The sequence below is a fragment of the Peromyscus maniculatus genome, chromosome 7, assembly GCF_049852395.1.
Source record: "Peromyscus maniculatus bairdii isolate BWxNUB_F1_BW_parent chromosome 7, HU_Pman_BW_mat_3.1, whole genome shotgun sequence".
NCBI classification, from domain to species: domain Eukaryota; kingdom Metazoa; phylum Chordata; class Mammalia; order Rodentia; family Cricetidae; genus Peromyscus; species Peromyscus maniculatus.
In genome coordinates, this window is record NC_134858.1 from 39676650 (window position 1) to 39937885 (window position 261236).

The 261236-nt window shown below is 44.7% G+C and overlaps 3 protein-coding genes and 1 long non-coding RNA gene across 11 annotated transcripts in view; 1 reads left to right on the top strand and 3 right to left on the bottom strand.

Annotated features, from left to right (window-relative positions):
* Positions 1 to 1394, top strand: part of LOC143274127 (uncharacterized) — a 13534-nt gene extending 12140 nt beyond the window's left edge. The window contains exon 3 of the long non-coding RNA XR_013052555.1: positions 529 to 1394. This is a non-coding gene — a long non-coding RNA (uncharacterized LOC143274127). The remainder of the gene's footprint in view (positions 1 to 528) is intronic.
* Positions 1 to 78486, bottom strand: part of Grik4 (glutamate ionotropic receptor kainate type subunit 4) — a 433513-nt gene extending 355027 nt beyond the window's left edge. For all 3 annotated transcript variants that reach the window (XR_013052718.1, XM_076576064.1, XM_076576063.1), the window contains exon 1: positions 78328 to 78486. The gene's annotated coding sequence lies outside the window, so the exon portion shown is untranslated. The remainder of the gene's footprint in view (positions 1 to 78327) is intronic.
* A 20589-nt stretch (positions 78487 to 99075) lies between these two features.
* On the bottom strand, positions 99076 to 238634 carry Arhgef12 (Rho guanine nucleotide exchange factor 12). 5 transcript variants are annotated; one of them, XM_042280723.2, is made up of 41 exons: positions 238111 to 238349; positions 182834 to 182857; positions 181367 to 181452; positions 179338 to 179394; positions 162504 to 162602; positions 161682 to 161731; positions 157767 to 157824; positions 155424 to 155602; positions 154167 to 154244; positions 153869 to 153988; positions 151191 to 151331; positions 145726 to 145800; positions 143805 to 143897; positions 141546 to 141656; positions 141237 to 141335; positions 137485 to 137527; positions 137100 to 137205; positions 136391 to 136528; positions 135797 to 135829; positions 135413 to 135527; positions 134554 to 134656; positions 132842 to 133054; positions 127664 to 127796; positions 127340 to 127375; positions 126645 to 126799; positions 125065 to 125211; positions 124075 to 124160; positions 121444 to 121569; positions 119339 to 119453; positions 117483 to 117583; positions 113791 to 113868; positions 112429 to 112504; positions 111781 to 111948; positions 110292 to 110379; positions 109525 to 109611; positions 109327 to 109406; positions 108830 to 109063; positions 105803 to 106273; positions 104750 to 105063; positions 103384 to 103453; positions 99076 to 102810 (listed from the first exon to the last, which is right to left on the bottom strand). In XM_042280723.2, exons 1-41 carry the CDS (start codon positions 238140 to 238142, stop codon positions 102800 to 102802), a joined length of 4629 nt encoding a protein of 1542 aa, XP_042136657.2. In that variant the 5' UTR covers positions 238143 to 238349; the 3' UTR covers positions 99076 to 102799. The 5 variants fall into 5 exon arrangements, with proteins under 5 accessions (XP_042136657.2, XP_042136656.2, XP_076432180.1 ...); XM_042280722.2 differs by having other exon boundaries at positions 134554 to 134659; positions 238111 to 238282; XM_076576065.1 differs by lacking the exon at positions 179338 to 179394 and having other exon boundaries at positions 238111 to 238634.
* A 2972-nt stretch (positions 238635 to 241606) lies between these two features.
* Tlcd5 (TLC domain containing 5) lies at positions 241607 to 249523 on the bottom strand. 2 transcript variants are annotated; one of them, XM_015999734.3, is made up of 3 exons: positions 249423 to 249523; positions 246646 to 246820; positions 241607 to 244792 (listed from the first exon to the last, which is right to left on the bottom strand). In XM_015999734.3, the coding sequence occupies exon 3, from the start codon at positions 244686 to 244688 to the stop codon at positions 244254 to 244256; it is 435 nt and encodes a 144-aa protein (XP_015855220.1). In that variant the 5' UTR covers positions 244689 to 244792; positions 246646 to 246820; positions 249423 to 249523; the 3' UTR covers positions 241607 to 244253. The 2 variants fall into 2 exon arrangements, with proteins under 2 accessions (XP_015855220.1, XP_006981302.2); XM_006981240.4 differs by having other exon boundaries at positions 246646 to 246845; positions 249423 to 249502.
* Positions 249524 to 261236: the final 11713 nt, after the last annotated feature.

A 261236-nucleotide genomic window follows, 5' to 3' on the forward strand; every position in this document is an offset into this window, starting at 1 on the left:
ATCACCTAAGGGAGTACAAGGGGAATGGGGGGGGGGGGAGGTCAGAGGTTCCAGATGTCTAGATCACCTATCACTCTTTGCTCTTCTTGTGGGAAGGGAGGATCCAGAGCCACCTAGATTCTAGGCCAGAGGGCCCACCCACAACCCAAGAAAACCCAGAGCAGGTATCCTGGATCAGGCTGACCCCAAACCCTGTTTCCAAGAGTAACTGCTTTAAATATCTATTACTTGGGCTTTAGTAGCATAAGGAGAGGGTGAGGGCTGGGAATATGGAACCTGAGCTAGAACCAGCAAGCTGGTCAGCCTCCATCACTGGCCTGGGCTTCCATACAACTATAAAGGCCTACAGCTCTTTGGTAAGCATTCCCTAGGTTGTTGAAGAACCATAGTAGGTTTAAGCAGAGAATCTAGAGCACTGTGGTCATGGAAAAGGGTCTCCTGTCCAAGCTGGCCCTCCTTAATCCCTGAGGCTATCCTTGAAGCAGGCAGGGCCCTTCCCCACCACCAACTCCACACATCATCTCTCAGGCACCTGAAGCAGCTGGTCCTGGACAATAAGAATCATCAAAGATAATGGCTGGTGATGAGAACCTGGAGAGATTGCCAAAGGATGGTCTGATAATTTTTTTTCTGTTCTCTGCCTGTTATAAAACAAACAAAAAGCAAAAAATTCAAACCACTTGAGACAGCTATCTGGACCAGGCTTAGTGACTTCCTGTGCAGATAGAAGATATGCCAGCCCTTGGTTTACAGAATAAAGTCTTCCAACATAGGTACTCTCCTGTGGTATGGAGCTTCTGAGTCCTCCTCCCACCAGCAGAAGCCTATCATCCCATCATTGGATCTGGGCATGGCATTTCCTTTGACCCCCTCAGACATTCACAGACATGAAATAGAGGATAGATGTAAGTCTGCATTATGGTAATGGTTTTTCAAAGATGAGAAGACTTTTTTCAGAACAGTCGCTAGTAATGTGCCCATGCTCCTGAAATAACCCTCACCAAAGCTCCTGTAAGCAACTGCAACTCCAATTCCAGAGTATTTGACACTCTCTTCTCTCTTCATAGGCACCAGACACAGACAAGGTATATATATGTATGTGTGCCACACACATATGCAGGCAAAACAGCATGGATATAAAAATAAATCAGTCTTAAAAAAAAATCACAGGGTCATAGTTTTTAAAAAGTCATAAAACAGCAGGTGGTGGCGGCACGTGCCTTTAATCCCAGTACTCGGGAGGCAGAGGCAGGCAGATCTCTGTGAGTTCAAAGCCAGCCTGGTCTACAGAGTGAGTTCCAGGACAGCCAAGGCTGTTTACACAGAGAAACCTTGTCTCAAAACAACAAAAACAAACAAATAAACAAAAAGACGTAAAACTAGAAGGGGAATGAGCCAGGAGAGGGGGGAGGTCCGTGGGAGTGGGAGGAGGACAAGGGAGGGTAAAGGGGGGGGGCATGACCAAAATATGTTATATACACTTAATGAGAATATTAATTTAATAAAACGATGCCGGCCTTCTTTTTGAGCTATGAAGATCTCCCACCACGAAAGAACGAGACAGAGCTTAGCCGTCAGAAGCACATTCATGAGGAACAAGGAACAACCATATGTAATATGAGATGTGCAGAAGGTAAGGACCAAGCTGCAGCCAGCCTCCTGGAAGATGGCAGGCCCTTACCCAGCTGAAACCACATGAGGTCATCCCAAGGTAGCCATCCCCAGCCAATCCAGTCTAGACCACCAGAGCCATTTAGCTAACTCTGGGCCGTAAAAAACAGTCAAGTGTGTTTTTACACCACCAAGTTCCTCGGTGGTTTGCTATGCAGCAGAAACTGACGACTACATTCTCTTCATCATTAATCATTAAGGCAAATAACTGGTTGCATCCTCCAAGTTTGAGTAGACCAAGCAGGTCTCTAAGGTGTCCCCAGGGCTGCCGAGGAAAGACCTGCCTCAGCATCAGAAGGCTGGGTTCAAAAGGCTCTTCTGCTACCTGTGAGCTGTGAGACCTTAGACAAAGTATTTATCAACTCTCAGACACGCCGCTCCATTGGGCAAGGTGGCCATGTCGCCGTGAGGACACCAGGATGAAGACAGGAAGATTCAATAACAGCAGATGCTCAATAAATGTTCTTTTTTAATCAGCCGGACTAGATGGTCAAGGTGGTAAGGTGTTTCCCAGCCTGACTCCGATAAAGCGGCAAGTACAGAAAGGGTCCGGGGGAGCCTTCCTTCTGTCTCCAGACCGTTCCAACTGCTAGGCCAGCGCAGGAGAGAAAGTGTCCCTGAGACATCAACTTGGTTGGGTCACTGAGGCACTTAGCTTTTAATCTCTCAAAGGAGAGAGACATTTCTTCCCTGCACTCACCACATCAGCAACTCTGTAAGTAAAACGTAGGAAAAAACAGTCTTTATTCATTCCATCAAGCGGTAATTAGGGCTCGAACAGGAGTCTCCGTTGGCAGGCATTCCAGCTCCTCAAAGCTGAGCAGTGTTCTAATTGGGCTGCAGCCTGGCTAAGGGGCTCGTTCCGGCACTGGTTCCCTTTCCTCCCTCACACCTTTCGAGAAAAAAAATAATAATAATAATAAACCTCGAAGACTTCACTGTATTGGGAAATTAGACAAAGTGAGAAGCACAACAAATAAGCAGAAAACGCTCGCAGCCACAACCTGGGGGACCCCCGCAGATGCCTTAATGTAAACACGCTGGCATCAGCCGCCGAGGAAGGCTGGGAAGCAATTTGATTTTTGTTGTTTAAAAAGGAGCAGCAAAGACACTGCCTTATATTATACTGAGACTCAGCTGCCTCCTGCTACTGCTGGAGGAGAGAGGGGACCAGGGACAGCGCAGGGCAGGCGGCACCTGTTAGCAAGAGCAGCCAAGAAAGGGAAAGGCAGAGGACGACGACGACCGGCAAGCGTGGAGCTGAGACACCACTCATTCATTCACTCACTCGCTCGCTCACTCATTCGTTCACCTCGTTCACTCACTCACTGCTCTGGAGCTCCAAGCCAGAAGCAGCGCCACGGGAAGCATCTTCACCAGGCCCCGGCCACCCGGCAGGTAAGGAGCACAGCCAGATGGGACCCCAGGGATGGAAGGTCAACCTTCAAGGTGAACGGACATCACTGGCAGCAAAGCTACCTGGGCTGGGCTGGCAGGAGGCTGCAATGGCCCCAGCTCTATGCGCTGCTAAATCCAGTAGGCTTGGGCCACACCGCTCAAGGTGAGAAAAGGATGGAATGTGCCAAGATGCTGGGGCCCCTTCTCACTTCTCCCCTCCCCTCCCCCACATGTCCTCTGCCTCACCTCCCAAGCCAGCTCCTTCTCCCAAATGGACAGCCATCTTTTCTCTCTGAAATGGCCTTGCTGGCTGGAGCCCCGCTCTAACTTTCCTCTGGACCCCCTCCCGCCGCCCCTCCAAGCTGCTGTAAGTACCCCCACCTCCTACATCCGGGGCAGAATTCACTGTGCCCACACAACCTCCTTTTGTCCACCGCTGCCACCACTCTGCGTGTTCTGGTTAACAGGCCTGTCTGCCTAGAGCTGAGGACTAGAAACAATGTCTTTGCTTTCAACCCCCGACAATACAATGGTTCTCAACCATTTACATTACAGTTCATAACAGTTGCAAAATTACAGATAGGCCCAGGACATGAACTGTATTAAAGGGCCGCAGCATTAGGAAGGTTGAAAACCACTGGTTAACACAATGTTTGACACACAGTAGGCATCTGAAAAGATTAGGTGAAGAAACCAGTGTAGCCAAGAATTGCTGGGCCTATAACAGGACTCCCTTGCCCTGTGATAAGGGAGGCACATCTCCAAGAGCTCAGAGTCCGGGAAGGGGCAGCACAGCCTGCTAAGAGCTATGGAGGACAAGAACAGGGCCACTCGAGGGTGGGATGGGGTTGGGAGCTTCTGTGGAAAGTAAAGAACTGTTCCAGCAGACTGAGCTGCACACACAGTGGAAGTGAGAAAGACTAAGGAATGTTCTAGAAGTTATAATACCATAGTCAGTATGAGTGGAGTATCAAGTGTTAGAGAGGTCCTCCAGTGGCAGAGAATACAGTGGGGGGTGAGCACAGGTCAAATTCTCTCTTTCTGTGCAATGAGGCAGGCAGTGGGGAGTGAGCCTCTCAGTGCTGTGCACCTCGACATGTGACCAGGGCGAGTGTTGCATGAGATGCAGAAGCTCAACCTTTATGGAACTTTCAGTCCAGAGGGGTAAAGAAAACACCAAAAGTAATTTCATAATGTACTGAGGCCATGACTGAAACTCACCAGCAGCAGAGATAAAGATATGAAGGGGTGGGAAACTCCTTCTATGAGAATAGCCTGAGACTTCAAGGATGGATGGGCACAGTCAGAGCGGAAAGCCGGGTAAAACGTCTCAACAGGCAGTGGTGTGTACAAATACCCAACCCAACTCAGACAGGAAAATCCTGGCTTGCCACGGGTTGGGAAGCCAGAGAGAGTGATACCATGAGCAGGAGGCAGGATGTCAGTGTGGATGTGTTTGGCTGTAAGCGGTAGACAGCCTTCCAAAAAGTGCCTGGAACTATAAAGACATGGTTACCACGTGAGAGAGGAGGCTGCAAATCCTGTGGTTGAGTTTGGAACTGGGACAAGTCTTTAGGGACCTGATCCTTCCATTGCCCATCATCAAAATGTAAACAGTGTCTCCCTCGTGGTCCAAGCTATGTCCTCAACCCACTGTACTGGTCTACTTTCTGTGGCTGTAACAGGATACTAGAGACCAGCTAAATTATAAACCACAGAGGCTTGCTGTTCTGAGTAGCTGTGATTAAAGGGATACATCCGACAAACAACTGACCAGTTGGAAGGTATCGTGAGGGCACAGAAGAGAGATGAGGAAAGAAAGGTTACTTACCACTAAAGACTCCATGATAATAGCCTCTGTTGTCTTTTTTTAAAACTGTTGCCTGCCTTTTAAACCACGGCTGTCCTAATCAGCACCTGCAGCTCCGCCGTGGCCGCTGCAAGGCCCGCAGCCTGAGGGGATTCCGTTCCCTCGGCACCGACTCTTCCAAAGCAACAAGGGAACACATAAAACTCTGTCCCTCGGAAGAACTCAAGAGTCGAAGGTTGAGGTGAATTCTGCTCTTCAGAGAGGCTAAATAACAAGTTGCTCACCTCCCCTCCTTGCTCACTTCTCCCAAAAAGCTCTCACCCTGTCTCATCCACGCTTAAAAACCCTTCTTCCCCTGGCTCCTCCCTACCCCTTCCTGTCAGCTAGTTGCTGATGCAGCCTCCTGACTGCAGGTGAATTTTATTTAATCAAACAAATGTAATACATCTTTGCAACATTAAACAAATGTTCCAGAGCATAAACAAAAGTAAAACACCTTAAAATAATATTCGACAACAAGCCTTAATCTATTCATGAGGACAATGTCCCTGTGGCAAATATCTCGTCTGTTAATGCCATCATTTCAATACGAGTTCTGGGCGTGGGCAGCAGACACACAAATCATAGCAACCTCATGGGGGTGGAGGTAGAGTTGGGTGTCCCAGTGCTCTAGACCTACCCTGGTATTTCAGATGACCACCACCACCACCACCACCACACACACACACACACACACACACACACACACACACACACACACACACACACACACACACACGTATCATGAAGCTACCCAAGGTTTGCCTCTATCAGGCAACTCATTACCAATATGAAAGACACTTAATACTGGAAGTTGAAGAGATTTTAGGTGATGTAAGCCAGGAAATAGGGATGCAGTCCAAGTATACATTTCATAATACCACAAGAGATTCCTTTTGGCTTCTTTCTCTTTTACATTCTAACCCTGCCCCCAAAGCTTCACTTGTGCCTGCCTCTGCTTCCTGTCTGTTTGTCCTGGGGTGAAGAGAGTTACCTGCAGACCTCGGCCTGGGCCTGGTGGGTTCTCATAGCTTCAGAGTCTGTCTTCCGAAGGAACTAGTGTAAAATTTCTCCCAGGTAGCACTACTTAAGATACCAGTTTCCAAAGAGCACTCTGCCAGGCTGTCTGGGTCTGTAGCTCCAGACAAGTCCTAATGCCATCTTGTACACTTGACAGGCAGGTGCCACCTGTCCCTGGCATGTCATCTTGCTCATTGCTGCATGTCCCAGCTGAGCACGGTCCTTGGAATGTATCTGCTGCTCAGTTCAGTTGTTAAGTGAGTAATCAATTGAACCCATCTACTCTGCTCATTCTACTGATTTGGGAATCCAAGGCTTACCTATGATGACTCATGTTGGACTCAGTGGGCTGTGTCAGCGGGCTCTCCAGCCCTTTGGAGGCTGCCTCTGCTACAGGATCCCCATTCGACCTTTCCTTTGTACGATACTTACTAAATGTCTGGCACCACATGAAGGCCTTACATGTCTGGCCGATCCTCTCAGCAGCCAGTGAGATGAGTATGGCAGCCCCTGCATTGCAGATAGGCTAGGATGGTGAGAGTTTAAATGAACTTCTTTAGTTCATTGACCTTGAGCCTGAGAAACAGATGGCAAAGTGTACACGACCCCAGGTCGTGGCCAAGTGGTAGTGTATTCGGTGGTTAAATTACAGGCGATCTTGCTTCTTCTTGGACTGGAGGGAGAAACTGAGGCAAACCACCATAGTAGGCATTATTGCTACAGATGGAAGAAAAGTATAGTAATGCCTACATTTCCAGCCTCTGCTCCCCTAGCTCAGCTCTTCCCTGGAGCTCTTGAGGTGACCTCTGACCCTACCTCAAAAGCCTGGCTGCAGCTAGTCTCCCATCCACTGTTGCTCTTGGTGTGTTCTCACTGTGCCAATCACGCCAGTCATGCAAGGGTCTAGGTGAAATGTGTTGGAAGGGATCGTGGAGCATTCGTCCCCTGTGTGCCCCAGCCACTGTCCGCTGCTGCCACCTCTTCTGGAGAGTCTCTCTGATCAGTAGCAGATGATCCCCACTCTCTTCTCTCCCTGTCTTTTTGTCCTGGACAGCTCTGGTGTGTGCCTGCTTAGACTAATGCTTCCAGACATATGGCTGGGGCTTCCGTCTCAGAGAGCTAACAAATGCAAATGCATGGCCACACTTCCTCCTCTCGTAGTAGTCCCATCGGCCCAGGGGCTCCTGTTCTCTCCAAATGAGTCAGGAGAGAGATCCAGGAAGAATAATTAATTTGAGCAGATGTGTATCCGTGTCCTAGGAAATAAAAAAATGTCAGGAGAAACCACCCGTGCCTGCTCAGGTCACAGAGCACCAGGGATGCAGGTGGATCTCTTTAGAAAAAAACCCAACTTTGAGGGATGCTGCTGGCATCGCAAAGCCTTCCCTCCACAGAAGAGTGTGCTGCCTGCTTCCTCAAGCTGGGACACTTTTAGCTTATTTAAATATTGTACAGGTCATTAAGTGCTTGTCAGAGAAGCTGTAGGGACTGGAAAACTTTTATGTTAACACGTTAGGACTCAGTGTCAATTAGGGACCCTTCAGAAATGAAGATGTCACATCTTGGAAACTGCATGCAAGTCCACAGGGGGTTCGAGGCAGGGGGTTGCCCAAACACGTGTACACATACTTCTTAGAGTTGATTGCCCTCACAGAGGGCCAGGGATCCCTATGTAATTGGATTTTTTTCCCTTTCACAGTGCATTTTAGAAACAGGAGCAAAGTTTCACTCTGTGCCAGTGTCCTAATTGATCTCTGCTCCACTCAGTGCTGTGTTCCGAAGTGAAAAACCCATCCTGCACTTCAGTGGCCTTCTAAGACTTCACGTTGAATGGTGCTTCTCTGTAGACTTCCTTTCCATTCCCTAAGGACCCCATTTCTTACTTTCTGGGGTCTGAGCTGTGGCCAAGTAGACTGATGTGGGTTCCAAGCTGCATCTCCTTGTGTTCCCTGAGAAACAACTGCATGCTTATTGGAGAAATTTCCACATGTTTTGGAGGGTTACAGAAGTCTTTTAGACTGATGATCATACAACCATTCTGGCTGGAATAAAGATAACCTACAGAGACATTTGTGCCCCTCTTTGGCCATCAGATTATTGAAATAATGGACCCCCCCAAGAAATTTGCAATTCCTCAGAAATCCTATGCTAGGAAAAGAAAAAGGCTGAATGAAGCTGGTGCCAGCCAGAGGGGAAGCTTGCCTCCTGTGAAGAGATTTCACACACTTCTGACAACTTGTCAGAACACCTTACAGGAGAGACTAGAACCTAAATAATGATGATTGGCAGGTCTACGCCTGGACCAGGACTACTTCGTTATGTGAATTTCTTGCCCTTTATTTAAACCTAAACCTAAACCTCAAGTCAGGACCCTGAAGATGGACTCTGGGGGTGGGGTGGGAGGCAGTCACTGAATCTCTTTGGTCCTCTTCCTAATGTAGTCCCACTGACTAAATAAATCTCTTTTTCTCACTAGTCTGTCCTATTGAGGACAGGTGGCCAATCCTGGCTTGTTAGGGCTGCTGGGGCCCAGGCGCTGACCCTGGCTCCAGTAGCAGCATGGGATGAGAACAGAGGTGAAATGCTGTCATCCCTCACAAATGCACAGGCACTGATGGGTCCCTGCCTCCAGCTCAGCCCGAGGTCTTGGTCCGGGAAGCATCAGGATGCAGTCACTATAGCACCGCGGGTTGCCAAGCCTGACCCTCTTTGACTGCATCACCCCGAGACTCTAACCTTTGGTCTCAGGGGAGTGGGTCACCCAACTTTGGCTCTGGACTTCTAAAGGTGAAATCATAAAGAACCCTTTCCCATGTGAAAATGTCACCTGCCCAAGCGGGACCCTCTGTGTCCCTCTGGCCTTTCAGGCCATCAATACCTTTTAAAAATATATTAAAAGATGTGCCTCCTCCCTGCCCAGGAGAGAGCTATTGTTCAGTAGCAACACAGGGAAGGGGGCCCAGGGGAGGGTTGCAGTTTGAATTGTGCACTCCTCCATGAGGGGCTGGAAGTGCAAACAAGGAATGCTTCCCAAGCCACTGGCTCAGTACCTCTGCTCCTCTGTCAAGCTTCCTGAGCCCTGGCCTTCTCACGGGCTTGGTTCTAATACAGGAGGGTCCAGTGCTTGGGTGAGACACAGAGAGCAAACTCCACAAAAAGATCCCAGAGGCTGAGCTGCCAAGAGTCCCTGACCTTGATGTTGAACCAAAAGCATGTCTCCCATCTTCTGTGCCCTTCCTGAAGCGGTCTTTGCCATGTAGGTGAAGGCCAAGGCAGGACTCTGACTTGTGCTATGTACAGGTAAAGACTGCTGATTGACAGCTGGGTTTCATTTGGCCTTGAAAGTAAGTTAAAACCAAGCAGTTCAAAGATCCTCAAAGTGTGGTCTCCAGGCTAGTGATGTCAGCATCGGTATCAGCTGAGACTCTGTGAAGATGCCAGGTTGGGGACCCCGTTATGGCTCGAATCTGAAATGTCCCCCACAGGTTTATGTTTGGAATGCTTGTTCCTCGACTTCAAGCACCATTTTGAAGGGGGTCTTACTCAGGGTTTCTATTGTTGCGATGAGACACTATGACCAAAAACCAAGTGGGGAAGGGAAGGGTTTATTTGGCTTATGCTTCCATATATATCACTGTTTATCACTGAAAGAAGTCAGGACAGGAACTCAAAGAGGGCAGGAACCTGAAGGCAGGAGTTGATGCAGAAGCCATGGAGGGGTGCTGCTTACTGGCTTGCTCCCCATGACTTGCTCAGCCTGCTTTCTTATAGAACCCGGGACAACCAGCCCAGGGATGGCACCACCCACCACAGACTGTGCCCTTCCCCATCAATCTCCAATTAATAAAATGCCTTACAGGCTTTGCCTGCAGCCTGATATTATGGAGGCATTTTCTCAGTTGAGATTCCCTACCTCTCAGATGACTTTAGCTTGTGTCAAGTTGACATAAAACTAGCCAGTAAAAAGGGTATGGGGCCTTTAAGAGGGGGAGCCTCGTGGACAGACATAGGTCACTAGGGAAAGGCCTTGAGGGTAGTACCTGGCCCTGGGTTCTAACTCTCTTCTCCTGCTGCTGCCTGGGGAGCAAGCCACTGCCTCACGCGCCTGCCGCTACGGATGCAGCCATGTCTACTATGACGCCTTCCCCAGCGTGATCGACTAAAACCTCCCTGAAACTGTGGGCCAAATATGACTCCCTTCCTTCCTTCCTTCCTTCCTTCCTTCCTTCCTTCCTTCCTTCCTTCCTTCCTTCCTTCCTTCCTTCCTCCCCATAAGTTGCTCTGTTAAGTATTTTGTCATGCAAATGGGAGGAGGACTAACAGAGGCCCCTGCACACTCAAGGTGGAGGGCAGCATACTGTGTTTCTACAAGCCCTCCAGTGGGTCCACCAGGAAGAAGAACCAAGTAGGAGTTATCCTTGGGCCCATTACAAGTTGGTTAGCAGCTGTCTTCAGTTGGACCAGCTGAGCTGCAAGGGACAGAGGACCTCTGTGATCCCTTCCTTCTGAAGGTTTCCTGACGCTGCCTCTCTGTCCCATCTGCTTGCTCGTAAAAGGTTCCCCGTTATTTCCAGAATGAATTCCAGGTCTCTTAACTGGAGCTCAAGGCTCCCCTCCCCCTAAACTTGACTCAGCCAATATTTCACTCTTGTCCCTGTCATCTATGCCAGCTCTCAAAGTGGGGACAACTCTGCCACCTATGATGCAACTGGTCAGCCTAAAGACATATTATTTTATTCCAACCAGGGGCCTAAGGGATCCAGCTAGTGCCAAACACCCTAAGTGAACAGATCCCTCAAAAAGAATCATCTGGTCCAAATGTCAATAACCCTGCCCAGCACTCTCCTCCGCTGCCAGGCTTTCCCACGCAGAGTCTAAACTCCATGCTCCTTGGCTTATGCTCTTAACCTCCAGGCTGGTTCCTGATGGAATCCTCCCCCTCCCATAAGGCCAGGCCGTCCCAATCAAGGCAACTGCCAGTCCTGTGATATGTGCTTCAAGATAGCCAGATGTTATGAAATTGTTATCATGGCTGTTGTCCTCTTAAAATCAAGGCAATCTGAGTACCCAAATGAGTCCTTCACAGCATCCCCTCATAGAAGAGGGTGTCACCAGACTCCCTCCTGAGGTTCCAGTTACTCTCTCCCTCCTGTTCCATCCTTTCCTGCATATACTCTTATCCCAGCTGCACAAGGACTTAGGAGGAGATGGAAGTTAAGTATGTGAGAGATGGAAGGGGTAGGGGGCTCTGAGGACGCAGTTTCTGTGAGTTGTTCAGCCATGTTGGAGTGGGACAGATGCCAGAGTCATCCACACTCCTGTAAGTAACTCTTCACCCATGCCCAATAAACTCACGGCTTCACCTAACTAGATGTGGCAAAATCACTTCCTTGGTCTGGCATTGCCCTCTCTATCTGTGGTGAAGAAAAATAGGTCCCCTTGGAGAACCACACACTGGCAGGTGAAGACCCTGTGCGAGGCTTGCACTCACTTCGTCCCGAGAAGTCCCTACAGGACTCCCTGAGTGACCTTCCTTTATATGTGTCCCTAGGTACCGGATCTATGCGAGCTGTAGGCTGCCGGGAGCTGGCCGTCAGGCTGACCTCCTCTCCTCCAACCCCAAGAACATCACACTCCAAGAAGACTTTCCCCCACAGGCCCTGGCCTCAAACCCTGCAAAACCTGAAGACGGGAAGCTATGTCACCTCCTTCTGGATTCCAGATGTCCCCGAGAGCTTACCAAGCCTGTCCACGCACAGCAGATAAAAGTGCTCAATGTCTGTCTCTCACGTACCTCCCGCCACTGCGGCCCACCCTCCTGAATATGCACACCCACACCTCCCTGTCTGTGCTGCAGGCTGCTGTCGGGGGTGACAAATAGAATTCATGAATACAGTTTGGCAAATCCCAGCCCCCAAGTGACTGACAGCGGTTTTCATACTGAACCCTGCAGGGTGGGAACAATTACTCTGATCCGGACAGAATTAGAAAGATCTCTTTATAATGCAGCTGGTTTCTCTAGCAGCAGCACCCTTGTCCAACAAGGCCCTGCCTCTGCCCACACAATTGAAAAGGCAGCTAGCTGGCCAGCCTCCTGGTACCCGGGCTACCCCACAGGTTCCCCAGCACCACATCTGAGCAGTACCTACAAAGGTCATCCAGCAGGCCTGATGTCACACTATTAAACATATCTACCACCCGGTGCCTAGCCAGGCTAGACACGCAGGGTCTAGGGTGGATGACATGGGCCTGAAAAATCCACTCCCAAGAGCTCCTGGCTTGTGCACTGCATAGTACTGGTCCAAGAATTTCAGTGCACCTATAGCTCCTTGAAACTCCATCCATCCAGAGAGACCATGATGTAATAACCTCACCTGTATGACACTGGACAGGCCACTGCACATCTGCCATCTTACTAGGGGTCCTTATCCCTATGTGGGATGTCAAAGTCTTACATAATTTCTCTGGAAAGAGGAGCAGAGCTGTATTCAAACCCTGAGCCTTCCGATCCAAAGCTCATGTGTCTCTCCACAAGAAGTATTTTCCATACCAGCATGTCTCCAAGACTCCCAGTAAGCACTCCTCACCTACGGTCCCAGCCCAGGGGGCCTCTTGGCCCTGATTGCCAGTGTCAGTACATCAGCTTCTTTTCACATTCCTGTGAAATGCACCACCACAGCCTGGCATTAGAAAACAGCCCATCAGAAGCATCAGCTTGATTACAAGCAGAGACTATTGCTTCTAATGCATAAGCATGTGTAATGTGTATGGAGAGAGAAAGAGACACCTCTATATTTTTGGTTTTGTAAAGACAAATAGTCTCGATTGTTTAATCAATAAAAATGCCTCTCTAACTCCTACTGTTATTACAAAGCAATTTCGGACAGAGTGAGAAAGAAGCATCACATCTGTATTCCTGTCAGGGCAGACAGGGTCTGATTAAGCTGATGAATGAAAGATCAGACCCAGGCCTGGCCACTGACAGCTTGGTCTGGACCCCCTGGCTGCTCCTGGGGAGAGAGGATGGAGAAGGAGGCATCTCCCCGACCACGCCACTGGCATGAGAGACCAGCACACAGAGAGGGTGTGGATGCGGGAAGGCAGATAGATACACCCTCTCCATCAGAGGGTGCAGAGAAACTATTCCTCTGCTGTAATCCCCAAACCAGGAGGCTGATGCGGGGAGACTGCAAGTTCCCAGCCAGCCTGGGCTACACAGGAAGGCCTTCACTCCAAACACTAAGGGGTGGTGGCAGGGTGACTAGAATGGTAGCACTCATCTTGAACATACCACCATGACCCCAGACATGTGGTAAACCAGGCACCGTGGCCTTGAATAAGAGCCTCCTCTGCTCCTGGTCTCCTCTGCCTCCCTCCGAGGCCTTCGTGGGTTGTTGGGAACCCTTAGTGCAGAGAGGAAGGAAGCCGTGGTCACTCTTGCACAGAGGGTTTGTCTTCGAGCCCTCTAAGATGCCTTCCTGAAATAAAGCCCCACATGATCCAGTCCTGCATGGCGTCCAGCCTCAGCTCCCATCATTACACCCACGCACCCCCTCACTGGCTGCTCCTCGGCATTCTACGCTTCACACCTCGAAACCTGTGCCTTGGATGGCCTTCCCTTTGAAACGCCACTCCCCAGATTCCCTTGTGGAAAAATCTCCATTCATCCTTGAAGACCCACACAGGTGACCTCCCGGAGGCTTTGCCCTGTCCTGCCCTGCCCCCACATTCCAGAGACCTCACAGACCTTGCATGCTGCCGCTCTGTCACCACCTGCAATGTCTGCTGGTCTTTATGTGGGCTTCCGTGTCCACCTTTGTGTATGTCAGCAGCTTGAAAAAAATGGGTAGAGCAAGTTCATATCTGTGTGCCAAACTCCAGACTCATATGCCAGCTGTGTCCCAGACAGGTACTGAGATGCCACAGGGGCACATCTAAAACATGACTCTGAACTTCCAACTCCCAAACCTCCCCAGTCAGTGTGGCATTCTGAGCCCTTTGCCCAAACCAAAGCAACTCGTCCTTCTCCTCATGTTCATGTCCCAAACCAAGTTCATCTGTCCTATCTCAAGCCCAGGAGAGCGGGGGAGGACAGACTTTTCAATAAGTAGGGTTAAAAGTGTTGGGTATGGATTTTCAAAAGGAGAAAATACAGTGAGCTTTGGTCTCTCTACCTTTCGCTGTATATGAAACTGAATCATAGTAAAAAGCCCCAAAGTATGAAACGTCCAGGAAGGACATGTGTGACCTTAGATTAGGCCATCAGTTCTCAGATACAATACCAAAAGCACAATTCATAAAGAAGAATCAGTGACTTAGACTTCACAGAAATTAAGAACTCAGCTCCCCCAAAGGTCCTATTAAGAGAATGGAAAGAGCCCAAAAGAGCTGAACGAGAGGCCCACCGGGTCCACATGGCGCATCCCAAACCATGCTCAGCACTATGACCACACCCACCACGCAGTGGGGCAAGCTTGCATGCACCGTCAAGCTTGCATGTACCGGCAGGACTGCATAAACACAAGCAAGTGTTCCCTATGGAGGGAGTAATAGTCACCCTTACAATGAAGGGAATTCTGAGAAAAGTATCAGCATGCACGAGCCTTGAGGACATGATTCCCAGTGAAATAAGCCAAGCAAAAAGGACTGACACCATATGATTGCAGTTAGGAGGCACCTAGAAAGAGTCACATCCACTGAAACAGAAAGTGGAGTGGAGGAGCCACTGAGGTGTTGCCACTGAGGTACAGGGGGCTTTTGTTCTGCAAGATGTAAGGAGTTCTGGAAACTAACTGTGCAACTTTGTACAAGTATTCGATGCTGGGGAACTAAAGGTAAAACCAGTCACTGCAGTAAGTTTTATGGTAAATGCATCCCGATACTATTAAGAGACAGAAGAGAAGAAACGGCCAAGTCTGGGCCATCCAGGTGAGGTTATCAGAGGGCATCTCCTTCTACTGCCGTTTTCTAAATGCCAATAAAGGGAGTGGGGGGGGGAGATTACATAGTTTAATCTCTTTTCCATTCTTATAACTATACTTTCTCTTTTATTTAAAGAAAAGAAAGGAAGGGAGGGAGGGAGGGAGGAGAGAAGACAAGCTACAGCCTGGCAGAAAGTATTTGCAAATCACATATTGTATACAAGATTTATATCCCAGATATATTTTTTAAAGTCTCAAAATTCAACAATAAGGCAAGTAACAATGGATAGAAAAAAAAAACATTCAAAAGACTCAGGCAGATCGTTCACCAAAGAATACAGAGTTTACAAATAAGCACGTAGGAAAATGCAAATTAACCTGGCAGTGATATACCACTCTACACCTATCAACAGTGATATACCACTCTACACCTATCAAAATGGAGAATGACTTCTCCAGGTTTTTATTTAAAGTGTAACAGCATACGGCAGTGAGGACAGAGAGCAGCAGAGTCCTCGCATCACGTTCTCATCTACAGCTGCACTGGAGTGTATACAGCAGCCCCATTTAATACTGCCGAAGAACTGCAAACACCCGGCTCCCCAGAGAAACTGCGATTTCTATACAATGGAGTACGGCCCCACAGTAAAAGGGAGTAGGAAATTCATCTATGCTCCCGTAGATGAATCCCAGATACATTATGGTGAGTGAAAGAAGCCAGACTCAAAAAGCTACCTCCTGCTTGATTCCATTTATATGACACTCTGGAAAAGGCATGCCTCCGGGGACAGGAAGGAAAAAAAAAGATCAGTCGCTGCCAAGGGCGGAGGCGGGGGAGGCGGCTGACTACAGGAGGTGTGTGTGTGTGTGTGTGTGTGTGTGTGTGTGTGTGTGTGTGTGTGTAGGGGGGGTCCTTATCTTGATTGTAGTGTTGGCTGTACAACTTTGGGGCTGTCAGAAGTCAGGGAGCCCTCAGCAGAGCGGGCCTCACAGTGCGTATAGTACACACCTCCATGACAACACGCAAGTCCAAGCCCCAAGCTGCCTGCTTAAGTTTGGCGCCTGCAGGGCCACCCCATCCCGAGCCCTGCCAGTTCTTGCCCAGCCTACAGCGACATAGTGCTTCTTAACTTCTCCACCCTATAGTTTATTCTTAAAGAGCTGTCAAAATTACTCTTTTCAAATATAAATCACACAGTGTCACTCCTCTGCCTAACTCCTCCGATGTCTTATCGCTTTATAGAATAAAACCCTAAATCCTTCCCGGGTGTGCAAAGTGAAGCCTGCCTCTCCTCAGACCTCAAACCTCAGACCTCTCGTCTCCACTCACCCTCTGATTGTGACCACCACCCTGTCACCTGTCCATCCCTTGAACACACCAAGCATGTCCCCAAATGAAGGACTTCGTTCCTTTTGCCCTCATCTCCATGTAGACCTGATTTGTTACCTCCCTATAACCAACCCCACAGTTCTTCACACACTTCCCCATTCAGCATCCACAGCTCATCAGCCCTAGGGTTTTCCATCACGTCCCGGCTCTTGCCACTTCCTGATTTCACCCTGGCTTCACCTGCTCCATGACAGCACCGTCATCGGCCTTGTTCCTGGCTAGATCATCAGGTGCTAGGGCAGGGCCTGCACACAGTAGGTGCTCAACAGATGCTTGAACTCAGCTCTGACCTTCAGGTGGGAGTCTGTCACCTAGCCGCCCCAAGAACTCTCTGAGGATGCTGTCGTCTAGACAGAAGGAATCGGGGTGCTGCTTCTGGGACCTCCTTCCTGGCCCTACTGTGGATGGGCAGTGAACCTGGAATGGTCACTAGCAGGTGAGTTTGCATTGCTGTGGAGTTGCCCTCAAATGCAGCTTCACCTGGTGCCTGGAAAAGTGTGTTCCTCTTCTGCTCAGAGCCTATCGTGGATAGGCCAGGGGAGGAAGGCAGGCCTGGAAAAGGTATTGGCTGGCTCCCTCAGTCAAGACCTCAGCCCTTGCCCAGCCTGCCCCCCCAGCCTTGCCCAGCCTGCCCCCCAGCCTTGCCCAGCTCTCAAGGGCCTAAGGACATTGCTGAATGGCTGTTAGGACTTGAGGTCCAATTCTGCCAAGTGGCACTGAATGCCAAGCATGTGTCTGGCACTGTGCTAAGCAACCATATGTCCCATTACTGAAGGAAGTGGAGGTAAGGTACCAACTTCTTGGACCTACTAGTAGGTCTAGTAGGACCTACTACCTACTAGAAGCTCTAGCTGCATTACTCCATTTAACCCCAGAGAGTCAGCAATAATGTCCTCACTTTACGTGAACGCAAAGATCATACACATTTTTAAATGGCAAAACTTTCTGGAACACACATCCAGGGCTATGTCTATGGCATACCCGGAGGCACACCTTCCATTCATCTAGCAGCCCAAGTCAAGAGGCAGAGCGGCCCCATCCAGCCTCCCCTCTACACCCCTGTGCTGTGCCCACTTCTATCCCTCCATCGCCCCACATGCTGCATCAATGGCGCAGACGTGCAGCTAAGATCAGCTTCCCCCAAATAGCCCAACCCCACGAGTGGGGACAAGACTATCCTCCTACTCCTCTTCTCTCTAGACCTGTTCTCTCCTCCCTACCTCCGTGTCTCCCCACCTCCTTCCCTGTCTCTCTGCCTTGCTGGCTCTGTCTAACTCTACATCTGTTTCATGCATGCACACACACCTACATGCACACATGTATACATACCACCACCACCACCCCTTTGCCAAGTTATTTCTTCCAGCTGTTAAACTCACTGAACCAAAGGGATGACAGCTCTGACAACCAGCTGCAAGGATCCAAATATGCCAAGGTGGTCTGGGCTCTGGCTGCAGTCCTGGCCAAGCTGGAGGGTGGGAGTGGTCTGCGAACTACACAGTGGCTCGTCCTCTTTGGCAGCCCGGACCTGCAGCTGGGAAGGCGGGAGACAGGAGGGCATGGACTGGCATAATTTCATGTCTGGCCTTTCCTAGTCGACAAGCAAAATGTCTCTGTGATCCCCCAGCTCTCTAAATTAGCTGTGTTTTACAATCTCCCTGTCTGGCAGAAAATGTCCCATTAAATCTTAATGATCTGCCTTCCGAGGAGCACCCCTGTCCCTTCATCCCTTGGAGGACACGTACCCCAGGAATATCAAAGCGAGGGTCTAGTGGGGAAAGGGGGAACGTGAACAGTCCTGAGATGGGGTCCCACCCATCTTTCCCTGGGCAAACGTCTTCAGAACCAGAAGCCAAACCAAGAGGCCCCATCTCTCTGGTCCTTCTTCCCAAAGGTCCCCTTTGCCACAGTCCATTCCCCCCTCTCCCACCCCTTCTAGCTATGTGTGGGTGTCTCCAGACTGCAGCAGCCACTGACTTCAGCCCACAGGTACAGCTTAGGATGGCAGTGAACCAGGTTCCATTTCACCCGTGCTTAGGGAGACCAGAAGAGAAAAATTTCCTTGGGAAGAAGGCTGTCACATGACCTTCAGGCTTATTCAAATATTAACCACCTGGATAAACAGTTTCTACTCAGTTCTCATTATCACCTCCCTGGCTAGAGTTACTGTGCAGTATTTCTCTTTTATATCCAGAGAAGGCAATGTTTCTGGTGACTCCTGGGGAGAGCAGAAAAATGAAAGGAAGCCAGGATTCCTGCAGTTCCCCACCCAACTCTAGCACTCGGGTGAGTCGGCAACCAGAAGGCTGGTCCCTGACCCAGCCCAGCCTGGTGGCCACTGAGGGACGCTGAGGACAGCGTCACGAGAACCTACGTGGCTCCCAAGGGGCTTTGCATGCCTTCAGCCTCGTCACTCCTTGGGACCTCCCTAGAGTCACGCCAGGCCAGGATGACTGTCCCTGACCACCAGAGCTTAACCAGGGCTCCTCTTCAATGTCCTCTAATTCAACCTTACACAATCTCAGCTGGTCTCTTCACTCCTCTCTTTATTCTCAATCACCCTTGGTTTCCACCTCACTTTCTTTGGTTCAGAGAAAGCACAGGTGTTTGGATCCCAGCCAGATGCCTTGCCAATCAAAGGCCTAACCAGTCAAGGGCGGCTGCCTCTGCACACACACCAACCCCTCCCTAGGTAGGGGAGTCCCAGTTGTCCGGAAGTCCAGCCTTGCCCAACAGAGAAGACAAATCTATTACCAACTTTCATCATTGCAACCAATTTGAAAGTTATTATTGTGGATTCTTAAGACGTCAATGATGAGGAATCCTATTGTCCTACTAATTAATTCAGCAATCTCCATGAAATAATAGGAGCTGTAATTGTAATTCCAAACTCACCCCTCGACCACTGGAATCAACTAATTAAACAACAATCAGCCAGTACCAGGCTTTCATGGGGAAGATGGACTATTCCTTTTTATAGCTGCAATTAGGCGACACATCCAATAATCAGAATGAAATACAAATTCACCCAGGAGCCCAGTAAATTATGGCCATTCATACTTTGTTTTCCTCTGGTCGCCTCCCAGAAAATGAAAGGGGTGGCATCGCCCAGCTGCAGCAGGGTGCTGTCTGGATTGCCTATAAGCCACTCTTCAGAGTCCCTTCTGATTCAAGGGGTCTGTTTGCCCTGTGGCTGAGAAGGCAGGAGGCTGCTGGCACAGCTTCAGCCCTGCCTACGTCTACACCCAGCGGGCAATTTGGGTTCCCTGTGGTCTCAGAGAGACCGGTAGAGGAAGAGACAAGAGTAGGAGTCCCGTCTCCATTTGCACCACGATAGGAGTGTCAGACGACCATCCAAGGCCTCACTCGCACACTCATGCTCAAGTGTAGCACATCTAGCCAGGTGTGCAGCAGACAGAACACCTTTTGCATGCCCTAAGAAAAATGCTTCGAGTGGGGAGGAGGACTTTGACAACGTTGGGAGCACTCCCGCCGGAGGAAAGAGAAGCAAAGTGAAGCAGACAAGGTTCATGAGAAGCCGCCGAATCACTGTGAAAATTAAATCAGGTACAAGGCAGTGGCTGGGCAGGGAGAGGGAGGAGAGGCGTGGGACAGATGATAAATGGGAAGATAGTCACTCTGAGACGCTGTCAGCCTCCACAGGCTGAGCGGAAAACACGCACTCTGCAGAAGGTGCCAAAATGCTCGTGTCCTCCAAAGGGCGCGTCGGGACCCCGCGGCTGCTGGTCCTCCTGAGCAACGGTGACCAAGCGGAGGGTGCCTCAGGCCTACAGGCTGTGGAGAATGGTGCCCACCTAATCCTTCTCAAACCCTAGAGAGCTCATTGGGAGTTATTTTTTCAGAAAGAAGGCACGTCATAGCTTTAGGACAGCGAAGTAAAGAGATTTCTTTGCAAGACAGTGTGGTCTGCAGACCCTACACTTTCAATGTTAGAAGTTCCCTGAGGTCAGAGGTCTCTTTCTTTGTCACTTTGTCAGTGTAGATGAGGGAACATAACAGGTTAAACAGAGATGCTTAGTCCAGGGTCACCTCTCTACTCAGCATGCCCTTGTTGGGAATCTCAGAGCCAAAGCCTCCTCCCTGTGGATGAATCACAGGAATGTTTCCAGGGAAGCTAACTGATGTAAGAAGGTGTTTTAGTTAATTTTCTCATTGCTGTGACAAAACAAAACAAACCGCCTGGTGAAGATAAGTTAGCAAAGGAGGGTCTCCTTAGCTTACAGTGAGAAGGGATAGAGTCAAGGGTGCAGCTACAGAACATGGCTCAGCAGCTAAGGGCACTTTTTGCTCTTCCAGAGAACCAGGCTTTGCTTTCCAGAGTAGTGGGTAGCTGTTCCAGCTTTGACCTGGAAGTACTACCCCCAGTGAGACTTCCGGTGACTGTCACACCTTCCTATGACCTGCCTCTGAGGCTGGCCCAACACAGGAGCCCTTAAGACCCGAGGTCCGGATGTGTCGTCTCTCTTGGTTCCTGGTAATCCTGGACATTGGATAGTAGACCAAGCAGAGTCCTCCAGAGAATCGCGGTAACCCCCTAATAAACCTCCCTTTTAACTACATGAAGTTGCCTTAATATTTCCACCAATATCCCAGCACCCATTTCGGTGGCTCACAACCTCCTGTAACTCCAGAGCTGACTCTCCCCTCTGGCCTCCTTGGGAACATGTCCACATGTGGTGCACATACAGATAATCCAGCATGTGCATGGACACACACACAAATAAAATTTTAAGAAAATTACAAGAGCAGATAAAAAGTGGGGTCGGACTATAAAGATCCACCTCACAGTGACCCACTTTCTCAAGCAGGACTATCTTCTAACGGTTCCATAGCCTTCTAAAACAGTGTCACTAGCTAGGGACCGAGTGCTCAAAGGCATGTCCCTCTGGGGGTGGTCCCCATTCAAACTACAATGGGATGTGTCCATTTCCCAACTCAACAGGACTTGACTGAACACCGATTCTATAGCACCCGTGTGTAAACGCCTCAGTTCAGCAGAGGGTTAGTCAACAGTGATCAGGAAGGAAGAGAAAGGCAGTAACGGGAGGTGGGGTCCAGCAACAGCCTTCCAAAGAAAGAGACCTTCAGTGGGGACCTGAACAATGACCCAGAGTCAGCCAAGGCCTCTCCTTCCTCCTCTGTAAAAACGGGAGTGTCTTTGTAAGCATGAATGAGCACTGCACATCAGGTCGCTCGCTCTTCAGTGGCTGGGGCTGTCGAAGTGTGTGCTGTTTGGGTTCCTACTGTCCTTACCTCCCTCATGGCCTCTTCCTGAGAAGGTCTTAAAAAGGGGGGAGGGCGCCCCAGTTACTCCCAGCACTGTTCCCTGCCCATTCTGCTATGGCCACTGTTAAACTTGCCCAAACGTTAGCTACCACCCCTGACCTGCCCTGTGGACCAGGGCAGAGGGGCCATCCTTGTTCTTTAGACACTTAGGTCAAGGCTGGAGAGAAGACATGAGGTGGAGAACAAAGGGAATTGAGGCGAGAGAGAATAAAGACAGAGCAAGAAGGGGACCAGGCAAGAATGTGAAAGGTTTAATTCGAGGTCAATGAAGGGGAACTCAGCTTATAGCTCTAGTGGCCATGGACAGCCACTCTGACCAGTGCCTCAAGGCAGGGCCCAAGAGGTAACGAGGTTAAAAATGAATGCAAAGATTCTTCTTTTTTCCCCCAAGATTTATTTTATTGTGTATCCAGTGGTCCTCCTACATGTTTTTCCTGAATACCAGAAGAGGGCGTCAGATCCCATTATAGATGCTTGTGAGCCACCATGTGGTTGCTGGGAACTGAACTCAGGTCCTCTGGAAGAGCAGCCAGTGAGTGCTCTTAACCTCTGAGCCATCTCTCCAGCCCCCCTTCCCCTCCCCCACAAAGACTCTTAAAAGCTGTGTGGATTCTTACGAAGGCTGTGTGATTCTGGTGAGTCTGTGTTCCCAGGCCTCTGTGACTGCTAGCCTGGGCTGGGTCAAAGACTAGCCTTCTGGTTGAAGTCTCACCTCACAGCACTGGAACCGGGAGGTGAACAGCCAGGGATTCAGGGCCCACTTCCCTCAGCTCGCCTAGCTTCCCTTCTGCTCACCAGTTGTCACACTGTCTGAGGGACTGTTGCTGGTCCCCCAAGAGGACAACAGTTTTCAGGGATGCTCTCAGGGTTCTGAGGCCCTAGCAGAGTAGCAAGGAGATGAGTTAACCGAAGCCAAAAGCATTTCCACCAACTTACTGCAGCCTGGCTCTGGCCAGGCTTCAAGGCTACGGAGGACCCAGGGGACAGTGGCTTAGAGTCAGTTTGGAACACCTCCATACACTAGAGAGGAGAGCTGCCTGAGCCCTACCTCTGTGACCTCCTGGATCTTTTTCTTTCTTTCTTTTATTTGTTTTTGTTTGTTTTTCGAGACAGGGTTTCTGTGTGTAATAGCCCTGGCTGTCCTGGAACTCGCTCTGTAGACCAGGCTGGCCTCAAACTCAGAGATCCGCCTGCCTCTGCCTCCCGAGTGCTGGATTAAAGGCATGCGCCACCTCTGCCCGGCTGTATCTCCATCCACACACCATCTACTGCAGCCATGACCCCAGCCTGGACTGCAGCTCTTAGCTACCCCCTCCTCTGGCCACAACAACGTAATCAAGGACTTGTCCCAGTCCCAAGTCTCCCAATTTTGACTTTCCATTGTGTGTCCATATTTTCTTCCACACAGGGAGGCAAGATTTGAGCTGGACCTCACGGGACCCACAAGCCAATACTGAGCTGAGGCCCAGGTGCTAGTGGCTGTGGGTGGTCCTGGGTATAGTGGGCAGGCATAGAAAAACAGAAACTCCTTGCTATCTACTCAGCTTCTTGTCAACCTCAAACCACCCAGGACTTTTTCACCATCCTCTGGCTTTTAGCAAGAGTATGGAGTCTGATTTAGAGTCCTTAGCATCACATTCAAGGGGAAATTCTCACTCGAGATTGAAGATTCATATCCTGACGACAATGGAGAGATTAGCTTTATTGATCAAGCACCAGCAGCAGCAGCAGCAACAAACACTCACAGGACTCTTATTCACACATTACAGCTGCTCTTCCTTCAACCCAGGAAGTAGAACATACAGGACACTTTAGAGAGCCACACGGAATCAACCTGGTTTCATGGCCTTAACTATAGGCCACTAGAGGTCATTAGCCTTAAATGCACACTGTACATGCTTCAAATTGAAAGACACTGGTTTTATAATGCCAATGCCTGGAACTTTATTAGATCAGGAAGACTGAGTGAATGAAGGAAGGAAAAAAGGAACGGAGCCTGGGCATCTTCTCCATGGCTTCGGGCCTGATGATAGAATTTATGGATGACTGAGGCCTCTCGCTTTTCCATCTTCTTGCAGAACATTTAATGGCCTTACTGGGGTCATTTCATTACTAATTTGTACCTCAATCAGAAGAGGGAGGGAGCGGGGAAAATGAAAAGGGGAATGTCGCAAATCAATCAGCGTTGCTCCCTTTAACAGCTCTGGGAGAGACTTTAGTGGATAAGAACGATTGAGACTAATGGCTAAAGCTGGGCTGGGGAATTATCTATGGGTTTATTTATGCATGACTTCTGGCATCCACTCTGCCTGGAAAACTTCCCAAGAAAGATGAAGCTTTGGGAAGTGACTGAAGGAGGTGAGGGAGGAGCAAAGCTGGCCAGGCAGGACCCCCACACACACACCCCCAGCCAGGCAGCCTGCAAAGGAGGGCTCCTTCCTGCCTCCCACCTCAGCATGCAGGCACAAAACAGGATTGTAATGGCTGTCTGGGGATGCCACCTGTCGCCCCACTCAGGTGTCTACTCCACATCTATAGCTCCCCTGTAAGGGCTACAAGGCACTATGCCTAGGGGATGCATAAGGGACTGAAAGTTTGTGTTCACTCTTAAATTCACATTTTGAAATCTGAACCCCCAAGGTGAGTGTGGAAACTTTGGGAGGTGATAAAGTCAGGAGTGTGGGGCCCTTACACTTAGGATCGGTGCCCTTAGAAGTAAACAGCAGAGCTTGCTCTGGCTTTCTCTATCCCCCACCAAGGCAGAAAAGTATCTGTCTGCCAACCAGCGAATGGAACTGGATCTGTCAGCATCTTGTGTTTGAACTTCGCAGGCTCTGGGATGGTGAGAAATGACTATTTGATGCTAAAGCTACCTGGCTGCTGGTAGTTAGTTACCAAAGCTCCTACAGACTAAAGTGTGATGCCTTCAAAGTAGTATAAGCAGGCTTGTGTGACAACAAGAAGTAAACAGTGATGGCCGTGGTGCCTATACAAACCACATTTCCCACCATCAGGTGACTGACCGGGTCACCACTGGATACTGGAGTTGTTTCTTCCTGGCAGATCATAGCCTAAACAAGATCAAAGCAAAGCTGCAGGATATCAGAGAGACAAACTTCAACAGAGAGGCCTGCCGGAGAGGAAGAGGACAGCAGATGAGAACAGGTCTGTGGTCTGTGGCGAGGGGCAGGGGCAGGAGCTGCCCCTATCCATCCAGTAGGATCAGGAGTCAAGAGCACTGTTCTCAGGGAAATCCCCAGGTCTGGGCCAGGCCATCTGGACCTGAACCATAATCCTGCCGCTCACTAGTGTGACACATATGAAGGCCTCTCCAGTCAGCCTTCCTAAATATCAAGATCCTCCAGCAAGACAAGGAAACATCCTAAAGCAAGTTGGAAGACAGGAGACCCAGTGTGGGGGAGGGCCCATTGTGCGCCAAGCACAGAAACCAGCCAGCCGGAGTCTGAGACAGTGAAACAAAACACAGACACAAGGAGGCTGATCACGGCCAAGTCCTCAGCAGCTGCACATCCTTTCAACCCAAGGAAACCCCGCGAGAACAGGCTCCAGCAGAACCATGTGGCAAACCAACCAAGAAGATGGGTAAGATCCTGGGCACAGGGACTGCAAACAACAGAGAGGCTATGACGCTCCAAGGCAGAGAACAGCAGGAGGCAATCCCAAGAAGGCACCAATGGGGCAGGCCTGGGGAGCAAGTGGCACAGAGGTCCCAAGTGAAGTCTCCAAGAGATGTGCTGGAATTAAATGAAGACCCAGAGAAACCAACCTGGAGGAAAATCACTCCAACAGGTAAGCACAAAGAAAACGAATATGAATAAACAGAGCAGGTGCCAACTTCAGGACAACACCAGAGACGAGAAACAAGGCTGGGAAGATTGACTCACGAGTGAAATGCTTGCCGTGAAAGCAGGAGAACCTGAGTTGGAACACTCCGCACCCACGTAAAAGCTGGGTGCAGTGGCATATATCTGTAATACTGACTCTAGGGTGGAGACAGGGGTATCCCAGAGGATTACTGTTCAGCCAGTGCGCTGGTTTCAATGAGATTCACATATTTGAATGTTTGGCCCCTGGTTGGAGGATTAGGAGGTATGGCCTTGTTGGAGGAGGTGTGTTACTAAGGGCAGGCTTGGAGGGTTTCAAAAACCCATGCCATCCCCAGTTAGCTCTTTCTCTGCTTCCTGATTTTGTATCAGATGAGAACTCTTGGCTAATGTTCCAGTGCCGTGCCTGCCTGCCTGTTGCCATACTCCATCAGGATGGTCATGAACTCTAACCCTCTGAAACTGTAAGCAAGCCCCCAATAAACTCTCTCTTCTATAAGTTGATTTGGTCATGGTAACTCTCCAAAGCAACAGAAGAGTAACTAAGACAGGTCCCCACAGGCTCATATATTTGAATATTTGGTCTCCAGTTGGTAGGACTCTTTGAGAAGGATTAGAAGATATGGCCTTACCAGGGAGGTATGTCACTGGGGATAGGCTTTGAGGTTTAACAAGCCCACACCAACCCTAGTTCAGTCTCTCTGCCTTGTGGTTCTGTCTTAAGATGTAAGGTCTCAGCTACTGTTTCAGCACCATGCCTTCTTCCTGCTGCCATGCTCTCTACCATGATGGTCATGGATGCTAACTCTCTGAAACTGTAAGCCCCAAACAAACTCTTTCCCAGTGAGTTACCTTGGTCTTGCTGTCTTATCACACCAATAGAAAAGTAACTAAGACAGCCGAAAGAGTGAGCTCCACATTCAGTGAAAGACGGTCTCAAAAAACAGTGGGGAGTGATAGACGTGGATACCCAACATCAACCTCTGGCCCCAATACATATACTCAAGGGCAAGTGCACCTGCATACTCTTGTGTATGCACACAGGCATGCACACACACACACACACACCAACTACGATGCATTAGTCAGTTGTGAATAATATTCAAGTTGACATAATAATGTAAATTCTGGATATCAACTTAATGAATTTTAAAGGCAAGAACTAGAGGGGACAGCAGTTTAAGACACTTGATCCTTATTACCATAGATAGAACATTAAATAATTCATGTAATCAATGCATTAAAATATAGAATCACACACATGCTATAGAAATACGTAAGCCTAAGACTAAAGAGCTAAAACCTGTTGTAGGCCATTGTTTCTAAGAGAGGCTGGGATTCAGGGACAGAGAAATGCAACAACGCTGTTAGGAGCCTTTCAAACATTTCTCTCATAATCTAAAAGCAATGATCATTATTTTTCTTAAATTCCCCAACCCTGACCCTCTGTGGTTTCCAGTGAAATGATGAGGCCAGGCAGCAGCAATCTACCTTGACCCTGGTCACCTATGCTTCATCTTGCCCTAGGGGTCTCTCATTCATTACTGCTACCACCAAGAGGGTGGCCCCCCAGCAGCTAACTCTCCTTTCATAGAAGGCTTTGCTATGGAAATGGGTCCTTGGCCTTAATCCCAGGAAGCATGTCTAATGAGAGCAGAGGATGGTGAAAGTGATGTCTCCATCCTCCTCAAAACACCAGTGAGGAAGGAACGAGAGAACACTCCCTCAGCTAGCTCCTCACTCTGTCGGTGTGCTTAGGCCCTCCATACCCTTCCCAGTTCACCTTGTCCAGCTCCTGCCCACCATTTAGGGTTTTCTACTGTCATTCATACCCAGTCTCCCTCAACTCTGAATGTATAATAGTAGGGTCTACAGCTTCTCCCTGGCCACCTTGAGGTCCCCCTTGCCACTCCTGCTTCCTGGTTAATGGCTTTCTTTTTTTCCCCATGACCTGACATCTCCTTTGGGGGGAAGTTACCCTTCACTATCCCCAACTCAGAGGTCCATGAAAAACCCCTATCGTTTACATGGGGATTACCCATAGACAGAAACAGGAGGATGAAGCTTAGACATGGTAACTACTATAATCCAAGAACCAGAGAGGCTGACGCAAGGGGATCGCCCTGAGCTTGAGGCCAGCCTGGGCTATAGAATGAAAAAAGTGGAGAGGCAGCAGGGAGAGGGCAAGGACTGGTGGTGTGGTTCAGCACACAGCACTTGCTCAATATGGTGCTTTGAAAGAGAAACGGCCCCCAAAAGTTCTTATGTTTGCATGCTTGGTCAACAGCAGATGGAACTGTTTTGGAAGGATGAGGAAGCGTTGCTGGAGGAGGTGTGTCACTGGAGGGTGAGCTTTGAAACTTAAAAAGCTCACACTATTCCCAGTTAGACCCTCTCCCTGCCTCTTGGTGGTGTCTCAACATGTAAGCTCCCAGCTACCGCCCCAGTGCCATGTCTGCTTTCCTGTTGCCATGCTCTCCACCCTGATGGTGATAGACTCTCTCTGAAACTGTAAGCCCTGAGAAACTGTCTTCTTTCTTCTGTAGATTGCCTTGGCCATGGTGTCTCTCCACAGCAATAGAAAAGTAACTAAGACACATAGCATGTCATGTCTGAGGCCTGGGTTCTATGCCCAGCATCATCCAAACAAAACCAGAACACTTGGGAGAATGAGAGAAGGGGAACCTTGACCCTTGGATAAAGTATTAAACATATCAAAGTCTTAGTTTTCTCACCTGTAAAATGGGGGTGATTGCATCTGTTCCAATCCCAAAGGGCTCTCAAAACAAACCAGCTGTGTAACCTGGAGAGCCCTTCAAACGTGAACTAGTGTTATTACCGTTGCTATTATTATTAGCCGTGTGTGTGTGTGTGTGTGTGTGTGTGTGTGTGTGTGTGTGTGCGCGCAGGCATGCATGCGCATGTGAATATGGAGGCCACAAGATGGCATCAGTGATCTCCCTCACCACTCTCTATGTTTTGAGGCAGCGTCTCTCACTCCACCTGGAGTTTGGCATTTTGTCTAGACGGAATGACCAGCAAGCTCCCAGCATCTCCTCCTCCACACCTTGGCCCCTCCATACGGGCGTCACGGGCATTTGCCACCACATCCCTCTTTTCATTTGGATGCTGGGGATCTGAACTCAGGGTCCCTATGCTTGCACCCCGAGTACTTTCCCCACTGAGCGTCTCCCAGCCTCAGCCATGATCGCTTCGGAAGACAGCAGGTTACAGAGAGTCTCCTGACTAGCTGGGGACTCATGTTGCTAAAATGGAAAGCTGGCACCTTGGTCACCCTTGTGTCCCCTGTGAACCACTGGGTTCCATCACACCGGTGTCTATTATCCAGCCTGCAGCCATGCCAGCTGCCCCGCCCGCCCGGAGCAGCAGACGCCCGGGGCACAGACCTCACTCAGTGCCTCAGGCAAATGGCTCTGAGCACCTGTACCACTTCCCTTCATAAAACCAAATGGCTCACTAATGCTCCTCAGCTCCTTTCATCCAAACGGTAACAGCCGTTGTTCTTATTGGATTGGAGATGAATCACTTGAAAAATATTTTGGGGCACATTATAGAGGCAATAACATAAAAGTAACCTGGAAAATGGTTCTGTTTTGTTTTCTACTTTGCAAACCCAAACTGGAGCCTGGGGTTGTGTTCCAGATTTTTGTCTCTTTTTTTAACAGAAGTATTTTTTGCTTACTTCCTCTGCATGCTGGCAAGGCAGACAGGTGACTCTCTCCCGGGTTGGGAGGGAGACCCTTCGGGGGCATCTGTCTGGTCCCCGGCAGGAAGGACTGGGTGAGAGCAGACAGACCCACACCCCAGACTTCAGGTCTAGAAAAGGTGACTGGAAGGAGACATTCATCTCAGCCTTCCGTGAGGACAGACATGAGGATACAGAACTGAGGCAGGCGAGCGGGCAGAACTGGCTCACCACAAGACAACTGGACTGCCTTTCTAAAGAGAGTATACATCTTAGCTGGAAATTTGCAGTGGCCAGATACCAGGATGCTTCCCATCCATCCCTGTTCTTGAGGCAGCTGCTCTTTGAAAAGCCCAACAGTATGCCTGCAAGGCACTCAAGACAAGGAGTCACATCCCTCCAGAAACCCACTTACAATATAGGGCCATGATCGAGTGTCTTGGTAGGGCATATGGGCGCCCTAGTGCGGCCAGGACCATCCTTCTCTGGCCTGGAGGCCACCATCTCCCCATTTTCTCCCTGTTCAGGAAGTACCGGCCACTCCTTCTGGTTATCTCCCTTTTGGTCCTGGCACTCTGAACCTTCAATCTGTCTGTTCTAAACCCTTGGCTCTGCTGACTCTAACAAAGAAGTCCCCATCCTCTACAGGTCCAACACTGGCGCTTTCTGAGCCTTGGGTCCAACAGTGAGCCATGCAAAACGCTCAAGGTAAGAATTGAGATGACCAACTACAGGAAGGGGGTCTGGGGGGAGAGGAGGGAGGGGGAACTGCGGCTGGGATGTAAAATTTAAAAAAGAAAAAAGAATCGAGATGAGTCCCTAGAAAATCCCTCTCAACTGATATCAACAATTAGGAATTAACTACCCTACCTCTCATCCAGAAAACAGAACCTGCAGTCCCAGGGGGCTGATAGCCTGTTGGAATCGTTAAGGATACCTGTGCTCTGTGTTGTCCTCTCTCTACTCTACAGAGTCCAGTTAGCACAGACTGATGCAACTGAGTCATAAAGTGAGCTTGAAACCTTACTGATCCCCAACTTCCATTTCAATACCATTGTAGACTTGGGTGAGGTTTCAGGCCTTCCTGGGTGGGAAGGAATTTGAGGTTAAATCTCCTTGGGCAAGCTGCTTGATGTAGCCCCAGTGATTTCTGAAAAACAGAATAAAGTGTGTGTGTGTGTGTGTGTGTGTGTGTGTGTGTGTGTGTGTGTACGCACACGCGAGAGTGCCCAAAGACAACCTCAGCTGTCACTCCTCTGGTACCATCCACCTTAGTTTGTTCATTTTTCATAGGGTCACTCACTAGCCTAGAACTCACCAAGGAGCCCAGGAGGGCTGGCCTGTGAGCCTTGGGGATCTGCCCTGTCTCTCTCACTGGGTACCCAGCCACATCTGGCTTTTTTTTTTTTTTTTTTAACCAGGGATTTTGAGAAATCAACCTTGGGTCCTCAGGCTTGCAAAGCAAGCATTTTATCAACTGAGCCATCTCTCCAACCCAAGAAAAGCTTACCCACAGCAGGGGATTTCTTGAAATCCCTGCAGCTTAAGAACTAGAATTGCTCACTAAATGGCCTCTCAAATGAAGGGGGTTGTCGGCCTTTTCATTTGTGAAGTAAACTCTGAGGCCTGGGGTAATAAGGACAGAATAGCCCCGTCTTGAAGGAGTGAACTGCAAATCCAGGCGGCCATTGACCAGACCTTGATGGAAAAATGTCACCTCTGTGGCCCTGCTCTGATCTTTATCACCAAAATGACACTTCCTTCCAACAACACAGCTGATGCAAAGTAAACACAAGCCATTTTCCCAGCCAGTTTCATCCAGGAGGCAAGACCGACCTGCCTCGGTGTCTCAACTTCCTCCTCTGTTTCCTGTCTTGCTTTTTTATTCCCTGTAGGAAAAGATGGCTGTGTCCACTCCTGACCAACTAATGCGCGATTAGTGGAGTTTTCTCCTGTGGCCAGATATTACCTCTGAATTGTAAGTGGAAAGAGTGAGATGTTGAAGGGAGCCAGGGTGGCAGGTGTAATTAATGAGATGAGCCTTAAACCAGCCCCTGCATTTCTGCTGGGTCTCATTAATCGCTGCTGCCGCGCTGCCCTGCCTGGGAGGCCTAGCCCAACCGCCCCTCCCCATTGGCTGATCCCCATTGTACTTCTTACTACCCTGGATCTGTTAAATGCTTTATATTCCGTTTGCCAACGCAGGAATGATTCAGAACAAGATTGGGTTATTACAAATTCAGGAGGCACTACACACACGGCTGTCATGTTTCAGTTACCCTTTCCCTTGGTTTAATAAAATTTGCCACACTAATACAAAGCCATCTTTTAGCGTTTCCCTGCTGCTGTAACAACTTGTCCGGCTTCCCTCCTGCTAATTAAAGGAGGAGGCCACGCAGCCGCTCATTGGAAAGTGGGTTTCCAGGGAACCTGTCAATATCTTCGCAGTCACTTAGCTCTGGGTCCTATGGTCCTTTAGCCGCCCGCTCCTCCATGATTGGAGCCCTAATGAGGTCGGCAGCTGGTGGCGACATGGCAGACATGCCCCGCGTGGCGCGCTGGTAGGATGGCAGACGCAAGCAGTCCCCAGGGGCAGGATGACGCGGGCTCCGCAGCCTGTCCTCCCACGCTGCCCCAGCCGGCCCTGACTTGCTTGCGACAGACTCACCGGCAAAGGGTCCCCCAACGCAAGAGTGAGCGAGCGGCGGGAGCTGGGAGGTGGGCGGTGAGGAGGGACCGCCGCCCCCCGGGCAGAAAGGATAACCGGAAAGAGGAGGCAGTGGGTACCAAGGAAGCGGGGAGGGGAGGCACGCGAAGCTGTGCACAGAGCCGCCCTTGTGCGAAGTCCTGAGGCGGGTCCAATCATCCCGCTCCCGGAAGGCCCACGTGCCACTCTCCAGCCCACTCGGGGGCCTCCAGGCGCCCCAGGCCGCGGGGGCGGCGCGTCTGCATCGAGTACATCTGCCCCCGCTAATTGACTCACTACAGCCCAGGCCACCGCCCCTAAGAGGGACCAGGGCAGGTTCGTTAGCATTCCTCCCAACCCCTGCCTGGGCGATCTGGACTAGGGGAAGCTCCAAGTTTGGGACCACGCTTCCCCCGGGGCGAGGCAGGAGTTTCTCTCCATCGGTGGCACCTATGTCCTCTATGCGCCCAACTGTGCTTGAGGCCTCATTCCTGGGGGAACCTTGGTCTACCCGGGCAAGCAGGGACAAGGTCAAGGTCAAGCCAGGGGTGCTGGGGAAGGGGAAGCTGAGCGATCCCCTGATAAGCTTGAGGTAGTCGTGGCCCCCTTCCAGGACCAGCGCGGCCACGGAGATTCCTGGGCCAAATCCCCGTACGTGAACACTAATAAGTTTACAAATGGAAGCCGCTGGAGCCTCTTGCAATAAAAGGCAGAAGCTCCGCTCTGGCGCTTCAATGGGAGCATTTTCCCCATTTAACAAGGGCCTGGATTCAGCTGCCTGGTGCTGTCTGGGCAAGGCGAGTTGCCAGAGTAACCAAGGCCTACCGCACAGCACACCAATGGCCTGGAGACAGAGCTGGCTGCAGGCTCCACGACTCACTTAGGTGCTAGTACACCCAGATCCTGCATAGCCCTTCTGGGCCACTCTTCTCAGGCATTTCTCTCCCAACCCGGTCTTCCTAAACCACACAGACTGTCCCAGAATCCTCGACCCAAGCTGAAGCTTTTAACAGGTTTGTATGAAATGTACCAGACACATCCCCAGAGCACCTGTGGCTGGGGGTCCTCAGAGCAGCCTGGGATGAGGGTGGTAAATAAGTCACCCCAGGACTGGTAAAGGGGAAAAGGAAAGCCCATAGGACTCAGTTCTCTGCTTGAACAAGTCTCTCTTCCAGAAGGGCAGTGGGGAATTCAGCTCCAGAGGACCGGCTGGATAGTGAACAGAGAGTCCTCACCGCACTGGTTACTCCAGCGTCCAAGCAGCTGCCTTGCACCAAGCCTTAGCCTAGCTTGGTCCGAGTGTTTAGACCTCACATTTCAGAGCTGGAGAGATAAGGGCATTTGCCGCCAAGCCTGAAAGCCTGAGTTCAATTACCAGGACCCAGGAGAGAACAGACTCCCTCCCATACATTCACTGTGGAAACTGCGTTCCCCTCCTCCGCACATAAATAAACAAATTAATGTAATTTAAAAAAAAAAAAACTTCAAGTTCACATTTCACACCCCCTCAAAAAATTAAAATTGCATTCCACTTTGATTTCCTCTCAGGGACACCAAAATATAGAGATCTCTTCACTCCTTTACAAGTTCACTGTTGGGCATTGGAGTATATCCAAATCCCAGAAGTTGTATTTTAGGATCCAGGGAACTTGGGCTACGGAGGAGTCTGGAGACACACACACACACACACACACACACACACACAAACAAATGCATATACTCCAGAATCCCAGAGTGCCTGTCTTGAAGCTAACTTGAAGCTGGGCTGAAGGCTTCCCAGTGGCTGCCTCTTAAAGGGCCTTATCTATTAACCTAGGAGAAGCTATGCTCAGAAGTAGTTCTCACGGGCCAGCAGACCCTAGGCCACACCTATGCTCAGAGGTAGTTCTCACGGGCCAGCAGACCCTAGACCACACCAGCATTGCTCATATGTCTAGAACAGAAAGATTTCATTCCTTCACAGCTGACAAAAGGAAGCCCTTTCCCAGGTTGTGCCTCTGGGGAGGAAGCCGTGGAGAGGCACACTCCGCCAACCCAGCTCCTGGAAGCCAGGCCAGCCAGGTGCCTGACTGACATCTCAAGTGTCTGTCTCATGCACCCCTGCTTTCCACAGCCCAGAAGTTACAGTGCACGCACACAGAGTCCCTACAGACACTAAGCAGCTGGACCCTGTGTATTTAAGTCCTGGCTACCCACTCTGCCCCACCCCAAGCCGTGGGTCTTCCCTTCTCCCCACAGGGTCCCCTCCATGTCCAGTCATCCCTTGTTCCTGTGGACTGACTTTCTAACTCACTCAGATCAGTCCCCAGCTGCAGCCACACACATTTCTCATGAATGTCTGCAGCAGACCTGCAGCTTTCCTACTTCCTGTCACCTTAAACCACGCTGCCACCTCACCAGATCTTAGCCAGTCCCCCTTTTGTAGAAACCTAATATACTAGGTGCTCAGTGACTGATTGCTGTTTCCTGCCCACCCACCCCGCTGCACCCTGGCTCCATTTAGCCTCCTTGTCTGACCTAAACTCAAGTCCTCCCTCACTTCTAGGTTAGAGAAGGTGTTTCTCCAGTTCCACAACGCCTCGGCTCTCTCCTTCCCCCCTTGTTCTGGTTCTATCCTTCCAGTTCGTGTACTGCCTCCTCCAGGAGGCCCTTCTGGGTTCCTTGCCACACATCCTTGGCTGAGTCAGCCCTTGTCTTGGTCCATTTTACACTGTGCACCTGGTGTGAGATAAGGAAAGCAGAGAGAAAGGGGGTTGTTTGAGCTTGTGATTATTGGAGGTCCTGATTGCAAGATGCAAGGGTTCACTTGGTCTCCTATGAGAGCCTTCCGGCTACTCCAGAATGAAGCAATGGCATCGTATGTAAGGAGCACGTATGAGCACACAGAGCCCTGGGTACCAAGTGAAGGAGCCAGAGACTGAAGAGCCAGGCTGCCTCTTCTTACAACACCCCGCTCTGGCAGGAAGTAATGTCTTTCTGCCATATCTAACTTACTCCATAAGACCAACATGAGGACAATTAGGACCCAGTTACCTCCCACCCCACCTGGAGACCACAGGCAGGGGACCTCACTGCCCATCTCTCACCCCACCTGGGGACCACAGGCAGGGGTGGCCAGGCTGGCTCACTCCCCACCCCACCTGGGGACCACAGGCAGGGGAGGCCAGGCTGGCTCACTCCCCACCCCACCTGGGGACCACAGGCAGGGGAGGCCAGGCTGGCTCACTCCCCACCCCACCTGGGGACCACAGGCAGGGGAGGCCAGGCTGGCTCACTCCCTCTCAGATATTTTGCAGCCTTAGCTTTAATTCTTCTAAGCAGACAAGATTTATGGCCCACTTGACAGAAATATTTAATTTTCCAAATGTCTATTATTCAAAGGCCATGGAAATCTCCAGCTCCTACATTCCCACATTAATATCCACCTCAGGCTCAGACCCAGGACAGCTCTTCCCAGGAGCATGGAAGGGGAAGGAAGGGATTGAAAAGGCTTTGGCAGAGGAAGGGCCCATAGAAAAATCCTCACAGAGTTCAGGCCATGCCCACCACTCTTCCTCAAACCAGACAAGAATGCTTTTATTATGACCATTAACAGCGCTAACGGCTGGCTGTGTGATGATTAATCTTCACCCACAACATGACTGGATTAAGAATCACCATGGAATTACGCTCCTGGATGTGTCTGTGAGGGTGTTTCCAGGAAGCTCCAACTGAGGTGACAAGACCCACCCTGAACGTGGGTGGCACTGTTCCGTGGACTGAGGCCCTCACCTATGGAACACAGAAAGTGAGCTGAGCACGTTAGTCATCTCCTTGCTTCCTGGTGGAGAGCATGGAGTCCGGCCACCTCATGCTGTGGCCATCATGTCCCTTCTTAAGCCAGGAGCCAAAATAGGCCCCGCCCTCCTTAAGTTGCTTCCTGGGGACACCAAAATACAGAGATCTCTTCACTCCTTTACAAGTTCACTGTTGGGCATTGGAGTATATCCAAATCCTGGAAGTTGTATTTTAGAATCCAGGGAACTTGGGCTACGGAGGAGTCTGGAAACACACACACACACACACACACACACACACACACACACACACACACACACAGCAGCAGCAGCAGCAGCAGCAGCAGCAGCAGCAGGAGAAAAGTATCTAGTATATTATATACTGTGCTAAGCAATTTATTTGTGTGTGTGTGTGTGTGTGTGTGTGTGTGTGTGTGTGTGTGTGTGTGTGTTATCACTCCTCAGGCCACCATCACCTTGATTTTTTAAACAATGTTTCTCACTAGCTTTGACACTAGTGAAGTTGGCTAGGCCAGCTGGCCAGCAATCCCCAGGGACCCTCCAGTCTCTGCCTCCCCGGCAGGGGGATTACAACATTCAGATGCCTTCACATTCAGATCTGACCAACTGTGCCATCTCTCCAGGCCTGTGGTAAGTAATTTTAATAGGCATGGTTTAATTTAATCCTTACAGCCCCGTGAAGTAACCGTTAAATAACTATCCCATTGTGTAGGTAGATAAGGGAGTTAAGTCACCGGGAAGGCAAAGATCAGCCAGCTGCTGGAGCGGACATTAGACCCCCAACATGACTCACCTCAACTCTTTCGGCCATCATGGAGTCTCACCTGTACCATGCTGACACGCTTCCTAATGCTAACAACGGTGCCAAACTCTGTTGAATCCCGCATCTCACTGTTAAGCAGATTCACTGATACATTCGCATGCCAAGAGTCCCTGCCACACACAGTAGCCTGGCGGTGTGCCTGGCATAGCAAATGTAAGGCCCCTTGCCTACCAAGATCTCCAAACCTGTTTGAAAATGGAGGTTTATACGCAAAACAATGCAGCGGCCCACAGAGGAGGCAGAGAGGCTACAGCAGCCACTGAAGGGCTCAGCTGTCTCCAGACAAGCAGGAAACAAAGAGTTCTGAACAAACAAGGGGGACCTTCTTGGGCCCCTGTCGCAGCCGGTCTCTCTAGTACTGCTGTAAAGCTGATTCTGTTTACACATGCTCAGCTCTCAGCACGGGAGAGGGCAGAGCAAGCTTTCTGGCGGAGATAAGAGGCAACTGCTAAGGAGAAGGGAAGAGGAAATGGGGGAAAGCGGATGAAGGACTCAAAAAGCTCAGTAGTTTCGGGCATCTGGTGTGGAGAAAACAGAATACCATTCTTGCCCTGGGGGAAGCTCCCCATCAGAGCACAGGGGAGCAGCCCATGCTGGTGTTAGTGGCCCTGAATGATGAAAAAGTGACCAAGGGCTCCCTTCCTGCTGTTTAAAGAGTGCCCAGTGGTCGCTTCCTTCTCCTGTCCATTTAAAGGAACACATTTCACTAAGGTAGGCAAAACATTTGTTTTAATTTCTGGTGTCTCTGAATTTAGTATCTGAAGGCAGATGAAAGATGAGTTAAAATGTAATTAAGCACCCTAGCTGGTCAGCACCTACTGGTGTCCTTGGAGTACAGGGACAGGTTATCTGTTCAGTGTCAGTACAGGTACCCAACATGAGGACCCATGACTGGGTCAAGATGGAGTGTTAGCATCCTCATCTCTCATTCACCCACAGCCAAGAAGGCAGGGAAGCTAGAGAGTCTGGGTCCCTCCAAGGCTACTTCTAGGGCTAGGAACTTCATCTCTCCAGCACTGAAGAGGGCAGATGGAGGGAAAATTGTCACCACCAAGCCAAGAAGCTTTAGCTATGCTATTAGGGGTCAACTCCCATCCCTGCTTGTCCAGAGTGCCTCCTCACCCAAGTCACAGCAGCCAACCCCAGCTAATAAGATCCAGAGTTTCTCGTGTCCTCTTGCCTGGTCCTAATAGCTCTAGTTGGCTTCTGTCTAGGACAGGGACAGGAAAAGTAAACACAGCAGAAAAAAAACGAGGGTCCACCAGCATCCCAGTGGGAAAGCCTCACTTTAGTCCCCAAAGCCAAACATTCACGGGGATGGGAAGCATCAGAGAGGACAGCCTGGGAAAGTCACACAGTGTCCAGAAGATGACCCTTTGCCCAGATCCTGTGTGCGTCCCAAAGGTCCCCTGAACCGTGTCAACTAAATGCACATAATGCTACCCATGTGCAGTATCACGTTAGTCTTCGATTTCATTAGTGGGTGTTAATCGTATAATACCACTGGTTTCATTTGGACATTTTCACACACAGATACGGTGTACTTTGATCGTATCCCCTCTCAGCCCTCTCTCTCCTCCTGTTGGCCTCTTCCTCTTTGCAAATAGCCCCCTCTTCTTTTTTAAAATATTTGCTACAGTGTGTGTGTGTGTGTGTGTGTGTGTGTGTGTGTGTGTGTGCATGTCACAGCACACAAGTGGAGGTCAAAGGACAACTTTCGAGAGCTGAGTTCTCGAGACTGAACTCAGATCCTCAGGCTCGGTTGCAGAGGCCCCGGACTTTCACTTTCATGCTGTTGTTGTTTATCTCAAAATGTGATATTTGTCTTTCTGAGCCTGGCTTATTAAACGATGCTCTCCAGAGCCATCCATTTTCCTGCAAATGACCTCTTCTGGGTGGCTGAATGGCACAGCACTGGATATACACAGGCCACTTCTTCACCTTCTAGCACTTCTGTTCCGTGCAAATGGCACTACATCAGCGTGGCTATCTGAGCAGAACCTATCTGTGGAGTTCTTAGTGTCCTTCCCATGGAGGGGTGGGAGTGGAGGGTGAACCAGAGTACTCACACAGGCTCACCTTGCGTAACCTCCCAGCAGCCCTCGAAGGAAGTCATTTCCTTCAGACACATAAGGACACTGAGGCTCAGAGAGGCCTAAGGAACTTGTTCGAAGTTGCCCAGCTGGTAAATGTCGAGACAGATTCTGTTTGAGGCCTGTTGGCTCTGACGCTAAAGACCACAGCCATGCCTTCTCGATGTCCTCACCAGCAAAAGAGCAGAGGAAGCGAGCCAGGCCTCTCAGATGGCAGATCTGGGGAGGAGGAGGAAGACCCTTCTGCCTCCAGAAGAGAAGGTTCCTCACCATGGCCTAGTGCAGGCTGCTATTTCAAGGGCTGACTCTCATGATGAATGTGCTCAGGGCACATGTGAAATGTAATACATCTTGATTTAGTGAAGCGCTTGATAGGTCGCCTGATGAAATTTTACTTGCAAAATTAATTCAGATTGTCTTGGCTGGGTACTGCCGTCACCTAGACAGCAGACAAGCTGGAAAGTACACACGAGTAGTCAGGAAAAGACACTTGGAGGGGCGGGACCGGGGCACGAGAAGCAGGCACAGCCCCATGGGATGCGGAGACATCAGCGAACATTGTTTTTCTTGCCTCTGATGTGCCAGAAATATAGCCTATAGCAAGAAGATGCCAGTCTGAATGTAAGAATACACAACAGGGAAAGGATAATAAAGAATAGGGAGGGGCAAGAGGGCCCTTGCAGTCTCCAGAACCTATGGGATGCAATGAGAGAGATGAAAGGCAGCAGCTGAGTCCCCAGACTGGTCATCGAGGAAGCGCAGAGAGCAGCCACCAGGCCCAGTCAGGGAAATGGGAGCCTCAGCCAGGCCTGCTCTCCAGAAGAGCTACAGGTTGGTGTCTTCTGCAGGCATGAGGAGCTGGGCAGTCAGCTCATGGGGAATGTCCGCTATTAACAGCAAGGACAGTGAACCCCTGCCCACTGCCAGGAGGCCGGGACCTGGGTCCAGGACAAGACAGACCATGGGAAGAGAAGCTGAGGAGGAAAACTCAGGCCAGCACACAGAGTTGACTAAACTGACACGAGGTGGGAACATGCCTGTCATTCATGATTAAGGAAGGAGGGAGAGGAAAAGAACTACTGTAACGACAAACCCATGGAGCATGGTTTCAAACAAAAGTGTTCCTCTCCTGTATCCACAGGAGAGAATGCAATACTTCTTTTAAAAGTTAATAAAACATTTTGCTTAAAAATGTTATACGTGCAAATAATGCATTTTGATCAAACCCACCCCCTTCTCCTCCCTGTCCCCACCACTTTGCCTTTTCCATCTCCATTTTTTTACGCCTATGTGTGTGTGGATGTAGGACCATCTACTGGAGCATGGGTAGCCTCTCAGGACCTACATCCCTAAAGAAAACTGTTTCTCCATCCCCCAGCAGCCATCAATTGCCAACAGCTCGTCAGGAGTCAGACTTCATGAGCCCCTCTGCCACCCATGCCAGGATTCTAGTCGGCGTGATCTTGGATAGGTCTTGTGCACACAGTCACAGACAGTGTGCCTTAGGCATAAAGATAAGAACTTAGGAGGCAGTTTATTACTGTGTCCATTTAGCAGAATAATAATATTTAGATTCTGCCCTCGGTCTGTGACCTATCAGCCATGTGTTTTTTGGACCAGTGAGTGGTACCGGATATGAGTCCCATCTTATGGATCAGCTTTGAATCAAATCAGAAAGTGGAGGGCTACACCTATAATGTTCATGTTACTATTGCACCAATCAACAGTCTTACCAAGCTAGTCCTAAAGCAAAGGGTAAGGTAACGCCCATTCCCAAAACAGGTTTCACCTACTGGATGTCAAGAAGCCTAGAGACTTAGATTCAGATAAGCCAAGGAATAAACAAGCTGATCAAAAAGCAAGCCAGTATGCCCAAAAAATCTGCCCAGGCTCTTGATGGAGCTGGTGGGGGATACGTAGAATTGACTGGGATGAAGGAGTCTGATTCTTCACATGTACTTGGTGTTACCCTCACAAAAGGACTTGGTGTGGCTTGCATTCTGAGTTCAATCTGGCTGTCATGAGTGGAAGGAAGCAGCGAGAATGTGGTGGTTTGGACTAGAAAGAATGCCAACAGATGGGGAACAGTGACTAGAGTATGGGTTTATTTTGAAGGTAGAACAATCAGGGTTGTTGGGGAAACTGAACATGAGTGGGAGTTACAGAGGGGCATTATGAACTAGGACATAAATACCCAGGTCTGAGTCATTAGTCTGAAGGTCTGGTGGTAAGGAGGTTTCTAGGAATAGCCACCTTCTCCTTAGTTCCAAATGTGCCCAAATCTTTGACACTGTGCCATGGGGTGCTTATCTACAAAATCCATGCTCCAGTCACTAGAGAAATGGCTCCGTGGTTAAGAATGGGCACTGATCCTCCAGAGGACCTGAGGTGGGTTCCCAGAATCCATTGCTATAGGCTCACAGCTGCCTGTAACTCTGGCTCCCTCTTCAGGCCTCCGAGGGCACTACACTCACATGCACACGCCCATATACATAGTTGAGAAAATTAATATGCCTTTTAAATCAATGCTTTCAAACCACACGACCAAGTTACAAAAAGAAATCAGGGCAAGTGTAGTGGCACACTCCTTTAATCTCAGCACTCAGGAGGCAGAAGCAGGCAATCTGTGTGTTCCAGGCCAGCCTGGTCTAGACAGTGAGTTTCGGGCCAGCCAGGGGTATATAGTGAGGTCCTGCTTTGATCAATGAATAAGTAAATTTCGTAGTGTTTTAAGTACATTTACCATTTGTGTTATGCAGCAGTCATATACACCTTGGGCCACAGGTTAAATATGACTAGATCTTGACCTAGACCATTCCCCTTCTACCTATCTAATCACTAGCTTCAAGTGAAACAGCTCTCTGCACCAGTATGAAAACCCAACAAGACCTGAAAATGACTGTCTCTGAGGACTGGTCTCAAACAGCCAAGACTGCACATAAGAACAAACAGAAATACGACTTGGTAGGAAACTGCCAAGTAAGTGCCACTGTTGCCTAAGTCAAGTCCATGGCCAAGCAATTTTTATTGTCTCCAAGACAAACAGCCCAGCATGGCCTCATTCCCAGTGAACAGTGGCATTGATAAATATGGCAATGGGAAGCATCCCAAGGCCTTGTCCAGTGACAGGTAAAAGTAACTTGCACACTGTGTCACACACACACACACACACACACACACACACACACACACACACAGCCTCCTGGAGAGTGAGGAGAAGAGGGCAGGCAGACAGGCCCCCTCCTTCCATCTCACTTCCTAGGCCATGGGTGCTTATCAACTCTGTGAGCATAGTACAAAAGTTCCCAGAAGTGGTGGGTCAGGGAAGGCATGTGGGCCAGCGCGGAGAGGCTCCAAACTGTATATCTGGGCACAGCCTTGGCCCAGCATGGATTTTACTGGGAGAAGATAGGGAAGCGTGAGCATCGGCTCAGTGAATCCCGAAGAGGCAAGCTTGATGCTAATCAGACTTGGAGAAGCAAACAATAGCCACGTCAGTGCTCAGCGTCTTTTCAGTTTTCATCCAGCCCTGGTGGCCTCACTATGGCTTCTGGGTCACCAACCAATAATGAGAGCTCCCACACCTATTGCATAAACAAGAAACCACTTGCTGGAGTTTTGTTTTGGAGCCCCAACAGCAGAAAGCCAGGCCTTCTGGGGTTCACGTCCCCTTTGTAGGAGATAGCATGAGGTCGTGGAACACAGAGGCAGGCAGTGCATCCGGCACATCTGCAGGATATGAGAAGAGCATCTGTGACCCAAAGAGCCTCCTCGCATCTCGCTCACTGGCTCCAGCCTACCGGCCTGTGAGCTATCTCCTGGGATGTTCCTGTGGCAGCGTGGTGGTATATCCACGTCCTCACTTCCTCCAACATTGTCATGAACTGAGCATGCTTGCCGCCGCCGCCGCCGCCACCACCACCACCACCACCACCACCACTGAACAGATACTCCTTGGTTGAAAGGAGGATCATACGGGCTCACCCACAGAGCCTGCCACCGGACGGACAGAAGAGGAGGCCAAGTTGCCCCACTGTGCCCGTGCTGAGAGTGTGGCTAGCAACCCAGAGAAGGAGGTTGGAGCCCAGGCGGAGTCTGAAGTTTGGGAGACACTGCCGTTCACCACAGAGAACGGACCCTGAGGATGCTCAGATGGCAGAATTCTAATGCCGGGAAAGACTGTAAAGAATAATCCACTGCCTCCACCAACCATCCAGGGCCATTTCAGAATATAAATGGGCTCTGTCAGTGGTATCCTGGACATATCAACTTGTCAGATGATATTTCTGTGGGTCCATTTGGCCCCGACCTGAGGTCTTCTAAACTTGTATATTTATACATATCTCCTTTTTTTTTTTTTTTTTTTTTACGTTCTTAGAGCATTATGGGTACCTACAGCAAAGGGCATTCTAGATTCTCTCTCTCTCTCTCTCTCTCTCTCTCTCTCTCTCTCTCTCTCTGTGTGTGTGTGTGTGTGTGTGTGTGTGTGTGTGTGTGTGTGTGTGTGTAACCTTTACCATTATGGAAAATGAAAGCATCCTTCCTAGTCATGGCTGCCCCACCTCCAACCCCGTTTCTGTTTTGAGGCTTGACTTTGCGCCTTGGACCTTTCGGTCCTGGCCCTCCTGCACTCAAGTCTGCATGCAGAGCACACAGTCCACTTTCCTGGGCAGCAGGAAGTCTCACGAGGCAAGCAATTACAGTTACTCAGCCTGAGCGAGGCTCGGCAGCATCTCAGTCCTCTCTCCCAGCCTGTTCCCTGACTGACCTCTTTTAACTTCCTCCCTCTCCAAGCTCACACACTTCCTTACACAGCTCCAGGCTCTGGGGAAGCCATGTGCTGTTTACTGGTCCAGGACATAACCCTGGAGCATGGGTCAGGCCTTCTCTTCCCTATAGCCTCTTAGAAAATTAGCCAGTTTCTCATTCTCCGGGCAGGTCAGGTTCGTCCAGGGCCTAACACTCCCCCCTCACCCCCCCCACCTCCGCTCCCGACTCCCTCACTGTTATCACATCCTCTCTTCTGATCTTCAGCCTCTCCCCCACCAGATCTCTGACCGCAGTCTTCCCTAGCTCTCCAGTGGCCTCTAATTATCCAATGTAACTTCTCAAGATTTCTTGGAAGCATTCAACAGGACAGCCACCCCTCTCCAGTAGCCTCCTACACCCCATCACCAGACACCCCTCCACTTCTCCATGACACCACCTCTCCTGGTTTCACCCAGACTTTCCTGAAGACTCCTGTCCGGGAAACACTGAGTCTCAGAGTTTGGCCACTGGACCTGTTCTTTCTTACTGCATACACTTTCTCTGGGTAACCCATGCTCTTCACCGCTGCCTATCTGTGGGAGATGCAAAGACCCTATTTCCAGCACCCTTTCTTCCCGGAAGGGACTTGGGTATGCACCAGGATGGTGTGCCATAGTCTTGCCTTATAGATAAGCTCTAGCCCTCCACCTCTTCCTCCCGCCTGCTTTGCCTCCCCCAGTTACACCCCAAGTCAACCTGGACTTGACCTGCCATCCTGCCATGCCTTCACCAACAATGGAAGGTTTCTAGAGAAATTACCAAGCCAAGCTGGCTTCTTGCTCTTTTAACACAGCCACGGATCCCCACAGGTCCCTCGATAGTGCTGTGATGCGCCACACACTGATCCCACCAAAGCTATCACCCAGCTCCCTCTGATGACTACGTTAGCCACGCCTCCTTCCTCTGGGTCCCCCAGCCCTCCACTCAGTGTCTCAGCTCTTGACCTGTTAGGGAAACGAGCAGACAAGAACGTCTACCATCTCCACAGACTGCCTTCTTCCTGGCCTCAGAGTCTCTGTCCTTCCTCCACCCAGGGCGGGGCTGCTCCCATGGAAGGCCAGCCCTCCTGTTCTCTGAAACCTAACCCCTCATTTTCTCTCCTGAACTAGAAATCCCTCCCCATCCTGCTGGGTTCTGCCATCCCCGCACACTCTTGCTCCGCAGGAGGCCCTTGTCTGGCCTGGTGGTACAGGCCTGTACTCTCAGCTCCTTAGAAAGCGGAGGCATGATGGTCCTGGGTCACAAGTTCAAGGCTAACCTGAGCAATTTAACAAGGCTCTGGCTCAAAAGAATAATAAAGAGCTGGCAGGGGAGGGTGGGCATAGCTCAGTGATGGAACACTCGCATGGAAGATGAAAGGCTTGCGTTCAACCCTGGTACCACAAAAAGAACTAAGTAAGTAATAAGTAGATAAGCAAGTAAAAGGTGCCTGGCCCCACACCCCCTCGAGCCAGCTTTTCATTAACCCGTTCTTGACTGCAGCACCCCTCGAGGATCTCCGCTGAGCTCTCCCCATTCATCCTCAGCCACCCCAGTCACCTCCACCAGTGATCATGACCTGCTGCTGCCAAACCCCATAGACAGGGCTGTTCTTCTCTTGTGTGCTCCCCTCTGTGCCCAGAACCCCATGGGCTTCTCCTTTTCCCCACAGGGCACATACCTCTGGGCTGGACTGCCCTTCCTCCATGTCCACTGCTGGCCTCTCCACCTCACTCGGACCATGCCCGGCAAAGTTGAAGGCCCTGTTCTCAGCCTCTTCTCTTCATTGCTTACCTTCTCTTAGTCACTCATGACTCCTGCCTTGAACTTCTGTCTGAGCGAGAGACTGACAGCCAAGTGCTGCCTTGGTCTCTCTACCTAGTTCTCTAATCAACACCTGTTCACAGAGAACTCTTGCCCTTCCGTTTACTTATTCTCTAAGCCCTGCTCTTCAACGTCTTTCCTACAGGCCCATCCTCCTCCAAGCACCTAGAGCCAAGGCTCCGCCTCTTCTCCCGGAAGTCTTGGTGCTTCTGCATCCCAAATACCCACAGGACCGTGGCATCTGTCCCATGACTATGACCACTCATGTCCAAACCTTTCTTCCCCTACCTGAGTGATTAAGACATCTTCCTGAGTGGTCTCCCACTTCCCCCATCACCCTAATAGTCCATTTTCCTTGGCAGCTACCATTGATCTCTTAAAAATGTCAATGGGACCTTGCCACTCCTCTGTTCAGAATCCTTCAGTGGCTTTTTACTGCACTTAGAACTCAAGCCCATTGTAACTGACAGAGAAGCCAGCTCAAACTGGTTTATAGGATGAGAACTAATTTGCTGAGAGTGAAGTGGCTGGATGGTCGCCCTCACATCTTCACACCTCAGTATCCAGCAGGCCTTTTTCTGAGGGGTCACCAAGCCAGCAACAGTCCTGGTACTCAGCTCACAGTGCTCAGCCTCCAGGGTCTCTGTCTGCTTAGGAGGGTCCCTCACCCCCCTCTTCACTACAGCAGCTGCCTCCTCTCCCAGCACCTCCTCCAGCCCTGGATCTGCCCGATGCTGGCAAGCTAGTCTCCTCAGCCTTCCTAGTCTTGTCCTGGCTCCCAGGAGCTAAGTGGTTGTGCTTGGAGCGGGTGTGCTGGGCTAAGCCTCCTACCCATCAATACTGGTCCATGCTCTCTTAAGGGGCAGTGTTGCTGTCTACCCTGAAGGTATCACAGTGTGGTTTGGTCCGTGTTGACTTTTAGAACCCCCACAGTTGTTTAAGTGGAGAAGAGGCATGCTTCTTTGGATAGGAAACATGCAGGAAATGGAGTACATCTCTAAGGTTCCAGAGTTGACTGGGATGATAAAGTGGCACAGAGGGAAACCCTGGGCCAGGTGCCATGCACCAAGCCTGAAAATTACCCACTCCCTGCCCCACCCCTGTGTGCCCAAAGGGGAGTATATGGTCTTTCAGTTTCTGGGATAGATGTGTCCATAGCAAAGGTACAAGGGCCCTCTCTCCCCTGTACATCTGGCCACCTCTGCCAGGGCCTTCTGATAAATCTCTTAGTCTAGCAGATCCAGGCTCTTGCTTGTACTGGGTGGTCCCAAGATCCAGCCTCTGCTCTGGGATGTTTTGCTCTGGAGTTCTCATATCCATGGGGAGACTTCTCTCTACACTCCCTCCAACTGCCATCACAGTTAAAAACATCAAAAGGTTATATCATTCTTTCTCCTAAAACCCTCTGCTGAGGGTCTCCAGCAAGGCTGCCGTCTCTGGGAACTCCAGCATCAAGGCATGCCTCCTGTCTTCCTGTTCCTATGCCTTCACTGTGGCTGTTCCTGGTGATGGGAATCCTCACCTTCTGCCTGTGTCTCCACCTAGGAAAATCTACTTACCAATCAAAGTTCTGCTCAGATGGCCCCTGAACCCACCCCGCACCTCCCCCAACTCAGAATGAAAGCCCTTCAGGAGGCATTCATTCATGGTGCCCAGCTCTCCCCTGGCCCCTACCCTAGCCAGCCCTACCTACAGCAATGCCCGGTGAGTACCTTCATCCAGTGGGAGCTCAGAGAGGCAGCGTGGGCCTCAGCATCCCGAAGACCTGCTCTGTGATTCAGGCTGAGTGACCTCCCCAAACCAGTCCTGTGTGACCGTGAACCTGGGCCCCCAGGGCTTGAGTTTCCCTAGGATCGTTCAGCAGCCTGTGAACAGCAGCCCCTATGGGCGCGTCCTCACCCAGCCCGAGCCTCGCCCACCCTGGCAGTCACCCAGCAGCCCTGGATACATTTATCCCACTAATGAGAAGTTTCTTAAAGCCCTAACAAGGCCCTTTCCACCAAGCGGGTTCAGCAACAGATTTGTATAAAACATAAATTTAGTACATTAAATCCAGATTTTAGCATATTAGTAGACCCATGGGGAGGGGCCTGGGTTTACCAAACACCAGGCAGTTGCTGTCATTTAATTAAAAAATAATAATGAGGCACTCCTGTAATTTCTGGTCTCTCATTAAGGAAGTTTTTTTTTTTTCTTTCCTGATTTCCCACGTCAGCTGTTGCTGTGGGAAAAATGCAAGTTTTTATCAGGACGAAAGCTATTTCTGAATGGCTGCAAGCAAGAAGAAACCTTCCTTGCCTGGCCCACCCACTCCAGCCTCCCAGCAAGGACTCTGTTTTCTTGTCTGATCACTTCCCTAAGCATATTTGAGAACTCCTGACCACAGAGGCATCCGATCCCCTCAAGCCAGATTCCGACCAAGCTCCGCTGCATATCTCCATATTGTTTATCCACCTGGCAGCCCCGCACCCCAACAGCCACTTGCTGGCAGTGCCCGTGTGCCGGGAGCTAGACATACCAAGGCCTGGAGTGAGGGCTAAGTACTTGGGGACTGGACAGTCTGGCCAGGAAGATGCTAAGGACCACAGAGACGCAGCCCAGGACATCCTGGAGACAAGAGAGGAACATACTGGGGTCTCTCAGAGAAACTTCTTCTAAACAAGGCTTTATTAAGGAGATGGGCGTAGAGCCAGGCATGGTGGCCCACGTCTTTAATCCTAGCACTTGGGAGGCAGAAACAGGGGGATCTCTGCGAGTTCGAGGCCAGCCTGGTCTGCAGAGCGAGTTCCAGGACAGCCAGTGCTGTTATACAGAGAAACCCTGTCTTGAAAAAAGGGGCGGGGGGATTGGGTCCCGAGATTGGTGGAGGGGAGAGGGGGAGTGACTCGGTCGATGGGACAACCTGTGCAAAGCGACAGAGGCATGTACAGACAAGAGGGAAGTCTGCCACAGTCCAAAATGCTGCGGCGGCGGGGCAGGGTGCCAGGGCCATGTGTGAGAGGTTGAGCCAGACAGTTAGTGGCACCCAAGCACCCCAGAGTCTCAGTGCTCTAAATCACAAGGCCCAGCAGTGGGCGGGACTAGAGGGACCCAAACACCGTTGGCTCCTCTAAGAAAACTAGTGCTTCTCTTCTCAAGGGTGCATTTCCAACGTAGTCCCTGGAAGGCCGAGGTCCCATCGTCACCACTAATTCTGTCCTTGGTCCTAATAGCTACATAGTGGAGAGGTGACATTGTGGGGCAGTGGACAAGAAAGCCTATGCCAACAAAGACTCTGGGTGACTCTCCAGGAGACAAGAAAGCAGGCTCAGAGCCTGTGTCCCCAGCCTGGCAGGTGTGGTCAAGCATGGCCCCTCAGCAGGCGCCATTCCAGAAAGAACCACCCAAACAGAGCAACACTCCTCTCACTGCATCCCGTGATCACATCTAGTTTTAGCCCTCCTTTCCTATGTACTGAGAGCTACAAATAGGACTGGGATTGAGACCACCCAAGCCAGACCAAGGCTGACTAAAGTATAAGACCTGATGAGGGTCCTGACTCCCCCGCCCCACGGGTCCCCCTCTAGGATGCAGCCCCAAAGGGCCCCTGCTAGGAAATGTGCCTGAGAGACAATCACAAACTCTTAATCACTGGCAGCAGGGACACCCAAGGAGACATAACCTCGCAGCAATACAGAGGAAGACCCTCAGCTCCCACGTTGAGTCCCAGTAGCTTTCTCAGCCTCCACGAATCCTGAGTTCAGGGCCTTCAGGGGGCCAGTTGTGATCCAGGAGTTCCTGAAAGTCGTGGGCCCTAACTCACAATTACAACCAAGATTCCCAAGAGCCCACAGTAGGTAAGACTCAGGAAACAGGCTCAACTCCTCCATAACAGAATTCACACATGAATGAGGCAAAGAGCCTGGTCCCTGGAGTCAACGTGCTCATTAAAATCTCATCTTATTCTTCTTGTATCTCAGCGATTCACTCAACTTCTCTGCTTTTCCTACACATGAAAAGAGGTTTGACGTTTAGCATGTCTAACCCAAACACCTGAAATGCTCCAAAATCAAAACTTTTGAGCACCAATATGATGCCACCAGTGAGAAATTTCACACCCAATCATGTGACAGGCAATAAGCAAAACACAGGGGTATTAAAATAAGGTATGGAGTTATTTCCAGCCTACAATTTGTATATATAACACGAGTTTCATATTCAGGCTTAGGTCTCATCCCCAAGATACTTCATTAAACACACGTGAAAATTTACAAATCAAAAAATCCTGTCTGGAGAGATGGTTCTGTGGTTAAGAGTCCTTGATGCTCTTGCAGAAGACCCGGGTTCAGCTCACAGCATCCCCATGGCAGCTCACAGATGTCTGCCACTCCAGTGCCAGGGAGCAGACAACCTCTCTGGCATCTGAGGGCACCTTGCATGCACTCTGGGACACACATACACATGTAAAATAAATAAATACATTTTGAAAATAAAAACTATGGATAAGGCAGAGTCAACCTACAGTGTTTCAAAGCACTTAGAATCATGCTTGCTGCGTGGCCACGGCTCAGCACATGTAGGGACTGCTATTATTGGCAATTTCCAATAATTTCCATATTATTGGCAATAATATGTGCTGGGTTGTAGGCAATTTCCATCCTCTTACATTTGCCCTGCTGTATTTTAGGGGATATGACATTATTGTACAATAATGAAAAATTTTATCTTAAGAAAATAACCTTTAGTAAGTTAATTTAATGTAGCTCGAGGCCAAAGAAACTTCAGAAGACTAGAAGTGGGCGGTGCTGAGTGAGCAGACCTTCATTTCTGGTTCCGCTGCAAAGTCTTCTTGGAAGACACACAGAAAACTGCTGGAGACCGTGGCTCAGGAGATGGTGCCTGCAGCTCAGCTGGTACAGAGCTTGCCTAGCATGCTGGTTCATCCCCCAGACATTGTGGCCACACCGCTGTAATCCCAGAACTCAGGAGGTAGATGTAAGAGGACCTGAAGTTCAGGATTATCCTCTGCTACAGAGTTCGAGACCCACTTAGGCTACATGAAATTTAAAACACACACACACACACACACACACACACACACACACACACACACACACACACACACAGAAATTAGAGCCCTGCCCAGAACCAAAAGGCAGCTAGCTGGTCCAGTCAGTGGCTGGTCACACCAGGTCTGAACCATCTCGGGCTTGCTTACACACCTCTCAGGCTCTGTGAAAATTCCAGAGCCACAGGGAGAGTGAGCTGAGATAATGTCACCTCCCTTTCAAGTGCAGACTCTGCTGCAGGATCCTGGCCCTGCTCTGAATAATTGAAGGACCTGGAGCCATCTGTACATCTTGTCTGCCTCTGTTTCACCATTCCCCCGATCAGAGGGAACAAAAATCCACCAGCACAGGGCTGTGCTCCTGACCAACATCATTCTAGGCACTGTTTGTGCTCACAAAGCTTCATCCCTCTCTGCCCCTGCTTCTCAGTCTCCTCAGATAAGTCCCTTGGCAAGAGGGGACTGCTTTGGTGGCTCCATCTTCCTTGATTCCTCCCAGCCTTCTGTTTCCCAACCTGTTCATTCACTCCCACGACAGGACCAACGATTTTGTGCCCCTTGGGGCATCTCTCCTGCTTGTAAGCTGAACTTAGTTTGCTCCAACCCCACAGAAAGACTCCAGAGATGAGAGGAGAAACAGAAGGACAATTTTCCTAGTTACGGCTGTGCTGAAATTCCCAAGTTTAAAATGAATATTTCGAACCATGTTATCAAGATTCAATTGTCATAAAAAGCTGCACATATTCCGTTCATGCCTGTAATCCTAGAATCAAAAGCTGAGGTAGGAGCATTGCAAACTCAAAACTAGTCTGGGCTACATGTGTTAAGACCCAGTCTCAAAACCAAGAGTTTATTTAGTTCATACGACTGAATGAACTGATAGGTTTTGTGAATCGCATGCCTTGGTTAAACCCTCACCTGCCTATAGACATGTCTAATACCTTCCCCTCATCATTGTTTAGGGGGTAAGCACATAACCTAAGATCAATTTTCTTTACATTTCTAAGGGTAGTTGGTCTTGATCATCGAATCAGTGTGATTTAGAATCAGCTAAGAAACACACCTCTGGCCATGTCTATGAGGCCATTTCAAGGGGTTTAACTTGGGTGGGGAAAATCTGCCCTCAGTGTGCATGGCACCTTCCAAAATGTACCAGGGAAAAAAAGCAGAGTTTGCCTGCCTGCCTGCCTGCCTGCCTGCCTGCCTGCCTTCCCTCGTTCCAGAGCAAGCGCATCTACCACGGTGGCTGTCATCCTCCCATGCCACCTAGCCTCAGTGTCTTCAGCCTTCCAAGTAGACTCAGTGTGAGTGACTTCTGTGAGCTCCGTGTCTCTGGCACCACTCTTGGACTGCTGAGACATCCATCTCCGTGGACCAAGTCACCATGTGTTGTCTGCCTCTTCAGGGTGCTAATGTGACATCCATTGAAGTTCGTTCCTCTGGAGAGCCCTGCCCAACGCCAGTCATGAAAGCAGGAAGCCTCGTAACTCAATAGAACGTGCATAGCTCGAACTTTGTACCCTCTGACCAGCACCTTGCCACGTCCTCCCCCTACCCCCACCACCCGCCTTTCTACTCTCTGCTCTCGGGAGCTGACTGAGACTCCACAAGGAAGTGACACCTTGCACACACTCTGGGACACACATACACAGGTAATTGTTTTTCTTAGCGTTGTGTCCTCCAGACTCACTCACGCCGTCCCAAAATTAGGATGTTCCTCTTTAAGTCTGAGTCATGTTCCACTGCATGCACATGTGACATTCTTTTGACTCCATTCAGCCACCGATAAGCCACATCTTGACCACTATAAACAAACGCTGCTGTGAACACGGGAGTGTAAATATCTCAGTAAATATCTGGAATGCATTTTTCCTTCAGTCAATACTGGGTCGCATGGTATTCCACTTTAATTGTCTGAGGAACCACCATACAGCTTCCCACCATCGCTGTACCAAGTTACAACTCCACCTTCGGTGTGCCAGGGTCCCCATCCTTTGCCAACACTGGCCATCTCTTGTCCTTTTTATTCTGGCATGCCAACTGGTAGGAAATGGCATCTCACTGTGGTCTGACTTGCATTTCCTGAGGACTAATCAATTAGTGTCTCCGAGCATCTTTTACACCCTAGTCAGCCATTTGTTCGTCTTCGCTGGAGAACCACCTCCTGAGCCCTGCTGCCCACTCGCCATCTGACTATTTGGTTTTGCTATGGCACTGTGGGAGTCCCTTCTGTATGTGGATTAAGGCTTTCTCATATTGTCTCCCGTCCCGCCCGCTCCCACGGAGGCATGCTCGCCCACCTAGTTGGACAGAATTTCCCTTGTTCACTTCTGCTTTTCTGTCGAGGCTTTAGACAGTATGCCCCCCCCCCCACTGCCAGGCCCAATGCCAAGGAGTGTTTCCTTTGCATTTTCTTATAGAAATGTTATGGTCTCGGGTCTTTCCTCTTAAGTCTTTAATCCATTTCCAGTTGATTTTGTGTGTGGTATAAAATATGAAATACAGGTCTTGTTTTTTTTTTTTTTTTTTTTTTTTTGGTTTTTAGAGACAAGATTTCTCTGTCTAACAGCCCTGGCTGTCCTCTCTTTGTACATCAGGCTGGCTTCGAACTCACAGAGATCCACCTGCCTCTGCCTCCTGAGTACTGGGATTAAAGGCGTGCACCCCCACACCCAGCTCCATTTTCCCCCATGCATTTTTTTTTTTGCTTCCTGGCACTGGGGATCCAATCTGCGGCCTTGTATGACATAAGCAAGCACTCTACCACCAAACTACATCTACAGCACTTGGGTTTTTGAGAGAGGGTCTCACTCTTTAGCCCAGGTTAGCCCAGAACTCTCTTTGTAGCCCAGGCTGACCTCACGCTTCCAGCCCTGCCAGTGCAGAACCTGCAGTGTTGGGATTATGGATGTCAGCCACCACACTTGGCTGCGTGAATGCTGATTCCCATTTTCCCAACCCCGTCTACTGAAGAGAGCGCCCTTTCCCACCGTCTACCCTCAGCACCTTTGTTATCACTAATTGATCCCACGCGTGGTCTTATTTCTGGACTCTGTTCTGTTCCATTCATTTGTGTGTCCGCTTTTAGTGTCAGCGGTATTCTGCCTTTATCACTACAGCCTTGTGGTGTAATTGAAAACAAGGAAGTCTGACACCCAGCTTTGTTCTTGCTGCTCAAGATTACATTGACATCTGAAGTCTTTTATGGCTGTCTGGCGAATTTTAGGACAATACTAATTCTTCTCTCTGAACACAAGATATCCTTCCCATATATATCCTGGTACCTACACGCTGTGACTCTGCTGGGGGAAACGGTTTATTCAGGTCAATTTAGCAAATGTCCCCGAGACTTGCCTCAGAGGGCTCGCTCAGAAATGAGCTGGACCGCCTGCCTTCAAGAAGCACCAGCTCTTGCGGGTGGAACAGGCACAGAGATAAAAACCTCAACAGGCTGTGGTCATCGGATGCTAAGGCTGCACAAGGCTTGGCGTTGGCATCAAGGAGGGCAGCTCGGAGGAGCTCCATCATGGAGGGCTGGGAGGAAGTCAACAAGGTGAGGAGGCAAAGGCCCAACAGCACCAAAATGGGTCCCACCGCATCTCCTTCACGCAGGCGAATCATTCCTATGGCCGGCAGTGGAGAGGAAGGGGTAAAATATGCCACAGAGAGGGGGTTTAGACGGCAGGCACACCACGGATCCTGTGTGCTCTTTGGAACCACAGACCTCTTGGGGAATCTGAAGAAAGCTGTTGACCTTGCATTCACAATACAAATATTCATGATTCTGTGAAGAGCTCAGGCTTCCCACCGAGCTCGCCATCACCAACCCCAGGTGGAAATTCTCTCGAGCATCCTCAGGCGAAAACCTGGAACGCCACCCCTTCCCCCTGCCAGACACTTCAGATGGCTCGGACCCTGCGCTCAGTGGCCTGGATTCTGAATCCCTTACACACTGCATTAGGACATGGTTTCTCAAACCCAAGCTGCCCGCCCGGCCCTTCCTCAGCTATCTGCCAGTGCTGTAGATCCCTCCTCTAGAGGCCTGGAGCTCTCCTGAAGGCCTGGGAGTGGCCCTACGGGTCTCTTCCTTGTCAACTTTGTCCCATACATCCTCCCTTGGGCCCCCTGTTGCCAGATAGCTCCTCTAAGTGTGACAAAGCCTGTGCTCTGGCACCACAACAGTTCAACCATTTCCAAAGTGAGCAACCTGAGAAGGGCTCAGAGGGCCAAGCAGAGAGAGTTGCTGGCTCCCCCTTTACCTGGTCTCCTCCCTCTCCTCCAGGAGCCCCATCAAAACATGAGGCTCCTATACCCTGTACAGAAACCCACCATCCAGCCCCTGCAGGGGCAATTTTGCTTATGCGTTCGGCAACCCTGTGCAGCCGAGAGATGCTGACATGGCTTTAACTATTTAATCATTTTAAATACCTTGGTAATGATAACTTTGCTGCTAGCAGCTCAAATTAACGTCCAGCTCAAATAAGACTCATTGAACCTAAAATACTTCTAATTAACTCCCTGGCCAGTTTCCTTTGCAACAGATGGCCACAAGGGGCAGCTGGGATTCCTGGGAAGAGCACAGGACTGGGAGTCCATCTGCAAAGAGGGAGGAGTAAATAGCACTTGCCATGTTTCTAGAAGCAGGGAACGAGGCCACACTCTGACAGCATTTCTGTCTGTGGCCTGTTGCTGAGGAGCGGCAAATTCGAGGGATCGGAACCTCGACAAGGAAAACCACCAGCAGCTTGCCTTCAGGATGTCCTAGCTTTTGACACACTTCTTACCCAGAGGTGGTTCGAGGCAAAGGGGACCACATGGGTGGCAGGCCCGCCAGAACTCCACAGGCCCCAGAGGTTCTCCCAGCTTCGTTCAGCATGTGAGGGGGCTGGTCTTCCAGGTACTCCCATGCCCAGTAGTACTCCACATGCTGCCTCCGTAACCTTCGTGGCTGTCCTCTGGAGTCTCCCTGACAAATGTCCCTCACCTGCTCTGGAAAGGCAATGGTCTACGGTTTACTCAAGGCACTTCCGGGGCAGGTGTCAGGGCCCCCTTCTTCGCTTGCACCAAACTGCTCCATGTAGAGACGGAGGAGAGATACCCTGGTCCAGGGAGGACACTGGCCTTCACTCTTAGCCTCCCTAGGGAGAGGCCATCCCATCCCTGCCATCCCCGCAGGAGTCTGCACCCCTCCAGATGGCAACAGTGGAGCCATCCTGTGGAACTTCTCGTTAATGTTTGGGCCCAAAGAACCTGTCTCTAAAACGCTTGGCTGACTTTGGATTTTTCTGGATTTTATAATATTTGCCTTGTCATAATGAGATATTTGAGGGAGATGACCCAAGTCTACACGTGAAATTTAGTTATGGTTTATATACAGTTTACACACACAGCCCACAGGCAGGGAATTTTATATAGTATTTTTAATAATCTTGTGTGTTTGGCTGCAATGCATCAACTATCCGGTGCAGAATTTTCAGCCTGTGCTGTTGTGCCAGCATCCAAACAGTCCTGGGTTTTGACGCACCGGGGATTTGGGATTTTCAGGTTAAAGGATGTTTAACATTGACTTGGCCGGTAGAGGAACCTAATGTTTTTTCTCCTGACCTCCCCCTCTCTAGGAACAGATGAGAGTTAATCAGAAGGACTGCTTGTTTCAAAGTCTCACACATGCAACGGATTGGAGTGCCTGGCCCACTTGAGGCTGAGAAGGGGCCAGAGGCAGTCTGCCCAGGCAGCCTGAAGCCACGAGGAAGCCAATGATAATGGCTAATGCAATACAGGCAATTTCATTACTAATGTGAAAACCGATTCTAACTCGCAGAAAAAGAAAAAGGAGATTTGATGGGAACGCTGAGACCTGAGGGTTTAGGATGGCTGGATCCCATGCTGCTCTTTCAAGGAAGTTCCAGGCAGGGCACCAACCACTCACCTGGACATTTTCAGCTCCCCAAGCATGTGCCTACCTTACCAGCTAGCCCCCAAACTCGTCCTTTCTCCCTGCCCTGGTGTAAAATGGTGGGCCTCCACTGTTCGGAAGTAGCAGCTTCTTTCTCATGGGTCTGGTGTCTTCCTGACTCTGTAGAAGGGCTCTTGTGTTTGTGACACCAAAACCCACGTTTGCTTACTGAAGCCAGCTAATGTAATAGCTTTATTTTAACATTGGCCTCGGCTGTCCGTCGTGGACCCGCTGCTTCTTCCAGATGTTCAGTTCACTGATACACACCTCTGCCCTCCACCCTGGGTCTGCCACCCAAACAGTGAAAACTCACTTGAAGCTTTCTTGCTTTGTGATTTTTTTTTTTTTAAGAACAAGTGAGTGTGTGTTCCCACAGACATGGAAGAGTATGTATTTATCCTACAACAGATGCACTCATTCATTATTGAGCATCCACTTTGTGTGTGGTACGGAGCCAAGGCTGAGGCTGTGAACAGCTCCCCGGAGCTCCCTGGTAGGGCAGGGAAGGAGGCGTACACTTCGAAAATGCCCATCTATAATGCACATGGGTGAGCGAGCTAATAGAGACAGGGACTAAGCGCCTAGAGAGGGAAGAAACACAGTGATTACTTCTGTCTCTGGCCTGGGGAGAGCTTCCAGGAAGTATGTGTGGTGCATGACTGTTGTGGAAGGCTTCCCTAAGCAGTGCATCCTGGAGAGAGCCCAGACAAACCCACCTGCCTTCCCCTCACATCCAATAAAAGGCAGCCGGGCAGCCCCATCCTTTTAATCCTCCTGGATGGCTACAGTGCTTCGCAGAAACATCTCTTAATCCAGCTGCCCCAGCCACCCACATGTTCCCCTGCTTCTACGCACGATTCACTCGGGAACCACGCTAGACAAGGCCAATGAGAAGAGAAAAGGGGTTCTGCATATGCACTAAGGGGCAGAAGCAGGAGACATTCATTCAGGGCAGACAAACGATCAGTCAGCTGCTGCTGCACGGCCCTCGGACATATGGCTCTGTTCTCCAAAGCCCCTTTCCTGCAGGGAAGGCCCCCAAGGCTCCCCTACCATCTTGTCAATGGTCTCCTCTCAAGAACTGTGGGTTTTGTCACAGGTCTCAGGGTGGAGCCTTGAGCTCTGGGCACAGTACACCTTCAAGCATGAGCTACTCCAAGTGCAGTGCCATGAACCCTTGGGTCTCCTTCAGCTAGTACCTACCTCCAAGTCACCTGCCTTAGTGACGTTGAGTGAGGGTCTTCCCATCCTGGGGTTATGCAATTGGTGTGTGTGTGTGTGTGTGTGTGTGTGTGTGTGTGTGTGTGTGTGTACCAGTGGTTAACATCATATGTCTGCTTCAATCACTTTCCACCTTAACTGGAGCCTGCCAGTTCAACAACACTAGCTGGCCAGTGAGTTCCAGGAATCCCTCCTCCCATTTCACATTTTCAGCATCAGGACACAAGTACACAACACCACACTGGTCCTCATGATTGTATGACAAACAATCTCCATTGACTCTTGCAGCTGATTTTTGAAACTCAGATGCAAGGCTTTCTACATGCTGGAGGCTAATCCCATCTTCTACGTTGGGGCCCTTTGTTCTGCCCATCTACTCTACATATTCATGATGTCATCCTGCAGCCTTGCCAGCCTGACATCATGAGAAGCGGACAGTCCGCTCATCTAAGACATCAATAAACGTGTCAAACATGCACCCAAGGATGACTCCCTGTGGCCCCCAAGACCTACAGAAAAAATCTGGTTAAGTGTCTCCCACACGAAGATGCACATGGCTTGTGTGGACCCACAGGCAAATCCTGCCTCTCTGTGTCCACCCAGATCAGATGCCTGTCCACCTCAGGGCGACCATAGCTCTTCATCTTTTCCTCACAGATGGCATGGCTCATGGCACTCTAAACTGAGATGCCAGATTTGAAGACACTTGGAGTAAGCTTTTGAAGGACAGAGGAGTCGGTGAGTTGACCCAAGCTGACCTCCAGGAACCACCGGCCATCCTGCCGTACACTGCCTTGTTTTGCTGGTGCTCCAAACCCATCTGCTTCCAGTTCTCTTTGCGAAGTGTTGGGAGAGAATGGCCTCACATTCACTGCTTCGGAGTATTTTTTTTAATCTACCTTTTTCTTCATTGCAAAAACACCTGCCCGCCTTCAGCTTTTTGGTGCGTCTCGCCCTCTCCACGGCTTCTCAATAATACACACAATGCGTGCAGAATTGCATTTACAACCTGCCGCTGCTGCCCGGGGGATGCCTGCATAGTTACCTTTGTTTGTCCTGGCCTTGGTTTGTGGGGCTGGCTTTGGCCCACGGTGGTCTGAACGCAGCTCTGCAGCCAGAAGGGGCCAGCCAAGCGTGCCACAGTATCTGAGTACACCCCGGTCTAAAGCGTGCCCACTGATGGAAGGCAGGGTCCCACCTCTCCCCTCACCCCCACCCCCGCCTCCCTCCCTCTGTAAGGACTGCTCTGCTATGAAAGCCAGGCAGAAATGCGTGTGGCTATGCAAATGTGCAAGTGTGCATGCACAGAGGTATAAAAAGTTCAATGGGTGGCGAGCGCCGGCTATAATAATAATAATAGAGTTTATGTCACACCTGCTACGCTCGGGTGTAAGTGCTGCACATATTTAACCCATTTAATCCTCGTTAGAGTCCTGCATGGTAGGGACTGCCATTCTCCCCAACATGCAGCAAACAGAAGCATGCTCTCAGCCACAGTGAATCCTCACAGGCGCACCTACCCACAGCAGCAGGACCCCATCCCGAGCTTCCCACCTCCCTCCTCCTAACCCTCCAGCATAACCTACACTTTCTTCGCATCCTGGCCCTTTTCAATACTCTCTGAATATTCCAGGGACTTTCCTGACACTGTGCCTCGCTACTCATGATATTGGCTCTGCCTGGAATATTCTTTTTCCTCTTGTCCACACAGAAAATTCCCTATTCATACTATTCAAAACTTGGTCAATACTACCATCCCTGGGAAGCATACCTCCTCCTATGTCAAGGAGAATGCTTTGTTCGCTCCCTTCTGGAGCCTACAGCAAGTGGTTTGTGCTGTGTTACGCTAGAATCAGCTTTGTAAACAGTAGAAGTCTCTGGAACAAGGATCAAGAGACCAGGAAACTGGCATAAAGTAGCAAGAATAAAGTATACAAGTGCTTGCACTTCATCGTCTACCCATTAAGTATTTGATGTCTACTGTATACCAGGCACCATCCTAGACACTGAGGGCAAAGCAGTCGACGGACACAATCTCACAGAGCCTATGCCCTGTTGGGGGAGACGGAGAAAAGGCAACAAATAAGAAAAACTCAGGATGCATCAGAAAGTGGTGTGTGCCCTGGCAAGGAACAAAAGAGGCCAGGAGCTGAGGAGAGGGCCAGGCACGCTTTGACGTCAGATCCTGGACTCTGAGTCTTAGGCTCAGTTCCCACTGAGGTACAACCACAGTGGCATGGCTCCTCCTATCACCCCAGAAACTTCCAGGACTTTCGAGAAAACACAGGGCCATTCTGCTGCCCAATGCTTACCTTTACCCACAGCAGAAATGAGCCAGGTCCATCACATTGCCGTGAGGACAGGTGGACACTGGGCTGAGGACACAGCCGGAGTACACTCACATCCACGTGATCATGTGCACCTGTCACTGGGTCACATCTAAGCACAGGGCATGGTTCTCACCCCTTCCCACAGGCTGTCCATCTATATCTGCTCTCATTCTCCCCTTTCATGGATGAAAACATTAAGGCTTGAAGTGGCTCTGCATCTTGACCAAGAGCCCATGGAGCTTTAGTGATGGGCCCAGCACTCACACTAAATCTGCATGACCCCTGGACCCACAATTGGGCCTCCATTAAGCCCCAGAAACAAGTTCATTACTGGAATCATATCTGAGTCTGCCCTAATCCACTGGGAACATAGATAGAATACTGCATGAAAAATTGAGGCAGCCCAGAGGGAAGCCTCGCTCTACCGGGCAGCCCAGGGCCTGTAGTGATACTGGGAAAGACCTCATCTCAGCAAGAATGGAGCTCAGAATACAGGAGCCTTAGCTGAGGGCTCAGGCTCCAAACCTGGGGCCTGATCCAGCCTGGCCCTTCCTTCTCAGAGCTGACTCATGCCTCTCCTTCCTCTTCCCTGGGGGTCCTGTTACTTCCCTCCTCTTCCTTCTTCTCCTGCCCCATCCACTCTACTCCCTCCACTGAACAGGGTCTCTAACTCCCTCCCCATAGGACTTAAATCCACAGTCAATGGCTCCTCCCCATAGGACTTAAATCTACAGTCAATGGCTCCTCCCCATAGGTCTTAAGTCTGCAGCCAATGGCTCCTCCCCATAGGTCTTAAGTCTGCAGTCGATGGCTCCTCCCCATAGGTCTTAAGTCTGCAGCCAATGGCTCCTCCCCATAGGTCTTAAGTCTGCAGTCAATGGCTCCTCCCCATAGGTCTTAAGTCTGCAGCCAATTGCTCCTCCCCATAGGTCTTAAGTCTGCAGCCAATGGCTCCTCCCCATAGGTCTTAAGTCTGTAGTCAATGGCTCCTCCCCATAGGTCTTAAGTCTGTAGTCAATGGCTGCACCATCATGGTCTGAGCTGTCCTGCTCCTGGCTCTTTAATCACTCAAACAAACAAACAAGTCCTGCATAGGCCAAGGGCTACCTCTAGCCTTCTAGTATGGGGCCATAACCCCTGGAGGTTGGAAGTAGGTCCTGGCCTGCTCCTTTCCCTTACTTCTGCCCCTTTACACCCCAAAGTCACTCTGCCTTTTATCATTGGGATCATCAATGCCATGGAATGGCCATGTCCTCAATAATGCCTATTGCCCAGCATGGTCTGCATTGGTCCCCATGCCCTTCTCCCTCTGCTCTCCACACAGGGGACCCTCCTGCCTCCAGACTCCACCCTGAATACCTAACCTGACCCCTCTGCTCTGACTGCAAACTGTCCAGCAGGGCTTGGCCAAGCTGGCCCAGGGCCCAGAGCTGGTGGCAAATCTCATCCTAGCTCTGCATGTCGTGAGGTACGTTGTTGGCTGAAGGCCGACTGTAGTGAGAATACCAGGACCTGAGAAGCCAGTCGGACTTGCGGATCAGACACCACACGAGAGAGAGCTCCCTGTACACAGGGTGGCCGCACTCCTAGGCTGGCTAGCCTCAGCTCCGCTGTGGACCAGCCTGGCTCAGCACAAGAGCAAAAGTCCTGCATCCGCAGCCTCTCAATCCTGGGCAAACCAGGAGATGGTTCACCCCTACTGAGTGTCCTACTTGCTTATGGAGCTTCTAGAGCAAGTGGCCCCTTGCTCCGTAAACCGCTTCCCCTCTATCACCCTGGAGGCACCGCCCCCAGACCCTGCATGCCCCTCCCCCAGGATTGTCCTAGTCTCTACCGGGGCCCCTCTGCCTGAAGTGCCCTCCGGCTTTCCCTCCACTCTATTGCTGCAGTTACACAAACAAGGGGCAGCCTTCTCTCCCTGGTCACCAGGCTGGTGTCAAGCATTATTAAAATACATGTAAAAATTCTGTCGGTGCTAACAATAAGGTATTTTTTTTAAGTGTTCCTTTGTGAGCACTCCTCACGTTTTCCTATAACTAAACCAGAAGACCAAAGGGGACTGACTGACTGCTTCCCCTGGTGGTCGGATTGCTGGGACTAAAAGGCAAGGCAGCATTGGTCCAAAACACAAGGCTCGGCGTGATGGGTGCTAAGAGGCAAGCCTGTGATTGGATGGGTGCTAAGAGGCAAGCCTGTGATTGGTCCAGAAAAATGGCTGTGATTGGCACCAGCATCCTTTCTCCAGCTATATAAACAAGCTGCTGGACTCCCTCAGGGGTTCGGGGACACTCTCCTGGGGACCACCTCCCTTGGGTTTGCAACAGCGGGTGCAATGAAGTCAGAGTGTTTGTCCTCGCCTACCTTCAGTGGCACGGGTTACCCTGATAACAAAGCAGCAGCAGATATGGTGGGAAGCCCAGAGTTGAGTAGCTGCCGTGGCCACCATCACAACAGAAAATATCGGTGACAGCTTGACAGTTGAAGAAGTCCCAGTGGCCCGGGGAGTGGTCCCAATGGCTCTCCCCTGGCATCTAATACCCAACACCCAGGCTCGCATCTGGCGTCTAGTTTCCAAATCTCAGCCAAGACTTCTGGGCCCAGTCTACTGGGACCCACCACCTGACAGCTGAAGGGGCTGTGGCAGAAGCCCACTGGCAGCCCCCGCAGCCCGTGCCTTCCCAGCATTCCTGGGGGCAGCTGTAGACTGGAGTCCATGCAGTGACGGAAGGTGAGGCTGCCCACCTGTGCTGTCCGCCTCTGCCCCTGTGATTCCCACCCAGGCCTGGTGCTTTTGCTCTGAAAGGGCCTATTGGGTCCTGAGTGGCACTGGGTACCCAGGCTCCCAAACTCAGCCCCAGGAGAGGCAGACACCCCCAGGCCATGTCCATAGCAGCCGCTGGGCTGGTAGCCCAGGTGAGTGTCTCCCGGACTACTCACTGCATGAGTCTGAGCACCCAGCTTACGTAGAATGGGTAGGGTTTGGGCCAATCAAAGTCTTTGGTTTAGGCCCCTCACAGCCAGAAAAAGCAGCTGAACGGTTTCAAAGCAGCCAGGGCAGAACAGAAGGGAAGACAGGGCACTCGCTCAAGAAGGAGACAAGGCCTCAAGGATACAGAGAAAAGAACCCGTAAGTCCCGGAAGCCAAAGGCATGCCAAGTCCACCGGTCCAAGGGTCTGAGGTGCAAGGCCGAGGGCCACTGCGAAGGACTCAGGGTCCCAACAGCGGAGACCTGAACAGGACCGGAACACTAGGAGTACCGCTTGCCGCTGCTTCCGCCTGCACACCGTCACCGACAGCTTCCTGCTGCCAAACCCTTGGGAAATGAAGTGGAGAGAGGAGCTTTCTTGACTATCTACGACTTCCATCCAGGGAAAGGAAAAGAAGCCCTGAGCCAGCTGATTACTGACAGAGTCACACAGCCTGGTACTCAAGAGTGCGTGAGAGACAACCGTAGCCCCTTAGTAGCCAAATTCACAGACAGTAATACTGCCTCAGTCTATCTACCAGATCTTACTGTAGCCTCTCACCCTCTGGGTTAACTCACCCACCCTCTGCCATCCTCCTCCTCCTTCCTGGGCTCCTGTGGTACCTCCATCCCCGGGTTGTCCCACTCCGGCTACTACTTCTGGTGCCTTTGGATTTTGTTTGGTTTTGTGACAGGCTCACCATGTAGCCCAGTTGGCCTCCAACTTGGCATTCTCCTGCCTCAGCCCATAGCTTCATGAATACTAGAGTTACAGCAATGCACCACCATGCCGGGCTCTTCCAGTCTCTAGTGAACTCAGACCCAGAGTGTGAGTGATAGTAGAGCTCTGTTCCCCGCCCTCTTCTTACATCCAGCTTCACTCCAGGGCATCCCATCTCCAACTACCCTCATTCTAGAATTTGCCTTCTCACTGAGTATGTTTCTTGGGCGGTGCCGCATATTCACTTCCAGGTGGATGTCCCCCCATTGCTTCAAACTCAACCAATCTTAATCAGACCCGAATCGACCACCGTCTGCTGTTCCCTAGGTCCCCAGCTTCCCTGTCTTAGGTAGTGAGCGCCAACTGCTCACGGGAAGAATTTGAGAAACGTTCAAGGCTGGCCTCCCACCCACCTCTCTCAACAGCACCTAAGGGAGGCCCTGTCCGAAAGGTTCTCCCTCCCTCCTGACTCCCAGGGCTGCACGCCCCTCTGCACCCCACCCTCTCCCCTGCAGGATCACACCCGACCCCGAGCCAGTCCCTGCCTCCAGTCCTCCCCCTGCCCCCCCCCCCCCCCGCATTAGTTCTGTCTGTCTTCCACACAACAGATCCCATCAAGCTGGCTCCGCTTAAAGCCTCCCAGTGGCTGCTTTCGGGGATAAAGCTAAAACATTTGGCATGCCTCTGAGGCCTACCTAACCTTTGGCCTCCCTTCTTTGGGCCACGCAACAACTATGAGGTGGAAAGGGAGAATAGGGGAGCCAGCACACTGAATTAGACAGCCTGAGTTCATACCTCCAGTCCTCCACCAAGGAGGCTCACTGAGCCCTGTCAACAGACCTTGCATGTGACAAGGAACAAGCCAGACCACACAAGCAAAACCCCTAGAGTAAGGCGCTGCGCTAGGCGAGTGTGAGCCGAGCAGGCAGTATACCGTCCTGACGATAAACACTGCCAGTTGAATGGCATTCTCTACCACCTCCCACTCGGGGTGTCCTGGGGGTCAGGCCCTATGACTGATAAGGAGGAGCCTCCGCTGGGGCAGCTCCATCTTTTCCTCTCAAACTTCACCCAAGCACTCCCAGGGCACCATGCCTCCTCCAGGAAGCCTGTCCTGCTGCCCTCGCTGAGGCGAATGTCCTCTTCTGTGTCCCCATGTCCCTTACATTGTCCCTTCCACGCTACAGAGCTTCATCTATCTACTTCTTGGTTAAATTCAGGGATTTTTTCCTTGGTGCTGAACACAGGGCCTGGCATAGAATTGGTTCCCCCACCCCACCCCACCCCAAAAATAACCACAGAATAGATAAATTAATGAAGTCAGCAGCACAACCTGATGCATTCTGGGCCACTGCCCTTCCGATGCCCTTCCAAGAAACATTTCAGAGCACTAAAATCCCCCAAAGAAAAGCAGCGGCCACTTCTGTTTTTGTCCTTGTGTCCTAAGACTTCAGAAAACTCTGTTTAAGGAATGACTCCTGGGATTCTACTCGGGACGGTGGCTGCAGGGAGGCCAAGGCTGGAGCAGGGAAACAAAAGACGTTAATTACAAAGCCAGTGGAGAGAAACGGAGGTTCACGGGTGCAAAGACAGAGTCCACATTGGAAGAGAAACAGGGCAAAGCCTGCAAGCTTTTCCCGGTGTCTGAGGCTCCGGGGAAGGACAGAGTAAATCAAACCTCTGACAGACGATCAATGGACATCCAATTAACAGTCACAATATTACTAATTTACACAAAATGTCTAAACAATACTCTTTCTTCCTCGGAGGAGACCTTGATTCAATGCCTCCCAGCTGTTGGGACAGTCCCTCCCTGTGAATGCTGAAAGGCTATTGGAACTGTGCCCCCGATCCAGGGTAGGCCCAGGGACTCAGGCAGCCAGAAGGTACAAAGCTGGACATGGAGCAGACCTGAGCACCTACAGAAAGCTTAGTCAGGGCTTGGGAAGGAGCACCAGAGCAGCCAGACTGAGTCACTGGAGGCACCAGGGAGGGCCACCAAGGATTCCAAGAGGCTACCGTCAGGACCAGTCGCTCATTCTGACATGAGGCATCCAGGGGTAGCATATGTTTTCGAGGTCTTGCTCCCTTCATTCAATGGCTCATAGAAGGTAAACTGCCTTCCAGGTGGGCTGAGGTCATTCATTCATGCTGAAAGCATCCAGGGATGGAGGTGGGGAAAGGTTTCCCCTTGGGAGTAAAGGGGAAGGATGGCATGACACTTGATCAGTAGTGACACCCCCAAATTACTGAATACCCTCCTGTGACATCCAGGGACCAAACCTGCCAGGGTGTAGGGGCCCCGAGGAGCCAAACTGAAGTCAGTCTAATAGTGACTTTGGACTGAGCTGCTTCTTGCTCCTATAAAATGGGCTGACACTGGTACTCAGCTGGAGGTGGTGGAGTCCAGCACAGTGTGTACACAGAGAGCCTGATGCTCACACTGGAGTGTGAGGTCTGCGCAGATGCCAGGGAGAGGAGAGAATGCCTTGCTTTCTTCCCTTTTTCCTTCCACAGGCAAGCTGCACGGGAGCCGCAGCTCGGAGGTTCAGTCCTGACAACAGAACGCATTCCAGGATGCTGCGGGTTCCTCCACCACAGACTCCACCTCCCAGTGCCACCTGAACACCCAGCTCTAAGCAAAGCCAAAGCTAGAGGGTAGCGTGAGCCCTGTCTTCGGGTATCTGCAAGGATCTCAAGCCAGACAGCGCGATGTCGTCGTCTAGAAATGCACCAGGCATCTCTCGCCATCCCCAGTTTACAAGCAAACTAAGTCACCAGGAGCTGAATCGACTCACTCAGTGACCCAGCAGCAGGTCTCTTCTCGGTGGGTTTGCTGAGACAGAGTCCTGTGTATCCTAGGCTGGCCTCGAACTTGTTATGTAGACAAGGGTGACCTTGAACCTCTAATCTCCCTGCCTTTACCTCCTGAGTGATAGGATTACAGGCAAGGCACCTTGCAGTACCTGATGATGGAAGATGGGATGCTGGGGACTGAACCCGGGGCTCCGCCCACTGAGCCCCACCTGCCACCCTCACCCTATTTAAGTGGACATTCATCCCTGCCCATGAGACTCCAATTAGTATAGTGCTGTCTGCTATAGGTCAGAGGGTGTAGGCATCCCGGTGCCCTTCAGTCTGGTACTCTCCAGTCCCCCACCCACCCACTCCCTGCACTTCCAGCCCAACTCTTCCAATCTTCCTGCATCATGGAACCTACAGAGCATTCTTGGTTTCCTGTGACCCTTGCTAGGTCCCTGAATGGCATTCTCGGCCTTATGTGGCAGAGCCCAGTCTGCCCTAGATGCCAGTCATGGCAAGGCAGAGGAGCTTTCTGGTGCACAAGGACAGACTTCGAAGGAAACAGCTTCCCGAATTAAGGATTTTAAGCACAGATGTCTGAAATAGATATTCGGGAGCTATTCACCCAGACAACAGCCACCTCCTCAGCCTGTGGATACGCAGCCGCCATCAGCAAATATGCTTTCCAGCAAATTCTACCCTGCAGATAAACTACTCCCCATTCTAGACATTTAGGGGAGCTGTCCCCCAAAGAAGCTACGGCAGACTTTGCAACAGCCAGGTCCCCTGCCACTCTGTTCAGGAAACATCCTTCCTCTGGCTCCTCTCCCCACAGGCTATCCACCGATTCATTTACTCACCATTATTTTTAAAACTCAAATTTTATTCGCAGTGGAGCACGAGTAATAAATACTAATACACTGTTTGCACTTGAATTAGCCTGCATGTCCTGGGACCACAGAGCTATTTGTCAAAGGCAGACATCCCACCCCACCTATGCCTACGGGTTCTTTCAAGGTCAGACTCTTAGATGCATAGCACGGATAAGGCATGGAAGGCTCTAAGGACTCACACTTAGGGCCCCCTGATTCCAAAGCAGGCCGCTGAGCTGCCAGGTAGGATAGGCAACGTTAGGAAAATCTCCATAACCTGGGGCCCACAGGCTAGCCCTGGCCTCTACGCTTATGCCCAAGAGGGAAGCTAAACAGGGAGCGGGCAGCTGGAGTGAAGTGTGGCCATTGGTCCAACGGAGAAAGGGCAGGGCTGTTTCTGGAAAGGGACTAGAACAGGGTGGGGAGAAGAGCATCAGGAAAGGACACATCTTGAGAATGCCGGAGGAGGAGGGAGAGGAGGCGGGGATGGAAGGAGGGATCCCGAGCCGACTGAACAGAAATCCGAAGCTGCACTGGGAGCCAGAGTCAGCCCTGCAGATGGGTTCTTGCCCAATGGATAGGACCTTTTCACAAGAGAGGCCCTCTTAGAGTTCATGCCCTCAGCCAGCATCCAGCCCAAACAGGAACGACCAGAGTAATACTCTGAACTTAAGCCTAAGACATACATAGACCACCATAAACAAGCAAGCCTCCTAGTCACACGGCATGGCATGTTCCTGCTGAGGGCGAGGGTCTGAGACGCCAAGAGTGAAGGGGTGGATAGAGGCAGGCCTCCCAGACAAGGTGAAGTGAGGCTGCCGTAGCTGGGAGAGAAGGCCCTTCCTCCAGCACCAGGCCCTCTTTTCCCACCTGCGCAGGAACCCCGAATAACAACGCGGCTTTACCTGCTTGCTTTGCTAGTGGCATATAAACACAGATAGAGTGCCACCACCTCTCCCCAGACAAGGCCACACACCAAATGTGCCTTTGTGTGAGTATGAGAAAGGTAGGTGGCATGCTCCTCCCAGTCCCAGCCCTGCCCCCACCACCTCCAGGTGAACAGCTAGGTGTCTAGGAAGCTGTGAATCCCTAGCAGAGCTCTGGAAAACCGTGAGGGAACCCACAGAGGGAGGCAGCAGCTTCCTCCCTACCCCCATCCCCAACCCCGACCCCGGGGTAAACACTGAAAGTCTTCCTCCCTCACCGGGTGGGATCTGGCTGGAGGGTTACAGCTGAGCATCCCTTATGTGCCGACAGCCTCTTCCACCCTTTTCCTTCCGCAGCTCCAGAGACCCCCCCCCCCACACACACACCTGTGCACACTCTCTCCTGGCTCCTGCTTCTCCATACTTCCATTCTGGAAGCACCTCCAGATTGGGAGCCATGCAGGAACTCAGGACACCCCACACTTTCCAGGAAAGCTGTAGCTGCGCAGGACCGAGAGCCCGAGCCGCGAAGATGGCCCAGATGTGGGGACAGACACCCAGCCACCCCAGCAAGGGGTTGAGAATGCCAGCCCTCTGGGGCACGTCTGGCCTGAGCCACACCTCTGCCATCGGCTAGGTGGGTGACTTTCAGCAAACTCCCTGGACCACCCTTGCGAATGTGAGTGGTTGCAGGACGGGACAGAAAAAGGCATGGGACCCACTGCATACACCGCTCAACAAGTACCACCTGGTGTTTTTTACTGCTGCCGACTCGCCTCCCCTCTTGAATGTTCCGTCAAGTGACCATACTTCAGCAATAAGGCCCTGGCCATTATATTAATTGCAAGCACTTAAGTCTCAATTTTTGAAACTGAAGTAGAAGGCAGGGGCAGAAAGGTCCACCGAAGAGTCAAGCCAGCTAATGAGGGCCCGTGTTAGCCATGCTCAGATTACAAAATAGAGTATGGCTAGCATTCCAGCGGATCCCAAGGGCCCCTCCAGGGGTACCTGCTACCCTGGCTTCTGTTCCTGTACTTTGACGTTTATATGAATAAAATCATACCAAATGTACTGGATGAACTTATGATGTGAGGAGCCTTCTTCTCCTCTTCGTCCCTCCCTTTGGATGTGCCCACTGGCTTATCCTAGGCTGCAAAGTAAGCAAAGAGGGACTCTCACGTGGGCTGTCCAGGCCTTTCCTGTCTCCAAACAGCTTCTTACAAATCAAAGCCTGCCTCTCTTTCAGAAGCTAAGTCCTCCCTTCCCACAGATCTGCTTGCTCCCGGAAGTTTCTTTGGATTGGCTAGAAGAGAACCATCAGCTTGTCCTGCCTTGCCCATTCCAACCCAGGCAGCACAGCCAAGCTGGGCTCGGGGCTGATGAGTATTTCAGTTAACTGGACGGATTTCTACATCTCCTACAGTCTCTTCTCCACGTGCCTCACAGAGGCTGGCTAGCAGTTGGGTTCTGGTGGAGTGAAAACACTGCATTCAGCCAGGCAGGAGGAGGGTAGCAAGGCTTACGCCTTCCCTTTTTTCATGAAAGGTCATATGGGGATAAGTCTGATGAAAGGACAGGGGAGCCTGTATGGAGTCCCGATTCGCCAAACCAGGGAAGTTACTTCCTGTCCCTGAGCCTCAGTTTCCCATTCAGAGAAGGAACAAAGAATTGCACTCTGGGCTCAGGTCAGATATTACAAGTTGACCTTGGCTCACCCACAGGGCTCACACTAGACCCCAACTTCTTTCAACCCCGCCCTGCAGGCATCCATGTCAACCAGCCTGAATGGGTAAAGGAGGGGAAACAGCTCATAGCTGTATTGCCTGGAGCGTTGGCATTGGCAGGAAGAATCCATGGCATAGGTCCAGTGGGCTCAGGATTAGGCAATAAAAGGTGACATCAGACTAGGAGTCTTCCTAGATCACCGTGTCTCTTGTTCCTGCACTGAGGGGTCTAGGACTCTACTCCTCTGGTGCCCAGTCCCCATGCTGCCATTGACCCTCATATAACCAACTAGGCTCTAGTCAATTCACTGGAGTGCACACAGGCCTACATCACACCAGTCACTTTACTAACTAGATCCAGCTTCTGCTCCCACAGCCTACTCCTTATTCATGGAAGCTGTGTACCCTATCCTGTGGTCTATAACCACAGCTGTCACCCCATATTCTGCCTCTGCCCTCACTACAAACCTCCCTGGAGTCCCTGGTGAAAGGACCAGTTGGGTCAAGATGCAGGCAGACCCAGGATTATCCCTGTACTGGTTTATCTCACTGAGAATGATTGTACCACACAAGATGAGAAAGGCGTTTGGAGATCTCCACAGTGGACTCTCAGCCCCACACACCTGTGTGCTGAAGGTCACCTGCGCACCCCCAGGCTCACTGGGGTCCTAGTCCGGGGTCCTAGGATATGGCTTCGGCAGACAAGGACCTGCCAAGGAAGTCGCTCACTCACTGACTACCGTGCACTGAGTACCTGTTCCCCCCTGGCACTGCCCGCAGTGTGGAGGACGGGATACTGAGTACACACCACATTCACAGGACCGAAGACAGGTGACCTGAGGACCTCCCTGAGGCATCTAAGCATTGCCTGGCCTCCCTTTGCCACCATCATTCTGGCTAACGTCCAGATACTCAGTTCCTGCCTCCTGGGAGGCTGTCGTCTCCAATAGACACACCGCCAGCTCTCCCGAGAGGGCCTGGCCGGGGTGGTGGCACAGTGGTAGAGCAAACAGGATGGTACTGCAGTTTGGCTGTGTGACCTTGAACAAGAGCCCAAAGGAGGGCTAACAGTGACAGTGTGGGGCAATGCGGGGGGGGGGGGGGGGGGGGGGGGGGGGAGCTCTCAGTAGCAGAGCTCACAGCAGCAATTCAGGACAGAAATAGGGAACAAGAAAAACAGCAGAAACACTGACCTGGGATACAGGACAAAGGTCAGCTCTATCCCCACCCCCTCATACCCGAGGTCAAGCTCTGGACAGCTGAGGGGAGATGAAAGACCACCACCACCCTGGTTGATCTGCCCTGCTGATGGCCCAATTGTCTTGTTTGTGTCCGCAAACCCCAACTGGCAGAGGCGTCCCAGCCAATATACCTGGACACTGGCAGCCTCTTCTTTTCCTCGAGAACGACGGGTGATGCTGTTTAAGCTCAAATAGACTGATGGTCTTTCTCCCCTAGTGGCCCCACTCTGTGCTCGTAGATTTGAGTCATCTGAATTTGGGGCCCTTGGATGGGGTGTGTGCAGCATGCCCCTAACTACCAAGAAGCTCACAGAGCAGTGGTCCTTCTGTCCCCCAGGACTTCAGGCCCCACCAGGGACCTAGAAGATATGGCAGATTCCTGGACACCCTTTGTAGGACGCAGCCTTGGAATGTACCTTCCTGTCCCCACTGTGTGTCCATAAACGGTCATAAATGGATGCATGGCATCCTTGGCACAATCCTAGGGGACCAGGGATCGAGCAACTATTGCCTCCATCAGGTAAGAATAAGAACTGAATATGTTCCAGTCCTACTCTCCACAGCCATCATCACCTCCCTGGCCAAGGGGTTTCAGTGTAAAGGAAAAAGCCTCGCAACTCCCAAGGAGAATGAAATAGAAGGCTGGCTTCATTTCTCGCATATTGGGAACCTTCACATCCCAGTAGACCCTAGTAAATTTAGAAGTCACTTGCACTGGCTGAGCACTCACCTTACGGTAGGCAGTTGGAGTGGGGACCTGTCACATCTTCCACATTTACAACCACCCAGCAAGGTATTCTGGCCTTAGGAAGACCAGGAGCATGGATCAAGCTCTATGGAATTTGCATTCTGGCTCTGATCACTGCTAGGTGTCATCTGGGGCAAGCGATGTACCTACGGGTCTGCTCATAGTGGGGAGCACAGCAGTGCCTACTTCCCAGGAGCCGGAGGCCAGCTCAGGACACACTGAGCACACACAGCAGCACTCGAGACAGGGGGTGCAAGATGATGGTGGTTCTCAGAAAACGAGGAGGGGGCAGAGGCCGGATAACCATCCGCAGGAGCACAACCTCAAGACATTCCAGGACCCAGAGCCTGTGACTTGTTTAACCTACTGGCTTTTGGGCTTCCAGGCAGTCAAACAAGCATCACTGCCGGGCGAATGCTGCTTTGTTCTGCATAAGATTCTTGGCCTTGTGAGGAACAGGTGTTCCTGAGAACCGCTGTCTCACCCTTGGGACAGATGTTAGGTGGCTTTCCATCTTGGTCCTCAGACAGAGACTAGACCTAGGGCAAGAGTCCTGACCCTGACCCAGCTTACCCGCAAATGATGGTATGCTTTCCAGGTAGTTGCTGCCATCTGAGCTGAGGATTCCTACCAGTCCTTCTGTACCAATTGTCATGGCCCTGCTGTGCACCTTGGACAGGTGGCCCTGGGACCCTCAGATCCTCCTTTCTCAGTCTCTAAATCCAGTCTAGACTCCATTGGTTTAAAAAAAAATTAAGTGAAAGGAGGACGAAGGGACAGTTTCCATCACCTCCCCATAGAGCATCGTGGACCACCCTCCTGCCAACCTTCCCAGGGACACCGTACCTACAGTCTTGAGTGACAAGCTCTGAAATGAAGATGCACTCACCCTGCTGATGTGAACATGGGCAGCCACCGCCGGGTACTTCCCTCGCCTGCAGAGGCCCCAGGGACCACTTCAGAGCCGATTGATTCAGCCTCTGCCCCCAACACCCCACCCCACCCCGTTGCTGAATCTAGAAGACAGCGCAACGTTTTCAGCTACAGTGCCAACCACTGTACTGCCGAGCCTTGATGGGGTGAGGAAGGCCTCCAGACTCTCTAACCTCCAGAGAGCCAGCCAAGGGCTGCCCCTCACTTCAGGGCTGGAGCCTCCATGCCTCAGCACCAGGAGAGAGTAGAGCAGTTAAATCTAGCTCTCCGCCTGGTTGTGCCTCCGTCTCCCTATCATCCGAAACTTTTCTTTTGGATTAAGCGTGCCCTGCAGCCGGCCTCTCACTTACACATCTGAACCTCCTCCGGGCTATTGATTTCTCATTCTATTAAATCCTCCTCTTTAACTCCAGCCCTTCAGCTCCCATTCTAAACATGTATTTACTGCTAGCCACCTAGTCTCAGGCCAGCACTAGGACTCCCCAGTTCTGAGAAGTGGGCTTCTCCTTACTTCCTCCTGGGCGGGTGGGGCTACGAGGGAGGCCCTCTACTGGCCCCTAGCAATCCTCCCTCCCCTAGATGCTCGGGGTGACTCTAGGGATACCCCAACTTCCTTGTCAGTCTCTCCATAGCCCAAACACCACACGCTCTCCTAGACACAACCTGAAGGGACACTACCATAACTGTCTGGTCTTCCTGATTCCACTGAGAAGACTGCTTCTTGAGATAAAGACGGGGTGGGGGTGGGAGCCGCAGCTGCAGAGCGGGAGGGCTTGCAGCTCTCATGGTGACTGTGGACTTCTCACAGGCTTTCTAGTCCTAAAGAGCCATTGGATGTCGTCTCAGAGTCAGGACCTGAGGGCTGTCAGCTTGGGGGTCTGGCAGTCCTTGGGGCTGCTGTCTGCACAAACCAAGACCCTCTAGGTGGTGGCGAATAAAAGGAGTGGTCACAAAATCAGCAAGTGTGGCCTGAGCATCGAGGCTAGGACTGCCCTCTGCAGCCTCCAGGGACCACAGCCTATGCATTTCCTCTGTGGCAAACACTGGATCAGCCTGAGTTGAAGCCCCTTAAGTAGGACAAATATTTACTCACACCTACTCTGTCACGCGTAGGGACATCTCAGTGAGCAAAGACATAGTGGCTCCTGCCTGCCCAGACACTCCACTGGGTCTCCAGGAACCGACAGATACTGAGACCAGCTAGCGCTGGACACAGGGTCCAGGTGTCATGAAGGGGGACAGCAGAGTTGGCAGGAGGATGGGAGGTAAGATCCCAGCATCAAACCAGCTATATGACAGTCCCCGGGGGGGGGGGGGGGGGGCACATGCCAGAGGCTCAGCTCCGCCCTCGACTGCTCAGTTGCTATCTAGGAACTCCACGGGCCACCCAACCCAGTCCCCAAATGCTCCACGTAGTCTGAGCAAAGCCGTTCCCCTTCTGGCTTTCTTATTTCTGAAAGCTGCATCACCCTTCTCTCTGGGCTCCAGGGCTAGAAACCTCGAAGTTATCCCAACATTTCCTGCTCCTTCATCTGCTGTTCCCAATCTGTCCGCACGTTCTGCTGTGCCTTGGAAATGTCATTCAAGCTCCCCCTTTCTGCTGCCGTCACCCCCGCTTAAGCCCTCAACCCCCTTTTCAGCATAACACTCCTCTGCCCAAGCAAGAATCTTCAACAGCTCCCCCGAGCCTGCTGCCCCCACCTGAGTCTTTTCCCCCTCGGGCGTCATTCAAGGACTTCTCGGATTCAGTTAAGTCTCCACGGTTCCTCCAAGGGAAACCCTTGGAGCAGACACACCTTCTTCACCCGCCCTGTCCAGTCTTCCACTCACCCTGTCCCCTCTCCCCTTGCCCTGCCTCACAATTCCTACTCACTCTCCTTACGGTGAAGCCTTCTTATCCCTGAGCCCCCTGGCGGCCCCAGCCTGCACACATCTGCACACAGCTTCACACATCCATCAACACATACACACTAACAATCAAGCTGTCGTTTTCAGCCAGAACAGTTACCGGGAACAGCTTTCTGCCCAAACCCTCTTGGGGGTGGAAAGAAGGGTGGCTGGAGCCTGCCCTGCAGGCAGAGACTCTTGCAGGTACCCTGGGCTGCAGGTAAGTCAATGGCATGTCCAGCCACTCCTGCTTTTGGAAGCAAGGGCTGCCCAAGTATAGGGAGGAAGCTGGAGTCTGAAGCTGTCGCTGCTTCGTGTCACAGGCCAGAGCACGGGACACTGCAGGGCCCCCTGGGACCTCAGACCTCATTTGTAAAGACCCAGATGCTCGTCTCTAACTCACAGGGCAGCTGAGTGATGGAGCAAAACAAGCGAGTTCTCAGCTAATACAATATTAAATTGATTCCTTCCTTCCTTCCTTCCTTCCTTCCTTCCCAGAAGTTAGCCAGCCTAGTTCTGTGGTATAACACTGTTTTCATATTGGATTTGTTCAACATAAGGTATCCTCTATTTTACATAGCAAAATGCTATAATCAAGTAGCATCCCGTTCTTATGTCCCCACTATGAGCAGGTTAGAGGGGCTGAAGGGCAGTGCCGCTCTGTTGGAGGATGGCTAATGTGAACAGGTGTCAGGCAAAGGCTTGGCTCCTCGAGGGAGTCACTGTCTGGGTGGGGACACATACAAGGACAAATCGTTTTCAGTACCAGTCAGGGCTAGTAGCTGACCCAGCCCACCAACAGAAAGTGGAGGAACGGCGATGCAGAGAATACAGCCCAGAGTCCCACCTGAGCTGCCATTGGCTCGTGACCCATCACCCCCCCCCCATGTCCTCACATCCCATGGTGTCAGGCCTCTGAAGCAGAGAGTCTCCTGGTTTTACAGGAGAGGAAAGTGAGAGGCTTAGAGAGGGTAGGCAGCTCAGCCAAGGTCATGCAGGGAATGATGTGGGAATGGGAAGGCAGGTGTCTCCGGTTAGCAGTTGGAGCATCTGCCCGCCCATGCCATGGAAGGTTCTAGCTGCCCCATGAAGGCTGCTCAGGAGGTTGTGCAGGGCAGAAAGGAGGATGGGTGTGGATGAGAACATGAGGAGCTTGTGCTGAGGGGGGAAGGCAGTTCACTCCAGAGGCCGTGGCCCGACATGATACTGGGACCCATCTACAGAGGGCCTTCAATTCTTAGCAAAGTCCTCTGGACTCTATCCTGTAGCCCATGGGTGCTGTGGGCCCTTGAGATGGAGCAATCTGTGAGAACCCCACTGTGGGAAGCCAAGGTGGTCAGCTGTGCTGATGCTGGAGAGAGGATTAATAAAAGCATGCGCAGAAAGAGCATATGCCGGGAGGGGCTTTCCGAGCAGCTGAGAACAAGACAAGGACTTGCCCAAGAGCACAGCACCGCAGACCAGAGTCTGGGGCAAATGTAAATCTCTGAGCCTCAGTTCCTGTGGGTCAATCAATATGCCTCTTCCCGGGGCTGTTGGCAGACACAGCAAACGCTGCTGAGGCTGAAGCGGGCCCCTCCGGTGCAGTGTTCAGAGGCCCGCGGAAGTCTGTCCCTCAGAAGGGATGAGTACTCTGCAGCAGGACAAGAGTGCCCTCTTCCCAGGCACAAACCACAGCTACCCTCCTCATCAAGCACTCTAGCCTCCTTCTGGGCTTTCCATCTCACCCAGGCCTGCTTGTCCTCCTTCCTATCTCTGGGGGCTGAGGTCCCCAGAGAGCAGCTGAACCCACCCCACCCCCCCACCCCCAATCTCCTGAACCTTCTAGAGAAGAATCCATTTCTCTCTATCATGCAAAAGTTCCCTCTGCATTCTAAAGGAAGCCAGACTGGAAAGAGAACGCTTTAGAACAAACTTTCGGAGCAAGGAAAGCTTCAGTTAATCACTGAGATGTCTAGAGGAGAGAAAAACACGAAAACTCAACTCCCCTCCTTCCATCAGATCTGCTCTCTCCCCGCTGCTAGAACCAGTCCAGCCTCCAGGTCTCAAGTGACAGGTCCAGGAAGACAGGGGGGTGGAGCTGGAGAGACAGGCACAAGGCTGGTGGGCAAGCCCAAGCCACAAGAAATGAACATAATCTGGGAAATTAAACAAACCCAGACACTGTAACGTGTGCATATTAGATTAACTCTCCAAAGGGTCACGACCTTGAGGAACACATCCAGCCAGCGAGGAAAATAATAAACCCGATTAACGATGAAGCATGAGCCGCTGCTTCTGCAAATAAAGGCAGCCCGAGGATGCCCAGTGGAATTCCAGGGGCTTCCTTCCCTGCCAGAGCTGCCACATAGCCGACCTCTTCAGCCCCTTGCCCCCACTAGGACATTCTAGGACTAAGGCAGGGCAGGACCGCTCTTTTCTAAGCCACACCCCTGCAGCTCTATCCCAGGGGATGCAAGGCTAGCCTTTTCCAGGGGCTCCTGGAAGGGCCACTACTACCAGAGGACCCGTGGGAGCCAAAGAGAAGGTAGTTCTCTTTGTCCCTGGCAGGAAGGGCTCAATCCTCTTGGCCAATCCGTAGTCCTCCTGCTCTGGTCTTAAGAGATGTCTACTTGCCAGGCACGGTGGCCAGGCCCAGCCAGAGTTCCCCTTCTCTTTCCAGACAACCCAGGCCCCTGGGAGACATGCCCAGAAGAGCCACTGGAGGGAGGCAGGGAGGTGGCACCGCGTGGCATCACCAGACAACAGCACCAGGAGGAAGATGGCAGCATCAAGTAAAGATGCCAAGAGCCATACAGCCCAAGGTCCAGGCAGGGACCAGCTCAGCCTGCATGGCCCTGCCACTGCCAGGCAGCCGGGCCAGAGGGCCCTATCTAACCCCTCGGTCGCGCCTCCCCCCACCCCAAAGCCCTCGGCCAACTCTCCCCAGGCTCCACCTCCTCCCTCACTTTCCTCAGCTCCAGGGAGCCGGGGGAGGGAGGCACAGGTGCTCTTGGCGCCTTGGACGAACCCCCTGTCCCGGCCGTCACCAGGGCGCCCTCCACCCTCAGCCAGGTCGGAGCCCCTCAGGCTCTGCCGGGTCCTCACTGAAGAACATCTCCTGAGCTCCCCTCCCCCTCCGCCTAGCCCCTTCCCCCCTCCAGCGCCCAATGCAGGTCTCCAGAGTTTCTCCCTCACTTCCCACTCGGGTGAACTAGGGTGGGATGGCTAAGAGGCCCATTAGTCGCAGGAAGGAGGGTCATTTCTGATAGGACGCTGGCTTGGCCCAAAGCAAGACGGCGTGCAGGGTTGGGGGTGTGGTGGTGGCCGGAGTCCAGGGCCCGGGCAGGGGCGGTCAAGACAGATGGCAAAGAGGGAAGGGGGGAAGGGGGCTTGGGAGCCGGGCTGGTCTGACCGGGGACGGTGGCGGGGAAGAGCGGCCCGCAGGAGAAGCCGAGGGTGACGAGGCAGGGGAGAATCGCCAGTGTCGGGAAGGGGCCGTCATCCCTGCAGGGGGCAGAGGCTGGGCTGGGAGTTGGACCGGGAAGAGGGAGGATCACCGCGGGAGGGTCGGAACCGAGGAGAGGATGCGCAGGGGGCAAAGCAGGCGGGGATGGAGACTAGAGGAAGTACGGGGCAGGGTGGCGGGGTCTCGGTGGAGAATCGGGGGACGCAGGCATCGGAGTGCAGGGGACTGGGCAGCTGGAGGCGGGAGCGGGGCCAGGCAGGGTGCGGGCCGCGGCCCGGAGGGAGCGAGCGGCGGAGACGTCAGAAGTCGGGGTGCGGCGCAGCCCCGGGGGGCGCGGGGACAGCGCAGGGTGCGGGCCAGGGGCGGCGCGGGGGCCGCTGCCCTTACCTGGGCGGCTCCGCACTCCGGGCGCCGAGCCGGGGACCCGACGCTGCTCGGCCCGAGGCCGGGCTGTTGTTTTCCTTTTTTTTTTTTTTTTTTTTCTTCCGCAGCAGCGGCGGCGGCTCCAGCTCGATCCGCCAGCAGCCGAAGGCAGAGTCTGTGTCCGGCTGCGAGCGAGCCGGGAGCGGGCAGCGCGGGAGGCGCGCGGAGAGGCACTGGGGCGCCGCCCGGCGGGCAATGAGGGAACTGCGGCGGCCCCGCACACGGCGGGCCGGGGAGGGGGCGTCCCTTCGGGGCTGCGGTCGCCTGCGTCTCTGCTCGCTGGAGGGGGCTTTCGCTGGCGACCGGGGCCTAGGTACCCGGGCGGTGGAGCGGCGGGGACCCGAGCAGCCCGGACCAAACTTGTAGCCGCCCTGTTCGTGCAGAGCAGGAGATGGCGGGGAGGAGATGGGGGGCTCCGGGTGGGCGCTGCAGAGGACTGACCCCAAGGAGGGAGCTGGGGCACACTCCACAGCTTTGCGCCAAGGGGCAGCCCCGGCCCGGAGGAATTATTAGTCTGGCCCTCATCGGCGGGCAAAGGGCGACTCCTGGTGGCGTTTTAGGGACCAGAGCGAGGGACGAAGTGTAAGAAAGGTGGCCTCCTCGGTGGTGGCACAGAGCTGGGGAGGCTTTGCTTAGACCACACCGTTTTAGGAGGCTGAAGAACAACAACTCATGTTCGGCAGACCGCCGGTTTATGCACACAGACCTCCTGGGTGGAGGGGTCACTTCATGCTACACACAAGGAAATCCGGGCTACGAAAGGTCCAGCCTTCACCGGGAGCAGGGGGCAGGACTAAGGGGGAACCAAGCTTCTTGGCATGAGGTTCAGGGATCATTTATTTGACTGCATCACAGCTACCTGCAAAAGCAGGCTAGAAAAGACGAGAACAGGAGACAGAAGGCCTAGGGACACGTGACTTTCTCAAATCTATTAGCTCCTCATTTCAAACCCAGAGTCTCAGCTTTGGACAAACCCAGAAATCAGCCCTGTGACCTTCCTATCTTCTACCCTCTGCCCTCACACCCAACCGCTGGCACACCCCGAAGTCTCTGTAAAGGGTTTGTTCTAGAGCAGTGGTTCTCAACCTTCCTAACGCTAAGACCTTCTAATACAGTTCCTCACATAGTGGTGAACCCCCAACCACAAAATTATTTTCATTGCTACTTTATAACTGCAATTTTGCTGCTGTTATGAATTGTAAAGTAAAAATCTGTGTCTTCCAATGGTCTTAGGAGACCCCTGTAACTCCAAAGGGTCACAATCCACAGGTTGAGAACTACTGTTGTAGACATACTTGGTTAGCTCCCGGGCTTAGAGGACAACACACGGACTGCAGGATTTTTGTTGACACTGCCTATTCTGAGAGGGCAGCAAGGCTGAGCCAGTCCCGAGTTACCTGCCGCCAGGGAGAAATGTGGCTGCAAGATCCTGTTCTCCCTCCTTCGCTGCCAGACTGGGCTTTATGAGTGCTCTTTGGGCATGGGAGCCGCCATATTGGACAGGAGTTTCCCATGTTGGATAGGGTTCCATTTCTTCAGTCTAGTATTATCTAACACTTACTGTATGTCAAGACTATAGCACTCATGCAAGTATCGTTTCCAAAATCTTTCACGTCAGCTTTGCAAGGTAGATGTCAAGGTGAACCTAACCCCATCTTCTTTTTGGGCGGCGGAGGCGGGGGTGGGGTTGCTCAAGACAGGGTTTCTCTGTGCATCCTTGGCTGTCCTGGAACTCGCTCTGTAGATCAGACAAACCTTGAACTCACAGAGATCTGCCTGCCTCTGCCCCCCAAGTGCTGGGTTTAAAGGCATGCGCCACCACTGCCCAGCAGAACCTAACCGGGTCTTATGAATGAGTTTAAGGTAGCCAGTGGGACACTCCCATCCTGAGGTGGACGGACTCTAAAGAACTGAGCTTTCACTGCATGGCCTTTCCCTGCCTTGGAATGCTAGAACTTGTTTGTGTGAGCGACAGGACAGTAGCATATGCAATACCTGCCCTGGGATGGCCGCAGTGAGGGGCATCCCCGTGACCAGGATAAGCCACGTCGCATTCCCATGATTTCCAGTTCCCTCTCTAAAAGCAAGGGAAGCCAACTGGGTGATATCTGGTGACTTCAAAGTGCCATGCATGGTCTACTGGAAGAACTCGAGATCAGCACATTAGACACTTAAGAATCGGGAAAGGAAAATACTAGGTATGAGAAATGTTGCTTCACATTCTTTGGCCTTGGAAGTTCATTTTATGAGCCAAGGAAGGCGTGATGGGGGCGCGGGGGTCTTTGGCACAGTTCCACAACTGTTGGTGGCAACCTTAGTAGTTGCCTTGTGAAGACCTCAATCTCTTCACTTCCTGCAAGGATGGATCTTCTTTGAGTCTTCCCCTAGAAGGAAGGAGCCCCTGCAAACTGGTGCCGGAGAAGCCTGCCTTTACCTTTACCTTTACCTTGCCTATTCTCTACCCACCCTTCTGACTCCCCCATCCCCGTGGTTAGCTGAGGAGATGAGATACTCAATACTCATACTCTGTTATATTCCTCATAGGCATTGTCACTTGCGTCCAGACTCAAGCCCCCGCAAGGTAACGTCTAGAAGTAGGGAGAGATCAGAGTACAAGAGCAGGCCTCTCATCTTAAATGGTGAAGCAGAGGAGATGGGAAACAGGGCCCTCTTGCCTGAAGCATCACTCACAGCCAGCTCCCATGCTGGGCGAGACAGACAGGACTCTGTGTACCTGGCCATCATGATTAGCTGGTGGATCCAAGTTCTTTGGTTGCTGGAGCCCGCACAAGTTTGTACTGCTGTGTTTATTTTTAGCCCTTCTCTCTTTGCATTGGCCTCAGGTACAGCCATAAAAGGAAGTGTTTGCTCTGCATCACCTACCGGCTCTCTCCCAGAAGCACCTGTGAAGACTCAACACAAGTTGGTGATAACCGGCTTGCAAAAATGGGGCCATCCGAGACCCCCAGCAACCACGTGACTCGTCCATACATCACCCGCCACTCTCTCTTCCAACCATTTCCAACCGACTCCGGGTCTGAGGCGCTGGCTCCCTTCAGAGTTTCCTCAATCAGCTGCCAGAGGGGTATAGGTAACATGGGCCACCTTTCCTTCCACTGACCCCATGTTACCATAAGGTAACACTGAGTCCAAACGGCCTTCGCGTGGGTCAAAGGTCCCTGCTACCACCTCTTCCCACTGCAGGCTTCGTCAGTACCAAGGCTCTTACTTTGAAGCTGGGGATACTGCTCAACTGGTAAAGTGCTTGCCTCCATCCCCAGGACCTCACAGACGGGGTGAGGTCTGTGTACATGAATCCCTGTCCCTAAACAGAACAACCCCCCTGCTCACCTCCTTTTGTGCTCCTGAGCCTTAGCACACGGATGCTGCCTGGAATTCCCCATAGACACACAAGTCCGTGGGTGGGGGTGAGTGTGAGAGAGAGTGTGTGCACGTGTGCGGTTGCCATCTTCCCTCCCCTGCAAGTGCATTTTCACCATTCCAATCTTTGAGGAGTTGTCCCTGCCAGAAGCTTCTCCGACCTCACTATCTGATCCCTTCCCCCCAGAACTCATTTTTCTCTGGTCTTCTCTTGTACTTGTTAGGGTTTATGCTTGCTTACTTGTTTCGTGTCTGCTCTAATAGCCTGTAAGCTTGTTCTCCCATATTTATATTTTAGCCTCTCCCCCTCTTTGTATTTTGCCTCAGTTACAGCCATGAAGCTGATTTTTTTTTTTTTTTTTTTTTTTTTTTTTTTTTTTTTTTTTTTTTTTTGGAGACAAGCATTCTCCGTGTAGTTTTGGTGCCTGTCCTGGAACTCACTCTGTAGACCAGGCTGGCCTCGAACTCACAGAGATCTGTCTGCCTCTGCCTCCTGAGTGTTGGGATTAAAGGCGTGCACCACCGCTGCCCAGCTGAAGCTGAATACTTTCTCTTCAGTGGGAGAATGTGGTTTCTCCTGTCTCCGGCTGGGTTCTTGTCTTCCTCCCATCCTCCAAAAAATGACATGGGCAGACAGCGAAGGGTGAAAAACCCCGGGAGAATTTATTTTCATGGGAATGACCATTGCAATACGATAGAGGGTGACCCCGCAGGAGTGACTACTCAAACAGCAAAATGCAAGGTCCAAACTTCATGATGATGGCCCACTACCAACCGTGAGGTTGCCAGCAAGAGTTACAGACCTAGGCTCCAGCAAGCCTTGGGGTGCCGACGGAGAGCAGTTCTTTGAAGACCAAGTCTGTGGACAGCAGGTGTCAGGTGTGACATGTCTTGGACAGAAGGAACTGTCCAAGATTAGAAGAATTGCCCAGCATTAGAAGAGTCCTGCTGGCCAGTCCCTAAAGCAGGATTCTTGAAGTGGACCGTCTCCAGTGGATCTGAAGGGCAAAAGAAGTTTCCTCCTTTCTTCTCTCACCAGATGTTTGACAACAGACATCCCATGCATCTGAGTTATAGAGACCAAGGGGCATCATCATTGGTTGGCTGTGTCTTTGCAAATGAGGCACAGAATGGGGACCAATCAGAGGGTAGCTGCCAAGTCTGGTGGACAGGACGGAGCGAAAGCCAAGCCTGAAGAGTTTCCAACCCCTTTCTCACCACAAAGGCTGTAGGGAAGCCATGTCTAGGCTGGCAGAAGCTCACAACAGGGCAGTTTGCACCTGGGGTCTTGATTCTGTTTCTTGCTACCGAGGATCTTCATGTCTGTTTCCGGCAGCTGCCACCTTGGCCTGGGGTCATCCAATGATGGATGGCCACTGCTTGTTGCCAGTTCTGATTGTCAGTCATCTCTGGAAAGTTGCTCAGCACAACCTGTTCTCTGCTCCTCAATCCTTGGGCTTGGGCTGCCAGCCACACCAGGAAAACGCCTGATCATGTTGGGGGCTGCTCCCATCAAATGTAGCTGCAGTTTCTTTTCCCAAGATTCCTGTGATGGTTTGTCACAATTCACAAAGAGAGTGCAAGCTCTACAGAATAAAAGTTCGTGCAGGGTGGGGGAGGTTGGGGGGATCATAATTCTGGCATATTAGACTGGCCCTGGGTCAGATGAACCACGACACAATGGGTGCTTGCTACATTTGATGTCTTTGCAGAATCCAGACTGGAGGTTGTTCACATTGAAGAACCTTGAGGTTGAAGGAAGCAAGAGCCTGACTATACATCCATACTGTGGTGTAGTCTATTGACCCTATCAGAACCCCTCTCTCAAATTCCAGATTGAAAGAAATCCTGTGTCCTTGCCACCTGTTGGAGGGAAACATGGTTCACTGGTAAAAGATAATGTCTAACAAACTAGTTTGTAAACAGAATTGATGTTAGAAGAAGAAATAGTCTTTGGCTTTTACTCAAGCTTTGGAATCTACAGTAGCTTTGGCCAATGACATGATGGACATGTACTGGCAAAGAGCAAATACATGTGGCATGTAAGGTGGACACACGTAGTTCCCAAGGCTTAGGCCGCCACCTGGCTCAGCCGAGCTGGCTGCAAAGGTTCCATGGAGTATTAAGAGGCTTCTCCCCACACTTGACCGCTGTATTAGAACGTAGCTCCCTCCCCCAAGCACCTCTTATCTCCATTTCATTAGTTTGGGCATAAAGATTGCTTCTCACACTAAAATTAAAACAAAAATCCAAACTGCCCTCGAGAGATGTCCGAGTATCTCAGCTCTGCAGCCCTGCTCTGGTCCCCAGTGTGAAGCCCTGACTTACCCCCATGGTACAGGTCTCACTTTTCACTTCCTACTCAGCTAAAGAGAGAAACTGTCATGGCCATTGGCTCTTCAAGAAAGTCCGTGGTTCTACTCGACAGCTCAGAGTGCATACTCCTCTTCCAGAGGACCCCAGTTCGATTCCCAGCATTTACACCAAACAGCTCACAACCGCCCGTAACTTCAGTTCCAGGGGGCTCTGGCCCCTCTGACCTCCTCAGGCACCTGCATTTGCACACATAGACACATAATTAAAACTTTTTAAAACACTATTTTCTAAAGGTTTTAAAAATTAGCCAGGTGGTGGTGGTGCATGCCTTTAATTCCAGCATTTGAGAGGCAGAGGCAGGCAGATCTCTGAGTTTGAGGCCAGCCTGGTCTATACATTGAGTTCCAGGACAGCCAGGGCTGTTACACAGAGAAACCCTGTTTCGTAAAACAAAATAAAAAACAAACAAAAAAATTAATCTTTTGCCAGGATTGGAAGTAAAGTAGAACCAGGAAAGATCCATAAATCGCCCCACGCAGTTGGTCAGAGGGTATGTAGATGACGCTTCGCTCCATTCCGATTTCAGGTATTTCCTGTGCTGTGCTCCGTGTGCAGCTAACTTGGGTGCATGGTGTTAGGTAGTTACTTCCTTGCAAAGTCTCAGAAAACAAGCAAAATGTAAAAGGTTCAGGAAATGCAGGACACTTAAAAGGAAGCTCCCAAAATGTGTATGTTTCACATGCTCTGCCCTGGATTATTGTAGCAGTTGCTCAGGAGAGGAGATTCTGATACGCCATGCTGGCTACGTGTTGTTTACCAAGCTCCAGGGATACAGTTTTATGAGTCAACACTCATGGGGTGATACCACCATGTAAGTAACCCTAACAAACTCACTGGGTCGTGAAGCTAGATTTGGGTAGAATCATTTCTTCAGTCTGTCTGGAGTGGATAGACATTTGTTCACATCTACCGAAGAAAAGTCACCCAACACATGGTCATCATCCAGGCTGGGAGGCTGGGCAAGAGGGGGGAAGGGAAATGTTATTTATGGAATTCAACAGTTGTGGCTGAGGGGCTTTAGCTGTGGGTTAAAAACTTAGAATCCCCATCTGCACTCTGGCTGGAGGTCTACTCCACAACTGTGCTGGTATGGGAAATGGGTGCTAGTATCCTCTAGCCCCATTGTCAAGGGGGTCCTCTGTCCCAGCAACCTCTTCTGATGCATTGTCCCTCCTCACTTGGTTCCACTAGGCTAGTGACTCTGCCACATTAGAGAAATAAACCACCCAGGAAGGAGGTGACAGAACTGGCCTAAGACTCAGACTGACTGGCTTTTGGCTCAGGAAGGACACCCACTGCCTGAAGTGAGCGGGGCAATCATCACAGTGAGAAAGGGCAGGGGTCTTAGCTCAGATGGGGTAAAATGTGAACAGGGATTAAAGAAGCTCCATCTCCCCAGCCTGCTATTGTCTTCTTTCTCCATCCCCCAGAGTGAGAGGAGAGAGACAACACACTTGACCAGACCAGGGGGTAAGAGGGTGAGGAGCTGGGCAGCATGGACAACCCAGGAGCAAAGCCTGTCACTCGAGCAGAAGCTAGTATTGAGCACAGGGTCTGTCATTTCCACGCAACGACCTGTCCCAGGGTGTCAAAAATAAGACGACAGTTCCTTTATTCCCCGGGGAGCTGGCATCTTGAATTTATGCAGGGTACAGTTCAGTCGGAATGGTAGCATTAAGTCTTCCTGCGAACCATCTGGAAGTGACACGGGGCTGTTGTGAAGTTATTTGAAGGTTTGTAGTGTTTAAGTGTGCATACAGGGCTAGAGAATATAACTCACTTGGTAGACTGCCTGTCTAACACACACCAAGCCCTGGACTTGATCCCCAGGACTGCATAAATCAGGGCTGCTGGCATTTGCTGTAACCCCAACACTCTGGTGGTAGATGAGGGAGGATCAGAAGTTCAAAGCTGTGAGATTTTATCTCAAAAAAAGGATTTGTATGTGTGTTCTTATATGTACATGTGCATATAAGTATCTGCTTATATTTCACGTGTACATTTTCTCCATGTTTGTGTATTTCAACAGGACGCTGGCCAGTCCTTTTGGTCAGCTCTGCTGAGCACTTTCTATCTGCCAGATAAGGTGCTAGGCCCTATAGGAGACAGAAAGAAAAAGTGGGCATGCTTTCTGCTTTTAGAAAACATAATCTAGTGCAACACTCTGAAGAACTGAGAACAGAAGAAGGAAAGGTTAGTAGGACTCCTTGTCACCCAGGCCAGGCTCCTACTCATCCCTGTGGAAGAAAGGACCGCTGCGCTGTTAGGCAGTGGGCAGTGCCCAGCTTTGGGATACTGAGAGTTCGTTTCTTCACCAGCTAGCCGGTCCTGCAGCAAGAGCTTCACGTTGAGTGTTAAGAGTCAAACATGCAATCATTCCCACTCCTGTTCTTCCAGATTCCAGCCCCACCTCCAGAAAAAAAAAAACTCAATTTTCAAATAATTTAATTACCTAAATTTGGAAAAGACCAAAGCCACATTCAAATATTTAAGATCTTCCCTACCATGCTCCAAACCAGGACCAATAAATCAAAGCCATGGAGGGGCTGGTTTTAGCTCAAATAAGAAAGAATTTATAGGTTGCCCAGGAAGATAATGAGCTCCCCAGCATGGGGAGTATACAAGCAGATGGATGGTCGTCTGCCAGGGCTGCCTGAGGAACAGGGCACTCCAGGACACTGGGAGGTTGCATGAAGTATCTTCCATCTCTGAACTCTTGGATTCCCAGTCTCTCCTTAGCCCAAGACTAAAAGGAATATGAATCTTTGGGGAATACAACCCTTCTTGTTAAAAGAAAAAAAAAACACTTCTCTATGGCCCTGGCTTAGATTCCCAGCATCCCTTTCTCCCAAACACTCAGGAACTCACTTGTGTATCTGGACCTTGTTTTTAGATACGTGGGTACTTTTCCTTAAGTACAGTGAAGATGCTCAATACTGCAGGATGCAATAATTACCTAAGTGCTCTATTGACCACAGCAATAGTATTGACAAACTCAAATGTTACCGGGAAAATAGCATTAATGGCCTTGTTGAGACAGATCACATATCCACAAAAGAGGATGACAGTTCTAAAATAAGACCAGTGCTCGTTTTTAAAATTGACAGTTTACGGAACTGGGGAGTGGCTCAGTCAGCAGAGTGCTTGCCCTGTAAGGACTAGGGCCTAAGTTAAATTCCTGGAACCCATGCCAAAAATAAAATTGGACTGTAATTGGTACTAGAAAGGTAGAGATGGCCAGATTCGTGGGCTTTTGTTGGCCAACTGGTCTAGCCAAATCAGTTCAGTGAGAGAATCTGTTTCAGAAAAATAAGGTAGACAGTGATGGAGGCAGGTACCCAGGGCTGACCTCTGACCTTTTCAGGGATGCATAGACACAGACGCACACGCGCATGCGCACACACACATACATACACACAATAAATAAGCAACTGAATAAAGAACAAAAGGACATCTTACACCCATGAATTCACACTGAGGAATTAACACAGAAGATGGGATAAAAATGAACGTGATATCTCAACACGTCTTATCTACTACTGCTTTTATCCTGAGTCAGATTAAGTCTCCTGCTAAAAGGACAATGGTCCCTAGTCCCTGAGCATTAGGCTCTTGAGTAAAGCTCAGCGCACACAACAATAACACAAAAGGATGGATGAATCCCAGCTGTCCTCCGACTTCCGATGGCACACACTGCTTCACAAATGCTGACTAAGCCCACGGTATGGTCGCCTTAAATATGGCTTGGGGACTGCAAAGATGGTGCAGCTGTTAAGAGCTTAAGAGCACTTGCTGCTCTTGCAGAGGACCAAGTTCAGTTCCCAGAATCTCATCAAGCAGTTCCAGGAAGATCTGCTGCCCTCTTCTGGCCTGGGCAGGCACCTGCATTCATGTGTACATACCCACACATAGACACACTTACACATAATTTAAAAATAAATCTTTTTTTATAAACTAGGTGTGGAGAGGATAACTGAAAAGTGACCTGAAAATAAGAGGAAAAAAAATAGCTACCCCAGGCAGAAATGCCTACACAAATGCAATAGTCAAAACAGGAATCTTCCTCTCTCCCAAGCCATCGAGACAAGATTATTACCCAGGGGTGAGGGAGACTTGTTTTATAGTGTGGTTGGAAGAAGAAATGGCTGGAGGGAGGGATGTTTATTGCATAGGGAAGCCAACCTGCAATTGATTCAGTGAACAATGAGGGGCTCCTAGGTGTCCAGCACTATTCTTGATCCTGGGGACACCTGTGCGAGAGGCAGGCATCCCTGTAACTGAGTTGGCTTACCCAAGGAACCCTGAGGTGACATAAATAAGTGGGAGCACTGCCTTGCTGGAACTGATTCCTGTCCTCAGCCACTGCTCTGTATCTCCCTCAGTAAGAGCAGGGCTAACACTCCAAAAGACAAGTAGTGCCTGTCTCAGGTGCACAATCCAGGTGTGTGTGTGTGTGTGTGTGTGTGTGTGTGTGTGTGTGTGTGTACAGAGGAGACACAATCAGTGATGAAGTCCTTGCTGTGCAAGTATTAGGACTGGAGTTGGGATCCTGAGCACCAATGTAAATGCTGCTTTATACAGTGGTGGGCGGCCTGTAATCCCCGACTCCATGAGAGAAAGAGACAGAGGATCCCTGCAGCAAGCTGACTAGACCAGCCAAATTGCTGACCTCCAATAAGAGAGAAGAGAAATGAAGAAAGGCATCCTACATCAACCTTTGGCCTTCACACACACGTGCACATAGACTCACATAGGCAAACATGCACACACATACATGCACACATGCTATACACACATAAAAATAGAAGAGACCTCTGAGGAGAGAAGAAACAGTCTAAATGGATCAGGAAGAAGGAAACAAGTGAGGGGGTAGTGAGGGGGTAAAATATAAAATAATAATAAAAGCAGACTAGAAGACAGAGTCACCCAGTGGTAGAACATGAGCTTACCATGTGTCAGGCCCTGGGTCCAATGTCCAGCACTGAGTCTGTTTGGTTCACATAGGAATGTGTTCAAATGGGATAGCAGGAGTTCTCAGGTTAGGCCTTTTCAGCAGTTCCTGTGTAGTCACAAAATCCATCTCTGCTCCATCACTGTGCTGGCTAGTTTTATGTCAACCTGACACATGTCAAAGTCATCTGAGAGGAGGGAACCTCAATTAAGAAGATGCCTCCATAAAACTGAGCGATAGGCAGGCCTGTGGGACATTTTCTTAATTAGTAATGAATGGGGGAGGGCCCAGCCCATTATGGGTGGTGCCATCCCTGGGCTGGTGGTCCTGGGTTCTATAAGAAAGCAGGCTGAGCAATTGATAGTCGGCCATGATGAGCAAGCCAGTAAGTAGCACCCCTCCCTGGCCTCTGTATCAGCTCCCACCTCCAGATTCCTGCCCAATTTGAGTTCCTGTCCTGACTTTGTTCAGTCATGAACAGCAATGGTGAAGTGTAAGCCAAATAAACTCTTTCCTCTCCAACTTGCTTTTGGTCATGGTGTTTCATCACAGCAAAAGTAACCCTGACTAGGGCAATCTAACTTTTAACATCCACAGCACTGCACAGTTTATGGAATGCTTTCACAGACACTGCCATATTTGCCCCCCATCTATCGCCACAGTAGGGAAGTGCCCCACTTAGTAAATTAAAGTGGCATTTTCTGCCTCTAGATGAGAATGGTCTGTTTGCAACTCAGTTCCACTCCATCAACCAGCTACCAACCCGGTGCACGCACAGGATCCAAACGCAGAGGGCTACATGAAACCAAGCTGTACCACTGAAGTGACCTAAAACCTTAACTCTGGCTCTTTAAGGTTCCTGGCCCTTGTCTTGAGACTGAGCCATGTCTCCAGCTTCCCATGGTGCCAAATGAAAAAGATCAAGACCATCTTAGAGGTGCGAAAAACAAAGTGAGACCCAAAGAACTGGAAAATCGAACCCCACACTTGAGGTAAAACTACAGGTCAAATCAACATTATGTCAAAAGTTCAGGGGCATTCTGTCCCAGCTCTCTTCATTGATGCTTTATTTTACATTGGTGCCTGGTTTCAGAGCCATCCACCCCATGGGCCTGATGGCATCTTAATAATTTAAGAGAAACTATTTGGAAAATAATCTCCGGGATAATGTACACCACCCATGTTGTTTGTAGTTGTCTGAGGACTCAAACTAAGTCCAGACGGAACCCCACTGTGTTTAATAGAGCACATGGTTGGCATTTAATAAATGCCAGATAATAAAAATAGATGAACTGCTTCAAAATCATGACATTTGTAGAGTTTCACTAAGCACAAAGCGGGGTAACAAGTGCCATCCCCCATCTGCACTACACCTGAAGTTTCCTTCCTCTGAGCCACCATGAAAGACATGGCCCCTGTGTCTAACCAGATATGGAGATGCCAAATGGTATGTCTCACCAACACCATGGTGAGAGAAACGGGGAAGAGGGATCTTTTATTCAGCCTCTTCCTTAATTATAGCTTGAATCTAAATAATGAAAATACAGCACACGGGATCCGAAATAATTTAGAGTAAATGAAAAGCCACAGAGTAGGGGTGCTAATCACATTATCAGAGGCAGGATCGGAGGAAATGGACAGATGGAAACACCAAATTACCGGCAGAGGAGCAAGAGACTCAAAGACAGGAGAGATGTGTCCAGAAATTAAGCACAGTTTCCATGCTAATTCAGAACTGTCTGTTTGGGGGCTGGAGGAGGAAGGAAGGAATGCAGTTTCCAGTAGAGAAACTGCTCATTAGTACCCTAGCAAAGCAATAACCCCAGCTAATAGGAAATATTGTGATGTCTCCAGAGAACAGAGGGAAAATTCAGATTTACTCTCCCATCCATGCGGCTCAGCATAATACAATATATGCAACAGAGTTGAATAAATACCAACGAGAAGGTTAAAACATTGATTAGGGGAAATATTTCACCCAGCTGACATCTGGAAGCAAACAGACCAGCGAGACAGAGCAGGCTGGGAGATGGAGGTTGTTTGATTTCTGTGGCAGTTACACTGGTGATGTGCGCCTGCCCCGCAGGGAGTGAGCCCCGGTGGGGAGTGGGAAACGAGGAATTTAAGGAGGGAGGGGGTGGCCCTTGGCGCAAAGCTACTGAGGGCTGTTTCCACTGGGTTTATTACCGTGCTTTATGAAGCACTACAAGAGACATCTTCGGCCAACACCAGGGTTGCAGTAGACACATAATATAACAAATGGCTTATAAAAGGTTATGGAATCTTCTAGATGACTGAGCCTAAATAAATTGTCTCCTGTCTGGGCTTCTGGTACCATATCATTTCACAGCACTTGTCTAATCATGGTCCCAACAGGGAAAGATGTCGGAGCAGGGTGACAGCTGGAGGAAAGAGTACTTGCTACCTTCACACTTTACAAACCGGATTCTAGTTGTACCTTCCAGTTACTAACGGCCACAGGGATGGGTTGGAAGGCTCACGCCAGCTCCCCTATGCTGAGCAAAACTGCCCCTGACTCCCTAAGTAGTATTGGATCTTGGTTCGGAAATGGGATGGGGAGCTGACAGGAAGCTCCCAGGGTTCCTGGCTGGCTAGCACGAGTCTGTCCAGATCCAAGAGCATTCTGATCTCTTGCCACCAAGTGTACCTGCCTTTTGAAGGGAAAAACAAAATCATTGGCAAACTGACCCCGTAGATCTTAATAAGGTCCTTGAAAGGCAAAACAAGCCATACGTTTTCATAGCTTACTCCAAATCTGTTGTTACCTGTGCTCCTTACCTTGATGCAATAGACTTTTGAGGCTCTTAGGCAATTAAGAAAATGGGCATAATTGAGCTCTCAAAAGGTATTTTACGCTGGGAGGAGTAGGCAAGAAATAATAGAACACTAATTGCCACCATTCATCAAGTGGATACTCTGCGTGGCTCCGCGTACTTCCAGTGTGTATTGCTGAGGCTTCAGAACAGTCTGCGAGGTGGGTGCTGTTATCACCTCCCCTCCGTGCAGATGATGCAAGTTAGGAAGTGTCTGGTGTCCAAAGCCTAGAACCTTTGTACAACTGGAGGCCCGAGACAATGGACTCAAGACAATAGACTCGCCTGCTGTGTGAGCGTCAAGTGCCCATGGCAGTCAGCAGCTCCAGTGTCACAGATGCAGGATGGAACACTGACTGAGTCATCGCTGGGGTGTGGGTCAGAGAAATACCTTCTTTTCCTCCCGATTTTTTCCTTCATATTGGAGGTCAACATGGGGTCCCATATATGACAGACAGATGTTCTATCACTGAGTGATGTCCTCAGGACTAATGGAGTTTGCTCATCTATTTGTTTTCTTAGACTGAATCTCACTATCCTGCCCAGGCTGGTCTCCAACTTCTGGACTCTTGAGTAGCTGAGCCTGCAGACATATACCACTAGACCTGGTTCTAGCTTAACACTCACGTGCGTGCGTGCATGCGTGTGTGCGTGCGTGTGTGTGTGTGTGTGCGTGCGTGTGTGTGAGCGCGCGCACGTGTGTGTGCACATGCGTGTGCATGTGTGTGTCACACACACAGTCATACATTCACACACACACATATACACTCACGCATGCATACACACACCCCCACACAGATATATATATATATGTATGTATGTATACACACACTCACATAAGCACACACATTCACACATGAAAACATACACATACATTCACACATGCATAACACAGACACATATATACACACTCACACAAGCACACAAACACATATACTCAGAAGCACATACACACATACCCTCATACACACAGACACATACATACACTCACACAAGCAGACACATACATATACTTACACAAGTGCACACACTCACAGAGACATATACAAACACAAAAGCACACACCCTCACACATACATCTATTCACACAAATGGAAACACACACACACACACACACACACACACACACACACACACACACACGGACCTGCATCACTCTCCTGCCATCTCCCCCCTTCACTTGTAGCTGTCTAACGGGAAATTGATTAGAAATCCTGAACTTTCCACCTCATCCCAGGCATCTGATCTTGGTAATGGCACAGCTAGACTTTAGGAAGATTGACTGGGCAGCTGGATCCTGCCGAGTGGGACAGAACAGAAAAGGAGAGTTTGGAAGGTTACTGTAACATCTAAACCAGAGCTTGAAATGCGGCAGAGAGATGCCGTGGGGAGAGGGTTGTCACGGGTAATCCGCAGACAGGCACAGAGGACAACAGCGTAGTGGAGAGGAAGGGGCTAAAACTGGAAAACCGGAGAGGCTGAGCTTGCCATCAAGAGGAGGGAAGGGCCTTGAAGGTAAATACAGTTAGTTCCCTTATGGCCAACTTGAGGTCCTGTCAGCAGTGCTGAACCAATTTAGGCACGTCCATCAGGAAGTTGAAGATGTAGCAGCAGCCGCAGAACCAAGTGGCACTCGGTCCACACATTCCAGTTGGGTTCATGCCAGGAGCCTTGTACGCCCAGGAATTCATAGCTGCAAGTGCTTTACAGAGTTTCTCAGCACATGAAGGTAACAAAATGTGGTGCGTCCATACAATATTGTTAGCTGAAAGGAGAGTGGCATGCTGACACACGCAATACAAACCTTGACAGCGCTATGCTGGGAAGCCTGTCATGAAAGGCCACATCGGATATGATCCACCTGTGTGAAACACAAACAGATAAATCCACGGACAGAAAGTAGTTGCTAAAGGCTAAGAGAAGGGAGCATGTTAGTGGGGTGTGGTGAGGAAATGTTCCAGAATTGTTAATTATGGTTGGAAAATGAGAATATACAAAGACCATTGAACTTCATACTTCTAAGTAGTGAATTTTATGGAACAGGGTATACGGGCATGTGTGTGTGTACATATGTGTGTGTGTGTGTGTGTGTGCATGTATGTGTGCATGCACACAAGTCTTTGTATGTGACATATATGCCTGCATGTGCTGGTGTGTGTACTTATGTGCATGCACATGGCATCTTTCTCTGTTGATCTCCACTCTTTTAATTTTTTTTTTTGTTTTTTACTCTCGTTGTTGTGTGTTTGTTGGGCTGACATTTACCATGGTGAAGGTCAGAAAACGACCTTGTGATGGACAGGACTGATCTGAGGTCACCAGACTTAGCAGCTTGAGAACTTTTCTGTCAGTGAACCTGGGGCTTGCCATTTCGGCTAAACTGGCTGGCCAGCAAGACTCTGCCATCTGCCTGCCCCACAAGCCCCAGCACTGGGATTACACAAGCCACCCACCAGGTCTGGCTTTGACATGGGTGTCGGGGATCCAAACTCAGGTCCTTAGGCTTGAGCAATAAGCACTTTACCCACGGAGGCCCCTGGCCAGCCTTGCAGGACATTGGATTTGCAAACACTTCAGATTTTTTTTAAGGCAAGGTGTCACTATGTGGTTCAGGCTGGCCTCATACTCATGATCCTCCTGCCTCAGTCTTTGGAGTGCTGAAATTACAGGTGTAGTACACTAATGTTTAACTGACTATGGGCACTTTTAAGGAAGAAACTATTTCTGCCGCCAGTAATAATGGCAAAGTCTTGAATTCTGCTTCCGTTAGGGTGTGCATCAGAATCACTACTAATTTCAGTAGCCTTATCTGTGAAAAAGGCGACATGCACTTGCCTCCGGGTCCCAACAAAGAGGACAGACAGGTGGTGTTTGTCCAGTGTACAGCACCTGAAACATTTTATACTCAGTCAGTTGGAACTGATATTTTTCATCGTTGTGTCTTGTGAAGGGCACTCAAAAATACTAACATTACTGAGATGAGGGGGTCAGATGGGACGCGAGGAAGACTCCAGCACAGAGGGCAGTAACTAGGTGACAGGAAATGAAAAGTGTGAGCAGGACCTTGACAGCTGGAGAGAAGTGGGTACATTCAGCCTTTGGGAGATGTAGAGCAGAGGCAGGCAGGACCTGGAACACCAGGCTGGAGAGACAGGAAGGAGGCAGATTTTCCTCAGAAGAGGTCACAGTGGGGCATATGCAGGTGTTTAGTGTGGAGGTGTGTGGCAAAATGTCCTGGTTACACTGGAAATACAGCAATGGAAACATCAGACAGTCGGAAAGAAAAAGATCACAGAGCCTGGTAACAAACACGGCACGGATCCCGAGGCCCACGTTTCTCTTTCCCTTTCTTTTTTTCCTTTTTCAAGCCATCATCAAACACTCAGCAAAGCCCTTGTTTTCTAGAACAAAGCTGGGAATAAGTTAGCCAATTAATCAATGGCCTCTTTAGTCACCGGCGCCCAGCTATTCTGGCTCCGGATAACAAGAGTCTTATTTCCATCTCTAGGTCTGCCCGGCCTTGATTGCAGTTCCGCTCAATGTATCTTTGAAGAGAGATGAAGGAAAAAGTTGAGCATGTAAGTTAATCATAACTCATGTTTAAAGATCCTGAGCCTTCTCCACATAATCCCCCCACAGGGAGCAAATATTAGATTCCTTATGTATTACAGTTGAATGTCACTGACTGCCCGAGTTAGAACGTATCCACGAAAGAAGTTTCTAAAAAGGCAGCTTGGGAACTTAAGACTTGAGTCTTTTGTAGGAAGTTTAAAAAAAAAAAAAAAAGTTCATCCCACCTCTTTTCTCTTCACTTGAGCTGTTTGTAAATATGATGGCATGAGGTCTGAGTTCTCTGGGGCTATCTCTAGGCTAGAACCATCATTATGGTGGCAGGTCAGCTGGTATCAGTCCAGCTAGCTCATACTCTGGGGACTCAGTGTTTAACTCCCTACATTCCCAAAAGGCCATTGCTGAGGATAGAGCTGGAATGGCGACAGGACTTCATTGTCCCTCTTCAGACAAGGTTCGACAATCCTCCCAGGAACCAGGGTCAGCTCTTCTGCTAACCTGCCTGCCTTTCACAGGAGTGTGGGGAATTAACTCGGGTCCTCCCGCTTGTGAGAGTATCATTTACTGAGCCATTGCCCCAATCCTAGCAAATCCAGATTTTATTTTTAGTTTTTTGAGACAGGCTCTATATAGGCCCTACAACTCACTATGTAGACCAGGCTAGCCTTGAACCTACAGAGATTTGTCTATTTCCTCTCCCTCCCTGGTGCTGGGATTAAAGGTATATGCCACTACACCTGATATAAACTAGATTTTTAAAAGTAAGATTACCCTATAGGTTTGTACTTAACTCTAACTTTTCCAGTTGTGTGTATATTTTATTTCCATCAATAAATTCTAAATTGCAAGTGTAAAAGCAAAACCTACTACTTTACTAAGCATATGAAGTACATTCTGGGGATACAGGAACCATCACCACTTGTAATCCCAGCCTGGGGATGGGAGGATCAGTAGGGCTCAGTGGCCAACAAGTCTGCAGTTCCCAATTGAAGACACGCCATGTCTCAAAGGAGATGGGTAGAGTTTATGACACTCAAAGCTGTCCTCTAGCATCCAGACACATGTACTGCACACATGAACAGACACACATATGCACATTTTTGAAAAGATACAAAATGTGTTGATTGGAAAGCCACTATGGTTTTCTTTTTCCATTCTCCTGTTTGATCAAGTATGTGTGCATGCATGTGGAGGTTGATGGTGGAATTATCTTCCAACATTCCCCTCTCTGTCTTATTCACTGCAGCAAGGGTTCTCAATCAAACCCAGAGCTGTGATATGGCTAGTCTTGCTAGCCAGCTTGCTCTGGAATACTGTCTCTGCCTGAGGTTGGAATTACAAGGAGGCTGCTAGCCCTCCTGGCACATATGTGGGCTCTCAGAAGCTAAACTTCGGTCTTCATACTTGGTCAGCAACTGTTTTAGCCCAAGCCATCTCCCCAGCCATTTTAGTGTGTGTGTGTGTGTGTGTGTGTGTGTGTGTGTGTGTGTGTGTGTGTGTGTGTGTGTTCTGATTATGTATACTTAGTCTATTGTCTTTTAAGGATTTTTGTTTATTGGACTGGAGTTTAAGACTGAATCTCAAAAACCTGCATGAGGTCACACAAATGAAATTTGGTAGTTTTGTAGTTTGTTTTTCATATGGAGAGGGCTGTGTGAAATTTTAATACTTTTCATAGTTTGTGTCACCCTATCTGGTAAGGATGACCTTCTTTGAATGCATAATAAATTGGCTTTTTGGCTCAATATTCTGAAGGCAGCTGAATCCACGTAGGAAAAGGGGAACCCAGGCGGCAAGCCAGTCAGGATCACGTGACAAGGACGAAGATGGGGTGGAACTGAATCCTGATGCTGTGTGGCCTGTGTACCTCTTGGTTACATCAAGGGGTCAACAATTACTTGCCTAGGGCTGGAGAGATGGCTGAGTGGTTAAGATCACTGACTGCTATTCCAGAGGCCCCGAGTTCAATTCCCAGCAACCACATGGGGGGCTCACAACTACCTGCAATTAGATCTGGTGCCCTCTTCTGGCCTGCAGGGACACATGCAGGCAGAACACTGTATACATAATAAATAAATCAATCTAGGAAGAAAAAAAACAATTACTTTCCTAAAGTGACTAGAACACTGTTTCCTGTTCTGTCCTGTTGATGTCTGCACTAACGACAAGAAGCAATGGCAAGTGGCGCTGCGGGAGGCGTGGTGAGTGAAGACGGGCATCTGACTCGTCAGTGGCTCCTCACTGCTGCTCATCTGCAGTGCAGGCTAGACCAGATTCCCTCAGGATGTCCTGGACGATCAGTGAAAACCCGTCCCTTTACAGAGCCTTGATGACATATTAATACACACACACCTCCTCCCCCACACACCCTGGTGATGATGGGGACTGAACCCAAAGCCTCAAGTTACATCCCAGCCTAGACCTCTTGCCTTGGAAATCAATATTAAATGTTTGGTGAACTAATCCTAACACTACTGAAGAGGAATGTAAAAAGCACCCATAACTGTTTATATGCAGATCACACTTTCTGCATTTCTAAAACGCTGGCTGAGAGCAAGTGGGGATGGCATTCGCGTTCTCTGTCCTGGTGCACGCGTGTTTGCCGTCAGAGACAGGAGTGCCGGCCTATTTCATTAAAAAAAAAAAAATACATTTCTGTTTTTACTTGTGTGTGCATGTATATACATTTGTGTGTGTGTGGGGGGGGATGCTACATGAACATATGTGCAGTGCCCACGAAGGCCAGAAGAGGGTGTCAGATCACATGGAGCTGGAGTTACAAATGGTGATAAGCTTCCCGGTGTTGTTTCTGGAAACTGAGCTCCAATCCTCGGGGAAAGCAGTGCATGTTCTTAAACCGAGCCATCTCTCCTGCCCGGCGAATTTCTAACAGGGCTTAGAGTACAATTAACTCTGGAGAATCTAATTTCTAAAAGGTTTAACCAAAACATACTCCAAAATACTAATCCTTTTTTGTTAAGCATCTTAACAGGCTTCTCAGCCAATATACCCCCAGAATATTTGAAACTACACTCCCATGAATAAGTGAAATTACACCTATGCTTCAAAATACAGAAAATACCAAAAGCCAGTCAGCCTTCTGAGTGAACGGCATCTGCAAACAACCAGAGCTGCTGTCCCTGAAGAAGTCAGTCAGCGCTGGCCTTAAACTCAAGAGATCCGCTTGTCTCTGCTTCCAACTGCCAAGATTAGACCAGTGGTATCAAAAATATGTGCTGCCATGCTCAACCCACTACTGCTTAAAAACCAGGGACAAGACTGCCTTGTTACCAGGGTGATGTCAGCCACCTGCCCCGGTGCAGAGGATTGTACTTATCCGTGATCCCAAGACCCATCCCACTAGTAAAGATGTCACAAGAAGCAGGACAGACATGTGAGTCACTCACTGCCAGCGGGATTAGCTCCTGGCTCCTTGTCCACTCAGTTGGACAGGTGTGGTGAACAGTCGCAATTTCAGTACTTGGGAGGCGCAGGCAGGGAGGGACCTGAGGCCAGCCTAGGACGAGACCCTGTCTCAAAAAATAAACAACTTACACAAGACAAACAGGAATACATTCAAATAAAAAGTCACATACTTGGTTCTTTTAAGCTTATTTAATATTTGAACTCTTATTTTCTATTTTCCCAGACCCCAGAAAACAGAAAGTTTTAGATGACCCAATATTTTGTTCCAGAAACATACAGCCTTATCAGCTATTCATAAAAGAGCTTTTTACAAAGGTACATCTGGATAATTAGAGCAATAAAGTCTTTTAGGTATTTCAAAATGTGATCAGTAAAAATACATGATTATTAATAAGGTTTCTTTTTAAAGATAGTTCCAGATTTCTCTTAAAAGCAATTTCTGTTAAAGAGTACATGATTGTATGGTGAACGAGGAAAGTGAGACGTTCTAGTGGGAAGGGGCTCATTAAAAACAACCAACAGTGTGCACGCTACGGTCACCATGCTGTAGTATGTCTGCTTAGCGGGTGGCACCTGGAAATGGCGGGGAGGGATTGGTTTCTAGGAGTCCCCTTTTTTTCTGATCAGTTTATTACCCAAACCCCCAGTCCCCATGGGGAAGGCAAACGGACAGAACAAGAAAGCTCCTTTCTTGAAGAAAGAAAGAACAGTTTTACAGATCACACTAAATGGGGGTGTGAAGTGTCAGAAAAACAAAACCATCTACAAAACAGACTCCTGAAAGGTCTTGCTAAGGTTGTAGTTTAAGGTCCTCTGGTGCCTTCTGTAACATGGAGGGAAGGAAGTACAGACAAACCCAAGTGGCTCCAAACACTATCCCACACCTGCAGAGAGCGGACTGAGGAGGTGGAGGAGGTGGAATGCAGGCGCCAAACATCGCCAAGGCCAAGGAGCAGGGCGGAGAGTTAAACAACTGCATCATAGAAGCAAACTTAGTCTTCTGCTTCTCAAAGCAGGCAAAAAGGACTCTTCTCTTCCTCCCTCCCCAAAAGACAAACAAAACATTTTCTAAGAGGGCTTGTTCTTTCTAGAGGTCATTAGAAGTTGCTTAGGGAAGACAAAGGCAGAAACACTAGTGAACTAACCTCCCATGGGATACAATAAATAGTTACAATTTGGGTTGGGAAAGCAGCAGGACTCCAGCAGTCAGTCAGCTGCTTTGAAACTATACAAAATGTATGGCGAAAGCCATCCTTTTAAAATACAGTACTCTGAAGGTTTGCTGGTTTGGCTTGATTAGGTCTTTTCTCTGAAAAGGAGACACTCCACAAATAATCTGCCACTTAGTGACAGAAGAGCCACTGAGCTCACAAGAGAACAGTGTCACGGGTCGTGCCCAGGGCACACGTGGCTTTCTGGCTCTTCAGAAGATGCTGTGCCCTTTCCGCTGGCCTAGAACTCTTCAGGACAGAACAGACTGTACCTTCTCGTCACCCAACTTGGAGATAACTAAGACGTTGACCACCTCATTCCAGAACAGGAGGGATACCTACTGTCACCACCATGGAAGGGAGATGCAATGTCAAAGCCAAATGGATGTGATTATAATGGCCAAAATGAAATGGAAGGCACAGGAGGCCAGAAGGGGAGGGTACAGGCAAGAAGTAAGGCTGGTAAGATTTAAAAAAAAGGAGTCTTAAAAAGTGGGGTTTTTTGTTTTTCTTTTCAGAATTCGCTTCATTCTGAGGTTTCATCTAAAAATGTAATGATATGAATTTATTTGGAAGTACTGGAACAATGCCAAAGTCCCTTTCCAGTTAGCCCTGCTGTAACCCTAAGAGAGGCTAAGATTCAGTAGAAGGAGAGCAAGCAACCAGGAGAGCAGATGCAGGTTGACTGTGCTAGGGAACCATGAGAGGAACCTGTAGTGTTGGACGCCAGGAGAGCGCTGCTGTCTGGGTTTCTCCTGATGAGCTACCCAGATGGTGTAGTGTAAGAGGCTGATGGAAGACAACGGAACCATGTGGTCTCTACGTGCTTCTCCTAAGAGATACAGGGAGTCCAAATACCAAGCTTCACCTATATATTATGTTTTACATCAAAATTTCAAATCCCATTCTGAGTTATGCTTGACCTATGACTCAAAATACAATTCCAATTTAGAGATGAGGTACGAGGATCCAAGCTGATCGATGTAAGAACACAGAGGAGTCCTCAAAGGGCAGAAATGGGAATCTGGACCCAGATAGATGAACTTGTTAAGTTGTCGAGGTGTTCATAACAGTAGCTGAGGGAGCATCCCTGGTGAGAAAGACCTGGTGTGAGGGCACTAAGGGGAGAACAACATTACATCCTGACTGCCCCCAGAGTTCAGAGGGCCCTCCTGCAGGATGTGAGCAACACATGAACTCCTTGTTTATTAACAAAATTTAGATTTGACAAATGATTTTTTTTTACAGAACACTCCAAAAACATATTTACCAAATACATAAAGAAAACCACTGAAAGCCAACAGAATTAAGGAGTTCTCAGGCCACAGTTCTGACTAGGTTACCCTCCACAGGTGCTGCCCACACGGCAGCTATCACCAGCACCTTGGTGGGTGCACTGTTCACCTCTGGTCTCTGTTGCCAAGGCCAGTCATGGCGCCATGCAGACAGGGCTGCGGCAGGGGAGTTAGAGGAAGGACCCTGCGGTGACGCGCACAACTCTCTGCCACACCTTCCTCTGCCGTCCTCAGCTCTGCTCATGCTCAAAGAGCCCTTTGGCACCATCAGTGCATAAAGGAGAGTCAAACCCCCAGGTACTCATTTTTACTGGCCTGGTAATCAGCAGTGCCCGTGGCTAGTGACAGCCAAGGTTCAACTCAGTAGTGATTCCATTGAGAAAACCTTCCCAGACTCTCCCCCCACCCCTCCCCTCCATAGCACCCCACCACCACTGAAGCATTCCATTTCTTTGTTCTTATGTCCTGCTCACTCTGCAGGAACATTTCATACAAGTGCCAGTCAATGTATAATTATACAAATGTAACAATACCAAGAATAACAAATTTATAATCAAGAAAATAAAAATTTGTTTTCTTCTCTCCCAAATCCCAACTATCAACAGAAAAGACAACAAAGGAAATACACCCATCTTCAAGTGCCTGCCGTTTGTGTATTGAGGATTCCTGTCAACAGGGGTAGAGCCCAGGCACACAGAAGAGATGCTTGCCTTGGGTGGGAAGAGGTCCACCTGCTCTGAGCAGCTGCGCAGGATACAGCTCACGTCATCTGCATCCACACACAGGAGTCATGGAGCATCTCTGAGGTGATCCTCAGAAAGGCAGCCTTCTGGACAGAGCGGCTGGGGTTACAGGTTAGTGAAGGTCGGGTATTCCTCTCTCTGCTTCTGCATTGCCTCTCTGCTACCCTCTCCACCCCACTGACCCTGGCTTCAGGAACAATTGATCCCTGGGTGTGCTAAATACAAGGGGCTAAGACTCCCACTACTCAATTAAAACAAAACAAGGCAAAGTAAAAATTAAAGTGTGCTTTCAAATACGGAATGAAATCAAATAAATACATCTGATTTTCTCTTTGTCTTACCTACATACAATTTCATATCCTACACCCAAAGCTCTATACATTTGGTTTTTATTCTGAATCAAAATGCATTTCTGATGGTGAGGAGAGGAGAGTGAGAGAACTGATGTTCCCTCACTGACAGACTTGTGCAGCTGCCAGACTGAAGAACTAGTCCCACTTGGGGCACCCTGGGGCACGGCTGAGCCCAGGTGGTTCCAGGCAGATCCTCTGTCACACTCTCTCTGTGTCCACACTGGATCCGGGATGTGGTTGATACAGGGCTGACACTCAAAATCCAACAACCTGCAGTCACCTCCAGGACACGGGCTCTAACTTTTATCTGAGAAGAATGAAGATATGTGGAAACCCAATTCAGAGAAAAAGTAACATTGTGAAGAACACATATGCAACGCGCAGGCATGGTCCTATTCACCTCTAAGTCACAGAATGTACCCTCAAAGTACACAAGCAAATGACTATGAACTGGCCCATGAGCACAGGCTGAGCTGCATCAGGGCCCTGCTGGCCTTGGTGTCGGAAGAGGCACCAAGTATGGCAGGGCTCCTTCCTCACAAGGGAGCTGGAACAGCACACACAGCACAGCGCAGCACAGCACAGCACAGCGCAGCGCAGCGCAGCGGGCTCTACTCAATTTATGGTTCACCAGGCTTCCCTCCACCCTGCCTTCAGCCTGGAAAAGGTGAAGAGAGAGAGGAGGGGCTGGTGTAGGAGCTGACGACCACAGCTCTTCTGAGAGCAGGAAGGGCAGAGTCAGCAGCCTTGATATATGATGTTTAGAAACAAGCAGTTTCTAAGAACAGGAAAGAAAAGAAATCACAGACTTCCATGTTGGAGAGTAATAAATCACATATCCAGTGTACTGTTAGGCAGGCTGAGCCACCATTTCACGTACCTGAGAGCTTGTCAGGGAGGGCCGAGCCAGCCAGCCTTTGGCAAAGAAGGGCGTAACTTTCCTCCACCTTCTGTATCAGCCAAGATTTTTCATGGGGATGGCAAAAGAAAAATAAAATTAGTCAAAAATAGGAACGAAGGTATAAGGTATTCTCTGTTACAGACACATAGCCCTGAATTTCAACATTAACACTGACCAATGGAGATGCTGTCAGCTGGGAAGGAGGCAAATTTCCTTTTCTCATTTCTCACCTGAATGAATGAGTAACAACTTCCTATGTAAAACACTGCAAAAGCACATGGCAGAAGTCACCCAGGAAATGGCCCCATACCATGTGACAGATACCCTGCCAAGCTAGCCACATATGTGAAATTAAATGATAAGGGGAAATCTATTTATGTTGTGGAGCTGAAACACTAAGGGAGCCGAGTCTTGAACTAAATGGCTAAGAACACTACAATTCCCAACCAAATGGTGTCATGAAAAAAGCGTGTGGGCTCTAGCAGCTGCGCCTACCCAGAGCCAACGTCTGCACCTTACTGGTCTTTCCGATTTTGTGTTTTTATGGTGTGTGTGTGTGTGTGTGTGTGTGTGTGTGTGTGTGTATTCAAGTGTTTTTATGCTTTTGTCTGTTATTGTTGTTATTGTTTTGTTTATTACTGTTTTTTAATTTGCCTACTTGTTTTCTAATGAGAGAAATAAAGAAGGTGAGGAGTTGAATGGATGGTGAGGTGGGGAAGAGCGGGGAGAAGTTGGGGGATGGAAAATCATAATCAGAACATATTGTATGAAAATAATTTATTTTCAATAAAAAAATAAGAGTCCTTTTCATAGAAACCATCACAGTGTGGTCTTTAACAATCAATTTCCAAAACACTCCATTCATGCTCATGTGTTTGGATAACAGAAGCCACTGTAGCCAATTTCTACCCATTATGGCCTCTGGGCAACTACCAATACTACTTCATGAGTCACAGATAATTAATAGGCTACAGCGAGTCACAGTATTACCTGGCCTTGATCCACAGCCATGCCACCCTACCTAACTCGCTCCACATCATTCGACATGATGGAGAACAACTGCCCCAAGTACTTTTAGGTTCTTAAAATTTAGGAACCCAAACAGACATGTAACCAGCTACAAACCTACAACTTTCCTGTTCTTGTAATTTGTCAAAGACAAACACTGTCAATACCAGCTTTTATCCAGGCCTACTCACAATGAATGGTCAAAGAAAATAAAAATCAACAGATACAGAACCTGGACCAGTCAGTCTATGGACATCAAGATTCCATCACTTCAAACTTGCACTCTGCTAACTGTGTTCTTAGGATCACGTGCTATGGAGGTTGAAATGTGACATACCTTTAAGTGTTCAAGATCAGCCTCTATTTTATGAATGTACTCCAGGATTTGGCTTTGTGAATCTGTACAAGAGGAACTCTGGATCTCAAAACAAGCATCCTCCATAGCTCTCCAGCGTCGCTGGACCAGGAATTCTGGGGTGAATGGTGAAACTGCCCCATCAGAATGAACATTCGGAGGGGAATGTAGTTGCTGGTGGGTGGAGTCCACAGAAGGGGTGCCTGTTACAGGCTGCAGGGTGAATGAGGAGGCGACCTCCTCATCTGTGGAGCTCTCCTGCACTGCATCATAGCCATCAAGGATCAAACAGTTTCCTATTGGTAGAGACAGGACAGTCTGATGAGATTAGCACTGCCACCAGAATGGGGTCCTGAGACAACTTGAAAAGCTACTATGCTGGGGTAACCAACAGCTCCCAAGTTTAGTTTTAATTCCACCAGAGTTTACTTTGGACTAATGTTAACCTTAGCAAACGTCCACAGCATTTCTGAACAACTTCCCACTAGTCAGAGTTGTAAGAGTTTAAAGCTATAAACCACAACACAGCCCTTACATGACTTCCCTGCCCAATACCCTTTCCTGGGCTCCTGTCGCTCTCCCTGCCTGTGTTCCCTAATGACAACAGCAGAGTCTGCCAGTGCTCACTGCTGGAATGCCCTCCCCAGGGATCCACACAGCCTTTCGCTGCACTTCAGATCACCATGTGTGCCCTCACTGGCCACAGCTGGCCTGATCTTCTTCCTAATTTATCTGACCATCTGACGCTTATCACTTGCTTTTTTATTTACCATTACTCTTTCCCTTCAGGCACTTAAGCTTCTTAAGAACAATGGAGTTTCTGGTATTTTTCACTGTTTAATCTCCCAGCCCCTATGACAGGGTCTGGCAAAGAACAGATTCAGTATTTATTATATGAAGAAACACACACACACACACACACACACACACACACACACACACACACACACACATTAGATGCTGAAACAATCCATTCTAGCATATAAGACAGTTTACAATAACCAAAATCGAAGTTAAAATGTAAAAGCCACTTGCCTGAGATGCGTAAATTAACATCCTTCTCTTCCTTTTTAACTGCTCCATCACCTTCTGATGGATTATCATCACTATGTGCTTCACGGGCATCAAAAAAGTGCTCTCCACTGTCATCCAGACCCCCTTCTGGCTCTGTAGTAGGCATCTCTGGGGTCAGGATCATGTGGTCCATTACTAAAATGTTACTTGCCTGGCTGTCTTGGGATGCCAGTATCACTGAGTCCTGTGCAGCACAAGACTCAGTTGAAGTCCGTGGACTGTCACAAGTTGCAACATCACCAGTTCCAGTTTTAAAAGGCATCTGTCCTTCCTCGGCATGACAAGCCTTAACATTTTCAGAGTCCTGGATGCCGCTCTCTGCCCGCCCCTCTTCCGAAGCTGGCCTATATCTTGAGAAGGACTGCCAGTCTTCCTGGGTGTTCTTCTCAGTCAGACCCAACTGCTGGGCCAGCAGCTGCTTCAACAAGCCCACTAAGAGTCAGGGTAGGGTGAAGAGAACAGAAGAGAAACTGACTATCACAGTCTGACTGCCAGGTGGAATCAGGCAGCTCAGTTTCCTATCACTTCTAAAACTAGGAACACATAACAACATACAACCAAAATATTAATACTACACAGTTTTTCTGTTTGTTTTGATTTTGCTTTTGGAGACTAGGTTTCTCTATATAAAGGCCTTGGCTGTCCTGGAACTCTCTCTGTAGACCAGGCTGGCCTTGAACTCAGATCCTCCTGCCTGTTTCCTGAGTGCTGGGATTAAAGGTGTGCACCACTACACTCATCCTACATAATCATTTTTATCTTGAAATATGCAATCCAAAATATGATCTCCTCACAACACTTAACATTAAACTACACATGACCAGAGCTAAGCATTCTGAATATCGAGGCCCTCCTATTTAAAAGTCCTTAATACACTCTCTTGCAGCTAGGCCAGCAAAGCTAAATCTTATGCTTTTTCTTCTCAAGAGTAGACATTTTTTTCTAATAATCTTCCTAAATGGTGAAGATGATCAAATTGTATAATAAACTTAAATTCCAATGATTTGGTAGCAGTATATGTAAATTCAAAGGGAATTAGTAGTCGTTAGTTTTTAAAAATTACCTTACTAATGGCATGGCTTCTTTGGGACGTTCAAAGTGAGATCCAATTCACCCCTAGGCTAAGCTTAAGCTGAACTCACACAGGTGGTGACAATTCTGGGACCACGCAGTAAACTACCAGTCATCACTAAGTCTGTCACTCCAAGAGGATCCAGAATAAATGAGGTTTTAACTAACTGCACCCCCCTGCTTCTACCACAGGCTTACCCTCTGCCTCTCCAAGTACAGTGCAGGTCTAAGAAGACCTCCCCCTTTCTCAATCACATTAATCCTCCCCAAAATGGCAGCCCTAAAACGCTACCTCCCCGCTGGGATGGTTTGCCACTCCTTGTCTGGACCATGGTGTATGGTGGTATTTTATTTGTGCTGAAATGTGATTTTATTTGTATGTTAATAAATAAAGTTTGCTTGGATATCAGAGGTCATAGCAAGCCATAAGCAGAAGTCCAGCATTAGTGGCACATGCCCTTAATCCTATCACATAGCAGGCAGAGTTTCTGTGTGGTCAAGGACACAGCCAAGCATGGTGACAGGAACCTTTAATCCCAGTACCAACCATAGAGACCTGGAGGTCTGTATAGACAGGCAGTGATGAGAAAGTCATGTGGTTGGGTTCAGAGCCAATGAGAAGGCAGAACAGAAAGGCAATAAAAAGACAAGTCAGACAGGAAGAAACTCTCTTTCTGGGGAAGCGACGGTGGCGAGGTGGTAAGATAAGGTAGTCATGACTCTCTGATCACTTTGGCTATTTACCTCTGTATTTGGCTCTGTGTTTCTTATTTACTAAGAGTGTTTAGAATTTTGTCTACAATGGTGTTTGGAGGTGGAGTTCCTAGTAGAAGTAAAAGTAGAAGCAGCAAAGCACAGAATGGAGCAGGGAGGCAAATCGGTCTCAGGAAAGCAGTGAAACTGTCACTAGACAGCTACAGAAGTCAAGTGCTCTAAGCACTGGGTGACTCCACACTTCCTTAATTGTATTCTAGTCCAAACCTTTCAGCTTGGAGTCTGTAACAGCTGACTCAGAACAGCACTCCCCCAAGCCTCTTTCCGTCCACATCCCTGAGCAGCCCCCAGCCAGATTAGTAAGTTTTGTCTGTCAGACCTAGCTTTAAAACCTCACATGGTTCACTGTGGCTATGGCAACTATTCTTGGACTTTCTCCACCTCACTTACCCAAGAAATGTGCTATCCTGCCATGTGTAATAGTGGTTCCCAACACGGCTGGACCTAGGGAGGGACAGCTAACAGAGCTGTGTGTGTGTGTGTGTGTGTGTGTGTGTGTGTGTGTGTGTGTGTGTGTGTGTGTGTGCATGTTAGAAGCTGTTGTGAAGAATATTAAATATCTACACAAAATGCAGAACATGTATAATTTGGAAAAGCCACTAAAATTCTGTGATGTGTCTGTTCATCAAATAGGGAGGATGCAAGCTGGTATTTCAAATTCACAACAGTGAGACTCCTCAGTCCATCTTCAGGACCTATCTCCCGTGCCCCTCTACCCCACCCTGTGTGCAGGCCGGCTGTCCTCCCCCTGTTCTCTGAGCCCCTTCGCTTCCTGCTGCTCTTCTCGCCCTTGTGCTGCTTATGTCTGAGCGGTTCTGTTCTATACACTTATCTCCATCTTAATCACCCTTCCAGATGACAAGTACAGCTGTCCTTCTCTTGGCTGCCTCCCTTCTCTGACCCACCCAGACAGATTTGACAAAAAAGCCTTATCACCCCTGGAATGTTTGCTTTTAAGTGGCAGGGGGTGAGGTGAGGTTCTTATCATCTTCCCAACTAGACCATAAATCTCTTGAAGGGAAAAGTATCATAGTTTAGACCTGTTTCCATGAAAATTCACTGCTTTTTCTCTGTAACAGGCTTTCTAGTACACACACATACTCTGGCACTTAGTAAGTGCCCCAAGTTAGGAAGAAAACTTACAATTTCTCAGTGCGTCCAACGCCCACCGCTCCTCGTTCACAGGCAGGTGTGGATCTGGAATTGGGATTGGATAACTGCCATCATCTTCCTTCAGTGTCCCGTTTGCACACTGCTCCTTTGCAAACTGTGTCGCAGTCACAAAGAGATGTTCTGCCTCTGACTTGCCAGGGGTACTCAGTGAATGAGACTGAGGTTTTGACGAGAGTAAGGGAGATTCTAATTCCAAAACTCTGTCTGTTCAGTGGAACAGAAAAGGTAGAGTATACCTTACTGGACATTTCATTTTCAACATGGAACAATCAGGGAATGATAGGGGCAGGGTAAGCCACATAAGCTGCAGAGATTCCGCACTGGGAAAGCGCCAGCACAGAGCAATGCTGCCCTGGAACACAGGGCTCACAGGCAGCATCTGTGAAAGTGCACAGGAGGTGGAGCCCAGAGCCTTCACCTTAACAGGTAACAGTACATCTTTCCGAAGTCTCGTCCATGCAGCTTACCTGGACTCTGCAGACCAGTGACTGAAAGACCATGGTGCTCCACTTTTAATTTGGATGGTTCTTCTTCGTCATTGTCTCCTCTGTAGAAAAAGACAAAAAAGAAACAACCCCTGAGCTTCGCAAGATGTCCAAACTTCATGGCACTCAAATGAAGAACTGCTCATGTCTTCCGGATAAGAAGCACAATGGCACACTCACTCGCAAGGTGGCGACTGGGGCAGAGGAATTGGCTTTGTGGACTGCTCCTTCACTGCTGCAGCCATTCGACAGATGAGGTCCTGCCAGCTTCAGGGGTGAAAGGAATCCAGAACACAGGAGGAAAGCAGAAACACCCCATAAATACACTCAAGGAAAAAGAGAAAACAGAACCCAAACACCATCCATGCTGCCAGCAACAGCTTTATGTTGGGAGCACTCATGCAGACACTCTAAAACATACTTGAAAGAAAACTCTAAAATGAGCACATGACTGACCCATTTAAAGATTAATTTGGCACTTCTGAGAATGTTTTCTTTAGAAAATTTACTTTCTGTGGAATAAAATACAAATGAAAACATCAATCTCAAAAGAAACAACTTCTTAGAGGAATATTCCCAAGAGGGTACAAGAGGAAGTACTTGATTTCTATGGTGGCTTTCAGAATCCTAGCATAAAGGTGAGCTGTAGGCTGGAGAAACGGCTCAGCAGTTAGGGACCTGCTTGTCTTCCAGAGGACAGCCATCCAGTTCCCAGCACCCACATCAGTCAGCTCACAACCACCTGTAACAGTAGCTCCAGGGGATCTGACACCCTCTTCTGGCTTCTGCAGGCACCTGTACACCTATGCACACGCACACACACATGAGCGCGCACACGTACACGTAAACAAATAATGAAATAACTTTAAAAAACAAAGTTTGTGGAACATTTATATTTTGAATAATAGAATATCATTTAGAAAAAGGTAATTAAATCTGATACATACACCGTCTTTTCAGAAACTGTCTGTGCTACCAATTCATAAATTTGGGCTCCATTATCTGACATAGAGATGACGAATAAGGCTTTGTTATCTAGAAAAGAAGAAAACAAAATTTACTCTAGCACTATGACCAAGGATGCCATGAGATATTTCCAGATGCAGATATGAGTATTCTGCATCTTAATTTAGATAAAGGTTATATATGTTCACTTTGTAAAACTTCATCAAGTTTATAAATTTAAATTTTGTGTAACTCACTGTAAGCGACATTATCTATAACTTAAATAAATGAAATTTATAAAAATCAACACAGTACTTCATTAGAAACAAAAATAAGTCAAAGTTCAAATTACTTAGACTCAGGGAGTTAAAAAAAAAGAGAAAACATATTAAGTTGGGACAGAAAAGTAAGGGAGGGGATAGGGAGTATAGGCTTAACCAAAACTTTACATTATATACATATATGAAATTCTCAAATAATAAAAAATAATTGGTCTCACAAAAGTTCTGTCTTAATAAAGGTTATGTCCTGCCCAAGTAGAATGTGCTTTGGAGTTCTATCAAGCCTGTAATTCTGAATTTAAAATGGTTATATGAAAACACACACTGAACCCAATGCTATTCCTTTCACATTTATTTTAAACTGCCATTTTTCCAAGTTCTTGAGACTATTTGAAGAACACTGCAAAGAGGGGTGACAAAGTTTGCTGTCATGAAATTAAGTTACATAAAGGATCTCATCCTAATACAGTTCAACTATAACTTGTCAACTTAAACTGCTATAAAAAGCCCACATTTGGGGCTGGAGAGATGGTTCAGCAGTTAAGAACACTGGTTCCCAGCACCCACATGGCAGTTCAAAACCATATGTAACTCCAGTTCCAAAGATCCGATGCCTTCTTCTGGCCTCCAAGGGCATCAGACTCACACGTGGCTCAGAGACATAGATATATGCAGCCAAAACACCCATACACATAAAATAATAAAATTAAATAAAACAAACAAATTTACCCACCTCTTCAATTTTCACCTTTTCCCAACAAACAAACAAACATACCATTTTAATGACAGCCTCCTCATTTGGGTTACCCTTAAAGTACTCACTGTCTTTCCTGGTATCTATCACCAATTTGAACAGAATAAACACAAAAGTAAGTTTATTTAAATTTTCAAATGCAGAAAACCACTGAGACAACTGTCTTAAATAATTTGGTGGTGTGAAATTTCAATCCAGTGTCTAAACAAGAGGCAAATTTCACTGAAGTTTTTACACATATAAACAACAAAACCACTGACGTCAGTTGTGCTGCTTAAGCAACACTGAGCAGTACCTGTGCGACTTCACAGTGAATCTAGAAGTCAGCATCCTTCAGTACTGAGTACCCTGCGTGACTTCACAGTGAATCTAGAGGTCAGCATCCTTCAGCACTGAGTACCCTGCACAACTTCACAGTGAATCTAGAGGTCAGCATCCTTCAGCAGACACACCCACCTGTTGCCACCTGTCGAACCAACACTGTGCTCAGCTTAATGACGGGACTGAATGTGTGTTTGCTGTCAGCTGTGGATGCCAGAATCTTACTATGGCACCGTAACACCAGTTTGTCATCCTGCTTTTGCAACAGTACAAGAATGTCTTCCAGCAGCAGCGTATAAAGATCTAAAAATAAAAACACAGAGAAAACTGCTAAGTACAGAAATTTAAAATAATCTGACAAAGAAAACCTAGCTAATTAAAAAAAACTAATTAGCAAACTATCTTCTTTAATTTCATTTTTAATAATTCATTTTAGTATGTTTTGTGGAAAAATCAATATGTGAGTTACAAGAATTAAAGAATAATGACCTCTCACTGTAAAAACTTGAAAGATACTGGTCTACAGAAACTCACTGTAGAGATTCATCAGGAGATAGATGTGGAAATATAACTGAATTGTGACAGTTTTCTGCTACATTCCTGAATGAGTATGTAACACACTTTACACTTCACAAACACACAAGCAGATCTCCTATAAAGGTTCAGATATTGTAGCACAGCACTGCTAACTACTGAAAACTGTGAATGAATCTGCTTCCCACCAGCAGACTTTCCTACTCCCTTCTCTCCCTCCACTCCACACTGATGGGACTATAGACTTACCAATGCTTTTATCTCTATTCACCTTCCAAACCAATGGCCCTTCGTGAATCATCTTTCTTTTTGTTAAATCCAAATTCTGCCGAAGTAAAAAACAATAGTACACAAATTACTTCCAAGACTACTTCATCAGTGGGGTTACAGTCAGCATAATTAGTATATTTTCAAAACAGTCTTAATAGAAAAAATATTGTTTACATTCGAACATGGCATTGCTACATGTCTTGAAAATGGAACAGTAAGAGTTAAAACAGCCTGAACAGAACCTTCTAAAAGAGAAGAATTTTACTGAAAAACATTCATGAGTCTTCTCTCCAAACCTCCCTCCAGATGAGTAATAGCTTATGGCCGGCATTACAAAGAACCACAACAAGCCCTCACTCCTTAGCTGGAGTAAACCAGATGCAGATGGTGCCTGCTGCTGTGTGCGCATATCTTACAAGGCTTCTGAGTTCTAGAACTCTAATTCCTAGCACTCTTAACTGCTGAACCGTCTTCTAGTCTCCCAAAGAAAGTTTTAAAGGACAGCATTTGAGAATGCCAATTACTGTCTCTGCCAGAAACTTATTTATTAGTAAAAGCACCATGTTTTAGTATTAGCTTCTCAAGGGGAATTCTCACTCTTTGGCAGGTAAGAGAATACATACATTATTAGTGTGCTTTCTGATAAAACTAGTATATATGACATACAAGATTATTTTAAATAGATATCAAATAAGTCTGCCAATATAATTACCAGTAAACTGGTATTTAAAACAAAAAATAACTTAAGGCCAGGCGGTAGTGGCACACTCCTTTAATCCTAGCACTCTGGAGGCAGAGGCAGGTGGATTTCTGTGAGTTTGAGGCCAGCCTGGTCTACAAAGTGAGTTCCAGGACAGCCAAAGCTACAGAGAAACCTTGTTTCAGGGGGAAAAAAAAAAGACTTAATATCCTAAAAAGGTTATTAATACTAAAGCCTTGGCATAAGAAGTAGCAATTAGTAAACATTTAACTATTCTGATATTGGTTTCAATCCTCATGCTTTTCAAAAGTGTAATGGAAAAATGATCTTGACTCAGTGATCTGAAAAGCTCTTGTAGTGAAACAGTGAAAGTACAGAGCAATTAAAATTCATTAATAACTAGTGTTCCCAAGTCTTCTAACTATTCCTGCCACACAGAGTTTCTCACAGAATCCTCCTCTAGTAAAGATGAAAGTACCCTTGACATGCATCATCAGCAAGCAGAATGAAGTCACAAATGCAGACAATCTACAACGTAGAACTCCTGCAAGGATGGCCACTCCCACTGCGATGTTAATTGTCTGCTAGGTTGTTAGTACACTGTACTTTATGGTTTTAATTAGGGTTAGACCATTTCTCACCCTGAGCTCTTCAACATTTGGGTACTCGGACAACTTGAGATTGGAGGTGTCAAGGCGACGCTGATAGTCTTCTAAGCGCTGAAAATTAAACAGGATACAGCCAGGGTTAAAGCTTTGGGCATCAATGACCTCTTTGTTTCTAAATCACATAAATGTCTTAAATCTGCAATTTACAAGTCATTGCAATAGAGATATGACAGACAGCCCACTCCTTCCTAGCACACCTTTCCCCATCATTGCTGATACTTTCTGAGTTTCCCCTTCATCTCCAGCAGTCCCTTCTCAATCTTCTTTTCAAACTTGGTGACCACTAGGAAGCTTATACCTATTTCTGAATATGTAAACCATGTACACAGTACAAAATTCAGAAGGTACTATAACGTACATAATAAAAAGTATGTCCCCTCCCACCCCTGGCTCCCCTCCTGTTTTCTCTAAAGAGTAATCATTAACGTTCATTTCTTGGGTGACCTTTGAGAAAATCCTATGCAAACAGAACACACGTGTATATGAGCATGCTTGTCTCTGTGTGTGTTGTGTATATATAAGGCCTTTTAAAACAAGACATGGGAGAATAATATAGGCATTCCTTTAGCCTCGCAGGACATATTCCTCTTATCTGTTCATACAGTATACTGACTGCTGGTTTTGTGTCAACTTGACACATCTGGAAAGAGTGAAGCTCAATTGAGAATACGCCTCCATCCAACTCTAGGCATGTCTGTAGGGCACTGTTTTGATTGACAATTGATGTGGGAGGGCCCAGCCCTACAAGCTCTGCCACCTTGGGCAGGTGGTCCTGGTTGTATATGAAGGCAGGCTGAACAAGCCATGGGGAGCAAGCCAGTAAGCTTGAAACTTCCGTGATCTCTGCTTCAGTTCCTGCCTCGGCTTCCCTCACTAATGGACTGTAATATGGAAATGTAAGCCAAATAAACCCTTTCCTCTCCAAGATGATTTTGGTCAGTTTTATCAGAGCAAGAGAAAAGCAAACTAGGACATAGAGGTATTCCTTTTTCTCTGTGTACAGGATTATCAGTGTATCTTGGAGATTGTTTTGCAGTAGCATAGAGATGTGTCTTTTCTTCAATAACCACACAGCATTCAAACTTCAAACACTGTAAATCAATTACAGTTTACATACTAATGGGCATCGAGGTTACTTCCAATGTTTGACAATAATAAATAATACTATAACGAAATGGCTTTAATCATGTATGTTGTATTCCTGTATAGATATGTATGTATGTATGTATGTATGTATGTATGTATGATACATTTCTAAAAGAACTATTGCTTCAAAGGGTTTGAGCATTTTCCTGATCATAAAAGTTCCGAACACAAATCAGTACACCACACTCCACAATCAATGTTCACCATCTACTACAGACTGCTCGTCTATTCATCTCCCACCTACACCATCGTCTACCTTGTGCTGTAGATGCCTTTCTAAATAATCAAGTGTGAGTACATGCCCCACTAAATACTGCAGCATGCACATCATTAAGTTCAATATTTATTAGTGATTTCTATGTTTAAAGTTTTGTGTGTGCAGAAATGTGCACACATGTGTATGGACATGGTAAGGGCCTCATGTAGAGGTCAGGGGAAAATTTGTGGGAGGGTCAGTTCTCTCCTTCTACCATGTGGGTGCTAGGGGCTGAACTCAGGTTGTTAGGCTTAGTAGCAGGTCTTTCTTCTCTTAAGCCATCCTCCCAGCCCTTTCAGTTCTTTTTTTAAACTTTACACATAGTGCTGGGTAGTGATGGCTCATGCCTTTAATCCCAGCACTTGGGAGGCAGAGCCAGGCTTGGTGAGTCTGAGGCCAGCCTGGTCTACAAAGCGAGATCCAGGACAGGCACCAAAACTACACAGACAAATCCTGTCTTGAAAAACCAAAAAAGAAAAACCTTTACACATAGTAAGATTTGCATTTCAAGTGCATTTTTCCATGAATTGTAACTCAAATTCCTACCAAGACATGCAGTATTAGTATGGTCCCAGAAAGGTTCCTTATTATTTCTTCCTAGCTTATCTCTACACTATGTCTCCAGTGGCAATTGCTTTACTTATCTGTTTTCCTATCACAAATTAGTTTAGTCTCTTACAAGTTCGCACAAATAGAATTATACATATGTGTTCTTTTGTGTCTGGTTTCTTTCACTCATTATAATGTTAATTAGATCTATTCTATATACCTCTGGTAGCCTTCTAAGTTATATTCTACAAGTATACCACAATTAGTTTACCTACTCTCCTGCTGAACTCTTGAGCTGGTTTCGGTTTGGGGAGATCATGAATAAGCTACCATAAAAATTCTTATACAAGTCTGTTTGTAGGTATTCACCTTCATATCTCTTCAGTAAATCATTTCAAACAGAACTGCCAGGCCAAAGGTCCAAAGTACAGATACAGGCCCTTTTAATATACATAGACATTGCCATATTTCCTCCTGGGGTTTCATCATTTTGCATTCCAAACAATACTTTTGAGTTGTACAGTTTTTCTAAGGCCTTTCCAGTAAATTTGGCACACTCAGTTCCTAAGAAATGACAACCATGTCCACGAATGTGAAGAGCCTCTCTATGTCCACAATATTACATTCTATCTTCAGCTTAATCTAATTAGAGTTAGGCCCCTCCAGGAAACTGCTCACTACACATCTCTACCTGCTGCTCCACAAGCCTGTGGCTTCTCCATGCCTCTTCTCTATCCACACACACACAAGCCAGAAACCTGAGCATCTCTTATTGACATCATCCCTTCACATCCTTCTCAGTCAGTCGGCAAGTTTTGCTAACTGGGCCTCCTAAGTACTTCCAGCCCCACCTTACTCTATACTGCTCTACACCACTATTGATCTTGGACCACACTCCTTCTTCCTTCAGACTACTCTTCACAAAGCAATTTGATTCATGCCTTAGTGACAAGGTACTATTGCTCTTAAAACCAAAATTCAAGTTTTTAAGAACACCAAGTTAGCAACCATGACATATCTGCAGAGGACCTAGCTCAGACCCACACAGGGTCCATGATTGTCACTTCAGGCTCTGTGGGCCCCTGTGAGCCCTGCTTACAGTTGATTCTGTAATGTATGAGAGAAGAATTAAAAATAAAAAATTTTAAAAGGAGGAAAACAGAAATTCAATTCTTTAATATGGTAGGAAAAGGCCTGTATGATTCAATCCTCATCTAGTCTTTGAATTACTCACATTGCTCCTTCTGCATCTAGCTTGCTCTTCACACTGTTTTTGGTTCATTTCTGTTCTTTGTTCAAAGTATGTGGTTCAAATGTTAATTCTTCAAACAACCTTTTCCTGAGAAACACTACCTGACATGTCCAAACTAGGCGTGGCCCCTATGAGACACTCACGGCACCGGAAGCTCTGCTTTGTAACACATACTCACAACCAACACAAGACATGAACACTGCAATCTAAGCTCCATTCTCTCACACACCCAGTCCTCTCCACCCGGCACACAGTACATGTTCCACAAATACCTGCTAGGTAAAGAGGAACAAATGAGCAAATGGGGACCTAGAGATGGAACTGCATCTCTGACCATCTGGACCCCGCTACTCTACTGACAGCAAACAAATGTCCTGCTCATCAATTAACTGTATAATGATACTTTCAGTTACTTCAGATTCTGGATATACCCATCCTGCATATCTTGCTTCTCCTTTTTACCTGCTTGTTTTCTGCCTCCTTGACAGCCTGATTTACATAATTTAAGATCTGACGACAATGATCTGCAGCCTTCTTCACCTTTTCCCTTTCTGGTGGCCATTCTAAATACAAGGAAGAGACAGAAATGAAAACAATTAGGAAAAAAGAAAATGTACACCCACCCACATACACAATTTCATTTGATTCAAATGAACATAAGAAGATATGTACTACCACCTTGGACATTTCTACACTATGTTAAACCTATGTCACAGTCTCTATCCGGGTAGTTTTTAGTCAGGTATGAAGGTACATGCTACTTACAAGACTGAAGAAGGAGGCCCACAAGCTTGAGGCTAGCCTTGGCTACATGCTAAGACCTGTCTCAAAATAATTTTTCTAAAGAGACTAGCAATGTGGATTATTGGTAGATTTCTTGCCTAACATGTACAAAAACCAAGTCCAAGCCCCCAGTACAGATAGGATGAAAAAGGAAAGGAGAAATCGAAATACAGAGCCCTAGATGCAAGACTGATGTTTTATACAACATATTAAAACCTCAATGTTATACACTTCCAAGGAAGGCCTCTGTAAGCTGAACGAGCAAGGACCCTCTCCTCCCCCTGAAACCCACAGTGTATAACCTAGATGATTATGAACACGGGGTCTCTTTTATTTATTTTGGTTTATTTTATTTTATTTTATTTTATTTTATTTTATTTTATTTTATTTTATTTTATTTTATTTTATTTTATTTTGGTTTTTCAAGACAGGGTTTCTCTGTGTTGCTTTGCGCCTTTCCTGGAACTTGCTTTGTAGACCAGGCTGGCCCCAAACTCAAAGAGATCCGCCTGCCTCTGCCTCCTGAATGCTGGGATTAAAGGTGTGTACCACCACTGCCCGGCCGACCACTAGGTCTCTTATGCACTCATTTTTATATAATAATTCTGACGAACTCCAGAATAAGTGGAGTTGTGACTGAGACCATGTTTAAAGCAAGGAATAATTATAACACTAGTAGTGCTAAAAGGTTCCCCAACATCACAGACGCTCTGTCATCTGTGCACTAAAAAGAACAACCGAACTAGGGTCAAAGCTGTAATCTTCAAACAGTGCGGCAGCTCCACTCACAGATGCATTAAGAGTGAAACTCAATGAATAAAACGTCAAGCCACATTTTTTGCAGGGTATCATAGTTTGTGATCCCCAATATGCATTCCTAGTCTCAGGTGTAAGAAAATGGAATTTGGAACATAAAACTCTGAATCATTTCACGTTTCAAGATGAGAAAGCTGGAATGTTAATTCGTCTGTTTGGCTTCACAAAAGTACTTTTAGATACAAAACATCTCTTGACCTAGTATAAAGCCTTTTCAAAGCAAGTATATATACTAGCACAAAGATGGGTGGATTTTTCCTAGACAAGGTCAGATGACAATTACTATATACTTTGCAGGCCAAATGACCTCTACTCCAAATACTGAGCTCCGCTGCTGAGTGCAAAAGCTCTCAGACACCGCATGCAAACAGATGGACTGGATGTGCTGTGTTCTAATAGAGCCTTACTGACAAGAACAGGCAGTGAGGTCCAGGTGTGGAGGTGCATGCCTGCAATCCTACCACCTGGGAGGTGAGAACAGGAGCATCAGGACCACTCTCAGCTATATATAGAGTTCACGATGAGCCTGAGCTCTGGGAGACTTTTTCTTTAAGGAATAATAATTTTGAAATGAAAAGCAGGCAGTGACCTTAATGTGGCCCATGTACCACATTATGCCAAACTCCATGCCTGAGCTGCTACTACTAGAGGACATAGTTCAAATGGCCACAGAGCCATTTCTCTGGTCCCCTATTTTTGTTTCAGCAAAAAAGCTGTACCTGTGTATTTGGCGATATTATCCAAAAGAAGCGGGTATTTGGTAAGCCTTTGCATTTGGGTGGGAATGATATCCTTCAGCTGAAGACGACGACACAGGGGGTTACTCTCAGCATCCTAAAATCAAAGAGAGTCGTCAACTCACAATTCAAATTAGGACAAATAATTACAAAATATGTATCAGCTATTTACTAGAAGTGCCCACTGTAGCAGAGGTCTGGTTATTAGATCAACATTTCTAAAGAAAGAAAAAGTGTTACCACATCCTCTCTAATGGCATACTAGAAGGCAGCCTGAAACTCCTAACCAGTAGGTTTGCTGTATGTTTGAACAAGGGCTGAAAGCCCTTGATAAACTCTTTTGTATTATACACCTTAACCTCCTTTTCAGAAATCTAGGCCGAGTTCCCTGCTTGGCATTCCTATCAGAAGTTCATTTACTAGCTTACTATCCACCACTCCAAGGAGATACAACGGGTCACTAGTCCAGATAGGGCAGGTGATACGCATCAGAGGTCTACAACTTCAAAGTAATGTGACAATACATATTTCAGACTCTGTGGGCTAGTCTTTCTCACAACTATATCAGAGTCTACACTTTTAGCAAAAAGCAGTGACAGATGAATGAGCATGGCTTTGTGTAATAAAAATATAAACTTCTAAGGTATCCTCCAAGATCCCCACTCTCTGGTGTATACGACTCCATCCCCTTGAATGTGGGTGGAATCGTTCTATAATTAGTTTACTATCGCTTGACTTTGATTTAATCAAAACAAAGGAGAGTGGCCTGACTTGATCAGAGGTGGCTGGAACCTCAACTCCAGTCCTTGCAAGTGCTCTTAACCTCTGAGTCACCTATCAGCCCCCTAGCAATCTAGATCAGAGAGAAGAAAGGGAGGGAGGGAGGGAGGGAGGGAGGGAGGGAGGGAGGGAGGGAGGGAGGGAGGGAGGGAGGGAGGGAAGGAGGAGGGAGGGAGGGAGGGAGGGAAGGAGGGAAGGAGGGAAGGAGGGAAAAAATCCATCAGTCACCTGCCTGTGAGGCCACAAGGAAGAGAGGTGGGGTATTCTCTAGGAGCGGGGACTAGTTCTTAGACAACAATAATCAAGAAAGGAAGACCTTGTTGGGGGGGTTGTGCACAGGGCTTAGCTGAGCTTCAGGTGAGACTACAACTCTCTCCTTCATTTTGATAAACCCAAGAGAGAGGCCCCTGTTAAATTGTAGCCATACTCTTAAACCACAAAAACTCTGTCACTTAAACACAGCAAAAGGAAATGAATGCTTGGTGTCCAAACAACTTTATAAATCATGCAAGTGGATGGAGAAGGCCAGGGGAACACAGCTCCAGACTCTTATCTGTTCCTATCCCTACCCCAGTACTCTTGAAATCTTCCTGAGCCTGACAAAAAACCATCTCAAATTTGAACAATATGCTTTTCATAAGTGAGTATGTGCCAGGCCTGGTGGCACAGCCTGTAAACTCAAGGCCAGCATGGGCTACAGAGCAATGCACCCGGACAATTGAAAAAGCCCTTACCTCAAAAGACTATAAAAAGGGCTAGGCACATAGCTCAGTGGAGAATGCCCACAGAACAAATATGGCCTTTTCCTAATTAAAACTACTATGGCAATGTGGCTATCTATGTCAAATATTTCAATCTTCATATATATATTTTTTTATTATTTGTCATTCTCAAATCATCTTTATTCCTTCCAGTAATTTAAGAAGTAATGTAAAGCATTTTTAAAATGTCAACATACTGGGCAGTACTGGATAGATGGCTCAGTAGTTAAGAGCACTGGCTGCTCTTCCAGGGGACCCAGGTTTAATTTCTAGCACCCACATGGCATCGGCTCATATCTAGCTGTACCTCCAGTCCCAGGAGATTCAATGGCCTCTTTTGGCCTCTGAGGATAGTGCATATACTTGGTACATAGATAAATACAGACAGAACATCCATATTCATAAAATAAAAACACAAATGAAGGGGGAAAATATTCTTAACATAAATGAAACATTCTAAGCCAGAATTCTTCAAGTTTATTCTATAATCAATACAAAACTTGCAACTTGGGGGGGGGGGGGAATCACATAACTTGCTCAACTCACCTGCACAAAAGTCTGAAATCTAGAGTCCTTTTTCTGACGAGACTTGATCATTTCCAGAGCAAAAGGCTGGTTACTGCAGAATGTAGCAGCAGCGTGTTTTAGCTTCTCCTCCCCTGGTCCACTGAACTGTGCCAAGAATGCAAAGAAGACAAGAGAGAATAAGATACTGAGCACACATGAGACCAAGTAAGATGAGAGATGACTATAATCCTTTAGACATTCCAGGAAGCATTCTCAAATGACAAGAGACAAAACTTGTTGTGTGCACACAGTATCAATGGTGCCCAGTCCCAGTTGGTAAACCTACAAAACAATGCCTATATCTAAGTAAGAGTCAGAGAAAATCAGAGAAGGTGCAAATGAAGGTCAGGGAACAAACTGTAAGAGAACCAGGACACCTGCTGCTAGATAGTCTTTTAGACAGGACAGGGATGCTGCTTCCACAAAAATCTCAACAATATTACCACCTAAACAAGACATAACCAGCTGATAGGCCAGATAGGGTAAATGTCATAAAGCCCCTACCCTAGCTCAAGAACTACAGGCACTCAATGGCTACTGAGACAGGGAGAATCCGTTTTCTCCACGTAAGAGACTTTAAAGGTTATCCAATCCAGTGTTCATCCCAAACACATGAAAAAGCACCATCAAATGGGCTCAGTAGGTTTGTGTGCATGTGTGTGTGTGCGTGCTTGCGAGAGGATCTACGTACCAAAATAATAAAAGGGGTCATGAATTTGAGAAGAAATGGGAGAAGACACAGAAGTTGGAAATAATGTAAATATAGTATTCACATAGAAAACTTTCAAATTTAAAAACAAAACAAAATAGTAGGAGAGGGGCCGGTGAGATGGCTTAGCAGGTGAAGCGCTCATCAAGCAAGCCTGACACGTGAGTTTGATCTCAAGAACCCACTTGGAAGGAAAGAGTCAACTCCCAAGAGGAGCTGTCGTCTGGCCTCCACGCATGCACCCTGACACATGCATGCCCTCCCCCACAATTACAATAGAGAAGTAAGTTGTAAACATACAAGAAGAGGAGGTAAAGGCAGAGCTCAGAGCTAGAATTCAAGCTCAGTATGTACAAAGCCCTGGCCACAAAGCCAAGCACCACAAAAAAATAGGTAAACCAAAAGCTGAGAATATTAAATGCAAATCTAAAGACCTACTGATTTTTTATTTTTATTTTTTATTTTTTTTTAGTTTTTACAATGACTATTTTGCCCTAAATCAACCCTTGATATGCAACAGATAATAAATCAGACAGGTTTATTAATCCTGTTTTCCCTCCATTTTTTAATACAACATTGGTTAAGAATACACTTCTTGGGACCAGAGGTGGTACAATGCTTGCCTAGCATATGTAAAGCCCTGGGTTCTAGTCTTAGCACTGAAAAACAAAAATAAAACAAAGCAAAAGATCACCTTTTTATGTGTATTTTAAAAGAAACATTTAGAGCTAGGAAGATATAATCCCAGCACTCAGGAGGCACAGGCAGGTGGATCTATGTGAGTTCAAGGGCAGCTTGGTCTACAGAGCAAGTTCCAGGACAGCCAGAGCTGTTACACAAAGAAACCCTGTCTTGAAAAACAAAAAACAAAACAATACAAAACACACACACACACACACACACACACACACACACACACACACACACACACACACACACACACAGAGTTTAAATCAATGGCCAGGCATGGTTTGGCATACCTTTAATTCAGCACTTGAGAGCAGAGGCAGGCAGGTCTCTATGAGTTCCAAATTAACTGGGGCTACATAGTAAGACCTTGTCACATTTAAAAAAAAAAAAAAAAAAAAAAGAGTTCCAGACCAGCCAGGGCTAATTATGAGACCCTGACTAAAATAAAACAAAACAAAACCCCACAGTTTTTCCATTGTAGGTTTTGTGAGAACAGAAGCCACGTGTCTTGACTGCCACTGCCCCAAGAACTATACACAGTTTTGTTCCATATAAACTGACAGTCAGGGACTGAAGGGATGGCTGAGTAATTAAGAGCACTTTTTGCTCTTTCAGAGGACCAGTAATTGGTTCCCAGCACCTACATGGTGGTTCGCAACCAGCCACAACTATATATAGTTCCTGGGAATCCAGACTAGATCTGATCTGATGCGTTCTGAGACACACATGCGGTACACACACACGCACAATCATATACGTACAATAAAACCAATCTGTACAGTCAGTCAGATGAAAAAATAGAATGCAGACAGCCTCTGCATTCTTTCCTTATAGTGGAAAAAAGAAAAAATAATTTTCACTACTGACACTTATGATCTATAATTGCCTAATACTGTACAGTACATGTCTAAGATTTGAACAACAGAAGATGGTACAAATTCTGGACCACTTAAATTAGTAATATACAATACTCTTTAGCCTTTAAAACATAAGGAACCAGTGTATCCATATCTCAATGAAATCAAGCACTTAGCCTGACTGCATACTGATTACAACAAACTAACCAATGAAATAATGCTCTTGACCCTTTTTAGTTCTGCATATTAACTCGGCAAAATGTATGTGTTTGCAGTTTGGAAGCATTTATTACTTACCCTTCAATCTGATCAAGTGTCTGTAAAAGTATTAAAAGAAATTCTCAATTTCCTTACCCAGATGAGCAGATCTTCCCCAATATGATCAATAACAGAAGTCTCATTCCTCTTTCGGACAGCTTTCATTTGCTCATTCAACCCAACTGGGAGGGAAAAGAAAGAAAATTGGTAAATCCATGCTTATTTCAGTCTAAATTACTGATAGAACTAAGTAGTTAACTTTTTATTTTATTTTAATTTTCCAAGTAGTATAGCTGCTCCAATCCATAAAAATGTAATCTGTACACAGCCCTTACACTGCTAGAAGTGTAAAAAGCTCTTCCTGGAAATGAATCCTAAAGCATTACACCCTATAATTTTAGGAACTAGCATATTGCCTATAGTGTGGCTGCATCAAGTATGTATTTACTCTCAAGGCCTCATTCTGTAGCCAAGCTCAGAAAAACCCTGCATATAAATAATACCCTACATGTCAATGAAATCTAAAATTGCTCACAAAAAGCATCGCTTTGGTTGACAAACTGAATGTCAAGGGTCACAGAGAAGCAGTGACTTGCAGAGAAAGGTCTTACTACTACTTGTAGATACAGGTGTCTCCAATGGGGCAAGATACACAAAACGTGTCCTAAGCAACAAAATTATAAAACTGTTTCTGAAAATTATCCAACCATGGGATTAATATTAATCTTACTATTTATAAATATATTTGCATGCCTATTATTACATGGGAATATATATTTTAAAACTACAAAAAATATATACTGTAATTGATAGGACATTTTCAAGAGTAATTATGACTACTCATGTTTTTCACTGTAAGTACTAACTTTAGACAAGAAAACCCCAATGTTAATACTATGTTGATTATGAGGGAAAGGGTTTAGTCAAAGATCTGATTATCACTCTTTGTAGGATGTGTTCACATACAATGTCAGATATGCATAAAATTAAACTCAACTATTTGTAACGTGTTATAGAGGTGCCTTTACATAGTCATAGTCTTTACTAGAAATGTAGACACAATGATCACAAGTCAATTTCTCTTACCATGAAGTTGAAGAATATCTTCCAAATTTGAAAAAATCTTGCGTAGTTCTGAAGGTGACAGAATTCCTTCTCTGGACACTCGCTGATAGAAAACTTGGTCAAGAACCTTCAGTGTTCGGACATGAGCTCTTTCAGTGTAGAACAATTCTAGGCAGGAAGGGGAAAAGGCACAGAATATTGCTTTATTTAGACTAATTCCATGGGACCAAATATAGTATTTCATTGTTATTAGGCAGCAAATGCATTATGTAACAAATTATTTAACATTTAGAAAGGATGGTATGTCTCTAAAAAAAAAAAAAAAATCACACTGATTCCATTAAATTTTTCTACACAGCAAACTAATGAACAATATCATCAAAACTATTTTGTATTTAAAAGTTAATTAAGTTACCCCCAAATCATCCATTTACAATATGAACTTATCACACCATACAGTAAATTCTAATAACATATAGCCTTAAGCATTCTTCAGAAGTAATAGATTTAGTTTTCTATCTTTACCCATAAAGCCTCATTTCTGGAGTCATATTGTAACTAGCTCAATGTCATCAAAGATAAGATATTTATTGAAATCGGCCGGGCGGTGGTGGCGCACGCCTTTAATCCCAGCACTCGGGAGGCAGAGCCAGGCGGATCTCTGTGAGTTCGAGGCCAGCCTGGGCTACCAAGTGAGTTCCAGGAAAGGCGCAAAGCTACACAGAGAAACCCTGTCTCGAAAAACCAAAAAAAAAAAAAAAAAAAGATATTTATTGAAATCAAATCATAGGGATAGCAGAGGGTACAGCGTATGTGTCACATACTTGTTACGTACATGTTAGGGTAACTGTGATGTCAACTTGCCACAACTTAGAATCACCTGGGAAAAGAGTCTCAATTGAGTAAATGTAACAGATTGGTTTGTGGGTGTATCTGGGGTGGAGTCGTCTTATTAAAAGACATAGAAGACCCAGCACATCATGGGCAACACTATTCCCTAGGCAGGGGATCTGGGACCACACAGGACAGAAGGCTAGATGAGAACCATGGGATGGCATAGGAGCAGACACTCTTTGCTCCACTGTAGATGGGATGTGACTGGCTGCTTTGAGTTCCTGCTTCAGTTTCTCCCTCAGTAATGGTCTATAACCTGGAATTCCCCTGCCACTTTCCATTTGTCACAGCAACATAAATGAAACTGTGACAGTAACCAAGCACTGCACCCGGGCGCTCTAAACCCTACTCTTGCTCTTTTTGCTGCTGCTCCACTCATCTCCTAATGTAGCTTACTCTTGATCATCTCGGCCTACAATATCACCTCAAGGTAGTTCGAGGCTACTGTCCTAATGATGCTTTTCAAGATCCACAGCTACAATGCTAAAACATTGTAGAAAGCTAAACACCCTTTCTTTTTAGGTTATAAATACAAATTGTACAGTTTACTGCTTATGTTTAAAGGCTCAAGAATAACCCATCTAGTTTAATTTTGTCTTTGTTTAAAACAAAAGGCCAATAGAAAACAAAGCAAATCAAAAGCTGAGAGATTTGCTTCATTCCGGAAATCTCAATGTATATGGCCAACAACAGATGATTAAACTTACCATTAATCACTTCTTGTCTTTTGATCTCAGAAGGTTTCAGTCCCAGTAACACCTCTCTACTAACAAGCTGCTGCCAGTTGGGTGGATCCGTCTCCAAGTCATTTTCAAACTGTTCATCCTCACTCTGACTTTCTCCAAAGGCGATGCTGTCAAACCTAATAAAACAAACAAACAGATGGCAAATTCTCTTTGAGGGCTTCAAGTGGACAAAAAAAGACTCACAAATCTCTTGTGTTTGTTCTTGTGTACATGGATACAAGTATATATGTATACACAAGTATATGAAGCCCAGAGGCTGGCTTTAGGTGTCTTTCTTGACTGTTCTTCACTTTATTCTTTTTGACATGGTCTTGTCATGCCTGGCTTTTTACATGGGTGTTGGGCATCTGAACTGAGGTCCTCATACTTGTGGGGCAAATACTTTACCAGCTAAATTATCATCCAGCCCCATGAGTCTTACTTTACTGTAGACCAGGTAGATTTCTGCATCTGATCAGCACTGAGCCTAACACAGCCTCCTCTCTTACACACGGCTTATTCCTGTGTGTACACTTGTACACATCCATCACATGACCTGGCTACTAAGAGTTTCCTTTATACTCACAAACTATGTAGTGGGCCTCTTTTCTTTTAAGATTAGGACTTTAGAGAAGAAAGCCTCTATTGAAATGAAAGCTACTTTAAGATGCACTTACTTTCGAAAGGGTTTGGGGGTTCCATGTTCTGTCACCCTAAAATAACAGAGGATAAAGAATCACAGGAGAGCAAAATGGAGATCAAGAAAGACATATCCAAGATACCCCAAACTGGGTTAAATCCCAATGGTTGGATAAGTAATTCACCCAGATACAAGAGTTATTTGACACAAAATAACAGAAAAATTCAGTAGGATTTAATATTTACTACCAACCAGACTTCTTTCAAAACATTACACAAGAGAAAGTGCTGGCAGAAATAAAAGGTGACAGTTCAAGGCACTGTACACAATGCACAAAGCTCCCCAGCTCTCACTCAATTACCTCTCTACTTCACATTCCTCCTCCTGCACTTGATCTAACACAGGAGGTGGGAAGTCAAAAACAGTATTAGAGACACGAGGCGTGCCGTCCAAGCAGTCTCCAGGCACCGATGCTTCTCCAACTTGTTTTGATCCTAAAAGGACAAAAGTCAGTCACTAACTGTTAATAAAACAGTAACATCAATAACCAAAAAGACCTGAACCAATTCTCAGAAGAACTTCAATCTAATTCAGCCACATTCTATTTAAATAGGCTAGCTAGAATCAAAATTTAATATATAACTCTGCAAGGAACTAAAACATAAATGGGGAAAACTTTTTTTTTAATTTTATTTACTTATATTTTATATATGAGTGCTCTGCATGTGCACCTGCAGGCCAGAAGAGGGCACCAGATCTCATTACAGATGGTTATGACCCACTATGTGGTTATTGGGAATTGAACTCAGAACCTCTGGAAGAGTAGCCAGTGCTCTTAACCCTCGAGCCATCTCTCCAGCGCCCAGAAAAAACTTTTTTTTTTAAACACTATGTAGCCCTTGGCTGGCCTTGAATTCTCAGAGATCTGCCAGCTTCTGCCTCCAAAGTGCTGGGATTAAAGGTGTGCGCTACCATGCCTGGAGGAGAATCGTGTAAGAGCTGGTGAGGTGGTGCAGCAGGTAAAGGTGCTCACTTCATATGCCTGATGACCTGTTTATCCTTGTAACCTACAATGAAGGAGAATCCCGACTTCTGCAGGTTCCCTGACTTCCACACATGCCCTTTACCTCTGAACTATTGCCTACTGGTAGATTCTGGGAGAGATGTAATCATTGTCTTTAGGTGTATATCCTCTGCTGAGCCCCCTGCCCCCCTCCCCCAGGAACCAACACATAGCTCTAAACTCATGGTCACGCAGATGGCCCTGGTTAAGCTTTTGAGTCACAAAACAAAATGAACAGACATGAAGAGAGATGTGGAGAGGGGTGATGGGAGGTAGAGGTAGGAAGCGTGAGTGCTTGGTGTGCAAGGTGTACATAAATGAAATTACAAAACTAATGAAAATTAATTTTTAAAAAAATCAAGGCAAGACAAGGTACCATGTCAGCTGGGAAACTGATGAGAGCCTCCTTCTGCCTATTTTCTCATTTCTATTACCAACTGTTAGAGTGGACCAATTCCAAATAACACTTTCTCCTGATTTATCATCTGTACACAGTATTTCTTTCTGTAGTGATCCTCTCACTTAGATTACTGCCTTCACTTTCTGCCCCTCCCAATATTTGATAGTTACATTATTACTAATTGGGTTACAAGGCATTACAGAAATCCTCATAAGCCAATTAGTAATAAATCCAAATATGGATCCACTTTACTCCTTTCAAGGAGAATGTTAACTCTCTTGTCTGCCAGGCTAGGGATTTAGTGTCTATATATTTTCTTCTCGTATTCCTACACTCTGATCTGTGGTCACAATGAAATACCTATTTTGTACTTTGCCTCATAGGATGATTCTAAGTGTCTAAAAACGAATCAAGCATGTTTGCATTACTATTACCATACACACACTGTCAAATACAACCTACAGCATATATGCACACTGTTCCTGTCAGGTTAAGAAGTGTGCTAGTTTGAATATTTTCTTTCTTACTGTCTCCAATTATGCAGCTCCCTGGCCACTTAAAACAGTGATTATACTAAAGTCTCACACTCCATCAGGTGCTTCATGATCAGGACACTTGTCTTGCTTCCTTTTTTTTTATTGTGTGTGTGTGCGCGCTTAAGTCAGAGGACAACTTGCAGAAGCTTCTCCTCTCATTCAATCACTTAGGGTCCAGGACTGAGCTCAAATAGTCAGCCTTTATGGCAAGCACCTCACCTGCTGAGCCATCTCACCAGCCCTCATTTTATTTATTGTGTAAACATCTGTCTGCATGTATCCCTGAAGGCCAGAAGAGGGTGCCAAATCTCATTACAGATGGTTGTGAGCCCACATGTGGTTGCTGGAAATGAACTCAGGACCTCTAGAAAGGAGCAGCCAATGCTCTTAACCTCTGAGCCATCTCTCCAGCCCTCATTTTGTTAGTGAGATAGGGTCTCACTATGTAGCCCAAACTGGCCTGCAACTTGCAACCCATGTCCCAAGATCCATGTGCCACTTCATCCAGTTTGCTTCATGTTTCAAGTATGACTTACTTTCTTGAACAATTGTTTTTCTTTGCACTTCTAAATCTTTTCTTTTATTGGCAAAGTAATATAATTTTATCAAGTCTCAATTTTTTTCTCTTTCTGCTACCTCATACTACCAACTGCTTAAAAATTCTTCTTTTACTTTTTCCATGTGTAGTATATGTATGAGTGGGTGTGTCTAAGTGAACTTAAGTGTGGAGACTACAGACCAACATATGGTATCTTCCTTAATAGTTCTCTATCTTATACTTTTGAGACAGGATCTCTCAAGTAGCCAAGAGATTACTGGCTCACTGGCTAGCTAGTGAGCTCTAAGAATGCGTCTGTTTGCCCACCACACTAGGGCTATGTCCCACTGGACCCAGCTTTTATGTGGCTGCTCAAGACCCTAACTCTGGTCCTTATGCTCTTACAACAGGAATTGAATGACTAAACCATCTTCCCAGCCCCACTCTCTTTTCTACTCCTGGCTTTCTGTGATCCAATCTGGAGCCATGGTCCCTTGGCCTGGGACACCATCCCTGCCTTTTGCTGCTCTGCTGCTGCTGTTTCCTGTACCCCATGACTTTCTTTCTTTTTCTCTCATCTTGCAGAAGTATAGCCTGCAATGTTCAAGGAGTGAGGAGTTTCAGATAAACTTTAGATTACATACCTGAAAATGTCTTCATCCATTCTTCCTATCTGACAGATTATTTAAAATACACAACTAAAAGTAAAAACCATTTTCTTGCAGAAAGCTGAAAGCCATATTCTTTCCTATTCCATCATTCACTGCTACATTGTGCAGTGTGACACAACACCATTTTCATTTTCTAAATCTTACACGGTTTCATTAATTGACACCCAACAGTGGCTGGCTCTCCTCGAGCCTTTTCTGGGTAAAAGCATTTGTTATTCTTGACTCTGGGAGTCCCTTTCTGGGAGACCCTTTCCTCCTTTCTCTGCCTCTCTTCCGCATTCTCTGCTGACTCTGAGAGAAAGACAAATGTCTTCTCTAGGGATTCCCTGCATATTCTTCTCACTCAAGTTTCAGTGTTTTGTTGTTGTTTTAATTCTTACATATATTCTAAAACATGACTTTCAGGGTTTTACACACACACACACACACACACACAGAGAGAGAGAATACTTTAAATACTGGAAACTGTAGCATTCTAAAAACACGTTCATAGACTTTTTAGTGCTCCATCAAGGGGATTCTAACTTCTCTCTTCTGGAGTAGTGACTTGCTTCTAACTCTCCCCCCCCCCTCCCCCGCCCCCCAAATCGGGTTTCTCTGTGTAGTTCCGGTGCCTGACCTGGATCTCACTCTGTAGACCAGGCTGGCCTTGAACTCACAGAGATCCACCTGGTTCTGCCTCCCCGAGTGCTGGGATTAAAGGCGTGTGCCACCACCGCCTGGCAGCTTCTAATTTTTTGAGGTGACAGTAGAGCTTTCTTCTTGTCTTTCCTTTAGATCACTTTGAGGAGTCAGCTACAGTGGCCTGGAACATTCAAGCAGCTCTTAAAAAGTCCATGTGGCTCCAAGTTGAGGCCTCACCTAGGTGGCATGGAGGAGTATGTTTCCTAATTTTCCGAGAGACCTCAAGTTGGAACCACCTAGCCAAGCAGCTAGGAAGTTCTTCACTCACAGAAGTGAGATAATATTTTCTACCTTATGCTATTAAACCTGGAGTAATTTATCACAACAGTTAACAACAATAATTGTTCTACTATAATTAACTGTTAAAGTTTATCTCTGAAATCTTTTTCATGGAATCCTATTCTTTACAATTTCTTTAATGTCCCAAGTACACTATCTTAGAGACATTTTTAAAGTTTATTATATATTATCAAAATGAAGCTGCTTCTCTGGGGGTAGCTTTTCTACTCTATACTCTCCTTTATGTCACTGTTTAAAATGCCTGGCACTTCAAACACCTGTGTATTACCTTAGGTCTTACCTCTAGCAAGTACATTTTCCCAAAAATGAATAATGATGTTCATACTGAAGAATGAAAAACTCAACTGTATAGCTGACTTGGCCTTTTTTTGCTGCTGTGTGGAAATAGTTCTGGTCCAAATATTTGACCTCTTCTTACTGCTGAATTCTCATTAACTTAGAAATAAAATCTCCAGTGTCTCATTTTTATAAAGAGGTTTTGTTTTTTTCTTTAATTGATCTGGGGGCTGTCACAATGAAACCTGCTTGCCTCCAAGCCTGATGACCTGAGTTTCATCCCTGGAACTCATGTGGTGGGGGGACACATAAGACTGTCTGAGAACTCTAAGTGTGAAAGCTACCTAACAGCCACACTAGAGCAAGTCTTCCTTTCCATGACTTGGGTGCCTGTGCACACTGTGTGCCTTCCCTTCCTCTGAGCACCTCTCTCTATCCTGTCCCTCATGCTTGAGCTGCATTAAATAAATGTCCTTATTAAACCCAAGTGTTTCTTCTAGAAAACAAAACAGAGCACCTACCTACCTGCCAATAACAACTAGCCAGTTTCCTCAATTCCTCTTAACTTGCTTTCCTGGAATTGTTACAATCTCAAATTTTTACTATTGTTGGGTCCTGTCTTTTTTTTTATGAACAGGGTCTCACTATGTATCCTTGGCTGGCCTTGAACTTGTGATCCTTCTGCTTTTGCCTCTTGAAGAATAAGACTCTAGGTGTATTACCACACCCAGGGAATCCAATGTGAATTTTTAATTTTGTGGCTTTCTGTGTGCAACTTATAAGCTGCAAATGGCATGCATCTGTGCAACATTAATGTGTGTCAGCACCAGAACAAAAGTAACATCTCAAGAGTTCAGTGAGTGCTATTTTATATTTTTGTTTGGTTTGGGATTTTTGAAAACACCTATCATTCATTCAGCTCATGTTTATTGCAGACACTAGAGTACTAAAATATTTGAATCAAAGAAACCTGGATTCAGTTTCAATTAAAATACTGTCTCTCCATTGTTTTTTCGGTGTGTTTATATCCAAATCTTGATCCCAAGTTAGGCTGACTGCAGCAACACTTACCTGTATCATTCTCTTTCCCTCCCTCTTGGGAAAGGGCAGCCCCTGAAGTGGCAGAGGATATGGTACTGGCAGGCAGGAATCCAGTGTCTGTTCCTTCGTTGATTAATCCACTCTGGCGCAACTTGGCAGGGTCCTGAGGCTCAGGACTCACAGACGAGGGTGTCGATAAGTGCTTCGGGTGGCGTAGTTTCTGTATCTCCATGGCCCTGCCAACTAAACAGGAAGCACTGGTTAGCAGCCTAGAGGAGGGCCAGGGGAGATGAAAATATCTCAAGAAGTGTCTACAATTACTACACACAGCAAGGGACAGACACAAAGAGGAAAGGAGATGGAAAGATGGGAGATGAATGAAGGAAAAAGTGGAAAAAGGAGAGAGCAGATGAGAAAATGGAAGACGGGTGGAACGGGGAAGGAAGGATGGAAAAAGAAGAGGTGGAGAGAGCAGGGGTAGTGAAGGCAGAGGGAATGCTGAGACACACAGAGATGGAGAGTTTTACCACTTGTAACAATAACGAGGCAGCCTTTATCTCTGAACTTATCACGCCCCACCCCACTTTTCCTCTGCTTCACAATGTCACCATAATAAGGTGTCAAAGATCATCTTGCTCACTGCTCTAGTTCACACCAGGTACTTTCAGAAACTGCAGACAGTCAGGTAGCCTTCTGCTACCTTACACATTCTCCATGGCTCTGTAAAGCCCACATTTAAGTCCATCCTCCGAAACTCTTTCTGCACCCCACAAAGTCAGGGTCAGCAACTGTGAAACCCTCCAACTCTTCTCCCTCTCTCTGAAGACTTCCTCTACTAGTCACAACTTCCCAACCTGTGCCCCTGGCATTTGCATGAGGACTCCTCATGTTCTGGAGATGTGGCATCACTGTTTCGCAACCATTGTGCCATGCCCGCCCGCCAGGATCTCCAGATGTGGAAACATCTCAGAGGAGAAACACAGCACGGACTGGCTACCTCCCCGCAGTACCACACGCCTGCCTCTGCTGCAGTCGCGTCTGGTGGTCTCATCTCTCTGTGAGGATGGGGGTGGCAGGATATCAGAGAACCACGATGGACAGGCAGAGAGTGAATAATAGTAAGAACAGAGAGGTTACACAAGTCATGGTGGAGCAATGTGTGACCAAGTGTAGGTGTGTGTGCATGCGTGTGTGCATGTGTCCACATGTGCAGGTGCACATGTGTGTGCAGGTCTGAATGTGTGGAGGCCAGAAGACAACTCAGGGTGCCATTTCCATTCTTCATCACGGTCCACGCTCCTTTTTGAGATAAACTCAGTAAGGAGGCCTGGCTAGCAGGCCAGTGATCCGTCTGTCTCTGGCTCTCCAGTGGTGGGATTACAGATACAAACCACCACATTAGGCCTTTTGCCTCCTCAACATGGGTTCTACAGAACTAGTTCCCAGGCTCAAAACCTTTTTTTTTTTTTTTTTTTAATTTAGTCAATGTAACTTAAATACACACGTATGAAACCAGAAGTAGTAAGTCATGACAGTCATGTGATGGTGCACTGTCACTGATGACGATGTTTACAATTAACACAGCAACACGGAGGGACGTAGTTCAGAAACAGCACTGGAAGCAAGCGAGACACAGTGAGCATCAGCAACATCATCTCCAGAGCAGCCGCCTCCTGCAGTGCATCCTGCCAAACAATCTTCCGAGTAAGGGCAGCAGGGACACGCCTCAAGCTTCAACATACTTGCACTGTTGTCATGGCGGCTGGGTCTCCTTGGGGGTCCCAAAATGCTGGGGAATCCTCTTCGCTTCCCCTTTTCTTCACCCTCTCTGTCTTTCTTCATGCTCTGCTAAATTTGAGGTACAATTACAATAAGATAAGAGACATCAACCAGTGGGTTTTGCTGTTGGTGCTTTCAAACACAGCGATGTGATTCCAATGGCTGGTTGACAGGACTGGTGAAATGCAAATCAAAGCACCCACTGGAGCTTGGCAAGCTGTATGTGAACCTCAAACTCAAGATGCCTTACTTTTTATCTACGCATCTTTGGATTTGAGACAGCATCTAATGTAGTCTAGGCTGGATCCTCCTGCTTGTACCCCAAGTGCTGGTAGTACAGGCCTGCAACTACCATGCTTAGATTCCTTTACAATAGAAACAATACTCTTAGAAAAAAAATAATAAAAGGGCAATTTTACCAAAATCTTGTAGACAAAAATTTACATATTTGTCAGGATACTGTTTTACATCATTTGTTCATCCACTCAGCAGTTTCATAATACATGGAGGCATCATGCTAAAAACTGAGGACACAGAAATGAAGAACATGCTGCCCTTCATAGATCTTTACAATCTAACAAACATTAAATAAAACCAAACAACTATGAACTGAGCCAGGTACCCTGAGGCATAAGGCACTATGTTGTAGATGGCAGGCATACAGACTCTTCATATTATTCAACAATAATAAGCTTATATATGTGTTTCACTAGATGTTTAGTTGTTTTATGGAAGGCCAAGTTAGACCTATTATGATGCATAGTGCTAATGCGCTGGTTTAATAAAGCAAGACAGCCCACTCTACTGTTTTCCCAGTCTCACCTTGATCTTCGGAAGGAATCCAATCCGACCCCGCTTGTGCTCCAAGTTTCGAGGTTCTTTCACTTTTACTCCCAAATGCTTCATATACATGAGAATAACATACTGCATTGTGGAACTGGAGGAGAAATGATTAAGTAAAATAAGAGTTCTGACGTGAGAAGGATGGTCAGAATAAAGAGATGGAATGATTTCTAGAGCCCCAGTGTTGGAAAATTAGTCAAGGCAGAAACTGAAGAACTGCACACAGACACTGATTCTATGATAGTAGAGTTCTAGTCAAATAAAATACAGGCCACCAGAGGGAGCCGACAACCTACACAAGTGAAAAGAAACTGTGATTTAAGGAAGACAGAGAATAGCTCTAGTGGGAAAACATTTGATTACCTCCTTTCCTCTTCCACAGCCTGAGCAGTCATCCTAAAAATAAAAATATTTTAAGATGAAATACATACATCTGAGGATGATCTATAACTCAGTGGCAGAGTAGTCACCTAGCAATGTACAAGATCCTGACTGAGTTCAACCCCCAGTACCATCAAAAAGATCCAAGAAACACATTTAATCAGAGATTTGCTACTAAGCTCAGACACCTGAAACAATAGGAAAGAACTAAATGCTTTGGGTCCCCAGCTACATCCAGAATAAAATACTGACATAACTCTAATCCCCAACTGACCCACACAATTTCACAACCACGTTAGTAGTTTAACATGTTTTATAGCAACAAGTATTTCCAAAGCCTGGGAATTAAGCAGTGAAAGTGTTCACCTGACTTTGATCACTGATTACAAGTTTGGAGTTACTCATTAACCAACACTCAGAAAAAAGAAGGCAAGAACTTTAAATTACCAAGAAAAAATTCTGTTTCCAAGTGTTATGACAAATAGTTCTACATGTACAATCTGAGAGGCCCGTTAGATCTGTTCAAAGAGTACTTCAAGCAAAATTAGCATTACTTCACATAGTTCTGTGACTTACAACACTTCTTCAATTTTGGTAACAATCTGTTCCGCACATGCTCGCTCCTTCTCCAGAGTTACTCGGTCCTTGTCTCTCTCTGCATCAAGTTTAGTCAGCTCACTCTCAGCCAAAGTCAGTCCCATGCTACGTTTCTGTCTAAAAGGGTTAGGGGGTAAATATCTCAGCTAACAGAGAGCAAAACATTTCCTTCTAGTTGTCTAGACAGTCCTAGCTACAAGTTTCTAGGGACAGGTAGAACGTCATATTTCCTACTTGTGACGAAGTCGGGCAGGGTTCTAGTGGTGGTCACTGCAGAGGACACCTACCTTGAAGAAACACACTAGCACAGACATAGCACCGAGCCTGACTCCTGAAAGGGCACGAATGGAGACTATGGACTCTGAAGTTCTCATCCAACCCTTTGACTTCAGGTGCCTAATATGTTTAATTAGCAGGGATACGGCCATATGGTTTACCTAGTGATGAAATACTTCGTATGTAACTTTTTCCTATTTAAAACATATCAGGGTTTTTTCTTATTTATTTGTTTTGGTTTACTGAGACAGTTTCTCTGTGTAGTCTTGGCTGTCCTGGAAATCGCTCTGTAGACCAGGCTGGCCTCAAACTCACAGAGATCCACCCACCTCTGCCTCCTGAGTGCTGGGATTAAAGGTCTGCACCACCACCACCCAGCAAGCATATCAAGTTTTATTTAACACCAACTTACCGAAAATCTTCCAAGTGCCTCTGAACTTCAGGGTGGACTCTCTCCTGCATTGTTTGAATGTAGTGCCGATGCAGGTCCTCAGGAATAAGCTCAGGTCTTCTCTTTTCTGCAAACAAAGGGATTATTTGATCTAAACAATATTCTGTGTGGCCTGACGCTGACAACGCAACATTACACAGCACAAACTGAACTTAATACAGCAGAGAGGTTACTTAGTGCGGTTAACATGCTTCCTGCCAGAATTCAATCTCAACTTTTCGATATGTTAGACTCCCTTTCTGCTGGGATTCACGTGATTAAATCAGTGTACACTGACAAACAATAAAACATCGGAACTGAGGCAAGCCACATTTCTACGGAGATGTTAATCTTCCAGGAAACTTACCTAGATCCACTGAGATTTCCTCGGGAACGGGGACTTTCAGGTGCTGAAAGAGAGGGCAGAGAACAGGTCAAACAGCACTGCAGACTTCTGTGCTGCACAGAAGAACATGTGTAAATCACTCTTAAAGGTGTGTTCCACAATCCAGCCTCACTCGTTCAAGTGTCACAGTCCTCTCGAGTCTACTGCTTAACACAGAACCAAACTCCTTCCCATCTCACTAGACAGCAGAACAAATGCTTCAGTACTACTCCAGATAACTATCTGACATCGGCTTACTAAAAACAACGGTCAGTATAGTCAGCTATACACTATTTGAAGAATACAAGTAAAGCCTAAACTATGTGTATATTACACCGGAAAAACTGACTCATATGTAGGCATGATTTTAATTTCTGAATGTGAATCTTATTCAAAAGATCACATTATTCTCAGCAGTTTTCTTAGGTGAATTTTTAGAAATCTCAAGGTATACTCCCAATGAGGGATTACTGGATGTTGTGTTAAGTTTTTGAGTCTTAAAATCCCCAGTAACCATCTGTATGTAGTTCCTGCTGTAGAACTAAGGCAATCATCTTCCAATTAACATTTTTCTATGCCAAATTTCTCCCAGTAAGCATGGAGACTTTGGTCACATTGTCAGAATGCAGTGCTCTTGATACAACAATTTGACAGAAAATATTATTTTGTATTCAGAGGAAGTATCTTATCACACTTATTTTGTACTGAACACCTACTAAAGTCATATACTTCCTAAATTTAAATAATTCCTATTTAAATTTGAAAATAAGTCAGTGTTAAAGTATTATGAGACCCTTACATTATTTATTTTGGTGTGTGTATGTGATGTGTGCGCACATGAGTGGATTTGCTTGCCCATGCATGAATCTGTGGAGGCTAATGTTAGATAGTCCCTCTATCACTCTCTATCGGCTTCTTTTGAGATAGCTCTCTCACTGAAGCTGGTACTGATTCCATTGGACTGACTGGCTGGAGAGCCCTGGGGTCCTTGTCTTCACCCCTTCCCTCCTAGCACTGGGATTGCAAGTGTGCACAGCCATGCCTGGCTTTTTATGTGAGTGCAAACATCTAATTCAGGTACTTATACTTGCACAACAAGCACTTTACCCTCTGAATAAGCCATCTCTCTGGTCCCTTGTGTTCACTTTTAGGAAGAGTGATATGGCAAGACATGTTCATGCATGTCTGTAATCCCAACACTTGGGACTCAGATAGAGAATCTGGAGCCCAAGGACCGCCTGAACTATAGTGAGACTTTGTTTCAATGAAAAGGGAAAAGAAAAGACATGAGAAACTGGAAAAAAAGCATTTTTAGCAGAGGTGCAAAAAAGTACATGTGGGGTGGTGATATAGCTCAGTAGTAGAGCCTTTCTTGGCATATCATGACAAGGATTTAAGTCCCAGTATCACAAATATAAAATAAGAACTAACTCATCTATACAGCTAAGGATGAAATAATTACAATTTGTCACTTAAAAGAGAGCCAACCCTTTCATATGGATTCTTCTTATTCTTTAATGCTAGCACAGATCATGAGCAGTAAACAGGCAGGTATACAGTGTGATGGAAGCCACGCTATAGCTGGTTATTTTCTTTCTCCTCACCACACCAGCAGTTCTCAACCTGTGGGTCATGACTCCTTGGGCACGTTGGTGGTGGAACAACCCTTTCTGAGGGGTTACATATCAGATATCCTGCATAGCAGATTATTTATATTATGATCACAACAATATCAAAATTACAATTATAAAGTAGCAACGAAAATAGTGTTATGGTTGGAGGTCACCACAACATGAGGAATTTCATTAAAGGGTCGAAGCATTAGGAAGGTTGAGATCCAGTTTCAACACTCTTTCCAGGAAAAAGCAGGGTCGGGGCTGGGCTGCAAAGATGACTCAGTGGCTAAGAGCACTTGCTGATCTTACAGAGGACTGAACAGAGCTCAGTTAGGGCCTGACCCTCTCTTCTGGCATCCAGTCACTGACACACAGTTGGCACATACTCACAGATACAACAAACATACATAAATAAAAGTCAGGAAAATACAAAAATTGAGAAAATCCTAGGGAGGAAGTGATGAAGATTAGAGTCTGAAGCACCACTGTAGAGAACAGATGTGAGAGAACAAGGGCTGGAAAGGTGGCAGAGTGCTTGCCTAGAATTCATTGAGCCATGAGTGTCATCCCAGCACCTCATAAAGCCAGATACAGTAGCACATGCCTTAATCCCTGCAACTGGGAAATAGAGGCAAGACATCTATTTAGATGATCTAAGTTAAGGTCATCTTCAGTGACATACTAAATTCATGGCTGGCCTGAAACCCTGTGCAAACATAAAGGAAACCAGAGGGGAGAGATGACTGGAGAGATGGCTCATACAGATGAGTGCTTGCTATATAAGCAGGAGGAGCTGAGGACCTAAACTGAGGAGGTCCTCAGCATCCACATAAAAGCAGGGCTTGGCGGTGTGTGACTGTAAGCTAGCAATGAGGAGGCAGACACAGGCAGACCCCTGGAGCACACTGATCAGTAAGTCTAACTGAATCAGTCAGTTGAGATTCAGTGAGAAAACTGGTCTCAAAAAATAAGGTGGAAGGCCAGGGATATGGCTAAACAGGTAAGGTACTGGCCACCAAGCCTGAACCCTGAATTCAATCCCTGGGCTCCACACAGTATAAGAACCAACTTCTACAGGTTGCCATCTGACCTCCATGCTCACATCTTAGCACAAGTGTGCCCACACTCACACCAATAAAGAAATTTAATGATAATAGAGTACAAAGCAATAGAGAAAGACACCTGATATTGACCTCTGGCCTCCACATGTACATGCAGATGTGTGTGCACACACGAAAATGTGCGCGCACACACACACACACACACACACACACACACACACACACACAAAGGAAACAATTTTTATTTTAAAAGATCAACCAAACAAAAAAGTGAAGGGATAAGGGCCAAGCAACAAGACCATCCAAGCAAGTACTAAGGGCTATTATTTACCCTTACTTAGTAATGCACATGATAAAATTCAGCTTAAAATAAAAGACTTAAAAAATTAAAAATCTTATTAGCTGTGTGTGTGTGTGTGTGTGTGTGTGTGTGTGTGTGTGTGTGTGTGTGTGTGTACACATTACAATTATTCTCTACCTTACTGTTTGTGACAGAATCTCTCACCAAAACTGAAGCTCACGAGTTTGGCTAAACCTCCTGGCCAGCAAGCCCCCAGGATCCTCCCGTCTCTGCCTTCTAGGAATCAGCCTTTGCATGTGAATGCTGAGGACCAACCTTGGGCCTTTCTGCTTTTGCAGCAAGCACTTTGCCAACTGAGCTACTTTCCTAGCATTGCTATTGGTAAAACAAAGCACTGCTGTCACTGATTTGAGTGTGTGACCTTTTTCACCACTTTTGAGTTAAGTTTGTGTCTCTAATGTTCAAGGGGGCCACTCCGAATTCAATTATCCTTTAGATCCTAATATATGTCTGTCATTTGTATTATCTTTTTTATTCCCCATTCTAATCATGCACATATAAATTTCCAAATATACATATTCCCTAAAATCAATTAGAAGATTTCATATACCCACATTTAATTTAGAAATTATTTTTAAGCCAGCCAAGCATAATCAAGAACTGAGATATAATATGGATGTCCCAAAGCAGGAAGTCAGGGTCACTAAGACAATGCACGAACTGAAGGAAAGCTCCTAGGAGAACTTGGTAACTTACTGCAGATCGGTCCAGGAAGAACTGATGAAACTCCAGGAAGACGCGCCGAGTCTCCTTGGAGTTGGTCTGCTTATACAGGTCTGAATAGAGATAACAGAGCTGTCATGGGGAAAGAAATGGAAAAGACAGAGTGAAGCAAACAAACAAACACAAAAGGAAGTAATTTAATTAATAACATTTGAAGTATCCTGCATGCCTATCCTTATATGTTTAGAAAACAAGTCTGTCTACTCATTTTACAGATGAAAATTCTCCAGTACATTAATCATTATGTGGAACCTGAGTCAGGTGAACTATAAAGTATATTACCAATGTTGCAGGGTCAAACTGTGAAACTACATGGTGTAAGAAAACAGCCAAGTGAGCAGGGCGTGACTTCAGCAGTTCAATGCTCTGGAAACAGCTGCACTGCCCATTGATCTAGAGGAAGAAATTATTGCACATCAGTCATTCTCGATAATTAAATTAAAGCTGCACTGTAAGGCCAACTGAACACGTCATCAGAATTTCCTTTTGACCTCCTGTTCTGGTTTCAGCCTGGAATGTCCCCACAGGCTCATGTGTTAAGGGCTGAGTTCCCACCTGGAGGTGCAGTTGGGAAGTGGTGGGAACATGAGGATGTGGCCTAGGTGGAGGACAGAGGTCACTGCAGAGAAGCTTGGAAGGGTCTGTTTTGTCGCAGGTCCCTTCCTGTTTCTGTCTCTGTCTCTCCCTTTTCATTTTTTTCCCTGTTTCTTGTTTTGTTTTGTTTTACCTGTCTTGTTCTGGGTTTTGGTCTTGCTATGTACCCTTGGCTGGCCTGAACGCCCAAGCTAACAAACTCAGAGTCCTCCTGCCTCTGTCTCCCAGGTGCTGGACTTGTTTTTTGTTTGTTTGTTTGTTTGTTTGTTTGTTTGTTTTAAATAAAAATTCAGACATGAGGGCTGGAGAGATGAGTCAGCAGTTAAGAGCACTGGCTGCTCTTCCAAAGACCTGTGTTTGGTTCCCAGCATGCCCATGGTGGCTCACAGCAGTCTGTTAACTCCAGGTCTAGGGGTTCTGGAGCCTTCTTCCAGCCTCTGCAGGCACCAGGCACACACAAAGTACACTAACACATGTGCAGGCCAAACACTTATACACATAAGATAAAAATAAGTAAATTGAAAATTAAAACCTTCCAGATGTTGGTGGCACACATCTGTAATTCCAGCACTCCTACAGCCTGCTGGGAGGAGGAGACAGAACGTGGAGAACTGGCCCGAAACTGCACAAGCAGCACAGTGGCAGAAGCAGTAAGAGAGGCCGCCTCCAACCGTGTAAGGAGAGCACCAACCCCAGTTCTCTCTGAGCTACACGTGTGTGCTGTGTCATATCGACACACGTGAATACACATTTCCACATGCATACACAACACTAAATACATCCTAAATAAAATTAAAGAGATACATGTGTCGTGACTGTCGGGGGTCATTCTAGTAATGCAAGTCCAGTTCAATACTGTAATATTAATCAATGCAATCTATCTTATTAAGAGAGTAAGTCAGAAAAAAACAATAAAAACGAATCATCCTAAGTCATTCAACAAAATTCAACATCCAGTCAAGATTTAAGGAAGGAAGGAAGGAAGGAAGGAAGGAAGGAAGGAAGGAAGGAAGGAAGGAAGGAAGGAAGGAAGGAAGGAAGGAAAGAAGAAAACTCTCTTGGTCAAGCTGGGACTATTCTTCAGGTTATACCCCTGTCAGTCACGTGCTTAAGCATAAAGGACTGAGCACTTTCTGCCTACGGGGCCTTTATAAGGCAAGGATGCCTCCAAAATGACTAGCCTCGTGCAAAGTCCAGTCAGCACCATACAGCAAGAACAAGAAACAGAAGATACATAAAGTGACAGAAAGAAATAAAGCCATGTCTCTAGGAAACAGTGTGAACGTTATATAAAAATTAGAGTATTTTTTGTTATTTTTGTTTTTGAAAATAAACTGAGACAGGATCTCATAATGTAGCCAACACGGGTTAGCTTCAAACTAGTGATCCTCTCGCCTCTTAGGGGCTCCAAAAACTTCTTTGAAAAAACTACTAGAGAGTGGGAATGGTGGTACATCCCAGTAATCCCAGCACTTGAGAGATAGAGGAAAGTGGATGAGAGGTTCAAGGTCATCCTCAGCTACACTCAGAGTTTCAGGCCAGCCTAGGCTACATGAGACAATGTCTCAAAAATCTTACTAATATAAAAAGTTCCTAAAAGTAGCCAATGAATTTAGCAAGACCTCAGGGTAAAAAAATCAAGAATTAGGCTCATCATATTCCTTCCATCAATGAATAACTGGAATTTGTAAAGTTTATTTTTAGGTAACATCCCACTTCCAAAACAAAACGAAACATTCAAGTACTCATAAAATGACCTCATATCTGCAGTCTGCAGAGTTAATTTCTACTGCTCAGAGCTAAAATAAGCAACTAACCCAAGCTGCTTTGTTTTTAAGATTTAGCTTCACACCCTCAACAAGTTTTATTTCATCTTCCAAAGAATGTTTATCAAATCAGACATCTTAGAAAGTTGAAAAGTTAGTATTTTAGAGCAAGTACCATTACCTGCTCATGTTCAGTACCAAAATCATCATCCTCTGCTCCAATAATATGAGGTGCTCCACGAGTGGAGGGACTGCTGACGAGAGACTGTGTGTCCTGGAAACATCAGAGAAGAATAACAGACAAATGATCCAACGATCACAGGCAAAGACAGAATACAACCAAACTACTGGGAAGAAGAGGCTCACAGGTATGGTGGCTACACCTGTGAGGAAGACATTATTTAAAACAAATGCATGACTCACATCATCAATGGAGTTTCTTTTTATAATCTTCTTTGAAGTGCTTTGTTATCAAAGTATCTGTTCTCAAAGGTTCAAAGTGAAATGTCCACAAAAGCACTGGTTGCTTCTCAGGAAGGGGGTGGAGGGTAGGGGTCCCTGGGACTAGTAAACCATCTTTGCTCACTACACCCCTTTGGTTGCAAAAGTCCTAACATTTTTAATACTTCACTCATTAATTCACACATACTTATACCTTGTAATGAAAGGATATAAAACTGGGTTACATCTTTTTTTTTCTCTTTTGTGATGCTAGGAATAAACACAGGGCCTTGGTCATGCTAGGCTAGAGTCTGACATTGGCCTATATCCCAATCCCTATTCTATCTCTACATCTTAAAAATTGTTTTTATTTTCTCTAACCTCGAATTTTTAATATTTCAAAAACTAAGTGAAACAAGAGACACTTATTTTAAACAATTTCAATGGTCAAATTTTCATTTTGTAGCTTAACTGATGTCTCTTAATTATTCAAAACATGTTGCTAATAACACAAAATTATGTTAAGTCTTTTACAATAAAATTTCAAGTACATTTATTAAAAAGTAAAATAATGGGGCTGGAAAGACGGCTCAGAAGTTAATGAGCACTTTCTGCTCTTGCAGAGGACCTGGGTTCAGGTCTCTCACCCACATGGTGGTTTACAACCACCAGTCCCAGGGGAATCTGACGCCCTCTTCTGAGCACTGCAGGCACTGCACACATGTACACAGAAATACATGCAGGCAAAACACTCATTTAAAATATCAAATAAAATCATAATGCTAAAGCATCCAATTGAGAGTATGTAAAATCTAGAGCCACTGAGAACTCAGCAAATAAACAGACTTGCCACACAGCCTAGAACCTGAGTGGAAAGGGAGAAGGGCAGAACTGACTCCACATCATACACATACACAATAAAAATGAGTAATCGTTTTTAAATCTTATTAAAGAATTTGAAAACCCAGCAACTGCCTCTCTAAGTAGATACCCAAAAATACTGGAAGTCTCACAGTGGTGCATGAGTGAGCATACACACATTTCTTGTATCTACACATCACATTCTGTTTAATATATGCACTGAGAAGGTGAGGGAGAAGAGTATTATTCAGTCTTAAAAGAGAAGAAAAATCTGGCACATGCTACTTGATATAAGCCAGTCACAAAAGAAAAAATATTATGTGATTCTGTTCGTGTGAAGAGGTCAAGTAGTCCACTCACAAAAACAGAAAATGTGGTGACTGCCAGGGGCTGGGGACAGGGGACACATAGATTGAGCATTTCAATGGGCACCAAATTTCAGTTGAGGAAGACAAAAATACTCTGGAGACATAAAGTGGTGATAGTTGCAAAACAGTGTGAATATACTTGTTTTTTGTATTTTAAAAATAGTTAACAGTAAATTTTATGACATATTATGGTATAATAACACACTAATAATGCTATGGACTATTTTTCTACTTATTCAAATCTTTCCTAAGTTCTTCCAATAAACTTGTGTTGTGTGAGTTTGTTTGTCACAGCACACGAGACCTTCCCAGCACAGCTCAGCTGTGATGATGCACGTGCTAGCATGTGTCCACACTGCAGTCACTCCCCAAACATGCAAACGGAAAAACAAAAGGCAGAGGTGACACAGACCGCATGGATGTCATACTCACAGTGTCCTGAACTCCTTCACTTCTCTCCGGGGCTTCCTCCAGATAAATTCTTTCTTTCAGACCGCTCTTGGGACTCTAATGAAATGAGAACACACACACACACATGCACCAATTCATTCCAGTAAGCAACACGTGAAAATGAGTCAGGGGAGAAAGATCTACGTTTCCTGTGCGTATTTAAAACGAAGTATCCTTCATATAGTATGTGGCTGGTACCCTTATTCCTGCTTCTAGTTAGTCACTTATTCTCTCAGCTTTTCCATTTAATACTGAAAATAATAGAGAACCAATGAAACCGTCTCATCTACTCTTCAGTATGGGAGCAACTTATCTTGTTCATAACGATGAACAGGCATATTCCATACCTCACTCATTATTTCAAATAAAACTCTAACTTTATCATCTTGCTTAGCCTCTGCCTTATCGAACTATCTCTACCTCTCTCCCAGTGACCAAAACCAGATTATTCACATTAGAATTGATGGTTCACATTAGCACCTATGAGTTAAAAAATATTACAGTCACAGTCATACAACCTTCACTGGTCAACTTTGGAATTCTTAAGAATACATACTCTCCGAAAAAAAAATCAAAAAGTATTTATCCTGTATGCAATGTAGTCATTTCCTCAAACAGAAATATCCCTCCTGGAGGAAGCAAGGAGACTAAGGAGGCTCAAGAAACTCAGAAGAAATTTACAGCACTCGGGAGTCTTTGTGTGAGGATATTATCAGCAAAAACAAATTGCTGGGACACAGACATAGCTCTTTGTGGTGTCTGTACTTGAAAGCTGTGCAAAGGACTACCATAACGCTGGTTCCTTGAGTCATCAACTAGGCAGGGGTAGGCTTTTTTGGTGATGCAATTGCCTGAGTCAGTCAACATCCTGTGAGCAGACTCAATAAACTGATTCACCAAGTAGGTCTCACACAGAATCATCTCTGGTTTGTCACTGCGCTCTCTGAATGGGATGAATAGAAACAATGTCCCCAGGAAAAGTATCACAATATTGCATTTTCTATGCAAGCTACATTTTAGGGTAAACTAACAGCTAATAAAAGGAAGTTTTTCCAGCTACTAAATATAGAAAAAAGACAAATTATGCTTTTGAAACCCCTAACTAAATAAAGGATCTAGGCATTTTGACCCTGGGAGGAAGGTAAAGAAAATTATATAACAGACTGATAGAGAACTTTATAATGAAAAAATCAAGCATTAACACCTTAAACAATCACTCACCTCCTGGTGTGACAGGATGAGAGGAACCCAGTACTACCCATGTATTGTTCTAGCCGAACAATAACGATCAAACCTTAAGCTGATTGAAACTTTAGAGCTAACTATAAATTTTCAGGAAACAAAGATAAGGGAACAAGTTATAAAATACCAAGAAAAGACAGTCAGAAAGTGAGCTGTTTAACTGGATATATGACCTGATTTTTTTTTTCCCAAACAAAATAGATCAAGAAAAAGAGGGAAGGAGAAGGGAGAGGAAAGGAAGAGAGGTGATAAATTACATATCACCCCAAAACTATAAAGACCTTGCCTGAATCTTGACTGAAATAAACCAGGACTGGGGATGTATTAATGGGGGACTCTAGCATCACAGTCCTGGGTTTGATCCCCAGCATCATAAAACAAATCAAATAAAGAAAATACAAAAAGATCCTTATAAGACAATTAGGGCAATCAAACTATATGCTAGGAAAATATTAACTCATAAGGTTTGATAATACTAAAGTTCTATTTTAGAGTATGGCACCTCTTAAAGTCACATTAATGAAACAGTCTTATATGTAAGAACTGGAGTCATAGACAAATTTGAGCTGAGACTGGGGGGTGTGATGGGCTCATTATGCTCTCTATATTTAGAATTATCTGATTTTTTTTAATATTTACTAAAACTTTATTATTGAAAAACTTGCATATAAGCAAATCATATAGAAAGATCAACTATACCCAGAGTCTGTCCGTCTCAGAGAACTTTATACAGTTAGAGTAGCCACTATGAAAAACTTTTCAAAATAAATTTTTTAAAAAATGAAAACAGGGGACTAGAGAGATGGCTCAGAGGTTAAGAGGACTGGCTGCTCTTCCAGAGGTCCCGAGTTCAATTCCCAACAACCACATGGTGGCCCACGACTATCTATAATGAGATCTGGTGCCCTTTTCTGGCCTGTAGGGATACATGCAGACAGAACACTGTAAACATAATAAGTAAATAAATTAAAAAAAAAAAAACAGGGATAGAATTGAATTGAATTGTAGATGATGTGTATGTCACTTCTGAGGAAACTGGTTTGTGACATTCTTTTAAGCCTTCATCAAACTGAGCAACAGTGGGATTTTTAAAACCACAAAGCTAGCAGGAAATTATTTTTAAAACAGAAGAGGGCTGGGGAGATGGCTTGGTAAGTAAAGTGCTTATGCCATAACTATAAAGATGTCAGGTCAGAATCCCCAGAGCCCAGCCCAGCATCCATGTGAAAGCTGAGCAGAGATTACTGTAACCCTGGTCCTAGGAGGCAAGACAGACAGTTCCTGGGAGCTCACTGCCTGGCCAGACTAACCGGCGGGTAAGATCCAGGTTCAGTGAAAGACTTGTCTCAAAAAATAAGATAGATGGCAACAGAAGACAGACCTGATTTTTTGCACCCACATGCACACATGAATATGTGTTTCCACCAGACAGACAAGCACAGAGAGAACAAATTCTAAAAACCAAAATTGCTAACTCAGAAGACTGATCCCTCCGAACTTACTGCAGTACATTTCAAAGGAACACAGAAATCCATGAGCTGCTTTTAGCCTCAATGTGTCAGTTTGAATTAAACAAATTTGTGGGAATTAAACAAGTTTGCTATGTGTTCAGTAAGTAACTCTGGACTATATTATTTTCTCAGGATTTTCACAGTTTTTATTTATTTGGTCCTAGATTCTTTATATAATGGTAATACTACTTAAGATATTGTGAGACTAAAAAGAGTATCTCAAATCATTAATATAATCTCTGGCATGGAGTAGGCATTCACTAAATGGTAACTGTTAACCATTTAATACATATCTTTTAAATTCCTATTAAGCCAGTCTCCTTTTCTTACAAATACCCCTGTCTCTTGATCCCAATTTATTTTCTATACTGACATTTCTGATTGTGCTCCTTGTCTATATAAACATGATAAAGCCTAAATACTTTACTCATTTTGTTATTTGTCCTGGCTAGTTTTATATCAACTTGACACAAGCTAGAGTCACCGGAGAGAAAAAAAAAAACCTCAATTAAGAAAATGTCTCCATAAGATCAGGAGGCAGGGAAGTCTACAGGACATTTTCTTAATTATTAATTGATAGGGGAGGACCCAGCCCATTGTGGGTAGTGCCATCCCTGGGCTGGTGGTTCTGGGTTCTATAAGAAAGAAGGCTGAACAAGCCATGAACAAGCCAGTAAACAATACTCCACCCCTTCCATGACCTCTGCATCAGCTTCTGCCTCCAGATTCCTGCCCTGTTTGAGTTCCTGTCCTGACTTCCTTCAATAATAAACAGTGATATGGAAGTGTAAGCCAAATAAACTCTGTTCTCTCCTAAACTCTGTCCTCTCCAACTTGCCTTTTGGTCACAATGTTTCAACACCGCAATAGTAATTCTAACTAAGACACTATTTATTCTAATTCTTACCAATTACATGGCAGAATTAATGTGTTGTAATGACTAATTCTACACTCATCAATTAACTCCATTTTATAAAGCTGTATTTGAAAAGCACAGACTTTAACTGTAACATTTCCTTAAATACAAAATAAAATTCCAGTTTCGTATCCATACCACTTGTTCTGAATGCCCACACTCTGGAAATGCAATAGGTAATAGTACAGAGGGCAGCGGGGCAGTACTGCATCACACACCAGAGGGTAGATGGTCCTGAGCAGTGCTGCTACAACAAGCAGAGAAAGCCCTCACACCTCCTCCAGCCTTCTCATTTCCTCTCTGGTCTTCCACTCACAATCCTGACATTCTAGGTTGCTCTAAACTTCCCTTTCTTACAGAATGTCATGTTCTCATGTGTCAGTCAGTACCTTTGTATTTTTGAGATCAGTCCTGTGGAGCTAGGTGGAGGCAAATCACTTACTGCATGACCTCCCTTTGGCCTCAGATTTTTCTTTTGTAAAGTGACAGCAGCAATATTTCATAAAAATGTTTTCAGAATTAACCAACATAAAAAATGTTAAAATTTACCAGCACTGTGTAATAACATTTGATAAATATTAGCTATTTTTCTTGAACAACAGAACTTTTAAAATTCTGTCATCATCATCATCTTTAAAAGAAAGAAAGAAAGAAAGAAAGAAAGAAAGAAAGAAAGAAAGAAAGAAAGAAAGAAAGAAAGAAAGAAAGAAAGAAGAGAAGACAGTTCTCAAATTTTCCATGCCTCAGAAACTGAATCAGTGAGCCAAGCCTCACTGAGGTAGCCTAGACAATAGCTTAGACCATGGCTCTTAGTCCTCCTCATCTTTAACAACAGAGAACATCACACTGCTCATCAGTACTTGTGTGTACCCAAGTCACAAGTTGTAATACCTCTTCTACACACATGCACACTACCGTAATGTTCTCGCCTTAAAAACAGTCATAACTCACTGATTCCACAGCTGACAGATATAAAACAGTACCTCAGACTCTGCCCTCCTCATCCTTAGAGGAGATGATGATGACCTATTTCTATGTCTATCGCCATTCACTATGTATAAAATGATGTTGCATAAGCAATGCTGATAGCCTTTCCCTTTCTTTTTTGTTTTGGAGACAGTCTTATTATGAAGCCCTGGATGGCATGGAATTCTCCATGTAGACTAGGCTAGCCTTGAACTCACAGAGATCCTCTGCCTCTGCCTTCAAAGTGCTGGGATAAAAATTTATGTGCTATCATGCTTGGCCTGTTTTACCTTTTAATAATCATGTTTCAATCTAACATGTTTTTATAAACAAATACCCATATTCATCTGTTAGTCTCTGTGTGAATCAGGACAGAGCTGTCAGTTAACCTAGGCTAGTAGCTGGAGTCTAACAGGATAAAGGCTGCTTCTCTTTGTAATGGCAAAGTGCCTCATGATTCAAGACTGAGTCATTCTGACCACAATTGGAATATTAACATGCTCTTAAAGATACCAACAGTTGGCCTCTCATTTGAGCAAAAAAGCACGGGCATTAGCTTCTCAATCCACAAACAAGAAGCCTGCTGGGAAATTCCATCCCTACAAGAAACACTTGGCAGTGAGTGCCTGAGGGAAAAGTGAACTCTGGAATTAAAAGTTTACATATAACGGTGTTCAGAACTTCTGTTCATCAAATTGATATATAAAGATCTTTACTATAAAAGACAACATTTTGAATGCACATAACTTAAGAAAGGGCTATGACGAGAATGCAAGAAGATACAGACTGAGATTGAGAAGATTAATGCTTACATCTGCATTGTCACTACTAGGCCGAGAAGCATCTCCGCTGCTCCCGTCGGTCCTGTACAGGCCATCTCCAGGATCTATTTCTGCCTCATTGACTATTAGGGCATCACCCAACGGCCTGGAGGGTGCAATTACAGTGCCATCCTAAAGCAGATTAAAGAATTACACATAGACACAATCATACAAGAGAAAAGCAAACAGTGGCGATACCTTCTACATGGGTGCGGCTAAAGGCTAGCTACTGATGTGACAAAAATACTGAAGGTAAAAATACTTAAAGAAAAAAACATAAATAATTGTGAGTTCTAGAAACCTAAAATGAACAATCATTAAGATAGGGAAAGCAATATTTTAACATAGGATAAAAGTTCCAACAGCAAATAGCACCATAAACATTTATATTTATATACATATATATATGAGCATTAACTTACATCATTTAGATTATCTGCCCATTAGTAAAGATTATTATACTACTACTTAAATGCTTCCCACTACTTCTGAGTTTCATTACATGTCCAATATTTGAACACATGTTATAAAGGTAAACTACTGAAACTACATTTTTACTGTTCATCAGATAAATACATTGTTTTTGTTCAATAATAAAAACACAAAGGGTTCCTAATACAGCTCAGTAGTATAGATTGACTAGTATTTATGAGGCAGTGGGTTAAATCTCCAGTACTATCAAATACATCTATATGAGCGTACACACACACACACACACACACACACACACACACCATTCCTAGAGCACAATCATCAAAATGAAAAGAAGTATGTAATGAAAAGTACCACTAAAGCAGGAGACCTGACATCCTATGTCACCTGACCTAGGTCACTTAACCAGTTTAAGCCCTAGTTTTTCTAACCACAACACGGTATTTTACTTTAAAACTAGCAAAGATAAATTCTCAAAAAATTCTTGTCATTTCTGTGAAGATAGGACTTTTACTAGTTCAAAACCAGTAACAACTTATCAGCTTTTACATATTTTAAGTGCACAGGCAAAAAGTAAGTAATTCTACAAGCAAGTTGTCTGTCTTCCTTTGAAATGAAGTACACAAAGCCTCATGCACCTCAAATATGAACATTACAGAATTTCTGACTGAGAGTTAACTGCTGGCTTTCTAATCACAGGTCCATCACTCCCATAACTTACACCTTTACAGCAAGTTCTACTAAACCCTACCTTAAAATTACAATAAAAATTAGGGGTATTAAGACCTTAAATATGAAATTGGGTATAGTGGGACAAGCCTGTGATTCCAGCACTCAGGAAGATAAAGCAGGAGAACTGCTGTAAGTTCAAGGCCAGCCTGGGCTACATAGCCAAGCGTGAGGCTAGCCAGGACAATACAGTGAGACCCGTCATCCGTAAAGAAAAACAAAGAATATAAACATAGCTAGTTAAGGTGAGCGCACACCAGTAATCCCAGCATTTGGAAGGATAAGGCAGGAAGCATTATAAAAGTGTCATCCTGCCTATAAAAAAATAAATAAATAAATACTGCCGGGCAGTGGTGGTGCACGCCTTTAATCCCAGCACTCGGGAGTCAGAGGCAGGCAGATCTCTGTGAGTGTGAGAAAAGCCCCAGCTACAGAGCTAATTCTAGGATGGCCAAGGCTATTCCAAGAAAGCCTGTCTTGAAAAACCGGATGGATGGATGGATGGATGGATGGATGGATGGATGGATGGATGGATGGATGGATGGATGGATGGATGGATGGATGGATGGATAAGTAAATAAATAGAGGATGGATGGATGGATGGATGGATGGATGGATGGATGCTGAAACCTGGGAATCTTCATAATGCGTTTGGATTTCAGGGTTTTATTTTGTTCTGTTTTGTTTTTGTTTTTGTTTTCTTTCTTCTCCTAGGGTCAGTTTCTCACTTGGTAGCCCAGGCTGGCCTCCAAAGTAGATCCTCTTCCCTCAGCCTGCCGCCCAATGTGTCATGATTAGAAGCATGCATGCCATGCCTGGCCTTGAACTCTAGTTCTATCACTTTCGATCTGAAGTCACAAAACTTCAGATAAATAGTGCAATCCCACTCTAAGTCTCAAGTGCATCTGTAAAACAGAAGAGAACAACAGTACCTAACTTCAGGACACTGAAGAATGCCTGTCCATGTATTTGCCACAATGCCCTTTAGTGTATAAAAGCCTCACATCCTTACTTAAAAACATACCAGCTGTCCTCTTTGTCAACCACAGAAATGCAACTATTTTCAACTACATTTTTGGTTTGTCACATCAAAGCAAAAATACTCAACTCTTTCTGAAAATTACATTGGAACAAAAGCAAGCAAACAATCAGAAGCCCACATTTACTTTTGTTAATCATTATATCCGTAACATCCTACACAAAACATCCTGTAGCCTATGCTAGAAAAATCACTTTAAAAGGCAACTATGAGGGCTGGAGAGATGGCTCAGTGGTTAAGAGCACCGACTGCTCTTCCAGAGGTCCTGAGTTCAATTCCCAGCAACCACATGGTGGCTCACTCACAACCATCTGTAATGAGATCTGGTGCCCTCCTCTGAATGCATAATAAATAAAATAAATCTAAAAAAAAAAAAAAAAAAAAAAAAAGGCAACTATGAATCTGACACATTCCCAGAAAAAAAAATGTTCCTGTAAATACTGGGCAGAACTTTCAGTAATGCCACTACCTGAGCAGAGCCTGTGGCTTTGGACAGCTGCTCTTGCAGCTGAGGGATGTGTTTCTTGGCCTCCTGGATCTCCTTGAACAATCTCTGGGTAGCTGTCCGGCTATAGTCTTCTTGCAGTAACTGAAAGATATAAAGACAGTTCAGGAATTAATTACTTAAGTCATGAACAGAGAAGAAGCCCACTGCTAACACAACAGTTGGTGGCACCAGCACAATTCTCTTGACTGATGATGGGCAACAGCGATTCTACACACACTCAGTTTCCCTGACCTGCAAAGAGCCCATGCTAACTCCGTACCTGCAGCCGCTCCTGTTCTTTCTGTAACATTTTTTTCAGAATCTCTACTTTCTGGTTATGGACCACATTGTTTTCCTCCTAGAAAAGAATAAGAACACAATACAGGGGAAATGAGGCTAAAACCGAAGGCCGAGAGATGGTGTTCTGTGTCAACTCCAACTCCAACTCCATCCTTTAGGATGTTCCTACTCCTGGCAGTTATGAATGAAGACAGTTCATTCCATTAAGTTACAGAAACAGTTCTGCCTTTTCATTTCACCTTAGTAGACTATGTCCAAGAGAACATTAAATGTGGGTATCAGTTGGAGAACTGGAATTACAGAAGTACAAATCTGTTATTGCTACTTTTCTCAACTGAGGCATTACTATCAATCCTCGGGCTTGGTTTTAATTTCCAGTTTAGCCTGCCCGAAATCTGAGACAACTCCCAACTCACTGCTCCTTGTTTTACAAATTCCTATGTCTCCCTATAATCCTGCTATAATCACACCACTCTCCCACTCACAACAGTGTTGAATGGATTCTCACTGCTTACTCAGTAACTTGTAAACTTGCTCAGCAACTGTGAATCCACGATGACTTCCTTTTGGTAAGCCATCTCCCACCACGTACTCCTTAGCCAGCACAAGTGAGGCAGAAGTCTCGCTTTTCTGACAGTGCTGGTACTTCGCTGGCTCTCCAGCTGTTTATTCTGTCTCCTCCATTTCCTCTCCATAGCCACCACTGTTACCCATTACAAAAAGCTAAATTCAAACACAACTATTCCATGAAGATGTTCTCCGTCACAACTGGATGTGTTTTTTCCTCACACAACTTAGTATTTTCCCCCTTATGTCTACATTCTGTCTCTTTTGGTTACTTAGAGTCTTAACATCAGTCAGTAAAGGTTTATTAAGCACCTCTAATATGTCAAGCAGTATTTCAGGCATTAGAAACACAATAGTAAACAAAACAAACTCCTATCTTTATAAAGTATACACTGGAAGATGACCAAAGACTCTGAATATAAGCTAAAAGTATAATCATATTTTATTAAATGGTACATTGTTTTGTATATGGCAAGTGTCTAATAGTTGTTCAACTAAATCTGCCACGACAACAACTGTTCCAATTAATTATGTAACTTCTATGTTAAGCAGGTATTTCTAGACTCTTGAATGGAAGTTTGCTAATAAGTTTAATACATCAACATTCTTCATATAAAGCAGAGGAACTTTATATAATTGAGCATCTACTGAGAAGATGTTCTGGTCTTACCCCCATGAGCACAGGACTAGTGATTCTCTCCATATTCCCAGTTGCTCCAGGGGAATGAGGGGATGTCATAATGGGAGACATATGTCCAATAACTGATGACTCTACTTCAGAATCAGCAAGTGGAATCTGGGGCGACCCAGGTGGGCGTCCCTGGACAGTGAGAGCTACATAGGAACCAGCTTCAGGGGGAGGGAGAAGAAAAAGAAGAAAAAATAATAGTGTTAAGAAACTTTTTCAAAAACTTTTCATTCTTTTTTTCTTTAACTGGAGTAGTGGGAATCATACCAAGGGAATGCACATTAGTCAAGCGACTTACCCCTAAGATAAATCTGAACCCTTTTAAAATACTTTTTATCTGAGACAGCCTTACTGAGTTGCCAAGGCTAAGCTAGAACTCATTCTGCAGCAAGGCAACCTTTGAACTTGTGATGCTACTGCCTCAGCCTCCCACTTGGTGTGATCACAACTGTGCACCACAATGCCCAGCAAGCATACTTTGCAAGGCTTTCAGCATTACTCTCTGTGAGAAAGCCATTCATTCCATCTTACTAGTCCATATGCTTGCTTCGCTCTAGCTCTTTTTAGCCTTCTTTAACTGGTTCAAAGGAAATCAGAGTTCAATAACTCTGATAATGTTTGGAATGGGCATTAAAAATTAGGCCACAAGATAGCTCATTATTATAGGTATGGTACCCAAGGTTACTTAAGTAATAAGGAGGCAAAAAGCCAGGATATGATCTTTAAAAGAGATCAATATTAGGGCTGGTGATGTAGTTAAGTCTGCAGAGTGCATGCCTAGCATGCATGATGCCTCGGGTCCAACCCTGGCACTGTATAAACCAGATATGAGGTTTATGCTTATAATATCAGCACTAGGAAGGTAAAGACAGTAGTATCAGAATTCCAAGGCCAACCTTAGCTATCCAGTGGGTTCAAGGTCAGCCTGGGCTACATTAGACTCTGTCAAACCCCCATTCCCACTGCCATTCCCCAAAAAACGGCCTTAAAAGAACCCAGGTTTAATTGTTGTTGTTTTAAAAAGAAACTCAGTTAGTTGACTAAGCTGGACATGGTACACACATGTAATTCCATCTCTGAAGAAGCTGAGGCAGGAAGGCTCAAGTTCAACACCAGCCTAGGTTATCCAGCAAGTACCAGTCAAGCCAAACCCACACAGTATAACCCAGTTCACTGAATTTGTTCCAAAAGAATCTATCTACTCAGTAAGAAAAATTAAGTGATTCTGGTTGGCCATAAATAATTCTTTTTTTTTTTTAAGAGTGTACTTACTATGAAATGATCTGACCCAATCATACATTCCTTTTATTTTCAGCTTTCTCTTTTGACTTTTTTTTTTTAAAAAAAAAAAACATGACAAATACTCAACACTTAGGCCAGACCAGAACAGTGAGAACAGGCTTGTTGAGATGGAGAGACTCCTTTGTGTCTTCTTTCTACTGCTATTGCAACAGTCAAGCTGTCATTGGTGCAAAGAATGAAGTCACTGGAAACACCTCATTTCTTCTGCAGAGTGGGTGGGAAAGTACCAACCAAGTAAAGCTGGGGCTCCAGGAGTGTAGCCCAGTCCACACTATGGTATGTGGTCCAGACCACACAATTCCACGATCCTACACACCCACCCCATAACCTTCACTTATAAGCAAAACTCACAAAAAACACTGATTCCTCTCTTGAACCTGTAAATACAGAGAAACTGAGGCCCAAGTGCTAGAGTTTGTCCTGCCTCACTATCAGCTTAGAGAAGCACCACATCCTTAGACCCTACATTACATGAGCACTATCAGCCGCTAAATGGCTAAGTAGGCCAAGACCGAGCTGAAAGTTATAAATGCATAATTTTGCACTTCTCCAGAGATTTTCTTGAAAATTACAGGAGCATTTACTGATTTGAGGTAAAGGAATTACACTATATAATTTCTGAAGCTCTTCAGGACATTCTGATTCAAACTCCTTGCTGTCAAGTGACTTGTGCATACCTTTCAAATACATGTACTGAAGCAGGAAGTTAACAAAAGATAATTACTAGCAAGTTTTTACCATAGACCTCCCAATGTGTGTATATGGGGGGCAGAGGGTGGAAAACACCAGGCAAGAGGCTAAATCTAGTTCACAGACTGTTCTGTCTGATGAAGTTTTATTAGAACCTAGGCACATTCATTCATGTACATATTGCCCGTGCATGCTCTACAATAACAAGCTCCAGTAGTAACTATTTAGTTCATAAAGTCTAAAATATTTGCTATTTGGCCAGTTTCAGGAAAATGCTTGGTGACCCTTTTAAGGGTTTGAGAAAAATATTAAAAAGAAATAACATTCACCTACATCTGATTAGTTTCACCACCTCCAGATGGTTTGAATGAGTCACCAAAGTCCCATTCACCTATGAGAAAATGAAAACAGTATGTGTTAGGCAGATCTGATTAAAACAATAGCTATATAGTGTCTCTAGGAATTACTGTGTACTGATTATAATAAACATTTGGTCCAAATTAATTTGCACCACTATATATTCAGCAACAAAATGAACTTGAAACAAAACAAGACCTTCATTTAAATGTGATAGTACATCCAACCTGTAGACACCTGACTACATGCATCTTAGGATAGGTAGGAAAGCAAGCCAATACATTTATAAATGAAAATGTCATGTTGCAATGTAAAAGGGATGAACATCCATAATTTAAAGGAAACTGCAACTTAGTCAACATGATAAGTACAAAATATACTTGAAACAGATTTACAAATCCTTCACATTTGGGGCTAGAGAGAGATGGCTCAGAAGTTAAGGGAACTACACTGCTCTTCCAGAGGACTCAGGTTCAATTCCCAGCACCCACATGGTAGCCCACAGCCATCTGTAACTCCAGTTCCAGGGAATCCAATGCCCTCTTCAGATTTCTATGGGCATCAGGCACAAATGTGGTGCACAGCATACAGGGAGGCAAAATATTCATATACATTAAAAAAAAATTAAGTTTAAAAACAAAAGGCAGCTGGGTGATAGTGGTGCAGGCCTTTAATCTCAGCACTCGGGAAGCAAAGTCAGGCATGAGTTCGAGACCAGCCTGGTCTACAGAGGGAGATCTAGGACAGGCACCAAAACTACACAGAGAAACCCTGTCTTGAAAAAAAACAAAAAACAACAACAAAAAAAGCCAACAACAACAATCCTTCCCAGATTTGTTGAACTACTCCAAACAAAAAAAGATGTCTTAGGGCTAGGGATGTAGCTCATTTGGTAGAGTATTTGCTTAACATGCATGAAGTCCTGGGTCCTATTCCCAACGCTGTATGAACTGGGCATTGGTGATACATGACTGTAATCCCAGCACTGGGGAGGCGGAGGCAGAGGATCAACAGTATAAGGCCAGGCTAGCCCATACAACAAGACTCTATCAACAAACAAAAATTTTCTTTGCTTTTAATTATTAACAGTTGAATATTTTTTCAAAATTATAATCAAAAAATAAAAAATAGTGATTATGTATTAATATTCGATTTACTTTTACTTTTCCAAATACAATGTAATCTTTATAAAGAAACTTAATTTTCAGACAAACTAGGTATAAAAATGTTATCCAAGGTCTCCATTAAATGAAACAAGTTAAGGTAAAAATATCAAACATGGAGTTAACATTAATTTTAATTTTTTTCTCTCATGCAAGTAATTCCAACTTAAAGTTCAAATACATCAGTGTAGGGAGCTGTGAGTACAGCTCAGTCAATAAAGGGCTTACCGTGCCAATCGAGCACAAAGACCTGAGTCTGATCCCCAGAACCCACACAGAAACGCTAGGCGTGGTGTCAGGCACTTGGAGTCCTGGTGCTGGGGAGGCAGAGATGAGACAAGCCCGGGCCTTGCTGGCTAGCCAGCCCAGTCTAACAAGCAAGCTCTGACCAATGAATGAGCCTGTCTCAAAATCAGGTCAGCAGCACCTGAGTAACAGCACTGGGGGTTGGCCTCTGGCCTCCATATACACATGTATGCATGTACACACATACACACATACACACACACACACCTCCATGTACGCATGTACACACACACACACACACACACACACACACACACACACACACGTACAACATAAACACAATAGAACCACAAGGAAAAAGTATAACAGCATGCTCATCATGTCGCCCAGGGGTGTTGCTGCTAACGATGACATTTCATATTTGAGGTAACCTTTAGCATGCAAACATGGGCACAGACACTCGGCTTTTCATCTATCATGCCGTCATCTCTCAACGCCGACACTGTGAACCTTGTCAACCCAGTCTTTCTATTGTTGTTATTCTTTGAGAGGTCTTACTATACAGATGGCCATGAACTCTCAATCCTCCTGCCTCATCCAAGCGCTGGGACTGCAGTGTTAGTTGCCATGCTGCTTTAATCTAGTCTTTCTTAAAGCGATGGGTCTTTTGCTCTGTCCTCAGTTCATGCACACTTAGGTTGTGGGTGTTGACAAGTTTTCAGTATATAACAAATCTATGTGGCACATTTGTATACATATTTCCTTAGATATATCCCTAAAAACAAACTGGCTGATCAAAGGTTGTACACTTAAAAATTTTAATACATATTTACAAATGTCTACCAAACAGACTTTACCTGACACTGAAACAAATGAAAGAAGCCATTCTACCGTAACTATTTTATGCCAAGTGTGAATCATCAATCATTAAACAATGATAATGAAATACATTTTTCAAATATCATTTTAATTTCTACTTCACTGTTATCAATGACATTGACTATATTCTCATGAAGAAGCTATTTACTTCAATTACTCTGGGGAATTATCTGATAAAAATTATTTGTCAATTTTCTATCAGAAGTATTATTTTACTAGTAATTTATTCATTTAATTTATGTTGTTTTTTTGAGACAGGGCCTGTAGTCCTGGAACGTGCTAGGTAGACCAGGCTGGTCCCAAGTTTGTAGATGATCTTCCTGCCTCTGCTTTCCCAGTGTGTGTATTACAGATGTGTCCCACCAAACAGGTTTACTTTTTGTCATTAAAAGGTGCTTTGGGGCTGAGAGGGTAGCAGAGTGATTAAGAGTGCTCGCTGCCTCATGGAAAACCCTGGTGTGGCTCTCCAGACCCACACGCCCAACATGATGTAGGTAGGGTTTGGGGAGCAGGACAGGGGCAGAAACAGAAGGAGTGCTGGGGCTTCATTACTGCAAGTCTAGCCGAGTGGGGTGGGGACTCCATGGGCAACAAGTTCAGTGAGAAACTCTACTAGGAAATAAGGCAGGCCAGGCAGGCCAGGCAGACCAGGGTTCCTCTGGTCTTCACACATGTGCATACACATATACCTGCAACACACGGACCTACATGCACATACCATGCATACAGTGTTCTTTACAATGAAGGGTATCACACTCTTAATGTATTCAAATACTTTCAAGAATATTCTCTTCTTCTATATAATTACCTTTAGGTAATCAAATTATTTAACTGTTATAGAGAAATCACTGAGAAATCCATTCCTCTTCTAATGATCCGAGTTCACAGGGCTTGGGCTGAGGATATACTTCAGCTGGCAAAGTGTCTGACTAGCAGGCATAAAGCCCAGGGCTAATTCCCCAGGACCATCTAAACTATCCATGGTGATGAGCACCTGTAATCCCAATACTTGGGAGATAGGAAAATCAGAAGTTTCTGCCCAGCCTGGGTCACATGAAAACCGATCTCAATGAACCCTCAAGGCCTGTTTCTGATCTCTAGTGTTTTATAGTGGAGTTTGTATTAGTCACAATTTTACTAATCTACACCATCTCCTCCCAAACATGACACACTTTTTATTCAGCTACTCATTTCTTACTTTTTTACTTTTTGTTTGTTCTTGTTCTGGTGCTGGAGATCAAACCCAGGCCTGGACTGTGCTAGCCCTCTATCAAAAGCTCACCTGTAACAATAATCAATTCGCAAGAAACAATGCACTAGCAAAATCCTACTTATATGAGTATTTCCTGCTAAGAGATTAATTTGAACAAAAATGAGTTTTAAAAGGTGAGCTATTTTCCTACTTGAAAATAATATGACTCCGTTTATACAAGCCTTTTATTGTGCCTTTCAGTAAAGGGTGATGTTAACTTTTAAAAAAATGAAGTAAGTTTGTATAAAAGGCAGAGAGCTAGTTTTTATAAAAAGTCTAGGTGGAAAAAAGAATATTGATAATGTGTGTTCTACAATCACACCATGAGTTCCACAGTAGACTTCGCTTTACCTTGATGATTCGATCACCTGTCTGTACTCCAGCCCGCATGGCTGCTCCATCTGTGTAAGAAAGGAATTGCTTAACATGTGATTCACTGATACGTCTTCTTGAAAGAGAAGTAATGTAACAGCAGTTAAAGCATGGGCTGAAACGGATGGCAGACTTGGGTTCAAATCCTATTCCCACCATCCACTGCTGTGTGAGACTTGTTTATGATTTTTTTACTTGAAGACTCAATATCATCTATAAAGTGTTCCCACCTTTAATATAGTATTATCTACCTGAAATTACAGCACCCAAAACAAAAGAATCCACTGTATTATAATAGCAAAAGATATGACTGTCATTTGGGACAAACATCCATATCTCTTTAGCCTATCTCTACTAAAACATCACTTTAATGCTACAGAGAAATCGAGCTGCAGAAATGTCGGGTAAGTGATGACATGTAAAACATCACGACCAAGAAACTGTGTGGTTTCCATAGCTATAGAAGAGCTGTCTTCTTTCTATAAAGTCACCTGGGACAAATGAATTCTATAGCCCCATAGACAAAAACAGCACAAAGGGCCACATCCTGCAGTCTGTATAAGTCTATAAGAGACATCACTGAAGCTTTGTTATGCTTTTTCTGCTTGCTTCAAAGTGACAAAACCGGTTTTCGTCTTTGAGACAGGGTCTCACTATACAGTGCCTGCTGGCCTGAAATTCACTATGTATACCAGGCTGTCTGAGAAATCAGAGATCCCCCTGCCTCCACCTTCTGGTGCAAAGATTAAAGGCAATGTGCAACCATGCCCTGAAACAAAACTATTTTTTAAGATGCCTTGCCTTCTTTAACAGACTGTACGAAGACTGGATTGTCTCCACTGACTGTCAGCCCAAATCCATTGTCGTCTTTCTGGATGATCACACAGCGTTGAACAAGACCTGCAGAACAACCACAGAGTAAGGGGGGGTGGGGGGGAGAAAAACAGAACAGAAGACAGTGAGTATGTATTAGTGATGAACTGTTTTCTACCTGGAGAAATAAAAGGTAACTCCTGAAGCTCTTATGAACATTAACCCCATAAAACAAATATAAGAACATCACAAAGAACCATGGGTACCAGTGTCAATGGAGAGTGGAGTGGACTACCAAGGACAAGCTATAACAAACTGGAAAGGATGGATTTTTAGAGATGAGACAATTAAAAGGAAAGCCAATTCACAGCTATGCTATTAATTTATAATAGAAATTCTTCCCCCGGCTCTGTGCTTTAATTTGTATTTCACCCAAGAAAACCAAATATTATAGGCTTATTGGTTAGGAACATCATATGGAAAATTTCAAAGAAATCCAAACTTAATCTCGGAAAAATATACTGAAGGAAAGAGACTGTAAAAGACAGGAGCTACGTAGAGAATACCTGCAGTTATTCTCCCAAGAGCTAAGGGAAGGGAAAGAACAAGAGAAAGCAGAAACTACAAGTACCTGTAAACTCAACTATTTCATCTCCCGCATATACTCAGCTGGTTCCTTCTATCTAAATAACAAAGAAAACTGTGAAGGCAAGAAAAGAAAAAGAGGAACCCTGCAGACTAGAGAGATGACTCATGATTAAGAGCACTTGCTGCTCTTCCCAGCACCATTGGTCCAGAAGGCTCACAAATGCCTGTAACTCCAGCTCCAGGGGACCTAACACCTTCTTCTGACCTCCTAGGGTACCCACACACATATGTTACATATACTTCTACAGACATATACACATACATACAAAAGAAAAGAAAAAAATATTTTTAAAAGAGAGAAAGTGGAACTCAACCAAAGAAAGAGTAATGTCCCAAAGTAGAACCCTCATTAGTTCTAGTTTATGAGTGAGCACACCTGAAGACCCTACACTCTGGGTTAGCCAGAGACTTGATGTATGCTTTCAGCTTCACAGACATAGAGCAGTTCATCAAAAGCCAAAGTATATGACATGCAAAATAACAAAAAGATAATGAGGATCAGAAAACAAAAGCTCTAATAAAGAGTTTGTAAATAATCTTTATTAATTCTGATGTATAAAAGATATAAGAACGATTGCAGAGCAATGATGTATTCTTGTTATTTTATACTCTTTCTGATGACAACACCACTACATAAGCACACTAACACCAAAAAGTGGAAAGACCAAACCTCCACATAGATCTGAGCATCAATCTGAGCATGCACCCTACACAAATCCAACATTAAAAACCCTGAGGCTGAGGACACATGGCACTGCTTTTCCTGCATAAATGTTTGAGCTTAAACCAGGAAGGGGTTTACACAATATCAGGCCAAAGGCCTAAACATAAGACCTAAAACTTTAGCACTGGCTAATCTAGGCTCTCTCAGGAAGCAGAAGCAGGAAAATCTAGTGAGTTTCAAGGCCAGCCTGGTTGGTCAACATAGCAAGTTCCACGCCTTCTAAAAAAAATAAAAAAATAAAAAATAAAAATAAATAAAAGTTTTTTTAAAAAACTAAAAATACTTAGAAGACACGAAAGAAAAAATTTCAAGACCTTAAGACAGTGGTTCTCAACCTTCTAAATCAGTTTCTCATGTTGTGGTGACCCCCAAACACAAAATCATTTCATTGGCACTGCACAATTGTAATTGTGCTACTGCTATGAATCGTAATGTAAGTATCTGATATTCAGGATATCTAATATGCAACCCCACATGTTGAGAACTGTTGCCTTAGAAGGTAAGCACAGATTTCATAAGACACAAAATGCACCATCAAAGAAAAAACTTCTGAAGAAACTGTAGCAATGAAAAGATAAGCCATACACAATGGAGTATAAAATCTAGTAAAGGTCGGTGGTGGTGGTGGTGGTGGTGGTGGTGGTGGTGGTGGTGGTGGTGGTGGTGGTGCACGCCTTTGATCCCAGCACTGGAAACAAGCAGACAGATCTCTAATTTTGAGGACAGCCAGGGATACACAGAGAACTCTGTCTCAAAAAAAGAACAAATAAATAAATAAAATAAAACAAAAAATAAAATCTAGTATAAACTCTGTGTCCAATTTAAAAGCAACTCCAGTGGCTGCAGAGATGGCTCAGCAGTCTAGAGCACTGGCTGCTCTCATAGAGGACCAGGGTTCAATTCCCAGCACCCACATGGCAACTCACAACCTCCTGTAACTCCAGTTCCAGAGGATCAGACACTCTCTTCTGGTCTCCAGGGACACCAGGAATGTATGTGGTGCATATATGTATATACTGGCAAAGAATTCATTCACATAATATAAAAATACATCTTAAAAAAATGCTTCTTTAAAAATCTAATTCAATAATGAAAGACATATTAAAAGGAATAAAATATTTAAATGAACATAGGAAAAACACACCAATAGTTAAAAGATATATGCAAGGTACTTAACATCTGCAACATTCAGGGAAGTCTGAGTTCAAACCAGAGTTCAAAATACTATACACCAATGAGAATGGCTAAAAATGAAAAGACTGAGCACACCAAGTGTTGGCAAAAATGTGGGTGACTGAAATTCTCTTAACATTGTTGGTTGGAGTGTATAAGTTCTTGGGAAAACAATTTGGAAACTTCCTATAAACCTAAGATTACATTTACATATGAAAACAACTCAAATGTCCATCAACAAAGAGAAGGAGAATTATGGCACAGTCATACAATAAAATGTTATCTTTTTAGAAAAGGGAAAAAAAGGAATGCTTCCATACATACAGCACATATAGATGAATAACAGAAGCATCATGCTAAATACAGGAATACACACCCTACAACTCCAAGAAGGAGTAAGAGAGGCTGAGCTACAGCAGCAGGACTCAGAAAAGGATCACCAGGGAAAAGCAAGAATGACCACAGCTGTAGCAGGAACAAGGACATTTTTTGAGTGATGCACATGATCTGTCTCAATTAGCATAATGGTTACATGAGTATATTCAGTTGCCAAACTGCTTCAAACCACATAGTTAAAAGAGTATAGTCTTATTTTTTTAATAATGCCTCAACAAAACCAGCTTGCTTTCTCTCTCTCTCTCTCTTTCTCTCTCTCTCTCTCTCTCTCTCTCTCTCTCTCTCTCTCTCTCTCTCTCTCTCTCTCTCTCTCTCTCTCTCTCGTTTGTTTGTTTGTCTGTTTGTGACAGCATTTCTCTGTGTAGCTTTGCGCCTTTCCTGGAATTCACTCTGTAGTCCAGGCTGGCCTTGGAGTCACAGAGATCCACTTGCCTCTACCTCCCCGGTGCTGGGATTAAAAGCGTGCGCCACCACTGCCGAGCTCTACACCTTCTCTTTAAGCCTAAAATACATTACTGCTCCACATGGACATGTATTTGTTTTTATTCCCTCACTGATCCATGCCCCAAGGGTAGGGATGCTCTACCTCGTTAAGAACCTGGTGTATAGTCCACTTGATAAAAGAGGAAATTCTTTAAAAATTGATTATGTAAATAGTGAAATTCCAAAAACTCATAAACATGCTTAGGGCCCTAAAAGACTACTAAGGTCTGGGATGTCAGGATTCTGCTTTATCCCTTTTAAGTGGCTTCTGCCTGACACACTTTTTAAATTTTTGTTTGGGTTTTAGAGTTATTTGGTTTTAGGTTTTTGTCGTTGCTGTTTTTGCTTGTTTTGTTTCCTTTTGTTTTGTTTTTTTGAGATGAGATCTCACTATATAGCACAAAATGGTCTCACACTGGCAATTCTCCTGTGCTGGAATCACAGGCCTGTGGCCCCTACACCTAGCTTTTCCATTCTACTTCTAAAGGGGATTTAAAAAAATAAAAATAAAACATTAAGGGTTTCTCTTCCACCATGTCTTCCATATTACTCATTTTGGTTATTCTGAGTACCTTTGGAGGTGAGGACTCAGCTCAGTGGAAGGGCATATATTTAGCAGGTGGAGAGCCCTGGATTAGATAGCCTGCACTCTCCCCACCTAAATTTTTAACTGCTAATCTGTAATGCTGGTGTACTTTAATATGTAAGAATTAGGCCACTGCAAAAAGCAAGTAAGTTTTACACATACAGCCAATTCAGAATCTACTGAATCCAAATTATCAGTACTATTCTGACCTAACCCATGTGCTATCTGCATACATTTGGATTTGTGGTAATAATAAATTGATAACTAAACAATTCAAGATTCAGAAATCTTGGGGCTGGAGAGATGGCTAAGTGGTTAAGAGCACTTGTTGCTCTTGCAAAGGACCTGAATTCAGTTCCCACATGGTGGTACACAACTACCTGTAACTCCAGTTACACAAGCATATATGCTAGCAAAGCACATATGTGTGTGTGTGTGTGTGTGTGTGTGTGTGTGTGTGTGTGTGTGTGTAATATATATAAAATAAGTAAGTCTTTAAAAAAAAAAACTAGAAAAAAATTGAGAAATCCAGTCTCTCAAAATGCTCAAATCTACTGTTACATTCCACTCAAAATCAAATCAAAGTCAGGTATGGTTAATATATTATGCACCCGAATAAACTTATCTGGGGGTCAGAGAACAGAACAGCCACTATATTAAACATAGGTTTAGGCAGTGGTAGCACATGCCATTAATCCTAGCATTCCAGAGGCATAGATCCATCTGGATCTCTGTGAGTTCAAAGCCACACTGGAAACAGCCAGGCATGGTGACACATGCCTTTAATCCCAGGAAGTGATGGCAAGAAGCAGAAAGGTATATAAGGCATGAAGACCAGGAACTAGAGCCTTTTTAAGCTTTTAGCTTTTAGCAGCAGTTCAGCTGAGATCCATTCGGATGAGGACTCAGAGGCTTTCAGTCTGAGGAAACAAGATCAGCTGAGGAATTAGTAAGGTGAGGTTGGATGTGGCTTGTTCTGTTTCTCTGATCATTCAGCATTCACCCCAATACCTGGCTCCGGGTTTGTATTTATTAATAAGACTTTTTAAGATTCGTGTTACAGTCGGTGTAATGGACTGCACCTTTACTACAGCATTGAGGAGGCAGATGCAGGCAAATCTCTGTGAATGTAAGGCTAGCTGGGGCTTCAGAGTGAGCCCTGTCTCAAATAAGTAAATAAATAATTTTTAAGATCAAATGATTCTTATTCTTGAGAGAAATGATCTACTTTTGAAAGAAGGAAAGTGTTGGCTTAATTTAAGGAGAGATTCCTCCTGTAACACTGAAATCACCTACACTGGCTAAATTATCACCTTGTGACATTCTGGGATGAGAAGAGTCACCACAGGTTGAATAGCTGGTTCCTAGTGGGTGGAACTCTTAGGTGTATCCTTGTTTCAGAAGGTGTGTCACTGGGAGACAGCTTTGAGGTTTCAAAAGAATCAGGCCATCCTCAGTGTTCCTCTCTCTCTCTCTCTGCGTCACGGTTATAGTTAAAGATGTGAGCTCTCAGCTACTGCTCCAACTGCTTCCTGATGACTGCCATGCTTCCCACCATCAACAGTCATCAACTGTGACCTTAGGAAACTGTGAGTCCCAAATAACCTCTTTCTTCTGTAAGCTGCCTTTGTCATGGTACCTTCTCACAGCTACAGAAAAGACCCACATCCTTTGTCTTCACAGTTTTACTGAGTGTCTATCTGCTTGTCACTTAGCACCAGTATGTAGGTGCTATGAAAAACACAATAGTACTAGGAGTTCCTGCATTCAAAGAGCTCAGACTCAGCAGGAAAGGACAACACTAAAATAAGTTTAAAAACAACCAGGGTACCACAGATTATTTAGTAGTTTAGGGTACAAAATAAAAATAGAATCCTAACTCCAAAATAGCCATTTTCTGTCATGTATGGTATAAAGGCCTGTAAACCTGGCTCTAGGGAGATGGGGGGGGGGGGGGAGTTGGGGTGCGTGTAGGGGGATCAGGAGTTCAAACTCAGGCCCAGCTACATAGTGAATTTGAAGCCAGAGTATAATACATGAGACACTGTCTCAACAACAACTAAAAATTAAAAAACAAAACAAATCAAAAACCCACCAACTTTAGCATTCATCATTTTAAGTCTTCTGGTTTTTACTACATATACAGTCCATCATTTGTTTTGCTGTTAAATCTCTTACTATGAAGTTTATAAGCATAACTATCATACAAACTCAGAATGAGTTTATAAGGTCACTATCTCTTAGGTAAGAGCTATATTCTAGCATTTCGTAGGAATGAGGACAGGCAGAATGCTCAACCAGAAAATAAAGCTTAACCTTCATTGAAACTCAGCCAGAGTAGTACTGTCTCCATCCCTTGTTCTTGGTTATTATATGAAGGGTTGTTTTGGTTTCTTTTTCCCCACAGCAATCAACTTTTCGGTGCATAAAAAGAACTGGTAAGTATAAGTCTCTATTCACGCACCTATGGAAAAGCATCGCAATGCTCCCTTCTGTACCAGTTTGCAAATGGCTAGAAACCAAGGACAGTCTCCTCTATCTTTGTATTCCTTTTTTAATGTCTGGCATTTAATAGGTGACCAATGACACTAAATGAACCTACATTTTTAAGAAATGAGAATACCTATCTTTAAAATAAATTTGGATAATTTTTAACTGAATTTAAGCTGGGCATCAGCATACCATATAATGCTAGAACTCAAAAGGCTGAACAGAAAGACTGCAAGTTCAAGGCCAGCTTGTGTTAGATAGTGAAGAAACCCTGTCTCCACAACAACACATAGGGTCAAAAAGACGGCTCAGTGGGTAAGGGAGCTTGCTCCAAGCCTGACAACTGAATTCAATCCCTGGAACTCACATGGCAGAAGGAGAGAATGGACTCCAACACGCTATCCTCTGACTTCCACACTCATAGTATGGCTTGTGAAAGTGTGCATGTGCAACACACACTCACTAATTGTTTTTAATGTACTATGGGGGCTGAAGAGATGGCCTGGAGGTAAAGCATGCTTGTTCAATCATGAAGAGCAAAGTTTGAATCCCAGCACCTCTATCACAACCACACATAACTAGTCTCAAGGAGTCCAATACTCTCTTTTAGCCTCTGTGGGCACCCTCACTCACATGTGCATTCGCTCACACAGACACAAACAAAATAAAAACAAATCTTTGAAAAAAAAATAAAAAATTTAAGTCTGAATTTATTTTCCACAAAGGAAATTTAAATACCACTCAACCATTTTTAATAAGAAAAATCATAGCCCTAAAGATTATTCACAGTAGGAAAACAACTTAAGGGCACAGTAATGAATGATCTGCTTGGTAAATTTCCAGCTGTAACAATTTAATTGCCCATCTGTCCCTAACTGATACCTCTACTGACAAGTTTTCTTTCTTTCCTGTCTTGATACTTTACTTCAAAGCTGATCAGCTAGTGTCAGGCTTATTCTCTCAATGAAGTAAAGATGCTCTATCAAATTTACATGAACATTATCCTTTCTCAAGTTGCACTTTGTCATAATAACAAAGAATATGGCCGGGCGGTGGTGGCGCACGCCTTTAATCCCAGCACTCGGGAGGCAGAGCCAGGCGGATCTCTGTGAGTTCGAGGCCAGCCTGGGCTACCAAGTGAGTCCCAGGAAAGGCGCAAAGCTACACAGAGAAACCCTGTCTCGAAAAACCAAAAAAAAAAAAAAAAAAAAAAAAAAAAAAAAAAAAAAAAAAGGCTTTCTGACGTAACAATATAGACACAAAACCAACATAAAACTGCTTTTGGAAGCTGGGCAGTGGTGGTGGTGCACACCTTTAATCCCAGCACTAGGGAAGCAGAGGGAGGCAGATCTCTGCAAGTTCGAGGCCAGCCTGGTCTACAAAGCCAGTTTCAGCTTTGTATAAAAAGGACAGCTACAGCTACACAGAGAAACCCTATCTCAAAAAAACAAAACAAGCAAAAACCTCTTTTTTTTTTGTTTGTTTGCTTGCTTGCTTGTTTTGAGAACAGGTCTTGCTAGGTGGCTCAGGAGGTCAGTTTTGAACTCACTATCTATGGTCCTCCTCTGCTGGGATTACAAGAGCACAGTGCCATGCACATCTAAAACTGCATCTTACTCAACAGGTAACTACCAACGATAGTATTTTGAAAGTGAAAAAAAGCTAAGTCTTTGGAATGCTTTGCAGGGGAAAAAATCGATAAAGGGTCTGAAAATTGCTGAGAAGGTATTGTCAAGTTTTACTATAAATATATTCCTGACAAAGGGTTACAACTGCAGTGCCAGATAGTAAATTTGAAGAAACTGAAGTGTTAAACATGCAAGGCAATAAGCTAAGCCTTTCATACTACATTTGCTTTAGAAAGCATGCATTAGTCTTTCTTCACCTTTGATTCTATTGCATGACCAAACTTCTCTGAGTCTCACCTCCTAAGAATTAGCTGCAGGGAAGGGTGTGGGGCAAACCATGCGCAACCTAATAAAAACAGCTCAGTTTTCAACTGCTGCCAGACATCCGTGTTTTATGAGTAAGACCTCAGATAATCCTTTGATTAAGAAGCTTCTGCATTCTAAATGCACAAAGCTGCCAACACAAGGAACCTCAAGCTCCAAGTACACTGACTTCATTCTCTTAGAAGCCCACCAGAAACAAATCCCTTTTCTAAGTTACATTTTCTTCTCCTTTAAAGTTTTTTGGAAGGGAAGAAAAGAGACAATTAAGATGAGTCTAGATTTTACCATCTATTCTCTCTACTAAAATACATCATCTTGTCTTCAATAATCATTCATTCAAAAACTCACTTCCAGCAAATCAGGCATTATGGGATTTGCAACAATGGTACAGATGCAGCAACTCCACATAAAGCCAGATGCCAGTGTTCAGAAACAACAAATGTAGCTGGGCAATCCTAGAAAAGCATTACGAGGGAGGCAGTATTTTTTTAATTGACAAAATTGTGTGCTATTTTCTTTCTATAATACAATGTTCTGAAGTACATACACATTGCAGAATGGCTAAATGTAGCTAATTAATCAAAGTTTTCCTTCATATGGTTATTATTATTCTGGTAAGAATACTTAATTGACTCTTTTTACAGCTCAAGAATATAGCACATCCTCCTAAGGCATGAGGGACAACAGGTCTCTCAAACTTATTCCTCGTATCTAAGTGCATGATAATGATGCATCAGTGCCTGAACTGAGCCTCAGACCATAGACTGGATAGGAAACTGCAGAAAGAAAACTAAGCACTCAAGACAACAGAAATTGCACTGAGCAAAACAAGAACACCAGGACATACCCCGGAGATGAAGAGCTGGAAGCAGCCTGGTACTCCGAGGTGAAGAGATTAGGGCAGAATGATAAACTGGAATCAGTGTACAGTATACATTAATATTTATCTGTGCTTTCCTAGCAAGTGAATAACCAAGCTCATTATTCTAGTAATATTAATTTGACAAGTCAAAACAGACTATAGAATCAACATGAAATTGAAGTACACAAAGGTACAAATCTAAAGCTGGCCATGGTGGCACAGGCCTTTAATCCCAGCACTTGAGAAGCAGAGGCAGACATATCTGAGTTTGACTCCAAGCCAGGTGTTAGCATTAGGCATCTGTAGTGGCCCGTCCTTAGAGTCCTGACAGGATACATCCTCAGCTGCAGCCACTAAGAGCACCCGCTGTGCACATTCGATACCTTTCCTTATAAAAGGCGGGCCTTGCCCACCTCCTGTCTCTTTCTCTTCCTTCTCTCTTGTCCCCAGGGACCGTTTTCTGCCCCTTCACTCCCCTCCCCTCAGCAAACCTCCCATGTGGGCCCTGTTGTACAGTGTGACTCCTTCGTGCCACTTTTAAAATACAACATTTGGTGCTGTGACTCGACAGGCTCTCCTGGCAGTCGGAGGGGTGCCTGCCACAGCCCGACTTTCCCAGCTAGTGGAGCCTTGGGACTCTCCATCCAACACTGACAATTGGTAAGCCCCCCCCCCTTCTTCACTTCAGGCCATTTCCCACGAGTGAGGCTTCATTTCTCAAGCGCAGTCCTCTCCTCGCCTGCTGGCTTCTCTCGAAGTCCTGGTACCAGGCGACTGTCTCTCTCTTGGGCCCATCAGCCCCTGATTTTTGGATGATGACCACCGAGCAGCCTGTGCCTCCTCATCGGTCCTCACTGAATTTCTGAGACGCTAGACATTCCAGCCCTAGGACCTTCTCTACCTCACTCATGGAAAATGGGCCTACCACCATATCTACCACCCCACTTAAGGGCTAAACTTAACTACCTTTGCCCCAATACCCCTTAGATATCCATTCAAATGGCTGCTTACAGGCACCTCATATCCTGGCATTTCACAGGACCTTTGCAACTTCTGCCAGCAAAGGATAATTTTTTCTTATCTTCACTCTAAGCCCTCCCTCTGTTCTTCCCTTCTGTTCCCAACTCATCTCCTGATAGCTATGGAACCTGTTAAGCTGCATTTCCTCTTTCATTAAGTGAACTCTCTCAAATAGATTAAAAAAAAAAAAAAAACCTGGGGTCTTATACATCTAACTCTGCTTAAAGAACCCGTGTTGGTTTCTGGAGCGGCGGCGGCGGCGGCGGCGGCGGCGGCGGCGGCAGTCCACCTCTGCTGTCAAAGCAGTGACATCATGACCGCCGCCAGGTCCCTTTCCCCGCCAGCTATGCGACATGTGCATCCTTGAAAAGTGCCACCAGGCAGAGCTCACTCCCTAGGTCTCCTCTCTTGCCTCTTATTCCTCTCTGTGTCTCTCTTTGCCTCTAACTCCCTCTCTTGCCTCTTCTTTTCTCTCTCGCGTCTCTTCCTCTTGCCTGCCTGCCTGCCTCTCTCGAGTCCCCACTCTGACGCGGCCCTTCATTCTTTCACTTTCGGCTCTCCCCCTCTCAATAAACCTCTGCACTAACTCTGTTGGGTGTGGCATGTGTGCTTAGTGGTATACCTTGGCAGCGTCCACCAAAGGTACCCACTGAACGCTAGGACCTTCACCACCTGCTCCACCCGCAGCTGATCTATTCTCTTCCACCTACAACAAATCTGCTTTCTCATTCACGACAGCTTTGCCTTCCATTCAATACCAACAACTGGGTCTCTGGTGGGGCCACCCGCCTCTGACCATTCTCCTAGATGTGAGGTTTCATTTCTCGAGCACAGTTCTCTCCTTGCCTTCTGGCTTTTCTTGAAGTCCTGGTACCAGGCGACTGTGTCTCTCTCGGGCTCTTAGCCCTCGGCCCCTGTTCTTGTGTGACAACATACTGAACATCTTGTGCCCGCTTAATCTGATCCTCCCTGGATCCCTGGAACACCAGAACCTTCAGGCCTTTGGCTCTTCTTCTCTGCACCTCATCCTTTCGAACTGCCTCCTCATGTACCTCCTTGCCCCATTAAGATGTCTTTTGGAGACTCACTGACCATTCTTTGGACCAGGCAGTTGGGGAACAAGAAAGAATTCTCCACTTTCTTTTCTTTGCTCCAAGACCTGCTTGTGTCTGTCTGCTCTCCTCTCTAAATATCCTGTCTGTTTGCTGCAACATGTGAATCAGAGATGGAGAAGCCAGCTTTCTCTTGCACAACACACACCGGTTCTCCCTTTCTATTTACTCAACTCCTGTTGAATTCTTATGTGTATGTGCAGCAATCACGTGGCTCTCCTTCATCTTGGCTGGTAACCTCATCATGATTTCTCGTGAGCTCCAGAGAGTCTACTTGGATCTACCTCTAACAGCATCTTGCCAGGTCCAAGAGGTGCCAGACGGTTCCACAGAGCCTGGACAGTGAAGTGAAACAGCCAGCTACCCCAGGATGTGGCCAGCACCCTAGTTTTCTCAGTTGCCCCAAAGATGATCAATACCCCCCAGGCCAGCAGGAAGCAATCTCGAGAACATGGTGCCCTCATCCCGCCTCACCTGCTACCCCTTTCTAACACCTCATCTTTTTATAATAAACAAAAGGGAGGAATGTTAGCATTTAGGCATCTGTACTGGCCTGTCCTTAGGGTCCTGAAAGGATATACCTCAGCTGCAGCCACTAAAAATACCCCGTGTGTGCATTTGCTAAGTTTCCTTATAAAAGGAGGGCCTTGCCCACCTCCCACCCCTCTCTTCCTTCATTTTCATCCCCAGGGACCTGTCTCTGCCCCCTTCTCTGCCCCTTCACTCCCCTTCCCTCCCCTCAATAAATTTCCCATGTGGGCCCTGTTATATGGTGTGATTCTTTCTTGCCGCTTTTAAAATATAACACCGGATCTATAGAGTGAGTTCCAGGACAGCCAGGGCTACACAGAGAAACCTGGCCTCAAAACAAAATCCAAAGTTATCTTTAATCTAATCACTTGGGAGGAGGAAGTAGGAAGTTAAGGAATTCAAAGTCAGCCTTAGCTACCTCCAGAGTTTGAAGGCAGCCTAGATTACATGAGACCCTCTGCTAGGGAGGGAGGAAGGGAGAGAGGAAGAGAGGGAGGGAGGGAGGGAGGGAGGGAGGGAGGGAGGGAGGGAGGGAGGGAGGGAGGGAGGGAGGGAGGAAGGAAGGAAGGAAGGAAGGAAGGAAGGAAGGAAGGAAGGAAGGAAGGAAGGAAGGAAGGAAGGAAGGAAGGAAGGAAGGAAACTACAAGCAAGGCTTGTTGATATCTGTCTGTTATCCCAGCACTGGATACAGAGAAAAGAAGACTGTAAATTCTAGACCAGCCTGGGCTACATAACAAGACCTGATCTCAGAACACAACAAGGGGCTGGGACAGCTGAGTGCCTGCAGTGCAAACATGGGTAACACCAACATGAAAGCTGAACCTGTGTTCATCACTAGGGTGCACATCAGTCATCCCAGTGCTGAGGGACAGTCAGGAGGATCCATAGGGCTTGCTGAGCCAACCAGTCTAGCTGAGCTGGTGAGCTCCAGGTTCAGTGAGACCATGTCTCACAAAACTAAGGTAAAAAAACAATCAAAGAAAACACCCAACATCCACATGTGTGTGTGCGCTCTCTCTCTCTCTCTCTCTCTCTCTCTCTCTCTCTCTCTCTCTCTCTCTCTCTCTCTCTCACACACACACACACACACACACACACACACACAGACACAAACACATGCAACATACACACAGCACAGACACAAACACATGCACACACACACAGGATCATGGGTACAAATACAACATGCACACACAGAAGCATAGGCACATACAGACATACACACACATACAAAAACCTGTAGGGTTAAAGTGAGCTGCCAATCAAATAAACAGATAACTCAAAGAGAAAAGAATCAGATCAAAGAAATGTTATAGAAAGCAAGAAAGAGTATCTGCATTGCTGAGCAGTTCAGAGGAGGTGTGAATGCAGACAATGTTAACAGTTCTCAAGCAAGATACTGATTTACCTTTAAGATAATGTGAGTTCAGAAGCCAGATTTCAAGTAAGAAGAGAAAAGAGTAAAAGAATGAGTTATGAGAACACAGAAGGCTCATGTAGAATGTTCTTTGCAAAGCTGAAGGACAGAGAAAATAAAAAGTTGGTGGGAGCAAGAATCAAACCAAGAGCTCTCCTTTTAAAGATGAGAAACTTGAATGAGAGAAAGGCATGATATTTAAAAATTATTCTCTGAAATACACAAACCATATGCAAGTAAAGGTTGATCATTCCTAATCCAAAAATTTGAATTCTAAAATATTCCAAAATCTGAAACATCTTGAATGCCAGTATGATGTCACAGTGGAAAGCTCCACTTAACTACACATGATAAACCTCAACCAGACCATTCAAAATTACTAAAAATATTACCTTCAGAATATATATTGTATGAAATATGAGCAAAGTTTATGTCAGGACTCCATCCCTACAAATCCACTGTATATATGCAAATATTTCAAAATCCAATCATATCTGGTCTCAAGCATTCCAGGTAAGGGATACCTGTGCTCAAAGTTTGCTTCTAGTATGGTCTAAATGTTCATCTCCCCTCAAAATCTATGTTGCTGCCCTGCTTCCCAATGTGATAACATCTGCAGGAGGGCCTTTGAAGGCAGGCAGAGTTAGAGGAGATGGTGAGGGTGAGACTCTTGTGACAGAGTGAGAAGGGACCCCAGAATCTCAGTCTCTCTCCAAAAGGCCCATGTGAAGGGAGAATAAGAAAGCAGCCATCTGCAACCTCACCAGCCTACAGGAGCACTTATGAATCAAACTTCCAGATTCTAGAACTCCCAGAAAATAAATTTTCTGTTCTCTAAGCCACACAGACTATGGTATTTTGCTATGGCAGCCTAAGTGTGCTAAGATGGCTTTTAAGAGACATTGATTTATTCTTACACAGATTCCCACAAAGTTCTTCATTACAATACTAGAGATATGCCCATAATCCCAATACTCAGGAAGTTGTGTTGAGTTTAAGACCAGGCAGAGTCATACAGCAAGACTCTATCTCACAGCAACAACAACCTAAACATGGTGGTGGATACCTGTAAGACCAGCACTCAAGAGGTGGATGCAGAGATCAGGAATTGAAGGCCATATAGGGCTATATGAGCACCTGTCTCCAAAAAAAACTACATACAATAGAAAATGAGCATATTAAAATTACAGTTCAAGCCGGGCGGTGGTGGCGCACGCCTTTAATCCCAGCACTCGGGAGGCAGAGCCAGGCGGATCTCTGTGAGTTCGAGGCCAGCCTGGGCTACCAAGTGAGTCCCAGGAAAGGCGCAAAGCTACACAGAGAAACCCTGTCTCGAAAAACCAAAAAAAAAAAAAAAAAAAAAAAAAATTACAGTTCAGAAAATATATCCATACACATGCAATAGACTCCAAAAGGTACAGGAGACAAATGGAATGTTGACCAGACTGCACTCAAGTTTTACAAAGTTTGCTGTCCTCTTCAAATGGGCAAAGTCAATCTAACCCTCAAAGCAGCTCTAAGAATGGCAAAGTGAGTTGAAATTATGAGTGACATCTGTACTGAGTACCAACTAAAGAATTTTATCCCAAGAGAAGAGAATGTACACTCTCCACAGGTTGAAGTGGGCCTATAACAAGACCGTCACTGAGCGGAATGTCCCTGGTTGCTAGGACTCTACTCAGTCATATCCTATTTCCAAACTTTCCTTGCCTCCCTAGCGTGCACTCGTCACCTAACCTAACTGCACAGTGTAAAGTAGCCTCTCCACACACCATGTTCACAATGAGAAAGACTAACATTCGCATGCTAGCTGTCTTAATTAACTCATCCCTCTAATGAGTGTTTATTGAGGAGTCACAGTTCAAGTCCTCCAACAACAATCAAAAAAAGGAATTTCAAGGGTTCTCGAGGGACAAATGCACTAAGAGGCCACACCCTACTTCCTGAGCACCACTTAAAATGCTTCTGTTCTACTGAGCCAATGGCATGTCTGGACTAGTATAAAACTCTTATCACTCGAAGAAAATTATTAGTACAGTATTTTGTCAGACTCCTAAATCATTAGTCCTCATCCAACATGAACAAGCTCCTACACACACACAAAGATCTGGAAAAATGGTGAACCACAACACTGAAAAGGCTTCTGGGGAGAATGGAGACACACACATAATGTTCACATTCCTCAGCAAAGAAAAACTGCAGGAATAGCCTTGCTTACAACAGAAACACAGAATATTAAAAACTACTTTGGAGGAAAGAAAAGCATAAACTTAATGTGCCACAAGGCCTACACAACACAACAGAGAAAACCCAACATAAAGTACTAACTGCTTCAGAACCAAACACTAAGGCTTCATGGCACTAAGTCATATATGCCAGCAGGCATCAATTGCCAAATGTTCTCAAGGAAGTATGGACAATTAATTCCATACATTTTTCTCCTCATATAGGGCCAAGTAAGAAACAAACACACCTGAGCAAACTTCCACTCGACAGACTTTGGCTCTGTTAGAGAAAACTTCATCTGCTTAGTTTTTCAATGATGATTTTTAGAGTAGCTTAACTAGGTAGCAGGTGCTGAGGCACGGCACAGCACTCAGGAAGCTGAGGCAGGAGGACACTGCAAGTTTGAGGTCAGCTGAACTACAAAGTGTGCTCCAGGACAGCCTGGGGCTCCACAGTAAAACTCTGCTCCAAAAAGCTTAAATATCAAAGAGGAAAAATCTACATGAACTCCATAATAGTTTGTTGTATTTAGGAGAGCAGGACAGAGTCTGGAAATACTCGGATTCTCATTGTGTGTTTGCTCATCATTCAGGTTAAACTTACTCTTTATAAAAGGTTATTTTTTAAAGGTATTTTGAAGTTTTCCTACTCAGGGTAAGTTTCAGGGAAAATTCTAGAAGGCACAAATGTTTTAAGCCTGAAAATAAAACACTAAAAGTTTTTGCAATTAGGGATACATTTTACAAGAATGACTTTTCCAGGTAATAAACCAATTAAAAATTATAAATAAAAGATAAACCAAAAACTTCAAAGAACTGCTAACACATGTAAATGATATCAGAACTCTTCTTATAGGAAATGACTGAGCTGCTTAAGTTCTACATAATTCAAAACCTGTGAATGAGACCAGAAGAGACTGGCAATAATTCAAAACCCATCAGTGTTATTCAGAGGCACCTGACCCCATTTTCCTAAGATAAACAAGGAGGAAATGGGTAACATGGCCTATCCTCAACCTATCATGTTAGTTTCTAGTCATCTTAAGCTTCCACATCACAGCCACATCAAACCCCAGGCTCCCTTTCCCTGCAGAAGATCATGCCATGCAGAGCAGACAAGAAAGGCTGCAGTTACCAAAACAAAATGCGACAGCATGGAGCAAGCTGCAAAGGTGCAAGGCCGCATGAGCTACATCAGCTTACCATAGATCTCGGATCTACTCTCCTCTGAACTAGACTTTGTCTTCTTGGAGGAGCTATCTGCACAAGAGCGGGAGAAAAGGAGAGATATAGAAAATATGGAGACCAATGTAAGGGGGAAATTCATGGGGGATAAAAGAACGAGTCATGATCAAGTTAAATCGTGCAAACATGAAGTATGAACATCACAGATGATAGCACTTAGAATAGTCAGTCATGAACAGCACAGGTAATGACATATTACAGATTATGGAAGAAAAGACAGTGAATAAAAATACAAACAAAACAACACATGAATAGTCTACACAATGTATCATCTGGTAATTGTAGAGATGAAAAAAGCACTTAAAGCTATACTCGGCTCACCATGAAGTATGGTACCTCTTTGAGATCTGTCTTTGGAAATGGGTACCTCACAGATAAGCGTACAGAATATGTCTAACAAGACTAAAAGGATTATGGCATTTTCAAGAACATAGGGAAGAAACTTGTGACCATTACTAAAGACAGCAACTAGCTACAGAAATAACTAGAAGCCTCTGAGCCCCTGACCTGGAACCTGGGCATCAGAAGTGCAGAGCTTTCATGGAGATCTCTGACATGTTACTACTCCCACCACCAAAGCCACCTAAACTAACTGTTCATTTCTTTACTACTAACCAAGATGCAAAGCAAATTATTCATTACTTACTTCTTAGTTTTCCCTTCTTAGATAAATGCTTACAATATTTTTTCAAAATTAAGAAAACTATCCTAAAACATATGAAACATTTCAATTATTCACACCAAACATTAACATTCTATTAAATATTTGAAATTGTATTTCTAAGTTTAAAAAAAAATATGTTTGTTTTTTTTGAGACAGGATTTCTCTGTGTGGAACTTGCTTTGTAGACCAGGCTGGCCTCAAATTCAGAGATCCACCTGCCTCTACCTCCCAAGTGCTGAGATTAAATGTATGTGACACAGGCCTGGCGACAGTCAAGTTCTTTAAGAAACATATTTATACATCTCATACTGGTGTATTGTTAATCTTCTGCCACAGGGACACACAACTAAATAAAATACATGCTGAAAGAATATGTAAATTTTAAATAGAAAAAGCAAACACAGATTACATGGAAAAAGGAAACAGCAGCAGAATTCAACCTTGTGCATAACATTAAGAATATAAATTATGCTGGCTGACATGAAAATTCTAGGAAAAGTCAGCATGATGGAGGCTGCGAGACAACTAAGTTCAGAACACTTGAGGAAAGGTAAGGATTTCTGCTAGGTACCGTGGCACGTGACTAGAATCCCAGCACTTGAGAGGCTGAAGCAGGATCATAAATTTAAGGCCAGCCTGACCTACAGAAGACTCTGTCTCAAAAAGCAAAAAGATCACAAGCCAAGTGGTGGTGACTAATGCCTTTATGCAGTATGCCTTTAATCCCAGCACTCAAGGCAGGTGAGGTGGATCTCTGAGTTCGAGGCCAGCCTAATCTACAGAGCAAGTTCCAGAACAGTCAGAGATACACAAAGAAACCCTTTCTCAAAAAACAAAAACAAACACATGCCCAAAAAAATGGTGGGTAGGGAAGATGAAAAAAAGGCATTTCTGTTCATTTGCTTATTCACAACGTGGTAATTATAAATTTTTCATTGCACTCCAGCTAATTAATTAATTCACAACAATCACACCTGAGTTGTAAGTGAACGCACAAGTTCCCAGTGGTTAATATCCTTCATTTTATGGCACACTAGTACTTACACCATTCTAAGACCTCAGTGTACCCTCATTCTCTAATCGTGACATCTCTGTTTCTATCACTAACATAATTCCTACAACGGTGCTTCCAATATGGCGTCTACAATGCTGAGTTCAACATGCATTCATTCATTCCTGCTGACTGCAGCAATATTATACAAGTGCAGGGTATGACTGAGGGGTAGGAATAGCCACACCTGAGTGCTTCAATTCACTTAAGTTGTATGATTCTGAATTTCACTATTCTCAAAACATTCTTCAGAAAAACAAGAGTATTTTTACCTGTGGGGTCAAAATCATGTGATGTACTGCGTTCAACTTTCTGTTTCTTATCTGTTGGTGACTCTCGGTTCAAAATACTTCCATGCCTAAGTTAAAACAATCAAATATTTACTGTAAAATAAAGCATAATAATAAAACTTCATGTAAAAATTATACAAACATATCTTTTTATGGGGTGTTTGTATTGTGCACGTGTGTGCGTGCGTGCGTGCGTGCGTGTTTATATGCACATGTGTATGCAGGCACCCATGAAGGTCAGAAAGAGAATTTGAAGTCCTTTGCAATTAGTGTTACAGGAGATTGTGAGCTGCCCAATGTGGGGGATGGAGACCAAACTCTGGTCCTCTACAAGAGCAGCAAGCCTGATTAACCACTGAGCTAGCTTCCCGGGCCCCAAAGAAAAAAACTAGGAACTAAGTTTGTCTGACATAGCACAGGCCTCTATATTTTTCAAAGAGTTTAAAATTCAATTTACACAGTCTATTTTCTTGGTTATAAAAGGTCCTCAAGTAGTAAAAGTAGTACTTATTATTAAAGTTAATTTTATTCTTAAAAATAACTGCCTATAGTTTACTGATTTTTACAGTTCCATGTAACAGTCAGAAAACAGCGCCTCAAGGAACTCAACACATTCCCTGACATTATACATAGTCTAGTCAAGCTGAAATCACTCTAGAAATGTAACAAATGTAAAAACAATATATTAAAAACAAAACTACATTAGGAACGGTTCACTTCAACCCTGCCTTCATAAACTTGAAGCCTTAGCCACTGCCTTTGGGTCCAAGATGACATCAGAATTATTGTTTTTATTACAACTTAGCCAACTGCAAGCATCAGATGATGGTTTGGTGATTAAAAAAGAAGAAAAATAGTAGCCTATGGTACACATGCTTCTGGTTAACTGAAAGGTTGGATTCACTAGGCATGGTATGTTACCATTACTTTAAATAAGATCTATGATAATTTAGGTGAGAGAACAAAAGATGCTGGGGAGTCTCAAGATGTGTGCGGCAGACACAGGCACAGACAACTCCGAGTAGTTTCAGTATTTTTCTGTTATTGTCCTAAAACAGTGCCAAAGTTCATTAAAGGAAGTCACAGGCACTCGAGTGACAACACATACCCAAACTAGCAATCCATTTTCACCTCCCCAAGCAACTCACAATTCAAAACAGTCACAAGTTTTAAAATTCAATTTCTTCATAGGGAGTGACCTTAAAGTGTCAATTTGAATAAACTTTTAAAATGCTTACATTAAAAACATTGGAAATATTATCAAAACAAGGCTGTGTTCCAGAAAAAATATGCAACACCTGTTGTATTTGAAATCTGTGAGGCATTATGAAAGTTTGTACTACTTAAATCCATGCTCTCAAAAACCACAAAAATCCCCATAATTTCAAAGGAATGCTTCTAATTAAAGTCTAACTCCAACCTCTGTATAAAAGTAACTGAACAACTTACCTTATAGGTTTTTTGAGGGGAAACCTGAAACAGAGGGAAAACAAGAACAAATATTGGTCATTACTTGTAAGAGTGTTATTACAGCTACTGACTATGCGAAATCAGAATGCATTACAATCTTACGCTAACTTTCCCAAAACAAGACAACAATGGGGTCAGAGGGCCCACTGCATTTTTCAACCTGTTCTTTAAATCTCATTCTCATTTATTTTTAGCTTTCATAACAGAAACTCTGAAAAAAAAAATACCTTTGGAGTATTATCAGCTACTAAAAATATGTTCCTCAAGTAGAAAACAAAGGGTATGGTTTGCTTTGCTTTGTTCTTCTGGGGTTCTGAAGCTCAAAGAACCAAGGCGTTTTCCCCGGTTGTCTTTTTTAAGAAGTATTACAGCTGGACGTGGCGGCACAAGCCTTCAGCTTGGGAGGTAGAGCCAGGATGGTTCCAAGTACAAAGCTAGTGTCAACCACATAACAAGTCCTGGGCCAGCCTGGGCTACAGAGTAAAGTCCTGTCTTAAGAAGAGGGCAGGGGTTGATTATTCTGTTTGTTTGTTTTCTTTGGGGGTGGGGGGAGTTGAGACAGGGTCTCCTTACACAACCCAGGCTGTCCTCAAACCCATGATTGTTCTGCTTTGGCCTCCATCGCATTGGGATAAGAGGCCTACACTACCTCCCTAGCCAGAGAGGCTTCTTGGTGAGAATTAGATGCTATTTGAATAACTGCAATCCACTCATCATAGAGGCAGTTTCGTTTCCAAACAAACCCTATAGACAAGTTTAATGACAAAGTCACTTTACCTCTTATTCAAATCAAACTGATCCACAGAAAAAGTGAAAGCATCTACAACCTCCATGCATGTAACATACATGACATGTTAACATAAAAGACAATGATACATGGAAAGGGATTCCGGAACAGGAGGACACTGTTCTAGAAAAGAGGTAATCCCAAAAGGACAACACAATCAACACAGTGTTCCTGTGTCACCTGATAATCCTTCTATGAGAAGGAGAGACTGGGAATAGGCTCTTTCTTATTTATCAAAGAATATCAATTGGCAGGGAAGGACTTTCAGCTGAGTGCCTACTAAGGATAACACACCTGCAGTCTATCAACCAAAGGAAACGCTTGGGTTCTTTGAGCTACAGAACTCCAGAAGATCAAAACAAAGCAAAACTTACCCTTTGTTTTCTACTATCAACTGTGGCCACTGCCTAGAATACTATAAAAACTCCCACTCCCAAGCAGTGATGCATACTGCCAGGACCTGCAACATCCAGGGGGTTCTGGCAAAGAAGTCTAGAATTTTTTCCCAGACAGCATGGCCATTAACAAGTTTCCTGGGATGTTTTCTCTTACAAGAAAATGGGAAAGAATGGAGGGGACAGGAATGGACTGAGAAGCAGAAGAAAAGGAGCACAGGGCAACACCCACCTCACTGTCCACTTACTATATTCACAAAGTACAGAGAAACACAACCTTTAAAATCACAACCATTTTTCTCTAATCACTAAATTCTATTTTAAAGCAAAGATGGCAGGTGGTTCTCTGTTCTTTTCGAAAATGGGCTGAGCAAACCATGACAGCAAGACAGCAAGCAGCACTCCAGCATGGCCTCTGCATCAGCTTCTGCCTCCACGCCCTGTTTGACTTCCTGTCCTGACTATTCTTGGGGATAGACTGTGATGGAGAACTGTAAGCTGAAACAAACTCTTCCTCTCCAAGTTGTTTATGGCCATGATGTTTCATCACAGCAACAGAAACCCTAAATAAGACAATGGGTTTATCTTAACTGTTCTCACTAAGAGTCACAGGGGAAGGAACCTTTATTTCTAAAGTCTTAGGAGATGGAAAAGCAGTTCATTTACTCACTTTCAAGTCACAGAGCACTGAGAGAGATCTCCACCCATCTGGTGCTGCGCTTAGCTTGCACTTACTACTTAAATACCCAGACGTTTAACTGCACCATCCCTACATAAGCTCAAAAGACAGACTTGACCAAAACTCCCAGAAAAGGAACACAGGGAGCCAAGAATTACAAGCTTAGTTCCTATGTGCTCTAAAGATGTTTGCAATTTCCTGGTATTACACCAATATGCATCTACCTATGTCTTACAGAGAAATAAAAACCTCATGCACTTTGTAGGTAAAACCCTAATGGCATAAAGATTGTACAGATACCATGTTTTATACTTACATTTTTAAAATTACAACAGAAACATATTATGGATAAGACTTTTGCTTACATACCCTCCAATTTTGTTATACCTTAGCTGATTAAGTATATTTTTATACATTCATGAAATTTAAGAGGCTATATGAACATAAAAGATATCATCACAATTAAACGTGGGGGGTGCACGCACACAATTGTATGTCTGTGCACAGAGCTCAGAGGACATCAGGTGTCCTGCTCTATGACTCAGCCTTATTCCTTTGAGACAGGGTCTTTCATAGAACCTGGAACTAAGCTGGCAGCCACCAAGCCCCCCAGTAATAATTCCTGTCTCTGCCCCCCACCAAATACAATGCTAGGGATACAGGCATGTTGGCTGTTGCTTGGATCTTGGTTGCTAGGATCTGAACTCAGAGCACTCTTAATATTGAACCATCTCTTCGGCTCAATTACATCTTTTACAATTCCCAAGTCCATAGAAATCACTTTATTATCTTCTTTTAAGGAAAATATTTTTATTAAAATACATTTATTAGAAATATATATATTAACCACCATCCCCCATTACCACCTGAGGCAGGTGGGAGAGCTAGCCCTGAGGTCACAAGAGCAGTAGAGCTGTCCCTGCCCCCCACCAGCTGCAACACAGGGTGCAGAGCAGGCAACCCCATTGACAGAGTGGGGAGCACAATAGAGGCAACCCCATTGACAGAGGTGTGGGTGAGCCAGCCCCGAAGTTGTGAGCATGGGAGAGCTGCCCCCATTACTCATCTGTCATGTGGCAGCATGGGGGCAGGGCGGGAATTCCCCCCTCCGGCTCTGCCCATCAATGTCTGAGGCAGATGGGAGAGCTGGCCCTGAAGTCTTAAGAGTGGGAGAGCTGTTCCTGCCCCTCATCAGCTACCGCACTCGGAGAGGCCCCAACGCCATGCCTGAGCAATACAGCAGAGCTGGCCCTAAAGGTGTAGGTGTGGCAGAACCAACCCTGGGTACATGAAAGCAGGAGAACTGGCCCAACCCCCTGCTCATCGCTGGCAAGGGGTGAACTAGCCAGGGCAATGCAGGAGAGCTCACCCGGGTGGTGAGGACAAAGCAGAGCTGGCAGGCCAGGGTTATGTGTTGGCCCAGCCCAACATCCACCCCATCTGTGATCTGCTGGAATACATGAAGGGATTGGCCCTGCAGACCTAAAGCTGCAGAATTTCCACAACACAGAGCAACAGCAGGATAATCAAGAGGAGTCCCAGTGAGGGCCCAGTATCAACAGTGTAGCAGAAACCAGAGGCCTCGAACCAGATCAATGATTCTTTGCAATAAACACTTGCAAGTAAAGACATATGGACAAAAGGGTTTACTACATGACTCACTGTGTCACACTACAGTTTCCATGATGAAATTGAGCTTTCCTTTTATTTCTCTCAAGTTTTATTTTATTTTGGAAGGGAGGTTGCAAAGGCAGAGGGTGGATATGAACAGATAGGACAGGGAAATGAATGGAATGGAAATGTATGATGTGTAAAACACAAAGAATAAATAAGAAAGTTTAAAAGAAGAAATATATATAAAGGAAACACTAAAAGAAGTGGTTGGTTTTGTACTAAAGAGGTTTGTCTTTGAATCTAGTGTCAAATGTTAACAAGCTCTCAGTCAGAATTAACTACTATGTCACAAAACCATGCTTTTCTATGAAACTGCAATGTCTCAAACTTTCAAACTATCATATGTGGGAGGGATCCTCTAATTTTATGGAAAAAGGTAAAAAATTAGCATCGTACGTGCCATTTCATACTTAACTTCTATAAAGTTGTTTGTTTTTAATTTCATGTGTATTTGTGTATGAAGAGGAAGAGAGGGACAGAGGGTGTGTGTGTGTGTGTGTGTGTGTGTGTGTGTGCATGTACACACGTCTAGAGTTAGCTTTGGGTATCTCAATCATTCTCCATGCCCAGAGTTAGCTCTGAGTATCTCAATCATTCTCCATTTACTGAGACAGAGTCTCTCTCTCACTAAACCCAGAGTTCCCCAGTTCTGAGGGAGACTGGCTCCCTCTTGTTCCCCCAGGGTACTCTTGAGCAGGGAGAAATGAGGAATTTGTAGATAGAAGTATAGAGAGAGGGACAGACAGAAAACGCAGGACAGCCTCAGGAGGCTATCAAACCCACCAGCCCCTTCTGTCTCTACTAAAGGGCTTTTTAAAGGAATGCCAAGGGGCGAAACAAAAGACCTCTCCCAGCACAGCCAAGTGCAGACCATCCCAAATACCTGGTGACCTTGCACGTGGTCTAGCCATCCCCTAAAGGAGCCCTGCTGTGTAAAGCAAGCTCAGCTCTCACTAGAAAATCTTTGTGGACTCCCCCACAGTTCCAGCTAGTCTTGCTGACTATCTTGACCTGGCAATTGGTTCCAGTCCTTCTCCTCGCACCAGCTGTTGTCCCAGATGTGTTTGGTTCTGTTTTACCCTCAACAGAGGAATTCTAACTGGAGGAGGGCAACTTAAAAACACACAGTATACTAGAATATACTGTTATCAGTTAATAATGACCCACTACACAGCACTGAATTGGAAGCATGCCGGAGAAAGGTACTTTAACAATTCCAATATTCCTCTTGCAGCACCCCAGAACTTCAAAGTGCTGTTTGACAAAACTTAGTTCACCAGGCAAGTCTCGAGCCTCTTATCCCAACACTGGAGAGGCTGAGGCAGAAGGATTTACTGCACTTTTAAGGCCAGCCTAGACTACTACACAGTGAGTTCTCAGCCAACTTAGGCTACAGAGTGAGATCCTATCTCAAAGCAACAAAAAACAAAACTCATTTGAAATTCATAGACCATTAATTCTATTTTCTCTCTCTTTGCTGCTAAAAATGGAGCTTATTCTAATATGCTTTATACATAAGACTACAATGCTAATATTACTAAACAAATCACTATATTACATATTAATATTAAATAACAATCAAGAGAATCCCAAGTGACTGAGAAATGAGATTGTATCCTTTCCAAAATGTAAAGTCTCCTATGAAGCAAAGCCTTTCTACTCTGTAATAGAATGGAATGATTTCTTTTGCTCTCTACATGAATTTCTACATATAGTACAAAAGTCTTTTTATGAAAACTAAAGCATACTAAACATATCATCTGGTAACTTTCACTTAGTAAAACATGAAGCTGGGCATGGTAGCACATGCCACTGTAATCCCAGCTAATTAGGAGGCTGACTTGGATCATCTGAACCCAGGAATTTAAGACCAGCCTGAGAACCCCAGGCAGACTCTCTCTAAACAAACAAATAAGACATGAACATATTTTACACCATTAAACATTTGATTACAGCACTGGTTTTAGCCTACGCTACAAAAGACCCTTAGGGTTTATAAGAGGTCTACCATGGATGAAGAGTAGGGGATAGAACTCTAAGCTCCCCATACATCAGAACGGCTTGACTTTTATTTCATATAGAGCTTCCAAATAAATGAAAATCTGAAAAGAACTCTCAATTCTTTTTTTTCATTACTGGGGATTGAACCCCACAATATAATTATAGTTTCAAAGTATCTACTCTGTAAAATGGCTGCTTAATTAATTTGGTCAATTTCCTTTATAAATATTTAGGCTAGGTACAGTTTTTCAGTCTGGTGACAATATTATAACAAATACTTTACTCCAAGCCTAAACTCCCCCTTGAAGTCTTGGGATGAACTCATTAACAGGAAGGAATGCACATGGGAGTTTAGACTAGAAATCAAGGCAGTCAGCGTGAGTCCTGGGGACACAGAAAAGGAAGGACAGCAGCTCCTCCAGGTGCACTGATCCCTTGCATCTACCCTTTGTGGAAAGGGACAGCAGCAGGGACTTTTCTAACAATAGATCTTATATAAGGCAATGACCAGAGAACACTGCTTTGCTGCCCAAGTGACTGACTGTATGTGGGTGACTGACTGTATGTGAGTGACTGATGCTTGTTTTTTTTTTTTTTTTTTTTTGGTTTTTCGAGACAGGGTTTCCCACGTAGCTTTGCGCCTTTCCTGGAGCTCCTTTCCTGGAGGCCCAGGCTGGCCTCGAACTCACAGAGATCCGCCTGGCTCTGCCTCCCAAGTGCTGGGATTAAAGGCGTGCGCCACCACCGCCCGGCTAACTGATGCTTGTTTTAAGCAAAACAAACCAAGGAACCACACAACAGCAGCCACAGGTTAGATGATACACAGATAAATGACATAGGGAACAACTATGTAACATTTTCAGATGAAAGTGTGTTTTACTAACCCTACCAATATATCAGAAAAGAGTAAATGATAAAATTTCTTACGAAGTCTGTGAAAGAATTATATGCAAAGAGAGTCTCAGTTTGACCGAACTGGAGGTGAAATGATGGAAACCTTAAGAAACCATTACACTGGTTGTGGGTTTTTGTGTGCCTCAGAGAGAGACACACCGAACTCCTAAGCCCCAGTCTCTCCGTGCATGCCTCAATTTAGAAGCTGAGTCTTTGCACACATTTTGTAACTTCCAAGAAATCTTTGCTTAACCCAAAGTTACAAATGCTTTCTTTATGTTTTCTTCAGATAGTTTGATAAATTTGTTTTATTTTTAGATGTACACTGTGTTTATAATTTTTGCAGGAGACATTACAGACAAATGTTTATCTTTTCTCACGTAGACAGCCCACTGTTCCAGCACACTGCAGAAAAGAGTACCTCTACTGAATTGCCTTTGGACTGCCATTAAAAATCAGTTGTCCATGTATATATTGGTTAATTTTTTTATTTTATTTTATTTTATTTTATTTTTGAGACAGGGTTTCTCTGTGTAGATGTGCGCCTTTCCTGGAACTCACTCGGTAGCCCAGGATGGCCTCAAACTCAGAGATCCACCTGCCTCTGCCTCCCAAGTGCTGGGATTAAAGGCGTGTGCCACCACCACCTGGCTATGTTGGCTATTTTTGGAAGAACATGGAGGTGAATGTCCATTTCCTCACCTAACAGAGAAAGGTGCATTTCTTTACCTAGTCAGGAGGTACAGATTACCAACATGTTATGTTTATGACTAGTTACACTAGCTTTGGTCATTTGTTAAGGTGATACCTTCCAGGCTTCTCCCTGTAAGGCTACTACTTTTAGCTTGTCATACTTTACGCTTCAAAAAAAAACAAATCATCAAAAATCCAACCTGGATTGGCAAGATGGCTCAGAGGGGTAAAGGAGCTTGCAGCACAGGCCTGCCAGCTGAGTTTGGTTTCTCAGTTGTTGTTCCCTACTGTCTCTTCCTTCTATTGGATTACATTATTTATACCAATTAACTGACTTAGAATAATTTTAATATCCTGTGAGCTCATCTCTTCCCATACTTTAAATTATTTGAAGAATTGTTCCATGTATTTGATTTTACAGCCTAACAAGCATAGTCCTGAGAATACACTTAACAATTTGACATACATTTTCTGTATGAATTTATTTACTCAATAAATATTCACTGAGAAAAGAACAGAGGATAGAAGTTATTTTTGACTCTAGAAAATATGTCTTCCTTATTTAAAAAAAAAAAAAAAACTTAAAGTTTATCCAGGGGTTTACTACTCCCCTCCAAGGCCAGTGACCAAAGGGCAGCAGATCCAGCTGCTGCAATAACCCCTTGGCCTAATGGTAGCACCATTCTCTGGTAAGTAAGCTTACTGGCACAGACAGAAGGAATGAAAAGAGAAACTAAGTCCACAGGAGGTACAAATGAAAGAAATGTCTTTCCTCTTAAGAAAGAACCATGTGGCACATCTTTCCTCTCCCACTGGTATGTGACTGTGACTAAACAGTCATTCAATTTATTCAAAGGCCTTGAAGTTATGTAACCTAAGACAGTAAGGCAAGAGTGGAAGCCATGAGATGATCTAGGGCCAGAAAACTAGTCAAGGGTAATAAAAAGAACTAGCACGAAGGTCTGCAAGGAAAATCAACTTAGTGTATTTGAAAACACAATGTCCACTGTGGCCTCAGTGTAGAGAATGACCCAGAGAGTAGTACTGAGATGACATCAACAACAGACAGAAGCCAAAAATGTAAGAAATGTATTCATGGGTGCTGGAGAGATGCAAGAAGCTGCTCTTGCCTGGACTGTTTGACAGTGTGTTAGATAAACTGGACATGCAGGACCCATAGGAAAATGACCAGTGAACTTTGCCAAAACAAGGTGGGATGGTCCTTCATGTTCCTGCTTCACAGAAGAAACTGCCAGACATTCTGCAGGACACAGAGGAAAGTGACTGACGAACTTTGCCTTTCAACTGATGAACAGTCCTTCAAATTTCCTGCTTCATTTAAAAGTCTGCCAGATACTCTAGGCCTGTAAGCTGCAGATGGATGCCCCAACGTTACAAGAGAACTATGAATGACTGTCCAGGCAGCCAGATGTCTTCCAAATTTCATTTCTAGAAATTTGGAAGTTGCTTACAATGCACTTCCTGATTTACTCAGGTAATATTATATCCTTCTGGGGTCTTTGATAGAGTTGAAGACTAGATAGTTATAGTTTTCCTTAGTCATGATAAAAAAATAAATTAGATATAAAACTTTAGACTCACAAAAAATAGGATAGATAGAATATTTTCTTTAATTTTGCCAACTACAAATAGACTAGATATTGTAACTGTAATTCCTGCTTGATAAGTGTTTTATTATATGTAATTTTACTATGTTAAAGTTAAAACCTTCCTTTTTGATTAGATAGAAAAGGTGAAGTGCTGTGGGATGGTCTTTCTGTATGCTGTGAAAATGTGTTGCTACCATTGGTTAATAAAGAAGCTGCTCTGGCCTATGTATGGTAAGACAGGTTATACCCAGGCAGGGAATCCAAGAGAGATATAGGGAGAAGAGGGTGGAGTCAGGGCAGACACCATCCAGCCTCCCAAGGAGCAAGATGCCAGCAGATTAGCAACGCCATGGCTACTTGGCAAAATATAGATTAATAGAAATGGGTTAATTTAAGATGTAATAGCTAGCTAGCAATACGCCTGAGCCATAGACCAAACAATTTGTAATTAATATTAAGCCTCTGAGTGATTATTTTATAAGCTGCTGTGGGGACAGAAAAGCTTCTATCTACAGATGGCTCAGCAGTTCAGAGCACTGTCTGCTCTTCTAGAGGACCCAGGTTCAATTCCCAGCACCCACATGGCAGGTTACACCTGTCTGTAACTCCAGTTCCAGGGCTTCTGACACCCTCACATAGACATATATGCAGACAAAACACTAATGAACATAAAATAAAAATAAAATTATAAAAAAGAAATTTACTCATAATGTAAGACAACTAGAAAGTTTTAATCCCAGTCTGATTTATGTTTAAAAGAACATTCCAGATTTCCAGGTGGCTCATAACTGGGTAGCCAATGGCCTGTGGAGCAACATGCCTAAGTTTTATTGTGACTACTGTGATACGTATCTGACCCATGATTCTCCACTGCAGTGGTCGGAAACACAAAGAGAATGTGAAAGACTCCTACCAGAAATGGCTGGAAGAGCAGGCCCAGAGCCTGACTGACAAAACAAGGAAAGATACCTCCAGCTCCATTCTCTGCTCCTCTTCCTGAAGGGGCCATGACCCCACCTCCCCACAGTCTCCCGGGTCCTCCTCGCTCTGGCATGATGCCTGAACCCCACATGGGAGGCCCTCCCATGATGCCAATGACGGGCCCTCCTCCTCCTCCTGGGATGATGCTCGTGGGACCTGCTCCTGGAATGAGGCCACCCATGAGAGGCCACATGCCCATGATGCCTGGGCCTCCAATGATGAGACCTCCTGCTCGACCTATGATGGCGCCCACTCGGCCTGGCATGACTCGGCCAGACAGATAAGAGCAGAAAGGCTCAGTTTTGTACTTCTTGTTCTGTTTCACCAGGAGATGACGGTGCTGAGCCTGAGTGTTTTCTAGCTGCATGACAGGAAGGCTTCCCCTCCCCAACAGAGAGAAGTGGGGCAAAAAAAAGTGCAGCTTTCACTGATATTGTGAAATGTGAAAATAAAACTGTCAGCTGTTTTAGTTTAAAAAAAAAGAAAAAAAAAAAAACACTCCAGTTAAGATTGGGGGCAAGCACCTGTAATCCCAGCAATCAAGAGGCTGAAGAACAAGATGGCCTGAAGTCCAATGCCAGCCTGGGCTGCATAGCAGGACTCTGTCCTCAAAAATTCAACAGGGAAATGGATGTAGATATGCTCAAAATACATTATGTACATGCATGGAATTGTCAAATAATAAGTAAAAACATTATATAAAAACTAAACAAGAACAAATAAGTTATTTTAATTAACTAATAAAATAAAAGGCACCCATTTCTCTGGTCTCTAAAATATTAAAAATGATAAACCTGCACATTCCACAAACTGAACACTAAAAAAGTCAAGTGTAGTTTATGCTTACAGTAACAGTGTATTTCACCCCAAATAACAAATACTTAAGAAGCACTTAACAGGTAGAAAGGAAGCACACAAAGTTTACAATGTTGATGTTTTCCCTAGCTCCTCAACAGAGAACTCTGCATTACCTTTTTGGGTTCTTTGAGACAGCTGTAGCCCAAGCTGACCTAGAATATTATGTATCTCAGAATGGCCTCAAATGCATGGTGATACTTTTGCCTAAGCCTCCCAAGTGCTGGGATCACAGGTGAGTCACTATGCCCAGCTTCATCTACACTGAATTATTCAAGAAGAAGAATTAAGAAGAAATTAGCAATGGAGGGGCTGCTACACTTCAAGATAAAACTTTTTTTTTTTTTACAGAGATTTTCAAGTATAAAATGACTGAGAGACGTCTGGTAACTTGGAACTGTAGCACAGCCATTAGTCACTGCCCAGGCAAGTGTTTCTGCCCTCTTCCAAGACAAGTATTTGGATTTTTCCAAGAGCTGATGTCAGGGCTTTTCAGAGACAGAGCAGCATTTTCAGGCCAGAGAAGGAAAAAGGTCTCCCCAGTAGCTGTGCTCAATGTGGCCTTTGTACTGCTCCACTGCCAAAGCCAGGAAGACCCTGCTAGATAAAGCTATTCAGTTCTTGGGAGGCGGGAGAGATACTCTACCCTGGGAGGCTGGAGGATTGTGACTAAAGAGACTTGCAATCACACCAACACAATTTAATTTTCCATCAGTTTTGAATCCCAAATTCTAATGGAATCAACATCAGAACAAAGGTTTCTTAATTCTTTGAAGAAAAATACCACATACTGAATCTCAATCAATCTCTCTCTCTCTCTCTCTCTCTCTCTCTCTCTCTCTCTCTCTCTCTCTCTCTCTCTCGTGTGTGTGTGTGTGTGTGTGTGTGTGTGTGTGTGTGTGTAGGATATTTAGCTTAAAAGATATTCATATAACCTGGAGCTTATGCAGGGATGCTTGGCTCAGTCTGGGAGGAGGGGACTGGACCTGCCTGGACTGAGTCTACCAGGTTGCAGGTTGATCACAGTCCTCGGGGGAGGCTTTGCCCTGGAGGAGGTGGGAATGGGGCGTGGACTGGGGGTGAGGGGAGGGGGTTGGAGGGGGAGAACAGGGGAACCCGTGGCTGATATGTAGAACTGAATGGTATTGTAAAATAAAATAAAAGGAAAAAAAAAACAACTTAAAAAATAAAAAAGAGATATTCATATAATTTTCCATAATTTCAAAGAAAAGATAGGCCAATATCAAATACTTACAGGAGATCTCCTGCATCTTCCAATCCTAAAAGCTCAGTGGAGAATTAACTCAGTAGAGTTAATATCTATTTGCCATGTGGGCAACTTGCCAGCTGTACATCTAAAAGATCACATTGCCACCTGAACAGCAACTGCTTATTTCTAAACATGTATTCAGTTCCAGATATAGATGGAAGAAAGCAAAAGCAATTCTACCACATTAGTGTTCCTCAGAACTAAAAAGCAAAGACTCATCTTTCAAGAAAGGACATGATTATAGCCTCCAGTCACTAACTACCAAATGTACTTTGCCACATCTGTTAGGTTTGGGATCTACACCAAAGAGGTCTTGGTAGACTCTAAACAAGAATCAGATTGCCTAAGCTAAGAAGCATAGACTTGAAATGTAGATCCAACTCTCCCCGGAGTTAGAAGGCAATACTCAGGCTTGTAGGAGGAACATGTGAAGAGGAGAGTCTATTGTAGAGATTCAGAACTGGCACAGTACAAGATTTAGGATGTTGCTGGAGGTAAAAATGGAGATATGAAAAGACAAAACAACCGTCACTAATCACAACACAGAAAACAATGACCTCAAATGCTCTGTTATTTGAACAATGACAGAAAAATGAAAATGCTAACAATAGCAGCTAACACTGCTCAGCACATGCCAATAAGCACTGTAGCTGTACTATACACATTACGTCATTGAATTTTCAGCAAACACCATTATTATACATATTTTATGGTTGAAAAAATACTACACAGAAAGATTAAGGAGCTTGTCTACAGTCTGACAGTAAGCACAGAAGCTGACATGTCAACTTAGAACTTACAGCTCTAGACTCTTTTTAAATGTATTTATTTGTATCTTACTTTATTTTATATATATGGGTACTCTGTCTGGATTGTATCTGTGCACCACATGTATGCCTGGTACCCACAGAGGCCAGAAGAGGTCATCAGATACCTGGAACCCAAGTTACAGAACAACCAAGCGGGTTCTGAGAACTGAACCTGGGCCTCTGCAAGAGCATCAAGTGCTCTTAACCCCTGAGCCAGCTCTCCACCCCTTACACTCTCATTTTTAACCACTGTGCTTAACAGGACTTTTTTCAAAATTTTTAGACTTTTTTATGTGTAAGGGTGTTTTGCCCACACGCACGCACGCACGCACGCACACGCACACGCACGTGTGAGCGCGTGTACACACAAACTACAAGAATGCCGGGTGTCCCTGGAGGTCAGAAGAGGGCATCAGATCCCCTGGAATTTGAGTTACAGATGGTTATAAACCACCATGTGGGTGCTGGGAATCAAACCCAGGTTCTCTGCAAGAGGAAGAAGTACTCTACTGCTGAACCATCTTTCCATCCCTTAACAGGATTCTTTTTTTAAAGTCAAAAACATACTAAGCAGCTAGCAAGATGGCTCAGCAGGGAAGGGCACTGAACTACCAAGACTGACGACCCAAGTTCAATTCCCCAGGACTCACACGGCAGGTGAACTAGTTGCCTCTGACCTCCACACACATGGTGCATGTATATCCTCTCCTTCAACATCAACTAAGTAAAATGTGTATTTTTAAAAGTTAACACACTAGAGAAAATTCCAAACAATACGAGAGTGTGCCCCCAAGAAACAGCCACAAAACATTCACATTGCTAACTACAAGTGCTGCAAACTTACGAAGATTTAAGAATGTTTATTTTGCCAGACAGTGGTAGCGTGCGCCTTTAATCCCAGCGCTCAGGAGGCAGAGGCAGGCGGACCTCTGTGAGGCCAGCATGGTCTACAGAGCGAGTTCTAGGACAGCTAGGACTACACAGGCGCTCTCGCGCTCTCGCGCTCTCTCTCTCTCTCTCTCTCTCTCTCTCTCTCTCTCTCTCTCTCTCTCTCGACGACAACAACAACAACAACAACAACAACAACAACAACAACAACAACAACAAAGAGGTTGTTTTGACATGATTTTGCTATGTAACCCAGCCTAACCTCAAACTCCTGACAGTTGTTCTACAACAGCATCTAGGAACCAGGGTTTCAGGTATGTATCACTACACTCAGCTTACAACAGCACATTTGACTTTTAATTCTAAAATACAAAACTGTATGGGCATCAAGACAAAAAAGAAAAAGAAAAAAAATCAAAACACTCATGTGTAACTGGAAAAATTAGGCTAACCTCAATACTGATCCACAGTAAGAAACCACATGCCAAAAGTGCAATGTAAAATTCTTTATCTTTTCTTTTCTCACACTGGAATTTGAGAGAGATTTAAGAAAGCTGTATGGGGGCTGGAGAGAGGTTAAGAGCACTGGCTGCTCTTCCAGAGGTCCTGAGTTCAATTCCCAGCAACCACATGGTGGCTCACAACCATCTGTAATGAGATCTGGTGCCCTCTTCTGGACTGCAGGCTGAACACTCACTATATACATAATAAATAAATAAATCTTAAGAAAGCTGTAGGTTCTTTGAGACAGTCTTGTCTTATGTAGCCCAGGCTGGCTGTGCTGAAATTACAGGAGTGTGAACTACTCCCGGATGAACAACAAGACATTTTTAAAGAAATAAACACGCACAAGCTCTTCTAATGGAGGGAGAGGAGCTACTTAAAGATAAAATCCTTACTAGAAAATTAAAATAACTCAGACATAGAGGATAAAAGGATGCAAGACAAGCACTGCATCAAACAACACAATCGAATGAAATCTCTGACAAACGCCATTTCTACTCCAGCCAGCAAAACACAAGTACTGCCTCAGTAAAAAACTAACCTTACTTCACACTCACACTTCTGCACACAATAATCACTAAACAAGTGCATTTCTCTTTTTATGGAGGACATGGGGCCAGAGAGATGACTCAGGGTCAAAGAGCCTGGCATCTAGCATGGTGACCTGAGTTCAATCCCAAAACCTGCACAGTAGAAGGAAAGGACTGACTCCCACAAGTTGTCCTCTGACCTCACATGTACACTGTGGCATGCCTGCCCCCATGCACACCATATACAATGAATGAATGAATGAATGAATGAATGAATGAATGAATGAATGAATGAATGAATGAATGAAAGAAAATGTGATTTGTTTTTAAAGAGAATCTTTCTTCCTATTCTCATCCACCCACTAGAATGTAAGCTCTAAGGCAGCAGTGTCCTGGGACTCACTGCTACATCCTACAATGTGCTAGACAGGAAAGGTGCTCAGAAATGTTTGTGTAACATGAGAATAGACACCAGACATGGCAGGTCGATAGATCTATCTTCAGAGTTCCAAACAATTGTGTTCTAGATTAGTTTAGATTTACCATCGGGATCTCGAGGTCAACAAACCTATCTGACCTCCACAAAATTGCTTTTCTGTCTTAACAAATAGACCTCCATCCACACAGCTGGTCTAGAGAATCTAGAATTTGGGCTGAAGAGATGGCTCTGATGGCTGCTCTTGCAAAGGACCCACATTCAATTTCCAGCATCCAGAGCACAGCTTACAGTCATCTATAATTCCAAGGAATCAAACACTTTCTTCTGGCTTCCACAGGTACCAGGCACACATGCAGTGCACACACATACATGTGGACTAAACACATACACATAACTTTTTAAATTAAGAATCTGGGAGTCGTTAATGACATCCACATTTACCTCTACCCCACAACTATATCTATCTATCTGATAGCCATTCCTAAACATCTACTGTATACCAGCACTTACAGAGTCAGAAGTATACAATACTAAAACAATCTCTCTGTATTTGTGGAGTTTGTATCTCCTGTCACATTCAAACGCTTCATCGCTAATGAATATTTGAATTCATCTACTTCTGACCTTTTCCATTACTAGCTTGGAGTGACGCACTCTGCCAAGTCTGGCACCTGCAATAATGCAGGTCTTCCAGTCCTACACAGTTCCTTTCCTGTTAGCAGCCAGAGACTTTCAAACCACAAGTCTTGTGTCCCTCCCATTAAAATTCCTTCAATAGTTTTCCATTGCACTCAGAGGGGGAAACATCCAAACACCAAACATGACACATAAGAGTAAATAAGGTTCTTCTTATCTCTAACCTCAGTTGAGCTTCAGTTGTCCTAGTGGCCTTGGGGCCTCAGGGACTTTCCCTAGAAAGTGGTGTTGTATATACTGCCCTGTGCGAGACTGTCTCATCACCAACATAACTTCTGAGATCTGTTAATGGTTGCTACCTCAGAAAGGCCTTGCCTTTTCTCTGCTCCCCAGATTTTATCTACTCATGTGGAATTCAGATCTATATAACATCTATTGCACAGCACAAGAAATACTAAAAATGGAGGCTGCAGAGATGGCTTAGGGATACAGGGCTTGCTGTGCAAGCACGAAGACCTGAGTTCACATTCTCATCATACTCGTAAAAGACAGGCATGGTAGCACACATCTGTAACTTCAGAACTAACAGGAGGAGACAAGCAATCTGGGAGCTCAAAGCCTGCCAGGTGGCCTAGTCAAAACACAGAGCCAGAAGGTACAGAGAGACCTTGTCTCAAAAAACAAGATGGAGAAGAAATCACCCACCCAACTTCTGGCTGGCTGGCTGGCAGGCAGGCGCGCGCACACACACACACACACACACACACACACACACACACACACACACACACACACACACACCTTTTCAGATACAATGAAAATACATGATCTATGGAAGAAAAGTGATGAGTTATCTTAATAATAAAAGCATGTAAAACAGGGTGGGAGAAAACATTCCAAATCATGTCTAATAATAGTTTCCATTCAGAATATATAATGAACTCAATAAGAAGACTCAATTAAAAACAAGATTTGGCCGGGCAGTGGTGGTACACACCTTTAATCCCAGCACTTGGGAGGCAGAGCCAGGCGGATCTCTGTGAGTTCTTCCTCAGTCTCCTGAGCGCTAGGATTACCAGCCAGAGCTAACCCATTAGCTATATTTATTTTCTTGATTACAATGGTAGTTTTCCAGTTACATACATGTATCAAAGCCTATCAGAGTGTACAATTTAAACACATGAGGTTTAGGGCTGGAGAGAGAGTTCAGTCAGATAAGTGCTTGCCACAGGAGACTATGGACCTGACTTTGGTCCCAAAATCCATATAAAGAGCCAAGCATGAGAAGTTGTCCTTGGAATTTCAGTACTGGGAAGGAAAAGGTAAGTGGATCTGTAGGACTTGCTAGTCAGCCTGGCCTAATTGGCAAGCCCCAGATCCTAGTAAGAGACCCTGTCTTAAAACACAGGGTAGAGAGCTTCCAAGGAACAGCACACAGAGTTGATCTCTGCATCCAGAACCATGTGAACACACATTCAAACATGTGCACACACAAACGTACACAGAAACATTTAAAGCTTATTACACATCAATTACAAAGCTTTTAGGTGCTAAAAACAAAACTAATATTTAAATAAAACAATACTACCCATAAAGCCAGGTAAAATGATATACCCCTATAATGCCAGCATTTAGGATGCTAAGGAAAAAGAATTCCCCAAGTTTAAGATCATATCCACAACATGAGATACTTTCTTAAAAATAAACACTACAGGGCTGGAGAGATGGGTCAGCAATTAAGAACTCTTGTTGATCTTGGAGAGGATCCAGGTTCAGTTCCTAGGACCCATATGCTAGCTTACAACCATCTGTGACTCCAGTTCCAATGCTCTCTTCTGACCTTCCTGAGCATTGTGTGCACCTGGTGCACAGACATACATGCAGACAAAACACCAAGACACATAAATTTAAAATAAATACAATTTTAAAAAGAAATAAAAAATAAATACTTCTTGGCTGGAAAAAAATGGCTCAGTCAATAAAGAACATGCCATGCAAGCATGAAGGCCTAAGTTCAGATCCCCAGCACCCACACAAAAATAATTAAACTAATTAATTAAAATGAACTTAATTTGGGGGCTGGAGAGATGGCTCAGAGGCTAAGAGCACTGGCTGCTCTTCCAGAGGTCCTGAGTTCAATTCCCAGCAACCACATGGTAGCTCACAACCATCTGTAATGAGATCTGGTGCCCTCATCTGGCCTGCAGGGATACATGCATGTAGAACACTGTATATGTAATAAATAAATCTTTAAAAAAAAAATGAACTTAATTTTAAAAGCAGACAAAGTAAGGCACTGCTCTGACCCTAGTGTTGGTGGGGGAGGTGGGGTTAGGAGCACAGGCAGAGTCAGGCTGGTCCCCAGAGCTTGCTGAGCGGTCAGGGTCACAGAAACCCCCCGTCTGGAAAGATAGGTGCAGAGCAGGCTATGACAATGGCTCAGCCAGCACAGTTCTTGCCACTAAGTGTGAGGACAAGCTTTAGATCTCCAGCGCCCAGTGTGAGGTAACGCTGGGTGGGTGTGGTGTCCTACATCTAACCCTGCTCATCAAGAGGCTAGACTAGCTAAGTAAGTGAGCCTCATACATGTGGTGAAGGCCAATTCAGCAAGACTCCCAACATCACGCTCTGGCCTCCACATGCACCCACACACATGGACACACCACACACAGACTCACAGTTGAACAGTAGGAAACATGTAAGTATACTTTTAGCCTCCACACTAAACACAGGTACGTATATGTGTACCCACTCACATAATCATACACACATATATACTATATACACACGAAAAAATTAAGCATTGTAGAACCTATTGCTCATAAACATTGTTATAATTTATGAAATGTAAAAGACTCGATGGTCTAAATAGTTTCTCCTTGTTGTAAATTTTAGACTATTGATAATTTTGTATGGGAAATTCTAGCAATTTAGGACTACCTAACTAAACTCGTTCTGTAACTTTAAGATTTTTAAACATATGAATCCCTTAAAGGATTGTTGTGATAGTGAGATGAATAATGTCAAGCCCAAGAGAACCTTTTGGTGTTTGGGGCTGGGTTAGTTATTTACTCTACCTATATACTATGTAATTTGCTCTCCCTTCATTCACTCACTCAGAAAATGCATTTAAAACAGCACACAATGTGTAGCCAGGCAAGATGCAGGCCTTTGCAATCTATGTGGAAGAAATAGAAAAGACAACCAATAGACAATAATGGTCTTAATTAATAAATGAGTATTCTGCGTAGCAAGTTATAAGGTTATACACATTCTAGATGTCCCCTCACACCATAAAGTCGTGGCTGTGCAGGATCAGTAAGGAAGCTAAGTGTAACAGTAATGGAAAGCTAAACAGGCTCTCGGTAAGCTGCAGGAGGAGTACATAAAAGTCAGAGCAGAGCATTACGTCCGAGTCCAGTCCTTACCCTACACCGCGAAACAGTGGCTCCCACCACTCCGTTTTGGGAAGCCTACAGTCCCTATCTCTTAGTTGCTCCTTTTTTGTGATGTCAATAATTTCTAGAAAATACTTTTATCTGCTCAGATGAAAACAGTGGAAAGATCTTTTACAGTCTAGTCTGGCTGGCCTTTACTTCATTATTGCATAGTTACTAATGTGGTAACTACTAATTTAGTGGTTACTAACTTATTTCTCAAAATATAAAATTTCTCATCTATAAAAAGAGATGAGACAAGAAAATAAAAGAGATGAGAAATAAACTATTACTATGCAAAAAGTATGGTTTAAAAGAGATGAGGGTAATCGTAGTAGTAAATGAAAAACAGCATTTAATGAAAAATACCTACATATCAGTATATAAATGCATAAACAATACTTATTATATAATGCCACCAAAATGGTACATCATCTGCATGAGTTTCTTATATCTTCCACTCAGTTATAAAGACTGTGTATACTTAAAGTTCAAGGTATAATGTAAATGCCCAATGAGCATGTTAATTTGCTAACACTTCTGAGGGGTCATTCTTTAAAATGTAACAAACAGTGTGGGAACTCATCTCACTGGGAAAAAAAATCAACACATGAATTGAAAGCTTTACGGTATGCTCCAAAGTGTGAGCCTAATCTGTCTATAAAGAAATCTGCAGCACCAAACATTTCAGTGTTATACAGTCTTGAGCTTTTTGTCTACAAAACAACAACAACCAAAAAAAAAAAAAAAAAAAAAAAAACCAACTTCTAACATGACCAACACCTTCAGAAGAAAGAAGACCTGGGCTGGGGATATAGATCAGCAGTAAAATGTTTGCCTATCACACAAGAGGTCCTGGGTTCAAATACCAGTAAGACCCTAAAAAAAGAAAACCATTGTACACCACTTCTATTTTTCACATTCAGGCCTCTGATCCAGCACTCAGAGACAGCAGTGTAAAGGGAAAGGCAGAATGCAATCCTAATGCCATACTGCAATTCAGCAGCAGCTTTATAGTTATAATCAACATTTTAGCTGACACAAGCAAAAATACCACTAACTGAACAAAGGATAAAATAATTCACATGGATACAAGAGTTCCTGGTGCTATGGCTAGCACCTTTTCCAAATAACTATAGATTTCAATTTATGGGGGAAAAAATAAACTGAAAAAAATAGTCACAAAGATTACTCTGTAAAAACACTCCCTTCCCCCACTGAAAGATGAATCCCTGCCCCCGTGCCCCATTCATAGTCCCTTGGGAATCAAAGGGAGACAACCATCAGAAAAATTCAAGATGATTAAATCACAATTCACAGAATAATAATTCAACATCCCTAGCTAAGATTCAAGAGCCATTACGCCAGCTCAGTTCTACAAAGGTAACAGAAGGGTGACGCTTCCAGTCCTCTGAATAAAGATATCCCTGCATGCTGGATGTTAAAACCTTTGTTCTCAAGCTAAGCCATTAAGGCATGGGTTTTCAAAACTAGGAATTTTCTTTCTTTAGGTCAAGTTATGCTTTTCAAAGCAAGAATGAAAAAATAAAAAACACTACTATAAGAAATAATAATAATAATGTACAAACATTATTTCCCTTGCTCATTCCATTCTTAATATAAGTATATCCACTTTACTGAAGCTATTTTTCTACCATTTTGCCTTATTTTTTTCAATACAGAGAAAACAAAGACTGCCATAGATTACCTGGATAACCGGACAAATCAGCAGGCAAGCAGAAGCTCAAAAGGCTTGTTTCTTGTTTCCATGGAGCACAGGAGAGTGAGATCTTCACCTAACGCCACTCCCCTAGCAATCCTAGGCTTTTCCTTTATCCATACATTCCACAGCCTTGGAGAGGCATTTGTCAATGATTTTACTGACCACGAGAGGAAAGATAAGAAGAAACCCCACCTCTTCTCTACCCCCAATCATTTGCCATCATCATCTAAAGCCCAACACTGCACAGCTAATGGCAAGGCAGAGAACAGCATCCATGCACATCCCCCTGCATTATACCATACAATGCATATAGATGACAGAGAGCAAGTTAGCTCAGCTGACAGTTTTTGAAACAGCAAGCCAAGAGCTCCCATAAAATCACAAAGATGAGTACAAGATCTAATTACAGAACCACAAAAAAATTCTTTCTCAATACAGAATTTTTAAATGAGGAATTTCCTGAAAACAGTACCACAAATGGAGTCTTTTATATACGTATTTTGTTGTTATTTCTGTTCTTTTTTCCCTAATAAGCCAAATAAGCCAAGATAGGATTTAAAAAAACAAACAAAAAGACTGCCTTTGTTAGCAATATGACCCCCACAAAGAGAAACTGAGATCTGAACAGGAACGAGGTGGGAGTGGAGGAGAAACAGATTTAGAAAAAATTGGGGAGGGGAGAAAGAAAAATATTTTCTGCCCCAATAAGCCTGATTAAGTCTGTAAGCTAGGCTGGGGAGGACTGAAATTTCTTCATGCTATTCTGTCTGTCTGTGTTTGATTACTGTAAATCTTCCCAGGTCTCCAACTCTGCCCCAGGCACTACGATGTCTGGCACATTGTTAACTAGCACCCTTGCCACTTGCAGTGGAGTGGAGAGGGTAAGAGACACGCTCATCCATTCTAATCCCTAGAAGCAATTTGATTTTGTTAAAACAGTAGTGTGTCCAACACTTCCCTAACGAAAGCACACTAAGTATTCTTAGCCTCTACTTCCCTGTTCTGAAGCATCAACCCAACCTGACCACTCGCATGCACATAACTTCTAACTTCTAGGACCAGTATATCAGTACTAAATGAAAGCTATACAGTCTTAATTTAAAACATATAATAATATACCTCTTTAATCAACCCCAAAAACCCTTTACCTACATAAATTATAGCTCAAGGTTCTTTAAATGTATCAAGAACCTCAGAACAACAGTTAATGATCTAAGAATCAGGTTACAAGAAACCCACACCTTGGCAAATGTAGTTTATAAATCTATAGTTTATAAATAAATCTATAGTCTATGTATTTATGTATGTATGTCTGTATGTATGTATATTTAAATTTCATAGCTCTTCAAAACAAGACTAATGACTTTTAATACCCTTAAATATTAAAGTACAGATGTATTACGCTTGTAGTTTCTATGCACGTAACAAGTTAACAGTACCCTCAATCAGCAAAAGAAACCAGTGGAACTGGATGACTGCCTGCTGTCAGTCATTAAACTTCCTCCACCTGGCCTTGGAGCCCCCTCCAGGCTGGGCACTTTCCCACCAATCTCATCTACCCTGAAAGCCATGAAGCCCCTCAGTCTAAGTCTTCATAGGTCTACACTGCTGACGTAGTTCCACAGCACATGTCAATTTAGAACTTGAAACTAGTTAATTTTACATTTTAGCAGTTTTCGTCATAGGTCACTAGGAACAATCTTAGTCATCTATTAATCAAGAAACATTTCCTTTTGATCAAAAGCTCCACAGTTCCCCCTTCCAATAATAAAATGAACACCTCAAAAATCTCAGCTTCCTCATAGGACATACTTCAATTTCATGGCCTTAACTTGGCTTTCCCCCAACAGTCTCTTACTGACCTTATTAATGGAAACCACCCCTTCTTTCGAAACCCAATGTCCAAAAAGAAGTACATAATTCAGAGTCCAAAGGAAGTACGTAATTCTCTCAACTTCCCTGAAAATCCAAATAACCAGTAGATATATAAAAAAGGTACTGAGACCAGTCAGATGGCACAGTGGATAAAGGTTCCTGAGACTGATCCTCTGGGTGCACATGGTAGAACAAAACCAACTCCCACAAGCTGTCCCCTGACCTCTGTGCAATATGGTATGCACACACTCTCACACACAATAAAAATTAATAAAGGAATATGTTCAACTTTAGAGAAAGATAAATGCGGAGGGATAATAATAAAAATGAATACCTAGAGTATTCATAGATATAAAGAACGGGGCTGGGCACTCAGGAGGTAGAAGCAGGAAGATCTCTGTGAGTTCAAAACCAGCCTGGTCTACATATCAAATTCCAGGCTAGTCAGGTTTACAGGGAGAGGGTACTTATAAGGAGCACCAGAATTACAACTTAGATATCTACTTAAGTGATCTACATTTACAGCTACATAAAATAACTGCCCATGGGAACCAGTGAGATGGCTCAGTGGGTAAAGGTGCCAGCCACCAAATCTGACAAGCTGAGTTTCATCCTCACATGGTGAAAGGAGAGATGTGATCCAACAAGCTGTCCTCTGATTTACAAATGCACAACATGGCACATGCGTATTTTATGTGTGCTTGCACATGATAATAAATTTAGAAAATAAAAATAAAAAAAATAATTGCTGGTGAAATTTAGAGTGAATTTATTCAAAATTACCACTGGAGGAATAGAAAAATAAATTATGATTCAATCTAAAGGAAGAACATCCAACAATTTTTAAATAATGAACAATTAATTTATGAGCCACAGATGAATCTTAAATGTATTATATTATGTCAAAGAAGCCATACATAAATCTAAACACTGCACTGTTCCATCACATCACACTCTGGAAAATGTGAAAGTATGGTGTGGAAGCAGAACTCTAGTTGCTAGGACTTAGAGGAGAGTGTGGGTGTCTATAAAGGGAGACCATGATGAATATTTGCAGTGCAGAATCTATCCTGTGTGATAGTATAGTGGCGGATACATGATCTGTGCATCTGTCCAAACCTAGAGAAACACACATCATCAAGTGTTAACCAGAAGATAGCGAAAACAATCTCCCTAGCTGGGCCTCACGGCACAGGCCTATGACCCCTGATGCTCACAGATAAGGCAGGAAGATCATAAACTCAAGGACTGCGTGCACTACAGAGAGCATTTAAAACCAACCTGGGCAACTCATCGAGGCCCTGTCTCAAAAATTCAAAGTATAAAATAAAATTACAAAGGACATAGCTGGGAGGTAGTGTGCATGCCTAGCATTACAAGGTCCTAGGTTCAATCCCCAGTATCAAAATGAATTTAAAAATTAAGGAGGCTGACCTAACTTTTTAAAATTAACATTATGACTTGAAATTGTACGGCTAATAACAAAGAAAATTATATATAAACATTGTGTTCTAGTTGGAAATATTATGTCCACAGATTACAGGTTAGCAATTCTGACTGGGAAAGCCAGAGGAGTACCACTGAAGGGTGTCTCTATCTCAAAGAACTTCTCAGTTATCAGTATCTACCTGCCTACCCATGTCTCTCCCCAGCTACCTGGAGGTGAGCAGTCTGCTCTGCCATACCCTCACAGCACCATGTTGCTCTCAGCACAGCAACGGAGCAAGCCAATCAGGCCCCAAACCTCTGAAAGTGTGAGTCAAATCTATCTTCCCTTCTTTAAATGCTTTCTCTTTCTCTTGTTCTAGCAACAAGAAATTGGCACACCCAGAATGGTTTCTGCATTTCTGGGTGTGTACAGGCATGTGCATGTGTATGTGCAGTCACTCAGACATGCACCTGTGTGTATGTGCATGTTGGGGGGAGGGGGTAATTAAATGGCTCAAAATGGCCTAGAACTCACTATGTAGCTTGAACATCCTGTCTCTGATATACTATGCTAACACCTCCACCTCTGAGCCACACGACAGCCTCAGCCCTACAGCTAACTCCAGTCTACCCATGAGGAAAGCACTACACAAAATCCTGAAATTTGTCTATCCAGGGTTCCTGAGAAATGTCAAGACCACTGAAAACAAAGTCTCTCACAGCCAAGAAGAACCTAAGGAGACATGACAACTAAATTTAAAATAGTATCCTGGGCAGAAATAGAGCCATGGCTTAAAGCAACCACCACCACCGGAAAAAAGGAAAGAAAAAAATCCTAGGAAATCTGAATAAACTATAAACTTAGTTAATAATGTCAATGTTGATTCATTAATTTACAAATGTACCATACTAATATAACATTAACAGTTGAGGAACATGAGTACATGTATGGGCTACCCATATCATCTTTAGTGTCTCAATCTGTAAATCTCTTTCTAAAACACAATGACTTGTGCAGAAAAAGAAAGGGAAGTTCAAGGGGAGAGATGAAGAGCTGTGCCAGCTAAAGAAAGCCACTGCGGTTCAGTGAGAACTGGAAAACCTCTCTACACGGTCTGAGAAGAAAGCACAAAAGGAAGAGGCCAGCAATGACCTAACGGGATGTTAGAAATCCTCTTCCGACTGCTTAGACAGCTGCACTGTGTGTTGACGTCAATTTCAAGACTCCCATGGATTACAGCAACAATTCACTCAAACTTCGGTGTTTGCTGTATAAGTTTCAAAGTGAAACTAGCTGCTGGTGAATATTCCCAGTTTCCATGAGGAGCAGACAACCCTGCTTACAACCTGAGACACACAGTGGCTAGCCATGGGGAGGACAGGAACACAGGGTTGTTCTGGGCACACTAATTTGAATTGTCTTCTCTCACTTCTTAATCTTTACTGGGAAATTACAAGTGAAATACCAATCTCTTCCACTTCTTCCTCTGAAAAGGACTGATGCATGGAATCAAATTATCAGTGTATCCTTCTAAGCCAATAATTGATATTCAACAGTTTAGAAATTCAAAAGTACGAAGTATGTATATTCTGTGGTTGATCTAAAGTAATAGAGCTATGACAGTGTCTTGAGTCATGAATGTGTATGACTAAATGCAATTGGTTACTCATAAATGGAGGGGGAATATACGTTGCCAAATGAAATTTCAAGTTGTACACAATTCATATGAGGTAAGTTCATCATGTACAGCAACTGAATGGTGGTTGCTGCTAGAAAAGCAGATTAAACAAGCTGAGCAAAGGAGGAAACCTGTGGGTTTGCCCTGACTGAATCACTGAAAAAGGCCGCATGTGTTTTTATTACTAGAGTAGGGAACAGGTTCAGGATGCTTTCCTGATTTTAAGTATGTTTGAAATTTTAAGTAGTGGTGACTTTCAAGTACTGGTGTTCTATAAGAAACTACTTCTGTGGCACACACTATGATCCCAGCACTCTGAAGGCCGAAGCAAGATCATGGGAGCATCGATCTGAAGCTGGCCTAAAGTTTGCCTGGCTTACATAGCAAGTTACAGAACAGCCTGATCAGAATGATATTATGCCACCAAAAACAAACAAAACAAACAAAAACAAAACCAACTGACCCAAGTATGTCTATTAAAATACTGTTTGAGACCAGATTCATCCAGAATCATTTTCCTGGTCTGTATTTATTTCTAAATCTAGGGGTGGGTCCCTCAAACAGACCACTCTTAAATAAAAACTCAACAAGCTACAATTTAGTAAATTAAATATATAGATAGATAAAGTTTCTTGAAGCTGATATTTTATGGAAGACGATGAAGATAATATAAAAGTTAAATTTGGGACCTATGTAACTTTTTCCAAGTCACTCAATTAACCAGTGGTAGGGCTGGGATCTAAATTCAGGTCTACATGACAGGAAAGCCTGCTTGACTTCTATAAAATGTGAAGGGAGGCCCTACAAATACAGAGCACCTGTCTTAACTGTCGAAAAGGTGAATTTCAGCCAAGTGTTGTGGTGCCATGTCTATAATCCCAGCACTTGGGAGGCTAAGGCAGAAGGACCACGAGTTTGAAGCCAGTTTGGTCAATGTAGCACATTCCATACCAGTCAGAATTACATAGCATGATCTTGACTCATAAACAAATAAATAAATAATTTCTTTTTAAAATAAATGAGAGTGGTGGTGGTGTACACCTTTAATCCCAGCACTCCGGAGGCAGAAGCAGGTAGATCTCCAAGTTCAAGGCCAGCCAGATGTACAGAGGGAGTTCCAGGACAGCCAGGGCTACACAGAAACCCCATCTCAGGGAAAAAAAAGTAAAACAAATCTTTCAAACGCAGGAGTTAATCAACTAAGGACTGGTCAGTTGCTTGGGATAAACAGGATATATATGAAACAATCTGAGCACTGGAAAGCAAAAGGATTAGTAACCGACTGTAGAAAAGTCCATTAGAAAGTTTTCTATTTTGTACTGAACCAGTACATGCTACATGTACTAAAGCATGAAATAACTACAATCCAGGGACATTAAATAATCTCATGTCCATGTTGAAGACAGAACATCATCTGAAGATACAAATATCCTGGCCCCTGAATACAAAAGAAAACATGATCTGACTAAATCAGAGAACACCTAGCTCTGCTCAAACTCAATGACAGTGTTAATGTCCATCAGCTAAATCAAGATGCTGGGGACTTGTTTTTTTAACCAGAAGGCATTTCACCACGTTAGCTGTTCTCCTGGAGTTACTGCTGATTTAAAAGTTGTATTGGCTTCATGGGTTTCACCAATACGTTCAATACTCACAATGTTGGAAGATATTGCTGTTTCCATGGCTAATCTCAATGGCCTACTTGGCAGGATCTAGAATTACCTGGGAGGTAGGCCTCCTAGCATGCCTGTGACAGATTATCTTCATTAGGTTAACTGAGGTGGGAAGAGCCATCCCCTGGGGCTGAGAGCCTAGACTACAGAAAGGAGAAAGCGAGCTGAGCCCCAGCAGCATCCCTCACTCTCCGCCTCCTTCCTGTAGATACAACTGAGCAACTGCTTCAAGCTCCTCCCCCATGACGTCCACGTCATGATGAGCTGTACCCTAAACTGTAAGCCAAAATAAATCATTCCTTCTTTAATTTGCTTTGTTAGACTAGTTATGACAGCAACAGGGAAAATGACTAAAACCTAGCTCTAGGTTATAATCCAAGTTAAATCCTCACTGGAACATCAGTTTAGTTTTCCCAGGGGATGTATGACTTTTCCTAGGGAGACTATTCACCCCAGATAGACTAGGTATGGTCAGGGCCAGAAAAGGATTCATCCAAGTCCAGGCTGGTGAACCAGTGGGCTTACTGGGGTTTCTTACAGAAGACTCTAAGGCAGCTACACCACCAGGAAGTCCCCTGGGCGACTTAACAGCTGTACTATCAGAAATCCCACATTAGTCAATTGTTTACTTCTTACATAAGTAAGCCAAGCAGGAAGTATAGGCGGGACTAACGGAAAGGAGAATTGAAAGAACAGGAAGGCGGAAGGAGTCACTGCCAGCCACCGCCATGACAAGCAGCATGTGAAGACACTGGTAAGCCACAAGCCACTTGGCAAAGTATATTTATAGAAATGGATTAATTTAAGATATAAGAACAGTTAGCAAGAAGCCTGCCACGGCCATACAGTTTGTAAGCAATATAAGTCTCTGTGTTTACTTGGTTGGGTCTGAGCGGCTGTGGGACTGGCAGGTGACAGAGATTTGTCCTGACTGTGGGCCAGGCAGGAAAACTCTAGCTTGTCCTGACTGTGGGCCAGGCAGGAAAATTCTAGCTACATGCATGTGTCTGTGCACGCATGTGTGCATGCACACTGGGCCTTGTACATACTAAGCACATGTTCTATCACTAAAGCACAAACTCACAAGATTTTTGTTCTAGCATCTTTAATTGGAGCGTGTCTCTATATCTGCTGATAAAAGCACTATACATGCTTCGTTTTCTAATGCTGACTGTATTGTTTTTATGGCCATCTTAGTGCTGAGAGAAACCAGGGCCTTGGTTATTAGACAAGCATTCATTCCATCACTACATACATCTAGCCCTTGCATGAGAATTTTTAATTAGGTAAAAACCACCTCATCACATATGTCATTTGATTCTCTGAGGCAATTTTTTTAATTTTACGAAAACAGTATTATCCTCCCTATGTTGGAGAATAAGGCTCAGAAAAGTTGACTTAATTATCTGTATGACCTTTGAGAAACAAAGCAGGGACTCAGTCCCAGCAATCTGACTCTAATTCTCATAAACTTGCATCTACATAATCCTTTAAACAGAACTTTTGGCCAAAACTCAGTAAATTGTATATGTTAGACAAAGATAGGAAGGAAGGGAAGGAGGGACGGATGGACGTGAAAACGAACAAGGATGAGATGGGAAAGGGAAGGAAGAAAAGGGGAAGAGAGAAATGAAGAGGAAGAGAAAATGGGAAAGACATTGACCAACAATTCATGATGGTAACAAAAATCAAAAAGTTCCTGGTAATAATCCTAGCAAAAGTTTTCAGAACTCTAAGTTCACAAATTATTATTGAAGAATTATCATAAAAGATCTAAAATTACTAAATACCACATCTATGTATAAAAAGCAGTATTATTTCTCCCCACTAAATTATACATGTAATATAATGACAATTTTTTAAAAACCTCATTAAGACTTTATATGGAATCTGACAGTTAATCCCAAAACTTATAAAAAACAAGAATATCAATGAATGTTTTTTTCAAAGAAACTTTTGAAGAAAAACTAAACAGAGTCTTATTGTTGGGGGATGTCAAATGATCACACTGTGAACCCTGAGTTTGCATTTTCGTTAATTAAATAAAATTAACCTTGGGTCAGGAGGCTGAGTTTGCAACTAGTTAATTGAAAGTAATCATGGAAGATCAGAGGGCATCTGGAAAAGATAGAGACACACTGGAAGGAGTAGGGAGGGATTTGGAGTAGCCTGGGTTTTTTTGTTTGGTGGAGCAGAAGGACACTCTTGGGAGATGCCCACAAGAAGGTTGAGAGGTGCTACTCAACCTCTCTGAGCTAGCAGGTTTTCACCCCAGCCTTTGAATCTTGAGTCTTATTTATAAACAGAATGGTAGAGAAGTAGCTAAAGATACCTTTAGTGGCAGTGGCAGAGCTAGGACCTGCAGGAACAGAATTCCAACCAAGCTATAGCCTGAGCATCCAGGCCACTGCCAAAGAAGCAGACTGGTAACTGTGGAGTTGGAACTGCTAGCTGAAATAGCAGTAGATTAATGCACAGCTGCTGTGCCAAAGTTAAAACATAATTGGCACTTCAACTCGTGGCACAACCACATGGACAAAGAAGTCATGCTAGCCAGCTCTGTCTGGGCCTCTCCTCTAGAGCCCTCACAATAGGCAGCTGCAGCTTGTTGGACTCTGGAAAGCAGGCTCACACTTAGAAATTGGGGGAGGGGCTTGAGTTCACTACCAACACCACTGACAACTGAGAAGTCAGCAGACATAGTGAGACACCTGGGAAATCGTTTAGGCAAGGGAACATCACAATGCAGGGCACTAGGACCCTCTATAGTGCTACTATGGATGGTTTGAATATGGGAAATTTAAATAAGGAGATAAATGACTTAGCTGGGAGTGACATAATGTCGATGGTAATTATCAGTTTGGTAATTAATATTTTACCCTTAAAAAGTGGTTTAAATAACACAACTGTGCAGAGTATGGTAATTTGACTGATAAGATACAAGCCTTAAAAAGACTTCCTATTCCTAAGATACGAGCTTTAGAAAGAATTACTACTGATAAGATACAAGCCTTAGAAAGACTTACCAATGAAAAAAAGAAATAGTTGATAAGATACAAGCCTTAGAAGGACTTACTGCTGATAAGATACAAGCTTTAAAAAGACCTACTGATGAAAATAAGAAAAATACTCAGACACAGACAGGAACTTAGAGCAGAACCTAGCACTCTACTGCATTATGAAACTGAAGAGGAACAGCCTCAGATGATCAAAATACCAACCTTAATCTATCCAGTTACCAAACAAAAACAACCACCAGATGATAGGCACCCCCAAGTCTATGCAGAAGTTAAGTGGAATCCCGTGGACATGTTAGATTTAAAGAGATTTAAGGAAGTAGTTGTTTCATACGGTGTGCACTCACCCTTTGTGAAGCAGATGTCAAATTCAGGGGCAACTAGGAACAGAATTATTCCACAAGACTGAAAGATTTAGTTACAACAATACTGGAAGCTGATCCTCAGTTACAACATAAAACATGGTAGAGAGAGGAAGCTAAGATCTCAGGTAAAACAAAGTGCAAGATGGGTCAAGTGTATAGGACCAGAATAACACAGAGGAAAATAAGTCATATGTGTCTAACATAGCAATAAATTTATAGGGATGTGATCTGTTGCAGCAATAGGAAACACAGATTAACATCCCTCCAATCTCAGAAATAAACTGTGATTTTTCTGACTTGGCAACAAGCCAAGGAAATTATAAGGAACTGTCCTACTTGTTCTTTGTATAATCAAACTCCATTACCTGCAGTAAGAAACTCAAAAGGCAGTCAAAGAAATAAAATTTGGCAAATGGATGTTTCATTTTGCAGGGTTTGGAAAATTAAAATATGTGCACCATACCATAGACACATAATCAGAATGTCAATGGGCAACCACTTTAAGTTCTGAAAAGGCTGATTCTGTAATTATACATTTATTGGAAGTCATAGCCATTATGAGGATACCTGTACAAATTAAGAATGACAATGCTCCAGCATATGTCTCTAATAAAATGGAACAGTTTTTTGCGTATTACAACATAAAGCATATTACAGGTATACCATACAATCCTACAGGACCAGCAGTTATAGAAAGATCTAATCGCACTTTAAAAGATATTCTAAATAAACAGAAAGGGGTAATCAAGACCCCCAGAGATAGATTACATAGTGCTTTATTAACTTTAAATGCTCTAAATGCTAATGAGAAAGGAACAACAGCTGTGAAAAGACAGTGACTGTTAGAAAAAAACTGCTGAATTAAATCAGCCTATATATTTTAAAGATGTGTTGACCTCAGAATAGAAACCAGGATATATGTTATGTTGGGGAAGAAGTTTTGCTTTTGTTTCCACAGGAGAAGAAAAGATATGGGTATCATCAAGATTGATAAAGATTAGATTCAAACAGGAGAGACCTCTTGGTTAGGAGAAGCAATAAGTCAGTAAACAGTGTGACCATTCAATCTAAACTAACTTCTAAGACTAACAGATGCCTTTCATTTGATCAGGTATGAAAAAATAATAACATTTTCATTATTAAAAAAAAATATTTTCTGTTGCCAAAAATACATTTTGTCTTAACAAAGATAATCTGACCAAAAAAAACGAACTTCCCAAAGTTAGGGTTGGGGAAGGGTTTTGTTTTTGTCTTTCCAGCTAAGGAATCTGAAGACCACTGGACAAATGAGTCACCTGAAGAAAGACGAATCATCCAGAAAAAAATCTCCCAAGAAAAAGAGTAAAACTGGCCTAATGGTATAGCACATTTCCAACAGGATAGAATTTCATAAATCTTCCTAAGTATTTGTTACTGCTTCTCTCCACAAACATAAAAGGGGAATTGCCTTTTTGTAGTCACAACTCAATTAAAAATCAAAGCTTGAGTGCAGCTCTCTCCCTCTCTAAACCTGAGCATGCTTATTAAATTCCAAAATCTCTGTCTCATATCAGAAGAGCCACCTGATATGGGATAGGGAAAAAAAGAAAATTAAGTGACTATTCTATTGTCACTAATCTTCATAATCCTTTGGTTTTATTATGACTCTTTAAAACTTTTCTTAAGATATAAATATTATCTCTAAATTTAAAAGACTAATATATTTATATATATTTAAACTTTCTGTCATGATATTAATGGTTATAGAGTACTAATTCTAAAAACAGACTTCATCTAGCTTCCTATACATGATTTTGGTCTGGAGTCTGAAGCAAGTAACTAGGAATTAAGTTTGTGTATCCCAGATATACTTAATAGATTGTGGTCCTTTAACCTCTGAGATTTGCTACTTATGACATTTAAAATGTTTAAGTTTTCTGCAGTGAACTGTGACCATTCCTAACAGCTACTTTTGAAGACTCCAAAAGTATGATGGGGCTCCACAATGAGGAGTCCACCTGGATTGTGGTAAAGCTATTAAGCTGACAACCACCATTCAAAGATCAGCTTTGAACTACAAACTGCTCAGAACAATTTCAAAGTGGTTAACTAAGATGGTCCAGCCTCACACATAGACTACTCGAGCCAGGACTTCACATTTTCCCACAACACACAGACTGGACAACCGATGTTACAGCTAGTTTTCCCAAGACTTGACATTAGCTTAATTTTCTTGGGGCCCCCTAAAGATGCCATCACCCCAAGAAAACAGAAAGTAATTTCAAGAGTATGACACCCACATTCCCAAGAATGGAGTGGGTGGTTTTTGGTCATTTGGCAGGTTATGAATGTTTGTCATCACTTAGGGGGTGGGTTGTAAGTTGATACCGGCCGGTTATGGTAAGGGAGGAAATTAAGCAAGGGAGGTTGGATTTAAGGATCTCTTTCTGGGGGCGGGGGGAAGTGGAGATATAGAAAGAATAGGATAAAATGATAGATTTTTAAATCCACTTTAAAAAGCAACTATTAATCTCAAATATTTTATATTGGTATGAATTTTTGTATATTGATACAAATTTAAGGTTATTTTTGTTATACTGTATATGTTTCTACTCTTGTTTACGGTACCTATGCAGCTCATTTTAAAAATGTAATGTATAATTAAAAATATAGGTTAGTAGCTAGTCATCTATTATAATCAAATTTATAGTTATGTTAGGTATGCTTTCAAGGTTAAACAGATACGTTTTAGATAGGTGGTCTTCAAACACTTCAAAAACCTAAAGAATATGCCATTTAAGATGTTTCAATAACCTAAGGCTTTTTATGACAGTAAGACATGTCTGCTCCTGGCAGCAATTTTCTTCAAAAAAGGATGATGGGCATTAAAGAACCTCTATATGGAGCTTGCTTTTGTTGTGGCAAAGTTAGCCACTGAGCAAAAAACTTCCCTTGCCTCGACTGCTAACAGTATGCTACACAAATTGGACAAGCAGGACACAAAAGAAGGTGACTGCCAAACTTTGCCAAGACAAGGTAGGATAGTCCTTCAAAAATTCCTGCTTCGCTGGGCGGTGGTGGCGCACACCTTTAATCCCAGCACTCGGGAGGCAAAGCCAGGAGGATCTCTGTGAGTTCGAGGCCAACCTGGGCTACAGAGTGAGTTCCAGGAAAGGTGCAAAGCTACACAGAGGAACCCTGTCTCAAAAAAACAAAAAAAAAAAAAAAAGAAGAAGAAGAAGAAAGAAGGAAGGAAGGAAGGAAGGAAGGAAGGAAGGAAGGAAGGAAGGAAGGAAGGAAGGAAGGAAGGAAGGAAGGAAGGAAGGAAGGAAGGAAGAAAGAAAGAAAGAAAGAAAGAAAGAAAGAAAGAAAGAAAGAAAGAAAGAAAGAAAGAAAGAAAGAAAGAAAGAAAGAAAGAAAGAAAGAAAGAAAGAAAGAAAGAAAGAAAGAGAAAAATTACTGCTTCAAAGGAAAGTCGGTAAGATATTCGAGGCCTACAGTACAGGTGGGAAGATGGAGGCCCAAACACTGCAGAGGAAACTTGGGTGACTGTCAAGGCAGCCAACTGCTTCTGTCATTTCTATAGGTTTGGAAGTTGTTTGCTCCACACTTCCTATTTACTCTGGTAATGTTATATTCTTCTTGGATCTATGATGGGGCTGAAGAATAAATAGTTATAGTTTTACAGTTTTCCTTGTTACCAAAATCAGAAAAGAAACTCACAAAAGAAGTATAAAGTGTATAAGGTTGAGAGACATAAAAGCTTAAATTGTTTCTCTAAGAAAATGTTTTGGAGGTCTAAAAAGATAGTTTTGGATTGGTAATGCAAAATAGGATAAATAATAGAGTAGTTTCTCTGAATCTGACAAATACAAATGGACTGGACATTATGAATATAACCCTTATTGATAATTGTCCATATTATATTTAGTTTTACTATGTTAGCATTAAAAATTTTCTTTTTTAGACAATATCTGATAATTGTTCTTTTTGTATACAGTTTTACTGTGTTAAGAGTTAAAACCTTTCCTTTTTATTTAGACAAAAAGGGGGAAATATTGGGGGATATCTGATCACACTGTGAACCCCAAGTTTGCATTTGCATTAATTAAATAAAATTAACCTTGGGTCAGAAGACTGAGTTTGCAACTAGTTAACAGAAAGTAATTATAGAGCATCAGAGGGCATCTGGGAGAAGGGTGGGGAGCACCAGGAGGAGGAAAGAGGGATCTGGAGTGGTATGATTGTTTTTGTTTGGTGGAGCAGAAGGACACTCTTTGGGAAATGCCCACAAGAAGGTTAGGAGGTGCTATTCAACCTCTCTGGGCTAGCAGGTTTTCACCCCAGCCTTTGAATCTTGAGTCTTATTTATAAATAGAATGGTAGAGATTTAGTTAAATCTACCTTTAGTGGCAGTGGCAGAGCCAGTCCATGAAGGAACAGAATTCCAACCAGGTTGCAGCCTGAGTGGCCAGGCTGCTGCCAGAGAAGCAGGCCAGTAACTGCAGAGTCGCAATTGCTGGCGGAAATAGCAATAGATTAAGAGGCAGCCGCTGTGCCAAAAATAAAACATCATATTACACTTATGTGGTTGAAATAATCAAAAAAAAAAAAACTGGATGAGGAAAACTCAGAAACATTTTTTACTCTTTCACCTTCCCCACCCAAAAGGATGGTGCTAGGTAGGATATATGTGTTCATTCTATGTTCTTTTTGGTCTTGTATTTACAGTATTTCATAATGAAGTAAATCAAAAGGGAAAATAAATTTTTTAAACTGTAGATTGCTACTAATTTGAAAGCCACTGAGTCACAGAAACAAGGGAGCTTCCCATGTTTAGACTGTAGAATTAGCTGGACCTCGATGCTTGTGTATACTCAGAAAACCCTATGCTGAAGCTGCATCATTCCAATTAATCTCTATAAAAAGGTAAATATAATGCTTAAACGGCACTAGTACCAACAATAGTGTCACTGATTTCTTTTTAATATTTTATAGGCTTTATTCCCTTCATTTCTTGAGATAACATCCTAAAACTGGCATTACGAGATCAAAATATTTAAGCATTTCTTAGGCTTCTAAGTTATACTATCAAATCATTTTATGTAATGCTTAAACTTATTAAGATGTCCTAATTCAATGAGAAACACTACCCCAAGTCTCCCTTCAAGAATTAGCTTCAAGTTGAACCTGGTGGCACATGCCTTTAATCCCAGCAATTAGGAGGCAGAGGCAGGTAGATCGCTGTGAGTTTGGGGCCAGCCTGGTCTACAGAGTGAGTTCCAAGACAGCCAGAGCTATGTAGAGAGACCCCGTGTCAAAAAAAAAAAAAAAAAAAGGAATAATAATTTGTTTCAATTGCTATAGTAATAGACAACAACAAAAGATAACATTCCCAATACAGCATGGCCTTGAGAATTCTCAACATTTTGCTAGGTGTCCAATCTGGCCTTATGCTAATGTATCTCTAACTTGGTGTCATCTGTTCATTTATTCATCTAATTCAGTATTTACAATTTCCAAGTATTAAGAACAGAAACGTAAAGACAGGCAAACTCAATAAATCTAGAAAAATTAAGTTCTAAGATTCCTTTATCTAAAACACAGTCCTGCAAGCTTTCAAATCTCCTCTGTCAATTACCTTCTAAACCTAGTCTAGGGTCTCTGCTGGGGAAGAGGCAGGCCTACTTGGTGTCTATACAGACCCAGTGAGTTGCCACAGCACAGAGCCTTGAACCAGTAGTTTGACTACTTTAAGATTGTCGTCATTTCCAAAAGAAACTTTATTTCACTATTATAAGTGAGAAAAAATAGTATTATTTGCCAAAGAAAAAAGGTAACACTAGAAAAAAATGTACAAACAATTATATTTGAAAATACTAGCAATGAAATCCAAATCAATGTTTCTAAGACAAAAGACATTAACTCAGTCAGCACAACTACAACCTGGTCATTACCTCAAGCAGGAGGCATTTCATACTGCTTTCTTTTCACACCTCCTGAAGTTATGATGTTCCTCTTAGCCACACAACAAAGCCTGTCTTAGCCCATCTACTGGTATCAGTGGTTGGTCATTTCATGGAAAAGAGCAGTCAAATCAGGAAGGTATTAAACACACTTGTAGAGATCTTAAACTCTATTTCAACTTTGAATATATAAATGTGTATTCATCTGCCAATTCTTAGATATGGGATAAAGACCTTTTCTTTAACAAGATAATCATGAGTGACTGTTATCTTTGTCATATAAGCTACACCAAATACATGGTTAATTCCCAATTTAGTCTACTTACAGTAGAACAAGAAACAAGAGTGCATAAAAATATACACTAAATCTTTCCACAAATAACTCAGTTGTTTTTATCCTCATCCAACTTGACAGCATTTTCTCAGTGAGTCTACTCCACATTTCCAAATCATACAAAAATTTTTCATAGATATAATTGCTGTTTTCATAATACTTAATTAAAATAATTCAATATTAAGTACAAGACAGAGATTACACCACTCAAGTAGAAGGAGGCTTCAGGTACACTACCAAACTGCCTAATGCACAAGCACTTCACTTACTATAAGTAAAGTCCTGGTCTCCAGAACAGAATGGATCTAGTAAGCTCATTAGTTATCTCAGCTACTGCACCCCCTCCTACTTCTTAAATAAATTGGCTACCTTTTCTGTTAATGTTGTAAGACTCCATGAAACCTTAAATGGCTACCCATCTTTATTATGTTACCTCTAAATAGCTCCTGAAATACACACTACCACCTAAAGGCATCCTAAGACTTCTAACTTCAAGTATAATGTCCTTTCTCAATACTTTCACGACATTTATTTTAGTTGGCTTTTTTTTTTTTTTTTGGTCAGCCATTACAGCTTATTAAAAATCTCATGAAAGAGCTGGGCGTAAGCCAGCTAGATGGTGGCCCAGCCAGTAGAGGCAATTTGCCACTAAGCCTGATGACCTGAGATTGAACCCCAGAATCCACATGGTGAAAGGAGAACCCACTCCCTTGAGTTGTCCTCTGAACTCTATGTGTGTGCAGAGATGGGTACGGTAGCCCCCACCCATAATCGCAGCACTTGGGAGGGAGAAGTAGGAGGATGGGAAGTTAGAGGCAGCCAGCCTGGAATATATGAGATCCTGTCTCTAAAAGGGGGAAGTGGAGAGAACCTTCTAAAAGTATTCATTATCTAACTTCAAAATTAGGGCTACATACAGAGTTTGGCAGAAAGAATGGAAAACTCTTCACACATCCATTCCAGCTTCAGGAAGAATTTCAAATATTTCTGGGAGAAGTCTTTCATTTGCAAGATTGTATGCATGACTAAGACAAGTTTTGCAAGTATCCTTATCTTGACAAATATATCTATTCTTGTGAACAACTTAAATTATCTTGACAATTATAAGCATTCTGTGAACAAAACAAAATGGAGATAAATGCAAAAATAGAACTATGAAATATGAGTAAAGTATAAAGATTACTTTGAATGGCTTTTTTATCAAACTGCCTAATTAATTTAGTGTTTAACCAAAGACCAAGGTAGACCATTAACTATATTAGTCTTTCCAACTATAAGCATGGAAATTAGGATTCTTGGTTCTTACTTTCACCGAAACTTAAAAATATAACTTTCTAAATACCTTAAATCCTAAGTTTATATGGTAGGCAGCCTCCAAAATGAGCCCAACTGACTCTGAGCTCCCAGTACCAATGCCCTTGAACAGTTCCTTGCCAGGTGAATAGAGCTGACCTATGAACCAATAGAACAGTATAGAAATGACAGTGTAATTTCTGAGGTCACCTCATAAAACTTACTACAGCTTCCATCCTGCTCTCTCATCAAGCAAAGCTGAGTGCTTTAAGTGTCTCTAAAGAGGTCCCCGAAATGAATAAGGAACCAGCGTCTCCTATTAATAATCATCAGTCCCTTGTCCAGTGTAAGTGAACAGCCTCAGGAGTAGACCTATTGGCTCCAGCCAAGTCTTCAGATACCTGAAAGCCTCTTTTCCAAGGGATAGACATTTTTATTACAAACTCATGAGGAACCTTGAACCAGAACCACTCGGCTAAATGACTCCCAGATTTCTGATTATAACTCCACGAGATAATATTTGGTAGTTCTGCCTTATTTATTTATTTATTTATTTATTTATTTATTGCAAGATAGGCATGGTAGCACAGCCATATAATCCCAAATACTGTCTTATTTATTTATTTATTTATTTATTTATTTATTTATTGCAAGACAGGCATGGTAGCACAGCCATATAATCCCAAATACTCATGGCCTGCCCTAAAAATGAAAAGGTCTGGAGAGATGGCTCAGCAGTTAAGAGTGGGCACTGCTCTTGCAGAGTCCCAGAACTGGTGTAACCCCAGCTCTAGAGAAATTCAATGCTCTCTTCTGGTCTCCACAGGCACTGCACTCATGTGCACAAACCCCAACAGAGATACATACAAACACATAATTAAAAATGAAAATAAAATATCCAAAAGTAAATAAAATAAAAAGAAACCAAGTGTAGTAGCTCGTGCATATAATCCCAACACCTAAGGTGCTGAGGCAGGAGGGGTGCCTCAAGTTCAGGGCCAGCCTGGACTACAAAGACCTTGTCTCAAAAAAAAAAAATTTTTTTTTAGGTTAAAAGAGACCTAAGGTGTACCATCTCTAGTAATACCAAAATATATACGTTTTGCACTCATAAAATGCCCTCTGATAATGAACAACTAATACAATGGCTACATGTGAATACTGTACACTAAAAATGTGGTTAAAGTGACCAAGGAACTAAATTTTCCATTTTATTTAATTTTAATTAATTTAAGCAGCCAAATTTGTCTTGTGTATTTACTGTACTAGAGAATGATAGTTTATGGCTCTGGGGAACATGTTGTTTACCCTTGTTATTTTCCTATTTGAATTTTTGTTTTGCTTTGGTCCGGGGATTAAAGCTAAGGCCTTGGGTATGCTTGGCAATAGTCAAGCTCTACAACAGAGTTATATCCACAGCCCTCCAACTGACTATTTAACTTCATCAGCCCTTCAAGATAGCAGAACACTCTCCAGATTATCGATATTGATAACAGTAAATTTTCCAAGTTGGATAAGCAAACTTCTTGTTGCTTACAGTGTGAGGAAGCAATGCTAGCTAAAATGAGATATGGTAAATATTTATGCAAATTAACAGAACTTTACCCCATAAAGGGGCTGTAAGCTTGGGAAAAAGCAGCTTCCCAGAATCCTGCAGGAAGATGTCTGCAGCTCTCTCTCCACATGTGTAACAACTCTTTCAAGATCACTGCTTTCTCCATGCAATCTCTTATAAATTTGAAACCTAGTAAGATTCTAAAGTGACAATTCTATAGTTTTTCTTTATGAACAACTTTTTACTTATCAGTAAAAGACTTCATTTAGGGGCTTCTGTTTTTATAAACACATTTTATTTAAAAAAATTGGGGGGGTTACTAAAAAACTAAACAACAAAAAAAGGAGATAATTATGTTAACAAGACATCTTTAATGTAGATTCTTTCTAAGAAAAAGCAGGGAGGTGGGGCAGGGAATCCCAACTTGCTTCTATTACTTATGCTTCACAAAAGCCATATCATCACCGAAGCTGGTGAGCACACTCCTTCAATCCCAGCTCTCCAAAGGCAAAGGTTATACAGTTCAAGGTCAGTCTGTGATGACAAGTAAGACCCTACTCAAAAAGAAACACACACAAAAACAAAAACAAAAAAACAAGGGCAATGACAGCATATGCCTTGCAAGTACAAGGCTCTGGGTTCAATCCCCAGGACCATAAAATAAAAACAAGTAATCATCTTCTATTAAAAGGCATTTGCGCCGGGCGGTGGTGGCGCACGCCTTTAATCCCAGCACTAGGGAGGCAGAGCCAGGCGGATCTCTGTGAGTTCGAGGCCAGTCTGGTCTCCATAGCGAGTTCCAGGAAAGGCGCAAAGCTACACAGAGAAACCCTGTCTCGAAAAACCAAAAAAAAAAAAAAAAAGGCATTTGCTGCTTTTTTTTCCCACCTTACATATCAGTATAATAAATTGTGGAGTTCTTTCTTACTGTTTTCTGCTCTTCTAACACCAAAAAAAATTTCATATCAAACTGATCATAAACATATTAAAAGAACTTAAGAATAATTGTGACAGAAAATGATTTACAAACAAAGATTAGGTTTCAGATAATAATAATATAAGCAGGCTGTGGTGGTGCACATCTATAATCCCAGCCTTTAGAAGACAAAGATTACTGACTTTTCTAGGACAACCTAGCCTACCTATCAAATCCAGGCCAGCCAGGACTACACAGCAAGATCCTGTCTGTCTCTCAAAACACCAACCAAAGTACCAACAGTAAATGTAAAGAATTCTAAGTGTGCTGGGTGTGGCAGCTCACACCTGCAATCTTGAGACCCTGTCTCAGAAATCCAAAAGCAAAGACCTATACTGATGCTATTTCAGATCCTCTAAAGACTAGGTAATACACGTACACAGAGTGAGAGTGAAAAATAAAGAGCAAAACGAAAGGACAATGTGCAATCGAAAGTAATCATATTAACATTTTTAACTTGGAAAATAAAATCAATTTAATCATTACTACTTTGTACTACTTCCTCCAAACAAAAATTACTTCTTGAACCAGGTACATGCCTGGACCTGAGAGGGTGAGCCCAGGAGGCCAAGCCAGTATGAACAACACGGCAAGATCTGATCTCAAAAAACAAATGACTTCTTGCTTCAATGTTCAGCATAAATCAATAAATATCATTATTACAGATAACTTTCTTATTTGAATTATAAATTTAAGTTTTTAAATATAAAATTAAAAGAATATTATTTAGCAAGGGAAAACAGCTGAAATATGTATAAATTCAAAATCATTTTACAAGCATTAAAAAAAGTTTAGGAAAACAGATATTTCTAAGGTTTAAGAGTCACACACAGTCATGTAGCTGGAGAGATGGCTCAGTGGTTAAAATCTCTGGCTGCTCTTCCAGAGGTCCTGAGTTCAATTCCCAGTAACCATATGGTGGCTCACAACCATCTATAATAGGATCTGACGCCCTCTTCTGGCACGCAGGTATACATGCAGAACACTGATAAAATATAAGTAAATAAAATTTTAAAAAAGAGTCACAGTCAATAACTTATTGGCCTCTTGCTATATACACTAGCACCTTTTCTTCTTTTTAGTTTGTTGAGACAAGATATCTCTATATAGCCCTGGCTGTCCTGGAACTCTATATAGACTAGGCTGGCCTTGAACTCACAGAGATCTATCTACCCGCCTCTGCCTCCCAAGTGCTTGGATTAAAGACATGTGTTAGCATGCCCAGTTCAATACAATAGGACTTAAATACACTCTCTTACAGTCTTCACAGTATTTCTCAGAAGAAGTCAATCTGTCTGTCTCTCTCCTCTCATTAAGTAACACAAGATGGACTGGACTAGGCAGTGGTGGTGCACGCCTTTAATCCCAGCACCCAGGAGGCAGAGCCAGGCGGATCTCTGTGAGTTTGAGGCCAGCATAGACTACAGAGCGAGATCCAGGAGAGGCACCAAAATTACACAGAGAAACCCTGTCTCGGAAAAAAAAAAAAAAAAAAGATGGACTGAACTTACCAGGTAACCCAGGCTGGCTGGGTTGGCTGAAAATCTGTACCAATCCTTCTGCTTCCTGAGTGCTGGGATTACAGGCTTGAATCATCACACCCACCTTATTTAGTACTTTTACAGATAATATTCAACAAAGTAAATTTGCCTAAGGTCTGCTGGCTAGTACTAGAACAAGCCTAACACGCCAAAACTTAAGACTCTTCTCAACATCAGCATCACTCAGTTTTCTACTTCTGATCCTCTAACATAGGCAAAAATAAAAATAAAATACACACACACATTAAATTCAGGGCTGCCATATCTATTCTTTCAAAAGCTAATTTTAAACAACAACAACAACGATGAACGATACTGGGTGTGGTGGTGCACATCTTTAATCCCAGCACTCGGGAGGCAGAGCAGGTGGATCCCTGAGGTTAAGCCCAGGCTGCTCTCTACAGGCTGAGTTCCAGGACAGCCAGGACTACACAATGAAACCCTGTCTCAAAAAAACAAGAAGTAAAAAGAGGGAAGGAGAAGGAGGAGGATAAGAACAGGAAGAGGAGGAAAAGAGGAGGTGAGGAAGGAGGATAAGACCAGGAAGAGGAGGAGGAAGAAGCTATGATTACTACTTCTCACATGTAATATAGACTGACTGCTATTCTAAGAAGGAAACAGCTCCCACACTGTTGCACTGGACAGCCCTGGGGAGGAACTTCTTTGCTGTTCCCATCTAGCCAAGAGACCTCTTTACCTTCCAACACTGACCCACAAATTCTAAGCAGGTAGAATTGCTGAGTAAATACAGTAACAAGGAACATAAACCCTTTCTAAATTGCCAACAGCAAATGCAACTAAGATGCAACCAAAGTACTACTGTCCTGACAATCTCTGAAAACTAGTGTTTTCAATTGCGAGACAACACTACAAATAATAAGAATGGCACACCAAAGAATTATTCACTATGGATAAAATTTATGCATTTATATTTTAAATAGAATATGTTGCTCTGAGCAATGTTGCTCTGAGCAATCAAAGCCAGAACCAACTCAACAGCAAGAAAAACCCAAGTTTAAATAATTTTATTTAAGCCAACAAAAGCCATTTGCAACTGCGCTTTGCAGTTCCTACATGGACTCTGAAATTAGATTAACAACAATTTAATTAAAGAGACCAAGAGCTATGTCAGTACCTAAGTGTCGACAGAAATAAGAAGCCAGTTAAAATTATTTCAATAATGGTATTATACTAAAATATTTCCATCATGTCATATATATTAACTTAATTGCTGACTAGACACTATAAACTCTCTTTACTGGCACCATTGTCATGTGACAAGTACGAAGTTTAAAAAGAGAGTCTCTCTTTGATTTGTTCCCCACTGTTCCCCAAAAACTGAATACTCCTACATGTGTGACATATGCCCCTTACGCCCTACTCCGGAGAAATAACAACATACTGCCTGTACTAACATCCTGAGTCTAATGGAGACTTGAAGGCCCTTGGATTCATCTGCCTAAATAGCTACAAGCGGTGCTGATTCTGAACTAAAATTAGACTCCCTTTACTCTTATGCCACTGTGACGATCTCAGGATGATAGCTCTTTTCCCTGGACAACTGACAACATAGGTGAACACGGGCTTTTTATAAATGATTCTGATGTTCTTCTCCACATTAAATAACATCACTGACTGTGAGCTCCCAGAAGACTTGGAGCCATTAAGAGCTGGGAATCCTTTCAATTGGCATCATTCCAACAGAAGCTCAGTGAGAATGAAACCTCCTGCAAATCAAATCTGTTGCAATGTTATTTTTTCCCAGAGGTTAATTACCTGCTTCTGTTACACTTACACACACACACACACACACACACACACACACACACACACACACCACTCAAGGTGAGTAGAGAGTAGATCGTGGTCTATGCCTCCTCCAGAAACACTCCATGAAACCTAAACAAGATCTGGCTGTCAAACTCTATACACTCCATGAACATCCTCTCCAAGTGACAGCGCTCTAGAGTTCTCAGTACCACTGTCTCAAACCACTAGGCGGTGAGGATATAATATAAGAGGTCATAGTCCAAACTAAACAGAGTCTCAGTGAGACACTCACTGGTGATAGCAGGATATCCAGAAGCTTCACTATAATCCCATGAAGAGAAGCAAGGGAAACAGACGAACCAAGACAATCATGCACTGATCACTGTTGAAGCTAATCACAGGAACACAGAGGCTCAACATAGCACTCTTCGTACTACTGTATGGAAATAAACCTCTCACATACACATACTCTAAACAGCCTATATGATAAGCATTTACTGAACAACTCCTGTGGTAGACTGTATTATTGTTCCTACTTATTCAGCCTCCGTATGCTTTCCTTAGAAGGAGTACACAGCCTTACCAATGATCACATGGCTTGCAATGCCCCCTGTAGAAGAGTATGCATCCCTACCCCACTGACAATAAACTCTACCTTGTTCTGGCCTATGTCCTATGAGCTAATGTGATGTCACATAATTGAACAAAAAGCTTTAAGACTCATCCTATGTGACCCGGTATAGTGGCACACGCCTTTAATCTCAGCACTCTGGGAGGCAGAGGCAAGTGGATCTCTGATGTTCGAGGCCAGCCTGGTCTACAAATTGAGTTTCAGACAACCAGAGCTAGACAGAGAAATCCTGTCTCGAAAAACAAACAAAAGAGTCAGCATATGCTTCCATCAATGTTCTTGTTCTTTGTCTCTGCAACAGTAACCATGAATTTCGGACAGGGGTGTTCCTTCAACCAGGTTCCCTAACAAGACCCAGGAAGTGATGGTGCAGCCACTCCGGACCTGACACTGTAATCCTGAAGTTTGCTGTAACAGCATAACCACAAAAGTGTGCAGATGACACCCACCACTTTGGGACAGGTGCACAGAATCTTAAAATGATAGGCAGTTATCTTTTTATAGTACTTTTGAGAGCAAGGGGTGGTGGTACACACTTCTAACTACAGCACTCAGGAGGCAGAGATGAGAGGAGTTTGAATTCAAGATAACCCTGAACAACAGCAAGACCTTGTCTCCAAAACAGGAACAGTTTTAAATATAGTTACTTCTGAGTAGCGTGTCTGAGAACTGATGGAGGTGTGGAAATTGAGGAAAAGAGCAGGAAAAGTTACCTTATGGCATGAATTCATAATATTCATTCTCTCTTGGTATCTCTGCCGTGTGTGTGTGTGTGTGTGTGTGTGTGTGTGTGTGTGTGTGTGTGTATTCACGCTCGCATGTGCACATTCTGGATCTGAGCATCAGCACCCAGCTGAGTTACTTAGGTATTTGTTTCTTCCTTATGCTTTTCCATACCAAGAATGAAGCAGAGCTAGTATCCAGCACTTAAGTATCTTTCTGGTCTGGAGAACTGACAATTAGATTTAAATTTAATATTAAAAGAAACATTCCCCATCTCAAAGATTGTTACTTTTAAAGTGTCATGGACTAAAAGAAAAAAATAAAGTATAACATTTAATTCTATCAGTTTGCTCACTTTTAGGTTTCAGGAAAGTAAATAGTTTTGCATATGCATGATGAAGCTACTGATGAAAAGGGAACTCTCTCCATTCCATTGTTTCAGTATTCCAGTTAAACTGGTGAAGTAGCTCTGTCCTAAGCGTTAAATTCTGTGAAAACGACTTCACTAGTACTATACACAAGGTGTCTTCAGCTTCTTTTTTTTTTTTTTTTTTTTTTTTTTTGGTTTTTCGAGACAGGGTTTCTCTGTGTAGCTTTGCGCCTTTTCCTGGAACTCACTTGGTAGTCCAGGCTGGCCTCGAACTCACAGAGATCCGCCTGGCTCTGCCTCCCTAGTGCTGGGATTAAAGGCGTGCGCCACCACTGCCCGGCTTGTCTTCAGCTTCTTTACATTTCCTCATATAAGGGCCAGGAATGGTGGAACATACCCTTAATCCCTGAGGCAGAAGTACTGACAGGTAGATCTCAGTGAGTTCAGGGCCAGCATGATCTACATAGAGCCGGGTTATATACTAAAATACTGTCTTTAGGGGCTGGAGAGATGGCTCAATGGCTAAGAGCACTTACTACTCTTCCAGAAGACCCAGGTTCAATTTCCAGAACCCACATGGCAGCTCACAACTGTCTGTAACTCAAGTTCCAGGGGACCTGTCACCCATGGCAAAATGCCAATGCACATTAAGGGAAAAAAATACTATCTTTATAAGAGAGAGAGAGATGGAAGGGAAAAATTCTTTGCATGGGTGGTGTTTATGTGGGTACATAGATGTGTGTATGTGGCTGCTTAAGCACGTGGAAATCAGAAGTCAATTTTTGGTGTCTTCTCTATTGCTTTCCAGATTATTATTTAGAGACAATGTCTCTAACTTTTAAATTTTTACATTTATTATTGTGTGTGTGCACGCACACATGCACACATGAATGCACATACATGAAGTGTCACAGCATTTGGGGGGGGGGTATGAGTGTCACAGCACTGATGTGGAGGCTGGAGGACAACTCTTGGGATTCAGTTCTCATCTTCCATCATGTGGGTCCCAGGGTTGCTGACAAGCACCTTTACCCACTCTGCTATCTTGCAGGCCCAGAGACAAGACCTGTTACTGAGCCCGGAACTCACTCATTGGCTAGGAGGGCTGACAAACGAACTCCAACAATCTGCCTGTCCCCACCACTCCCCAGTGCTGGAGTTTCAGATGCCCACTGTGCCCCCCAGCTTTTTATTGGTGCTAAAGATCAACACTCAGGTCCTCACCATTACATGGCAGGTACTTTACCAACTAAGCCATCTCCCCAGTCACAGAAAAGAAAAACTTCTGACCATGATACTTATGGTGATTAGAAACCATTTGAATGGCTACAGAAATCAAGTTTCCCAAAATAATACTGTATTACCTGACCATGTTTTCACTACAGCTAAGCAATGTATGAACATCACAATACCATGCAAATACTATTAGAAACAATGTCTGCACTCTTCATCCTAGACTCTCAAGGCCCTTTATAAACATCAATTTCACCCTTGCATCACCTGAGCCGTGGGTGTTATACAACACTGTGACCAGCTATCCTGCCACCATAAAATACTCAGATACCCCTTCAGCAGTAGTCATCCTGAGAAGTCTGGCCCAAGCCAATAAAACAGGAAACGAGCTGACAGTGTATGTGCCACCAACAATCTCCAAGAAGATCAGACCTTCACCCACAAGAACCACTTCCTCTGAGTAAACCACAGAGAGACACCAGACAAACCACAGTAGATCAGCACGTGTGTTGAACACAGGCAAGACAGATAAGCCATCTAAAATCTATATGAAAACATACTTGAGCTACATGTATTTACATATTATTTAGGGACATTTTACTCTACTAGTGGGTACTGTCTGTATTAAGTGATCAATTTCACGGTTAATACCTTCAGATGCTCTGTTTTTTATACAAAAATGAACATTTTCTGAATCCATGAAGATCTAAAAAACCTTCTTTGACATATTAATTATACAAACTAAAAAACAGTTTATATTTAATCCCATATTAGTGACTGCTATTTGCAGTCCCAAGCCAAAGACTTCTTTCTTTCTCTTTCTTTCTCTTTTTCTTTTTTCTTTCTTTCTTTCTTTCTTTCTTCCTTCCTTCCTTCTCTCTCTCTCTCTCTCTCTCTCACTCACTCACTCACTCGCTATTAAATTTGCTTGTCTCTAAACACAAGGAAGCCACCTAGGCCTGACTCATGACTAAGACTTTAAAAACCACGAGTCAGCATTTGAATCCATTAAAAATCATTTGGGGTATGAGTCTGAACTCTCAGCTGCACTGAGGCATGTCAGTTTAATACAGGAGCCATAATGTGGCTCTTCTACTAAGAGTCAAAAACACAGGCTTATGCACTTTGAGAACAGCTGATCTTCAGTCAGCACCATTACGTACTACTCTGCAAGATCAAAATCTACACAATATCCCAGGCACCAGCTCCACAAGCATCGTACAAACATGTCACACATGGTTATCTTTGATACTTTAGACATTCTAAGTCAAAAACATAAAATTGGTATTTTCCAAATTCCAAAACTTATTAGCAAAACCCAAAAGATCAAGGGTATCTACTTAAATAACATTAGACTAAGTATCAAAAAAGATCTAATAAAACACTCAAGAGTTCTTTAATCTTAGATATCTTATAGTAATTGAAATATTTACTTTTTCTGTTGCTATTTCATCAGTAATAACTCTCACAAATAAAAGAAGTAAGATGGTTTTCTGAGATTCATTTTTAATTATATATTTTAATTACATGTGTACTTGTAGGAGGGCACCTGCATGTGAATTCACATGCTTTCCGTCTAGTTCTAGTAAAGCCAGGGGCAATTCATCCCCCTGGAGCAGGACCTGAAATCTGTTAAGAGCCTCCTGATATGGGTGCTGGGAACTGAACCTAGGTCCTCTACAAGAGCAGTACGCACTCCTAGCCTGAGCCATCTCTCCTGACAGAAGAAAGTATTATTTAAATTTTAACAGTAATCTACTCTACAAGAAAACTACTACTAAGCAATCACTGCAGAGATATTTCATAAAATTAATATGAAGACATAGGGAGGTAACATTTTAAGTAACAGACTGAAACAAACCAGTAGAACAGTAACAATTTCCAGATGACTCTTACCATATTACCTTAAAGCTACAGTTGGATCTCTTTATTGACCCTAGTGATACCTTGTCTTCACTTCTGCCTAATTTGAATCAGCAAAGGCCCTGGACAGACAGTATATCTATATTCTACTTTTTGATGTTATTAGAGGAACTACATTTGAAAGAATCAAAGAAGTCTTCTAAAACATGAGTAATTGTTTAATTAGCTGATTTGGTAATTATGTTATTTGTGTATGTTTGTTTCATTTGGTTGTTAAAATCTCTTACACCCATTCTAAATGCTATCTAAAATAAACATAGAGCCAGAGAATATAGCTGTTTGCCCAGCAAGCCTGAGGTCCTGGATTTAATCTCAAGTACAAAATTTATAGATACATACACGCATACATCTATCTACATTTCTTCTGAGAATCTTTCTACACATAATTTGGGGGCCAGGGCTATGCTGGAGAAGAATCAAAGAACTCAGAATCACAGTAAAAATACGTTGGAACTTGCTTCTCTAGAATATGAATCATATAGAATATCACATTTTGTACCAGCAGACCAACTAAGAACTGTATTAGGACAGCAAGTTAGGCAAAACTAATAAAATATTAAGAGAGACAGACTGACATTTAGACAATGGAACAAGAGAAACATAGCTTGGCTAAACAACAAGTAAGGGGAGGGGAACTAGATGGAAAGCAGCGCTAACCACGTGACCCAATACAGTCATGCAAACTCAAACGGCAGAAAAGCGTCGTTTAGCCTGGTACAGCAAGAAGACACGTTACCAGGACAACTTAAAAGAAAAGCTTGAGCTGAAGAGCAGGAAAAGCTTCCTGACTACAAGACCTATCAGCTTGTTGTTCAGTCTCCTGAGGAAGTGACAAAAGCTTTATTCTCTAGAGACATTTAAAGTTAGCACAGATAAGGGACCAGGAAGAAAGCATCCTGTGAGAAAAAAAATACTCTATTCTTTTTTGGTGACGTTGGAAGGCTACTAAACAATGGTGAACAGAAAAAAAAAAAAAATGTGTGTGTGTGTGTGTGTGTGTGTGTGTGTGTGTGTGTGTGTGTGTGTGCGCGCGCGCAAAAAAGCCAGACAGTGGTGGCACATGACTTTAATCCTAGCAACCAGGAAGCAGAGGCAGGTAGATCTCTGTGAGTTTAAGGCTGGTCTGGTCTACAGAGGGAGTCCCAGGACAGTCAGGGCTACACAGAGAAACCCTGTCTTGAAAAGCAGAACAAATAAACAAACAAACAAACAAGAGACATAATAAAAAGGACAGCTTGAGGGATGAGAGGGAGAAGCAAAAAAAGGAAAAAAAAAAGAAAAAGACAGCTTGAATCCAGATAATCCAGATTAAAACCTTGAATCTCAAGTTTTGCCTGGCACACAAGGCCTTTAGTACCATCAGCAGCACAGTGGGGGAAAAAATCGTATGTCTGATTGTCCCAGTTTTATAAGAACTATACTACCATAGACTGTCACTGTATACATGAGAGAATAGTTTATTCAAAAGAAAAGCAAAGAGTTATGTCACTATTCTAAAGACTCCTAATTAAGAGAAAGGATCTTATCTCCATGTTAATTAAATCATCAAATCCAAATTTTAACACTTGAGACAAAATTAAGTTAAGCCTCCTATTCCTGAAAACATCATCCCAGTCCGTTTCTGGAGGATAATTATGTAGTAAGACCTGTTCGCTCTGCTTTGCTGGAGAAGGAACCCAAGCACTGTCACTGACCTACAGCCCCAACCACTAGGCAGCATTTCTAGTGACTGTCAGACAATCACAGCTTAGCCCCCCCCCCATCACCTGAGCAGAACCATTAAAATACCGTGCTGTGTCTATGATCTATGATGGTAACATGTTAACAACCAGAAATCACTAATGTACTAAGTGATAACAGACTAACACACTTTTTAATGATTTCAAATAAAGCATCCTTTGTCAACTCATGAAACAAATACAAACATAATGTAAGTGTGCTTTTAATGAGGAAGACTATAACTTTGAATTTTTAAAAAAGTTAATTTGGATTCTCCACACTGGTAAAACTGTAAGAGTGCATTACAGACTTATATGTATCAGGACTTTATTCTGAACTTAGAAAAGACAAAATATTATAAAGCTGGTAGTATGATCCTCCTTATTCTCAATTTCAAGTCGGTATTTGAAATAGATTCATTTCATGAAAAAAATGTTACAAATAATTACATCTTACAAAAAATGACTCATGCAACCCTGAAAATAACACACAATCCTAAGGGGGTAGGTTGCTTGTTTTTGTTATTAACTAGAACTATAAGACAACTTTGGCAGAAAAAAAAAAAAAAACCATGAATGGCATCTATACTTTAAATATGAATGTAAAGGTATAGGTTTCCATGTTCATTTTAAAAGCTTGCTTAAAAGTTAACCTTAAAGCTAAATTCAGTGATAAGTAAATTCCAACACATCAAAACCCTTTGCCAATCTACAAATCACAAATAGCAAACAGAGTCCAAGAATCTCGAGGAAGACCCCGCTGACTTCCCAACCTGTACCACCCTGAAAACTTGCTGTTACAGAATCTCCTGAAATCATTCACTGGGTCCATTAAAAAAAATTCTCGGGGCTGGAGATTTAGCTCAGTGGTAGAGTGCTTGCCTAGTAAGCACAAGGCCCTGGGTTTGAGCCTCAGCTCCAAAAAAAAAAAAAAAAAAAAAAAAAAAACTCTCCTCTCTACTTCTTAAATGAAATATCAATTACCACAGTATCTTCCACTGTAGGGATAGAAGCAAGCCAGGGAGCACTGAAAATTATTAGGATATTTTAGGGCTAAATACAGCAATTAATGCAGAAGGAAAAGTGGCAATCAGACATTTCTATCACCTTTTTAGTCTTCTGAATTCACAGCAGTTACAAAGCCAAGTGACTGACTAGAAAGCATCTATAAGACACTTAATTAAAAAAAAAAAAACTTTCCAGATACACTACATAAAAACAGCAGCCTTTATAAACACACCATAAGTTTTAAGGTTTAAAAAGCAATGGGTGCCGAGGTATAAAAAGAGAAAGAAAAGGGAACAAATGAATGTGTGAATTTAACTGCGAAATAATAACAGGATGTAACAGAGTTCTGAGTATCCAAAGTGACCAATCAGAGCCTAAACATAGCTGAATTCCATCCCAGCCCCGGCACGTCCCTAACACAAGAATAAAACCCTTCTTATCTTGTTCAGCCATGTGTCGCCTGCCACAAACTGCAAAACAGAACAACGCCCAAAACCAGCTAGTCTGATTTCAACTGAGGACAGACAGACTCTGTAGTCAGAAACACCACAATGAAAGAACTCCAACTCATACAGCTGGCCTGGTGGCTCTGCACACTCTACAGAACAAAGCCATACTACATACAGTACTTCAAACTTGAAAGGGTCTCTGAAAAGCTACATTGGCACTATTAATTTGCCAACAGTCCTAGAGTCGGGAAAATCTATCTACTGCACACTGGAGTCAGTGAGAGAGAAGCCATACTTAACTGAGGGGAAGCTAGATTTTAGATGAAGACCTTTGCTAAGGCACTCTGGCATACAAGTATTACTAAACCAGTACTTCCAGATTTCACCTCAACATATATTCAAACCAGGAACTACTCTCTTAAAGAGAAAGGACTGCTCTACATTTGCAGAATAAGTTTAGAAGAAAAGGTAGTTGTCATATACTAATTGTCTTTGAAGAAAGAAAAAAGGAAAAAAAAAAAAAGTCAAGCCAAACCCCAATGCCTGACAAAGAACAGGATTTCAATCAGTTTTAAAATAAACCTATAATCATATTTTACATGGCTTGGTTGTCTAAAGCAACCTAGTAAAGGTTTACACTAAGAAGATATTATTTAGGCCTAAGCCCCACAAAGCATTAACATATTTATACTGCTTCCCCTCATCAATGTCAACTTTTTTTCCCCTGTGTTTTGATACAACACGTCTTTAAGTATGTTGGGAGGCAGAGGCAAGCAGAGCTCTATGAGTTCAAGGCCAGCCTGGTCTACAGAGGGAGTTCCATAACCATTAAGGCTGTTAAACAGAGAATCCTTGTCTAAGGGGGAAAAACAAAAAACAAACAAAAAAAAAGATACAACACTTGACTGCATAGAATCTGCATCCACTGTTCTGATGTAAATTTCTAAGAGTAAAATCCTGAAGGGAGGTAGCCCATCTCTTCAATCCCAGCACTCTAGAGGCTGCGGCAGGCAGACTGACTGCCTTGAATTGGAGGCTAGACTGTGCTACAAGTACAGCCAAAGACACACAGCAAAAATCTGTCTCAAAAAAAAAGGGGAGTGGGGTGGAGCTAGGGAGATGGCTCAGCATTTAAGAGCAGAGGACCCAAGTCAGGCCTCCAGCACCCAGGATAGACAGCCTCTGAGGCACCTGCACTCAGGGGCACATACCCACACAAACACATACGCAGAAGTAAAGATACAAAAATTAATCTTTAAAAAAAGAAAACTGCATGCATGTTTATTGTTCATATGCTAAATTAAGTTATAAGAAAGATCCAAATCTCAATGTTTTATTTCCAAGATACCAGAAAGAGAACAAAAATCCCTGAGAAACCAAGCTGGTTTAAAAAAAAAAAAAAAAAAAAACTTCTTAGATAGGTGCTTTTGTATGACTTTTGTGTGCAATGATTCAGTGACTCTAAATTCTGTCTCTACAAATTAAACTCTGCAGCATCTTAATGAAAACCAGGACTACACCAGTTTCTGGAAGTCTGCTTATCTATAGGCTCAACTGACAGAACAAGAATGGACCAGCACAACAATTATCTGGACACCTGGGAGTGATTGCTCAGAAGCAAAACACCATGAAAGGAGAAGGAATAGGGATGGGGAGGCAGGAAGACAGAAAACAGTTCTACGTATATGTAAAGGGTATCTGCAGGAAAACTGAAAATGAAATCCTGCCTAGCAAAGTACACAAACAAAGAGTAAACAGAAGTAGTTTAAATATTTAAGGGCATCTTTTAGGTGAACACTCATGTGACATTGAAAAGCATCAACAGGAAAAGGAAGTTCTGGCTCTGGAGGAGCTGTTATGGTATGATAATGGAATTTGGCCCCTTTAAAAATCAACAAATGAGTCTCACAACTGGGTGAGACTCTCTCAATAGGAAATTAAACTGCTTTCTGCAGGAGCATTACTGTTGCACTTAAAGACTTCTGGCCTTCTGCTTCAATTATTTTGTATTTTGTTGTTGTTGTTGTTGTTTTAATGACAACAATCTGAAGGTTGACTTCAAAAAAAACAGCAAGCTAAAATTTGGAAGTAACATACAATGTCATAATTAAATTGAGAAATAAAAGATGTTAAAGGAACCAACTTGCTTTCATTGAAAAGTACTCAAAAGAACTCTTAAGTGTCAGAGAATTACACTTGGCCACATATCCTTTACACAACGCCATGAAACCCTGATTAACAAACAAGATCCACCTGCCTAAACCTGACTCGGTTTACATCTTTAAATGCTAGAGCGTCTAGAAGATGAAATGTAAAAAAAGAATAATTAGAAGCAGGCCCCATGATTTTCCCTCATTTCCTTCAGCTCCTGGAAACTGTCCCCAGCAAGAGCCCGTGATTTACTGGTAGTGTCAACATTCTGGAAAATTAGGTAATTAATAATTAAACACTGTGCAGGTCACATAAAGAGACCAGATTCACAAATCACCATGCAGCAGGATGAAAATTAGGTTCACAGCCAGAAACTCCTAAAATTAAGAGTCCAGAACTTCCACAGAGCAGTAATCAACCTGATGATGCACCAATACCCACCGACCTCGGGCTCTGACCTTCACCCAAAATGACCTTCCGCTGGCTCCAAAATCCTAATGGACACAATCCTAATGGACCTGACAGAAAACCACAATCATGGTTTTCCATCATTTCCTCTGAGAATATGGGGCAAGTTTCTGTCCCCCCCCCCCAAAAAAAAAACTGCATTTCCAAATTCAATCAACCGGATAACTTGGCAGCAGCAACTCTAGACTAATTGCACAGCTCCGAAACAACCTTCTTTCCTATGCCTGTCAACTGCACTAGCTGAAGGCAAATCTGCAATCACCGACTCCCCTGCTGCGTGGGGCCAAATCCAGGGAAGGTGAGCGACCGAGGAACTTCATACCCACCTGTCCGTGATAGTCGACTGTGTGCCACTCATTGGGGCCCTTGGCGAGAGGTCTTCTTTTTATCCAACTTGCATTTTACAGTAACACCTCCACACCCCACCCCCAGTGCTCTGGGATCAGGCTTAATTTCGGCAGGGACACAAAAGTCCAACTCAAAACTCCATTCAGTCATCTAGAACATCCGATTGCAAGGGGTCAAGGAAAGGGATGCGGGTGGAAGCAAAACAAGTTCTCTCCCCCAAACAAACCGAGCAAGTCGGCCACAAGGCGAGTTCTAGAACTAGGAATGATCCTCAGCAAGGCACGGAGGGGGAAACAAACTTCGTCAGAGGGAAGTCGCGAGGCTTGGGACGGGAACCGGGATCCCTCCGGGCTGTGGCAGGATCGGCTCGGGGACGGGCGTCGCCTCCTGTCCCGAGTCGGCGGGGCCCGGCCCTTGGGTCCCCCGCTCTATCTGGGACTGCCGGCCGCTCGTGGCCGCAGCCTCCGCCGCGTCTCGCGCCGTCCCGCGACGGGCTCGCGCCGCCCCATGTCCCCCGGGCCGGGGCCCTGAGCTGCTCCGCGCCGCCCCCACCCGGCACCGGCCGCCGCGCTGACAGGGACCCTGTCTCAGCGCCGCGGGCAGCTCCCCATCCCTCGGAGGCCCCCGCGCTTCTTCCGCAGTGGCACGACGGCTCCTCCCCGACGCTCTGGTAGGCGGCGGCTCCCGCGAGGAGCGGGAGGTCCCCGGCCCGGCCCGGCCCGGAAGCCCAGCCCCCCGAACGGCGGCGGCGGCGGCGGCGGCGGCGGCGGCGGCTGCTGCTCCGCGCGGAGGGCCGCTCGCCGAGTCCTCAGGGGCGCTCGCGGGCGCGCGCGCAGGGCGGAGTGGTTGCGGGCGGGGGGGGGGATCCGCCGGCGGTGACGGGCCCTGCGACCACTGCGGGCACGCGCGCGGGTTCCGGTTCCGGTTCTGTCTCTTCGGCCCGGCGCGGCTGCAGCGCGCCGAGCCGTCCCCTCCCCCGCCGACTTTTTGGGCCCTTCTCCCTGAGACTTCGGGAAGCCGCTTCACCCGGGATCCCTCCGCTTCCCGGACTCTCTCCCAAACTTGCGCGGATACTTCCGCGCAGCGCTGTCCAGGGGCGGGAGGGGGCGGAGGGGAGCGAAAAAGTAGTTCTGCGCGGCCGAGGCAAGCGGCTTCTGTCTCCACCGCCAGCCGCTATCCTCGCTGTCCCTGAATGCCCTCGGGGTCCAGTCCAGAGTGTAGCTTCCAACGCGGGACAGCAGATGAGTCATTCCACAATCCCGAAGTTCACGTCTAAAGGGTCTTCAGAGAACTCCCCGCCTCTCTTGTACTGGAAACTTTTATTCTTTAAGGGAATGTACTCGTTCCCGGTGTCAAATACTTTTTGGATGGCAGCACACGAGCCCGGGTCCACGTGCCTCGCGACAGTGTTAGGCAAACCCGCACACAATCAGGTTTTGAGGTGGTCCGCACACCTGGGGCACCTGCTGGCCTAGCCCTGCAGCCGGGAGTGGCCAGAAAAGGCCGAGAAGAAAGGATCTGGACCACGCTGAAGCCAGGAGTTCTTGATATAAATATTGCTTTTAGGCTGTTTTGCCTTGGCAAAACGAACCGTATTATTTGCCAAATTGAGAAAGCATGGTGCTTTCCACGGCAAGTTAATAAGCTTGTTGTGAAAAGAGATGGGAGAAGAAATACATCTGTCCAGTAAACAGCATTAGGGATCCCTTTGAAGAGTTCCCAAATGTTGTTTTCCGGTTTCTTTTTCCATGGGTTAGAGGCATTCAGCTACCCATGCAGTTTTATGATTGAATAATTCTGTCCCTGAAGAAATGAAGTACCACGACACAATATAGATCTCCAGCTCTGCCTGCAAACATCAAGTGGCTATTCCTTTTGTGCAATTATCCTCAGACTTCAATCCGTGTCGGTGGGAAGAGACTTCGGCCATTTTGTGGAAATCAAATCTAATAAACAGTGCATGTGGAGAGGAAACAGTCACCGCTTAATAATGCTGTTTCCAAGTCATCCCACAACAGTTGGTGAAAGGATCATTATCCCTGAATAGATGCATGAGCTCAAGGTGACGTTAGAACAGGGTACAAAGGGGGAAAGATAAACAGACGCCTGAAATGACTCTCTTGCTGGATTTTTTTTTTTTTCAAGTTCAGGGCACAGTCAGCTAATTTTGTAATGTTTATTTTTGGAAAGAATAGAAGCAGATTCGAGTTCAAGCCACTTTCATAATGATCAGACCTGGACACGTTGCCATCTGCTGGTAAATCCCAACATGGCAATTCCACCCTGAAGACACCACTTGTCTCTACCTATAGCTGGAAACAGTTCCATAAATACAATCAACAAAATGCAAGCCTTATCCCCAAGCTTACTCCAGCTGCCGAGAGTGTGCTGTTCTCCTCTCCCTTGTTCTGATAGTGTTAACAATGCAGGTATCAAATGAATGGAGTCCGATGACTCATCAAATCATGAATTTTAAAAATAAGTTCCCATCTTCCTTTCCAGTCCGGCCTCAATTCTTAAGTTTCAGGAATAAAACAAACTGGGAACGTTTCCTAATTCACCTTCTCTTCCTTGCATACAAAACCTTTTTGGCAAGCTGCTTTCAACATCTTTCCAAATTTAACAAGCCCAAGGTCCTAGCTGTGAGCAAAGGAGGCATTTTGCTGTGGGAAAGCTTCAGAAGATGGCCAGCAAGGGACTGAATAACCAGTGGTTATTCCTTCCAGAACTACTGTTTCAATGTTGAAAATCTCTAGCCACTCACAAGGCATCAATTTTATGTAAATATCCTGATAAAAAGTATCGTTATAGCTGTTTGTTGTTCCACTGTCCTAAAAAAACGTACCTATAGAACACATTCAGCAGAGCCAAGCAAACCAAGGCCAGCACCCTAGGTCATACATTTAGCCCTTTACCTAGGAAAGTGGCACCAGTGACCCAGTCACTGGAGATGCAGTTTTCCAATGAGACTTCCTCTAAGCCACATATGTCCTCTTTTCCATTGTTTAAAGGTGCTTATTAAGGACCTACTGTGTCCAGGACTGTTCTAAATATTTGCTTACACCTATAATCCCAGCATTTGGAAGGCTGAGGCAGGAGAATTACTTTGAGTTTGGAGGCAGTCTACACAGTGAGTTTCAGGCCAGCCTATGCTACAGAATGAGGCTCTGTCACCAAAAGAGAGGGACAGGGGTGAGGAGATAGCCTCTGTGGTACAGTGCTTGCCTAGCATGCCTGAAGCCTGAGGCGGGAAGGGGGCAACTTCTCAAACAGGTGGCAAAATCAGAATGCTATCCTTCCTCTTTAGGCAAACTGTTTTCTGTGTGCTGATGGCTATCTTCCACATAAAAAGTAGGAATGATTAATGCCAAAGAGCAGATTACTGTCACCACTAAGGATGACTAGATGTCAACCTTTCTACAAGCCAAAGGCTGTTTTTCTTGGCAAAGCCGTCACAAAGACACAAAGGCAGACTCTGGGTTTATAAAAAGTTACTTTATTTTTATAAAATTTAGTACAAATTGTATTGAAATATAAATCTTTCTTGAGCAATATCAGGGATGATTACACAGTAATGCAAGTATTTCCTTTTGTCTGGGGACACATCACACTAATCTGCCCTTCATTTACCTGTGCTGTAAAAACAGGCGACCTCTTAACTGCTGAGTCATCTTCACAGTGTCTGCTAAGAGAAATGTCTTCATAGTTACGAGTTAGAACATCAAGGAGAGCTGAAATGAGGAATCCCCTCCCCTTACCACTTGTTCAGGTGTCTTGTTGTCAAAAAATAAAGAAAGAAAACCTACATTCCCTTGAGTTTGCCTCAGACAGAAAGATCGACAGTCTTTACTTCTGAGGGGTAAGGGAGGAAAGAGCCAGGATTAGATTAACCCTGCTCACTAGTCTGGTCTAGAGTGGGTTGTACAGTGCCAAAATAAAAAGCCAGTTTGGTTTTGTTTTTCCTTCGCGCGTGCGTGTGCCAAGCCAACTCTTTTTGACTATGCTTTTGCTGAAATCAGCATTCCCCAGTTTCCAATTCTGCCCACAGTGTGGCTGGAAAGGAACACACCGGCATATTTGGGACACAAATCATAGAAAAGGGGCTATGATGCTCTCTTTCCAGAAAACAAAAACAAAGGCCCCAGAGTCCAAAGCAACCCCTTTAACTATATAACAGTCACCTGAAAGGTCCCACCATTAAAGTGCCTTTCCATTTGCAAGAATGCCTACATGTTTCTAACCTCTCCCCCAGGACTGGTTTCTGTAGCCAATACCATCAATTGTAAGGTCATTCACTGGGTTAGTGTCACCAGTGACTAGAGAATGGACTGACACTTCTTGCTGACCTTCAGCCTTGCTTCAGTAGCACCATTTCCTGGCTTACCAACTGAATTAGCCAATCACCATTGATCTAAATAACATAGTAAAAATAACAAATACATAAACAAATAATACTTTCTTTTTTCATTAAAGCCCTACATTAGAGCCAGGCATGGTGGCACAGGATTGAAATCCTAGCACTGAGGAGACTTAAGCAGGAAGATAGAGTTCAATGCTAGCCTGAGCTATACAAGCAGGACCATATCTCAGGAGAGGGGGGGGAAAGCGATAAAAAGGGAATGGATCTGCACAAAAAGGGAGGGAGGGGGAGAGAGGGAGGGAGGGGGAGAGAGGGAGGGAGGGAGGGAGGGAAGGAGGGAGGGAGGGAGGGAGGAAGGAAGGAAGGAAGGAAGGAAGGAAGGAAGGAAGGAAGGAAGGAAGGAAGGAAGGAAGGAAAGAAATAGCCTCATCACCCTGAGGCCAATACGTACATTGAAATCTTTGGTTCTAGTTTGCAGTATGTACCAGGAGCTGAAACCTGAACTCCATCTCAAGTACAGTGGAATCCACATGGTAAATCCCCATGGAATTTAGCCATGGCCTCTCATGCCTAGCAGATTAATTCACAAAAGCCCTGAGAACTGGCATACTTTTCCTGGTAGGGCAGAACCCGTACAACAGGACTAAGTAAATCTAAATCTACCCACACCTCATTCATCTTGCATTCAGAGCCTTAGCGATACAGTCTCTGTGCACACAAGAGTTAATGCAGCAGGCCTGAACTGCTATCCTTTGCAAAGGCCTGCGTGTAATGTTGGCCCTTGGCTGGCACCTAGGAGCTGCAACTTAGAGATGGCTCCCAGCAGGAGCTGCTTAGACTGGCTCACTACTCCTAAACTGTTTCTGAAACAAGATGGCTTATGCTGAACACCCACTGTGAGGAATCTTGAATGTTGTCTTGGGCTAAGTAGGTGCCTACATGACCTCTGGCCAGTAAAAGCTCTGGGCACCAAATCTTTGATGGCTTTCATGTGTGCTGTCATGAATCACTCCTCGATATCCAAACAGGAGACTTCAGAAACTCCTACCTAGCTCCCACAGGCTTTGACAAAGGTCCTTTTTCCCTGGGCTGAGTCTTCTCTGTAGCCTTTCATTGTCATAAATCAGAGCTATGAGACTAGAGGCTAAGCCCCGTGTCTTCCTGATGAATCATGGAACCCAAGGGTGTCCCTGGGAACCTCTGACACAGTCAGTGTCGGGAGGCTCAGTGGGAATTCCCTGCCAAACATTGCTAGTTTCCCTCCCGGCCTTCTGTCCCTCTTGGCGAAACAGATCCCATTGCAGATGCCTGAATGTCAAACGCATGTCCCTTCCTGCGAGTCCCTCCTTTTATAGCACGTGGGCTGAACATATTTAAAAGGTCTCGTGGAATTCAGGAGTTATTTCCAAAGGAACAAGAGACAGCACTGACTTGATTCAAGTTCTTTTCAAAGCGCTCTGAATATCTAGCAGGCCTCCTCCCATGAACACAGGGACCCAAAAGCGAGTGGCAATGGCCCTCACTATACGACGCCACTTGCCAGTCACCGCTGAGGATGTGCAAGTGCCAGTGTAGGAGTGAGTGTTTCAATACTGCATATGCCTAGCTTGGAAACTGACTAAGCGATGGATCCATTTAGCCCTTTTTTAAAACCTAAGTGCACTAGCATCTCAGTTCTTAAGTTCTATAAGCTCGGTTCTGTTTCTGATCCTGGTCCCATGGCCAATTCAACCCAATCCATTTACCAGGCTCGAGTCTTGGCTAGTGCGTCTTGAGATGCCCATTATGTCTCAGCTGTCGCTCCTCATTCCTCCTGCTTCTCCACGCATGGTACTTCTTGATGCTTTTCTTCCACGCGAAGCGCCAGATGCTAACCATAAAGCACCAAGACACAGCATACATCGCTATCCCCCCAACCTTCACAAACCACTTGGGTGCGGGGGAGACCATTTCGCAGAAAAGGAGATGAGCGCCCACACCAATCCTCACACCAGTGAACAGAGCCACAAAGAGGAAGTCCACCACATCTCCAGTGAAACTGTGGTAGTGCCCGGTTTCACGGAGAAACCAGCGCATCTGGAGCAAGGGGTTGGTGATCTCACTTCCAAAGAGGACCGCGTTGACCTCTGTGCCCGACTCCCCGAGTGCTAGAGCCATGATGATCCCCAAGATACTCAGTGTGTGGTGAGCCAGCATCAGGGCACCCTCGGACTGGAAATAGAGGCACCAGCCCAAGTCGAAGATGAAGTAGCCCAAGGTAAGACACAGAATGTGAACTTGGAGAGGTGTGTTCGGTGAGCCTGAAACAAACCAAGACAGAGAAAGACAACAGGGCTGGGAATCGGGCCACTTGCATAGGGATCCTCTGCTGGTGTCTTTCAAAACCTTTTGTCTGAACCACTAAAGAAGACAAAAGCAGTGACAGACACAAGCTTGCTTGTTTTTGTTGTTGTTTTGTTTTGTTTTTGAGACAGGAGTCTCTCTATGTAGCCCTGGCTGCCCTGGAACTCACTTTGTAGACCAGGTTGGCCTGGAACTCAGAGATCCACCTGCCTCTCTGCCTCCCAAGTGCTGGGATTAAAGGTGTATGCCACCACCACCTGGCATAAACTTTAAAAAATGATAACAATAAAACAAAACATAATATCTACCCTTACTTATAACTCCAGTACTTGGGTAGGGGAAGAAGGAGGATCAGGACATGGCCAACCTTGGCTACACATGGAGTCAGGGCCAGCCTGGATTACATGAGAGCCTGTCTCAAAAAGATCAACAAACCTAAAGACTAAAACTGTGGTCTTTCTTTGTTGTTGTTTTTGAGACAGGGTCTTCCTAGTACTTGCTCTGTAGCTAAGGCTGGTCTGAGACTTTTAGCAATCTTCCTGGTTCAGCCTCCAAGGTTGTGGATCACAGACAAGGGCTACAGAGTAAACTCAAGGCAAGCCTGGGTAGAGTAAGACTGTCTCAAAACAATATCAGGAAAAATAACAAAGTAGTAATAAAAGCTCAAAGACTTCAATGAGGGATTTGACTGTTCAACCACAATGTTTTTGTGAAAGAACATAAAACAGTTATTTTGTTGTTTTTAACAAAATTAGTGAATGTTCTAACTCCCTCCCTTTTAACCAGCTAAAGGTCTGTTCCCAGACTCTTGGGTCACTCTGTCATATACATCAGATTCATTATTTTTCTTTTCCTTTGGTTTTGTTTTTTGTTTGTTTGTTTAGTTTTGGGTTTTTGTTTGTTTTTTCTTTTCTTTCTTTTTCTTTTTTCTTTCTTTTTTTTTTTTTTTTGAGACAGCTTCTCTGTGTAGCCTTGGCTGCCTGGGAACTTGCTCTGTAGACCAGGCTGCCCTTAATATCAGAGATCTACCTGCCTGTGCCCCCACTTAAGGTGTACAACACCACCACCACCACCCAGCTCAGATTCATTGATTACTGGACACTGGCAGTTCTAACCCATCCTGAAAGCAGACTCTAGAGAGAACTCCCAGAGTGTCCTCATGTCCAATGACATGAGGTACAATGACCTGACACATTTAAAAATCATTAAGGACCTTCAAATAAAATACAAAACTGCAGAATTTGTTTCATTTCAGTTTGATAGAAAGATTAGAAATTTGAGACCAGCTTGGGCTATAAAACAAGAACCTGCCTCAAAAAAAATCAACAATAAAATTGCAAAAGCCTATAATCCCAGCTACTCTGTTGGCTGAAGCAGGAAGATTATAAATTCAAGGCCAACTTTCACTACCAAGTGAGTAGCCAAGCCAGCCTGGTCAACTTAGTGAGACCTTTTCATATATATATATATATATATATATATATATATATATATATATGTATATATATATGTATATATGAAAATAAAGAAGAGAACAGGGACACAGCCCAGTGCCTAACATGTGCATAGCCCTAGATTCAATCCCCAGTACCACAAAAAGGCAAGAAAAGAAAGAACCCCAATAGCAGAAAAGAGTTTTGAAAAGTAGAGGCCAGTAGTGACACGTCATTGTTAACGTCAAAGTTAACAATGAAGACTGCAATACAAATTATTAGAATGGAAATTATTCTTCATTATTATACAAATCTATTTTTTCAAGTGCCCCAATCATAAATCCCTAAGAAAAATCTCTACTGTCCCTTCTACCTACCTGGGTGGGTAAAAGGCCAAGGGCCATCAATGAAGCCAATATAAGCAGACAGGCCGATAGAGAGGACTCCGTGGGTGAAGGTCACCAGCCGGCAGCTCCACTCATAGCTTCGGTGCTTATTCAGGCGGCAGAAAGATGTATAGAGTGAGAGCCAGCCTCCCAGGCTGCACAGCACCTGCAGACACAGACTTAATGCCATCCTATGACAGAAGAGACCAAAACCAGGAAAACAAAGGATGCACCCTAAGGAAAGAGCAGCGGGTCATGTTGTGCATATGCCTGAACTGCTACTATAAAATAACATGAAGGCATGACCTTTACTGAAATTCTTTACTATATATGTATCCAAGACTCTTGGACATAAATGTGGCTGCTGTATTTATGACTGCAAACCCCCTAGAGAGAGATACTATGTCAGCACCTGATGAAAGCTGTGTCCTGGAAACCAGCAACAGCCCTATGAATTATTAAGATAACTCCACACTTAACTAACAATCCAATGTCAATAATAACCTTTCAGAGATTCCTGACTTTGGATGGTGATACACAGACAGCAAAGCTCATGTACCTGATAATGCACTCACACTTGACAGATCCCAGCACTAGCCAGGCATAGTGGTGTGTGCCTGTAATCTCAGCCTACTCGGGACGCTGAGTTAGGAGGATGCCAAGTCTGACGTCAGCATGGTCTACACAGCAGGTTCAAGTCCAGCCTGAGCTATTACAGAAGCCATGTCTCAAAACAATGAGAAAGGTCTAGGGGTACAGCTCAGTGGTAGAGCACTTGCCTTTCACTTGGGAAGCCTTTGGTTCAATTCCCAGTATCAGACACCAAAGACAGTTCAGTTTATGTAAACAGGAGAACCTGAGTTTGAGTCCCAGACCCATGTTTAAAAAAAAAAAAAAAAAAAAAAAAAAAAAAAAGCATGGCAGTGTATGCTAGTAATCTCAGTGCTGGGGGAGATGGAGAAGATTAATTCCTGTTGAGAAACCCTATCTCAAAAAGCAAGGTCAACCAGGACAGAGGAATAACACACACACACACACACACACACACACACACACACACACACACACACACCACGAACACGCACTGCAGCACACAGAGGCAAAGATCTCATAAAAAAAATAATAATAAAATAAATAAATAAAATACCACTTTGGTTTCTGCTAGAAGTCACATGATACCAGGCATTTTAATGTGGTTAAGCTGAAACTAAATTCGGCTGAGGTCTGGATTTGGGTCATAGGTTTATCAGTCAAAATCAAAACTTGAGGCAAATGTAAATAGAGAGCCAAACAAAGACTCCAGACCTCTTGGACGGTATCCCAACTCTATTATTTATCAACAAGGAAGCAAAAGGATTTTGAAGTAAATGTTGAGATACAAAAATATCCTCAAGGCAATTATTCAGTTAAAAGTGAGGCGAAGCAGCTGGTAAGTACCTATAATCCTAGCACTGGGGCAGCAGAGGCAGGAGGATCACCTCAAGTAGGAGCTCAGCCAGGTCAACACAGTGAGTTCCAGGCCTACCAGGGCTACGAGGTAAGACGTCTCAAAATGATGGATGGATGGGTGGATGGGTGGATGGGTGGATAGATAATGATAGAGATGTTAAAGTCAGAAAACTTAGATTTTTAAATTTTGCTGATACATTTAGACAAGAATAGTCAACTCTGAGTTACTTTAATCATACAAAAGTAGACTCCAAAAAGGACTAAGATGTCATTGTTAATATACATGAGCTCCTCTGTTGAAAGTACAAATAAAAAAGAAATCCTAAACACATCAGCTACCAGCTACGTGTCTCATCTCTGCGGGAATTCTCTGCATGGCTGCACTTAACCGCTCAACCCTTTTCTAGCAAATGCAGACCGACACCCCTCAATACACGAGCCACTCCCAGGAATGCTATCCAGAGAGAGCTTGGGCAAAGGGCAAGTTTTGTCCAGCTTTCATGAGAAATCAGGTTCCCATTCAAGAAAACAGTAGGTGTCCATCAGAAACCTGTAAGTGAGGAAATCACTTAACCTGAAGAATGTGTTTAAATTAAAATTAGGGAACAGAAAAAGGGCTGAAGGGGGGGGGGGCGGGGAGGTCAGTTCAGTTCTAAGACACATTTTCTGAAACTTCTAGGCCAATCTTCAGAGTAAGAGCCAGACATACAAAGTACCCGAGTGAAAAGCGCTGTCCCTCTTACTTCCTTTGAAAGGCCAGGGTCATTGGCCAGTAAGGCGGATCAGCTGATTGGGACTCGGCGATTAGTATTTTTAGAGTCCTCTTCTCTGAATCCTAATTCCCTGGCCCAAGACAGGAAACAGTAGCCCATTTACAAACACTCCAGTAAAAAGCAGGCATTTGTAAACGGCAGAAGCAGCTCTGTGACCTTGAGCCTTCGTGTCTAGTGTGGGGTCTGGGAGGTTCCCAGGCCCTCACAACTCGGTGCCCGGGCTCCTCCATCCCGGAGAGCAGCGGCGCTGGGCGGGCGCCTGGCTCCAGGCCTCGGGCGAGCTGCAGCCCGGGGCTTCGAGCCAGCAGCAAGATCGCCTCCCGCGGGGGGACGTGCCCCAAGGCCCCGGGCACGCCCGGCTTCCAGCCCGGATCGCCCCATCTCGGACCGTTATCTAGGCATCCAGCCGGGTGCCCAGAGCTTGGCGCAAAGAGGCCCCGGCGCCCCGGGGCAGAGGAGCCCGAGCGCACCTGGCCGCCCGCCCGCCTTCTTCCCCGCCTGCGCCAAGGGCAGGCCGGTGCCCATCCCGCCGGCGAGCGCTGTTACCTGGCCGAGCGCACCGAGGAGCCTCGGGCGCCCGGGCGCCCACAGCCCAGGGCCCGGATCGCGGCGACAGGAAGCTGTAGAGGGAGTGGAGGGGGGGCGAAGCTGTGACGGCGGCGGAGGAGGAGCCGGGGGTCTAGGGGCACCTGCTGGCTGGGAGGACGGAACGCAGAGTGTGTGCTGGGCCAAGGAAGGGAGCTGGATGGAGGGCCTTAGTTTGGGAAGGGAAGGGTGCTCTGTTGCACTTGTTTGTTGGTCTGTTTAAATCATCATGGGGCTGTGGATGTAGTTAGTGTCTGTCTGGCTTTTTATGCGGTACAACTTTTGCCTAACATGTGTGAGGCCCTGGATTCAACCTCCAATCCTCTACGGCAGTAGAGTATCCTGATCCATTCGGCCATCTGCGAGATGGAACGGCCTCGTCACTGAGCATTTAGTGAGCACCTACTAAGCACCCACAACCTACAACATCCGATGGGTGATGCAAGACCCTGTCTTTGATCTGCCTGAATCTGAGTAGCAAAACAAGGACGCCACCGAGCGCCAGAAAAGCCTGGGAATTGGGTTGCTCTCTTTTCAAGCACTGCCCCTATCTGGATGTGGACATACGGTTTTAAAGGAGCTGGAGAGAGGGCTCAACAGTTAAGAGCCTTTGCTTGTCTTGCACGAGACTAGAGTTCAGTTCCCTGCACCCATGTCAGGCAGCTCACAACCGCCTCTAACTCTAGCTCCGAGGATCCGACGCCCCCTTCCGGCCTCTAGTAGCACCACACGAGTACTCGCACTTGCAGATCCAAACATACACATTTTTTAACGTTAATTCTGCTTGGTTTGCAGCTGGGCGAGTTAAATCAGTGCCTCCTTCCTCATCATAGAGTGGAGAGAGTAATGTCTCGCTCATAGATTGTTGTGAAAATTTGAAAAGATTGCATTAATAAGTACATAAAATAATGTGAGCAGCACAATGAAGTCACTATAAATACTATCTCTTGTCTTTATTTAACTTTGGGGTATTACTGGGATTAAACCAGAGGCCCCAATTCTAGACAAAAATCTCTACCACTGAGCTGTATTCTCAGACCTTTATTTTATTTTTGGACAAATTCTTGTTTCTTTCTGGGTCTGAGGCTAGTGATTTTCAAGAAATATGAGAGTAATGTAGTGGTATGTGCCTGTAATCCCAGCACTTGGGAGGCTGAGGCAGGAGGATTGTAAATTAGAGGCTAGCCTGTATATTTTGTCTCAAAATTAAAACACACACATTCATGGGGGTTGTCAACTAGAATAATGGGGGCAGGGAGGGGAGAGTCTGACTTGTCGATCAAGGCTGACAATGTCGGGATGCTAAGGAGCCCAGAAGTGAAGATCTCTTGAAGAGATGTGTTTAGACCATGTCTAGGAATTGTAATGTTCTCATTTTGGTCCTTCATCACGCTAACCCTTCAAAGGCAAAGATGACAGGCTTTTCACCTCTTTCCCTAGAGCCTAGCGTGGGACAGGTGTAATGAATGTTGGTTGAATTAATGAAGGAGTAAGTCAGTTGAGATGGTTCACACCTGTAATCCCAGCACTGAGGCGGTGGAGGCAGGGAGATCAAGAACTCGATTCTCGGCTACGTAGCAAATTCAGTGTGTGCTACAAGAAACCTCTCAAAAGGAAGGGAGACCAGAATTCATAGGAAACTACATTAGAAGCAACACAGATGACTTCCAAAGCTTGGTGGTCATCTGCACTACTTGGAAAGTGATTTCAAAATGCACATATACAGACGGCATCCTGAATGTTGTGGTTCTGTAGGCCTGGTATGGGGCGGGAATAATTGTGTTTCAAAATCTGCCTGAGGGAACAAGGCCTCAAGTAGAGGGATTGGGACACCAACCCAGCCACCAAACCTTCAACCTACAGTTTGTCCTGTGTGCGGAGTGTTCTGGGACCCGAGCCTAGCAGAATCCTCATCAAAGAGACCAGAGAGGCTTCATCCTGCAACTGATGGGTGCAGAAAAAGAGTCCAACAGTCAAACATTAAGCAGAATTTGGGGAATCCAAAGTACAGGGGGGAGAAAGGATTGTAGGAGCCAGAGGGGTCAAGAACACCACAAGAAAACTCACAGAATCAACGAATCTGGGCTCAGAGGGGCTCACAGAGACTGAACCAACAACCAGGGGGCCTGCATGGGACTGATCTAGGCACTCTGCATGTATGTGACAGTTGTGTAGCCTGATCCTCTTGTGGGACTCCTAACAGTGGGAACAGGGGTTGTCTCTGACTCTTTTGTTGGCTTTTGAGACCCTCATCTTCATACTGGGTCACCTTGCCCAGCCTTAATACATGGGGAGGTGCTTAGTCTTACTGCAACTTGATATGGCATGGGAGACCTGCCCTAGGGGGAGTGGATTTGGGGGGGAGGGTAACAGAGGGGATGGGGTGGGAAGGTAGGACTGGGAGGAGAGGAGAGAGGGGAAACTTCAGCCAGGATGTAAAAGAAAAAAGGAAGGAAGGAAGGAAGGAAGGAAGGAAGGAAGGAAGGAAGGAAGGAAGGAAGGAAGGAAGGAAAGAAGATGTGTTGAGACAGAGAAGATAACAGAGAACGAAAGCCCAGAGGATGGTGGCACAGTGAAATCCCAGCCACAAGAGGACAATAAGTAGCTTCTTACTTTCTATTCATTTTTTGCTTCAGCATTCTGTTTTCATTCCAGTCTCTTGATCTGGGACTTTCTTCTTGCTGCCTCTATTTCGCACAAAAGGACAGACTATTGAAGATTTAAGGAGTCTACAGGTTTAGGGGTGGGGAAGTGTCCTTTCTTCCAAGGATAATGGACCTTCATACCAAAGTGACTGGGGCTCTGAAATCAAGCCTCGTTGTTTGAGATGAAACAGTACTGACTTATCTTTTTAAAGATATGTTATGCGTACAGGTGTTTTGCCTGCATGTATTTCTGTGTACATGTGTGTGGTGCCCGAAGAAACCAGAGGATGAAGTCAGAGTCTCTGGAACTGGAGTTACAGATAGTTGTGAGCCAACCTGGGGCGCTGGGAATCAAACCTGGGTCCTCTGCAAGAGCAGCCAGTGTTCTTAACCCACTGAGCCATCTCTCTAGGCCCCTAAACTACATTAATCTATCTTTAATCAATCTTGTGTCCCCCACTCTTGGAGCAGGCAGAGCACAGCTTTCCACTAATGTCATCACCATGACAGTAATCACAGATGACATTTGTATAGTGTTGTCTTGTGGCACGGGCCATTGTCCCAAGTCCTTTGACTGTGGTAATTTATATAGGCTGGAGTCTACTCTTAGGCCCAATTTACAGTGGAGAGATTAAGGCACAAAGCAGTCCAAAGGGTTCCCAAGATGACATGGTCAGTAGGAAGGAGTTGGGCATGAACTCAGACAAGACGACTAAGGAGACATGCTGAAATATGCTACCCGGGGTCAGTGTGGTAGCACAGGAAGATCAGAGTTCAAGGCTATTCTTAGCTACATAGTGAGTTGTCGTCCACCTTGGGCCAGCTGGGTCAATTTATAACGATCCTGTTATGAATTACAGTGTTTTCATTGTACATAGAAAGTTCTCTATTCTTATCGAGACCCTGTCTCAAAGGACCAAAAAGCAGCATTATTGACAACAGCCAAAACAAGAGAGAAAAAGAAGTTGCCTCTGCTTGACTAGAATTCCCCACAGGTGTGTCCTACGTGCTCTGCATTCACAGCTCCTATCTCAGGGAAGGGCATTCGTTGTTTAAGACACAGCTTCCTAAACTGTGGATCTCACCCGCCTCCGCATGGGGTCACATAGAATGTGGGGTCAAGGAAAATTTGACAGCAGTACAATTTGGTTTCTGAATGCCTATAGATAAATATATATATATATATATATATATATATATATATATATATATACACAAACTCAAAGTCAAACATATAATTGCAGGGTGTTTCTGGCAGTTCCCGCCTGTGCTGTGTCACACAACATCACTGTAACCTTGAATATATGATATGAGTGCTGTGCCGGCACACACCCTCCCATCACACAGTGCCAACCAGCACTACCAAACTCATCTCTGCTCAGACTCAGGACTATGGTGTGCTACCAATTGCAGTGCATACAAGGTTTTCTGCTCTTAAGGAAACTTAATTACAGAAAGCAAAATGTTTGATATTTTCCTGTTGTTATTCCTAAATATGGGAGTAACAAATTAGTATATCTTTGAATTGGATTGTGTCAGAATGTTTTGTCTAATTAATTTTTACATTCATGTATTTTGAGTATGGGTGTGGGTGGGTATAGATATAGAAAGCTAAACTTTCAAGAGTCAGTTCTCACATCCCACTATGTAGACTTCTGGAATTGAACTCAGGTCTTCAGGCTTGGCAGCAAGCACCTTTACCTGCTGAACTATCTTGCTGACCCAGAATATTTCATTTTTAAAAATGGTGTTTTGAACCCCTTTAAAGCCTGCCCAACAACCCCAGACTGCACACCCCTCCCCCCTTACCCCCACATCCCTGATTCTATATCCTGCTCTACAACTTCAGAAAAAGACTTCTGCTTTACCAGAAGCCAGGTGGGATCTAGGGACCCTTATCCCCCAAATCCCAGAGGGGACACCCTACTGGAACTGAAGACTCCCTAGTCACTAGAACCCTTAACCATTTAGGCCAGAAGACCAGAGAGGAAAGAGAAACTAAGGAACTAAATCACCCAACAAAGACAAATGCAGGAATCAACACCTAGACCTATAATTACCCCAAGTCCAGATGCCTAAATGCCAGTGTAAGAACACAATCAATAACAGAAAAGGTAATGTGGCATCACCAGAGCCCAGCTATCCTACAACAGCAAGACCTGAACAATCCAACACAGCTGAAACACAAGAAAATGACCTTAAAATTACTTTATGAAGAAGATAGATGTCCTTAAAGAAGATATGAACAAATTCCTTAAAGAAATTGAGGAAACAAATTGACTAACCCTCAAAAAAATGACAAAAAATTGCAAGAAATCAATAAATCCCTAAAAGAAAGCCAAGAAAACAACAACAAATGGATAAAGGAAACTGTGCAAGACATGAAAATAGAATTAGAAGCAATGAACACATACACAGAGAGAGAGAGAGAGAGAGAGAGAGAGAGAGAGAGAGAGAGAGAGAGAGAGAGGGGAAATCCTGGAAATGGAAAATCTGGGTAAGTGAACAGGAACTACAGATGTAAGCATCACCAATAGAATACAAGAGATGGAAAAGAGAATATCATACATGAAGATATGACAGAAGAAATTGATATATATCTGTCAAAGAAAATGATAAGAATAATAGGAATAGTAGGAGAAGAAACTCAGCTCAAAAACACAGAAAATATATTTAACAAAATCATAGAAAAAAATGTTCCCAACCTAAAGAAGGACATGCCTATAAAGGTACAAGAAGCTTACAGAGCACCAAATAGATTGGATCAGAAAAGAAAATCCCCTCGCCACATAATAATCAAAACACTAAACATACGTAACAAAGGAAGAATATTAAAAGCAGCAAGGGAAAAAGCCCAAGAAACATACAGATCTATTAGAATCAAACCTGACTTCTCAGTGGAGACCCTAAAATCTAGAAGGGCCTGGACAGATGTCTTGCAGACTCTAAGAGACCATGGATACCCACACAGACTACTGTACCCAGCAAAACTGCAATCACCCTCAAAGAAAACAAGATATTTCATGACAAAGTCAAATTTAAACAATATCTATCTATCTGTAGGCTGGCCCTACAGAAGGTACTAAAAGGAAAACTCCAACCCCAGGAAGTTAATTTCACTCACAAAAACACAGGCAATAATCTCACACCAGCAAAACCCAAAGAAGGGAAACACACACACACACACACACACACACACACACACACACACACACACTACCATCACCACCAACAAAATAACAGGAATTAACAATCACTGATCATTAATATCTCTCAATATCAATGGACTCAATTCACCAATAAAAGACACAAGCTAACAGATACTAAAACAGTATCTATCTATCACTAAAACAAAATCTATCGTTCTGCTGCATACAAGAAACATGCCTTAACACTAAAATTAGACATACAACTCACAGTAAATGGTTGGAAAAAGATTTTCCAATCAAATGGACCTAAGAAGCAAGCTGGTGTAGCTATCCTAATATCTAACAAAATAGACTTCCAACCAAAATTAATCAAAAGAGATGGAGAAGGGCAGTTCATATTCATCAGAGGAAAAATCCACCAAGACAACATCTCAATTCTGAACATCTATGCACCAAATGCAAGAGCACCCACATTTGTAAAAGAAACATCACTAAAGCTTAAATCACACATAGAACCCCACACAACAAAAGTGGGAGACTTTACCATGCCATTCTCATCAATGGACAGGTCACCCAGACAGAAACTAAACGGAGAAATAACAGAACCAACAGATGTTATGACTCAAATGGTCCTAACAGATATATCTACAGAACATTTCACACAAACACAAAAGAATATACTTTCTTCTCAGTGCTGCATGGAACTTCCTCCAAAATTGACCATATACTTGGCCACAAAGCAAGTCTCAACAGATGCAAAACATTGAAATAACTCCCTGTATCTTAGCAGACCACCATTGATTAAAGCTTGATTTCAACAAAAACAACAACAGAAAGTCTACAAACTCATGGAAACTGAACAATTCTCTACTGAGTTACCACTGGGTCAAAGAAAAAATAAGAAAGAAGTGAAGACTTCCTAGATCTCAATGAAAATGAATACACAACATACCCAAACTTACGGGACACAATGAAAATAGTGTTAAGAGGAAAAGTTCATAGCACTAAGTGCCTTCATGAAGAATTTGGAGAGATCTCCTACTAGTGACACCTGAAAGCTCTAGAACAAAAAGAAGCAGAGGAGTAGATGGCAGGAAATAATCAACTTGGGGGGAGGTGCTGGAATCAATAAGATAAAACAAAGAGAACAATACAAAGAATCAATGAAACAAAGAGTTGGTTCTTCAAGAAAACTAACAAACTAGATAAACCTGTCCAAACTAACCAAAAAGCAGAGAGAGAATATCCAAACTAACAAAATCAGAAACAAAAAGGGGGACATGACAGCAGACTCTGAGGAAATCCAGAGAATCATTAGGTCATACTTCCAAAACCTGTACTGTACAAAATTGGAAAATCTAAAAGAAATGGATGAATTTCTTAATAGATACTACTTACCAAAGTTAAATCAAGATGAGATAAACAATTTAAATAGATCAATAACCCCTACGGAAAGAGAAGCAGTCATTAAAAGTCTCCCAACCGAAAAAGCCCAAGGCCAAGATGTAGATGAAATTCTAAATGGTCTTATTAAATAAGAAACACAGAGCCAAATGCAGAGTTAAAAGCCCAGAGCTCAGAGCAGTAGCCAAGAGCCAAGACCACCTTATCTTACCACTTGCTGCTGTCCTTCCCCTGAGAGAGAGACCTTCTTCCTGTGTCCCATCTTTTTATTGCCTTTCTGTTCTGCCTTCTCATTGGCTCTAAACCCAACCACATGATTTCCTCATCACTGCCTGTCTATACCGACCTCCAGGTCTCTTTGGTTGGTACTGGGATTAAAAGTTCAGGTCAACTTGTTTTGGATATGTCCTTGACCACATGTGATGAGTCCATGACTCAGCCTGCCATGTGATCTGATTAAGGGCATGTGCTACCACCCCCTAACTCCCGCTTATGGCTGCTATGACTTCTGATTTCCAGGCAACTTAATTAACATACAAATAAAATCACATTTCAGCACAAATAAAATATCACCATACCAAGATAGTTTTAATGCAGAATTCTACCAGGCTTTCCAAGAAGAGCTAATACCAATACTCCTCAAATTATTCCACAAAATAGAAATAGAAGGAATATTGCCAAATTCTTTCTATGAGGCCACAGTCACCCTGATAACCAAACCACATAAAGACTCAACAAAGAAAGAGAATTACAGACCAATTTCACTCATGAACAATGATGCAAAAATACTCAATAAAACACTGGCAAACCAAATCCAAGAACATATCAAAAAGATCATCCACTGTGACCAAGTAGGCTTCATCTCAGAGATGCAGGGTTAGGTCAACATATGAAAATTTGTCAATGTAACCCACCATATAAACAAACTGAAAGAAAAAAACCACATGATCATCTCGTTAGATGCTGGAAAAGCCTTTGACAAATTCAACACCCCTTCATGACAAAAGTCTTGGAGAGACAAACCTAAACATGATAAAAAGCAATATACAGCAAGCTGACTGCCAACATCAAATTAAATGGAAAGAGAAACTCAAAGTGATTCCACTAAAAGCAGCAACAAGATAATGTTGTCCACTCTCTCCATATCTATTCAAAATAGCACTTGAAGTTCTAGCTAGAGCAATAAGACAACTAAAGGAAACCAAGTGGATACAGATTGGGAAGGAAGAAGTTAAAGTATCATTATTTGCAGATGATATGATAGTATATATAAGTGACCCCAAAACTCTACCAGGGAACTCCTACATCTGATAAACATCTTTAGTGAAGTGGCTAGATACAAGATTAATTTAAAAAATTAGTATCCCTCCTATCTATATACAAACCATAAATGGGCTGAGGAAGAAATCAGAGGATCAACACCCCTTACAATGGCCTCAAATAATATAAAATATCTTGGTGTAACTCTGACCAAGCAAGGGAAAGACCTTAAAGAACTTCAAGTGTTTGAAGAAGATATCAGAAGGTGGAAAGATCTCCCATGCTCATGAATTGGTAGGATTAAAGTAAAAATGGCCATCTAGCCAGGCGGTGGTGGCACATGCCTTTAATCCCAGCACTCAGGAGACAGAGGCAGGCGGATCTCTGTGAGTTCGAGGCCAGCCTGGACTACAGAGCGAGTTCTCGGACAGATAGCAAAACTACACAGAGAAACCCTATCTCGAAAAGCCAGAAAAAAAAAATAGCCATCTTGCCAAAAGCAATCTACAAATTCAATGCAATCCCCATTAAATTCCCAACACAATTCTTTACAAACTTTGGAAAAAAAAAAAAAAAACAATGCTCAGCTTCATATGGAAAATTTTAAAAAAAATCCAGGTTAGCTAAAACAATCCTGTACAAAAAAGAACTTCTAGAGGTATCACCATCCCTACTACAGAGCTATAGTAATAAAAACATAATGGTATTAGCATAAAAAGACAGGTGGATAAATGGAATCAAATTGTAGACCCAGACATACATCTACACACCTATGAACACCTGATTTTCAACAAAGAAGCCAAAACTATACAATGGAAAAAGAAAGCATCTTCAACAAATGGTGCTTGTCTAACTGGATGTTGGCATATAGAAGAATGCAAATCGATCCATATTTATCACCCTGCACAAAACTCAAGTCCAAGTAGATCAAAGACCTCAACATAAATCCAGATACACTGAACCTGATAGAAGTGAAAATGGGAAATAATCTCAAATGCATTGGCACTGGAGACAGCTCCCTGAACAGAACACCAATAGTACAGGCACTAAGATCGCCAAATAATAAATGGGACCTCATGAAGTTGCAAAGTTTCTGTAAGGCAAAAGACACCATCAGTAGGACAAAATGGCACCCTAGAGAATGGGGAAAGACCTTCACCAATCCCACATTCGACAGAGGGCTGACTTCCAAAATATAAAAAGAACTTGAGAAACTAGATATCAACAAACCAAATAATCCAGTTAAAAAATGGGATATGGACCTAAACAAAGAATTTTCAACAGAAGAATCTCAAACAGCCAAGAAACATTCAAGGAGATATTCAACATCCTTAGCCATCAGGGAAATGCGAATCAAAATGACTCTGAGATTCCATCTTATACCTGTCAGAATGGCTAAGATAAAAAACACAAGGGACAGCTCATGCTGGAGAGGATGTGGAGCAAGGGGAACACTCTTCCATTGCTGGTGGGAGTACAAGCATGTACATCCACTTTGGAAGTCAGTGTGGTGGTTTCTCAGAAACTTGGGAATGATCTACCACAAAGACCTAGCTATACCATTCTTGGGCATATATCCAAAAGATGCTCAATCATACCACAAGAACACTTGCTCAACTATGTTCATAGCAGCTTTATTTGTAATAGCCAGAACCTGGAAATAACCTAGATGTCCCTCAATCGAAGAATGGATAAAGAAAATTTACATTTACATGATAGAGTATTATTCAGCTGTTAAAAACAAGGATATCAGGATATTTGAAGGCGAATGGATGGAACTAGAAAAAAACCATCCTGAGTGAAATAACCCAGACCAAGAAAGATAAACACTGTATGAACTCACTCATAAGTGGATATTAGTTGTAAAATAAAGGCTAATCATTCTACAATCCAAAGCCTAGGAGACAGGGAGACTAGGTAACAGGGAGGGTTCATGGAAAGACATCCAAATCTAACCTGGAAAGGGGAAAATAGAAGAGATTTTGTGAGTGGACTGAGGGTAGGTGGGGATGGGAACATGAGCGATCAGGTTGCAGGGGTGGAGGGTATCAAGGGGAACAGTACTGAAAGAGACTAATGGAAAGGGGAGGGGCATTTCTGGGTCAGGTAAAAAACCTGGAGCAAAGGAATCTCCCATGAATCTACAAGGAAGATTCCAGCTTAGATTTCTAGCCATAGCAGATACATCGCCTGAACTGTCCATCTCCTGTCCAGATTGGTGCCTAGCCCAATTGTCATCAGAGAGGCTTCATCTAGTAACTGATGGAAACAGATGCAGACCCACAGTAAAACATTAGATGGAGTTCGTGGAACCCTGCAGAAGTAGAGGAGAAAGGTTGTAGTAGTCAGAGGGGTCAAGGACACCATTGCAGCAGGCCACAAGAATATATTATAGAGATCCAGCTGTATATAATAGGCTATACCTTGATGGACCAAGGAGTCCTTCAAGAGGAAGCCACTTATCAAGGAATATGTGGTGTTATTCAGCTTCTCATATATATCAGCTGTCTTCTGCTATGAAATTCTTGTGTGCCCATATACTACTAGGCCATATGGCAAACAGTTAAGCTTCTCAGACCTACTGCTGATCCACTAGGTAACACCCCTGCAAAGCCTAGGAGACAGGCAGACTGTAGATGCATAGCTTTGTTTCTTGTGCGAATGAAGCTCAGATCATCCTCTTTCTTCAGGCCTAGGAGCATTGCAGAGCTACTGACTCAGGACAATAGGGCTTTTTTTGCATAACCAGGTGCAGTAAAGACTGGAGCAGAATTCCTGGGTGAGGCAGAGCTACATGGCCGGGAGAGAAGGGAAGAAGGCAGAGTTTGTGTAGATAGTAAGGCAGAATGCTCAGGCCAAGGAGTAAAGAGCAAGGAAGATTTTTTTGTAGATTGTAGATAAATCAAGTCAGGAGAGAGGAGAGAGAGGGAAGATGGAGGATGAAGGAACAGGGGACAAAGATGAGATCAAAAGCCTAAGAGCTTAATTATTACTAGGGCTATGAGGGGACAGAAAAAGAAGGGACAAAGAGGAACTGGGTGTCAGGATGGAACTGAAGCTGTGTAGATAGAATTTTATCTTAGAGAAATAAAGTAACGGACAAAAGAACATGGTGTACATAGATTATTTTCCCTCAGATAACACCCACCACCCCCACCCCCAACCCATCCCCCACTCCCCGCTAGACATAGTGTCTTCCCCAGGACCCTGGGAGGATTTTCTCGGGGCAGACCCTTGGGAAAATTCCAATACACCATAAGAAAACTCACAGAATCAACCAGCCTGGGCTCATCATAGGGGCTCTTAGAGACTGAACC

Excerpts from the sequence above, each read along its gene's own strand:
- Arhgef12 (XM_042280722.2), bottom strand. The coding sequence starts at position 238,142 with ATGAGTGGCACACAGTCGACTATCACGGACAG. Across the intron at positions 179,395-181,366 it reads ACATGATTTTGACCCCACAG|ATAGCTCCTCCAAGAAGACA; the intron begins GTAAAAATACTC and ends GCTCTTGTGCAG. Across the intron at positions 161,732-162,503 it reads CGTACAGTCTGTTAAAGAAG|ATGGAGCAGCCATGCGGGCT; the intron begins GCAAGGCATCTT and ends TTTCTTACACAG.
- Tlcd5 (XM_006981240.4), bottom strand. The coding sequence starts at position 246,844 with ATGGCATTAAGTCTGTGTCTGCAGGTGCTGTGCAGCCTGGGAGGCTGG. Across the intron at positions 244,793-246,645 it reads TTGGCCTTTTACCCACCCAG|GCTCACCGAACACACCTCTC; the intron begins GTAGGTAGAAGG and ends GGTTTGTTTCAG.